At 40.0% G+C, this 288,358-nt stretch overlaps 1 protein-coding gene across 2 annotated transcripts; it reads left to right on the forward strand.

The window, feature by feature from the left end:
• The first annotated feature begins 56,908 nt into the window (after positions 1-56,908).
• On the forward strand, positions 56,909-239,578 carry PPP3CA (protein phosphatase 3 catalytic subunit alpha). Of its 2 annotated transcripts, XM_050338886.1 has the most exons (14): positions 56,909-57,546; positions 132,588-132,788; positions 184,947-185,071; positions 194,044-194,155; positions 195,433-195,578; positions 197,533-197,672; positions 206,375-206,452; positions 208,275-208,369; positions 216,393-216,518; positions 219,167-219,241; positions 227,303-227,387; positions 230,654-230,751; positions 233,425-233,454; positions 237,839-239,578. In XM_050338886.1, exons 1-14 carry the CDS (start codon positions 57,489-57,491, stop codon positions 238,030-238,032), a joined length of 1,563 nt encoding a protein of 520 aa, XP_050194843.1. In that variant the 5' UTR covers positions 56,909-57,488; the 3' UTR covers positions 238,033-239,578. The 2 variants fall into 2 exon arrangements, with proteins under 2 accessions (XP_050194843.1, XP_050194844.1); XM_050338887.1 differs by lacking the exon at positions 233,425-233,454.
• The last annotated feature ends 48,780 nt before the right edge of the window (positions 239,579-288,358 follow it).

Genomic DNA, 288,358 nt, shown 5'->3' on the forward strand with positions numbered 1-288,358 from the left:
TTCATTTATGTGCAGATACTTAAAACAAGGCATCTAGTGCCATTTTATATGTTTGGATGGATGCCCCTTATGTCACAAACTCTACAAGTGTTCTATACCCTTACTGACTGACAGCTAGAGGCCAGGGGGCAATGGATATCCAAAAGCATCTAATGCTCCAAAGGGGGTCTTTATATTGGTCCTTAAACCTTGCTCTAGTGATTGGAAACTTGACTAAGTCTACCAAGTTGATGATCACAAAACATCTTTCCACCCAGTGCATACAAACTTGAAGACCACAAGAAATACTGGACTGCTGTGAGAAATGCACTCTGCTCCACTTCCTTTGAAAAACATTTTTCTCCTCTGCAAAATCAAGAAGACAGCAGGGCAGAAAGAAATAGTGGTATTGAGTTCACCAGTACCCAGTGGTATTAACTGTGTTCCATCAGTCAATGGAGTCTTTAAATATCAGGGTACAGTTAACTCCTTCTCATAATCTCCCTTCTGTCAAAGCAAATCTAAGGCTTTTGCCAGGATAGAGGTCTAATTCCAAAGTGTAAGTTTGTACCAAAGAGTAAAATACCTGTTAAAACTGACATCAGTAAATTTGTGCTTAATTGCTGCTTAATTGCCACTTTCTTTGAATGACAGCTCTGTCTCTGAAAACCTTTACAGCATAGGCTAAACTGTAAAAAGGGGTATTGTGTGTTTTCTTTTTTTCCCCTTTCAATTAAGCACACATTAAGTGTCATCCTTTGCAATTACTGATTTTGTTTGTCACAGACTCAGTGTGATTATTGACATTTTAGGGCTCTGAATCTGAAAGCATGGCTTTTGTTACTTGTGTAGTCCAGTTAACATCTAGATGGGAGATTTTCAGTTCTGTTGTAAGAGAGTTAGTCATGTATGCATGACTGAATCCATCTCCTTTCAGGTTAAATGCAACTAATATCACATCAAGGAACTGATTAACACCCCTAGCAGGAGCAAAAATGTAGAATTAGCTCTTTAATAGAATTACTCTGCAATACACTGACATTCAAGATGATCCCTTTCAATCAAGTTACATTTGAACATATCTTTTTCTCCAAATGATTAGATGGGTTCTTTATAAGAGCTACGTATTTATTTGTCCCATTTAAAAGAAACTGATTTTAACAATGCGTGTATTTATGCTTCACTGGCCTACTAAACATTATTATCTTGCAGTTCAGTGACTTTCAGATGTGCATTACTCTAAGACACTTAATGGTAGAATTTGTTCAGTGAACTCTGGCACAGTCCTTTATAAAACTTGCATACATGTCCTAATAACTGCCCTGCTCTCTGCCTTACCTCGCACATGTCAAGGGAAGGTGAAACGCTGTTACCTGCAGTGGATATTTTGTACACCCATGGTGTTCTGCAAGAACGGCCAAGAGAAGTTAACACATCTGTAGGTAATACACAAATGTCCGTGGCCCAATATATGATGGGATAGCCATTTTTTGTTTGTGATGATGCCCTAATCTTTCTACATACCTTGCTATCTGCTAGTTCCTGTAGTCTGAAGAGAGCCATAAGGTGGATACTGGTGTGTATAGGTCACCTGTATAGGTCATATCTGTATTTGGCATTCTGTCTAAATTGCTTCTGGAAGCGGCTCTGGGACCGTGTTGACACCTTAAACATCGCTGGAAATGCTTAGAAGAGCACAAGTTACTACAGGGCAAATCTGTGCCAGGGATAGTTTTAGTTAATCATCTGTAAAAATGAGAAAGAGTCAAGCTTGAAAACATACTCTGTCCCTGACTATTTTGGACTACATTTTTTTAACTTTCTAATTGGCCCAGCAGGAAGATCATGGAAATGTTCTATCCTGAAAGAAGTCCTGTATTCTCCACCAGCTGATGGGTAGGTCCAGGCAGTAGGGGCAAGACAGTCTTATTTACTGAACTGCTTCAGTATGTGTAACATATGCAGGCTACTGGCTAGCAGTTGACTGGCTAGCTAATGTGAGAAGACAAGGTTCAACTGCAGTTGCAAGAGTTAGCAATATCCTCTAGTGTTGAAGACATAAAATAGGGCTCATTTTTTGTGCCTAGCACAAACCATACAGATGGTAGAACTTAGTATATTTATGATTAAGTAGATACTGAAAAGAAGCAGAAGGCTAAATACCTGAAGTTTTCCAAGTCCCTTGGAATTTCTGCAAAGAGGAGAAGGCTCCTTCTTCCCTGTAGTATTAATGTTTGAGCATAACCTGTTCTTCCTCTTAAATTTTCTAATGGTGTTGTGCAGAGCTGACATATCAAGACCTTAGAGTTTAGCCGGGTTGTTCCAAATCTTTATCAACTCAGTTTTTATCCATATAAGTTTACTTGTGTTATACTGTCTTTTCTGTTTTCTTCCCTGTCTTGAATCAGATGAAGATTAAAGTGAGTTCCTTCCTTTACCTTTTGAATTTATTTTTGCAATCATCTTACAGGATAGACAGCCTAATAGGGAAACCAAAAAGAAAAGAAAGTCAAAGTTTCTTTGAGCTACTTATAAAAGTTATTAGTCCACAGCTATACCAAAGTAAAGCAGGTGTTTAAACTTCAGTGAAAGTCTATGAATTAGCTTGTAAAATGATGAAGTAGGGAATATATTTAAGTATCAAAACCTTAGGCAACCAGCACAATTACTTGTCTACTATTTATTCGCATAGTGCATACCACATAATTTCCCAAAAAATTTTAGGGAAAAAAAAGAAGAAAATGTTGTTACTCTCTTTGAATAAATTTACAACTAGAGAAACTGTTGTAATAATTTAACCATTTGCCTACTGTGGAACTGTTCAAAGTTCAGTTCAGTTTAACTTAACATTAAAATATTTTTCACCTGTTTTAGTTTACTCATAATCTCTATTCCTACCATTCCCTAAATCATACTCTTTCTTTGTTGGTTTGGTTTTTTTTTTTTTTAATTCATAACAAGAACTAGAATTTTATGGATGTACAGATATATTTACCTCTGTATCAATCCTGGGTGCCATTTTTGTTTCTTGTTGGTTGGCTCTTTTGTGTCTTTAATGTGGCACAGTATCTTCCACGCCTTTTCCTAAAACTGCATGTTTGACATGATCATCTGGATATTGGGAGTTCTCTCCTTTCTTCTTTCTGAGAGATTTAGAAGAAGAAGTAATGAAGCAGATCCAGGGCTTGCAGTTCACATGCAAAGCTGTGCAGTATTATAAGCTTGATCCCTTGTAACAACTAGCAGGTCTGAAGAGCTGTGGAGCGTTCAGGTACGTCAGGTACAGACAGATGGATAGTGCCAGGCCCTTTCCAGAGGTATGGGGTTCTGCGGAGTATTAAGTGAAGTATCTGTCTCATTCCTGTCCCTCCTCTGTTCCTTCTGTGGTAGTTATTTGCCCACAGATACTGCTCATAGATCTGGCATTGAAAGTTGAAGCACTGCAGTGCTACCTGTGTTATTTGCATTTCACTAGGTTGTGATAACCTGTTGTTTCCTGTTGTTTCCTGTTGTGTAACCTGTGTTTGGGTTTTTTCTCTGAAAACGAGTAGAGGTCTGAAGGAATGTATTGTTGAATCTTGCATTACTTCTGCACATCAGGAAGTGAAATACAGTGGGAGACCCCACAGCTGTGCTGCATGAAGCGTGTAAGTGACCTGCTGCAGGTTTCAGAACAGTTGTTAAAAATACAGGCTGTGCTCTGCACGTAATCCTCATCCATCACATGTTATTTAAACAGTAACTAAGGAGAAGTAATGTCCTTTAATTAATCCAGCTTCCTGTTTTTGCCAGTTCTGTTTTATAGTCTTTTAGATAAGCATCCATGTAGCGGGCTCCTGGGACAAAGTGGGGAGAATTGCAGTTTCAATTGCCCTGAATTGCAATTGCCCTGAAGAATTCTCAAATCATGTGAATAAAGGAAAAAAAGAAAAAAGAGGAAAAAAGGAAAAAAAAAGAAGAGAATTCTATACTGTTGTGGAAGAAAAACAGGTTTTATCAGAAAAGTATTCCTAAACTTCATTGATTTTTTCTTTTGTCACTTAGGCTTTAACTGGAATTCAGTACTTGTTTAGTCAAATCATAGGTTTTCATGTAACCTTGAGATTTTCTTATCCACAGACCAACTCAGAAAACAGTCTTCTTCCAAGAGCAGCAACTGGTCTAGTCAAATCAAGAGCTCACCTCTTGGGAATTTAAGCTAAGAGATTCTCTCTGTTCAGGTTCTTTGGCAACATGTGAACATAATGAAAAATTCCGTAATATACAAATTAAGAGTTATTGGAATAAATGGCTCATAGTTGAGGTAACTTATTTCTTAAGACATTTAGGAGGAAAATTAAAGCATAAATTAGTCATTTTGCCACTAAAGTTATTCCCTGTCACAGCCTTTCCAGTTCTCTTCTCCTCTAAACCACTAATGAACCCTCTAGCTGTAGAAAAAGCACAAACATTGTGCTCCCTAGTTTGTACTTTTGGCAGTTCATAATATATCAGTGTCTGCACTGTCAAATTCTGCTTCAGATCAGTTAGCCACAGATCTGGCACGAAGACAAATATGTTCAAATTGCACACAGTCCAAAAAAGTGGGAAAGTCTCTGCAGGTTTATGTATGAATACAGCCCTTTCTTCAGTCAGGTATTTTGAAATTAGAAGTTTTCACTAAAATTACTGGCATAATCCCTGCTACAAACAGTCTCTGTTTCCTCTCTCTTCTGGTAAGGTACTACTCCCAGTGTATAAACAAACGGTGATTCATTAGCACAATGACACAGAACAACAGGCGACCTTGCATGTGAATGGGTTATTCTTCTACTTCAGTTAAGGTAATGAATCATTTCCCTCTTGTGCCCCTCTCTTCACTTCTACTTGAGTACATTTCTTATTATTCAGAATTCTCTTCTTGAAAGATCAGTTGTCCCTGGAGGTTGAGAGGGGAAGGATCCTTGTACAAAGCAGAGAGGAACACAACTTCGCTGAATTATCAGGCAGCCTCCTGGTTTATCAGGCAGCCTTCTGGTTATCAATGCTTATATTTTACTGTTTTTCATTAGGCCATACTTTCCTCTTAAGAATTCATGTCCTCCTGACAAGAGTCACGTTTCATGGGTGCAAGCATAAATTGTCCACAAAAATTGCCATTTCTTCTGTAGACGTCTCATTGAAATTTGGAGACTGAGTAAATGTAAATTCTGGGTAAGAACTCCAAAACTGTTCACTGGAAAATCCATTAGCATAAATCCGTTTTGTCAGTGTTAAGAAAGCAGTTAGCATGTTTCAGTTTTCTCATTCTCCACCCCACTTGAATACAGGGAAGCCTTGTTCTGAACTCGCTATCCCCACAAGCCCTTCATGTTTCTTAAAATACTTCAATATGTAGATTTCCTGAAGGGCTTCCACAAACTGGTGCTTAGTAGCGTCTGGATGTTTTTTCTGGAACTATGTTGCTTAGGTAAATCTTATAAACATAATCTCACATTCATGTAGCGCTTTTGGCACTTGGCCATTTGTCCCTGTTGCATATCAGTGGTAAACAGCTGAGTTGGCTGACTTTTAAGTACAAAAACATTCTGCTCTAGCTGAAGCTGCTAATGAAAAGACTACTGAAAAGACTGTTGGTGGAAGCTGGCAATTGCAACAACCCTGTTCCTAGAAGAATAATGTCTGATACTGACAGTGGCTTTGTAGGCCTGAACACTCCCTTTGGCAAAGGGATGTAAGCGGAATGCCACCCGCCTAAGCAGTTTCTGAAGCATGGGGTTTACACGCCTAAACTGTTTAAATAATGGTCAGACTTGAGGTGAGAAGAATGAAGAATCGCTGATATTCTTCAGATGCTTAATAACTTGCTGCAAAAGAAGGACAATGTTTCGGACTCCATGATTGATAAGAAGAAAGTAACAGGCTTAAGTTGTACTAAAGAAAGTTTAAGCCAGACATCAGGAGAAAAAATATCTTCCTAAAAATTTTCCTAAAGATAAGGACTCTTCTCCCTGTTCTCATGAATAATTAACCCCCCCCAAAACCTATAATTCAACAAAAACAATAAAGCACATAATAATATGGCTATAAAAAATTAGTTGTGTAAGATTTGACAATGCTGCAGCTACATTCAGACTTTCCTGAGATCGGATCCAGCCAAGAGGTTTCTCCAAGTTCGTCACTGATCCTCATTTATATGCATTTATGTTTACTTCATATTGATTATTACGATACTGCAACTAGCAGCTTGTAGACCCTGAGAAGAACAAAGTGTCTCTGAAATGAAATATACCGCTGTTGTATTTTAATTGCTGGTAATCAGAATTATAATGATCTTTTGTAACTATGGTATCTGTCATAAAAGATCATATTTCCCAACCATGATGCAAAAATTAGAAGGAAAAAAATTGTTATCTCCATCTCATAAATGAGGTAAAGGTTGTGGATTTACGTTGTACATATTGAAAACATTTTTTCCGAGTACCAGGATATCATTCCAAGCAGTTCAAACATGTGGCTACATAAATTTATTAGATCTTCTGAGGAAAGGTTAGATGTAGCAATTTTTTATTTTCAAATCTCATGTGCAGCCATCCCAAGCAAACAAGTCTATTTAAATCAATAGGCCTTCTTGCAGTACAGGGTTGCTCTGAAGTACACAAAGAATCTGACAAGAACAGACTAAGCAAATACTACTTTGATTGCCAGCACCAGGTTCAAAATCACTTGGTCATGATCTAAAGGTTTCTCTGGTCGTACGGAGAGCCTCTAGGCAGCTGTAGAACCTGATGTGTGATAGAGAGTTAGACCAGTGGGTGGACTCAGACAGAGGAATTTTTCTGGTGATATGTACAGTGTCCTAAAATATTTGCATCACGGCTTAGAGTCAACAGTTCCTTAAGAGAGAAATTCTAATGTGTTCAGATAAACAGACAAAAAAAGCAGACACTATGTCCTAACAACATCTCGTAATGATCAAGAAAAGGCAGCTTTTGACCCTGCCATTCATTTGCCTCTTTTTCTCAGGAAGAGAGATTCATGGAAGACATTACTGACCAAACCGAAGGTATTGACACTTCACTCTGCCCTTTTTCCTGCAAGGTCATGTCCATAGGTATCCAAAGGAAGAAAAAAATTATTTTAAAAATGATTATGAGAACAGTCTTGAAGACGAAGCTAGGAAAAGCACTGAGGAATATAATGCAAAATTATGAAGAGAACACAGAAATATCCCAAATTTTGCTTGGACTTGCACCCAAGAAAAGCACCATCAGTTACTGATACATGAATGGCAGGTTCTTCCCTAGAAGTAAAATTTGTTTCTCTTCAGACAAACATGTTTAAAATATTATGTAAGCATTCAAGAAAGAATAGGAAATTGTTCTGGGATTTTTTTTCCTTTCTCCTTAACCAGTCATTTTGTGCTCTGTAGCAAAGGAGTACCTTCAAAAGAAGAACACACTCTAATAAGAAGAGAATCAGTTTAAAAATCAACTTGAGTCATACCTTCAGTTTTCATAGGGTCCTGATTTAAAGTAATTTGACACTTGCCATGTTTTTAGATCAAATATAAATATGAAATGTTATGAGATGCAAAAGAAGATTGTCTATAGATGTGTTAACCAGATCTGCTACATTTTGGAGGTTTCCCAGTGTTCACCCAACTCCTTCTTGCAGATGAGGAACACTTACTACATGCATTCCTTTAAGTAACTTGTTCAATATTCAAACTCTTCCTTGGGTTTTCGAGTGTTCTGTATTTCCTCCAGCTTCTATGACCCTCTTCATCAGTTACCAAACCCATGTTTTCGTCCCTTTTGTACTTCCACTTTGATCATTCTTTTTTTGTGGGTCAAATATTCACCAAGTCACCGGATTCTCATCAGATGAGGATTTCATTACTTGCAGGATCAGCAGAGGATGCAAACTCCAAATGCTTATCATGTTACAGGTAGGTTGAAAAACTTCAGGAGATTTGCATGGCTTGGTAGATGAGATTTGGAGAGATTGCTGGGTTAGAAAAAGAGCATGGCAGAGCAATGGCCAGCAGATCCATCCTCTTATCTTTCTCCCGTGATGGAATGCAAGACACTAAAGCTCAGAAGAGGTCATAAAGAGTATTTGGTCACATCGAGTATTTGTGGTTCTACCAAAACTCTAGGAAGTTCATGCCTGAAGATTATACCATCAATCTTCTGCACACCAAGTGTTAATGTAAGAACATGAAATTCAAGGGGGAAAAACCCACATTATTTTGACAAAAGAATTGGAAAAATATGAGGTAGATAAGTATAGAATCAGCTCTGCAGTGGAATAATAGGTGCCATTCTAGGATGATGAACAGCTACTTGGGCTGCTGCTCAAGCTCAGAAAAATTAGAATAAACTTGCACTGTATTTGTCACATCCAGGAGGAGATCAAAGTATATGCTTGGACGTGATCCAATCAGCAATAAAATCATTACAGTTCTTTTTCTAGCAAATCCAGTCAGTACGTCGATCACACAGATTAACACTCCTACGATAGCAGATGACAAAGATGCAGTTGATGAGTTCTATCAACAGCTTGAAGAGGCATTCATTAAAAATGAAGCAAAGCTACCACCCTTGCAACTGGGGACCTAATTATGAAAGTTTGGCTGTCGGATGTTTCACTCTCCAAAAGGAGTAATGGGAAATGACTACTCATCTTGGTTTGCTGGATGAAAGGGTCATCTGGTTGAACTTTCTTGCCTTAATGTTCATTCCTTCTTCATTTAACACCTAAATTGAATGTCCAGGATATTTGTACAGATGGCTATGGCAAGTGATGCTGAAGGATGAACATGTAACAAGCAAAGAGCCACCCTGAGTCAAACGACAAGTTGTTGTCTTCTAAAATGTCAGAAGATGGATATTCAGCAGCCAATTGCTTCTTGTCCAGACAAGGAAAAATCTATGTGATGTCTGTCCAGAAGAGGTGAGTGGTATTGACATAGAGGAGTAGTCAGTTAACCCAAATGGGCTATGGAATAAAACTGCCAAAGATGAGCTAAATAAACTCATTCTGGTAAGTCAGTACTATGCTCTGAACATCTATGAACTGCGGCAAGCAACCATTTCATTAGACAGCATGTGAACAGTAGCATATGCTGCACAGAATTTTTCAGTGTATAGAGAATTTTCTTTGAGAAAAGCTCTGAAAGAATTTGCAAACTAAAAAGGAATGGCATGTCCCATTCCCCACCCCCTCATTCTGCCCCAGGGAAGAAGTCAGATGTGCCAATGAGATAACAAGGCAAGCTGCAGTCCTAGATAATAGGCAACAAATGCTGGAGTTAAGGAAAACCAGGAGTGAAAACCACGTTAAAGACCTTGAAGTAGGAGCGAATGAAAAACCTGTATACTGATCACAAATAGGATGCAAGCAAACTTTACTTAGTGATCAAATGCAGGAGGAATATATAAGGTTCTATTTTCTGGAAACTTTCACATTCAAACACAAAGGTGTCCAAAAGGAGGTAGAATTCTAATTCAGCTGTATATTCCCACAGAGAAAAGCATGAGAAACCCTAGAAACATTTAGTAAAGTACAAAGGTTCGACAAGTGAAAACAGGAGCATCTGAGGCAGCTGGGATTGTTTACCTTGGAGAAGAGAAGGCTCAGGGGGACCTCATTGCTCTCCACAACTGCCTGAAAGGAGTGGGGTCAATCTCTTCTGCCATGTCTCAAGTGAAAGGATGAGAGGAAATGGCCTTATTGTGCCAGGGGAGGTTCAGATTAGATAATAGAATTTTTTTTTCCCCACTAAAAGAGTGGTTAGACATTGGAATAAGTTTCCCAGGGTGGTGGTAGAGTCACCATCCTTGGAAGAGTTTGAGAGATGTGTGGATGTGGCACTTGGGAATATGGGTTAAAGGTGATTATGGTGGTACCAGGTTGAATGTACAACTTTGATTCTTAGATTCTTTTAATATATGAAAAGCAACTTATTGAAACTTTGATCATTTGGAACAGTAAAAGATAGTGACTGTTCTATTTAGGACTCTCTTCAACACATTTTAAGTCCAAGGTAATGAAGGAAAGAAAAGCAGATAAAAGGTTATTCTTCACCTAATTTTCTTCCCATTGTACATGGATCAATACTTTGATAGCTTAGCCTATGTTCCAGGTCTGTCTTCTAAAACATCAGCAAATGCACCACCACAAGCAATATCTGCACATAATTTATATAGATCTCATTCTAAATTACTTAAGCTGGTAGTAGAAGGAGGCATTAATGTCATCAGCGTGTAGTACCCACCTTTTGGCAACTGTCCTCCCTAAGAAGATCAGGTTAATTATATGCTACATGACTCTAATGGACTAGTTGTCTTTAACATGGATAAATCTTCTGTACTTTTAGATCTTTGAAATCCAGTTATTCTGTCCTTTTTACCTAACTGCTTTCACAGCCTTTCTATACTGCCCACTTGTATTTTTCTGAGTCATGCCTACAGTAATTTAAAAAAAAAAACAACCCCCAAACAAGTAGTTTAAAGAAAACCCCTAGTTTTGCTTATTTGATGGAAAATGTAGACAGACTGAAATACAACACATTGCATGTCTGCTCTCTGCTGCTCGTGTGTCCAAACTTTGAGCAACAGCCACACAGTTTATCATACTCATTACATTTTTTTGTGTCTACTGCTGTGCAGTTTGTTTCTTTGAGACTTAAATATTATACATAAGTGCAAGAAACCTCAAAGATATCTGAACGCATGGATTCAATAGGATAAACTGGATGTAGTAGTACTTTTATCCCATCACACCCTTCCCCCCCAAGTAAACCAACCAAACTGCCTGGTCTACTTCTGACTCCTGCAGTATCTTCATCCACCCTTTCTATCTTTTATGTACTTAATTGTACTGTTTCTCTTCTTTTCATGCACAGAGAGATCAAATTAAACTGGGCAGTATGTAATCAAGATAGTGTTGGACTTTGTGTTTCAGTCGAAGTTGATCCCATATTCATGGCTTATGGTCTGATTTAGATATTTACTTTTTTTTTTAAATTAAACTATTTTCATGCTGTGAGAAAGAAATTTAGACATGGGCATTCTCCCTTCCAATACTTGTTTTTCTGCATGCTAAATTGCAGGTTTTGTGCTGATATTACAGAAACATTTGAAGAAGGCTTCATGGTCTCCAAAATGTAATGCAGGAGATTAATTTTTGCAGCCTTTGAAATAAAATGCAACCTTGCAGTCATGCTAATGCTGTTAAGCCTCCCCTCTTGTGTATTTTATAGGGGAAAAAAACCTTCACTGCTTTTTCTGGATTTATTCTTAAAAAATTAAAACAGCATAATACCAGAAAAGGGCAAAAAATGATGTTTGATGAGCAGATCAAATGCATAAAATGATAACTTGAGGTTTTTCCAAAGGACATTTTCCTTTACCCAGACATGCTTTTTCTCCTTGTTGCTGTCATGATTGATTAGTGAAGCACCAAACAATCCATGTAATTATTCACCAACTGCAGACCATCTGGAGTTAGGAATTTGCAGTCTCTTTCTAGAAATGTATCTGCACTGGGTTTGCTGTATGCTTTTGAGCCTAGTACTTAATCACCACATGTGGGAGGTGTTAACTAGGGAATTGCCTTTCCAGTCTAACTACATTATCATTTATATTGTGCTGTAAATGTCTATAATATTTAAGATGCTTTTCAAAGGGTTAGAAGTGCAACACACATAACAGCTCATGCCTCAAGGACCTTAGAGTTGAAGTGCACAAGTGGATACCATAAAACAAAAGGCAAATGATGGGGGGAGAGTGGCTGCTAGAGAGGTAAAGAAACAGATGTCAGAAATTTTTTTGGAGGAGGAGGTGAGTGAGGAGGAGGGAAGCTGTTCCCATGTGAAAGATGATCTAAAATGGGGAGTGGGCGAAGGAAACGTTTTGGAGTTTCTTACACGTACGTCTGCTGTCCTATGAAGAAGTGTTTGCGCTTTTGAAAGGATAGCTAAATTTGACAGGAAAAATAAACCTTTTAAACATACTAGTGTAAAAAGAAACTTAAAAAAACCTGCCCATAGCATGTTTTAGACATCCTATGCATTACAAAAGTAGCTGTCATCAAAATAATGCGGGTCTCACAAATAGAAACTTGTAAACTCAACATAAACTACCTCTCTCATCCTTCAGAGACCACGCAAAACAACACAGCCAGAAGAAAGACCTGGAGGTCAACAACTTGGACAGCAAGGTCAACATTCTGGCTTTGTGGACATGAGGCAGGAGGGCAGAAGGCTTGCTCCTCAGCTTGGAATAACACAGTGGGTGATAGACTCTGGCCATTTTACAGTTAAGCAAGGGATTGCACACATTATTCACTGTGGTGCTTCACATATGCCCAGTGATGGCTGCGAAATGGCACACCTTAGCAATATTGTCTTTTTGGTTCAGACTTTAGAAATTTATTGTTTCAAGATCCAACAGAGACAGCTCTATCATTATTGTTGAAGCTACAAATACGTTCAGAAGAAATCATTAAATATGAAATGACATCTATGTCTGGGATTATGTCTCCTGGCTGGGGAAACATCCATCCTGCTTCATGCACTAATTTGCTTCTTCAGAGCTGTTTGCTGCAGGTCTTATGGTACATGTAGTGAAGCTGTTTTCTGTATGGTCTGAAGTATTAAAAGCCATCTTATTTGTCGGTATTTCTGTACAATATCTGTCCCTCCTTCCAAGACACAACAACAACTTTATTTTACAAAGTGGAGATATGGATAGATTTGTTGCAGTAGCGGTTTTCCTCCAAAGGCACGCCACAATACAAACATATGGGCTGCATCTCTTTATGCTAATAAACATTGTAAAGCCATGGCTTGTCCTCTGGCAGATCATGTTGGAGCTTTTGACTGTATGACTAAGGTCTTCTCCTGGTATAATCTGTCCTTGCTACTTACAGAAAATGGACCTTGTCCTACTGCTGAGCCACACTGTGTCCTTGTCTGGGGGAGCACTAATTCGTGTGGCCCGAATGCGCTGTCATGCCAGACACCATCCTAACAATTCAACAATATAAACGGTAATGAGCTAGTGCTGAAACTAGTTCCCTGTTTAGACACTTGGTACATTGGTACAGACATAACAACAGCATCTACCTAATTCAGAACCATTTTTAGGCAGCAGATAATGACCAGGAAGCCTCTCCAACACACATGACTTTTCTCTGGTTTCTTACAAACTGTAGCTGAGGAGGTTGGAATACTCCATCTCCTACTGGGATGTCAGCTACTACCCATATTTTGCCCCACTGATTGTGTCTGGTTCTCTCATTCATTCAATGTGAAGCACTTTAATCTTATCCTAAATAATTTGCCATGCCTTAAAAACTTACAGCATCTTGAATTTATTCTCAGCCAGTTTCCATCCTATACCAAATTAATTAAAAATAGTCATTAATATCAGTGTCGGATCCCTGTGGAATCAGTCTTGATGCTGAGACACAGTTACTTAATGAGCTGATTTTTGTAACTAGTTGCATATGGCAAATAAAGGGGCAGAAAAATGAGGTGCGGAATGATTCTCTCTACTGATCTTTTAATTAAAAGAAGGGGAGAAGCAGTAAATATCATCCAAGCTGCCATATAAGACTTAGAAATGTTTTACATTCTATCACACTTATTCCCATTCTGTCTCTCTGAGCAGGCAGCTGCTAGACTTAACTACAGTAAGATAATGTCATAAAACAGAAGCAAAATATTTTGATCTGGGGACTGCAGAGCTGTGGGTGGTGTTAACTGTGGCCTCCTTGTAGATCAGAGACGAACCAGGAAGAACTTTCAGAAGAGTGAGAAGCTAAACTATGCTGTTACCAAATTAATGTTCTATCCTTGCTTAAGTCAATGGGAGGTTCATCACAGTCTCCAGTGGAGTCAGAATTTCCTTCTCAGTATTTAAAACTCTACCGGGTTAACAGAAAAAGACTCAAAAATGACTTGCTGTTCATTTTTGGAGACTAGAGAGATGTATATAGTTGGTGTATTACATTTAGCCACATCCCAGCTGCATGTTGGGTCAGACTCAACATTCTTTAGGTTTTCCACTCCCTGGTGTCTTGATTTCCAGTAAGTGGGAATCTGGACATACATAATGGATTGAAATCCTGGTCTGTGCTGAGGCTTGCCTCTAGTCTGGATGATCACACGATGCCTGAGGACATCATGGCACATAACCATGCATCACTTCAGATGCAGCCCATGAAAATCTCTGTCTTCAGAATGAAAGAGGTAGATACCAACACATGGAGAAACCTAGGTACTTCCAATCACAATTCAATCCTTTTACCTGGAGATATTGTTGTTTCATAAAATAATGCTCATTGTCTTAGCTGTGTCAGGAATGTATTCATTCAACACATTAGGAAAGTGCTTTAACTAGGCTGAAGAGTGAATAGTAGAATGATCTGCATTAGAAAGATAGTGGGAACTATCTGGTAATACCTTGTCTGATTCAGCCTATTCTTCCTAGGTAATTCATACTACTTTTGTGTTAAATTAACACAGGTCCAGCATGAAAAGGAAAGACAGTGAAGAGAAGGAGAAACAGAAAGAGTCTTTGCACCCATCTGCAGGTAAGAGGAGTCTCACCTCTGCTACCCCTCCAGGGTGTGTTTTCCCTAATACATTTAAAAGTCCCATGTGCCAGGGAAACAGACCACTGTGGGGGCCATCTCTGGATTGTATATCTGCCAAATTGTAAGAAAAGAGATGTTATAACAAGCTCTGCCAAAACCCCTAATTTAGAGGAAAACTTTATCACAAGCAAATTAGTTAATGAGGTGATTAATTAGCTAATGAGGTGATAAAACCTTTATGTTTTCCAGAAGCATCCCACAAAGCAGCTCTCAAAATAACAGCCTTTAAAGCACATCCTGTAACTTAGTCTTGCTCATTCATAATGGAGAATTTTTCTTCCCAGCACGCAGTAGTATCCTTGGCCTTGGGAAGAAAGAAGAGTTTGTGATCTGACCTGCAGTGAGTAGATCTGTACTGCACCCTTTGTGTACCCAGTAAGCTATATGGTCACCTTGGCAAGCTGTGATGAAGCTGTATGGCCACTGACGTTCTGTCTGTCCAGTCTCTTGTAGGAGACTGAATTTTTCTGTGCCACACTGATTCAGATACATCAGAGATAATTTAATGAATAAGGGGCAAGGAGGGTAGGCAAAGTTTTTTTAAATTGGGATATTTTCCTTCTTCCATCTATACTAAGAGTAGTTATGAAATTAATTCATAAACACCAGCAGCCACTGACAGTTATTTGCTGCTTCCAGATTAAACAGAATTCAGACCAGTGATCAAGAGGCGAAGTCTCTCACTCCTTAACAACCCTGTGAGCCATCAGTTTCCCAAGAGCACTAGGTTTTATAGGAATGTCAGGAAATATGTAGAAGCTGTAGTATAGCGTATGCTTGAAATGTTAATGACCTTTCTAGCTTAAATGTATTTGAGTTACTATAATTAGACAGCAGAAGACTTTTCTAAGGTGCGTTCCCTGAGCAAGTTAAACACTGCTTCTGTTACATATCATTCTTCAAAGACAGCATTTGAAATATGTACCTGAAGCGTAACATCTGAACACTGTTTCATTTATCCAGACTTCACTGTAGCAACCTTCCCTGGATTTAATAAGGCTGCATTAGAATTAGCAGTGGCCAGGGTAACCTGAGTCAATGGAAAGCAGTTTAATTTAATTTTACAGATGAAGCACATTGTGTTTCTCTCCCCCCTACCCCCAAAGTAGATTAAGTGAAAATCTTTCTGCATGTTGCATGAATACATTCAGGATTGTGTATCGTACTGTGATCTCTATAAAATCGTGTAAATTTGTATATTTGGGTCATTGTGTGTTTGTTCTAAGATGGAAAGGTGAGCTGGACATAAATGAAACATTCTGAACATACAGAAAGAAAACTCTTTAATTCACTGAAACTGAAAAAAAAAATAAAAGGATCAAAGTAGCTGAAAGACAAGTAGTGTAAGCAGGATGCCTATGATAATCTATGTGTATGGGCTTTTATTCTTTGCTGTTCAATAACACCTTCAATGCCATTTATACAGGCCACACTCTAGGAAATCCTGTCACTAATGCACAGAGTTCAGCTCTTTAGTGACATAGCAATCTGAAATATCCCAGGCTGGTATTCAAAAATACAAGAGTTGTATGCTTTGCCGTGTGTTGATTTGATTTTCACGCTGATGCTAAGGGCCAGTGTGTGTAACACTTTATACGTTGATAATGTGGAAAGTGACGAAAGCCCAGAGCCACCCTCACCTCTCAAGCCAGAGTGACCTCATTAGGCCAGAGGAAAACTCTGAAAAGACTTAAGCATCCAGCATTTGAGTCTAGATAAATACATGAAACATATTATTTAACATAATAGTAAATATTGTCTCTGAATACTGTGGATTAATGAAGACAACAAAGAGTGGGGCTGTACATCAGCATACAGGCATATGGCACAGGCACAAGTTAGTGTTCAGAGTGGAGGTCACTGACAGAAACCATCCTTCACTGCAGGTACAGAAGATGTGGGTTTTCATCTCCTTTGAGCGATAAACACTCAGAAATTGCAGCAGGATGTAAGTCGTGCTTTTATTTCATGTTTGTATTTGATCTCATCTTTTATGTCTATTTCATATAGTTCATTTTTCATGTTAAGGTTTCAGCTAGCAGTTTGAATCTTCTTGAGGTGTTGATGTTAAAATCAAATGCCTGTGTGTGGAGGTCAGCATTTGTTATTCTCTGGTTTGGACTGTATGTGTTAACATTAACAGCAGAACTGAAGTGTGCAGGATGCAGCACTAAGTGTTTTAGTTGTTCTGGCCTAGAGGGCATCTGTTTTTTGCTACCAAGGCAACAGTTTATCTTCAGGCAACAAGTCATGAAGTAACCGTATATACTAACAGGAGATCAAGCTTCTTCAGAAAATAAAACTGTGTCACCCTGTGATTAGTTGTAAGAATGAATTAATAAGAGAATTTCAAAGCTAAACATAATCTCTGTAACACCAAATTTACTTCTGTCTCTAATAAACTGAGTTCATGTTTGAGAGACAAATTAAAAACCAACAAGCTTAACTTCTCTAGCACTAAAAAAAAGGTCAGGACAAAAAGGAGATTTATTCAAACACATGCCCATACTTTCCTGATAAGTAGGTTTAGAGGGACAATTTATCACATCTGTATTCAATGTTTGTTCATCAGAAATTATCTCACAAGTCACAGTACATAATTACAGGTGTTGTTGACATCTGTACATACTATAAACAACTAATACATAGTTTAATATACCTTCTGTTGTTTGAAATTGTTATGGATCAAGCTTGATCAGCCATTTTGGAAGACATACAAGGTTCGTTAATCAGATTTGTCTGGCCTGATTCTCCAATCTGCTGTGAAATTTATGGTTGGAAAAGTGCACCAAAAAAAAAAAAAATCTACAATGTGCTGGAAAAGGTAAATTATTTAAATAAGAAACAATGGGCTGGAATGCTGCACTGTGTATGTGCACGAAAAAGATAGCAGTGCTTATCTGGGGAAACAAATCCCAGCAGCTATTTGCTGATTAAATTGGTTGGTGAGTCAGTCGGAGCTTTTATTGGTAGCATGCCATACAGCTACGTTGCTTGTGAATCTCTAGTATTTTTTTTCCCCTTTTATTTGTGAAGATGAGCTTCCAAACAAGTCCTGTGTGTCCTGTGCAGGACTTGAGCAATGTTTGTGCAACGCGTGGGCAGCCCTCAGGGAAGACTGAGTACTGGGGGAGGCACAACAGTGTTGGTGCGTTCAGTACTGGTGGTGGCTGGAAGTCCAGGGCACTCCTGGGCTGTGGGCCATGCCAGATCACAGTGCAACATGGAGAGCTGCTGGGAATAGGGAAAATGAGACCAAGATGTAGCCTTTTGGTTGGCCTGCAGAAAGGTACTTGGAATTCCCATTTGGTTTCCATTAAGGAAAATATTTAAAACGCTGCTTTAAAAAGTATAGCTTCACGTTTAGATAGAAGCAACAATGAAGAGTTTTCAAATTTCTTAAGCCTATGCATTTGAGCTAGGTTGTTCTTTCTCTGAGTAACCTGATCTAGTGAAAGGTGTCCCTGACCATGTCAGGGAGGTTGGAACTAGATGATCTTTAAGATCCATTCCAACCCAAACCATTCTATGATTCTATGATTCTGTTAATTATATAATTCTAATAGCCATAGAACATTATATTTAGCAGCTATTACGTGTGAAAAAGAGACTCTTCGTAAAAGAAGGCCACACTACAAACAAACTCACATCCACCCCAAATTACACATGAACAGACTAGTGACATCCTCTTAGGAATTGCAACTACCTCAGTGTTGGAAGGCTTCTTGTGAGTGCAGATTTGTTAGGGCTTCCCATGAAAAAGGCCTTCACTCTGAGTTTGATGGTACAATGATTTCCTTATCAATGACTCCCTGGTACTTTACACAGTAATTGCACCGCTGCTGCCTTCTCATCTTTTACCCCAGTTGCTGCTTCCTTTTGCATAATTCTGCCTGCATATTCCATGGAAAAATGTGACATATTTTTCATATGTTATTTCAGGTAGAGCTAAGGCAAAAGATAGCAGTCAGGAAATGAAAGGATATCCTTTCAGCTGGATATGTATGTGCATATATACACACAAATATATATATATAATATTTTCTCTGTAGGCATTGTATCGAGCTATTGTCATCTAGAACTAATATTCAGTTTAGTGTCTCCCATTCTCTCTCCCTTAGTCCCATGTCTTCTGTGATGAACGAGCAAATTCTTTCAGAGACAAGAAGTATTCTCACCAATAAAACAATTGGGACAACTCTTCAGCAGACCCAGTTCTTACCCTGGTTTACTAACCACTAAAAAAAAAAAAAAAAACACAAAACAGGAAGACAACTCTGGGTCATCCACTTTGGACCTTTTTTCTCATCCTGTTTTATCTAAAAAGCCTCAGTAGAACTCTGTAGGAGTAGGTGAACAAATATAAGAACACTTAATACACAGATACAATGAGGACAGATGATGTAGAGTGTGGGCTGAATGTTCCTTCTCCCTTTTGTCTTTGTGAGAAAGTCTTTAACAGTACCCAAATAGCAGAAAAATAATAAAAAAGTTCAACAGTAAAAGAGAAGCAGAGAAATTTTGGAAATACACTTGAAATTTATAATTATGTTCAACCAGCCTCTCAATATACATATGCATCTTGGGAGACCTACCATTCTGAATAATCATCCATCTCAGCCTGGCCTCTACAGAAGGATACAAACCTTGAATAATTCAGCTCTCCTCCACATGAGTTTGTGACAATGTTTTCATCGTGATGTTTATATGAGAACATGATGTTTATATGAGCAGATCCATATAAACAATCCCTGCTCTTGTCACTGGGACTTCCCATGCAGAACCTCCTTTTATCAATTCAGCTTCCAAAAATATTTTATGACTCTGTATTAGAAGCATATCTTTATCTGATTTGTGCTTCCTTCTGGTCAAAGAACAGTTCTAGGGGAGATATTCACTAAAGACTCTTTGCACCAAACACTATCTCTGTTCCATTACACACAACTCTGTGGACCATACTATATAACTTTTTTTTCAGATGCCTTTGACTGTCCTTTCAATCTTTCCTTCTTCTTGGAGTGGAGTTTAAGCCTCGCCTTTTATAAGTCGTCCATGAAGTCCCAGGCACTCTTAGTGTAAACTGAAAGTATCCCACTTGCCCTGAAATGAATTCAAGATTCTTAGGTTTGATTCTTCTAAAAATTCTCATAGTCACTGAGTCCTACACAAAATTTTAACAGGAAGCATGTGACTAGTATAATTTACATTGCCCTTTGGTCCTTGACAAAACATGGCTACAGTAGAGAGATCATCAAACATTTGCCTGTGTTTTCTTCTGTTTTGTCCCACTGTAACTAGATTAGAGAAATTTGTCTTTCTTGTTATATCTATCTCTGTAGCCAAATCTATTGTTCCAGATAAGACTTCTCTGAGGATCATAAGCAATGATTTGATTAACCTTCCTCTGAAAAGTTTGTTGGTAGCATTTGAAATAACTCTATCACATCTAAAATAGTATTTCTCTTCATCCTAGTTGAGTTTTGACTTATAATGGGTCAAAAGTGGCTCTCCTAAAGTAACCTTATGGACTTTATGATTCTAAGAAAATACTAAAGTATTTATTTTTCTTCTTTTGGGTAAACACATATTTTATCTACCTCTTATCACAATTCCTTTGTTAAAGAAAGTAATGCTTTAAATTCAGTAGAAAAAAAAAGATAGCCTCAGAGAGGAGACATGAAGTTGAATGACAGAAGAAAGGTTAATATTGAAATGAAAAAAAGAGGTCCTTGCTCAAAAGGCAAAGTTTTTCATAATATGTTCTGTTAATTAGGCTTGGGGAGTTTTTGGTTTCTTACTCTGTCTTGATTCCCAGACTCTGGATGTTCTATACAATATATTTATACCTCATTTTTTAACTGAAGGGGAATGATCTTCCTCATTTAATTATTTATATACAAATTCTTCTTAATATATGATAATATACCTGTTAGGTTTTTTTTGTTTGTTTTTCTTTTTTTCCCCAGGAATTAAAATTCCTTATGATATTAAGCAAGAGTCTTGTTTATGCATCATTGTCTGGTTCAGAATTGCACCAGGTCTGAGAAGTCCTGTTTAATGATGAGAAGAGCATTGAATTTTGGACATGAAAGTTTTAGTAATTTCAGTTGCTACTGATTTGCATGCAGAGACAAGAACTACTAGAGAAATGAAAATTTGACATTTATCTCCTCATAAAAATGGAGTGATTTATTCTTTAAATCAAAGTAACCTACTTTGGTTACACTAAAAGCCTACTTCGTTTTTTTCAACATCTGATTGAGGTACATTTTTCTTTAGCAATGGAATTTAGTATTCAGTGAGTTCAAGTTTACTCAGTCCTGACCTTAGAAACTGTGATTTCTGACTAGAAAGTTATATTTCTGAAGATAAAGGTTGGCTGCTGGTAGAAGCCATGGGTAAATCTTAACAGATGGCAGCACAAGCTGCAATTTTATGAAATTCCTGCACATGACTGTATATACAACTTATTATGCATAGTTGTTGGGATCCATGCAGTTGAATATGAATATATCTTATGTGGGATTATTCTGCATAAAACGAAGGGCTTGTGTGAACTCACATGGTGACAGAAATGCATATGTTTTTTACATGGGCCTGAACCTTGGACAAAATTCCATTAAGCCTGCTATTCAGTACAAGCAACATAAGTATACAGTGTTTCCTAGCACGGCCCTAGTGATAGGGGGCTGATGTGTCCCTGAGACGATTCATATACACATTTACATAAGCTGAGCCTATTTTGAAGGTCATTTATACAGATGGACAGAAGAATCTGTGGAAAATTTGATCAATAAGAGAGCAAGTAAAGACCATGAGGTAATTGAGTTCTGGGGTATTTGTCCCTTTTAAAGAGTTTGACTTGTTCTGTTCTGCTAGGGTTCTGTTATGTTCTGAGTCCCCAAGACAAGGTTGGGGTAGTGTAAACTTACCTTTTGTTGCCTCTGAAAAGATTCTTTTACAAGAACTCTGCTACCTGATTCACTGTCAAGAACCTACTCTGCCAGGTATTGTGGCAGCTGGGCCAGAACGACCGTGTCTCACTCACTCCTGTTCTTTGGGAATGATTTCTGGCTGGCCAGGGAAAGAGCTGGATCTGATTTGCCAAGATCAAATATAATCAATCTTCAGCTCCAGAGGAAGCTTGGGTAGATTTTCAGAAGCTCAGATTGATTGATTCAGCACATCCAAGTGTATAAAACTTTTTTGGAAATATGAGGGAACACTGAATACAGAAACAGAGATATTAGTTGAAAATAACATGAAAGTTATAATGTGTACTGACTACAAACTACATAGTTGCTGACTAGCATGAAAGATTTAATTATATCTCACTTTCCAGTAAGAACTTTTTAATACCTGCAGGTGTCCAGTAGATTCTTTTATATCAGCTAGCCATAAGGGGTGACATGATCCTCCACCATATCCTTTTGAGTGGAAGTAGACACAGTTTGTAAGATAACAGAGAAAATTAATAACTACATCTTTATTGAAAATAAAATGAACAGCACACTGAAATGCCTTTCAACTTTTTAGAAGTTCAAACTGGGCTCCAGCAGGGCTCTAATCTGCCTTTGAACTTAAACTGAAATGCTCAAATTGAAGCTGATATGCATGTTTGGATAGTTGCTATACAGCTGAGTTTCAGACCCATTGTGTGGAAATCCCCAAGCCCTGTAGCTCTTCAGCCTGCTGTGTCCTCACTGCTGGATATGGCAGCCAACCTTGTCTTGGCAGCTCTCAGTACAAGGTAGCTACCAGCTGTTTGCTGTGACTGAATGAAGCCAGTGCTTGCTGCTGCTGCTTTCTTTGGGACTTCACTGCCTTTTTTATCAAGAGTTTTCTTTTTTAATAAGAAGACTACTATGGCAGTGCACATAAAAAATTCAAATAGTTTTAAATAAGGAAGAGACTTCAAATGTTCAGTGTCTTGGTGTTGTAATGAGGACAGCAATAGCCAGTGCATTCAAAATCTACTCTGAGATAATGCTTTTGCTGTTCTTCTTGTGAGGCCATTAAATCATTTGCAGGTGACTGCATTCCCTCTGCTGTATCCTCACACCTTTGGAGAAAGAAGGGGTTGAGTGACAGAGATCCTCCTCCTGCTCAGTTACACTTCTTATGCTGAGGTATTTCTTTCTCTTGTAGACGTTTCTGACCACAAGAAACTCTTCTTGAATCTTCAGATGTCCAATGTCCTTCAAAAATGGGTTAATAGCACTAACTAAAATACTGCCAGTACACTTTGATTCAAAGATATATTCAGATACAGCATTGCTATATTGGACTAGAAACTCAGTTTGAGAGCCATTTGTCAGCAAATGGCTTGATGTAAAAATCATGGGCCTAAAAGTTATAAAAAGTGATTTTATCGGTCATTAAATACTTCTAGAAAGTGATCCCATAACAAAAACCTTCAGCAGTGGTAGGATAGCCATCCTACATAACAGTGAGGTAATTATTACATTTCTTCTTACGAAAAATGCAAACTGAAAGACAAAAACAGAGGTGCTCTTTTACTCTGTGGCTTTGCTGTCCTTTTGCATTGACTTTTTGGCCACTGTTCAGACAAGATGCTGTTAATTATCATGTCTTATCTGTAAAGTTTACACTGAAATACAGATGCTTGCAGAAGCACTTCTTAAAATTCAGGATTTTTATTTATTAATGAGCTGGCTTACACATGCTAATGCATATAGCCATTGGGAAACACTTCAATAAAAAGGAGATCTATGATCAATACCCCAGGTATGTTCTTGTTATTGACCTAAATAGATACCATGAAAAATCTGCAGACAAGTCTACAGCAATGCTCCCTTTTTTCGAATGTTGCAACACAAGACAGGAAACCTATGAGTAACCAGGACCTGACTCACAGAATGCATCTAAACAAATAGTCATATAAAGGTCTGGTTGATTCTTTAAAGTAAATACAATGATCTGTAGATTACAACATCATAAGCTGTCAGAGAGATGCCAGCTTTTCTTCACTCGAAACACGCTTTTCAGCTCCTTTTTCAAAAACTACCAGCCATGGAGAATTCACCACAGCCCTGGACAATTTTTTTCCAGTGCTTAATTATCCTCGCTTGCAAAAAGACAACTTCATTCTCCACCTAGACCAGTTTATCTGCCCCTTTTCACGAGTTACATTCATGTCTACTAATCCAAATGGCCCTTTACTCCTCATCCCCTTACTCACAGAGAGGGGTTAAATTGCTTCTTAACCTTTTCCACTTAAAGCTAAATAGACCAAGCCTTTAGTTTTTCACTGATGCAGGACATTTTGTAATCCTTTAAGAATTCTCATGGCTCTTCTCTAAATTTTTTGCATCATTTGCATTATCCTCCTTAAATTGTCAATATCAGAGCTGGAGATAGTCAGCCCATAACTGCAGCCAGAATGCCAAATGAGCAGGTTATACAAGCTTTCTGCTCCTACTAGATTTATCCATTATGTTGCACATGTTGGTGCTTTTTGACAAAGAGAAGTTAGAAATAAAGAGCACTGTGTTTCTGTTTGGAAGATGTCTTTTTTCCATCTATACTGAAAGCTCCCAAGAAGCCTGAAACATTGCTACTTTGTGCTGTGTGCTTTGCTCATAAATGAGGCAGGGAGTCAGGGGCTTTTGCAATGCAAGCCACCAACACAGAAGAACCCAGTTTTGGCATGTTTTAAATAAACAGTTGTTTTAGGAACTGATGATTCATCTTTTCCTTTATCTATTAAAAAAGCCAGACAACAAATATGTATTAGGTGCCCAAGGATCTCATGGAACTTCGATATGGTCTCAACACCACTGCAGTCTCTTGCAATATTGTGAAAGGTCAAGCTTGAAAGCAGACAGTGAAGAACAAATGTTGGAGCTGTGTTCACCCCACCATGCAGGGGGACAGCTGGCCAGTTGTCTCAGACACAAACATCCAGCATGAATTCCATGTGGGGATCTTGCCACTAGATGCATCATTTTGTTGTCCGGGCTTACCTTTCAGTCCTAAGCGAGTGTATATCTCTCAAGGTTTTAACTCAAACATCAGTCCCTAAACACGTGTCTCATATACACAAGCTTGCAGGCCAGCAACACTACCAGGAAGTCAATAGCTGTTAACAGATAAACCTTGCCCATTTAGAGACGAGGATAACAAACCCATAGTGTGCACTGCTATGTTGTGGGAATTAGCCTTGGAGATGGGCTGTGCGATTGCCGCGCAGCAGCCTGTATGCAGGGCCCTTTCAAATTGCGCCGGAGCTTTGCAAATTCAGAGCTTTTGGAAACATTCTCAAAGCTGGAGCACAGCCTGTGGCTTGACAGGAGGCAATGGGAAAGTAAACAGAAGAAGGAATAAAGCAGATTTTTGGTTCAGCTGGCTGCTTTATTTTTGTTTGTTGGTTGATTCACCCTTTTCTTTGGACCCCTTTTGCCTTATTTACATTTTTACACCTCCTACAATGTGGCATCTTCACAAACATAAGACAAATTGCTAAGCGTAACACAGCAAAATTATTTGCCATGTGACATCGACAAGGCATATAAATTAAAAACACTGAAATTACTCATTTTTAGCACATATACACATATGTCAAAAAGGGATGTGAGTGTGTGTTTGTGTGTGTGGTTTTAAACAAGTTTGAGTATCTTACTTTTAATTTTCCTTCTATTGTTTTCTGTAGAAGAATGCTTGTTTTAGCAATATTTGGGAAATGTTAACTTATGTTATTTGGGAGGTAGCCTCAAAATTAATCTAATGCATCTAGAGCATAAATAGGACGTCTGGTACTCCTCTGCAGTTAAACTGGGCTGAGGTGATGGTCTAAGAAAAAGAGTTTAAAAATACCGTGGAGATGTAATAGGACATGTTATCCCTGTATTAAATTAATACCAAGAGGACAGGTTTACTCTGCTAAGAGGATAGTACTCAGAAACTGAAATTAATTCAAATAAACTGATCAGATGAGAGTTAGTTAAAAAAAAGGAAGAGATATAGATCATACTTATGAAGAGTTATGGCTGTATAAGCAATTTAGAAGTTTCTACCTCTCTTTCTAATAAGTAGGCAATGGGTGAAACTAGAAAGAGAATTGCTAGAGTGAAGCCCTTTAGAAATGGATATATAAACCATTCTTCAGCCTTTATCACAGAAATTGGCAAGAATTCTGGGAAAGTGCTATTGTAAATAAACTGAAAGCTCCAGAGTAGATTGTTTTTTTTCCACAGACTTATGAATTTTAGAATTTCCTTTCATCCTTTCAGTTCTTGGTTACCCCATAAGCATTTTGGTTTCTAGTTCCCCTGTGATGACATTCTCACCACATCCATGAAGAAGATTTAAGTAATGAGTTCACAACTTGACTTTTGCAAAGACAGTCTTTGAGGAAATATTTTTAAAAGTTGATGTAGCTGTCTGACTGCAGTAAATTAAAGAAATGTTGATGTGAGAGAGGCACGTGCAGACAGAAGCAGCATGTGGACCAACCACCCTCCTTCCATAGATCTGATTTGTCATTCTGATGCTAGATGTATTTTAAGAAAGATGTTCATTAACAATAAATCTCATTATTCCTTTCCACATCCACAGCAAAACCAGCGTGCACAGAACAGAAGGTGGCTCTGCAAAGGTCAGTGTGGGGAACAGCCAAAGCAGGTACTGCTGTTGCTGTGGAAGTCTTGAGGTGACCCATGTGCATTGGATTCAGTCCAGTGTGGAAGTTCACCCTGTTCCCTTTCTGTGGAGAGGGCTCCTTTGACTTTCTTGCCATGTGAAAATCTTGCTGGGCTTACCACTGAGGACTCTGCACTCAATTTTATAGAAGTCCAACAGAAATGCAGACAGTGGGAGTAAGGGTGAGGAAACTGGGAACAAAACTCCAGAAGCAGCTTCCACCTGTTAATTTTGTACTTGTTCCAGTTCAAATCACAAAGAAGCTGTTTTCTTTTTTTTTTTTCCCAAAGGAATTGTTTTTGATGGTTAAAAAATGAATGAACTTCATACAAAACCGTCTGCACACATAAAACCCATTAGAACTGTTAAGGTAAGTGCCTTATTGTCAACCTCAGCAAGAGGGTCTAATAGCAAACTTTCAGTCTTAGTCTGACCATGGTTCTTCCACAGAGGTCTGTGCAGTTGGTGTAGTGCCCACCCCATGAACGTCATTCTCCAATACTTTCAAAACATCTTCTGCTAAAAGCTCTCTATTTAGGTCTAAAAATTACATGGAATTAAATACAACAATATTCCAGCACCGTACAAAATATATGCTCTCACAGTTATAATCCAAACTGCTACATATGTATGTAAAGTTTGGTTTTAATTTGCTATAACTTCGAGAAAGTTGATATGGTCTCGTTTGTTATGTTATTTTAGTAAACAAATGCAAAATGTTTATTTAGCTTTATGTAGCTCTGAAACTTGCCTACTGTAACCCATAATCCTCTGATATTTTTAGATGAATGCTTTTAGCCCAGACACCATGAATGCAACAGATTCTACGTAGCCTTCTGTGGTTTCTTAGCACAAAAATAATCTAGGACTAAACAAACAGTAAGGGAAAAAAAGAAAAAACAAAACCCAAAACCACAGAACAGAACTATTTCTACAACTTGAAGAATTGTGTCATGTTGTTAAAAAAAGTTCATGCTTTCATTTTTGTCATATGGAACTTTTCTTAACAAGGATCATCTAACACTACTCGTACTAATGTGCCATCTTGCCTGTATGATATTAAAATATCCCCGAGTAGCTAAGTACAGCTGCTTCTCACAGGGATTTGCAAAAAACCCCAAGTGGGTCCTTTATCCAGCTTACATTTTATAAAGGCTGGACTTTCTCACTTGAATAACAAGAAGAATATCTTAGCAAAATGGGATAAAAATTTATAAAAACACCCTCATTGCCAATAGTGCCAAAAATCTGGAGGTGCCATCAATAACTCATTCATCACTGATACTAATCAACAACTCAGAATATGTACAGATACATTTTATAAACTTCTAATCATCATTCTCCATGCCTTACTGTATATTTTTCCTTTCTTTTTTCATTTTAGCCCCCTCACCTCCTTTGCCCCCCTCCCCCTACTTCTCAGCTCTCAGAAATGATCCAGTCATCATAACAGGCATCTTTTTTAATTTTCTTTTCCCAAAATCTGCATTTCTCCTACAACTCTTGAATCCGTCTATCTGTATAATTAGCTGCAGGTCCCATTTCTCATTTATGAAAACAAAGTAATGTTTCTGCTCATTATGGTTGTCAAAGAATATAAAACCCAAAGACTTTTGTTTTTTAATTTGAAAACTACCAAAGATGTGGATCATTACATACTAATGCAACAGAAAATACAGTAAATAAATGCTCCAAAGAGGGAATGGAAAGTTTTCTTTTGAAAACACAGAGTATGAACAACTTGATCAAATATGTTGAACTGAGAATTTGTTCTATTACTGTCTCATCACAGCCTATCTGCATGGCATAATATGCATCTATAAATAACCTCACTTACACTGCTATTGTGTATTTCCTATTTATGTTGAAATCTCCCTAGAATAGTCACATAGTTTTTCTGCTTCACTGTCCAAACCATGCATGATTTCATCTTTCAGTACCATTCAGAGGAAACACACATTTTCAGTACAAAATGGGCCTAACTTACCTCTTACATGCACAGAAGAAAAATCTAATCACAGAGTTTGGGTCTATCACATGAAATACAGTAAAACATTTTGACTTCAATGCAAATATATGGGAATGCAATTGTAAATTAGGCATAAATGCAAATTAAAGGTATAAAGAAATCTTACATAGGATGATCCAGTTTTTGTATGGGCACATGTTCATGACAGACTTAGCAGAGGCCAGTAACATGGTTGCTGATTAAGCTGCTGGTACCTGAGTATGGTGTCAAGCATCCCAAAAAACTGTAAGATACTTCACAAGCTACTAAGATTCAGAAACCTAATGAAATATACTTGTCCTTGGCAAAACAATAGGCAGCGAGTGGCCATGCAGAGGCACAACACTTCTTATTCCAATGCTTACAATGTTGCACACAACATCAGAAGGCTTTAATTTTGATTTTTCTGGCACAATTATTTTTCCTCATAATTAACCCACTGTCTATTTGATAGTTTAACGCAATTTACTCTGGCATAGAACCAGATTTAACACAGATTTGATTGAACAGTTTCTCCCTTAGTTACCCATCTGGATTACAACGGTGTAAACCACCAACAGAATGTGGATTAATATTATACTTAAGTCCATTCTGATACTCAGCCTTATGACACAATATATTGATTGAGCAGAGCAGGAAACATTGACAAAAATGAAGCAATTCGTTTAAATCTTGAAATAAAATTTCTAGTGTTTTTCCTCTCATCACTCTCAGCAACTCCCTTGTGCATCTTTTCTGTGGAACAGACTCAGATTCTTCAAAGTATTTAGGTGCTAAACTTATTGTGAAAAAATACGGAGGGGCTCTGTTCCCCAGGGATATTTGCTGAGCTTTTCCTATCCATAACCAAGCTCCTACACATAAAATATTAGAAACCCAAATAAAACACCTCCAGTAGTCATATTTTTGATTATGCCTAGCTGAAAATATACCACTGTAAGTTTGATCTGCAGAACCAAAGTTCCATTCTTGTCAGGCCAACATTTGTCTTGATAATTATTTTTTTCAACAAATTGTTCACATCAAGATCTTAGAATGGTTTTAGGAAGTGTCTTCTGGAATACAGTGAGGCATGAAAATGCCATTAGTAATGCTCTTATGCTTATGCAATGTATTAAATTTAAATTAAAAATATATACAAAGCAATAAGGTTTGTTTATTATGAAATTACTTCTTAACAAAGCATAGAATAATGACATTTTAAAAATATTTTTTTCTCAACTGATTATGGAATTTGAGTTTATAGTGGCACACAAAATTGTCCCAAAGCATTTAACACTGTTTATAAGACAAGGGGAAACAGACAAACAAACAACAAGATACTTTATATGACACTGTTATTCCATGCTTGTTTTTATTATTTGTCCATCTTCCAAGAAACAAGGAAAATAATTATTCGTAATTTGGAGAGGCCGATGGCAAAATCCACCCCCAGTATCTCTTGAGATTTGACCCCATACTTTCAGTTCTGCTGGCATTACCTGTCTTTGGCTGTGCTGGAGCAGGCAAGCTCCATGACAAACCCCTCAGTCCTGTCTCTGTCAACAGGTTCCTTTTGGTTACTGCCTGACAAATGCATGTGGGCTTCCTCTGCAGGTAGTCAGGGTGTAAAAGAGGCCAGGCAGAGGGTGTGAGTCTGAACATCTTGTTGGGTCAGCACATTCTTTGCCCTTGCAGACCTGGTGGCTGGGGAATACTCTGGTTCCTACAAGACAGAGGGAGATTTTAATCCACTTTTAGCAAGGCTGACATTGTTCGGACAAAGAAGCATCAAAATAGGAAGGATAGGGATGCAGAGATGATGAGAATCAGGGACTGAATGAAGTAGTAAGAAGCAATTAAGAAAGGATGGCAATTATTATATGCTATTACTTAGAGATTATAATGGCCTAAAGACAAAGATTTAAAATGTATTCACAGACATCTTTCCTTGCTGGGATGGTGATTTTGCTGCATAGATCCTACTGACTCTAGTAGGAGTTAAGCAACCCTGGGGAGTGGAGCTCTTTTTAGCAGTATTTTATAGTCTCTCTTGAAATACGTATAGAAACATATACTGCAGAAATCTTGCTTTTGTTACATAATTTTAGTGTTAAAAATTAGCAATCACCTTTCTCACAAATGCAGTATGACTGACTGCTCTTTGATGCCTACAGACCATAGGACAGACCAGTGCACTGAGATGCTTTGAGTGAAGAATTCCTTGACCACAAATTCTTCTGTAGAGAAGAGATTGTGCACACCTGTCTGACATGTGAACCACACACAGTCTTTGACTTTTCTAGGCCTTGATGAAAATACAGACACATAATGCTACAGTTCCCATAGCTAAAGGGTTAATGAGGTTACTTAGTGAGTGTTATGCAAGTTAACATCTGGAAGATAGCATAGAATTATCACCTTATTTATTTAAAAGTGCCCCCTTGATTTGGGCTTAAATACCAAACTTTCTGGGAACACCAGGATTATTAGAGTTATGCTAAAAAATGGAGTAATTTTGTCATCACCTCTAATCCAGAAAGGACTTCAGAATTTCTTCCTGTGATGGTGAACCACCAGGGACAGATAAATTTTCTAGTACTACAACGTATTGCTAGAGTGGATGGAATATTTTTCCCCACTTCTAAGGTCAGGTCCACTTCTGCTTAGAAAACTCTTTCAAAGTGAACTGAAATAGGTAGTTAATAACTTGACAGTAGGTAGTAGTAGGTAGTGGTTTTTAGAATGAGCAATGGTGGAAAAACTGAAGGGAAACATTTTTTCACCTGTAGGGCTTCTGCTCCCTGCTCCTTAATTTAGTTACAGAAAATTAAATGTTGACTGACCATGAAAATGTATGGCACAAGCTAAATATCAGGTGCAGGCTGGACAGAAGATATTTAAGTACTTACTTCCAGGAAGGTCGATTTTTAGTAAGTATGTGTGCTGAAATGTGAAAGTTAATTCCTCAGCATTGCACACTTTAATGCATGGCTGGCCTTTCTCAAAGCTCCAAAAGCAGCTCTGTGTAGCTTTATTAGGTATATGTTCCCCCTGCTTTAAGGTTTAACATGAATGCAGCAAATGATAAATATATGTAGCTACATCAATTTTGCATGGCCATTAAGCATTAAATGGATACAAGTGACTATTACTCATTTGCTGCTCAATTTATATACCCTGTATACAAAGTTTTTTACTGCATTTCTGTCACTGTTGTATTTCTTCAAGCTTATGCTTATATTTCACCAATTTCAACAACATGCCAATGAACAGAACAGATTGGAATTCTATTTGATATTTTGCCTGAGAGTCTGAAGATACATTATATTAGAAAAGCCCTGCGAAAAAATCAATGCTGTGATTGGTAACTATACACTATAGATTAATTAAGGCCAGGGGCAAGGGATTAAGCCCAGCACAATCCTTTATGCAGTTTGATTGCAAACACAGTTGTAAGCAAACTTCTCTAAGAGTTCTTAAAGTTGAAGGTCGAGTTGTATGGCATTTGACAAGGCTTTGTTTTTCCCCATAACTTCAGATGATCTCTCAGTCCCTGTATGTAACAAGGTACCGTGATGCTGTGGTCATGCCAATTAAAACTTCAGTGTTCCCTGCGCTGCTCTGATGTGGAATGGCATGTCATTTGTTTGGCCATTTTCTCCAGATTGGTAATTACATTTTAGATTTACAAATACCCAGTTTTATATAATGATAAATCAATGTTATCAATGCACATATTCCTTATGAGGGACCCTTTGCCTGCTGGAGTGAGTTCTACATTATTACTTGTCTGTATAACTTCCTCTGATAATTAGAAGAATAGTGCTAATTAAGTAGACCCAAAAGTGACTAAGAAATTGACTTGGTTCTGTCCTGGACTGTAATCAACATAATTTCTCCTGCATCCTACACAGAATGACCTGCTCTCCTTCCATTTCTCAGATGTGGCAAAACTATTTGCAGCATTTAGCACAGTAATCAGTAATATTTTTAATTATCATAACAAAATTTTAGAAGTTTCTTTTTTTTTTAATTAAAACCAAAAAAGAGATTAAGTCTTTTCCCAACTTCAGTCCCTTTGAAGCAATGCTCAGTTGGCAGAGTGGACAGAGTCATGAGAGTAAGAGAAAACACATATGGTGAGAACAGGAAAATTCAGATAAAGCAAGTAAAATCCCAGCTGCAAACACATGGCAAACCCTTTATTACTGACCTGATCATCTTCATTTCATGGAAAACACCAACTGCTAAAAATCTAGCCAATGATTGTTATGGCAAATTAAAGGGCGTAAAGTCATCTATTGTTAAAATCCCAACACAATTAGGAGTAACTGTATATGTAATGTATTCAATGTCTCACTGAACATGATGCATTTCAAAGCAAATGCTGTTACTTAATGCTTGAAATGCAGCTTCCCAGAACTGTGTTCTCTGCAGAATGTTTTCCATAATGGTGGAACCAAGATCTTTGATTTTAAGAATTTTATGAGCACATCCCTGTGCAACTGTAGTGCATTGCTCATCCTCCATATAAAAAACAAGCATTTCTATCTTTACACATCCCACACCTACTGTAACTCCCAAATATCTCCCAATTTACAGAGCTTCTGTAACAATTACTCTCTGTATAGTGTTTTCCAGGTCAAACAGTTCTTTTAAAATAATTAAGTAGCTCTGTTTTGGTTAAACAATTATTCATGACCTAGTCTCAATTTCCCCTGATTTTTTTTCATTATTTGTAATGCTTACCTAGGTAGTCCCACTAAAAAACTATGGTTTGTTTGGGAATCACTCACCTTTGCTGTGCTTTTATAATTGTTACCAGAGATAGTCACCTTAATTATCATGGGATTATTTAAAAAATATTTTCTGATTAGGTAGTTGACATTTTTTATGCGAGGCTTTCACAAACGAGCTCTGCTCTGAAAGATAGGGATATGATTACGCTGCTGAAACTGTGGGGAGGCTAATAGTGACAATCATTTAATTAGTAACTAGAAGTAGTTTGAATGCTTCAAAATAAGAAAGTATTGCATGGCTTACTCCAAACAAAATACATTCTTTTGGTGAAAATGCATTATCAAATTGAGGATTAGACTTGTGCTTTTAGGGAGAAGTTGAGGTTGTCAGTCAGGCCTGTGACACACACTGGCATCACAACATTGCTGTGTTGTCCAGTGATGTCTGAGGACAACACAGAGTACTGAACAAATTGTACCTGCAGTACTAAAGGTGCCAGAAACCATTCAGTGTAATTGAGTGCACAAACCCAGAAATTCTTAAATATTTGGGGATGGAATAGCATAAATAAAATGTTATTTCCTAAGAGGGAACATGGAATATATCAAACAGACTTTGAGTGAGAAAGAAGCAATCATACTGTGGAATCTCCCAGGAAAAGAAAGGGAATTTAGCTTCCCAAGATTGTTGCAGTATACGGTGTTAAACTTTTATTAAGGTACATTGTTTTGCCCAACTGTCTTCACAAGTAAATCAGCGTTGTAGCTTCTTAGGATCCAGTCTGACTGCTCCAGAAATACCTGCCTCTCATGCTCTGCCTTTTTTAATTAGACAATGTGCTTGGCAGGAGTCATCTTCATTTATAACAGCTCACTGGAGATCAGCACCGACATCCCTCTGTGGTTTGATTCCCAGAGCTCGTGTCTGTCAGTTTGGTTCCATAGACTTTGCTGTCACTTTTGCAGTTTTGTCAGGTGGGAATGCAGGAATCTTTCAACCTCTCTGCCCCTTTGCCTTTCCAGTCTCCAGCCAGTAAGGAGCCACTGGACTTCAGAATTAACTTTGCCATGCCTCATTAAACACAGTTATTTTATCAGTCTTGTAATGACTCTACTGAATCTGCTTGCAACTGGTGCATAAATATCTCTTCAGACTCTTGATGACTACGTCCTGGTAGCTTCTGTTGGTTTGTTTAGGTCTTAATTGTAAAGTGCTAATCTTGGGCCATGCAGATGGTGCAGGGCAGCACAGGACTGCATCAGCACAGTGCCCAGTGCCCAGCTGAGATAGTGTGGCCTTTGTGGCCAGGGATCACAGTGTTCTCCTGGGCCTGTCCCCAGCCATAGGAACCCCTGCATGCTTGCACCTGGCTATCTCTCTCTAAGGATTAAAGGACATGTGCTGCTCCTAATAGGGTGAGGAACCCTTTTATGCTAAGGGAAACACAGACTTTGCAACATTACAGACTTGTCAGAAGTGTGAGGATGAGACATAATTTGCATGTTCATCCACATAAATGTGCAAGCATTTTCTACCTGCATATGCAATAATGGATACAGTGAAATTAAAGCAATATAATGGCTTCCTTTGGAAGGTACCATCTGCTTCAATGCAATATTTAACATTCAGGACTCTATTTATAAACAGGAAGAGGTGTACACTTCAAAGCTGGATTTGCTCCTCCCAGCACTATGGCCACCTCACAAGCTATATATATATATTTAACATGATACAGATCTACAGATCAAGCCTTGTATGTTTAAGTGAAGGAACAGAATGTGAAAGTGAAGGCTTATACACCCTCCTCCTTGAACTTAAACTAGAAGCAATCAGTGGGCGATAATTCTTCTTATCATTCTATTTTCATTAAATAGTCACCAGCATGTGAAAGTATATTAGAGAAATAGAAATTACAAAACTGGTTTGCTATGATACAGATGTAAACAGACATTGCAAAAGAATTCCTATTATATTTATTATATTGATCTAACAGTTTAGCTTTAGTCTTGCCACTAAAAATTGGTTTTTACTGGTCAAAAGATAGCATTTGTTGTCTGTGACATGTTTGCACATATGGTATTTGGATTTGATCCAGTTTCTGCCTGAACGAAGTAGCTGAAAGAGTGAAGGAACAGTCCAGAGAGATTTGTGGCTATTTGTTTGAGCTAACCCATGAAGCGAAGCAAGCCAGAGTTTGTCTCTTTCTACTTGAAGGCAAGAGTGGAGTCCAATGTTTATTAGCTGAGTAGGTTTGAGTTTGGGTTACGACTTTGTATTGTAATGATAAATTTTTCTTTGAAGAAAGGGCCTTTAAAGGACACAGTTGTGGTGTTTGCTTTCCGCCTTTGTGAAACAGTCTGCCAGGTTACAAGGCATGTCAACATTTCCACTGAAATAGCTAGCAAATGTTTTAATTTTTTTTGTTGTTGTTAGCAATTATTTCTCTGAATCTACTTTTGGTTTTATGTTTTCTACACTAGCTTTGAATTAGGAACCATAGGTATGAATTTGTGTTTCAAATATGATCCAGAAAAAAAAAATTAGTAACTTAGATAGATTTACAAATAAAAAGTTGAATTCTTCATAACCATGCTCTCATGGTTACCAGGAGTATCATCTGCTAGCAGTTTTGGTTTTAACCATCTTTAGTCAGACAGAACTCCTGGATCACTGAAAGAGTGGTGAGGCATTGGAACAGGCTCCCCAGAGAAGTTGTGGATTCACCATCTCTGTAAGTGTTCAAAAAATAAGTAGAACTGGCACTTTGCAATATGGTTTATTGGGCATGATGGTATTCAGTTGAAGGTCGTACTTGGAGATCTTTTCCAACCTTAATGATTCTGTGATCCTGCAATCCATTTAAAAAGTTTAAGCTTTCTTTATTACAAATTCAAATGGGTTGCAGATATGAAAAAAACCATCTTTTTGATACACCCACAAATAAATTTGAGATGAAATCTAAGTGTAAACAAATGCAGTACTTTTTGTGATAGAGAATATGAAATTAAAACTCCCGGAATTGTAAATAGATTTATTTCCAGAACTTATGTTGTACATTCTTGTCTGAAAATAAAAAGTAATTTTGACATTTCACATTGAAAGAGTACATTTGCTTCCTGCCGTGTTTGGCTTACACTGCCATCAATGTGTACTGTATTTTCCCTCAGGGTGCAAGGTACAGTGCAGACCTTCTGCTACAAATGTCCCTCTCGTTAGACCAGTGAATCTGGGCCTTTATGTGGATTTGGGACTGGAAATGATGTAGAACTGCTTTGTTAAAATATTATATTTTTATGTGTCTTTCATCAAAAATGTTACATGAACATTTAATCAAAAGTTTCAAGGGGGAAGGAGATGGAGGCGGCTATAAACTTACTCATGCGTGTGTTTGCTTTGAATGTCATTGGATTGCAAAGCAGAGAAGAACAGATCTGTGTTCCTAGGAGTTCAAATGTTAAGTAATGCTAATTTAATTATTAAGATGAGGTAGTCTTTCCATGCTGTGTATATTCCCTGTCCTAACTGAATTGTGATATTTGACCAGAAACACATCCAGCTGTAAAAGTGATTTCCTTGTAAATAAGGTGTGTATCTTCAAGACAATTGTAACATGATTAAAGACTATAAAATCATTGCTATATGCAAAGAAGATTGCCACCAAGCTAAGAAGATAGAAATACCCATAACCTGAAACACTTCAGACTTACTTTCCATATATCTGACAGCGCAGGTTATTTGTTTCTCTCCTATCTGATATGCCAGAATTGTGCATGTGCGTATGTTTATAGGTATGTACTAATCTGTTTATGAAGAATGAAAGTTATTTATTGCCACCAAGATGAACATAAAGATGAGTGCTTGGTGACTCATAGGTCTTATGTTGCAAGGTTTTGAATGCACAGAAGAAGTGGGGAGTGTCTCAAAGTTCCTCCCATTGAATCAGCAGAAGGAGAGGTTTTTTTCTGCCTTGGAACTTGCTCAGGATGCTGCAGATCCTAATAGGATAGATATTAGGATCAATTCAATTCCATGGGTGTATTAAGTTTGTAGACACTTTGGATGGTAAAAAAACTTGTCCACAGGTTTCATTGTTTTCAATTCGTCTGGTGATAGACAATAGTGAGACAAGGTAGGTCGTTGACTGGATTATTACAAATAATTTCTGAAGTAGACCTGAGTCTGCTCAGTGAGAACCAGGTAAAGAAATTTTTTTTGGAGATCATTCTGCATACTGTACATAATTTTGGGGGAGGCTTAGAAATGTTCTTTTATTGAAAAATTAAAAAGCAACAAAGGAAATGTTGATTGCATTCAGATAAGATATTTTGCCAAGGGGTGAGGAGAGTTGATTTTAAATGAACAACTGTAAATGCAGGACTGAGCAAAAGATTGGTCTTTCCATGTAAATATTTAGATGATTTGGTTTAATAGTGGAAGCTACATTTGGGATCAGATTCTTTATCTGGGTCCAAAAGAGAATCTTTGAAAATACTTAGAAAACAAATATATCCAGAGTTATAATATTAAAAATACAGAAAGTACATAATCAACTGTCAAGTTTCAGAGAACCAATAAATTTCAAAGTATTAAATTTTGGGAGGACTTTTTTTTTTTCTGGAGACATATCTCAGAAATGTATACTTTTTTGCCTGTATTAATAGTAAAATATTAGAGTAGATGAACATCAGTAGGTCTTGATTGCTCATGGCCCAAAGTTTTGAACTAGATGGCGTGCCTTTATGTTTTTAAATAGTTGGGAGTCTAAGACTCTAATGAAATTTTCTCAACTGCTGCAACATCCAATTAATATAAAAATCATCAAAAATTAAAGAGATTGTTTTCTGCAGGGCTTAGTGTTAACACCTCTGGGAATACCTAAAACCAGATTAAAAGCTGATGTAAATTACAAAAATACTATAAATTGTCCACAATTCCTGCTAAAGCTTATGAGTTACTATTGTTTGGTCATTGTCCTGTTGTATCTAGATCGAAGCCTAAGGTATCCACATGCATACAAATATCATGCATCGTTTTACTTGATTCAGCTCTTTTCAAATGTTGCATGAAATCCTTTCTCCCTTTTGGAAGCCCAGGGAAAACCTCTGACATCAGTAGACGAGGAATTCACTCACCTCATTAACTCAGGATTACTACTGAATGTGTAAATTCTAATTAAAAAAAAAAAAAAAGTAAGTTAATTTTACCATGGAGAGCACTTAATTTATCTCACCTGCAAACTTTAATCAGCTCAACTTCATGGACAGAAAGTTGAGTTTTCTGAGGGTAGAAGGAAGAAGTTGGTACCCAGATAAAATTCTGGGATTATGGAACTGTATCGATGCTGGTCTTCTCCTGTGCTAGTGCCAGAGTAAGCTGCTGCTCCCTTCCAGTTTTAGGCATATACATGCAGACATAAGCATCACACACAGGTAGAGACACGTGCAAAAGTTTGTGTCCAATTTGTTCGTATACTCACCTTTTTCTCTTTAAATTGGTACTTGATCATGAGGCAGATATAACAAAAGTTGTAAGGTTGTAAACAATGAACAACTTAGTTCCACAATGATTACACTTCTAGGGTCTATATACAGCAAGCATATATAATTTCTCTCCATCATTACTTTTCCTTTCATCCTTTTCTTGCTATCCTTCTTTCAAGTTTTGGCAGCTGGGTCACCGGTAGTAATTTAAAACGAGAACTGAGAAAGAATTCCATGTACAAAGAGACCTTGAGTAGAGATTTAAATCTGAAACACAAGCAGAACAATGATAATTCTGGCCATGTAAAATTTCTTGTTTTAAAATGAAATCACTTCCTAATTCAGTTTGACATAATAGGCCAAATTGTGCCTTCCTCATTTATCCTGTATATGTGGAAAGTGAAATCTGAGGAGCAATGAATGGACAAAGGATAAATTCTAGGTGAGATATTGTGTAGTGTCTCAGTAAGTCCTTACCTGGAAGAGATGGTTATGGGCCTTCTATAGAAAATCAAGGATTTATGAACACTCAGTAGCTGTATTTCTAAACTTAATAATTTGTTTAGAAACCATAATAATCAATAAGAATATTTATGAACCCTATTAATGGATAAAAATGTGTCCTTGGGACAATATTATTTGCTCCATTATGTAATATGTTCAGCTCATGGTTTGTTTCATCACTTGACAGTCACTAACCTGGGAGTGGGTGGCAGCAGATTCATAATTGCTCTCTACAACTACCTGAGAGGAGGTTGTAGCAAGGTGGGGATTGGACTCTTCTCCCAAGCAAATAGTGACAGGATGAGATGAAATGGCCTCAAGCTACACTAAGAGAGGTTCGGTTTGGACATCAGGAAGAATTTTTTCACTGAAAGGGTGGTTAAGTATTGGAACAGGATGCCCAGGGAGGTGGCAGAGTCAGCATCCCTAGAAGTGTTCAAGACACAACTGGATGTGACACTTAGTGCTGCAGTCTAGTTGATAAGATGGTGTTCAGTCAAAGCTTGGACTCGATGACCTTGGAGGTATTTTCCAACCTTAATGATCCTATGATTAGTGTAGTTTTATATCTGCCCACTCTTTGATGTACAATTGATGAATCTCCATTGAAACCTCTTGATTGCTGAATTTATAATACCATCTGATCTTGACAATTATTTTTGCAAACACTGGCCCTGAATCCAGTCAGTTTCCTCTGTCCCATCCTTCCTGGTTGCCAAGTCCCCGTTCTTTACTAAATGTTGACAAAACATTGGTGCTACTGAGTGTCTATTTAATTTTTGACTGATTTTCCTGCTGCATGAGATCACTGGCAACTGCTAGAACACACTCTTGCTTTCCCAAACTTTGTGTTTATTTCCCTGAAGATCTTGCCATCTGCTGTGCTCAGCTGCCCAAATAAGTAAAATTTTCCATGTCTTATAGTTTTTTTCCTGACGATATTGTCTGTTCCCTCAATCTTTCCAGGTTTTATCGGGGTCTTTATGATCAGTTCACCTCTAAATAACATGTATTATAACAGGCCATGTTACCACAAACAGGAGTATTGATTTTGGCAGTAGGACAGAGGTTACTAAAGCAACATTTGGTAAGGGGCATTCCAGATATTATCTAGAGGTCAGCCAACAGAACGCTGGGCAACAGATTCATAAATGGTGCTCTTCGTGCAGTGTATATTTCTTTGGCCTTACTTAGCATTTACACCTCATTTGTTCCAACTTGCTTACTCTTGCCAACTCCGAGTGTTCAGAATCATGAAATTGGCTTGAAAATGATCATGTTTTAAGCAATAATACATTTTGAATTTCTTAACCCAGAGTGCTTACATTTTCAAGCATTTTCCTGTAGCTAGCAGGAAATGTGCTTTCTTGGGGGGAGGACAAAAGTGACAGCAAATATTCACACAAAATATTGGGACCCCCTCTGAGCTGAGAAAACACCAAATATCTCACTTTCGAGAGCTCCCTCATGCTGGCTGAGTGGCTGAGTTACTCCTGATTTATACTAGCATAAGTAAATCAGAATATGGATAAATAAGTTATAAAATGCAATGAAAATAATGTGGTTTTTTTCACCTGATCACTGCCCCCTCCTAAGGGTTCCATATTATTTTGCTTTAAGGATCAAGTAAGTAAAATCTCTTGGAGGTGAAAGGCATGCTGTGTGATTACATAGAGAACTGAAGCAGTGAAGACATCCATGCTGCCAGACGGGTTGGTTCTCATGTTAATCTGTTTATGCCTATAATTTCTACTGCTTTATGATATCACAAGATTAATCTGAGCACACCTTGGGTCAGCCTGAGCCTCATTTGAAGTCACTGCACTATCAAAATGAGAATGGGGCTTGATTGCATGAAAGTGCTCTGTTCCTTTGCTTTGAAACGTGTTCAGAAATAGAAATGTGGCGTGGCAAGGCAAGGCAAGACAGGTGAAACAAACAAACAAACAAACAAAAGACCCCAAATTTTGAATACCTGACAGTCAACTCTTTGAAAACCAGGACTGTGACACAGAGCAGAGATTTCTTGTGAATTTTAACTCCAAATCTATTTTGTCCATAGCTTCACCAAGCAAGCTTTTCACATTCTTATAACCAGGTCCTAATTTATTTTTCTCTCTTTGGTGATTTCTACTGGGATGAGAGTGGGAGGTTAAGGGAAAGAGCAGAATGAAGAGTCAAAGAGTGTTGCTCCATGCGGGTCCTGGGGACTCCCATACAACCTAAAAAAGAAACGGTGGAGGAGGATGTGGCTGGTTGCTGAAATGCTTTGTGGGCTACATCCTGTTGTGGCTCATCCAGAACTTGCACACCCTTGCTGTTTGTTTCTTTGTGTATGCACTGGATCCTCAGCCAGCGCTTGCTACAACAGCATGTGTAGCTAATATAGAGTGCCTTGGCACTGCAGCCTCGCTGTCGGTGTGCACATGCTGTGCACGCTTGGGTTGGTAATTATCTGCTTTATACAGATAGGAAACTCGTGTGAACTAGGGCGACATTACAAGGATGAACTTCCACTGTGGGAACCATGTGAAGGTGTTTTTTTTTTCCAAAACAATCTTGAATTTTTGTCCTACAGCACAGCATTTCTCCCCAGCTCTGTAAAACTTTTCTGAAATGTCTTTGTATCACTTCGTGTAGTTCAGCAGAGTGCAAAATAACCTCTTGGCGTTTGCTTTAGTTCTGTCATATTCTGTTTACAAATTCAAAAGGACCTAACATAAATAGCTGTCAACACTTACATATTACTGTGATTCACTGACTTCACTACAAGAATTTTCGTATAGCAGCAGAAAGAGCATCAGTATAAGAATCTTATCTTGAAAGCCACTGCAGTTGTTCATCTCTCGTTCAGTGAGTGTGCACACAGTGAATCTAATTATGCTACTTGAGATATAATTACACAGTTGCCAGAACAGGACATCAAAACAGTACCTCAGCATTAGTGTGTGGGCCTGAACCACTGAGAGTGAAGGGATCTCTTTTACTTGTACTGCTACAATACATACTGCTTTGATCACCTAGATTTAAAACCTCATGTAAATGGGGGGACAAAGGACAAAAGAGAAGAAATCAGTAAAATCAGAGGATGCATGTATCTTCTTCCGTAACTTTTGTTTATTCATAGGTCAAAATTCCCTAAAATTTTGTTGCATTTTTTTTGAGAAGATCAATTCTGACAGAATCCTACTCTGCTGTTTTCAGGTTGGAGGAGTTCAGCTTTAAGGAAGACTGTTTGGGGGCTCTTGTTTGTTATAGTTATTTAATATCTAGCCACAGACTAGGAAATCTTGCAGCACTGATAGCTAGCTACCTATCTGTGGTCCTGTGGCCTATAACATCTCAAACCTTTCACGTGGAAAGACATCAGCACACAGCAAACATTGCAGACTGGGATTTAGATCATGTCTTCTGTGCCATGGGAAAGGAGAAGCAGAGAGACTTGTTGATCCACTCTTACATAACCATGCGGTGGACAAATACATGTCTGGCATGTATTACGTTTTGAAAAAACACTAAGCTCCAGGCTTTCCTTCTCAATTCTCAAAATCAGAAACGTAGAAGCACTAGAGCAGAGTTTATATTGCAAGATGATGAACAACTAGCTCACTACCACAGAAGGCCTCTGCAAGCAGGACTGGAATGTCCCCAGCTGGTTTGGTTCAGTCTTACTGTCTGGAAATGCAATCCTGAGGACCTCAGTTTGACATCTCATGTAAGAGGTCTGGTTTCTCAGAGACCACCGTGGTACCTTGCTTCAGTCATGGCTCAGGGAGCTCTGAATTGCACAAGGACTATTCTGGGCAACAAAAATATCCTGGGAGACATATTTAGCTCTTGTGGAAGATTGTGGAGCTTTACTGAAATAAATGGACTAATTGAGGAGTAAGGTAAAACCACTGGCTTTAGTGGTTTTCATGCACAGGCTGAATAGATTGAATGTTGATAAAATTGTAAACAAGGTGCACCTTAGGGCAAAGTTCTGACTAAAATATCCCACCTAGCTAGTCCAATTGGTGAAATTCATCTGACAATCAAATAACTAGCTGGACAAAGCTAAGCAAAATCATGATAACTTGTACCCGTATCACTAGAAAGATGTTCCAAGTGTCAGTGCCATGAAGTAGTCAAGAAAGAGACTTTGTCACTGAGCTTCTAAGAAAAACAGTTCTGTTCTTTCATGCATGGCATCTTTTACTTGCCTACAGATACTCAGAGCGGAGTATTTAGAAAATAGACTCGCATAGTCAGCAGGCTGGATTGATAAACTTGCTGGCATAAAATGCCATAAAGAACTTTCCAAATTAATTGGAAATGCCCTGGAGATGGCAGGGCATCTATTATTCAAATATATGATTCCTAGGAATGAGAAGCTGCCACAGATTCTGTGGATGAACACCAAATTTTAATGCAAACCAACAGGGCATGAGCTGTGGAAAATGCTTCACTGCATTCTTGCTACCTGGATGACCAGTGCTCTAAGGGAAAGCTCCATCAGCAGGGGCTAAAGTTTCTTGCTGGACATGGCTGGTGAGAGCAGAGTACAGTTTTTCTCTTCATGCTCTGTGAAGTGCTTGACATTCTCAGCAACAGTGAATTCATAAATAGTGTGCATTACCAGTGTTTGTGCAAATTGTTTTACACTTGGCTGTGTTCCTGAGTATATTTTCTAGCCACCATCTAGTCTAACTCTCTGCACAACAGAGCCAATGGGTTCTACGCTGAGTTGTAACTGAAGCAGACAGCATGTTTTTGTAGATACCCTGACTGGATTTAAAAGCTTCAAGTGTCAAAGTATATTCCAGGGGAAGCAATTCCAGGGGTTAATTATTCACGGTGTTAAAAATGTGTGTCTTGTTTCCAGTTTGAATTTTGCTGAGTTCAGCTTCCAAGCTCTGGATCTCTGAAACTGAAATGTGAAACTTCTTGTTGTTGATTTTTTATACAGCTTGTCTGCACAAGGAAAGGAAAGGATTCTCTGCAATTGGTGAATAGGGTGGACAGAAGGGTGTTAGTATTCCTTCTCTGCTCTGCCTAGCTCATCTGGAAAATCAGCATACACTCAGGAGAAAGTCAGTGTAATCCTTTTAGCATTACTTCATACAAGTTTTACTATCTGGTCTTCACAGAATGCTAGTATTACAAATGAAAGATATGCAGGATATTCAGAACTTCACAGTAAAAGGCTGGTGACTGTCCCTAGTATGTCAGCAGTTTTTTCTTCCTCAGTTTTGTGCTAATATTTATTTCATTGGCCTCCCTGATTAACTTTATCCATTGTCTATTCAGTGTCTCCCCAACAGTCTTTTGATAATTGCCAAGGCTTAGCAGTTTCTGAAGTGATATTGTACAGCTTGTCTGGGAAATCTCAATGCAGATGGAAGCTGGCTGCTGGCCGTGTTACTGTTGGCAGTGACTATATATTTAGAGCAGTATTAGTAATTTTTTTTTTAATAGAAAAAAAGAGATATTTACTAACCTCATTTGTGAGGGACATAGCTTAGAGTTTACCCTAATTTATTTAGGTAGATAGTTCAAAGGCAGTATCCAAAGAGAGCTTGAAGTCATTCAAAGTATACATGCAAATGGGGAGAAACTGGTGACCACTTAAAATAACGGAGTTTAAAATCTCCAGAATTCTTTGGAAAGTGCTTCTTGACACTGTGAGAGTATGTTCTGGGAACACTGTGAAATGGTTCCCTCCTGGGAGAGAATCACTAGCACATGTCAAAGCAGGGTCTTATCCATCCCTCCCTAACACTGCCCACCATGGTCTACAATAAAGTTAAGAAGATGAGGGGATAAAGGAGAAGGGAGGGAGGAGCAAAGTGAAGGTTTTAACAGTAGCTCTAATTGGATATTACAAATGTTCTTCTAGGAGAAAGAGAATGTGTATGGTACTACAAAGTACCATCCTTTTCTGAAATATTGTTAAGGTACTTCTGAAATGAGGGAAGAGGAGGAAAAAAAATCCAAACTAAAAAGAGATGAAAGAGGAAGGGAAAACAAAGGAGGAAAATTTTGAGGACACAGAAATGGAATGAGGTGAACCAATCATTCCCCACTGCGTATTCTCCATCTGAGCCCATGAATATGCAAGTGAGTATCTGAACAAACATTATCACTGACACAGATTCCCTTCTACAGTATATTTGTGTTGCCATGCATATGAATAATTGCATTAGTAAGGCAGAAGGTCTGGTTCCCATATTTTACACACATCTATATTTTATCTGTGGCTCTGCTTTGCACTCTAATTATATGGTATTGGAAGCATCCATTTGTCCTGTTTCTTTCCAGTGAAAAACACTTCTTCTTTTCCAGCTGACCTCATGGCTAAAAGAAATTGGAGTAAGAATAAAAAGGGACAGCTCAAGAAAAGTCTGGACAGGACAGAGGCAAAAGGAAAGCATTTTAGTGGAGTGACGGAGGCCAGGTCATCTCCCATCTGCTAGACCATGCTTAATCATATATCTGCATAGCAGCAATCACTTTCCTCTATCTTATCTCCTGCCCCTTTCTCTTCACATAAGCTTCACTGCTAAAATAGGTAGGTACATAGATGAAATGACGTGACACCCTTATCCCAGCTGGGGGGAACATGACACAAGCACATGCTAGCACTCTCTCTGACTTTTGTGTTTGGCAGCAGTCACAGTGGCAGGGCTGCTCCCAGCCTTCAAGTATTCAGGGACTGATGCATTGTAACGGCATCCAGATCCTCCCCTGGTATAGTTGTCATCAGCCTTCTGCCAGCAGATCTATTTAAGTGGAAAACTCCTGAGAATCTGGCAGAGCATGCGTGTCCTGGGCTACTCAGTTTTGGAAGTCTCACCAATCCCACTCTGAGGTCAGGATAAGCACTTGTTAATTTTTAACTCACAGCAAACGTATTTTTGCAGATATTAGATTAATTCACTACTGAGCAAAAGGTCAACACTGTAGTACTTAAATGTCATTTATGCCTTATCTGAAGATTTTAATGGGACTTATTTGGTATATGATCTTGGCCTGGCCTTGGCACGAGGGTTATTTTCACCCGAAATGAACTACTGAGGGGCTGACAACATCCTTTGGAAGACAACCAGCAAGAAGTCATTACTCTTGGGATAGCTGTGAACTCTAGGAGAGTTAGAGAAATATTTCCTTCTTAGGCAGAAAGCAGTGTCATATAAAGAAACGAACACAAGCCCTGGGCTTATTAGCAAAGTACGAAAGCAAGAGTGTTTACTTATACTCAATAAGCAACGTCTTCACAGTTTTGAATAATGTTAATGTCTGTTCCTTGTTTATAGTTTAAATTATTTTCACAAACCATTAAAGTCAAGATGACAAAATTGTCCATCCTGTAGAGCACATCTATTTATAGAATGGATGTGTCCTGTACCAATAAGAATCATAGAATCATTTTGGCTGTAGAAAGATCAGTGAGTCCAGCTGTTAACCCAGCACCACCAAGCCCACCACTAAACCATGTCCCACATCTACACATCTTCTAAATACCTCCAGGGATGGTGATTCAACCCCTTCCCTGGGCAGACTGTTCCAATGCTTGACAACCCTTGTGAAGGAATTTTTCCTAAGATCCAATCCAATCTAAACCTGCCCTGTTGCAATTTGAGGTCATTTCCTCTTGTCCTGTCACTTGTTACTGGGGAGAAGAGACTGACCCCACCTGGCTACAACCTCCTTTCAGGTAATTGTAGACATTGGCAAGGTCACCCAAGTCTCCTTTCCTTCAGAGTAACCAACCCCAGCACCGTCAGATGTTCCTCATAGCACTTAATCTCCAGACCCTTGACCAGCTCCATTGCCCTTCTCTGGACACGCTCCAGCACCTCAATGTCTTTCTTGTAGCAGGGGCCGAGAAATGGACACAGTACTTGAGGCCTCACCAGTGCCGAGTACAAGGGGATGATCACTGCCTTAGTCCTGCTGGCCATACTGTTCCTGATACGAGCCAGGATACCATTGGTCTTCTCAGGCACCTGGGCACACTGCTGGTTCATGTTCAGCTGCTGTTGACCAGCACCCCCAGGTCCTTTTCTGATGGGCCACTTTCCAGCCACTCTGCCCCCAGCCTGTAGCACTGCACGGGGTGGTTGTGACCCAAGAGCAGGACCCAGCACTTCACCTTGTTAAACCTCATACAATTGGTTTCAGACCATTGATCCAACCTGCGTAGATCCCTCTGTAGAGCCTTCCTACCCTCCTACCGTCACACCCAACTTGGGGTCATCTGCAAACAGACTGAGGGGGCACTTGATCCCTGTGTTCAGATAATTGATAAAGGTATTAAACAGGACTGGCCCCAATATGGAGACCTGGGGAACACCACTTGTGACTGGCTGCCAACTGGATTTAATTCCATCCACCACCACTCTCTGGTCCCAGCAATCCAGCCAATTTTCTACCCAGCACAGAGTGCACCTGTCCAAGCCGTGGGCTGCCAGCTTCTCCAGGAGAATGCAGTGGGAGACAGTGTCAAAGGCTTTGATAAAGTCTAGGCAGACAACATTCACAGCCTTTCTCTCATTCACTAAGTGGGACACCTTGTCAGAGAAGGAGATCAGGTTGGTCAAGCACGACCAACCTTTCACAAAGCCCTGTTGACTGAGCCTGATCTCCTGGTTGTCCCCTGGTTGTGCTGTATATGCTGTGTGATGGCACTCAGGATGATCTGCTTTATGACCTTCCCCAGCACTGAAGTTAGGCTGACAGACCTATAGTTCCCTGTATCCTCCTTCTGACCCTTCTTGTAGATGGGCATCACATATGATAACTTCCAGTCAGCTAGGACCTCCCCACTTAACCAGGACAGCTAGTAAATGATTGAAAGATACTCCATGAGCTCTTCCCCCAGCTGCCTGAGTGCTCTTGGGTGGATTCCATCTAGCCCCGCAGACCTCTGTATGTCTAAGTGGTGTAGCTGGTCACTGATCATTTCCCATTGGATTCTGCTCCCTTTTCCTATCTTCCAGCTCAGGGTTCTGGGTACCCACAGAACAACTAGTCTTCTAGAGTATGGCAGAGAAGGCATTAAGTACGTCAGCTTTTTCCTCATCCTTTGTCACTATGTTTTCTCCCCCCATCCTGTAAAGGATAAAGATTCTCCTTATGGCCCCTTCTGTTGGTAATGTATTTACAGAAACTTTATTGTCTTTTACAGGAGTAGCCAGATTAAGTTCTAGATGGTCTTCGGCCCTTCTAAATTTCTCCCTGCATAAACTCACGTCATCCTTGTAATACTCCCGAGTTTCCTGCCCCTTCTTCCAAAGGTTAAAAGCACTCCTTTTTGTCCTGAGTTCCAGCCAAACTCTCTGTTCACCCAGGCCTGTCTTGTTCCCCACTGGTTCCTCTTTCAGCACATGAGAACAGCCTGCTCCCATGCCTTGAAGAATTCCTCCTTGAAGAATGTCCAGCCTTCCTGGACTCCTTTGTCCCTCATGACTACCTCTCAAGGGACTCTGTCAGACAGGATCCTAAACAGGCCAAAGTCTGCCCTGGGGAAGTTCAAGGAAGCAGTTTTGCTGACTCCCCTCCTTACTTCTCTGAGAATCAAAAACTCAGTCATTTCATGATAGCTCTGCTCAAGGTGGCCTTTAACCATCACATCACCCACCAGTCCTTCTGTGTTCAAAAACAGCAGGTCCAGTGGGACACCTTCCCTGGTGTGCTCCCTCACCAGGGAGAACAATTGTGCTCACTGTGTCAGGAAGTTGCCCTCCATACACTTCAGAAACCTCTTAGACTGATTCCCCTCTGTGGTGGTGTATTTCCAGCAGACATCTGATAAGCTGAAGTCCCCATGAGAACAAGATCTAGTGATTATGAGACTTCTCCCAGCTTCTTATAGAATATTTCATCTGCCTCTTCATCCTGGTTGAGTGCTCTATAACAGACTTCCACCACGATACCTGCCTTGTTGGCTTTCCCCTAATACCTGCCCATAAACACTCAACCCTATCATCACTATCATGAAGTTCTAGACAATGAAACCACTCCCTAACATACAGGGCTACCCCACCACCTGTCTTGCCTGTCCCTTCTGAAGAGTTTACAGGTATCCTTTGCAGCACTCCAGCGGTGCCAATCATCCCACCCTGCTGCCGTGATTGCAACTCTGTCATAGATTCACCGCAGCTTCCAGCCCCTCCTATTGGTTTCCCATGCTGTGTGCATTGGTGTAGATGCACTTCAATTGGGCTATTGATCCTACCACCTTTTTGAGGGGTGATGCCTTAATTCCTACATGGCCATTCTCAGGCATTCCCATAGTTTCTAACACATCAATAACCCTTGCATCTTTGCTGCTAAGGATCCTTTAAAAGGAAAATTTATTATCTGAGTGTTTTCAAACTGTTTTCTCTGGTCCTGTGCACTTGATTGTCATAATCTAGAGCCATACCAACCTCTGGGTAGCACTTTTTTAGCAATTCAGAAGATTTATGTGTCTGTTGCTGTGCTGAATGCCATTCTTTGAGTAAGCACTGAAACTTTCTTTTGAGAAGTGAGGGAGGAGGAGGAAAGATTAAAACAGATCATGTGCTTCTTACATAACATTTGAGGGGCTGATGAAAAGCAATTTGATTAAAATATGATTGAAAGGATGTTATGTGGTGTGCCTGAGGCTGATGTTTTTGCATGAAAAAGGTGAATGGGGGAGGAGGGGAAAGTTTGGTTGTTGATATTTCTGTTGGGTTTTTTTAAGCATATTAATACCTAATCTTGCAAGCTTCCCTGCAGAAAAGCCTTGTGGGACTAGTAAGGCACTGCTACAGTGACGGAGTCCCTTTGCAGCAGTTGGTTAAGAAGGCACTGAATTTGCATCCTTGGTTGAGAATGTTTGTAGTCAATTAGAAACCTGGTTCTCCCTTACATTAGGGCTGCTCTACCTCACCCTGGGAATATAAAATGTATTTTAAATGAATGTAAGTGTAACTTCTAACCATTATAAAGCAGCTTTGCATCTTACAGCAGTTTAAAGCCTTGGGGTAAGTGAGCATCTGGATTTCCAACATATAAATTATGGTCAGCTTGACTGAAAATTAATTGAAGATTTTTATATTTTGTAATGCTGCCACTAAACCAACTTGAATAAGTTATTTGCATCTAATTCGACATTGCAATTGTATTCATTAGAGCTCCCTAAACTGTATGTTAATATCCAGGTTTCAGTGTTTTGCTTTGTGAATATTTGTGAATTTTACAAACATACATTCAGAGATCTTGTTGTTCATGGTTTTTTTCCATTCCCAAGTTCCTAGGAAAAGACATAGCACAGGAGGTCAGTATGGAAAACATTTTCTTTCCATTGATTCTTTTCATATTCACTATGCTTCTTTAAATAATACATCACAAGACACTTTATATTCTGAGAGGTTTTGGCAACTAAATTAAAGTTTTCAGTGTTTGTTCCTTGAGTATCAACTTACTGTGATTAATTATCTCACTCTTAGCACCAGTTATGGTCTGTTACCACCGAGCCCTCAGCTGGCATTGATGGCACTTGAATAAACCATTTACTCCAGGATGTGTTCCATGCATGTTACTTTTAAAGTGGCAGGGATTTAATCTGTACTTTTTTTCTGACCATAAATGCAGCAACTATAAATAATAAATCATGGTATCTTTATGAAAACAAATAAGACTTACTCTTGCAAAAGCAATTACACACATTCCTCTTTGTTCTTGTGTCTCTGTCAACAGCATTGCTCCTGAAAAAGGAGGCAGAAAAGCATCCTGGGTATTAAACATATTGAGTATCATGTCTTCAGGATCTCTTCAGCTGCTTCTGCCACTAGTAGTTTTTCATAAGACACCAGAGTTAAATTAGCTATATATTAGACACTTATAATACAAAATAAACATGTATCCTGTTATTTTGCTGTTCCCATTTCTTTCAAACATTGTTCCTTTCTCTCAACAGGCATTCATCTGTCATGATTGATGTTCGTCATGACGTATTACACAAACATCTCAGAAACAGTGATCTTTCCTTCTATTTCTTTCTTAATTTATATTTTCTGGACAATTTTAATATTCACTGGCATAACATAGCCCTTTGCAAAATCTGTATTCTGTAGTCTCCCATTAAAAGCAATGCCTAATTAACAACCAAAGACTACAGAATGAACTCTCTGGGAGCAAATGACTAATTCTTGATAGCAGGACTGTGGTTTTAAGTTGTTGGCAGCATCTTGAGAACAGTTCTATGCTGGAAGCTGCTCCCAAGGGTCCTATGCAGGGTTAAGGGTTGGACTCGACGATCCTTGTGGGTCCCTTCCAACACAGCATATTCTGTGATCCTTTCAGTTTCACGAAGTACTGGCACAGGCAGAGCAGAGGAGGTAGCTGCTCCTTGTCACTCCGCAGAGGTGCGGGGACGTGCACACCAGCAGGGGGAGATGAGGGGATGTCTTTCCACTTCTGGGAACCTTGGCACTGTTGCCTGCCTTCAGATACATCTATTTCTTCTATAGTAAGGCATTTTCACTGCACAAAATTGCAGTGCTTAATTAAAGCTATAATTTTAAACACACTTAGGCAAATCAGTGCAGTGTTCTACTGGATACTTAAGTTGAGTTAAACCTGCTGCTTACACCAGAAAATTTATAGAGACAAGCTACTCCTGCAGATCAAGTTTTAAGTCGATGCACATTTAAACACACTGTTGGGCTCTGCCTGGGCTACTGGCCCTGCAGCTGGATGCAATAGGGCAACTGGGACTGTGGCCCAGCTGTGCAGAAGCTAAAGCTTGGCCAATTTCCTCTAATAGCAGATGTGTCAGGCAACTCCACCAGTTGCTCTTGGCAGTCTGCAGTGCCATTTGGCTGTAGTTTTGCTTCTGACTCTCTTGCCTTTCATTCTTGTTTGCTTAGTCTTGATTCCTGGTTCCTGCTCCCTTTGTGTTATGCTCCTATAGCTCACCTTGTCCCGGCCCTCACTTGACTTATAACAAGGACTCTTTGGTTTTCAGACTTCTGGCTCTATGATTTTCCGACTACCCTTTTCAGTTTGGGACAACTCTGTCCATCTCTGGTGTCTTGATTTATTCTTATGCTGGCTTCACTCTCCTTGTATCCAAACTTAATTCTAACCTGGTCTTCACCTTTGGACTTACTGGAGCAGTCTGATGAAAGTATGTGCCTCTTAAGAAATCTGAAACTGCAGTGGAAGAGACTCGTCTTAGCTTGCTTCTCAGCAGTATTGAAATGGGGACAGACGTGGAAGTCCCTTGCATGATTCCTCTTGAATCTGCATGCTGTCAGGGATTACAAGCATGACTTCTGGATCACTTTTGCACCAGAGGCTTAATCTGAATGCAAATATTCATTTGCAGCCTTAGATGACCACAGTTATGCTTCTTTTGAATGGAAACCTGTTGTAAGCAGGCCAGTTTTGGCAGGGGGTACAACCATTTCCAGGGCTCAAGGTTATTTTTTTCTCACTTGTGTTCTTTTCTATTTGTTGACTTTTCAAATATCAGTCAAGCTCTCTATAACTGTTCATGGCACCAGTTGTTACTGTTTTCCATGTTGATTCAGCATCTCAGAATTTTAGCTAACCTGCTTTCCATCTCCTGTATTCCAGATGCCATTGCTTATATTTTATTGCAACACAATTCATTTTGGTATCATCACTTCCATGATTCTCTGTAGAATTATCTATTTTGCTTTGCTCTCTAAACCAGGCACAGTATCACTAACAAACAGTGTGTATAAATTTTGCTGAAAGCTTCAGGACCAAATCCAGAACCTGTATAATTAGCCAAACCAAAAGCCCAACAGACGTATGCCAGTGGAAAACATGCAAAGCTCCAGAGAGGCTGATGATGCAACAGGTTAAGTGCCCGCAGGGGACACATGAAGACCTCATGTGAGGAAAGGAGAGGATACATTTAGTGATAGATTATCTGTCTGTGTTTTGCCATCTGAACTTTCTGTCTCTTTGCAAATATAGCCAGAAAGCACATGGATGATACAAAGAATTGTTACTTGCTCCAGGCCCTTTACATATCTTCGTCTTGTGTACTGAGGCAGAATAAGAGTGAGAAACCATTTGTCAAAAAAATCCTCAGACAGTGCCCATTGATAGTGATCTAAATTGCTATAAGGTCCTTTGTATAGGCTCTCTACAATGGGGTGAATTTCCTCTCTTGGATAAGATGGAACCAAATGACATGTAGAGTACTGATAAATTATACTGGCTTCCCAAGGCTAGTATACAGCACTTGGTGTCAAATTTATTTTAGTCAAATGTAGATGAATCTAGCTCTTTTGAAAGTTTCAAGTGCTTGTAGTCTGTGTTGTGACTGTGAGCAGTAAAAGGACATTGATTCCACTATGGAGCATCTCCCGAGAACACACTGTCAACACAGACTAGTACTTAGTGGTTTTAATCTTTTAGACAATGATGTTAGAGAGAATATGGCCTAGGCAATAGACCCAGATACATGGATGTTGAGAATCCCCAGTTATTTTTATACTGAAGGGAAGTAAACGGAAAAAATTACAAATCTCTCTTTAAAGAAAAATCAGGAAAATCATCTGTTAAGGCAGCACCATTATCCAGACTAACCTCAATGCACATATTTTCCATCCAGCCATCATAATACTCAAGAGCCCTCCCTAATTCCACCTTACTTCCAAGATACAGTCAAATTTACATTTATTACATGTGAAGCCAGAACTTCCAGAGGCTAAAGCTAATGCATGAAGGACAGATCCTTGTAGCTAGAACAGTTTTTCTCTAATAATAATGATTAAAACTTTAAACACTATCTCTTACAATCAATACTTTAAAACGCTATCTTAATTGGTTGAGTCAGTGTGCAAAAGTAGGGTTACATTTCTAGAAAATAATCTTCACCTTGCTGCTGAAATAGAATCAAGACAACTTGATTGCTAATTTTTTATAGGACTTATGGCAGTTTGGAATCCATTAGTCTTCATGTCTTTATGAAAGTCTGGCTTAAAATTACTGGCTTCTCATTGTATGGGCATGTATTCGTTCTTCCACTTCAGCTGGATGCTGCTACTTTCCAGAGCTGCTGTGTGCTTAAAAAAAAAAAGTCATGCCTCAGCTAAAATGGAAAAGAATTGCTCATCTGAGTCAAAGAGGTGGGTACTGCCTTATTCTAGACTTGAAAAAAATTCTTTCTCCCCCAGCTCTCACAGAGCTTGTCTTCAAAATTGGTAATCAGAAGTGACTGCTCTTCAGGAGATCAGAGCTTCCAATGTATCATGCTGGGCTTCTATTCTATCAGGGGATGAAATGACAAACGATGCTACTAGGAATTAGTGATGCAAGAGGTCATGTGTGTTAGAATTTTCCCAGAATCCACTGACTGTGTTCTTTTCATTCAAAGATATAATCTCCATGTTCTCCTCCCACTATTAAATGAGAAAAAGAAATCTAATAGGACTCAGATCCCGTGAAAAAGAAATCCCTCTATGATACAGAAGTGTGAGAAAAGATGAAGGACCACCTGTGTAGACGGATTTAAAGGACAGATTGAAGTCATAAGGAATGGTTATACAATTTTTACTACTAACAGAGTTCTGAAACACGGAATATTTCTAGTGTGTTACCATTAACAGAGAACAAAGACAGTGTTTGGTGATTTCTCTCTCTCTTCCTTTCCCTTCCTCACAGCAAAGATAAGGATTTTGCTCCTGAAACAAGTTATGGGGTAAACATTGCACCACACCATGACAGAGTAGTCATGAGGTCTTATACCTGTGATCTGAATCTTGGCTGTATTATACCTTGAGAATTGGCATGATACAAGGTATTTGGCAGTGGTACTGACCTTTGTCTTATGACAGCTTATCTGAAAAAGATAAGGTAAAGAAGATCCTAAAGAAGAAATGACCTGAAATGAGGGTTCTGCCTTGGGAAAGGAAGACTAAACGCATTCAACAGATGAATAACCAAGACCTTCCACCAGATAAAGTGAAAGAACTTTACCTAGCCTAGATGGCATATTATAATTGAAAACTAGAAGCAAAGGAAAACTGTTAAAAAAAAAAAAAGTTCTGTATAGCTTTCAGAATTAATACAAACATGCTGGAGTTATGACACTGGATGTCCTTATATAAGAAGCAACAATGATGATACTTTCTTGTTAAAAAATCAAAGCTGAAGTCTTGTCCTCTGACTAATGGAGGAGCAAGTGTAGCTGGAAAGACCCAGTCTTTCTCACTGCAGCCTATCAAGACGAATCCAGATGACTCATGCAAACAGCCTGCAGTCACAGAAGAAGGGATCCAAACTGGTTGTCCACATCTCATGAAGTTGTGGCCCACAAGGTGTAGGCAGTACTGGACATACTGCATTCCTAACACTGCTTCTCCTTCTGTGTCCAAGCACTGAGTGCCGCTAAGCAGCACTTCCCAGCAGTGGGGATAAAGATGTAGGGTTTTTTTGTATCTGTACACTTGGTACTTCAAGAAGTATGCCTAACATATAGGGAGGTTTCTGCATAGTTATCCTGGGCTTTAGGGTTTTTCTGGGCATATATAAAATACCCTTGCTTGAGCACTAGCTCTGTTTCATATTCTTGTGTTACCACTGAGATAGGAATCTCAGATGGTAACTTTCTATTACCCAGCTAGTTCGTGCTCCTGGGATAAGAGGATGGTCACAGCACATGGAGCTCACCATGGTTGTTGGAACAAGCTGAGGAACTCATGCTGTTGTACTGAATATCAGTCACATACAATGTCTTCTTCCCATGTTCGGTGAAAATACCACAGCCAGCCAACAAAATGTCCCCTAAAAATGTCAGGCAAATCAAAGCAGAGAATATGTGTCATAACTGCCATCTTACTTTCTTTGTGACTTTCCAAAGCAATAGTATCTGCAAAGCAAGCAACTTGTACATCACCCTGGAGGGAAATGGGAAGCCGGTTTAGGTGTCTGTTGATTCTTGGCTCATCTACACAGAAGTTATTCAACAACAATTCTGTAAACATCCCTCTTCCAGAATAGGTGTGCCCTATTTTCGTCTTTAATTAAAACTCACAGTGTTAAACTAAACCAGAAGAGCTCAGCCTTATTCTGGAAATTAGTCATGAAATTAGTCAGGAATAGCTCCTCCTGAACAACTACATGTATAAACAAGCCCTAAACAATATTTATGTTGTCTGCAACCATGGGGGACACTGTCACAGATGTAAATTACTTTCCAATCCTCTAAGACACACGAAGGAAGAGTCGTTGTCTTCCAACCGGGGGCACCGAACGCTTCTCACCCATGTTTGATCACGGTGTTTGCCCTTGCAGGACAATTTAAGGAGGCGGTGGTGCCGGACGGGCCCCAGCAGCACGGCCGAGCTCTGCCCCGTTCGCCGAGCCAGCCTGCGCCAGGTGCGCCGGCCGAGACACCCAGCTGGGGGAGACGGCTGCGCTTTTTCCTCCATCCCAGCCTCTCCCCCGGGGGGGGATACATCAGCATACATCCCGGGCTGAAGGATGTTACCTAAGAAGGACTCCTTTCCGCGGCAGGGCTGCGCGCGTGCCCGTACCTGCATGACAGCGCTCGGGGGACGCCCCTCCCCGGGGCGGGCACCCCCTCGGGGCAGGTGGGACCCGCGCGGGGTGGAGGGGGCGGCCCTGCCCGCGGGCGCGGCCCCGGGCGCGGTTCCCCTGGGGAGCGGCCGCCGCCAGGGCTGAGGAGAGGCGCGCCCTCCCCCCCCACACACACTCCCCACGGGCACGCGGGCTGCGCGGCCCCGCTCCCGCGCGGGCTGCGCGGCCCCGGCGCAGGGTGCGCGCGGTGCGGGGCGGGGCGGGGCCGGCTGTCAGTGAGTGGCAGCGCGGCGGCGGCCAATGGGGGCGCGCGGGAGCGGGAGCCCGGCGGGCGGGGCCGGGCGGCGCGCGGGGGCTGCGCGGCGGAGCGTTGGCAGCGGCGCGGGGCCGCGGCCGGTGTCGGAGCGAGCCGGGGCACAGACCCTGCGGGGGGCGCCGGGCAAGGCACGGAGCCGCATCCCGGTCCGGTGCGGCGGCAGTGGCGGCGGCGGTGGTGGTGGCGGCGGCGGGAGGAGCCGGAGTGGCGCGCCGCGGAGGAAGGAAGCGCAGGGCTGGCCGCTGCGTGTGCAACCTGGCTGTTCCTGCTGCCCGCGTCCACTCGCGGCTTTTCCTGCCGGCGCTGCCTGACAGCCGCCCCGCCGAGGGTGTTGTCGCCGGGGTCTTTGGCGGAGGGGGTGGAAGAGCGAGCCGTCCTACACAGCCCGGAGGCGTGATTGAAAGCGAGCAATAATTAACTGGAGGAGGAAGAGGAGGACGGGGGTGGAGGAAGACGAAGGAGGAAGGCACCGCGCGGCAGAGCCCAGCCGAGCCAGCGAGCGGCGGCGGCGGGACGCGGCAACTTCGGCCGCAGCGGAGGAGCCGGAGCCGTGACCGCAGCGGCGGCAGCCGCCTCAGCCCGCGCCTGCCCTGCCCGAGGGGGGAGAGCCTCGCCGCCTCCCCGGCCGCCGGACATGTCGGAGCATAAGGCCGTTGATCCCAAGTTATCGACGACGGACAGGGTGGTGAAAGGTGGGTGCTGCGCCCTGACCGCCCTTTCGGCCGGGTCGTCCCGCTGGGGTCGCGTCCGTGCTCCCCCTCCCCGCCCCGGGCAGGTACCGCGGGGCTGCCGCCGGCGCGGCCACTGCGAGCGGTGGGCTCGGCCCGGGGGCTTGCGCCGGGCCCCAGTGGAGGGTTTGCGGCTTCCCTCGCCTGCCCGCCCGGCGCTACATTGCAGCATTTCCCCCCCTTCCTCCCCCCGCCGCCTCCCGCTCTCCGCCTTGAAGGCGCTGCACAGGGCTGGCGTGAGAGAGAGGGGGAGCCCCAGCTTCCTCCCCCGCCCCAGTGCCTGGGGGAGAGGGGGGCAGGGCTCGGCTGCCTCCTCCAGCCTGCCTGCTCCTCTGGGCATCCCCCCTTCCTCCACCTCCTCCTTCTCCGGGCTGCGCTCCCCGGAGCCCCCCCGCAGGCTGCGCCGCCGCTTGTCACTGCCGTGCTGCTCCCCGCATGCAGCAAGGATGCCTGGAAACCTCCCCGCGCCAGCAGCCGGGGCTCCGCTCCCGCACCGAGCGCCGCTGCGGGGGGACCGGCTTCTCCACCCGGCTGCCCCGTCCCCGCGCTCTCCGCAGGGCCGCCCCCGCGGCACCCGCGGCAGGGATGCCGGGCGGCAGGGGCGGGCCGTGGGCGCGGGCCGCGGGCGCTGTGGGAGGCGGTGAAAGCTGCTGCTTCCTCCTCCTCCATCGCCGTCTCCTGCTGGCGGCCCGGCCTGCGTGGATGTGAAGTTATCCCGCGGGCGTAGGGTGGCCGTGCTCCCGCGTGTGCCTGCAGATGTGCGTGGGGGTGCTCGGCACAAACGCGCATCGGCTCCATGACATTTGCTCCGTTTCGAAGGTGTGCGTGTGCTGCCAGCCTCGGCCGTGTAAACAAATTAGAGTTTGGGTTAACAACACACTGTGCCCTGCAGTACAGACCAAGGCATGTCTTACTGGGGTGGTGCCTCATTTAAATTACACTTGTGCATTTCTCAGTATGTATGAAGTGTGTGTGTATTTAGTGGTCTGGGGGGTTTTGTGTGTTTGTTTGTTGGGTTCTGTTTGGTTGTTTGTTTTATTGCCTCCTTTCCACATTGATCGTAGAGCTGGATATAGTATATTTCATCCTATTAGGTTATAACCCGTATGCCAGCACCAGGTATTATGGTGGACAGCACAAATCCTAGGTGCAGTATGCATCTGTACACATCCTGGGAGGCAAGAAATGGAAATGGCCTTGAAATATATACACTTCTGTATTTACATGAGTGTATACCAAAATTAAGCACTCAATGTAAATGTTATTTGGAAAGATGTGTTATTTGTGTTTATATTTACTCTTACCTTCTTAAGCCTTTTGCCCTCTTCATTTTATTCTCCTCCGAAGGGAATTGTAGATCTTCAGATGTTGTAAGAAACATAAGTACAAGATTTTTTTAAAAATCACTTGGAAATTTACCTTTACCTTTTAATATCTGGAATATTTACTGTTTAAGTAGTTAGTTTTATATCACACCAAGAGTAGGCTTTAGAAGCGTGAAACAGCAATGTTTAGCTGATACTTCTGTAGAAACAACAAATGACCATCCTATTGGGAAGACTTCTTCATGATTATGGGATGCCTAATTTAATTTTTTTTTTTTTAAATTTCCTTAATCTGCTGTGGTCTTAACACATGACCAAATGTCCTGATCTTTGCTATGGCAAAACTTCCTTTGGCTTATGTTGATCTTCTTCCTGAGTAGGAATTATCTCAATATTTATAAAACCCTCAGTGGTTTCAGCGCATCTTAATGTATTTTGCCAGCAGTTGCTCTTTGCATTTTTCACGCATGTAAACATCTCAAACATCTAAAAAGAGTATTTCTAAGAAAACTTAGCAGAATGTTAGATATTTTCATAATGTAACTAAAACAGAAGCCAACTTTGTTAAACTGAGTTAAAGTCTTGAACAAAAAGAATAGAACATACATGCTGCATAGGTGTCTATCTCCCCTGGTAACTGTTCTCTCATACTGTGAGTGTTTCAGTGGAGATGCGAAAATTTGTTTAACTGATTCAGCCCTCTGTTAAATAGTGAAATCCTTTTAAGGTCTTAAAATAGCATCTGAAGACACTAGTACACAGTAAACTGATTCTTAATAGGATTATTCTTTGCTGCATCATAGGCACTTCACACTGCCTTCATACAGACAGTAAGGAAATCTAGAAAGAAAGCAATTGGTGGTAACAGAACTAGGAAAAGATACTTTGCGGTATCTGTGCTATAGGACAGTACCTTCTTGAGATGAACAACTGAAATAGGCTTGCAAAGTTAAACGAATCGAGTATAATTAAGAAAAAGGCACCTTGTAAACACCTATGCAAGTAGTTGGAGAGTCTTGTTTTTATAATGTGAGAAATTCTGACATTGCTAAGATACAACCTGATAAAAGAACTTTTCTTTTATATTAGAATGTCACATAAAACCTTACTTGAAAAGGAAGAGCTTTTAATGTATGGATGTATACTCTAGATTAAATTTTTTCTTCTGTTTGCATGTGTGGATTTCTTTGCTTGTTTTTATTACATTGATATTTTTAAAACCTTCTAATGTTCGTGCATGACAGGAGATGTCTCTTTCTAACAGTAATTCTGGGCTGGCTGGTGAAAATCCTGGCTTGGCATTGTTACGTAACGGTGGGATGGGCTTGGTGGAGGAGGGGGGGTACAGTTCCAGCAGCTTTGTGCAGATTGCTTGTGGCTAAGAGCTGCTTCTTCGAGGGGTTACTGAGGCTTTTGGTTGGTTTTGGTTTTTTGGTTTTTTTTTTTTTTTTGCTTCTCATGCTTAAAGTGCTCAAAAATACTGAAAAGTGGGGGATTTCCATAGGTGAGGACTTCATCTCACACTCATTTTGCTTTGCTTATTAAATTGTCTGAACTGTGCTTGAACTGATTTGACTCAAAAATAAAACATGCTTTGGGAGGAGAGGAAAAAGGCTTAGGAGCCCCTCATGTTTTACGTCCCAGTTTCCTCCCACCTCTCTTAGGCAGACCTGACACTACTGTGTAATGAGAAATTCAAGTTTGTGTATATTGTTAAGTTTTCAGAAGCAAATTAACTGGTGTTAAAATTGACAAAACCATCTGTTTTGTTGAACTAATCCAGAATTGAGTGAATCCAGAGGATGCGCTTATGGTTTGAGAGGTACTTTTTTGATTTACTCTGGTGCTCTCCTTAAAATGGTACGTATGTTGTGATGCAAATTAGACAATGCACCTTTACTCTCGGGATTTTGTGATTCTGTAGAAGAGCAACCTTTTGGTCTCTTGACTGCAAATATGATAACTTGTATGTTCAGGTATTTTCAGAAGTTTGTTGGATCAAGGCTCAGGGCATCATACTGTTGCACGATATGCTGACTTGATGTATTTATGAAGTTCCTTGCCTTTTTTGTTAGAGGTATGATGCAGCTTTCACCTGAACAGAACTGTCTTTAAGTTCTTGTTCTCCTTCAGGACTGAGCTACTCCTTATCCATGCTGCTTTTAACTCCTGAGGCTTGCCAGTGAGAGCATGGGCTTGGTTGTTCTTGTGAAGGTAGGAGTGAGTACCTGTCCAGGAAAAACTGGACTGAGGATACTAGCTCATTCCTCATGGGTCACATAACAGCTGCCTGATGTCAACAGCTTTTGGTCACTACTGACATTGGCAAGATTTGAACCCCACTGACATGGAAGAAAAAGCCGTGTATCATGTTACTTGACCTCCTCACAGTATTTAGTGTTGCATTACTGCCTCCTAGAAATACTACTCTAAAGCACAGAATCCTAAGTAAAAGATTTAGAAAGTCAGCTGAAGTAGTCATCCAAAGAAGTGAAGTCAGTGTTTCTTGGAAATCTTGCTATTAGCAAGGACAGTGATTTTCTTTTTTGGGACAAGTCAGCTGGTTGTGATTTTTGTGGGGGGTTTTTGTTTGTTTGTTTGTTTTGTTGTGTGTTTTTTTCTTAGAAGGAAAGCGGAGTTTTAATGAAATCATTCCATCTCAGCTGTTTAGATGGGCTACAGCCATGGCTTGTGAACCTTGGTGTTGGCAGTGTCCTTTCCTCTTGTGCTTTGCATGCCAAGGTGTATACAGTTATATCAACAATTGACAGCATAGAGTAAAACTAGACACCGGTCTCTGCTGGCTCTGAATTTCAAACCATGTCATTGTTAATGCTCTTCTAATGTGCAGGCTGACAGTAGTTTGTAATATAATAGGAATACCAGCTCACGATCAATATGTTTGCCATCAGTGTTAATTTCAGATTTGTGAAAGGTAAAATTGCTGTCAATAATGGAAACTCTAAACTTCAATGCTAATTCCCATTAGTCCAGGGAGACTTGTGTGTACTCACCAAAGGCTTGTGCTCCAGGCTGGAATCCAGCATTGGTGAATTGCAGAAGCTTGCAATTGCAGAGAATTGCAGAGAGACAGACTCTGTGAATGAAGTGCAGTTTTTTCAGCATAGATGTGTCCTGCAAGTGCTAGCGCTGCTCTTCAGTGTTTTTTGAGTAATTTTGTGATAACTTGAATGTTGGTAGTGCTTGTGAATTTGGTATATATATTTTGGTGTAAATTTGAGTAAATGGTGATGTGCCTGTCTTATGACAGTGCTGAAGATTTGGTATCTATCTGGTCTTCATGAAGAAAAAAGGAGTTGATTTGCAGCTGTTACTATTGGCATAGAAAACTGACTTAATTTTTCTTTTAATTTATTTATCCTTTTAGTACTTAGGAATGTACATTCTTGCTGTGAAAAAGCCTTTTTTGAAAAAGGTTTTAAGGAGTGTTATTAACTAGAGAAGCCACCTTCAGTTACACCAGAAGGGTGACACTGGTACAGTTGGGGATTATCTGCTCTTCTCCGTCCACCTTTACCTGCATTTGAAGGAATGGATGTACATCCACCTCAGCTTTGGTACCTCTGTAGGTGCAGATTCCCTGGTACCTTCATGAAACAAGCTGTGTGAGAGCAGCAAACAAGTGTATGTACTTGCATAGACTTTATGGTTGTTTAGGAAAGAAAATGAGGTAGGTGTGTTACTTGGTTTTTTTCCTATATTTAACTGCCTTGTTCTTATCTTGTGGTCAAAACTTAAGTTAATACTTGAAAGACTGGTGGATTCTGTCACTTGGATGCATCTTGGGTATCGCAGTGTTGGTAGGTTTTACACTGTGTAAAGCTGTATATTTGTGTGACAGGTGTATAACACTTGTGAAGGATTGTGGTGCTGAGAAACTGAAACAAAGCCAAAGTACAATGCTTGACAACTACATGTAATAAAGCTGGTGATTTATTTTGATTTATGAACTCAGCTGAGCCTCTTAGTCATCAAGATTATTTTGTAAATAAGCCCTTTAGTGAAATAAGTCTTTTGCTGTAAAGCTATAGGAGGAAAATGTGCTCACACTGAAGGGTGCCTTTCTTATGTAGCTCTTGCTGCACTGCATAGGTGGTAGGCTTTTCTCATCCTCTGTCTGATGAGAGTGGCTTGCCGAGTCTCAGGACTGATATGAGATGAGGAACAAAATTGCCTTATTTATGTGTGTTAAAACCTTTTGTGTACTTCTGAATTCCACTTTGGCTAAAGCTGTCTTCTGTTGCCTGCTCTTTTTAACTGAACCTAGCAAGGGAGCTGGTGCTTTTGATACCACTGGTGGTGATGAGAATCTTGAAAGAGGAGTACATACTGGATAATACCAGCATTTAACTTAATTGGAAAATATAAGCCACTTGAGATAATTTTCCGTGGGGGGGGGTGATGTATAGAACAGTTGTTTGCTCTCTGTTGTCCATTCCCAAATTGAATGGTATTTACTTCCATCACATATATCCCTCTTAGAGATAGATGATACTTGCATGGTTATGCTTGTGTTTCTCTGCAGATTATGGCAGGAAGATCAAGTGCAAAATACATTTACCGTTGATTATGTAACTTGATATTTTAAATTATCTTTTTGTAGTTCCATGACTTCTAGAACTCAGCATGTTCTTTCTGTCTGGTATTTCTAAAGGGATTTTCTATATAAGTAATTTTGGGTAATGTCAATGAATAAGTAGCTTGGATCTTCTTTCCTTTTTTTTTCCTCTGATTTTTCTGTTTTACTGAGTGGCTTCTACTTAAATATACAAAATCAGGACTAAAATTTAAATTTGGTGCTCCTTTTAAATATGAATATTAATTTTTCTGAGGCTTCTCAGTGATGTTGGAGCAGCATGTAGCAGGGGATAGTTTGTTCTTTATAGCTTCAAGGAATGTGGAGAAAAATACTTCTTTAAGAGTATTTAAGATAGAGAGATACCGCTTAACACTTACTGTATGTATGCCATAAAAGAAGCCACAAGTTTCTGAAGTAAAAGCCACTTCAAATCATCTTCATAAAAAAGTGTCTTCTTATATTCTTTTGTATGTGGTTTCATGAGTCAAATGCAAGCTATGATTTCACAATGGTTTTTCAGCTGAACACTAAAATAATTTCCTGTTCTGATAATCAGTCATATACCTTGACTCTCCCCCATAAAAGATCATTTTATGGATACTCAATGGTTGTGGAAAGTAGCATCCCAGTTTTGAAAAACACTGTAGTGTATGTGCAGCCTGGTTCACATAAGTTGAGTGGTCTGCCACTCAGGTTGTAGATTCAGGTGTATAACTGCTGGAGGTAGTACTCCAGGTACATACTTACTGTTTTTTTATAATTACTGAATGAAGAAAGAGGCAGGAGATCACATGTGGAGAAACAGGGAGATACTAAGTGCTATGATGGTAAATTTTTCTTTTGAAGTTAAAAAGCTGAACCAGTTATTCCTACCCTACTTACTCCTCCCCCAGAAATAACTGCCACTGTTGAAATAACACCTCCAGAGTAGTACCTCCTTGACACTCATCTTTGTGCATTTTAAACTGACTGATATCTTTATAAGAGGGGTTAGGCACCGTAATATTGATATGGCAGCACTCCTGTATGAGGAGAACATGACTATCTTAGGATGCCAGTGTCATCTCCAGCTAATTTCCAACTAATACTGTGTACGTTTGGAGCTGGAGAGGAGGAGAAGCAAAGTGGGAAGGCAGTGGTGTCTGGGGATTGCGTGTGCTTAAGATGTAGATGGCATCCTTTCCTTTTAGGGTGTACTTAATGACTTTTTGAAAAGATTTAGTTTGACAGTTGTGTACCACTGAAACTTCTTTCTCCTTGAAGATAAAATCTGTGCTGTACTGAACTTCTTTTACACCTTCTTTTTCTTTTCAGCAAGTTTGTTTTTTTTTCTCCTTCTCTTGTTTCAATATACCCTTTCTTTTCCTGTCTATTCCTGTCCTGTACTTCTGCAAACTCTTCTCTCCTTATTGCTCTCATGCTTTTTACTAAATGTGTCAAGCTGCTTAAGTGCTTCCTGGTAGATTTGAGTAATGTGGATGTGTGTACCTAATGCAAGTGGTTCACTGAACACCATGTCTTTCCTTTAATGCATCTGTAGGTGCCTGGGGAAGCCTTGAGAATAGGGGAAGTATATTCTGCCTCTTCTCAGACTTCTGTTTTAACTCTGCAGCCAGCTGCTGACTCTGTAGTTTTCTTTTCAGTGAATAGCTCCTCTGTCAGTGTGCTGCTGAAGCTCTACCCAGCTTGTAACAGAAGGATGTCTCTATTTTACAGTTCAGCTGCTGCCTTCAGGTTTCTTAGCAGTAATGTTGAAAACTCACAGTGTGACTGTTAGTTTTAACTCACATAGTTTGCAGGAAGCTCTGAGACCTAGCATAGACAGCCATGTTTTTTGGTTAACTGGGAAGGGAGGTGATATAAGCACTTAAGCTTTGGTGTCTTTGTAATCATACACAGAAATTAGTTAGCAGTGAAAGGTAAGATTTGGTCAAGTTGATAATACTTGAAAAAGCCCCTGAAGTTCACCACAGATGAGTGAATTTTAACCCCCCCTCCCCACCATGAGCTTTAAGCATAAAAGGTGCAGAACCTGGTCTGCAATGAGACTGTACAAAATCTTTGTGGAAAACAAAATGCTAAAAAGTGGTTGTATTAGATCTTGCAATAGTAATAGCTATTTTTCATCTTTCAGATAGGCATATATGGTGGCTGAATAAAATTAAGCTTTCAAAATTAAAAAGTGATGTAATGGGATAAAAGATGTATCGATGGAGACAAGTATTGATATAGCTATGCCAGTATTATTTTTCTCCATTGCATCTTTAGAGGCATTCAGAATTTTATTGCATCAGATTCCTCTTGGCCAAAATACTTTTTTTGAGTTATCTTGACTGTTACACAATATAGAATTGATGGAGTGAAGCAAAAAGTATAACTAACTTGCTATGGAGCAAATTCTACTATAGTGTTCGCTCTAATACTTGCTAATTGTAAGAAAGTATCAAGCCTACACAATGTTGCTACAAGAAAGGAAGTGCACTTTGAACTTCTGATTGGAATGGTGAAAATAACATGCGTTCATAATGGGTTGTGCAGATGTGATACTGCAGACAGTCTTTTAACACTCACTCTGGGCATTGTTTGATAGGCTTAATTAATAGAATCTAAACTACAGGTTTTTGGCCTAATTTAGCGTGTGATTAGATTTTTATTTTTAATTTAGACTTTTGTGTCTTTGAAGGTAGGTTGTATGACTTTACACGGGGGTTATTTTTTTATTTCCTTATAGTGACAGATCAGAAACTGTATGGCTGCATAAAGCAAAGTTTCAGAGTTGTTCATGTTTTGCAGTAACCATCATTTGGAAGGAAATCCTTTGCAGTCTAGTTACATGGTCCTAAGTGAGGGAAAGAGGTTTAGCTTCTAACATGTTATCCATTGCTATGTTTGGTTATAACCACATGCTTAACAATTATTTCTGTCTTTCTTTGGGTAAGGAAGCTTCGTTTCTATTGTTCCTTTGTTGTGGCTATGTTTGTTACTTGTCATTGAGTCCCAGGTTGGTGCCTATGATAATAGATGTATGTGGTGTATTATTGGGTGGTAGTCTTTCTAAAATATTTGGAATTCTTCTGTAAGTGTTTTTGTGTCCTAAAGTGGAGAAACTGATAAACTGAACGCTAGTTTTTTTTTTTTGTGAATCAGCAATTCTTGGCAACTAAGGGGGAAAAAAGGCAGTGCAGGAGCTTGTGATTTCTTTCTGGTCTATAGCTCTGTATGGGTGATTTCGGAGGGGAAGATGCACGGCTAGAGAGGAACCTATACTCTTCTGTTTTCTTGAGAAATGACATGAAATTACTTGAAATAATATGTTTCAGGTTCTGTGGAGATTTTATGTGGGAATACATGCTTTCCCCTAGCTTTTTCTCCTTCTGTCAAGGAGTAACGCTCCAGTAGAGAGAGTTGTATCTGAAAATTCTTTCTGCATCTAAATATGTGGGATTTCTGTTTTAACCTTTTCTTTGTATTTGAGTCTTCATGAAAAATCTTATTTGGTTCATATATAATACAGTTAACAAAACAATTAAAAGCTTCTAGATGGGGAAGCCAAACCCTGTTGATGGCTCCAGAGAAGGGATATTTCATCATCCTCTTTGGACTTGAGATAACGTTTAGTCAGCACACCTCGTTTCAACAAAAAATTTAGTATTTATTGGCTGAATTGTTTTTTATTATTGAAAAATACAATTTTGATAATTTAATACCTTTTATTTGCCATGATTTTTTTAAGCAGTTGAACATAATTGACCATTTGAATGCACAACCATTCATAAAAAAATCCTTCCCTGTCCCCTCAAAACACACAAAACCAACCTAGGAACAGAAATTAAAAAAAAAAAATCAAACAGAATTTAAGTAGTTTTTTAGTCTCTTTTCCATGATACTTGCCAAGTTTCAGTTTGATATAGATTACAATGGTCATACTGTGTTACAATCTTTGAAAAAGTGCAACTGGTCATTAGCTGCAATGACATGAACAGCTGTAGTATTTTATGACAACAGCTGGGAACAATCTAGTTCTCTTCAATAACTTTCTTTTGTTGTTCCTTTCATACCATTTTTAAAATGAAAAAGCAAGATTATTGTATTTGTTCTCTATTTTACACCAGGGATTTCTTCATAGGCAGTGGTGGCAATTAGGTATCGAAATATGGCATTGCTGTTTGTGACTTGGAACTTTTCCCTCTGCAGGACCTGTTTCATAACCAGCTGAAATCTGCAGGAGTTTGAGTCTTTTCATTAACTTGAGTAAACTGTGAATCAAGTTGTTATCCTAGGATTTCTTATTTTGGCCTTCCTTTTCAATGCATGATTTCTCTTTGGTTTAAACTGCTTTGTTATATCTGATCTTACACAGCTGAGGACGGTACAGCATTAGCTCTTATTGTAAGACTGAGTTGAGTGCCTTTGTGATGCTCTCATGTACCAAGTGAGAAGGGACTTATCTACTTGTTAGTGGCTGGTTTGCTAAGAAATAGTTTGTTTCTGTGTATGTATGTATTTATGTTTTTTATTGTTGGAAAAACAAGTAGAACCCTTTCTGATGTATACGTTTTTCCTACGTCCCTTTACAAAGGAGTTTTCTTCAGTAATGAACACATTTGGGTCACCTTAAATAAAACTTATTTCCATAAGTTTTAGATATATAAATTTATATATTTTAACTTATTTTTCTGGTATAATAGAGTAAGTCTTAATATTAAAATCACACTGGAAGTACTAAAGATGTACATACCAGATCTGTATGGGAGCATTATTTTCTTGCTTGAGAAACCTTCTGTTCCATGTCACACAAGTGGTGGCGTCTGTGACTACTAGAGGGGAGCCTAATGGCATAATGAGGTATATTGGGCCTACAAATGGGGAATTTGGGAAGAAGAAATGAAGAGTAGAGTAGGCAAGGGCATGTGTTTTCAGTACAGTGAAGTGTTACTTAAGGAATCCCGTCTAGGTTAAAAGCAAAGCAAAGAGCAGCTTTGGGAATACTTTGCCTAATGAGTTCTCTTGGTTCAGGTGAGTATCTTGGAGACAGCCATGCAGTAGCTGCGAGGGAGCTTGACTCTCAATAAGCATAGAACTGGCAAAGGCAGTTGATGAAATTTTTGGTTACTCATATATTCTGTGTATATAACCCTCAATTAGGTTTAGTTTATCAGAGAATGAACTTTCAACATCTTTAAGGGAAATTTCCTGAGATAAAGTGCTTATAGTTCCTGTTAACTGTAACAACTTTTAAGCTGTTTGCCCTTGCTTTATCAGTAACAAGGAGGAGAAAATGCCTTTTAAGATACTGTCCTTTGAGCATCCTGAGATGAGGTTGCTTTTGGCAGACAGAGGAAAAGAGTGAACTCAAAAAGCTCCATACTTGTACTGCAAAAGGGGATGAACCTGCATTCATTTCAGTTGAGAGATAAGTTTTAGCTTCTAGGCTGTTGACTGTCTTATCAGGTGTGGTTTTTTTGTTTTTCCCTTATTTAATCTTTTGTTCTCCACTTCACTGGAGAAATAGTGTATCCTTAATTTTTATGAATAGTGTGTCAAAGTACCTTTCTTAATCACTCTCAGTGAAAAAGCATGAGCTCTGACACCTTCACAGAAGCACAAACTAGTTGAGACTGGGAGGGATCTCTAAAGTCATCTGGTCCAGCACCAGCTCTCTCAGCCTTTCATCAGAGGAGGGATGCCTCAATTCCTTAAATCATCTTAGTGGCCCTTTTCTGGACTCTCAGCAGTTGCTCCGTATCTCACAGTTTGTGTGAAATATAAAAGTACATTAAAGTTAATTTATACATACAAAGAACTTGCACATTAGGGAGTAGCATGCTTTTATCCTTTTGAATAAGGTACTGTTCCTTCCCTGGAGCTCTGAATCTCAGGTGACACTCATGTGTAAATACTGTTTGTTTACCACAGAGAAGATGAAGGATATTACTGTTGTTAAAGAAAATCTTAAATGTATATGAATTTTCTGTGCAGTGTTAACCTCACATCTTGTATCCTGTTGTCACAGACAGTAGTAGACCTAGGCTAATCTTAGAAGTACTGCCCATCAGACAGTTACTCTGCAGATATAATTTTGGTTATAATCCAGTTGCTATGGCTTCTGAATATGTGTTAGACTCTTTCTCCCCACCCCTTGATTTATGGAGACAGAGCCTTTTATAGATCATTTTAGTGAATTTGCCGACAGCCCTCTGGGCTGCATTAGGAAGATTGTTGCCAGTGGATTGATGGAGGTGAATCTTCCCTTCTGCTTAGCGTGGGTGAGGCCATAGCTGGAATGCGAGATCCAATTCTAGTTTCCCCAGTATGGGAAAGACATGGGCATACTGAAACAAGTTCAGTGCAGGTCCACAAAGACAGCCTTGGGACTGGAACATCTTTAATATGAGGAGAAGCTGAGAGAGCTGGGGCCATTCAGCCTGTATAAAAGCTGGTTGTAGGAAATAGGGAAGGGGGAGCTAGGCTCTGACAGGGTGAGATAACTTGTACAAACTTACAGCTCTTGCAGTCAGTGAATTTTCCAGTTTTCAAGCACTAGCACAGGTTGCCCAGGGTGGTTGTGGAGTCTCCATCCTTGGAGTCATTCAAAAACTGTCTCAATGTGGCCCTAGGCAGCTGGCTGTAGGTTGTCCTGCTTGAGCATAGATGTTCAACCAGCTGACCTCTAGAGGTCCCTCTTTCAACCTCATCCGTTCTGTGATCATCTTTTGCTGAACTTTCTTAAATTGACAATTAAAACACTTCTTCAACTCACAGACCTTTCGACCAAAAACGAAATACAGAAATCTCCCTATAAAAATAAAGGGTTATGTTTGCTAATAAGGTGTTCTACAGGAAGAATGCTTTGTGTGATTGAGGCTCCACCATACAAATAATTATTTTGAAATAGTAGCAAGATATGTTGCATTAGGAAATCATACTTATTTTTTAATTGATGCTACCATATGTAGCTAGTAGTGTCGCTGGGAAAACATTTGCATAGGTCACTCTTGACTAGTTTCAGAATCTCCTGAGCATGTGTAGCTCTGGAGTTTTGGTCTGGAAAGTAGGGACAGAGAGTATTACCACTGTACTTTGCTTTGGGCAACGGTAAGAAAAAGGGAAAAGAAGCTTTTATATATAAATCTTTCATAGTTATCACAATACTTCTGATATAACTATTAAAATTTTTCTAATTACTGGAAGGAAGTGGGGTTTTGTTTACTAATTCTTCGTTCATTTGATTTTTGCATAGTGGCACAACAGTGAAACTGAGGGTGATGGCAATCATCTTTCAGCTCTGGTACTCTCCAGCATTTTTTTTTTTTCTTTGCTGCTTTCTTGTGCTTTCTTTTTTTTGTTTCCTTTTGAAGATGCATGTTGCCCTTTAAACCTGACTAGGAAATACCTAAATCTTGCATGTGTAAAAGTAAAATCAAACCTGTGGTAAGGGAATCTCTTAATGTGTGTGACAGGGAAAATATCTAGAAAAGTTCGTGTGACAAAATTACGCTGACTGCTTCAAAAAAGTTGTTAGAGCTACCATAGTAGAAGTTTTGAGCAGGTTCTGTAGGTGGCATCACCTTCATGGATTAATAATCTGGATAATGGAGATAATTTTTTTTGTCGTGCTAATGCAGCTTCCAGCTTTGCTCAGTTGACTTGATACATTTGAGAAAAAAGATAGATACTGTAATTTAAAGTGTGAATTGCCTTGCTATACTATAGATCATGCTGTAAAAACCTGGGGCAGCACACATCCCTGTGACAGAAGTTTAAATGCATTTCCTGTCTTTGCAGCCCACTGAACGGCAACTGGGAAGGGGGCTTGCTAGTGCAGCCAATAAATAAATCTTTGACAGAATTATTTATAATTAGGAAAGCATATGTTAAAAGGTCACTTGCTCTGGAGAACCTCTGATTGCAAAAAGGCAAGTAGAGTGTTAAAGGTTTACCTTAAAGATACTCAAAAAAAAAAAAAAAAAAAAAAAGAAGTTAGGTTTAACATAGATATCTTGACCTGGAAGGATGTTCCTGACAATTAAACACACCAAAGGAGCTGAAGAGGTGCTTTGAATAGATGGAAATCAAGAGCAGATGGGAAAGCCCAACAACCTGCAGGCGCTGTTAATAGCATATCTTCACCTACCTGAAGCATGAATGGCTATTCCAGGGATATCTCATTTAGTTGTGCTGCAGGACATTTTTTTTGAAGTGGCTCTGATGGTTATGCCATTATCTCCTGCTCAGGTACAGGCCATGCAAAGAGAAGGCTTTTTAGCACAGTGGGCACCTGTCGTAGTCACAAATAAGTCACTGGGGAAAGTTGTTTCTATGGATTACATTAAATGAAAAATGTCTGTAGAGTGACCATGGGGGAGACATTAGTGTATAGCCATTAAAATGTCTTGATTTATGATGGGAGATATATAATGCTGGGATCTGTTGTTGAGAAGCTCCACTATCCTGATGCTCTCATACATAGAACAAAGTAAGGCACTGACTTCAGTTTGTGCCTTACTTTATCTGAACGGATGATGCAAGCTGCTTCTCATAAATAATTTTATCAGCGAATACTAACACATTACCATGGTTTTGTAAGACTTCAGGCAAAAAAAAGAAGTCTTAATATAACAAAAGTGGCAGAACTAAACCCTGGTTCTATCATGGTTCCCAGAAAATAAAGGGCTGTGGGAGGGCAGTGGATTCTTTCTGTGCCTTGATGCTGTGGGAGGGCAGTGGATTCTTTCTGTGCCTTGATGCGTGGCCAGGATTTTAACTGTCTCCCTAAAGGTTTAGGAGAAACATTTTTTGGCTTAAAAAGTGCAGGTTTTATCTTTATTCAAAGATAACTTATGGCAGTAATAATACTTTTTCTAATGTGTAGAGCAGCTGAGTCAGCTTGAAAAGTCAGTGAGATCAGATGGCCTGTCTAGCCAGAGAATGCAAAAAAATCCTTTTGTGACTGTATTTTAACTACAAAATGAATTACGTTTGCCTGAGTTTGTGTTAATAGAGTATTGTGGATTATTGTGATGAAAACAGTTTCTTCCAAAGTGTTCCTTTTCCTTCCCGAACATCAGTCTTTAAACAGTAATCTATAAATATGGGACTAATACTTGGAACTGTTTAACTCCTGGAGTTCTTGTTGAAAGCAGTGTCATATTTTTGTTTGTTTGTTTTTTGCTCATTGCCCTCCAGCCCCCCTTACTCTTGAAAGAAACAACCAGAAAAAACAGGTCCATGTAGACAATGTGTTCATACATGGCAGGACTGTAATATTCAACAAATCTCTTCTCGTAGTTCAACAGGTGCTTCCAACCTTTACTTCTGAAATAGAAATAAAAGAAGCCTGGTTGCTTGCTATTAAATGGTAAATACCAGGGATGCTTCTAGTTTGCTTCTGATAGACATCCCCTGTGAGTGTCTATGTGCCTGTTTCTGCTTCACTGATATTGCAGCAGAAGAGGCAGTATTTGTATCAGAACCATTGTATAAGGGAAAGGTGAGTGTTAAAAGCTTTCTGTTGAAACCCCATCAATTTTCTTTTTAGCCTTTAACTTCCCATTCAGATGGGGAAATAGCTGTGGGTAGTTGTGTGGCCAGGCAGATCTTGCAGAGGCAATAGCATTAGTATTTTTTGCTGTGTACTGGATAGATTTTGAAGCTTTAGAGAACTTTCTGTCTGTTTTCAACCCTGGAAAAGTCTTAGGTCCCAAGTTACTAACCCTTTACTGAAAATGAATGAATTTGTCCCTGAGTTAACCCAAATGAATGCTTTTTGGTTATTTAAAAAGATAATAAGAAAACCCCAAAACAAACAAACAAAACCCCTCAAAAGCAACATTAGAAAATGTTAGAAAATTAACGTTAGAAAAATGTATATGTTTGTATATTACTTTTTTTTTTTCATTCCGTTTATATGCAAGTTTGGAGTTATAATGAAAAAAAAGGATGTTTTCTCGCTTTGGTGACTTAACTGCTATAAAATCTGTGTTATGGCCTGTCTAATGTCATACCCTTCTCCCATACCAAGAAAATTGTGATGACTGGAATGCATGTTGTCAACTTCTGTAATCAGGGTACTTGAAATATTTACAATACCGTGATTACGGTAAAGCTTCTTATGTACACACACGCACGCTGTAGCTGCCTTATACATTTTTGCCTTTCAAATTTATGTCCTGGTTTGTTTCCTATTCTTGGTTTGTTGTTGTTGGGTTTGTTTGGGGGTTTTTGTTTGTTTTGTTTTTGGCTTTTGAGTTTTTGTTTTTTAATCTAAGGTGTTTGACAAAAAGTAATAAAATACAGACTTCCTTCTCTGCCATTTGAGGTTTGCTATGCAGACACTCACAAAATATCCTAGTGAAATTAAACAACCAAAAGGAGCAATCATGCACAGTTTGAAGCTTTTCTTAAGCTAAAATCAAATGCTATAGTTTCTATTGAAGCTGCCAAGTTTTGTATCAAGGGGTTGTCTGTCAAGAGTTAAACCTTTTCATGGATTCAGTAGATGAAATTGAGCAGCAGGGGGATAAATCCTGGAACAGATCTGATGGAAAGGCCTTTGTGTTTGGAAGGACACCTCAAATGGCCAGGACCAACCTACAGATAACCCTGGGTCTCTGTTACTTTTAGCAGGTAAGAGATGTGGGGGAGTTCCAGGGCAAGTCTTATTGGTCTGATACAGTTTGTGTTGGGTGCAAGATCTGTGAACAGTTGGTACCGTGCTTGGCTGCTAAAACCATTGCATTGTAGATGCAGCTCCTTGTTTCAGATCCTGATATTCAGTCCAATGGAAAATAATAAGGTAGCCCTGAAGAATTATAGCTTTATATTTCCTGTCTGACAGGCAAAGTTCACAAAAAACCTTCTAAACTCTGACTTACAGACTTATTTAATTGAAACTCATATTTTTAAATGGAGCATACCTTGAACTGAGTCTGGGACACGAAACTGGAGAGGATTTGGTGGCATTAGTAGATAGTGTTCTTCTGTAACTGGATTGCCAGGCATCTGTTGCCTGCTCAGGAGATGTGAAAGAATGTGCCCACCCAGTGGCAGTCGAAGAAACTTGGATTACTCCTTGATAGGGATCTTGTAGAATCTTTTATACTAGAGCCTGGAGCTCCAAAATGAGGCTTTTGTAAGTGGTTTTGCTTCTGTGGCACGAGGCAAATATCCACAGCAGGAGGATATGGATTTTGCTTTATTGCTTGACTGAAGTTGTGGAATAAAGTCCTTCTTTTTCCATTAGGATGAAGGGTGATCCTAGATCTTATGCTCTGTGCACCTGTGTAAGACATTTATCTTTGACCTTTTTCTGATGTAATTTATAGTCTGTTTAAAACCTGGGTGGCTTGTACCGAAGTGAACTACACTTTTTGCTTGCTTCTCTTTCTATGGCAAGGGAGATCTTAGGCCTCATGTTGCAGATGCTGATTGTTGTTTAATTCGATTTGGATTCTTGGCAAGAAGAGGGTGATGTAAGAGCAAGTAGTGAGGAGAAAACAGGTATTGTTAGCAAATCGTGCCTCATGTGTGGCCATGTAGCTTCTGTTTTCCTTTAGAACTGAGGGCGTCTCTGTTCATGCCTGGCTGACTGCCCTGCCCTGCCCTGTTGGGCTGTGCAGTCTGTCTTCCCTAACAGGCTTTTACAGTTGTTTTCATCTCTCTGTCTGAGAATCTCCCATTTTGCCAGCTATTTTTTTTATTCTTTTAGTACAATCCCTTCCCTTAAAGGTTGTCTCTTGTGTGCTGATGTACATAAACTACCTCAAGGTTTTAAAGAATAGTGGAAGCAAGCCTACTAGTCCTCCCAGGAGGAATGTGCAGTGAGGTCAGTGGTATTCCTTTGGCTTCCCTTTTGGTTTTGTTCACTCCTATGCCTTGTAAAACAACCAGGAAGATTTGTTACAAATGACTTTTAATTTCCTCTTGTGCAGAATATAATCCAATATGGACTTTATTTTCCATAGAATAAGTCTACCAAAACCCCTGTAGTAAAGTAAGAAATGGCATTTTGGTCTTCTCATTTGGGATCTAGTGACCTAACCTGTTTTATCAGTATTAGTGTCAAATAATGCCACTTGGTGGTACCTGTGTGATAAAAGCATTTGATTTGGCATACACACATCTGCGTTCTCCCTGTGTCGTTTTGCCTTTTTTGTAACTTAGTGCATATATATTCCCTGCCACCTCCCTTCAGGTACATGATCTCCACAACCATGATTCCAGAACAAAAGCAAGGTTAAAGCTCTAAATGAGAATGTGAATCTTTACTGTGAAGCCTGGACTTCTAGATATAGTCAGTTGTCCTTATGTTTTCAGTAGCAAATCTCTGTCTTCTCCAGGTCAGTCACAGTTTCTCTCTTTTGTATCTTTTTTAACTGTAATATTTGTTACCTTTTATTTCCTTTACTTGAACTGTTATGGATGGAAAGTAGTGGAGCTGCTGGCAGCACAATATATAAAAGTTTACAGTGAGAAAAGTTTAGGAGTCTGTTGCTTTTGCAGCATCTTTTGCTTTTGATTCCTCCTCTCTGATATAACTTCATTGAATTCCAGAGTCTCTCTGGCACTGGGATCTATTTGAAAGGCCAATATGTCTCATTCAGACAGTGACTCAGATGTGCAGTCACTTAACTTTCCAAAGGCTTTTTTGTATCTTAAAACATCGTGTGCACTGCTCTGGTATATCCTCAGACCTTGAGGATGTTCTTGGGCACTCAGCCAAATACAGATTATCCTGACCCTTGAAAACTGCTTGGATCCCAGTATAGTTCACAGTAATTTGTTTTTGTATAGCAATGATTAATTAAGACAAACTCTTTGAAAAGCCTCTTAAAATTTTAGAAAGAAAAGGTTTTACTGTCTTTAATACATACTTCCCTAAGGCAAAGTGATTATTCTGTAAAATCTCAATCTCCTGTGGTGATTTTTCTCCCCCAGTAAAATTTGTGTGAAATTCATAGAAGAGCTGTGTATAGAAAAATACAGTGCTCACAATTTCTCAGAAGGAGAAAGTGTTGTTAAAAATCGAAAACATCCTAAATTTACAACATTAGGGAGGGCTACTAAGAAATACTTGTTCATGTTTTTACCTCAATGAGGTGGCAACAATTAAAAAAGTGGTTTCGCAATTCAAGTAAAATTCAACTTTGCTATTCATAAGGGCTTATGACTTGTGCATTTAATGAAAAGAAGGACCAAGAAGATTTGTCCTGTCTGTTTGCAGAACAGCTTGTTCAGTGGGTTAGAGATGATGGAGGGAGTGCTAATGTTGTCTGGGGAAAGAACCTTGCCTCGTTTTATCTTTACTTCTGCTTTTGTGCCTTGCCTCTTTTTTTTTTCCCTTCTTTTTTCTTTTTAACTGACCTGTGTCAATTTTTTACATGATCCCAAAGATAATGAAAACAAAGTGTGTTGAAAAGTTGATGATCTTTGGTGCTAGATGGCTTTTGGAAAAATATCTAATGCTAGTATGTATAGAAAATCAGATCAAATACTATGTGAAAGATTACTTCCATTTTGGTCACTTACAAAAGAGAATAAGTTTATATATTCTTATAACACTTCTATAGCTCAGGTGGGCCATCAGGAATATCATCCTTATGGGGATATTTATATATAGAAGTAAAATAGATGTGTAGTTCTAAGTTGGGACTCCATATATTTGTAACTTTTAAATTACTTTTACTTTTATACATAAACTGACTTTCCATCTAAACTCACAATTAGCTGAAAGTAAGCTGAAGGGAATATAAGTGGATGTTTACAGATGTTTTTCAGTATTTCATATTGGAGCAGTATTCCTAAGCCTCCACATGCTGGAGTGGACATGAGTGGAAATGGACCACTCTCTTCAGTCTTGTCTAATAAATACTTGCTTTAGCTCTATGGAGACTATGTTTTGCTTTTAATTCAACTAATGTAGCAACCAGTGAAGGCTGTCAGGTGGTTGGATATCTGCAGAGAGCAGTGGTCTGGCTGCTGAGCATGCAGAGCCTTCACAAAGGATGGCTCAGCACAGCCCAAGCCCACGGCACTTCATACAAGAAAGCCTCTTCAGTTAAGAGCGACGAGCTTACAGTTGAGTTGTTACCCAGCCAGCCTAATAAAGTGACAAATGCAGCCTTTTTTTTTTTTTTTTTTGGTGATTTGCTAATGCAGGTCCACAGTATGGCTGAAGGGCCAGTTCCTCCATGTGAGGCGGCTGTGGTACTCCCTGCACTGGCAGTCAGTCCTGTCTAAATGTATCAGATAAGCAAAACAGTTTATAAAGAGCTGAGGAAATTCACTTAAAGACTGGTAAATACTGCTTGCTTTATCTCTCTTAACCTAAACAGTTTTTGTTAATGGCTGGTGGGGTAAATGATCTTCACTAAGTTCTATGAAAAGAAAGTATTTAATTTTAGATTAGTTCAAGAGGCCAACTGGAGTTTACTTGTCTGTGATGGTAAGTTCTCAAATAAATCACAAAATCATGTATGGGTGGTCTTGAGGAAGGGTAATTAAATATAGTAGGAATTTTAAATTCAAAGACCAAGTTTTCTCTTTTTTAGTTTTTTTGTTCTTCAAAGGTTTGCTATTTTTTCCCAGAATTACATAATCTGGTGTCTTATGGAAGTTGTTACCGAAAACTTAAAAATTTCAGCATCCCCTCAGAATAATGAGAAAAACAGTTTAGGTGTAGTGCTTTTGCAAACTTCTGCAAGAGAATGGAGTTTGATACTTTGTAGAAGCAGAGATGGATCAAAAGGCTTTTTCTTGCTGACGTGTCATTTGCTGTTCCTTGGTCAGATAAAAGGATAATTAAGAGGCATGATTTCTTGTCTGTGATGGAGGTACAACCCTTGACATTTTCTTGAAAAACCTAGATGATGACCTGTTTTCTCAGGGTCTTACCTAAAGCCAAGTGCAAAATGCTGGTTCAGTAACTTAATGATATATTTTTGATAGTGTTGCCAGATCTTGTTCAGTTCATGGTGTCGTGCAGATTAATATAAAAGTTGCAGTTCTTTTTAAACTTTGTCATCCTCTTGCTTTATCTTTGTGGTATAAAGTACGAGGAACATCTCTGACATTTATCTTCCCTTGCTTTGCTTGACCTGTGAAATGCTTTTGATTTAATAATTTATTAAAAAAGTATTTTTAAAATGAATTCTGCTGCCATCTGTGCTTCTGGAGGGGGTAAAGGGTGGCTGCCCAGGGTTTCTGAATTACTGAATACCAGTAACCTCTGCTTGTCAGGGGTCCTGGTTGCTGTTCCCATCCATGTGAGAGGTGAACTCGTTGCTAATGGCCTGGTTCCTTCTGTAGTCTCCCACCTTCCAGACAGAGCAGCTTCAGCATTTCAAGTGCTGTTGCCACAATCCCTGTAATATGAGGTGAGGAGACTCTCAGCTAAGGCTGGAAAGGGTCTGTGATCCTCTGCATGATGCAGGATTCTTTAAAGCCTCTGTGCCAGTTTAAAATGGTTTTATTTCTCTAGAAGGAGAAGAGAGAAATTGAGGGTCTCTGCTCCTTCTTTTTCCTTCACAACATGAAGGTCATTAGCTGATTGTTAAAAATTAATGGTTTCATCTGTAATGCAAGGCAAAAGTCTCTATTTAACTAACTGAATAACTGAAGTCACTGTTAAATATCTATTCTAAAATGAAGACTCATCATAACATTTTGTAGAACAACTGATAGCACATCCGAAGGTCATAAAGTATAGCTATGGATGTACTTGTCCCTTTTTATTGATTTTTTGTACTTGAAAAACTGCAGTAACTTCTTTAAAAAGGTTTCATTGGGTTGAACATTTCAGCTTTGTTAATGACCAAATTCAGTATACGAGCTTCTCCAAAGATGAAGTGTAAGAAACTCACGTGCATTTTTTTAAATCAATAAAGGAGGGAATAGACTTGATATATTCTAAATCTGCATTTCAGTCTAATATTCTATGCAATTTGTATTCATACAGAAATCTTTCACCTATGCTGGAGACTCAAACTGATGCAGAGCTGCCCTTGTGCTGGAACATTTGTCCCTAGGTTGGGGCATTTCCTTCCAAATCTCCTTACCAGTGTTGTTCAAGCAGAACTTTTCGCTAGCTGTGTGCAGAGCATAGGCTCTTGTGACTTTAAAAAATAATCCTTGCTGTTTATGAGTGCAACAGTGAGAATGAGGCCTCTGTAAATAGATCCAAATCCATATTTGTGGGTGGGAGCATGTGAGATTTTATGGTGTTTTTTTAAATCCGATATCTTGAGACAAGCAGCTGCCGTGCCTCTAACATCGCTCCAAGGGCTGCACAAATTGAATTAAACAGATGTGTTTCTTTGACGGATATTTAGAAACTAATAGCAACCCTGTCACTGTCCATGGTCAGCTGAATTTCATACAGCTGGAAGTCCTGGTGCTGTTCTCTGTTCGTTGTGGAGAAAGCTGAGCCATTGGCCAGACTCGTTGCCTTTTGACCTTCTGCAGTGATTTCCATCTTCTCTGGGTGAGGCTACCCTGCTCATTGAGGGGTGAATTATTTGGTCCCTGTGTTCGTAGGACTCTTCTGTAATCCTGAACGTCCCGACTTAATGGTTAGAGAGTGGAAAATTATAAACCTGGGCTTCCAAGGATGAATTTTTTTGCATCCATCTCTTTTCTTTGACACCCAAATAATGCAGACTGAACGGAAGTTACATTAGGCCTAATGGTTTCTGCCTCATTAGAATTGTCATTTTTTCAAAAAAAATATCGTCTACACATAATTCATATGTTGGAAATAGAGCAAAGGAAGTTATAGAACTTGTAAGCACAATAAGAAATAAAAGTATTTAGCTAAACACAAAACAGCTGACCAACAGTGTTTTCTATTGGAATTGCAATGCTAGGAAAACTTCTCATAGTGTCCGCTTTTTAGTCACTGACTCTTTCCTTTGAAGTTCTGAAAAAATAATGACAGTACTTGCATGTCTACAGGTGTAGTATGAATGTATTGCACATAATACTTTAAAGTCTGCCAGGCTTCCTGTGGGTAGCCTATTAGGTGGGGGTTTTTGACGTTATATACAAAGCTGACGCTTAGAAAACATGAATCTGATGGATAAAATGCCTTTCTCCTTTACTTTTTTCTGTATCAAATTGTTTAAAGATCCATTGGGGTGCGCTAGTGGCAAAACAGAAACTAACATGCTTATTCCAGGCCAATGTACCATCACCTCTATGTACAACGTACTGCAGTCTTCCAAAGTAGCACGAAAAGTGCAAAACTCTGGAGGATACATGAAAGGAATGGGGGTAGTGGCCGCCTTCCTTTGCATCTGTGTGCTCCCTGCCAATTCAGGGATAGGTGGGAAACTCCTCCAAGGCAGTATGATGGCTGTCGAGCACTGCCCAGCTGCTCCCAAGCAACTCCCACCCTTCTCTGGAAACTGGGGTGTGCTCTGGTGCCTGGCCAGCTATTCATGCTCATGAAGTCAGAGGGTAGATGCTTTTCCCACACCTGGATGTGGATGGTACCTCAGCAGATCTCCTCACCCATTTTTCTTTTAAATGTGGAGATACTTGTCTGAGTCACAGCTTGGAAAGTAGACTGTGTTTCCTGGTGCACTTCTTGAGCTGTGACTTATGTGGCTTTAATTATGGTATGGAAGTCAAAGTTAGGGAGGGAGAGTTGATGCTCCCATGCAGCGTAACGCAGCACACTGGTCACCAGAGGTGCAGTAAGTTAGGTGTGTTTTGCCTTGGCTGTTTATGCCAGGAGGTGTCAAGCTGAAGGCTCTGTGGCCCAGGGGGTGAGCAGAACAGTGATGGTGGGTATGGCTCTCCTGGCAGCACAGCGGGAGCTCTTACTGTCTTGAGGATGTTTTCAGTTACCTGACCTGTTGAACATTTTGTCTGTCAGCCTTTCAGGTTAATGCAGATGCTCACCTGCCCCCAGAGTAGTTTTGGATAGTATTAGTTTCACATTTGGGAAAGCCTTCTGCTTGATAAATTTTTACTAGGTGTAAACTAGGGTGCAAAGACAAGGCGCTGGTAGCAACAGCCTGAGGGAGCCATGGCACGAAGTGTGCAATCAATGAAAAACTTGGCTTGATCCAAAAAGTGGGCTTCATTTCTTTTGGGATGCCTCTTTTGCTGCTCAGTCTGCATAAATATCAGATCTCACATTTACTATGCTCAATAAAACCTGAATAATCAATGCATTTCTGACTAATGGTTGACAAGAAGCAGTGCTCTTGGAGTTTTTGTGGTTGCTGAGGTGACTACTTGTTAACAATTAAAATGAATTTTCTAAAACCTGAGAGTAGAAAATTTATTTCAACCGGGAGCATGCTTTTGTTAGATTTTTTTTTGTTTGTTTTTTGCAAGTGGACTTGCAAACCTTGTTAAACAGAAGCATAGTGATAAGAAGTACAAACCATTGAAAAGGAAGACAGTATTCATGTGTTTCCTGTTTTATCGTTATTTTGTGTTTAACTTAATTTGTCAGTGGCAAGATTCACATGACCTAAGACATCCTTTTGAAGCAAATTTGCCAACTTGTGTGACTGTGCTTATTAGCTCTGCATTTTGAAGAAATGCCGTGTGTTCATGAAAAGGCTTACTTTCATTATTATTCAATGCATTGTGAACTATCAAATGCTGCTTTCTTTTACTTCAGTTACAGGAAATGAAGTATGGATGGCCTTAATTTAGTTTATTAGTAGAAGGTCATCCTTGTACTTTTAGGTATTTAATTTGTAGAAAAAACATGTATGAACTAAGTGTGGGAAATGTGCGTTTCTCTTTTTTTGGAATAAACAAAGTTTTAATTGCTACCCTAAGGAACGGGATTAAGTTTATATGTGTATGCCTCCTTCTAGAATGTAACAGATAAATACTGTTCTCCCTTGGTCAGTCTTGTGTGCAACAGGAAAAAAAATGCAAAGCTTTTGCTTTTCTTGAAACTACAAAATCGCTACACTGTATATTAAAGCTGTCAGAAGCACTTATGTGACTCCTAAGTTGATGTTTTCTGTTAAAAAGTTTTTCCTTAGGCAGTCTCCAAAACTATGGAGAAGGCTGAAGTAGAAGCAGGAGGAGATGAATTGTGCTGAGACTCCTCCAAAGCGGTGGGATCAAGGTAGATTCATAGACCCACATACATGCCTCAGTTAGACAGGATGAAAAATTATGACTAGCATGTTTTTCCCTTTCCCAGACTCTCTCCCATTATATTTTCCAATAAAAGGAAGCTTGTGAGTGGTGTTTGGCAGGGAACCTGGGTGCTGTGCAGCCTTGGTCTGGCAGGAGCTGCTGGACCCTGGGTGGGCTGCAGCTGGGCACCTGCAGCTGGGCTTCCTCACAAGCTCTCCTCGCACAAGTAGAGGTGCCCAGGTGTGTCCCATGCGGAAAATGAAGGATGCAGGGGAGTTCACAGATGAGTTGTTGAACTAAGAGAAGGGATATTATTTGTGATCTTCTTGTTTTAAACCCAGAAGCAAATCTAAGTAATCATAGAGTTAAGAAATTATGACAATAATGGACATTGGAAAGAAGAATTGAGCATTTGAGTGCAGAATGGAGCAATAGGAAGATAAGCATAGCTCCTGAAAAGGCTGGCACTTCTCCTACTGAAACAATCTGTATAATGTTACAGTAGACTGCTGACACCACGGAATTTTGATAGATTAAACCGTAGTTTGTTTATATGGATTTTTTCTAAGGTTCTGTGAATCAAATTGAAGATGTAGGTCTTTAATTAAATAAAATCATTTTCATCTTTGTAGACAAAGCTTGCATAGTTTTCAGGCTGAAGAGAGTTGCTCTTCTGAGACTTAAACAGTAAGTTGTTTGTTTTGTATGACTTTGCAAACATGAAATAGTTCCCCAGCCAAGTGAATAGTCTTCAAATCTACACAGATGGGTTTCTGCTTTATTTGGAGTACACGGATCATTTAGTGTAATTTTATTACCCGTGTCTTTTATATGCTTGGGAAAGGTGGGTGGTTTTTTTTTGGTTTTTTTTTCCCCCCTTTGAGGAGCACATGGTTTCAGGAGAGTTGCTTTACATCTGAAAACTTGGCAAGGGGTCTGCAGCTTGTGTAGTTTGTTTCATTCCTTTATTAGTGGCTTCTTTTTCAGATATCTTTTTGGTTCCTGCTTACTTTTTGCAATGATAATGTTATTTAGGACAGGAAATAGGTATATGCTTATAAAAATAGATCCTGTTCTAACTCTGAGCACCAAACTAAATGTTAGCATTTAAAAGTCTATCAGCAGACTCAGAGAAAAAAGAAGCATTCGCAGAGATGAGATGACGTTAGCTTGGTTAAAGCAAATGCTGAAGAAATGATTTCTTTTGAATGCCTGGATGATGACAGGCAACGCTTGAGTCCACTGAGAAATTAGGCTGAAACATTGAGCTAGGCTTGGTTGTTTGCTGTCACACTATTAAGTTAATTCCTTGAGGAGACTGGCTTAAGTTGTTTACTAGTCGATATTCTCAGTATTCATCATCTGTTTATTGCTGTCTAAGAGGATAATTTGAGCATTTTTGGAAGACGAAGCGGGAAGGGATTGTAAAGTAGATAGATTTAGAATTTCATATGATGAATTGGAAAAATGGTTTGAAATCGATGAGGTGAAATTTAATAAAGACAACTGTAAAGTGTTATGCTTAGGAGAAATCAAGTGCATGAATATAAATAGGCTAGGCAGCATGCTGGCCAGGAAGGACCCAGGAATCACAGTGGCTTTGCAAACTGAATTTGTTAGGTGTGGTGTGCAGGACACTGAGATTTCATTTGGGGTTGTATAGGTGATGAAACATGTCAGATAAATAGTGGATGAGATAATTATTCTTCTGTGCTTAGCACTGTGCTTTTAGCCTCTGGTTTAGACTTCTTATTAAAGACGAATGTGGCAGATAAAAGACCAGGATCTAAATGGCACCAACAAAGCTTGGACATGAGATTTGAAAAACTTAGCCTTTGGGGAAAATCTGAAGGCTTTTGAGTTTTTTTTAGCCTAGAAAACAAAAAGATTGGACAATGCCTAAATCTTCAATGCTACAAAAAGATGGTGTAAGTATGATAGAGATCAACTATTCTTAATTTCTACTGAAGCTGAAATAAATTAATTTAATTTACTTTGGTGGAGCTTTAGATTACACAAGATGGAAATTTTCCAGTACTGAACATGTTTCATGAGCTGAAAGAAATTCTCCAGAGAGTTATAAGAGTTAGATGAAACATTGACACCAATAAAATATGCGTAAGTAAAAGCTGGCCTAAGTAGGGAACCCCTTCAGTCCCCTAGCCATGGTGTACAGCATGGGAAAGAGATCATAGCTGGACTCTGAAAGCAACAAAGCAGCAAGGTAACCCTATTAAGTAGCCTGTTAGCCCAACCCTAGAGCTACACTGACGTAGCCAGGGATATCTGCATCTGTTCATGTAGCTGCCTAGGTTACTTCTGCAGAGAACTTAGGCTGTGTGTGGTAGAGATGCCCTAAAGATGCCAGAGTGTGCAGGGACTGGTATTAGTCAGGGCTTCTCAGCTTTTCTAGTCCGTGCCTAATTTTTACTATTGAAAATGCTTGTCTTATTATAGTATGTGGTTCTTGGAGTTGGGAACGGTCTTCATGCCTCGCTTGTTTTCTGAAGTGTTTCAACAGTGAGTTTACACCTCTGAAGCTGGGAAGAACAGGCTTAGATGATTGCCAGGGGCTGTCACGAGCAGGCATAGAAGCAGGTAAAATAACAAGGCAGGCTGTAGTGTGCACGTCTGAGTCAATGCAGAGGTAGCTTCTCAACTGGGTAAACTTGCCTACAGGAGGCTCTGTGCTGTAAGAGCTAAATTGGTTCTTGTACCTGAGCTAATACATGGAGAAGTGGCCTGGGAGTCTCTGCAGCAGTGACCTACCTGAGTCTGGGGCATGTTCCCCAGCCCTGTAGCTGTGGTACAGGGATAAGTAGTCTTTCCCCTGCCCTCTGTTTGGCAGGACTACTCATTTTGAGCCAGCCTGAGTGTGTTAACTACTGTGTTTAGAGTAGCTGGAGTCAAAATGTTTTTTCTTTTCCTGTCAGGATCTATCCAACTGCACAGAGCACTGCACTTGGATAAATTGTTTACTTGCCTTTCTCTGTGACTTGGAGTAGGAGCTTCTTGCATTGATGAATGAGGTCTTACAGATCCTAATGACTTCTTTGCTTGTAAAATATGATTGCTATTTTGAAATGAATGTCTTAACACTTGCACAAAAAAGAAAGGATGAGACAATTTTGGGGAAAAGTAAATCAATAGTTTTTACAAAAGTTGGCACTCTAGTTTGAGGCTTTGCTGGAGACTGGCATTTGAGCTCAGTGAAGTTGCTTTTAACTTAGGCGCTATTGCAAATGAGAAGAATGCTTATTTTGGCAAGTTAAGAGGGGAAGATTAATGTGAGCCTTCTGTGAAATTATTTTATTCTTGAAGGGAAGGAAAGTGCATAAAAGTGAAATGATGATATTTATACTCATTCAGACAACGAAGTCTTTTTAACTCTGATTATGTAATTTTCAGAGGCTAAAATTTTGAAACTCTGATATTTGTATGTCAAATAAAAATGAAAGCATACAGAACCAAAACGTCTTTCAACATTGAGGCCATTGACCATACCATTTTCAGGGAAGTTGAGTTAAAATGCCAGGTAGAGCAGGGACACAAGTTCTGGAAAATTTACAGGAGATGACTATTGTATTTTTGCACAGTGTAATTCCCGGGCTGTTGCTGTTAATTCCTTACTCGGAGTCCTCTTGTGGAAAAGGGAACATGTCATTTGGAAAATCTTGTTCCTCTGGCAGCTATACCTGGTGGTATTCTGACTTCATGACTTCTAGCACAAAATAAAGACTAGTCTTAATCCCTACGTTTTCTCTTTATCAGGGTCTCTATATTTCAGCTCTGGATCTGATAAAACTCTATATGTAGTTGCCTCTTCAGCTGGTTCCAGGATTACATTTGAAGTCAGTCTTACTGGTTGGAGTAAAATTAATAGTGTAAGGATTCTCCCAGATAGTCCCTAAATCTGTTTTGTGGCAGTCATTGAGATGCAGAGTAAATGATAAAATGTGCAGTCTTCTAATGAGCCCTTTCAGTGCGCTTTGTCAGCAGTGAGGCTGGTTTCACTTGAACTGACTCCTTCATTTAGCAGCTTGCGTGAGCCTAGTTTGTTTTAATATCATTTCCTTCCTTGACAAAATATCTACAGAAGTTTCTCATGCAGTTTTTCTCCAGTGAAAATAGGTTTGTTAATTGGCTAACATCACCATGAGGGTTCTCTTTGCTTCTGGTCACTTCTTTTTTCTTCGCTGTGTGAAAGTACTAGCTTTGCTGTTTGCCATAGTATAGTAATGTTTTTTCAGAAAAACTCAAATATTTAGACAGCTGTTTCCTCTATTCAGTACAGCACTGAAGAGGATATTTTACTACCCTGACACTGTGCTCTTAAGCCAACTCATTAATTCATTTGGCTTGTTGTTTTGCCTTTTCTGTGCTAAGACAATTGGTTTGTGATGGTCTGTTCTTTTATTTCTCTGCAGCGCTTTCTACTCTCGCTGTATGAGGTGTGGCAGGTATTTTATCAAGGGACTTGGCATGTGTAATATCAAATGGTGACAGAGATAGACTCGACTTCCCTGAAAACCTGAAGTAATAATTTTCAGTGTTGTAAATTCAGGCTTCATAAATATTTTATATGTATCTGACGTAGGCTCGTTGCACTAAGATGAGAGTAGTGTTCTCTTACCAGCCTAGGCAAAACTCAGAGTGGGTTTCCATGCACCAGCACTTGTGGAAATCCCCCCTAAACCACTCTGAACACTTCACACCTTAGTTGAAAGGCATTTGTTATTTATCATCTGATAGACCTTTTTTATACCAGCCGTTCTTTCTACTTTTGCAGGTGTAAATATACTAGTTAAATGTCACATGCTTTAATATACTGGTTTAAACTCTAGACATTTTTTTGTATTTTCAGATGTATCTTTCTATATTTTAGAGTCAGACAGATCTACGGCACTGCCTGGTACAAGTTTGTTGAAATGCTTTTTGAGTGCCGTTTGCTGTCAGACCCTCTTTGAACATGATGTACTTAATTACAATTTGTAGTCACCAAAGCAGTTGCACAGGAGGTCTTTTAACCTGTAATTCTATGTAATTCTCTGTAGCGTGTATCTAGACTTTCTGAATTACCAAAACTTGTTCTATTTTGAGAGAAATTTCCCGTGTTTACAGTTCTGTAGAACTTTCAAAATAGTCTTTAAGGCATGCAGAACTAGCATTTGAAATGTATGCCATGCTGGGAAAACAGTATAGTGCTCCCCTAAACGAGGCTTTTGCACTTTGCAGCTTTGTGTTTTGACGTCATGAAGCGTGGAATGATATTTCTCAGCATGCAGTATCTCTGTTTGTCAGAGATTGTTCTGAATGGCAGATTCATATGACAGAAGTACGTTTATATGACTATAACCTTGTGTGTGCTCATATTCTTTCCCCTTCTTGGATAATTTTAGGAGCAGTGGCAAATTTGGATAATGGATTTTGTAGAGTTACTGCAAAGGTCTTCTCCTATTCGTTCTCTCCTTTTTGTAAGAATTTTAACTACAGATGTTCAAAAATGAAAACCAGTATATTCTAAAATAGGTTTTTTTCGAAGTCTTCCTAATTTCTTGTTTTCGTCACAATTCCCTAACTACCCTTGTTTTCCCCGGATAACTATTTATAGCCAATATCTCTGTTACTGGGAGGACTGAGCTGGCAGAGCTTGAGGGGGATTCCAGGAGGTGACATCATCTTGTCTGTGCAGCAGTCTCCTGCTGGCATGGCAGGAAGGGAAAAACCCTTTACTACAGATGAGATAAGAGAGCTTGCAGAATGCCTTTTATAGAGAATACGTGCAGAGATGTAGTATCTTACCTGCTTCTTACTGCCTGAAGAAATAATGTCTCAAAACTCTTGTTGCAGGCTTGGTCTTGAATTTTTAAACTGTCCACCCACTCTCTTCTGTTCTGAAGACTCTTTTGTGTTTCTTTTCAAGTGGAACTTAAAAGCTTTTTGAAGCAAACAGAGAAGATATTTTAATTTCCTTGTTTTCCAAGTGGATGGCACTTGAGAAACTTTATTCTGGCAACAAATGTGCCCTCTGTGTCAGGTATGGCTAAAGGGCATATGTGTTTTATTGTCTCTTGTTCCTCTTGAATACTCAGCATCTCTTTTTACATATGCTGTGATTAGAATAGTATCAGCAGAAGTGAGTGTCCATGAAACCCATATGTAGCTATTTGCCACCTATATTTTTTATGAGGAGAGAAAGGCTTTCTATGGGGAAAAAGGGAAACCATCATTTTCTCCTATTCATGGTATGTAATGAAATATTTTTTTGACAAGAGTACCTCATCATCAGGGAAAGTAGAAGTACCTGAGGAGGAAGGATAAACCTTCTTGTCCCATTTTGCAGATAAGGGTTAGGAGTGGTCATGGGCATTTTATTTTTTTAAGGAATAATTCTAACCCCCTAAATGGCATGGGATACAGATTTCTGCGTTTGATGTTTGCCTTTGTTGCAGCCCTGAGTGCAGGTAGCAGAGCTGAGCAGTGAGACAGTGATCATGTAGCAAAAGCAGCACTTGGGCCCTCCAGAATGGTTTTTGATTTTCAGTGTGGCGAGGCTGGAGCAGCAGGTGGTGAGCTGTTGAAACTTGACCAACTGTATCCTCACAAGTGAAGTGTACATTCACTTGCCTGAGTGCCAGAACTTTTGAATTCCAACCCATCTTCCCCATTGTTGTCCCTCAGGGGTCCATCAAACTCAAGTGAAGGGTTGTGCTTACCCTAAAGATTTTGGTCATGGTGAGTCAGGTTAGGGGTAAAGCTGTAGCTAAAACACAGAAGAAACAAGTTCTTTTTAAAATGACATACCTACAACGACCTGTGCGTTTCAGAAATGTTTGAGAACAAAGTAGTTTGGAGAGGTGCTTTTTAAAAACAAACTGTTCATTGTTATGGTTGATGTTATGACATTTATTGTTACGGGCAGGACCAGAAGAGTATAGATATGTATCAAATGGAGGTATTTAGGCAGTTACTTGAAATAGCAAGTATGACTTCCCTTCTCAGTTTGGTTCCATTTTGAGGCACAAAGCGATCTAGAGAAAAATAAAGTTTGTATTCAGGATGTGTTTACAAATTTGAAAACACTGGGTGTGTTAGTTTTTGTTTGCTTTGAAATGATGTATTCTTACATCTTGATTCTTGTGCAAAGCAGATGGTGTTTAGGGGGAGAGGCGGTCAGCGCTGCAGCTGGAGGGGTCCTCCAGCTCCTATCTTTCCCTTACAAAACAAAGAGGGGAAAGCTGATTTCTTGCCTGAAAAATACACAGGAGTTTTCTAAAAGCAAAATGATTTTAGTCTCAGCTGTGGAAAACTGATCCTGAGATACCGCTGGTAATGTGCTATCCTGTGAGAAGTTTGAACCCCATCGCAGGTGACAGCTGACCTACTTACTCAAGTCGTGTCGAAAAGCAGTGGCCAGCCCTGGTACCCGCCGGGGATGGGGACCTACAACCAGCCTGTGGGGACCCTGCCCTGGACGTCTGCCCTACAAGGAATGCTGTCTTCTCCTGTAATTAGTAGCAGTGTTTAAACCAGCACACTGGCAACAGTGTGGAGATTTTAATAAAAGCTTGTACCCAAGGGATGAGAGATAAAAGGGTCACAGTTTGCAAAGTGCTTGTATGGTTTAAGCTTGTGCAAAAGGAAGGTGTTTGCTGGCTGTGAGGTTGTAGAATCTACCGTGTAGATTATACCACTTAACACAGTGATTTACATATCCTTTAAAAAATGTGGTTTTTAAATGTCAGAATGAAAAACCTCACTTTGCTTCATCCCTTTTTAAACTCTGCAAAGTAAGATTTACTTGTTCAAGGTGAAGTCTGTGTTCAGGCTCTTTTACTCCCAGTCATGATTAACTCTTCTCTCATAACTTGCTAATTTCTTCAAAGAATGTACTAATTCCCATCAAATGTAAGCAGAGACCTGCCACTCTGGGATTCTAATTTACTTGTTTTCAGAATTGCAGTGGGAGGGAGGGAGAAGGACCAAGTAAGCACATCAGTTGCATTTATTGCTACTTGTATGCCAGTCTTTTAAGTCAAGTGAAACTGTAAATGTTTTGCATGCCTTGCACTCTCTCTGGCAGCCATCCCGAGGAGGGAAAACAATTAGTTCCTCTTCATCTCACTGGGCCATGAGTGTGTGCTTGGGGGCTGAGTGCTGTCCTCAGCCGGGGCCATTAGTCATACTGTGCAGCCCAGTCATTTTCTCTGTGAAGAACTGATGTTTTTATGAACCTTAAAATAAAGGGAATAACGTGCATGGCCATGTACAGTGCAGCTTCTTAGAAATTTTTTGTGAGGCTTTTATCCTATATCTTCAAGAAGAGCTAAAGAAGGAAAGAGAAAAGTGACAAGTGCAATGGCTCAGAGCGCAGTTTTGATGGTGCAAAGGCCAGCGTTCCCTTGCTGAGTTCTGTGATGGTGTGGAAACTGGGTAATATTGCTTTTCTGACAAAACAAATATGTCTCCTTATGCATCTATTTATTTTTAAAATAGACCTTAATGTAGGTGTCCTGATAGATCTGAAATCTTTGCTTTGTAAAAAACTTCTACTAGTGACCCTTTTGTCCTTCCTGACAATTTTGTGGAGTCAAAATTTTGTGGGTTTGACCAACTTGAAAACACTATTAATGTAAGGCAGAAGTCAAACATGTTTGTCAGTTGCAAAAGGAAAAGCAAGAAGAGGACTAAATATTCTCAGCATGCATTAAAGGCAGCTCTTCACTACAGTTGCTTTGGTTAATGAAGGCATTGTGTCATGTAAACCTCATGTTGGTATTGAGGTGCAAGCTGCTGGTCTGGACTCCTGAACTCGGTCCTGATATGACATATTAATTTCTGACTATTCAAACAGTAGATCCCAAGTTTGAAGATAGTACATAGGAGGACTTAAAATTTCCATTTGTTGAAGTAATGGTATGGGGATTAGAGTTTTTTGGGTTTCATTTTTAGTATGATGATGGAGATTGAATGATGATGAAAAACAGAACAAAACAGGGTGTGAGGGTCAGTCTACCTGAGAATTAAGGTTGCTTTTTCATTGCCCTATCAGTTTTTATGTGAAAGTTCATATTGTTCTTGTAATTTTAAACAAACCTCTGTGTTTTGTATCAGGACATCAGATTCTGATTTAGTAGATGAGAAGTACTTCACAGGCCGCAGCTCAGATGTAATCTTTGTTTTGTAGTACTGCTTCCTTTATTTTGGCTGACTTTGCTATTTAGCTGCCGGGCTGTTATACCATAGGAATAAACTGGGAAATGCTCCTGCTGTGGGTTAATTTAACATTGGCAGTCCACTGTGTGGCTGTGATTCCCACTAGTGCGTTTGGTCTCCTGAATGCCGAGATGCTCAAAGGTCAAGTGTGGTGTAGGCAGAGGTGCAGTAGAATTTGCTTTGAAGCACCAGAAGGTGGCCAGCTACAGAATAATTCTTGAAGCTGAATTGGCCTGCAGTGCGTTTTCAGTGGGTCCACACCTTGTGGCCTTGAGCCCTCGTGGTGCCAGGAGCCAGTGGCATGGTGGTGTGACAGACCGTATATACTCCTGGTTGAAGTTCAGTTTAGATGGTAAGTCAATAGTTGAGTCTAGGTTTTGCTTCCCAGAGGTTCTGACTTGTCTCAACCCCAAAAGCAAAATGCAGGAATGGAAAGCGATGGATCTTGCAAGGTTTAAGAGGTGAAGAACCAAGTCCTAACTAGTCCTGTCTCATTCAGTCACCCAGCAGCTGCCATTTTTGTCAGTGGAAGCTGAATGCCATGTGTAATATCCAGTATATGTATTTGTGGGAACTCTGGCAGAATCCTTGGAGGACTGAGGATGTCACACCCTCATTGTTCACATGTCTAGTATCCCTCTTCACAGTGACATTGTGTCATGAGGTCTCTGAATTCATTGCTTGCCTACTCCAAATTTCTTGTACATAGTACAGCATTGAAAACCCGTGAACTGTCAAATTGTTATATCTTTACGTAATTTTTTAACCCTCCTTCCCATTCTATTTCTTTGAAAAGTAAGGGGTCTTTTTCCTTGTAGAACTGTTGATTATGATTACAAAATTGTGTAATGTGGATGCAAATAGTTAATAGTACTAAGTAAGCCTTTAACTATTATACATAAGTGTCTGTATCATCTGCGATAATGAAATACAGTAGTTAACTTCTGACCCTCAGACATACTTGTAGAGTTGAAATTTTCTGTGTGTGAGTCAAGCCTACTCTTAGTCAAATAGCTGTATTTGAAGTCCTGTAGTCATTGTCAAGCACTGGCTTCTAATCTTCTGTGTCCTGTAGTATTACATCAACCTTGCAATTTGTGCTGGAAGTTGAAAAACCTACATGAAATTTCTGATAATTGTTAACCCACACATTTTGGGCTGTCATTAGCACACACACTTTGGGCTGTCAGGGGTAGCCTTACCACCTTTCATTAAGTATCTTACTGCAGTTTTGAGCATGTTGCTGAAAATATACTAACTTTTTTAAAGAGTATTACTCTAGTAAAGAATTAAAGTACTGTAATTGCAACTAAGTTAACTCTGTTTAAGAATTATCATAGAATCACAGCGAGGCTTGGGTGGTGGGGACCTTAAAAATCATCTAGTTCCAACCCTTGTGCCATGGACAGGGACACCTTTCATTAGACCAGATTGCTCAGACCTATCTAGCCTGGCCTTGAACATTTCCAGGGTATCCACAGCTTCTCTGGACAACCTCTTCCAGTGTCTCACTACCATCTGAGTAGAGAGTTTCTTCCTAATAACTGATATAATTCCCTCCTCTTTCAGTGTAAAACAGTTTCCCCTTCTCCTATCACTATCTGCCCATGTAAAAAAAAAATAAATTATTATTCAATAATGAGTTTTGATTTTTAGTATCTTGTCAGATTCAATAACTGGCAGTTGACAGTGTCTTAAAGAACAGAACTGTAGAAAATGCTTGTTAAGTATTTTCTCTGGTTTGGCAAGAATGAACTTTGGAGTGCAGACAGGGTAAGACTGGGAGCATCTCTAACATCTCTAGTGCATGTAGCCCTTCAGAGATCAGCTTTTGAGATTGTTGGGATACTGACTTCGTTGTCAGTTGAAACAGCTACAGGGAATAACGTTGGAATTTTAGTTCAACTCTTTTGTATTTGGGGATTTGTAAATACAACATTGTCCAACTACATTATTTAAGGGGGAAAAAAACAGAACTGTTTTCTAGAATTTTTACAAAGCACCAGGTTTTGTTTCCTTGACGAGCAAGCGCTGTGTTTTTCCCAAGCGTGTAGTGGGAAAAGTGATGTTGGAGAGCAGCACTGCTGCTGCTTGCAACAGCATTCTTGAAAAACCTGCACAGCTACACTACGGGCAGCTCAAAACTGGCACAGGTGGGGGAGAGAGGATATTCCTTACCTTGACAAGGACACAAACACTGTCTAACAGTGCCACCCAGTGATGTCTGCCATAACAGCACGGGGGAGAGCAAGGCACTCCGTGTGCCCGTGGGAAGGGGATGCCCAGGGAGTCCAAGCCCAACAGACATGAAGCACTGGGCCACACAGAGTTTTGCTTGTACTTAAGTTATTGTCTATGAGATGTGTATTCAAAACGAGGGAAATGAAGCTACCTGTTGACAAGATACATCCACTTCCAGCCTGAGAGGGTCATCTTATTTAAATACAAACATATGGGATGAAGCATTGTAAGGTAGGTCTCAGGAGAGATGATTTTTGGGGTGTACAAAATACATTTAGTTTAGCATGCTTAGTTTCACACACAGTGGTTTAAACTGACACTGCAGTTCTGTTGCTGTAAGTTTAGTATGAGCTCAGTCTAGCTCTTTGGCCCATATATATTAAGCACACAATAATTTTGAGGCTGGGTTCAGTGGGTAAATATGGTAGTAATTGAACATAACCAGGCTGTTGAACCAAATCACCCTTGAGTATTTCTTACTGATCTAAAGTATAAAGCAGTCTATTGAAAACACACCTATCTTTCATGTTTAAATAAATGAGGTGATTTTTGAAGTGTTAGGAGAAAAAGTGACTGTATAATTTCATCTTTAACTGTCATTAGTCCATCTTTGTCTTCTCTGTGTTTTCTCAGATCAGATGTTGGAGAACAGCAAAATCTAGAAAGCTGCTGTTCAGTTTTAAAGTGCAGAGTCCAGGGTTGGAATTAGGCAGAATTGTAAGTTTCAGTCTCTGCAAGGAATGTGGGGAGGTGAAAAGGTGACTGGGCTCTGCATACACAGGCTTATCATTTTAAGACTGTAACAGCAGCTATCATATTTTTTAGGAAGGTAATGCAAACAAATCATGCTGTTTTCACAAACAAACCATTTGTACTCAGAACTGTAGGGGGAGATTACATGAAAAAAAAATTATTGTGTCTTTAAAAGAAAAAGACAATAGTGTGTTAGGAGTCTGAAACTAAAAAGAATGGGTTTTATTATTATTTATCACTTCTTTAATTTCAAGCCAGATTGAGTCAATAAAAGTCACTGCAAGGCTACAAAAGATGAACCTGCTTCTTTTATGGTTTATACTTTTAAATTTTATCTAGTTCTGACACATTTTAGAAAAAAATGAAAGTGTTCTGGGTACTGATAATTTCTGGGTACTGATAATATAATTGGCTAACCTCTACTGCTTTGCATACTTTGAAGTATGAAATTAATATGATTCTGCTTCAAAATGTAGAATATTAAAATGCATTGTTATATCATGACAATGGTCATGCATCATGCTTTCTAGAAATACTTTGAGGAAAGAGGGGTAAAGTAGGTATTTACTTTTATTTTTCTTCTGAAGTCAGTGGTGAAGCTGTCACTTCATTTTTTATTTTTTTTTTTTTAGTATGAAATGTGCATGATGGTGTATTAAAATTTAAAAATATCTCCCCAGCTCACACAAATGATAGTCCTTTGTGCTGGAATGAAAAAGGTACAAGTGATGTCTTGATAATGGTTCTTTTTTAGAATAGTCTTTTACAGGACCAAATACTTTTGAATAGAATTTACTTGGTCTCTCTGAATTCTGTTTCTTAGCTTTCTTTTGGCATTTGTTCTAATATATTCTATAACTAAAGTTAACCAAAATTTTCCCCCTTGGTTTTTAATGTCAGATTTGCAGTAACATGCTGTGCATGTACCAGGACATGAGTATGTGTGGGTGTTTTGATCTGTGTTAGTTCTTTACTCAGATAATTGTTAGCACTATTTAAGTATTTGCTTTCCTAGCTTAGATTTGCTTGTTCCTGTTGAGTTTGAAAAAAGTAGACTGGTGCCATCTGTTAGTTTCAGACTTCTGTATAGCTTGACCTTTGTAATTCTTGTCAGATGTAACAAGAGCTGCCTTTGCTGGAAAGTATTTCACAAGGAAGGCCTCTCTCCTTCCTACCCATTTAAAAACCAAACCTGGATGATTTCATTATTTTGTGGGATTTCATTGTTATGTTTTTCAAAAACTTTTTCCACAGAAGAAAGTGTATAGTCTCCAAAACTACATCTGCTTACTGTTTGCTGCAGCATGTAGGCCATCATTTTGGTCTGCTATTTCTTTTAGCTCATAGGACTGTTCAAAATATGAGATCATATAGGAAACCGATCCAGTTTGTTCTGCAGAAGTATGGTTTGTTCTCCCTTCTTAAATTGGTAAACCATTATCTTTTTAACCCTCAACTCAAAACATGAAAAATCTTGTATTAAAAATCCGTATGCAGTCTTCCTAATGAAGAGGAAAGGACAAGAAGGCACTGAAGGAGTATGTCAATTGTAAACATCAAAATGCTCAATTTTGAGTAATTTCTGTTTCCTGCCTTACCTTCATGTTATTTCTAAAGCCCTGCTGTGGGCAGGGACACCTTCAACTAGACCAGGTTGCTCAGAGCTCCAGCAAGCCTGGCATTGAAACCTCCAGGGCTGGAGCATCCACAGCTTCTCTGGGCAATCTGTTCCAGTACTTCACACCAGCCTTATAGCTGTTAGGGCTCTTCTCTGTGTTTCTGCATATGTAATTCCTTGGTTGATAATGAACAAGCAGTTGTTAGTCCTCTGGGAAGCTGCTTACGTGAACTCTGGGGCTTGTTTGCAAAAGCAGAGCACCATATGCACGGCACCACTGATGAAATTTAGCAGAGCAGTTAATGGCAGCTGATTGGGAATCTGGAGACATTTTTTTAAAGTTGCAAAAGGAGGAATTATAGGACTAGGAAGGTCCTCTCGTGGAGCAGCGAATCCACTCATCTGTCACCTCTAGCGCTCTTGCAGCCTGCTTCAGAAATGGTTCAAGCTCCACTTTAACACTGTTGAGATTTGTTTCTTGTTCTGCCTGGATTCAAAGACTGTGTGAGATCTCTTCAGCACTCATGTCTGCCAACCTTCTTATTGATGACACAATTAACACCCACTTGCCCTCTGGTCACTGCTGTCCACCACCTTCTCTCCAGCCCATCTTTCCTCTTCTATGGCTCTGATGTCCCTACAGCAGGCAACCGTCTCCCTTTCTTAACCCCACTTCCATTTTTACCTAACAGAAGGAGGCAAACTCTTTTAGCTTCTCATCAAACAGACCCAGAGTTGTTGTGGTCATCATCACAGCCCTGATCTGTATCTGTTAGGAGAGTATGAATTTATTTCTTAATCACAGGTGACCAGAGCTGTATATTCCAACTGGTGGCTCACCACAGCCTTCCCAATATCTCAAACTTGCCTCATTAAGGTTGGATTTGATGATTTTGGAGGTCTCTCCAGCCTTAATGATTCCATGATTCTCAGATATGTTCCAGGGTTGTATGTATTAAATAATTTTTGCTGTCTACTGCCTTTCTTGCCTCGCTCTTACATGTATTTAGAAACTGAAAGGCTGAATGGATGGAGCTAACTTAAGCAAGGAATAACCCGAGGGTGAGGGTCTTGAACCAAGGTGCGTTTTGAAAATAGAAAGTCTGAGAATTAGAAATATAAAACTTAGCCTAATGAAATGAAAAACTTTAGTACAGTCTGTGAGGAAGGGATTAGAAGACCCTCAAACATCTCCTGGTGATCAGTATCAGTGACAATAATGATTTAAAAAGTTACTTCCTGATATAATAATTAAGTTAGACTGTGCAAAATAGTTGAAATCCTGACCTGTCAGGAGAATACTCTGGGTTATGCAACCAGCATTTCCTTTTTTAACTTCAATATTTCAGTAATATATCATTGATATTCACTTCAGGAAATCCTTTACAGTGACAACGTGAACTAAATAGACTGCAGTGAAAACAGCTTAAAAATCGTGTTAGATGTAATACACCAAGTCTCTAAGTGCAGTTACCAGCTTGAGGGGAATCATCAGCTAGATGTGCTGGAAACAGAGTTGATGACACAAGGATGTTTTCGTTACTGCTGAGCAGAGCTTGCACAGAGCCGAGGCCTTTTCTACTCCTCATCCCATCCCATCCCACCCCACCAGTGAGGAGGCTGGAGGTGCACAAGGACTTGGGAAAGGGCACAACTGGGACAGCTGACCCCAACTGACCCAAGGGATATCCCCACCAAATGGTGTCATGCTTGGCATACACAGCTGGGGAAAGAAGGATGAAGAGGGAGACATTTCAAAGTGATGGTGATGGTGTTTGTGTTCCCAAGTGTGTGACGGAGCACTTGTTTCCTGGAAAAGTCTAAACACCTACCTGCCCATGGGAAGTGAGGAATGAATCTTTGCTTGCATGCACGGCTTTTGCTTTATCTATTAAACTGCCTTTATCTCAACCCGTGAGTTTTCTCACTTTTACTCTTCTGATTCTGTGCCCCATCCTGACATGGTGGACTGAGTAAGCCTTGACTGTGAAGGGCTTAGCTGCTGGCTGGGGTTAGACCACAACAGTCTTTGCCCAGGAAACAGTAAGCTCAATATCTAATATGAACTGGGTTAAACTTTAATTGGTTCTTGTGGCATAAAGTGCAATTTAAAAAATACTAAAATATTCCTGGATTCGTTTTGATTTTGTGTAGTAGTTTACTTTTTGCAAAGAGATACTTCAAAAGTTGAGGAGAACTTAATGTTGGCATTTAGAAATTAAATATGTTGACATAAAATTTCAATTGGTTCAACATCTCTTAGTCTAAACAAAATAGTATCTAACCCACACCAGGCTCCATAAATTCCTATTTGCTTGGTTTCGTATGTAACACTCTGTTATAAGGAGGTAAGCTTCAGTGAAGTACTGGTGAAACAGAGCTTGTTTGCTGCCATGATGCTTTTGCAATCAGTTCTGAAAATTTTTCCTGCTGCGAAAATGAGGAGGAGAAAGCAAGAAGACTGATGTTTGGCATTTAATTAAAAAAAAAAAAAAAGTTGGCAATCTACAGAAGTAATCTGTTTCTAGTGTAATTACTCTTCAGTAATTATGTCTCAACCCATCATCAGCTTCTGCTTGATGGGGGGAGGACAGAGTTTGCCATTTTTCAGCTCATAACCCTCTACTACTCCCTCCCACAACATCCTCCGAGCTAACTCCCCATCCTTGAATAGCTTCTGTACCCATGCGTCCCGCACCCTTGCAGTTGTGATGTTTTTATCGATCTCTTTCCAGCTGGCTGAGGAACGCTGAGCAGCAGGCAGGGGCAGCTGGCAGCCAGCATCTCGGGGAGCTCGGCTCCACCAGTGTTGCTCTCCTTGGCAGCCGGCCACAGTGAGCTGCTGTGTAGCAGCCTGGTCAGCTTTTGGACTTGGCGTGGCTCAGCCGCGGTCTCAGGGAACAGCAGCACTTTCCAACCCGTTGTGAAAGAGCATACTCAGTTTACTGCTCTTTGGAGTTGAGCAGAAACCTTTGCTTCGTACACCTGAGTCAGCATCTCAGGAGGACCTGTCACACTATTGCAGTTTCTTCCAAACTCTGGCAGAAAAGTTCAGTAAATGGGGGAGGGTAACGTAGGCTGACATAAGGCTACAGAGAAGAGAGTCTGGGAGCCCCCAGGAGAGAGGATGGGATTCTAACGTGAACTGGTTCTTGCAGAAGCAAAATAAGAGATGTAGACTGAACAACGAGGTAACCTGCTATCAGTACAGTGATGCAAGGGAAGTGACAGGGTCATCTTATCGTTCTCCCTTAATTAAATATTGCTTGCTTAAATATGTATGTAATAAAAGGTGAAAGATATTGCAAGGTGACTAAAATTTTTTACTCTGGCTGCTGTTTTCTATAACCCTTTCTACAAGAGTCTTTTGGTTATAATTTCTGTTTCTTAGAGCAGTAGATACATTATGTTTCTTTCAGAATAGCAGTTTGCATGATCTGCTCTGATTATGGCACTCTAATAAAGCTGAGGTGATTTAATACTAAAATCAGTTTTTGTCAATTTAAATAGAAGAGGTATAAGTATATTATGAGTGCAAGTTGTGTTGCCCTTATGATATTGCAGATTTATGATTGTGTTGGAGTGAGTGGGAACAAGCTACCAAAGTTATTTATTTACAGTCATAAAAGGAAAGAAGATGGCTCTTTGCTTCAACAGTATTGGTCCTTGTCTTTAATCTTTAATTAACTCTGAATTTGACTAGATCTTCAAATAGCAGATGGTGAAGTGTTGCCAAATTGCTGCTCGTCATCTGCTTCTCACATACAAAATTTGTAAGAATATAAGTATAAAAAAAATGCATAAAAACTCCTCAGTACAGTATTCCCCAATAGCAGCAAGTTGTGTTTGTTTTTCTTTTGGCATTTCAGTTTAACAGTGAGCAAAAAATTAAATAAAGCATTTGTGAAAGAGAATACTTTCGTAATTGATTTTTGAAAAACCAGCAAATGGGGCAGCTACTCCAAAACTTTGCATTGTACTAAACCAAATGAATAGTTGATCTTTAGCTGTGTGATGTTGAAATGAAATGGATAGTTGCCTACATATGAGGTATTTTGCTTGTTTCAGGTGCTAATAAATGATGCCTTTTGTTACTTGCAGTGGTGCTTCTGAACTCGTGACTGGGTTGTAGTAACTGCACACAAAAAGGGAAAGAAGGGCTCTTTAAATGCAAAAATCCTTTCTGGGGGGCTGGGGTGGCTAATCTTACCTGGTAGAAATATGCAGAATTTCTCCTGACAGCTCTGAGGAAAGTTAGAATCGTAGACTATTGTCTTGAGAGCATTTGTAAAAACTCTCCCTGGTTACTGAATATCTGTTACTACCTTTAAAAGGAAAAATATCAACACAAATTTGAAAGTAAGATTGAAATACTGAGAAAACTTGCTGCTTGGCCAGTTATGCATCTCCTGATTTAAAGGTATTTCATACCCAAGACTAGTTTTGCTTTATGTTTTCAAGGCATTAGTCTGGTTTTGGTACAATCCTCAACCTCAGTATTACATTTGCTGTAATTCAAATGTGGGGTACATCAGCAGGTCTTTTAAAGGCTGTGATTTGAAAGTTAGCGGTGTGGGCCTGACACTATCCTCTTACTGAGAGTTCCTTTAGAATACCTCAGCTGGGAGATGAGTATGTAAAAACCTGCAAGGTGAGAGAGAAGGCTGCTGCTGTCCTCTTAGAATTTATTTAGTTGTAGAAGCTTTTAATACTAGAAGAAATTAGCTCAGATTTTTATCCTAGGAGCAGAGTTTTACATTGCTCAGAGTTTTGTAAATGCATGACTGAGCAAAATATGTCTTTAGAAGTAACAGACTTCAGGGAGAGACTTGGGTGAAGGAGTGGGGATTTTTTATCCATTATCTGTACTCTTTGACAATATTTTATTAATGTTTTTTTATGGCTTCTTAACTTTTCAATTCTATTCTAATTAAGTTTGCATTTAGACTGGACACATTACCTCTAACTGATATTTATCATACTGTCAAGGCTTTATACTTATTTTTGCTGTGGAGGTGAAGATGTGGAAAACTACATCTTGAGTAAATGAGTCGAAAATAAAGGCATTAATTTTGCCTTTTTCACAGATCAGTCTGTCACATCACTTGAAAAAAATCTGTTTTCAAAAAAAGCTAGTCACTCTGAGCAGTGTTCTAAAGTGCTTGGGAGGGAAGAAGGGATTCCTGAAAGGGAAAAAGTAAAATACGTTTTGCTGAGTGTAGTTCAGGAGGTTGGTTAACTTGAATCCAATTAAACCTCAGAGCTCAGATGTTTTCAGTTCTGCTGGTGGGAGGCTGGTGGAAGTTGTCATTTTCTCCTGCTGTGGGCATTATGCATGTGGGAAGTGTGGTTGCCATCTTCTTCAAAAGAAATTTACAGAAAGAGCCATAGGTAGGAGAAAAAACTTCTCATTTCTGATTACTGTAATGTAAGGATTTGAACCAAGTAGGTGGACAGCCCAGCTTTTACATTTAGGGGTTTACATTTTTAGGGTTTTACACTTAGGGGTTTAATGTATTCCTCTCACATTGCATATAGCCATATATATATGCATATAGATGGACTGTGACTGGTACAGTTTATATTCTGGTGTGCTTTGCTCTGCTGACTCAAATCTTATAACTGACTGCTGTGGAAACTGTGTGATGGTAGCTCCTTAGCTGAGAGTAGAGGCCATTTTATGGGGGATGTATAGAGATCTGGGTTTGGATTTATCTTACCCTTTGTCTCTACCTCAGTTAATTGCCTTCCTCTCCTTTTCTAGGCAGTGGGGAATAATATACACATGGGGAACAAATTCAAGCTATTTAAGATTTATACCATAGAAAGATATTACTTGTGCTCTCAAAATTCTGGTAGAGAGAGTCTTAAAATGCATAGTCATGCCTATCTATTGGCAGTTTTATGTTTGGAATGAGATTTGCCTGGATGGTCTTGCAGTTGAAGTCTCTGCTCTGCGAACATGTTTCACTTTACGGCAGCGGTTAGTCAGTGGAAATTCAAAGGGACTTGAAAAGATCTTTTATGCAGTTCTGTCTGTCGTGGTCACCCAGATGGTTTTGTGATCTGGGTTCTGGGTTTTCACACAAAATGCAGAGTAGGCAAGGAAAGAAGTGTACAGCAAAGTGGTGAAATTTGCTTGCAGCCATGGAGTAGCTTCGTCTCAGAGCCAGAAATGTTTAGAGCATATGAGAGCCAGTCCTCTGACTGAACAAACTTTTAGGTTCATCCAACAAAGCATAAGGAAATAAATAGGTTGGTCTAGCTTTGATGTTCAGCATATTAGGTCATCTTTGGAAGTATAAATATGACCTGACTATAATTTCATAAGTGGGTCAGGCAGAGCTAGAGGAGTTCTTTTTTTCATCCTAGTTTTAGTCTACTGAACGTAGAGAGGTCTTCAGTAAAATAAGAGAGGTCCCGTGTTTTGAGAAAAAACCCTGACTGCACCCCCCCATTCCTCTTTTCTAAGTAAAAGAACTCAGACCAAACCCTTACTTCCTCTGTTTCACATTTTACTTGGAAATGAACATATCTGGTATGTTCATCTGAGTTTCAGCTGCTTTCTCCTGAATGCTGTGAAAAGATGGTTGTGCAGCTTATGCTAATCTGTAGATTAGATGTATAATGTCCTATATTTTGTCTCCCAGCAGAGAAAACAGACAGCTTTTGCAACTGTTAGACATAAACCCACACTGAAAACCTGCATTTGAAAGAAATCATGGGGACAGCAACAAGCTAAATGGATTTACAGTGACGAAAGCATGTTGAAACCAGTGTACAACTGTAATTTTTAAAACCAGCATTTAATTTCTGCTTTGTAAATCCTTGTCTTTAATGGGGGATAATAAGGTTTAAGAGATAGGAGGACACATTGGTTGTAGATTCAGACATAGTTGGGGTTTGGGCTAAAACCTCATTTTCTCTTAGCCTGCCAGTCGCAAAAAATCTGTCAAGGAAAAAAAAAGTGTCAAAAAATATGGGTGGAATTAACACTGTGTTAGATGAAATATGTTTGTTTGTGGTTTTGTGAGTTGTTACATGATCTAAAGCTAATTTTAAATGCTGATAGAAGAGAGTTGTCCTAATGCTTCCTATGTGGGAATGTTATAGAAGTGTATGGAGGGGGAAAAGAACTCCTGGCAAATTCAAACCCTGATGTCAGGGTACAAGAGGTAGCAGAGAGCTTTGTCTGAACTGCAGAATCATGTAAGAACTGAAGATTATCCACTTCTTTTTCTCTTTATCCCTTGGTTTCAAACGCACGAGTCTTTGACTCCACTATAGTCATGGAGAGTGATGGGTAGTTGTAGTTTATTGCTTTTCCTGTTACCTTTTAAGTTTGCCATTGTGCGTTTTTAACCCTGCTGGGTTGCAGAGAATGGCTTTATCTTGGCAACTGCTTTGTTTGCTGTAAAGCAGATAAAAAGCTGCTTAATCCTTGCGGTTGGCACTTGCAGGAGATTTTTAAAGTAGACGTGAAGTAGCTGCTGGCAATCTCTCAGGCGGAGTGTTCTCCCCTTCCCTGGCCGAAGTGTTCAGGGGGGGAGATGAGCACACCATTCCTCAGTCTTGCACTGATTTTCTGGTGGTGACCAAATGAAGGGCATGTGCAGGATTAATATAGTGATTGGTAATGAGTGACAGTAACGCTGTCAGTGCTCAAAGGAGTGAAGTTTCTCGTGGCTTCTTGCAGCTGTCTATTCCATATGAAGAGATGTTCATGGTATAGAGATAGCAATATTAAACATGATTAGGGAGGCCAGTGATGGTAACCATTGAAGAACAAGGATATTTGAGCGTGTAAAGGCTAAGTATTGGCATGGTAAAACTCTTATGTTTTGTGTGTGCATTTGTGTCTTCCAGTTTTGTGAATACAGTGTTGAAGAGAGTTTTGGAAGACCACATCTTAGTCTCTTGATAACTCCCTGAAATTTGGGCAGTAGGGAATACAGCTCAGTAAAATGATCTGATACATCTTTTTGTTCTTACTGTAACTCATTGCAAGGATACATTAAAATAGAGAATGAGAAATACTGATTGGTCTTCCCATTCTGTACGCCAGAAAAATCCAGTCCGGGATTTCCCCCATTCCGTACTCCGGGAGAAATCCAGTCCGGGTTTTCCTCCATTCCGTACTTCGGGAGAAATCCAGTCCGGGTTTTCCTCCATTCCGTACTTCGGGAGAAATCCAGTCCGGGTTTTCCTCCATTCCGTACTCCGACCAAAATCCAGTCCGGGTTTTCCTCCATTCTGTACTCCGGGAGAAATCCAGTCCGGGTTTTCCTCCATTCCGTACTCCGGGAGAAATCCAGTCCGGGTTTTCCCCATTCTGTACTCAAGAAAAATCCAGAAAAATTTTGTGAGGTTAAAGCAGTTCTAGGTTTATTGTTAGGTTACTGCACACTCCTAGCCCAGAAAGCTCAACTGCTTCCTGGGCTGCATCAGAAGAGGTGTGGCCAGAGTGTCAAGTGAGGTAATTCTGTCCCTCTGTTCAGCTCTGGTGAGACTCCAGCTGGAGCACTGTGTCCAGATCTGGGATCCTCAGCACAAGAAGGACATGGGCAGCAAGTCCAGAGGAGACCACGAAGATGTTCAGAGGACTGGAGTACCTCTCCAGTGCAGAAAGCTGAGGGAGCTGGGGCTGTGCAGCCTGGAGCAGGGAGACTTCATTGCAGCCTTACAGTACCTTAACAGGGCTTATAAAAAGGAGGGAATTGGACTTTTTATACAAGCAGATAGTGGCAGGACAAGGGGCAATGGTTTTGAACTGAAAGAGGGCAGGTTTGGATTAGATGCTAGGAAGGAATTCTTTATGTAGAGGGTGGTGAAGCACTGGAACATATTGCCCAGAGAGGTTGTGGATGCCTGGAAGTGTGCAAGACCAGACTGGACAGGGCCATAAGCAACCTAATGTATTGAGTGGCAACCATGCCCATGGTAGGAGCATTGGTGCTATATGATCTTTAAAGCCACTTCCAACCCAACCATTCTATGATTCGTGTATGTGTGTATTCTTCGATGTTTTACCTATGTGCTGAGTGAAAATGGCAGTTGGGAGACTGATTCCATATCATTGTTTAACCCTTAATGGTTTTAAGTAATATTTTTTGTGACAAAAAATAATCTTTGGTGCTTAGAGGTGAGATTTTTTTCCTCCTAACTAATATCATAGAACTATTTGCAAAAGTACTGATACTTTTTAGAGCACACTTCATCATGATTGAGTTATACTTTTTTTTCTGACATTGTAATTGCCAGCTTTTCAATCACAGCCTAGAGTATGAAAATGAAAAAATAATATAATATGCATTTTTAGTACGTACATTATTCCTGTTACATAGAGATTCTGCAGTTAAATTTAAGAGTGCTTTTAATGATGCATTAGTCAGAAGAGAATCCATCACCTGTTCCTGTGAGTTTCAGCAGGTGGTTCTGCATTGTTACTAAGGAGAGTGTGACACAGGTTTGTCACAAAGCAGGTGATGTAATGTCAGTATAAAGCACGAGAGCCTATAGACCAAGCCTTCCTGGGGTGACAATACCTGCTGCTTACATACACTTTGTGGTACCACTGTCAGTTGTGTGAGCAGAGCTGAAGTCTCCCAGAGAGCTTCTTTTTAATCTGCACTGACCTCCCCGATTCTGATGTCCTTTGTGATATGTTTTCCCTTTGCCTCTCAATTTTACCTCATGTGTCTGTGCCATAGGGTTCCATGCACTGAGTAAGGAAGGAACTGTTTTGCAGAGTTGACTTTCTTCTTGTGGCTACTCTTCTTATTAAAAAAATATAAATGTTCCTCACTACCCCATTTCCTTTGGTGAGCAGCTCCCAGTGTCAAAATACCAGTATTTCTATGTGTCAGAGTTGAGAAAGTAAATTGAATCAGAGTACAAATGGATGCTCTGGTTAGCCAGAGTATAGCAAACTCAAATCCATGTTTGTAACTCAGGGGTTTTTGTGTGGGATTTGTGACTTTTTGACCAATTCTACTAACTTACAAGTTGAAAGCTTAGTACAATTGTCATCTTAGTTTGTGGTGGCATTATTCCATTAGAGCGATACTAAATTACTACAAGTTAGTAGTGCATCAGATCACTGCTGTAGGACAATCTATAGAAATCCGTAACTGTGCTCATTATTAAATCACTTGAATATCTTTGTAGGAGGTATGAAACACTGTTGGTTCTCCACCAGCATCTCAGCATGTGTTGAGATATCTTGGCAGAAGCAGGAAGTACTCAGTACAGCACTGGTGAGGTCACACCTGGAGTGTTGGGTCCAGTTCTGGGCTCCCCAATATGAGAGAAACATGGACATACTGGAGTGAACCCAGGAAAGGAACCATGAAGGTGACTAAGGGACTGGAAAATCTCTCACATGAGGACAGGCTGAGAAAGCTGGGACTGTTAAACCCGTAGAAGAGAAGGCTCAGCGGGCATCTTGTCAGCATATATAAATGTCTCATAACAGAGAGGGGAATAAAGACAACAGTCAGCTTCTTGTGCCCACTGACAGGACAAGAGGCAGTGGGCAGAAACTGAAATATAGAGGACTTTGTTTAAACATAAGAAGAAATTGTTTTACTGGGAGGGATGTCCCACACTGGCATAGTTTGTTAAGAGAGGTTGTAGAGTGTCCATCCTTGGGAGTACTCAACACCCAACTGAACACAGTTAAGGAAAACGTTAAAGAGATTAAGATTCAAAATTATGGCAATACAGGTTTCTGCTTTAGGTTAAGTTGTTTAGTCATATTTAACAGTTCATGCTGTTGGGCAAGGCTTTTCTGCACTCACTTTATTTGGAGTGACAGGAGATTGGAGCACAGGCCTCTTTTGGTTTTGTCTTTTCTCCTGTTTGACCTCCTTGTATCTTCCACTGCAGTCTCCCTTAGCTGATCTTCCCTTGCTACTGGACTGAAGTGACAGATTGGTGTCGTTGAGGCTGTTACGATCCGTGTGCGAGTAAACTGGCATCACTGGGTGAGTGTCAGAAGCTGTGTACTTTCAGAGTGAACAGGGAGAGATCTGTGCAGCCACTGCACCTCTGACAAGCCAAGGTCTGGATACCCAGTGCTGCTTGTGTCCTCCATACCATGTGCTTGCAGTTCTCAGATAATTTCTTCTCCCTTCCTCCCAATACTCAAGTGCTGAAAATATTGTGCCTATGAAGATGCACTACCAGTGAAAGACTGTAAAAGTGTGATGTGTGAAGAGATTTGTAATGATACCATGATGAGCATGAGTCAATGGGTTGAAAAATCATTAAAATGAGCATTTTGGCAGCCAAATGTTTTATGCAGGCCTCTGAAATGCTCATGAGTAGGAGTCTGAACTGAATTAGGCAAATGAAAAAGGGTACACAGAGGTTAGGACCATTTCTTTCTTTCTGTAATTATGGAGGAGAAAAAAGGCAAAACCAAGATACCTGTCTGAAGAAGGTAGAACAAAACTAGGTCTGCATCCTGTGTTTTGTTAACTCTTATAACTCTTCAGAATAAATCCCTTGGCTTTAGTGGTCATCAGGGCAGGAGGCCCACCAGATTTCTAGTTAATCTTGCAGTGAGGCTGCAGTAGCAGGTAGACTTGAAATTTAATAAAGTGGGATGTTAACAAAAGCCAAAATGTGTATTGTAAGCATAGAAACAGCATTTTTTTGTGTGTGCTGAAATGACATTTAAACAATCTTAGTTTTCTAAGTAGTATTGCTCAGTACTTATCCCGAAGTTGGAGTTCCTTATTTTATATTCTCTTTGAGCCAAGTCCCTGATAATAGATCAAACTGTCATTCTTAATGGAGTCAGGAGCAATAAAATAGGGACAAAGTGTGATGTGTTGTAACTGTGTGAAACTGGAATCATGTCTGTGTTTCTCCAAGAGACATAATGGCACATAGCTCATTCCTGCACACAGGCTGTATCATCTCAGGATAATGATCTCTGCAATGAGATAAAGTGTTTCTGAGGGAGACTGCCAAAAATGAAGAGGATGAGTAAGACAGTGGGGTGTTTTTCCCCTGCAGAAAAGCACTGTGTTCCGTAGCCCCAAATGTCAAATTAAACAGTAACTTCCAAGTATAAATAAATTTTGGAATAGGCAGTATCAACTGTGGAAAGCTGGAAACATTGTAATACATATTGGAAAAAATAAGATGAGATTTCTACTCCCCATTGTGTTGGCTGCAAAAATGATTTGGAAGAGCAGGTGAACAGTGAGGTAATGAAGTACTAAGTCATTCAGGGTAGTTAAGGGCCAGCTCTAAAGAATTGCACAATCCTGCTTAACTAAGCCACAAAATTGTAATTGAAGTCCAATGTAGAGAAATGTGAGTGTGCCCATGGGAATGGAAAACATGAGAAAATTACACTTCTGCCATGCTAGGTTCTGACCTGGCTCTTGTCCCTTACTTGTAGCTTGAATATCATCTTCCCATGGGTAACTCTGTGAGGGCAGGAGCCTGATGCTCACTAGGCCTAAGCAGTGCACAGTAAATCGAATGGCAGGTGTCAGTAGGGGAAAGGCAAAGAACTTGTTGTGAGATGTGGTTGTACAGTGGTGTGCCTACATCTGGAATGTTTGGAGCAGTTCTGGACTACCACACAGCCTAATTAAGCTATAGGACTGTTCTGAATGATATGGTAAAACATAGTGAAAGTTTGCAAGAATTTAAAAAGTGAATCTGGAAGAAGTTCACTGATAGCAAGTACAAAAACCATACTTGCCTTAGAAAGTGCCTCAACTCCACGTGTTTCTATTCTTCCATTTTTTAAAGTGGGAATTAACCCTAATCTAAAAAAAGCTTGGCTGTATTATGATGAGGATTCTTGCTGTATATAAACATAGTGAGGTGTTAGATACTGTTTTGGTATGTTAGCACACAAAAAAAGACCTCCTTCCCCCCCTAAAAAAAAAACAAACCAGAAACACCAACCCAAAAACCCCTCACCTAAACCCCAGCTGATCTCATACTGTGAGAACTATAAAGCCTTGCAGGCTGACATGGAATGTTACAAATACTTGTTCCTGAGAAGAAGTATTCTAATTCAAAGTCCTAATATTAGTGGCAAGAAATAATTAACAGTTTTTTTGGTGGAGGTGAATTCTTAGGGTGAATGTTGCCTGACTTCAGTGGCAAACCTTGGAGTGCTGAGCTAATGCAAGCTACCAGATATTCAGGGGTTATTTTCAATTCTGGAAAACACTAAACCTTTCCTTGGGCTTAAGGCTTCAGAAAAGGAAGTAAGGAAAGGAAAAAAATCAGTAATAAAGAGGCCAAGGCAGGCAATACAGCCTCCTGTTTGAACAATAGGCTTGTCTGTGCATTATGGATAAACTTATCTCTGTAGAGCTGCTCAGTATTTGGACCATAAGAACTGTTCGGAGATAGTATGTTGCTTGTTACTGCTGCAGGAGAAGTTATTTGTTGTTTCTGGATGTGGTTTTATTTTGACTTTCTGTATTTTTCATTAACTGTACCAACCTATTAATCAGAGAAACATACATGCCCCTGTTCTGTGCTTGCCTCATAGATGCATTTATTCTGTGCTTGTGGTTTGCCATTAGGGTTTTTCCAATATGTGCTTCTGAACACTGGTGGATGAGGGAGAGGCTGTCTTTCAAGTACTGCATTTGAAATTTAATTTCTCAGGTAACCAGGTAGAGTTTAGTGGTGTGAAAGGCAGACTTTCACTTCTTAGTGATGGAAAAAGGAAATGAAATGTAGTGTGATTGCATGTCCTGGTTAATTTTGAATTCCGCATTAGAGAGTTTTAAGCTGTTTCCATTAACATATGTGTATCTGAGTACATATTTTGGGTTTTAGTAGTCATTATTTTCCCTGTGGCAACATTTTTGTAATAAATACATCTTCATCATGCTTCTGTGTTATGTGTTGCTGGAAAACGTATGAAGTTAGTTCAGCTGAGTGAACTGTTAGTGTTTTATGCAGTATAGCTCTCCCACATGCTATGAAAAGCATTATGGACCTGATTCCTTGCACTGGGAAGCAGTCCGTTCTGCCCTTGTGCTGAAAAGTCTGTTTGTAACCCAGTCAATTACATCTAACTCATTTTGAAGTTGCTGTATGTGAGCATTGCTGGAGTTGTGATTTCACTATGTTCATCTCGTTATTGAGTCCGAAATTCCAAAGAGAACAGCAAATTTGGATGCAGTCCAGTGTGCATCCCGAAAACGTCAGGGTGAAGATTGAGGAAAGAGGGACTGCTGTGGAAACCAGATCAGTTCTGTTTTGCAAGATCTTTGCCAAGGCCCATCATTTGTAAAGGAAGGCATAATATGTTTCATCTATGTTGTGGCATTGTAAAATAAATCGCAGTCCCTCATATGGAAAAGATGGATATGTAATGTTTTCTTTCCATTCTCTGGGACTCTGCATTTGCTGTGAGGAACAGCATTTTTTTCTTACTTGCTGGAGTAGCCCAAACAGTCTTTACTTTTTTTTTTTCCCTCTTGAAAACACAGCTTCTACATAGCTTCTAGCCAGGAAATGTTCTGGGATTCCATTTGGAAGGTTTTAAGCTTGGGATGGATATGGAGAAGACAAACAACTTAAGTTGCTTGACATCTGCTGCTAAAGTTGACGTGTGTAAATGTGGCAGATTGTTTTGGCTGCCTGCAAAAGAGGGAAATACTAAAACCATAAATTCCGTAGTATTTTGTTTGTCCTGTCAACCAAGGTTGCTGATTCAAGGGAAGATTGCTGGTTAAGAGTTTGTGATTTTGAATTAGTGGATCTCCTGTGTATCTGTCCCTAATTATAAGCAGGGTAGATTCTGACAGTGATATTGCCAACATATGAAGTGTAAGTGTAGGGCTTGAGTAATTCAGAGATAGGGGGTTTTGTAAGACTGAGAATTTAGTAAGTAGGTGGGGTTTTTTTCCCCCAAAAGGAATTAAATCAAAAGCAATTAAGTTTGGTTGTAAAGATTTAAATGTAGAATTTATCCTTTCAAGTTTGCCCTTAAGTATGCATTTTAATATTTAAATACCTTTAAGTTATTAGGGCAGTGGCAGAAGTTTTAAAATCTTCAGGTACTGAAAAAGACTGGATATCCATGAACTGTGTTTCTTTAATATATCCTACAGAACACAACTGTTAAACAGGTTTGAGTTTGAACTCAATGGCCTTAAAAATGCAGTGTCTGCCTTCATGCAGCTGAAAACCTTCTTGGTTTTCAGGTTTGCTGTATAGGCTTTCAAGGAGGTTAAACCTGTAAAAAGTAACATCAGGGCAGGGGTCTAAAAGAGCCTGGTGATGATGCAGGTTGTGCCAAGGAGCATGTCTGACAGCTCATCAGGTAGAGAAAATGGTAGCAATGCAAGAGCCAAAAATTAATATTTCTAAAAACTTATGTGATAATTTAACTTTTAAGTTTTAATTATGTCATGCTATACTGAACTAGTATGAGGAAGATTGTAAACTATAACATTATTTGCATCTAGGAGAGCATAGGATAGTTGTGTACAATCTTGTGTTAATCTTTTAGACTCACATTACTGTTTTATGTATGATGTTACAGTTAGCAGAGCAATCTTTGAGGTTATTGTTAGTCTTATCTTTAATTCAAGAAAAATGTGAAAGTTATTCTGTGACAACATGGTGGACAATGATAAAACTTGAGAAACTGGAGTTTGAGCTTGCTAACTTGCTTGCATCTGGATAAGGGATGGATTCTTTGCTGCTTTGGGAAATTCCCAGTGGCGGTCTTGGACTTTGTTAATACATGTTCAAGAAATTAAGCACAAAGGATTTTGTTTCTTGTGTGCTAAATCCTACTTAGTAAACATTAGTATCTTTATGTTCTTAATGTTAAAATAATATTAATCTTAGAAAAGTCTTTGTGTCATATGAATATAATATATAATACATTTGTACTTGCTTTTCACTTCCATGACAGAAGGGCAGGATTTTCTAGTCTTTATCAAGTTGCAGAGCAATTTGAGACTGCTTGATACTGCAGAAAATGATTCAGTTGAAGTGCACTTAATTTAATCTCCTGTTTCAGTGAGTATTTGATAAAAGGTAATTGAAAATGCCTCAACTTGTGCTTAGAAAGTTGTAGTTAAATCAGACTTTGGTTTGCTCTTTTTTTTTTTTCTGGACCCTTTTAAAGGTCAGTGGATCTTATTTGTAATGTGAATTATGCTGGAAAGTAAGCCATTTATGGACTAGTTCAGAGCTGATGGAGCACTCAGTTAAATGCACATCTAAAATGTAGTTGTTGCATTATTCTCTTAGAGTGGAAATGCTGAATTGGTAATACAAGCAAGGTATTGCTGGCTGCAAGGTGACCAATAATTGATTCAGTATGCAGTGAATTCTAGATTTTCCTAGTAAGTCTGTTTTAGTTCATTTGTGAGAGTAACTCAGAAGGGGTGAGAGGAACACTTGAAAGGTTGGGATTGGTTTTGCAGCTTATTTCGCAGACAGTAGTTTGCTGGAAGGCAAACTGCTGCTGGTTTTGACTTATCAGTTATCGTCCCAGTCACTGCAATCATTTTGATAGTAACAAGAGTGAAAAAGGTAACTGTCTTACTTGAATTGATGAGCTTCTGTGCCAGGAAATTGCCACAACTCTTGGTTGGTCTCTGACAAAGCAAACTGAGTAATGATTGTGTGGCTCAGTAGAGCTGAAATTATTCCAACAGTAGCTGCTCTTCACCTGATCAATCACGTCAGGAGATGATGTAGTACAAGTTCATGAGAGTGGTGAGGCAAGTGCATTGGAAAATGAACATGCATGGTTATGTTGAAGGAAGACTGATTGACAAGCAAGCTTTTGCCACATTCTGCAGTACCAAATTATCTTCTTCTTAACCTACCTCTCCTAGCAGGGAGACAATGTAAACAAAAGCTCTGTATATATGATGTGAGGAGTATGTGGTTAAACTTTGAGCTGAAGTATGCTGTGCTGTGCTTTGTTTGCTTTGATGAAAACCTCCTTGCTGGTTCTTCCTAGCAGTTTGTGAAAGAAGGATATTGGCCATGCTGAAATGAAGGGCAAAACCCAAAGTCCCTGGACCTTGAATACACATTGAACCAAATTGCAGTATATGTGTAGTCAAAGATGGATTAATTTTTTGGTATGCTTCTCCAAATGGAGGAAAAAACTCAACCAACCCAATCCCTCCTCACACCACTAACTTTTTTTTCATAGACTCCAACAGATTAGGTGGTCACCATTGGGTAGTAGGCAGAATGCATAGAACTAGTTACATTTGGAGTGCTAGCTGTATTTTGGAGAGTAATAGCTACACACACTCCCACCCACCCACATGCCTGGGCCACAGTAGTTTATTATATTGCAATAAAAACACGTTAATTAGACTTCACTGTTCAGAAGATACACAGTGACATGTTCTCAAAACCAAATTAGATGAAAATCACATAATCCTTTGCACCTGCCATTGAGATTTTGCATGTTGGAGGATAGGAATCAGTCCTGTTAAGGAAGTCATATGAAATACAGTATAAGCATTGTGGGAAATACAGCTTTCTTTTATGGTAAATGTGATGTTTAATTATATTTTTAGTATTTTTCAATATGTGAGAGAGAGGAGGGAAAGAAGAGTAAGAGAGGTAGATTCTCCAGTCTGTTAAAAAGACACATACTACTAGCAAAGTGTGAAGTGAATGGCAAAAGGTATACTTTCCTCCATGTAAGAACTGGAACCTGATTAATGAACTGGAAGCGTTCTGATTTCAAATAGTCTTTTTCTGTTCTGGTATTTTCTACAGAGTCTACAAGTAACTAGTTTTAACAAGTATAGGAAAATGTTTTTGTGTATCCAGTCATAATAGGCTTTAGGGGGAAAAAACAAAGTTATTTTCAGTGTAAAGGTGATTATTGATCTCTGTTGACCATTTTATATGTAAATTTATCTTTAAGCTACTTTCTTTTTATGCTGGAGTGTTTTATTTTTTTGGTTATGTTCATACAATATATTAATAATGCAACTCTCAGCTGCATTTTCAAGGAAGTACTGTAGGCTATTCTGGAAAGCTATAGTTAAGTTGGGAAAAGCAGACATTTCACTCTGCTTGGTATCTATTGTGTCACAAATACAAAAAAAACCCTATACAAGAAGTGTGGAAGCAAGTTTAAATATTGTTTTAGCTCTCCAGTGGTATTTCTGAGGAACAGTTAGCAGAATGGGAGGGCTGGGAACTGCTATCACCTCGATAATTTGTACTGGAAAAGTTATTAAAAACCTAGATTATTAAGTTGGAAACAAAGATATTCTGTGCCTTTTTGATTGTGTATTGGAGACCTTCATAACAGGGCAAGTGTTTTCTACCTAATCAAAAATTAGTCCTTAGGGTAAAGAGGAGACAAACATCTGTCCCTCAGTGAGCCCTTACCTGCAATGTCTGCCTGGGTTTAATTTGTTTGTACATGAGGTTTTTTTGTCGAACAGGGAGGGCTTTTGAAAGGCTCATCTTCTACCTCGAGTTTTCTGGTGATAAAAGATAGTATTTTGGTACTTCAGATCTGGAGCTGCCCCCTAGCTGCCCATAGAACATAAGAGACTTCTGGGTTCTCCTCTCAGCAATATTGAAAAAAGATAATGGCTTTGCTGAAGATACTCTTTGAACAGATGCAAGGTTGCTGTAGTGATTTGAGTCAAAAGGAATGTAGCCTATACTGAGGAGTTTCTTTTGGTATGCACTTGGGGTATAATACATTATTTTGTAAGGTTCTGAGGATCCAAATTGCCTGGGTTACTCACAGCCTCAAAATGCATTTCTTTTTACCCATTCCCTCAAAAACTTGTTCAAATGGAATAGATATTTCTGGTGGTTATATGCTTTTGGGTGTTTGCGCTTGAATATATATTGATCGAGAGTATAGCTCAGAAGCCTTGCAGCAATTCAGTGTGTTTGCTGGATATGATCCTTGAAGCTTTTGGGAGCATGTGGATTAGCATCCATTATGTTTCAAATTCAGATGTAATCTCTTGTGTGAGGTGGTGAGACTTTTAAGACATATAGTTCCCCAAACTTTAATGAAATTACTTTAATTTCTTCTGGCAGCACTGTCAGAAGCGACTGATTGTTCACATCAGTGTAATGTAATGTTACCTGTCAGCAAACCTGGAGAAGCATTTGTAATTTCTCATCTGTGTGTGATGTGGTTTTTTTTCTGTGTGAAAAGGGAGTAGAAGTCAGTACAGCCTTTGGTACTTTATCTAGTTCTGTATAGCTTTAATAGATAAAATCCGTACTCTGTAGAGTTTTCCCTTGTGTACACGCAAACACAGGCAGGTGGGTATTTAAGTTCATTTCAATTTCTGTAATCATAACTCACTCCTTTATTATTAAACATGTAAGTATAACAAGGGCGTCAGCAGTATGTCTTGATACCACTGTGGTTCGTATTATTTCCTCAATAGAGTCTGTTAAATACAAAACATATCAGAGTTTTGTTTAGAATAATTGAGCTGTAGATAGGTGTTATAAATACTTCATGTCAGTATGCAGTCTGTCCACCTTACAAGTACTTCTGCTTTCTCTGCATATGGTGCAGGGTAATAAGTTAAAAAACATTTCAAGAAGCGTAATCACTGTAATTTTTGCAATTACTTTTAATGGTGCAAAGCTGAATGTATTGAACAAAACAACCACAAACCCACAAAACCTCTTGATCTTGGAGATTTGTAGGGCAAATTGCTCGGTTTGGGATACCTCTGTACATTTTAAAGGTGCTTCCTTTTGTTATGCTGGTCACTAGAGTAACTGTTGCCTTGGTCACAGCATTTGCAGAGAAGTGGTGATGAGGTACTGGCTATGCAAATCTTCACGTACCTTTCACGTCACTAGGGCATATATTTTGACTCTACCTTCCAGATAATTATATTATGTACCCTTCTTTAATGTCATTTTTGCATATGGTCAAAACTAGGTGAGCTTTGCTCTTTCTCAGAACAACAAACCGTTTTCCAAAGGTGTTCCTCCTCTTACCAAGGAGAGAACCATAGCAAGCCTTGACAAAGATGGTTGAAAGAACTCATTTTGTGGGTAAAAATCAGGCAGCTGCAGGGCTCAGCTAAGAGATGTAGCAAATATTTTGCTCTTTCTGTGATGTTCTCACCCAACCTAGTCAGGGTTTCATCAGGGCATTAGTATGCACTATCACCTCAAAGATTTTGCTACATGTGTATTATCAAATCACAGGTGAGGCCGTGCCAGGGGCTTTGAATGTGTGCTGCATCAGAAAGTTTCTTTAAAATGGCATGAAAAAGGAGGCAGTTCCAAACCTCTAAATATTCCTGAATTTTGGATACCTTGGGAATTACCAGGTTTTGTGTTGGTATTGTTACTCCATTTGATTTTAAAGACCAGCTCTACACCAGAAGTCTTGGAGATGGTTTTGTGTAGAAGAAAAGAAGTCAAAGAAGTCTGTGAGGAGTAATTTTATTGATCAGTGTTTCCTTACGTTTTATTCAAACTGCACTGGTGCATACAAATGTAAAAGAATTGAACAAACAGGAGAAAATCTTTTGTGTGTGATTACATATTTGTTTCAGGTAGTGTTGAGCACTCACAATCTTCTTCCTTTTTTTTTTTTTGCCTGCTTTTTTATGCTATAAAGTGTTCTTTTCCCCTGAGCTTCTGTGACCCTGCTACAGTGTCTCATGCAATAGTGAGGTGATCTGCATGAAGCAAGAAGTAGTGAATTCTCTGTCCTCATGCTGCCTTGTGCCCTATGGTTTGAGTTGTGAAATATGCCTTTGATCTGCAGGCCTTTATTAGGCACTTAATGCAAACCCTTTGCTCAGTGTGAGAAGTAAAACTGTGCTCTTGGAAAAATGCTGCTTTGATTTGGAAGTAGCAGGAACTAGCCCCTTGATATTTGAATGAAAGCACTAACAACTCCGTGTTCCACTTAAGTCAAAATTGTTTTCCTTGAGTTAAGATGATGTGCAGAAATTAAGTGATGCATCTAACAAAACAGAACAGCACAGGACTCTCTGAGAGAGAAAGGCCAAGTGGTGTTTCGTGGATTGTATATGCTGGATGGCTCTTTGGTGCTGGACTGTGATTATGGTGTGCTTCTCTAGGTCCTGCTTTGCTTCATTATGGTAATGATGTAGTAGGCCAACTATAATCTTAGATCAGTAATGTCAGTAAAATGGTATTTCAAATAGGTAAGTTCCTGTTTCTTGCTAAGTTCATTTAATGAAAAAATTCTGATGAACCTAACAGGTAAGCTCATCTCTTGGTAGTACAGCGAGTGAATGGTTTTGAGAGATTAAGGACCAGGGAAAATGTGTAGGGTATGTCTAATCATTTGCAATCCGTTGATAATGGATCTGGTTTTGCATTTCCATGATAAATAGCATCTGGGGCTTCTCCTCTGGCTAATGGTTCTTACTTTCACTTATAAGCAGAAACCTAAGAAACCTGAGTTGAGGTGCTTGTTAGAGCACTTGAATCTTGTTTGCCCCTTCTGCTTTTTATGGTTTCTTACGTAAAAACCACAAACCAAACCAAACTTTCATTTTATTTGTCCAGACATTCATTATTTATATCAACTTCTGTAAATGTATGCACATTGCAATCCTGCCATGCTGCAGCAGTAACTTGCAGTTGTCCCTCTGTTCTTCTCCCCCATTAATCTTGTAGCCATTCCTTTATCCTAGGCTAATTAAAACTTTTGAGTTCAAGGAAGAGTAAAATTTCTTACCTTCTGGGAAGCTGCGCTAATACTCTGTTACTTCTTCCTGGAGGAAAAAACAATTTCCTCAGGTTGTCTTGAAAACTTGACTGCTTAACATGAAAAAGAAAAAATTCAGGATCCTTGGGACCAGAGAAAAGTTAGTCATGCAGGAGTAGAACGCTACCATCAAAATTCCTGACCTGGGAGAAGATGAGGCCATTTTTTATGTCCAGAGACCACTGAATGCCATATGTGGAAGAGGCCCGTGGAGCAGAAGGCATAAGTTTAGTTTCCCTGGTGCCTGCATCTGCCTAGGTTGCAGCATCACATTTCCCCTCCTCCTGTCTTATCCAGGGCTTTTGAGTCATCTTGGGAAAAGTGTTTTTGGCTTCACCAGGGTGGTGGTGAGGGGGACCTCTAAACCTCAGTTTGGACAGCTCTGTAGCCAAGATGTGCATCAAGAGAAGATGGTACTGAGCTAAGGTCTCTCAGCCTCCAGCACTTCACTGGGTGAGGTGAATTCTGGCTGATTTGAAATCTCTTTTGATCTTAGTTTGAAACAATAGTGACCTGTTCTGCATTAAGAGATTTGAGAGCTGAGATGTGACCATAAGTGCCTGACTCCACCTCACTATTAGCAAATGAGAGAGTCCTGACTTTTTGGTGTCTCTCTGGAAACTGTGCTTGTTCACAGGCTTTATTTGGAGTGTGCTGGGAGTCCTGTTGGGCTGTGCCGGTCTTACCACAGGCATGACACAGAATCACCGTGACCAACACATGATAGTCCCTGACAGAACTGAGCACCCCAGTGCTGAGGTCTTTCTGTATGTTTAGTCACTGGCAAGTGAAGATTAAATTTCTTGCACACAACAGCTCTGGAATAAAGCACAGGTGTTTTTGCTGCCTCATTAAGCTGTTTTTTTTTAAACTCCAGTGTTCTGCTTAAGAACAGGATGTTTCAGAGAGTATGAGCAAAATGGTAAGGTTAGACAGATTTATTTTTATCTAACACATTTATTAAGCAGCAGTGAGATTTGAGGGAAGATACGGTTTACGAAAAACATAAAAGCATCTCTAATAAGTAAAGGGAGGATTTGGGTTAAATACCCTTTTAAATACAGGAACAGAATGCTCTACTGAGGCCTTTGAAACACTGTTGCTGCCACGTATACCCAGAAAAAAACCTAGAACAACAGTTAAAAAAATAAAATGCCTACAAAAGTACATATTGGTCCAGTCAAGAAAAATGTGGCTTTTAAAAATATTATTTTTTTTCTTACAAATCCTGCATGTGTTACTTTTAAAATAAAAACAGCTTTTTACAGAAGTCCAGGTTAGTTGGTGGAAATAAATACACTTTGGAGATGAGTCCAGGGCAAAATTTCCATGTGGGTGCTCTGTGATATAAGGGCTGGTAGAGGCAACCCATGAAATCCAAACAAAATTACGAGGGCTGATTCACAGCCACATTACTTGACGTTAATACCAGTGTCACTGGGTTGGGTTTGGTAAATTTTATTTAGATATGAAGAGCAGGCTGAACCCAGTTTCAAAGCTCAGTGTGATCCGATAATGCTGGATTAGAAAGAACATTGGTTTAATGGCATTACAGCAGCACAGCACAGTGGTGAATGTGGTCCATAATCTTTCATATTGATCTATGTGAACTGTAATAACACCCCAAGAAAATTAGTTCTTTGAGCATGTTAAAAGGAGAACAAGTCCTGGGTGAAACTGTTCACAACAATGTCCTGGAAGACATTCAATTCTTCTCATCAGGGGAGAAAGGCACCGTGGAGGTGGGGCACCAGGGCCTATGGAGGGCTTACTCTGCCTTCCGCTCATGCCCTTTCTGTAAATAAAGGGCTGAATTTCTCTCTTAAATGTTCTAGTTTGAACTGGGGCATTAGTTTGAACTCGCAAGCAGTATTTCCAATATCAGGCAAGATGAAACAAATTGTACTGAGCTTGTGCTGAATACAGTTCCGTTCCAGGAGAAAGGCAGTCATTTCAACTGTCTTTGGGTGTTTAGTAAAGACTTTATGGGATTTTTGTTTGTTTAAAATATGCCTCTGTGTAACATGAAGTGTATGTCCCTAAATCCTAGTCTAGACAAAGCCAAACCATGCTGTGAAGATTGGTGGTATCTAGGTGTTAAACTGCATAGAAAAAAAAAAAAAAAAGGCTTACCTTTTCATGTTGCTGTTTTTCCAGCTGTGTGACCTGACCCCTGAATAAGAAAGGGCTGTTACTGAATCAGTAATAGGTGTAACCTGGCACAAATTAGTTTATTATATAATGGGGTGCATTTTATTTTTATGCCTATCCTGTGTTTCCTGTCTATTATGTCTGAACAAGCAGAATTCAGTTTTAGTGGAATTCTGAAATTATGTTTTTCACTGTAGTATGTGTAGTGCTTGGCCAGTTCCTCATACAGAATAAACTAGCATGAGTCAGTATAGATTCATTTGTGCAGAATTATGCTGATTTAAAATTTCTGTCAAAGGCAAAAATGTTAAAAAAATGTAGCTTCCAACAGTTGACCACTGTGCAAAGTCCGGCACTAGTCGCTATAAACAAGCAGATCCCTTAGGATTTAGAAAAAAATAAATCAAAAAATCCAAATAAACCCCCCACCCATCAACTGCTGTTTCCAACTTTTTAAGGTTAATTTGGCTCCTGCTACACTTACTCTTTACACATACTTATATTTGTAAGGCTGTACTCTTTATACTTGTCCAACTGATTTATGAAGTGCTGGTGTAGATCTACTTACTGCATGTCTCATGATCAGCAAAATAATAAACCAGGTTAACATTTACAGATCAGCATGATTTTTTAATTTAGATAAGACACTACATTTTAAATGTTCTTCACATCCTGATATTTATTGACTTTGGTAAGGTGTATGAGTGTTTTGTTTGTTTGTTTGTTTTCCCTAAGGTTTGCTTTTAAAAACTTTTTGAATAAAATGAAACTTACATGATTTAAAGATGCTACTTTCAAGTCCTTTGGTCATCATTCAGCAGCGTGGAACCTGGAAGATACAGGCAGTAAAGTACTGGGCTCTCGTAGCATCCCTACCCCCTTGTCTCTGCCCTGTAGGCTGCAGGCTCTTTGTGAAAGGTATCAATTGTTAGATGCCAAATTGTCCTAAATTTGAAATTTAAGATATATATTTTTTAAACTATTACTTTGTAATGCTAGCAGGAATTTCCATTTCCTCTGCCCAGTGATCTTTCTTGTAGCAGCAAGAGGTGTGCTGGTGTTGTTCCAGGAAGCATCTTCTGCAGGCTGACATTTAGGCAGAGCAATTTCTGTAGTGTGGCATTTAAACAGTGTTAGGAAACAGAATATCTGCAAATAGAGGCTGCTTTACTTGCACTTCCTCATCTCTGCTTCTAGGACTAGGTGTTCAAGGCCAGGTTGGATGGGATTTGAGCAACCTGGTGTAGTGGAAGGTGTCCTTGCCCATGGCATGGAGGTTGGAATTAGATGGTTTTAAAGGTCCTTTCCATCCCAGACCGTTCTGTGATTCTATGACTTTTTCTAACAAATTTTTGTGACTAGTGCTGGACTTTGCACAGTGGTCCATTGTTGGAAACTACATCTTGGTTGTATTTAAACCTTGCCCTGATGGAACAGCTTTGGAAAGGATATTTGCTTTTTTTGCCCTTTTTGAATGTTGCTGGAAACTCTGAGGTAGGCCTGAAAGCTGAGCTGATTTCTGACCAAACTTGGTAAGGGTACCCCATTATGCTCAGAAGATCAGAGAGGGAATTCAGTTTCTAGGTGAGGAATTGTTTGCAGTGCCTTTTTTCACTGCCTTTGCCATATAAAAGGCTGAAATTTGGTAGTGTCAATCAACTGACCAGAAGGTGAAAAGAAAATGATGCCATAAATCTGGCTTGACACCTGAAAAGGTTTTTCAGGTCCTACAATCAATTATTTGGTGTTTTTTTTTCTCAGTAGGTTGAAATAATTTCACATGCAATCATTTCCTAATTGCTTCCAATTACGAATAATAATGAAGCTTTACCACAGAAAAGAAACTATCCATCACTCAAGTATTTTGGGGGCTGGAGGAGTGCATGTAATTCCTTATCTAAGTCTTGGAAGACCTTTCGTATTTTCCATTGTTATGGGGTTCTTTTTCCCTGACTTTGTTTTCTCCAAATGAATTGTTCCTATAAAGGAATTTAAACTCTGGATAATTATTGTTCTCTGTTCCAAAAGCTAATAAAAGCAAAGCTCAACAGTATTCAGTTGGAGGCCTATGGAAAAACTTGGGTGTAACACACAAAGCAGAAAAACAAACTTTTCTGATGAGGCCAGGAAGCTACGATCACATTTTCCAGTTTTTACTGTATGTGTTGGTCCTAAATGGGAATGTTTCCTGTTAAACTGAATTTTTCCTTTCTATTTTATTTTGTAGTTGGTTTTTTATCCTAAACTGTGACTGGAGTGGATCATAAATGTCAAAGATACTTGCATATGATTTTGAACATTGGGAAAAAGATGACATTTTTATAATATTTTATGTGTGTTGTTTTGTGCTCTATAATACTGGTAGGATTTGTTTGTTTATTCCAGTAGTTGGCCGAAAGATACTCCGGGAATGGTGCCAGTAAATAACCACATAGCCTACAATATGATATTTCAAACAGACCTATTTCTTTGAAATATGAGGCTTTTCTTTAATGCAGTTCTTTTAAAGTGTACCTCCTTCCCTTCCTCTTTCCAACACGTACCTCTTCCTAGGTTCTCAGGGTTCCTATGCTTTCTGATGTGTTTGTTGCCTGTAAATGATGTTCTGGAAAAGTTTTTGTGTCAGTTTTTTTCAGACTTTTTTTGAGAAACATTTGAAAAACTTTTTTGTTTTTAAAGTTTTTATTGTTAATTGTTTGTTAATTATTCAAAATTTGAGTTAGATGTGGTTTGTTACAGGAATACACATTTGTCTGTGTTACTGATATCAGTGCTTCAGTTTATTATGAAAGCGTTTAGTGCGGTTGAGATGGGGTACTTGTCAATCAATTCATCAGTTGAAAGTCAAACCACCAAGGGAATCTTGTGTGTTTATCCAGGCCTTTGTGGTTTTTATTACTACTCTTCATTTGAGCCAGAGTAAGAATAGTGTGACTGCTCTAACCCCTTTGAAGAACTCCTTTTTGTAAATTCTTCTTTAGGATTTTTAAGGTTTCCTGTGGTGAATATAAAGAAAATCAAATCCTATAGCAGTGGGTGCTGTTTTAATGGAAATTTCTTTTAAGGCGAGTCAAAGTGACATAGCTGCTTACATTTGTTCTTTCCAAGTATAATTTGACCTGAGTTTATGAGGAGATCAGTTATGCAGTTATAAAGAGTTGAAGAAAAGTGTTGCTATATAGGTACTGTATATTCTGGAAAAGGCCAGTATTGCCATAGAAGACTATAATAATTCCTGAAGTGGTGGGAAGTTGTAGTACTTGTAGCCTTTCATTCTCTGAGAACAGACACTTGTCATCCAGCCAGGGTCAACCCATAACACCTCAGCTTGGTAATTAGACAGAAATGACAGGATTTCCTACCTGTTCTGTAGTTCCAAGTTAATGGTGACTTTTATTTCCCTTCCACTCTGTTGTGCCACTCATCTGTTTGCAAAAAAAATCCCTATATGTTCATTAAAATGGCAGAGGTAGTTTAGATGTGATCATCCTGTCAAAAACATATCAGTATGGTTGAGAGGTCACAAAATAGCTCCTGGCACAATGTGCAGTCCCAGCTTCACAGCTGGTCGGAGGCAGCCTTCTTCTGGGAAGTAACAAGGTGCACAGGGGTGACTTCATCCTTGGCTTGCAAGTTTGAGGCTCAAATCCTGCAAAGGTATTTTGTGTGAAGATTTTGCTTCCCTGAGGTGTCACAGAGTTATGCTGTGTGAGGACTGCTTGCAGTGTGCTGGAATGGCTTTGGCTTGGAGTGGGACTTTTCACTGGAGTGAAGGGGTGAAGGCACAGCAAATGCCTTAGTGTATGGGAACAACTTGGCAATATGTTGGAACCACTACATGGTTGTCATAGCCTTTCCTTTTACAAACACCTTCCTAGCATAGTTTCTGTCCATACTTAGGCAAGCTTCTCTGAACAATGCTGTTATGTTCTCCAATTGTGATTGAGGTGTCAGAAGATATTAAAAGTAGTCATCAGAACTGGGGTATTTGATGAAGTGCCTTTTGTTACTTTTTTTTTTTTTTGAGCTTTCGTACATTAAAAAATAATGCGACCAAGGTTCATCGCAGTCTTATGTGAAGCAGTTTCCTTGCCAACCTGTAGTACCTTCTGTTCTTTCTGGGCCACAGGTGTTACTGCCTCTTCTGAAGTGGCCTGTTTTCCACATTGTCAGCTGAGATATCTCTCTAAGGAGCTCCATTCTGTTTTCTCTCTAAATTTGGTATATGTGGGCTTTGTTGAGGAACGACCCTCTTGTCTGCTCCCAGTTCAGTTTACAGGTGCTGTTACTCTTAAGGTGTCTTCATGAAACATTCTTTTTGATGGACTCTTTCTTTATGCAGTATTGACTGGCTTGCCCAGTGAAAACCCCAGTTTTCTGTGAAGCAAAGTCCCTTGCTCATGAGTGATGTTGATTTAATTGTGTCTTTAAACAAATAGGGCTGTGAGCACTTCTGATTACACTGCAAGAACTTGTTGGCAATGGGGAAGAATTCATGCTGAATTTCTATAGGAATCTTTATAGCTTCTTATTTTATATTGTAGATTTATTTTCCAGATTCTAATTTCCAACACTTTCACCATCTGGTGAGCAGATCTAGTGAAAACAGTCCTCAAATATGTCATGTCTTAAAATAGCAGGTGAAAGCTTGATCTTTTAGAAGAGGGTTGCCAATTGCAGTGCCTACTCTAATGACAGTAGCTAATGTAAAATGAAACCTGATAGTTTTTGTTAGAAAACATCAGAACACATGTTCCACTTTTAGCTCCACTGAGAAGATTTAGGTTTGGCTCTTATGCTGTCATATAAATAGTTGGATTTTTTTTTTTTTACCAGATAGAGACATATTTTCTTGTCTAAAATTCAAGTAGACAAAAAACTAGTAAGAACTTGCATATGTAACAAATTCTGTAGAAGAAAATTTCATATTGAAAAGATATTTTGTCTTCTAAATAACTCACCCTTCTGTATGCTACTCTAAAAATACCTGCTGAGGATGTCATGTGTAAGTTAAAAGAGAGATCCCAGTGATTCAGTGTGTTTGAATAGTGTCTGTCTGCAGAGAACTTGTGTGTGGAGATGAAAGCATTGTCCATGTGGTGCCTGAGGAAATCTGTGGAGGGGGGATGTTTGTCACATGAGAACTCCATGTCCTGCTTGGCTGAGCATCTTTGGCAGCGCCCTTTCCCTTTGCCACCACTTTGTTGAGCCCTGCACTGCCTGGGGGTTTCACTCTGTTCCCCTTAGCAGCTGTGGATGGCAGTGACTCATCCTCTTGTTCCTGTCTGTCACCTGAAGTAAGTAGTGTTCTTAAAAAAAAATTTCATCGTTCCTTCCCTTTTGGTTCACAGAAACCCTGTAAGCCAGAAGTTCGTAGGCAACTGTACAGGAATTATGTAGTGTTAAACAATTGTCTTTAGGTCAAAAAGTTGGTCTTTGGCTGCTTCTTTATGTATTGTTATGTAGTCAGACCCAGTGTGGTACAGAAATGCAGAACTCTGATTAAATAGTAAAAACTCCAGTATGGATGTTGTTATTGTTCAACAGAAATGCTCAAGATTATGCTATGTGTTCAACAGCATTATAAAATGGGGGTAAATTTTCAAAGTCAGCCTGCAAAAAGTGTTAGTTAACTATTAAAAATGTTCTGGTCTTTCAAAAATACAGTTTTGTTGGAGTTTCTGAGATGACTTTTATCATAATTTCTGGAAATTTTTATGTATATCAAGTCTAAAGGTTATGGAAAAGTAGATGCAAAGAAAGCAAAGCTGAGGAGTGACTTTTTTTTTTTTTTTTACCTCTAGAATAAGTGTCGACCTGTTTAATAACTTATGCTCTAGCCACTGCTATAGTACAAGTGTTTCTCAAAATGGAGAACCAGAAGTTGCCATCAGACAAATGCAATGCTTTGGGTTATTGAGGCGTTGGCAGTTATTGTTGTACTTTCCTTATAAATGAAGAGGAAAGCATTTATTTTTCATAAAAGTATGGTGTGCTGTAAACATAGTTACATACAGACATACAGCATAAGTTATTTGAAATTATAGGACAAGTATTGAAGAGGGAGATAATTTGCAGGGAACTTGAATATTGATGAGAGTTTTTCATATGGGCAGCCTCCTCTGAGAGTATTAATTTAATGTACAGCTTCATTTAAAAATAAATAATATATAAACAAAATAGTGCTTGCTTTGCCACATGCTTGGGTTTTATTTATGGGTGCACACATGGTCCACTCTAATTAAGCACAGCTCTTTATGATTTATTTATTTGTTCCAGAGAGGCTGCTTAATATTTGAGAGAAACAGTAACGATGTGTCTGACCTTTGCAGTGACTGTGTTAATGGTAAGATGGGTTTTGCAGGAGCCTGCAAGAACAGTAAAATAGCAGGTTGATCTTTTCCTCCAGTTGCTGGAACATGCTCAAGAGACCTGAAAGTACAAGTGAAAAAAATCAAACCAACCCAGCCAAAACAAAAAAAAAAATCACCCCACTAGTAAGTGGTTAAAGAGTATTTTCTTGTGCTTTCAGATCTCAGGAGGATGTTACTGACAGGCTGAGGTAAAGGGTTAAAAACTTTGGAGTTTTGCCTTTGGTTGTGGTCCAGGTTTTATGAGCAAACCACCAGGGTAGTATTTGACATGGTGAATAATCGTTTGTCTGGGTTTTTTTATGCCAATATAGAAGAAATAGATATGAACAAGGTGGAGACCAGTCCAGATTTTAAGTTTTATGGAGTATGATTAAGGGTTCATGACTCTTGTGTGGTGGTCTTGTAGTGAGCTTTGTCACTTAACTTCTAAAAATACTTACGGTCTATAGATGCAAATTTTATTGCCCCTCCCATTTTTATGGCCTTTGCTTGATACAGATTCCCAGTTTTTTTTACGAAAACATCCCCTGAGCCTGTGCCGTGGCGAGGAGCTCCATGCTGGCAGTTCAACCCCCCAGTCTTTCCTTACCTCCTGCCTCTCTTCCTGGTGGCCTCCTCTCCCAGCTCCCTGCTCTTCCTCCTTGTGTATGCTGCGTGCACAGTTGGTGTCTGATGAGACTCTTGGGTTCGTTCCTGATAACGGTAGAGCCACTGGGAGAGTTAGTTATTACAAGCGCTAATAGCATAGGTTTAAAGGAACAGTAAAAGAAAGCAGGTATGGAGAAACAGATGGATACCTGTGTATTCAGATGGTAACATTGCTGTATATAAAGCAATGGAAGTGTTTCTTGTATTTGTAAAAGGATTTTGCTTTGGTCCAGGCATTTTTGGCTATGACCAGTAAAGAATGATGTTTAACTGACTTCTACATGAACATGGCCATTTCTTACGTTGTTCCTTCTGTGGAAGCTCTGTGTATGTGTACATTCAAAATTAATATTCTCATAGTGGAAGATGCAATTTGTGGTCTCTTCAGTCACTCATGTTTTTGCTAATTAATCATGAATCATCTGCTGTTGGAACTGCTGTTTTTACTTCAATTAGCCACTGGTACATCTTTGTTCGAGCTCTGCCTGCAGAACTGTTAGAGTGCTGCAGTGTATGCCATATTTTTTTCCAAATCATCAGGTTCTATATCATAGCTTTTGTTTGCTTGATTGTTTCTCCATTTTGCTCTGTGTTTGTAAATGTCAAAATCTCCTTTCAGCATATATGCATATCTGGTAGTTAACTTGAAGTAATAGTAGTCTGCATAGGTTTTTACATTATGATACCTTTGGGAGTAACAGTGGTGGTTGTCTTGCTAAGGAATGCAAGCTAATGGTATGTGCTTCTCCCAGCCAGAGTGATCGCAGAGAAGTACCAACTTTTGCCTCTCGTCCTTTCTCCAGTACAGGATCATTAGCACTAGCTAGCCTTCTTGGTTTTTGTTTTTATAAAAGGAACATAGATACTTGGAGAACTGCTGAGTTCTCATTCACTTTCCTTTTTTTTTTTTTTTTTTTAAATTATTGTTCTTTTTCTGTGTTGCATAATGAATTGTTTATAGCTCTTATCTCTGCATGGGGATGGATGAGAAGTCAAATGAGAGCTGATGGATCAGGATTAAAGGAAGGGCAAGGACAGGTGCCATTATAATGGGAATCTGCTACAGGCCACCTGACCAGGAAGACTGTGTGGATGAGGCTGTCAGTAGACAGGTAGGAGCAGCCTTATGTTCACAAGCCCTGGGCCTCACAGGGGACTTCAACCACCCTGATACCAGTTGGAGGGATAACACAGCAGAGCATAAACAATCCAGGGGATTCCTGGGATGCATTGATGATAACTTCCTTCTCCAAGTGATAGAGGAACCAATGAAGAGAGGTACTATTCTGGACCTTGCTCTCACCAAAAAGGAGGTACTGGTGGGAACTGTGAAGCTCAAAGACAGCCTGGGCTGCAGTGACCATGAAATGGTGGAGTTTGGTATTCTTAGGGCAGTGAGGGGGTTGCACTGCAAGTTCACTACCCTCGACTTTGGAAGAGCAGGGTTTGACCTCTTTAGGGATCTTGGTAGAGTCTGTGGGATAAAACCCTGGAGGGAAGAGGGGCCCAAGAAAGTTGACTGATATTCAGGGATCAGCTCCTTCAAGCTGAGAAGTGATGCATCTCAACAAAGTCAGGCAAAAATGCCAGGATGCCTACGTGGATGAATAATTTGCTCCTGGACAAACTCAAAAAGGAAGCCTACAGAGGATGGAAGCAGACTGGTAGCCTGGGAGGAGTACATAGAGATTGTCCAAGCAGCCAAGGATCAGGTTAGGAGAAATAAAGCCCTGACAGAATTAAATCTGACCAAGGACGTCAAGGATAGAAGCAATAAGAAATGCTTCTATAGGTACATCAGTGATAAAAGGAACAACAGGGAAAACGTGGTCCCTCTCTTGAAGGAAACAGGAGACCTGCTTACCTGATATGTGCAGAAGACTGAGGTATTCAACAACTTTTGGCTCCAGCCTTACTGCCTGAATTGCAGAAGGCAAAGGCAGGAACTAGGAGAATTAAGAGCTGCTGTCCACTGTAGGGGAAGTCTGTGTTCAAGACTGTTCAAGGAACCTGAAGGTGCACAAGTTCATGGGATCTGATGAGATGCATCTGTGGGTGATGAGGGAACTGGTGGAGGAAATGGCTAAACCACTATCCATCACATTTGAGAAGTCACGGCAGTCTGGTAAAATTCCCACTGACTGGGAAAGCATAACTCTCATTTTTAAAAAGGGAAAAAAGGAAGTCCCAGGGAACTGTGGGTCAGTCAGTCTCACCTCAGTGCCCAGCAAGGTCATAGAGCAGATCCTCCTGGAATCTATGCTAAACCATGTGGAAAATGAGGCGAATGGAGACAGCCAACATGGCTTCACTAAGGGCAAATAGTACCTGACAAATTTGGTGGCCTTCTATGACAGGATTACAGTGTTGGTGGGTAATGGAAGGGTGACTGATGTCATCTACGTGGACTTGTGCAAAGCATTTGACGCCATCCTGCCTGTCATTTTTTTCTAACTTGGAGAAACATAGATTGGATGGGTGGATAAGGATGGTCACACTCAAAGAGTTGTGATCAATGTCCAGGTGGACATTCCTCAGGGATCAGTGTTGGGATGGGCACTGTTTAACACCTTTGGTGACATGGACAGTGGGATTGAGGGCATGCTCAGCAAGTTTGCTGATGACAGCGACCCATGTCAAGGGAGGCACATGGTGGAGGGAAGGGATGGCATCCAGGTGGACCTTGACAGGCTTGAGAGGTGGGCCTGTGCAAACTTGAAGAAGTTCAACGAGGCCAAGTGCAAAGGACCTTAACCCAACCTTGAAAAGGTGGGGCAATCCAAAGCACAAATACAGGCTGGGTGGAGAAATGGATTGAGAGCAGCCATGATGAGAAGGAATTGGGGATTTTGGTGAACAAAAAGCTCATCGTGTCTCAGCACTGTGCACTTGCAGCCCCGAAAGCCAAATGTATCCTGGCCTGCATCAAAAGCAGTGTGGCCAGCAGTTTGAGGGAGGTGATTCTGCCCCTCTACCCTCCTCTGGTGAGACCCCAGTTGGAGAGAGTCTGGAGGAGGGCCATGAAGATGGTCAGAGGGCTGGAACACCTCTCCTCTGTAGACAGGCTGAGAGACTTAGTGCTGTTTAGCCTGGAGAAGAGAAGACTCCATGGCAGGTAAATTGCAGCCTTTCAGTACCTGAAGGGGATTTACATGAAAACTGATGAGAAAGTTTTTACCAGGACATGTAGTGATAGGACAAGAGGAAATGCCTTTAAATTGAAAGAGAGTAGATTTAGATTAGGTATTAGGAAGAAATGCCTTATAGTGAGGATGGTGAGGCCCTGGCACAGGTTGCCCATAGAAGCTGTGGATGCCCCATCCCTGGGAGTGTTCAAGGTCATGTTGGATGGGGCTTTGAGCAACATGATCCAGTGGGATGTGGCCCTGCCCATGGCAGGGGTTTGGAATTAGATTATCTTTAAGGTACTTTCTACCCTGGACCATTCTGTGATGTGGCTGTCTTGCTTCTGAGGGTCTGCTGCAGATATTGCGTCAGAGATCGACAAAGCATATAAACTGGTTTTTGTGAGCATCATGGAATAGGCTCAACTGCAGTAGCTGTGAAAAGGGCGATAAGGTTTTTCTTTTAACAGTCTACCTCCTCTGGTAGAAGTACCATTCAAAACATATGTTAATTTAAAGCAGTCTGGGACAAAGATCATCATAGATCTGCTACTGGGCTTTCCAGAGCTGAGAGCTGTATTATAACTTCATTATTGGTTGTAGTGTCATTTCTTCAGGAGAATCCCAGTCCTGTCAGGGATGTCACAGATTTTCACCTCTTTCCCTTTTTGTCCCGTGTTTCAAGTCTGAGAGCAGTCATGCTTCAGTATATTGCAGAAATCCACATTTATTAGTCCCCAGGAGACTATTTCAGTGAATTGACTGCTGGAGCTGGGGCAGCAAAAAGGACAAAAAAAAAGATTGAGCCAGAAAAAGCAAAATAGGGGGGCATTTTCTGAAGCTGTTTGTGTTAGAAATATCAGTGGGAATTAACTGCATGGAGCGAATTTTTTTAATTTTCTTCTCTGTTACTTCTGGTAGCGTAAGTGAAGAGTGCTTGGCTTGAACTTTAAATAATGAGTGTGATTTATGGGCTGTTTTTGAAGTACACTGATGGTGAAATTAGAAGAAAATTGAAGCTAACAGATACATTGATCTGCTGCATTAGGGTTTCATGTCTCACGATGTGGCAAAGCTGCCAGTAGAACTCGCCAGAGGAGACAAAGCCCTTTGGCAGGGGTGGGGTTGCACTGCAGATGTGACCAGCGCTGTGGCCACCTCTTCCCCCTGCTTGGAGCTCCCGAACAACCTGACCCTTTCTCAGCTGTGGCTGGGATCAGGATAAATACCCTATGGCTGGTTAGGCAGGCGCTGCCTAATGCCACTCCGATTGACTGCAAGGGAAAGGGGGTTAAGCTGGGATAATGCTCCCGCCTCATCCTGGCAACTGACAGCATCACCTCCAAGCCTTCTCGCTCCAGCTGGAGAGCAGGAACATATAAGTTTGCCATATGCCTCAGACCTTACGTGACAGCAGTTCGCAGCTCACTATTCGCTGCCATGTTGCTAGGACAACCTTCCTATTTATCCGTTTATTTCCAACTTCAGTGTGATATGTCCTCTGCCCTGCTTTTGCTGGAGTGGCCTGTTTGGCGCTCGGGCGCGCTTTGATGGCCTTCAAATGTATCTTGTGTAACTTACACAGGGAAAACATCTTCTGTCCTCCTACCCTAAGTCATTGGAGGTCTATCTTGAATTTTACAATTTTAATTAGAGTGTATCTATGCATGTCCATGCACAGATATTAAACGTTGCAGTTGTTTGTGCGTTTTATGCTGTTAAAGGAAGGAAGTCCTCTATCAATGTTCTCTAGTGCTACTAGAGCAGTTTAAACTCTGTTCCCTCCTTTCGCTGATATTCCTGGGCCTTTTGGGGTGCTTGTTTGAATATATCTACCTGTAAATATGACCTAAATACTCCTCCCAAGTTTTTATAAGCATGAATCAGTTCTTCTTGCATGTGTGAATAACATGTGCTGCAGAATACATGCATTTTAGTCGTATCTCTGGTAATCTATGTACAATTTCAACCACACGTTTTAAGAGGCAGTAGAAAATCTGTGTTAATGCTATTTTGCAGCAGATATGTTTTGAAATGTGTCATTGTCAGTAATAGAAGCTTTGCTGTAAAAAGTGACCACGTATTTTTGTCTTTTTTCCACTTAGCTGTCCCGTTTCCTCCAAGTCACCGGCTCACAGCTAAGGAAGTGTTTGATAATGACGGAAAACCTCGTGTGGATATCTTAAAGGCACACCTCATGAAAGAAGGGAGACTGGAAGAGAGTGTTGCTTTGAGAATAATAACAGAGGGAGCTTCAATTCTCCGTCAGGAAAAAAATTTGCTGGACATAGATGCACCTGTCACAGGTTAGTACGGAGTTATGATGATGGAGGGGTATGTTTGCTGGCAGGGACATGTAAAGTAATGCCTTGCTGTATGTGGCTTCCTAAGGTGCTGAAAGGCAGCTTGAAAATCATTTGTTCTCTTCAATACTCAATTCGCTCTTTGTCTGCTACCACTAGGATAATGGAGGCCATCAAGCAGCTTGTAATTTAGAGGAAGGGATTACATCTGCCGAGCCACTTCTGTTTCTAAGGCAGAGAACATTTTTAGTCTTTAGCAAAAGAACTACTTTCTGAAACTTGAAAAGTTATCTAGGCTTTTGCTCCAGGTACTAATTCAGTATTTTTGTAGATGTTATTTACCATAGTAGCACTGTTTAGACATACAGCCAGCATTGGGCTCAGAACCTCATTAAGTTCAGAAAGGCCCAGTGTAAAGTCCTGTATGTGGTTTGGGGGGCAATCCCAAGCACAAATAAAAACTGGGCAGAGTATGGACAGAGAGCAGCTGTGATCATGAGGAATTGGGGGTGTTGGTGGATGAGAAGTTCAACATGTCTTTGCAATGTGCACTTGCAGCCCAGAAAGCCATCCATGTCCTGGGGTGCATCACAAGCAGGTTGAGGGAGGTGATTCTGGCCCTCTGCTCTGCTCTTGTGAGACCCCACTTGGAGCACTGCATCCAGATCTGGGGCCTCCAACATAAGAAGCACATGGGCCAGTTGGACTGAGTCCAGAGGCCACAAAGATACTCAAGAGTACTGAACCACCTCTCCTCTGCAGAGGAGGCTGAGAGATTTGGAGCTATTCAATCTTGAGAAGAAAAGGCTCTGGGGAGACCCTATAGCACTTTTCAATACCTGAAGGGGGCCTACAGGAAAGCTGGAGAGGGAGTTTTTACATGGGCATGTAGTGATATGACAAGGGGAATGGTCTCAAATGGACAGAGGATGGGTTTAGATTAGATATTATGAAAAAAAGTCTTTAGTGTGGGGATAGTAAAGCATGGCACAGGTTGCTCAGAGAAGCTGTGGATGCCCCATCGCTGGGAGTATTCAAGACCAGGTCGGACGGAGCTTTGAGCAACATGATCCAGTGGGACGTGTCCCTGCCCACGTCAGGGAGGTTTGAACTAGGATGGTCTTTAAGGTCCCTTCCAACCCAAACCATTCTGTGATTCTATGATGTGAAAGAATGATGGTGTCAGAGTAAGTGGAAATTTAAATAAATATTAAGGAAAATAACAAGGGCAGAAAAATTTAGCAGAATCCCAGTTTATGTTGCCTGGGGGATTAATGAATTGTGCCAGTTGCAGAACCCATCCTGCCCTTGACTATCAAACACTACCACCCACTCATTAATCCTCAGGAAATGCCTTATATTTGAATTTCCTTCTCTAATTGTCTCCTGCCTCCGCCTGCCATCTCAATGTATGAATGCGTTTGCTTGCTCTAATGTGCCTCCTCCCATGTTCTGTTTTTGCTATCGGATATGAATGCATTTTTGCCAAGTAATTGATCTGTGGCATAGAAAGTTAGCTGGGGGGCAAAAGCTATCTAATTCCAGACATTTTAAACTATGAAACCAAAGTATAAAACTCAGTTTAAGAGGGCAGGTCCTTTTATCACTTTTGTTTCTCAAGAACCCTGTCAAAAGTACAAGAAATAGGGTTGTCTGCTGCAGAAGGAGGGTTACCAGTCTTTATTAGCAATACTCATAGCAGTCACCAAAACCCACCCGGAAATAACAAAACCTTCATTTCCAGGAAACATTCTCTGAAACTTAGTAGTGTAGTGGCTGGACTAGAATGATACTCAAGTTATTAAGGCTTGTAATTTTAAAAAAATTACATCCAACTAGAGGATTGTAGCTTGACCTGAAGAGGTAATGTGTATCATCTTTTATGGAATAATTAGGCTGTCATGCTGCCATACAGTTCTGATGGAAAAGGTGTCAATCGTATTGCAGCTCATGGATGAATAAAGGAAATAGAATGAATAAAAGGATCCGCTTAGTTGACTGAAAATGAAGTTCTGCAGATGCTTTCTTTGACACTTCAGAATAAATGGAATGGGTGCAATACCATTTTCCATAACTGAGTGGCAGAGACACAGAAAATTCTACCTATGAATTTTCTCTTTTTTTTGAGAGTGATTTTTCCTTTTTTTTAATCCATTGAGAGATGAAAACTGTAGGAGGATGGCTCCGGTGTGTTGTGTCCCAGGTGATTTCCACAAGCTGATGTTTAATGTTCTCTCTCTCTTTCTTTTTAATTTTTCTCTTTAAGATATTTTCTTTAAATGCATTTGAAGGTATTGGAATTGTTCTGAATTATATTTTGGGGATTAATCTCCTGAAGTTTACCCCATTGTATAACACTGGTATAATTTAAGTCTTTGATTCTTTTTTCAGTTGAGCCTACATCTTACTTTGTTCCTGCTTTTGAAATTATTCTCACGCAGTGATTGTGATACTGCAGCGTTCTTCAGGGTGGCTGGTAGCTACTCTCTTTTGAGCTAGTGTAGGAAAGCTGGGCTCCTAATGCTTGTTAGCAGGGTAGCTGAGAAGTGCTAATCTTCTGTATGAACAAACATGAAAGCTGTAGTTATGAAAGTGATCATCAAAAGAAGGAAAAAAAATAAATTGTGAGGGGGAGGTTGAGAAAGCTTGTGAGACATGTTGTTGTGGCCCTCGCAATTTTCTTTGTATGAGTAGTATGACAGCAGGTGACTGGATAAAGAGAATATCAATTGACTGATGATGTGGTGGAAGTGCCAGGTACACACGCAGTCAAGAAAATAACTATAGAATAGAGGAAAGCTTTTTTTCAAATATTTGGAAGAAAAAAATCAGTGACAGAGTAGAGAAGAAAATAAATTTTAGATTCTATACAAGGAAAGCAGTCTTGTTGAATAGGGACAGTCATATATCATTAATAAATCCCACTAATATGAAATGTTTTAGAAACATATCCCTGAGATAGTGATCATTAAAAAGAAGAGAGATAGAAGAGTGTAACTGCTGAAGTAAGAGCACAGTGGATTAGTACAGTGATATACTTGATAAATGTTAAATAACATGAAATGTTTTTTTCTTAAAGCCTTGTGCAGCTGTCAATCAATTTGAAATTTCACTTTTGTTTAAAGGATGATATGATTGTCGTCAGAAATAATATCAGAGTTCTGTTTTTTAAGTAAAGTCATATGAAATGAAGTGGCTACATAGAAGGCCTGGATTTGGGCAAGGAAATAAGTGGGGGCAAGTCATGCAAAGAGCTTCAGTGTGGAATGCACAGTCAATTATTTCATTTGCATTTATGTATAAAACTTACTCTGTATCTGTGGTTAGCTGGAAGCATCAGCGTGATTGTAATTTTGAATTAATAGACTTTATTTCCAAATTTGGCAAGGTTTTAAGCCTTTTGAAATATTTCTGATGAACTCATTGGTGACCTTAGCTCAAATTCTCATCATTTGCTACATATGTACATGCATGCCTAGTTCGCTACACTTCTGGCTTACAGCCAAGATGAATTGTGAGCTGTTCCTGCAGTTGTTACACAGGGCTGCTGTTCACTGGGTAGGAATCTGAACAGAGCCTGAACTAAGAAGAGTCTCTCAACTGCTCTGCTGTCAGGACTCTTCGTGCATCTGGGAAGTGTTGAGGCAATTTTGTCTTGACTTGTGAACACGAGTTGGGAAAGATGGAGTCAAAAAAGGTGAGCATGTTGAGGGGAAGGCTGAAAGTAGGGATGAAAAGTGGTGACATGGGCTGCTCATCAGATTATAAGGAGGTGGTTGAGACTTGCTTGAGGTGCAGAGCTTGGGAGAAAAGGAAATGGCCAGGAGGCCTGAGTCAGAGGTTGACAGAGAGTGGCTGGGCAGGCAAAGTAGAAAGATAAGCAAGAAGCTGACAGGGTATTGGGACTAGCTGGGCAAGGCACCCAGTCTAGGAGATGTCATGGTGGGGTGGGCCTGGCTGCAGAGTGACAGCTATGGTAGATGCATTTTCCAGTACAGACTTGTCTCATGACTGGCAGCAGTGAGGGGCAAGTCGGGCATCCTGGGCTACCAGAACAATTTGCTGCAGTTGCCTGCAGCACCATGGGGAATGTCCATTCCAATCTTCATTCCCCCAGGGAAAAGGCAGATGGCAAGGGGACAGGAACCTCTTCACTTGGAGACATGTGGCCTTTGTTTCAAGCTTGTGTGTTTAATGAAGTTGATCTACCACTAGACTACAGAAGTTTAGTGTTCAGAGGAAAGATGCCTGTATGGCAGCCTTAGAATTTCCAGTCCTATATTATGTTTATAACAGTATAATGACATATGGAGAAATTGGCTCATTTTTAATTGGCTTTTTTTTTTTTTCTAGAAGGCTAAGGAAGTATATCTATGAACCTCCCTAATGGCAGTATTTACTGAAGTCATACTCCAAAGTACAGTTGGGAATGTCAGATTTATAATTACCTGGGTAGTTTTATGTGGCTTTATTATAGGCGTTCATTACTAGACAGAATGATTTTGGTCAAGTGATAAACACTACCCTTTCTTTGCATGATGACTAATTACCTGCATGTTTTTATGGACCCTCCCTTTCAGATCTAAAATCTGCTGTTCTTAAGTACTGAACATTCTTAATTGCGAGCCAAGCATGTGTCCCTTTGACTTCAGTGCATGGGTAATTTTCTCTGTACATGAATATACGTACCTAGCTCTCTATGTTGGAGAATTATCTATAAAATTTTTTGTTCTTTGGATTTTTAAATGTGTCAGAAAAACTCATAAGTGTAGGTAAAGGTTTTGATGGCAATGTTGTCTTGCTTGGCTCTCGGTCTGTAAAAGAACCTTTAGCTCACCTGTGTTTTGAAGACAGACAGTAATTCACACATCTTTGTGAGATATTGCTATACTGAGTTGTGTTGAAAGTATGTGAGCAAGGTGATCATGCTGTCTGCAGAGTAAGGTTCGTGTACCTTTTGTAACAAGAGCAAATTTTGCACAAGTGAAGAGAACACAACTTGAATTGCTCACTGCATGAGGATGGTTCATTCTGTTCCCACTTCATGGAAAAGAATTTGTAGCATAGTGCCTGCGTAAGAGAAGTTGTGCTCAAAACCTTAATTCTGTCACATCCTAAATGTGAATTGCTGTTTTTTCCCCCAACATTTGTGGTGTTCACTTTAATTACTAGGTGTATGATTTATTGACATTAATGGGCCTCATTTCACTGTTCCTTTTCATAGCAACCAAACCTGCACTTTTAGAATGGGATAAATTGTTGTTTTCCAACATCTGCAAAAATTACCAGCTGCGACAGGTTAAATTCTATTAGTAATCTGGAAGGACTGGGATTAAAATACAAAACCTAAAAAATCATATTGCAGAATTTTATTTCAACAGCAAAGTAGCTGATGGCAGCAACCAATTTCATCTTTGAAGCTAGCAAGTTGTGCTATATGACCTTCCCACCTTAACACTTCTGTGATTTTAATTTATACCTCCTTAAATGACATACTTAACTACAGGATATGCCTAGAACTCTGAGTGGTATGTTTGTCTAATACCTATCATTGTACATCTTTACTTTTACCTTTTGGATTAGTTTTCTTAAGGGTATTGTTAGGTTTACAGATACTGAATGAAAACAGCATGATATCTTTTGCAGATATGACTGCCCAAGTGAAAAAGCTTGTAAGATATGTGTATTGGTGCTTTTAAGATGAGTCTTTTTCCTCTGTCAATATCTACTTTAAAAGTAATTAACATGTGCTCTGTTTCTTCTTGTCACATTTGACATCTCTCATTTTTTGTGCTCAGTACGCAGTCCTTTTAGTTAATCTCTGCCATCATTATTAAAAAGAGTTTCCTCCAGTAATCTAAGCGTACAAAAACCTAAGTCACCTGCATCTTTATAAACCTGTGCTTTTTGGCATATGGTACTGAGATGTAATGTATGAACATTAACGAGGCAGCTACCTCTGTACAGAAGTTCTCGATTCTGTTCTCGATTCTGTCTCGATTCTGGTGGGTGTCACCACCAGCAGTGGCCATGATGGTGGTTTCTGACTTGGTGACTGTAACCAGGCCATGAGAAATCACAGAAGGCAGCATTCCTTACTCTTTAATTTTGAAAATATGGAAAATAGGTAGTACAGCATATACTGTTTTAAATCTTCACGTGCTTCATTGAGAAAGTCCTGACTCTGTGATAGCCTGTGTTCAGAGCTTTCTGAAATGCCATGTGCGTGCAGCTTGTTGTGTGAAGATGGGAGAGCATTAGGTGACAGAATAAAAGCCCATTCTTGCAGTGTAGAAGGTGTCTCAGTCTCTGCAGATCTGCTCCTTGGACATACTGTTTTCCTCTACTAGTCCTGTTTTTTGCAGCTGCCATGTTTACAGCTTTGGTAGATGCAAGGAAACCACAGCTGCCTGCAGAGCCTTCCTTGCTATTCCCTTTGCATCACATGAGGTAAGGTGTGTATGTATTTCCAATAGGTGTATAAGTACTGACCTTGTGCATATGAAGGGGAAATACACCCCCTTGCAGTTTTATTGTGTCTTTGGGTAAAAAGTTCCATTGGCTTAGTTGAATGTTGCAGTGGTACAGAGATACAACTGAAACACTGGAATTGCTTGTAATGTTTTTAGTTGAGTGAACACAAATGGTTTTTGAAATTTGAACTCTAAATTGATTGGAGGGGAAAGGTTGTAGGCATCTGGGGACAACCTGTGAGCGAACAGCTGTGGCAACTCTGGTGACCTTTGGAAATCTTTCGTGCATTATAGGTCCATAAAACCTACAGAGGGAAAGCTCTTTCCTGCCAGCATGTGCTTTTATCATCTTTGAGCCTTCTAGATATTCTCTGGGGACATTATGCTGTGGGATGGTAGGGTGTCCTGGGCTTGAACTTCTTCTCATGCTCCATGTATATTTTTCCTTTGCCCAGTTTCTCTCATTTGGTAGCATGAAATAATATTAGTACCTTGCTAGTGCTGTGCAAGTTAAAACTTCATAAGCATAAAAATTTCTAGCTAAAGCGATCAGTATTAAGATGAACTAATAAAACTATAAAAAATATGCCCACATTATAGTAAAACAGGATAGTACTTAAAATTACATTGAACTGTAGCACATACATGAATGATCTGATCCAATTTGAGAGTCAAACAAAACTGGTTCTTTCAGATTTTGAATCAGATTTTGAATCTTTGAAGCAGTTTAAGATATAATTTCAGCATGGAAAATAAACAAGGTGCTTATTAGAGGCCTACAGTTATTGTAAGTTCTGTCTGTATGAGCACATCAAAGTTCGTGTGAAATTACAGTTCAATAAGAGCAAATTTAGTTAAAATTTATTTCACACTTTAATTACATTTATGCTCTAAACCCTATGTACTGTGATTACTGTTGAAGAAACTACTGAATTTCCAGAACATGTATAACTAAAATATTTACTTATGTGTCATGAAAAAAGCATTTACATGATGAAACTGTAAAACCTCTTCCTAAGTGGCTGCTGTCCTCAGACTCACAAGTCTAAAAGCTTAATTGCTGATTTGAAGTCTAGATGAACTTCTGAGGGTTAGAATTATTCTTTTCCCTTCTTTGCCAAAATGCATTCAGTAAAGTGATCTTTAAAAAGGATCTTTAGTTTTAGTTTGTTTGTGTGATGTGGTCTGCCCTCCAAACAGAGGGCAGTTACAGTATGACACTTTTTTTCTGTATCTCAGAGATGCACGAGAGTTGGCAAATGTTCCTGGTATAACTACATCAGTTTGAGTTCCTGCTGGTAATAAACTCCCTGTCTGGACCAGTAACACCTGAGAACTGAATACAGTTCAGCAAATTATTCTCACTCTCAGAATAAATGATCTGCAGTTAATTCTCCTTCACCATAGGAAGATTAGCTTTGCCTGCAGTGAGATAAATGTTTGAAGTAAACTTTGACTTGTTGCTTTCTTAATATCAGATCACAATCTTGTTTACATAAATGAGATTTCAGCAGAAGAGGTTGAAACCAGGAAGTGGAAGAAAGGAAAAGTATCAATACCACCATCTACTCTTTCTACTCTTGAAAATAACTGATAGTGCAGTTATTTTTATGTGCCTGTATGAGGCAGAAATGCTTACTGACTTAAATTAATTTGACTTTGTGAAGAAATGTTTACCATAATTTTTTAAAATGTGTTAGATACGTTCTTAATGTAGTATGAACGCAGTTTGCTGTTGGAACAATTATTTCCGATTACCTATCACTGTTGAATATTATTAAACTACAAAAAACCTGCATGTCAAACTTACGTTAAAAATAATTTATCATATAAACATAGTGTTGAACAGCTAAAGTGAGCTTGATTGGATCCTTTATTTGACTTGCTGATTAAAACTGACACTACTCCAACTATTTTGTATGCTTTATTGAAAACTCACAATACATCAAATCACTTGTGGCTTAAAAACTGGGACTTCCAAAGGAAGGTGAAGATGTAAGGCGCTATGTATTCAATTTTTTTTTGATCTGTTCTTTCCCTAAATGCTTCTGTTGGTTCCAGATATAGATTGAAATATGCCTGCCTGCATCCCTGATTGAACAAAGCGATTGTGTTTTGTAGCTTAATTGAGCTGCTTGAGACATTACCATCTGACATTTTGGCAGAGCTGATGTTTTCTAGTAGCAACTGCTTAAATCTATCATTATTGCCAAGGCAGTGGATACTACTGACTGTATTCTTTACAACTACCTCACTTGTTCTTATAAATAAGCTATCTGTAGTTCATTTTCTTTGGTGCAAAAATCATAGTCAAATAAGCAAAACTGAAATCATGGAATCTGAGATGTCCTTCAGATATGGATCTTGATTTGATGTTGTGAAATGGAGGATCAAATGTGTATATTGTGTGTATATCTTTAAGCACAGAAATTGCCCTGATTAAAAAATAACCACCAGCATAAATCCAAACCCAACTGCTTGCAAATACGTAAGCCTTTAGGACTTTGTTCTTGCCATCTTTTATTTAGTGTGTGGGTGGTTCATCATGTAAATACTGACAGCACATTATAGCACGTTAGCATTTCATACACAGTATGTCATAGCTGTGCTGTTTATTATGGCTTTTCAAATATTTTTCTGAAACTTGCAAATCAAGTTTCTTACTTGCTTTGCAATTATGTAGTCAGTGGCACAACTTAAGTTAGAACTGAGTCTTTGACACTTGGATTCTTTTTTGCAAATAACCGTGGTGTTTGTACTGTGTATCCTCATTAGGAGAAGAGAACCTTTGTTATTGCCTTTTGTGTGTTGTTGTCTTCACCTAGTTTATTCCTCCTTTAGAGTCTTACCTCAGGTTAATTTAACTCCGTCTTAAGTTACAGTCTGTATTGGCAAGGGATGTAGGAATGCGCTGCTGAAATTGCAGCCCCTTACATTCCTTTGTCCCCCATTTTGGATTGAGCAGCTCCTGAAATGAATAAGAACTAGAGGGGGCAGAGGGAAATTCCAGCATATGTTTACCTTCCCTTCAGAAACCAAAAACCTACTAGTCACACATGATCCACACATGATCGCGCTTTGTGCGTCATGATTTATATGTGCGTGAGGCTGGGAAGGGGATTGATTTGGTCTTAATCACACTGTACCTGTGACAGCTGTAGAGTGGCTGTAGTGTAGAAATCAAGAGAAAGAACTAGAGGAGTGCAAGGGGACAGACTAAGAGCAAGTCAGAGACAAACAGTGTTTTGTGTCAGCTCATCACTGATGCTTGGAGGTCCCGCTCTGTTCATCTGATTTGGGAATTGCTGTACAGGTGTGTGCCTTTGTTGTTTAGAGTCTGGTTGTGCTTTTGGAGCTAACACCAGCTGTCTCCTGGCCGTCATCTGTTTTTGTGTGTCTAAACTTTCACCAAAACCCGACTGAGAAGCGCTGGCAAGTGCAAAGGAGATAACTAGCAGGTTCGTTCTTAAGGAGATATTATAAACATTGCCTGTCATCACTTGGAAAGAGCATAACTCAGCATTTGAAGTTGGAAGCGATACTTACAGAAGGATGTTATTCTGGCATGGGTGGCTCTTTTACTTCTTCCTGCTTTTTCATTAGCATTTTAATTATTCTAAGAAATACTACCAGAGCTGAGACAGATGCTTTCTCTATTTGGTTTTCTGCATTTATGTAGAGAAAACATTTATAGAATAATTTCCAAGTGTATATAATATCATCTGTGAAGATACTGCCTTTTTAAATGAAAAATAAGTCCGATATATATTTTAATTAGTTTTAAAAAAAATTTGTACTTTTAAATCATCTTTACACTCTAAAAAATCCATGATCTCTAAATAAATGCACCAATTATGAATATTAATTGTGCTGAACAGGAGCACTTTTCAATCTGCAGTTTCAGATTTCAGAAGGTCTTGGCAAGTGTCACAGGGGATTCTGGCAATAATGTACATGATTTGTACTGGAAATATGTCAAGCCATAACATTTTCTTTTGACACAGAGGTCATTATAAGCCTCTTTTTGAGCATCACATCATTAAATGGTGAGTTTGAAATTATTCCTTGGTGCTGTCTCTGCAATGACAGTGTTTGCTCCTGCTTCTCACTTCTTTATGTGTTTGCTCTCTGCTTCTCTCTTTAGCCTTGGGTATCTAAATCTAATTGAAATTTATGTGTTGATACCACTTGGGAGGATATTTACTTCCTGCTAAAATGTTTTTGATAAGTGAGGAGGACCTTGTTCCTCATCCTCTGAAGATTCAGCAAGAATTAAACTTTCGAGAGGAATCTATGTCCTGTGCTATTTTTTTTTGTAGTTGTGTTGAACCTTGTGGATTGTTTGGGTTAAGTCAGTGTTATTCTTTTCTGTGAGGTTTTTATAGATCCAGATACGTCATCTTCTTTGAAGCAGGCAACCCAAGGGCACAGTGGCGATGGATTAAGCTCCAATTTCTGAGCCTGTGTCTGAGTCAAATCCAGTCTTTGGTGCTCAGCACAAGGGAAGGTGCTGCAGAGGATCCTTCTGGCTCATTAGGTGTATCAGCATCATTGCTTTCAGATGTTACTTCTGAAAATTGCCATGTTGAATATTCAACAGTCACTTTTACGCCTCTTCTTGCTCTAAATCTACCTCTGCAAGAAATTCCACCTTTACAAGTGGAAAACACCACAAAAGTATTGCTTCAATCAAAATAGGTTGAATTTAGTTATCAAAATTAATTACTTGTGAGACTTCACTATAGGAGTTCATCCATCCAGACCAAAAAAATTTTTTTCTGAATAATCAAGTAAATAAAATGCAGTGAATTGTGTCAGATTTATTCTTTATTAAGACGTATTAATAGAGATCACTTAAAACTATAATTTTTAATCTATAACTGTAAAAAATCCCACAGCAACACACAACACAGTTCAGCTCATTTTTCATTCATGTTCTCTTTTGTGTCCAGTGCCCTGTGTACATACAGCTTGAGAGTGGCACTGTGGCAGTGTGGGTTGGGGACATTGCTCGTGGTCATAGAAATGAATCCTGTGACTTCAGCTGTTGACAAAGTGGCAGAACACTTCCATTTTCTTTCTGCTTGGCTGGCTTCCTGTCATAGGCAATAGTTGGAGTTGTCTAGAGTGATAAATTATGAAAGCTAATGTTGCTTCTTTGTTCCACTTCATTTCCTTTGGTTCTCATCAGACATTTAAGAGGGGGAAAAAGCTAGCCTCAGTGCAGGTACACAACTAAAAGTATAGAGAAGTAAACCTAAGAGATGTTTGTGACATCAGCCTATATATGTAAAACTAGGTTATAGGTTTTCCCCATACAATCTAAAAAACTCTGGTTGAAATGATAAAACTCCTTTGAGGAAAAAATCATCTTTAGATTCTAAATAAATAAGAAAATATGTGTCTCTAAAAGGCATTTAATTATTGGTGCTTATAGCAGGTGATAGCGATCACCAGAATTTTACTTGAAAGGAGGTTAGCATTAGCAAGGCAGTGTTGACCAGGTTGGTCTACAACAATAAAGCAATCATTGTTATAGATTTGGGGGTGGTTTGTATGCTGTATTTGTTATTGTACTTACTGATAGCAGCAGATTTAAAATAGGCCTGTAGTCTGTTGTTTCTCTTAGAATTACTTGGAGTTTGGGGTGGGTTTTGTTTGCTTGTTTTGTTTTTATTAAGATATCTGGTAAGGGAAATAGATTTGATCTTTACAGTGGAAAAACTTCAATTTCCAAACACGCATAGAGGTTATTTATGGCCAAACCCACCCCTTAATAAAGGATCAGTATTGAATGTAATTAAATCCTATGTAAATCAGTAGTCCCTCTTTGGAAATCCAATGGCATTGCACCTAGATTTTACTGTAAAATTAGAGACAAATCATTAAGGAGGTGTGTGGGGAGAGGACACTCAAGCACGGTGCAGAATACTTTCTTGGCTCCTTGAATCCTTGTTGTGGGAACAGATGTAAAATGATGATTTTAGCTATGCAAAATGACTTTCAAATCATTGACACCAATCTAGGTCTTAAGAAGTGCTTCTACTTTTTCTACTGTAGAAGCTTGAGGCTTCAGAATACAAAGGCTCGTATCAAATGCAGGATCTCCTCCTGAAGGCATGAGCTTAAAGTGTAACTGGTTGAAGATGCCATCTGGTGGCATGTGTTTGGTATGTCTGGCTGCTTCCTGATGCACCTGCCATCAAGGCCATATATTCTTTAATGAGCAGGAGAGAAAGAGTAATTGCAGCGGCAAGGCCAGGTCTCCAGTGGTTGCTGGTAGGCATGGGCTAGAAGACAACCACAAGTGTGGGAGAGAAGATAAGCACAAGCAGTTAACGGAAGTCAGCATTTGACTTGGAAGTCAGACTTCCTTCTCCTAAGTAAGCAGTTGGGAAAAATTTCAGGTTGTCTTACTTGGGGAGGCAGTGAAAATAAACTGGATTTCTGTTGGATTGAGGCAGCAATGAAACAATGAAGATTGACACCTTTTCTCGGTACAGATTTTTATGGTAGAAGGAAATGTGTTTCAATTGCATAGGCAGTTTTACATTAGTTGAGCAAACCTTGGGATGTGTGTTCCAAAACCTCAAGGGATGTTGTTTTTTTCTATCTATAAGAATATCAGGAATATGTATATCACCTTTCCTATTTTCTATATAAAGCTTTTTTCTTTGAGGAGAGCTTTTAAGGTCTACCATTAATAGAATGAGTAAAGGTTAAAACTTTGTAGCAGTTATTTATTCACTGTGCTGTTGAAGCTAAATTATTCACTTTAGCTAGTTTAAACAAAATCAAAGCCTTAGTCTGCCAAAAGACATCTTATCTTCTCATAACATTTTCAGGTTCTTTAGCTCTTATTTCATCACATTCTTTGCCTAGGCAGCAGTGACCTATTCTCCAAACTAAAGCTTTTTTTCAGCATAGGTTTCATTCAGTAGTGAAGATAATGTTATTTTTGTTTTGTTCTTTTCCTACATTAAGCCCTTTCCTTAAAATCACAGAATAATTTGAGTTGGCCAGTACCTTTGGAGTCACAGGGTACTGCCCCTTATTCAAAGCCAGGCCACATTCAAAGGTAGACCAGGGTAAATTCTCCACTTCTTTTCTTAACTAATCCATCTTCTTCTTTCCAGCTTGCACACATTCCTCCTTCCCTCTTAACATGATGTTTCTGAACAGACCTCCTACAGTTCCAACTGTGTAGTGAGGGAGGGAGGTTAACTCCACACAAAAGCCATCATATTCTTCAAGCATCAAGACCATCCCTCTTACTGTCTGCTCCTGTTTTATCAATTATCCATATTGTCTGTTTTGCTCCAAGAACCCCAGTGACTCATCTGAGCTCAGATTGTTTCGTGCTAAGCCTCTGAAACATTTCTTTCACTCTTCATAGGAGGACCATATGCAGTTCCTTTTATCTCTTTGTTCTTTTCCCTTAGTGACTTTATACTTGAGAAGTCTGGCTTCAGAAGAGTTCTCTGGGCACTGACTTGTGTGCCTTTTCTCAGGACCAAGTCCTTTCACATGTGTTTCCTGGGACAGGCAGTGTTGACACACAGCTATTGTTGTATTGTTGACACAAAGCTATTACTCTGCAGTGTGTGACTGATGATTCTTCCCCATTAAGCTTATGAGTGTGTATGACAGGAGTGAGTTGTTCAGGGGCCGTTTTGAGTGCCAGCAGCTGTTTCATCTGCACCCTCCTTGACCACCTACCCTCTCTGCCTCTGGGCTCACAAAGCATTGCTTGTGCAAGACTTAGAAGAGAAAGTAATAACGAAGATGTGTTCATCCGATGTGTCACTTTCCCAACTGAAACCTTGGCCACTGGGACAGATAATGTTTAAAATATTAATTTTGTGTCCTTGGGAATACCCGGCACAGAATCTGACTTGGAAAAAATCTCACTGGTACCTTAATTCCATTCTGAGGTGGCCCACATCTCTTCAGACTTTTGGAAGTGAACTAACAGGTTCAAGCCCTGTTAGAATTTTGAGGCACGGAGGTATAAAAAATGAATTCCCCAAAGTAGCTTGTTTACAGGAAAGCATGGAGAAAAGGTATTTCAGTGAGAAGGGTATGTTTCCAGTTGCAGCAAATTGATTTATATTGACAAGAATTTTGTGGGAAATACAGATGCGAATGGTCAGAATTTTTTATTTGGTGTCTGTTTTGCTGCATGTTACTTTTTTTTTTGTGAACTAGAAACCTTTTCCAGTAAACAAGTATTTATATCTAAAACATGTACCGTATGTGATCTCAAAGCACAGTTGTTACAGCTGATAAATGTGCTGTGTGGGTGCTGTATCAGTTGTGAGGCTCTGGTGTATTTGCATGCATATGGGGAATAGTGTAATTAACCACATTAAACTGAATAACACACAGCCTCCCCATTGTTTTTCTTTATGGATGTAATTAGATGCTGAGAGAACTATAGCAGGAAATAGGAACAGTTTCCTCCTGCCACCCCTCAAACAAGTTTTCAGTTCCAATTAAAATAAATTGCATTTTCAACCAGAGGAGATTACTCACATGATATCGATGTCATTTAGGAACAGGCACGGAAAGCCTGGTGTAGAGGTAAATATTAGAAAGGAGAAAGCAGAAGAGAGTAATTTAGAAAACCTAATCAATAGGAATTCAAAAGCTGATTCTTTGAATTGCTTAGTCTTCAATGAGAGGTTTCTACTAGAGGTTGAAAAGTGTGGAGGTGTGAAAGCCTCCTCACAAGATTTTTGGTATCAGAGATTTCTTTAGTTAAACTATATGATGTGCTTTGACACTGACTGAAGAGTAAAGTTTTATAGTTCTGTATATTTTTCAAAAAAAACCCTTTCTCTTGCGAGCCTTCTTAAAGAAGAAGTAACTTGTTGCCCAACAACTTCCTATTTTGATCCATCAGCTGTTCCCAGTGTGCATTCCTGCACTACTGTGACAATAGGACTTGTAAAATAAACAGGGAAGAGAACCCTTCATTATGATGCACTTAGGTGGAAGGATAGGATTTTTTAATTATTGTTTTTGCTGAAAAACCATGTGTTTTATGTCACAATGGTTTTGAAAGTATCAATAAGAAATGAGAAGAAAAACCACACAGTGGTTTTTTTTTTCACACATGTGAAAAAGGAAAAGCCGAGTCTTTTCTGCTATGATGAAGTCTAAAACTAAGATTATATTTGCATTCTTAATAAAATAGAGAAGGAAAAACAGCGATCTACTTAGTAAATGTTGTCCAATATAAGAGCCTTTTATCCTCCTTCCTGAATATAAAAGGATGGGTAGGGTGGTACAAGAAGGGTTATTTGAGAGATGAGAAATTCCTTATTCTCTATCATCATACAGTTCCACTGACTTTTAAATCTTTTGGCAGACATTATGATAAATGATGGCTGTTCTGTTAGCTTAATCATGCAGAAAAAGCTTCATAGAATCACAGAAAAAAAAAAAGCATGGTTTTGCCCTTTTCTTAATTATTCTGACCGTTTAAAACGGTTTAAACATCATTATGAAGAAATAATTAGTATATTAATAGCACTGTTTTTGACACATGGAAAGTCTTCATTTCAATGGTTCCTTAATGCTGGGTCTCCATGGTACCTTCTGTGTACATTATTTCAGTACACTAATCAAACTGAGGGGGATGTGGCACGGGGAATATTCTTGGATCAAACATGAAGGAAGCAAGTATATATTTAAAATACTGTGCAGCTGTGTATTTTTCAGTAGTTTCTTACTCTGCAGATGCAGTCAAGCTGTTCAGGTGTGTCTAGCAGAGGAGGATTTTGACGATGCTTGATGGTCTTTTATGATTATCTCTTCGTGCTTGCTTATTCCCCATTGCATAAATACATTTTTGAAGCACTTTGTGCAACACGTTTGAGTCAAAATTCAGTAGTCTTTGATACTTTGATACTTCTTGCAGGAGAGAAAACTCCATCCTCTAAAAAAGTAACACATGATTTGCAGCCCGACAAGTACAATATTTTGAAGGTTATGGCTGATAAACTGGGTATCTTGATGTTAGATACATAAAAGCAAAAAATGCTAATATAACCCAATTTTTTGATAGAAAAAGTAGAGAGTTGGAGAAACTAACTGATCAATTCTGGTTGTTAGATTGGGGGTTGGAGCAGTGTCTCCTTTCTGTGAGTTTTCAGAATGGCTTATTTTGTGATGTTTAATATAAAGATTATAATGTAGTTCTGGACTGAAAATCTGAGCTGCATTTGGAAGATTTGATAGCAGTTCATGTCTCTGCAATTGTGTGGTAAACTCTGAAGTGAAAGCATTGCGATGACAATTCAATTGGAAAATTAACTACACAATGTGGAAGACAGCTCATTCTCCTCCTACTTGTTCCCCATCCTTTCATCTACAAAAGTAGTGTAATTCCTGGCAATCTTCTTATTTTCTCTGCAATTTTCCAGTGTCCTTGGTGGTATCAAAAAAAGTACAAGTCTTAGTTGCTTCATTTTTTGAGATACATGAAGAGATTGCTCTTCTTTTTTTTTTTCCTTTTTTTTTTTTTAATATGTGCTGTTGCTGTTCCGGGCTTTAAAGTTAAAATACTGGGATAGTTTTCTAAAGCTGTAATAGTAAATTCAGCTCATTACATAAGGAATTTAGAGCATGTTCTTGTACTGTCACTGCTATTAGTTTGCCAGCCACATAACTGCAAATATCTTTTCTGATCTGATGCAATCACTGAGTTATTATAATTGGGTTGTATATATCTTGTCAGCCGAAGAGAGCAAAAAAAGTCCTGCAGAGGATATTTCCTCAGATGAGCAGATCTGGGCATCTAAATCCTACATTTTCCTTTTACCTCCTGAGATGCTGAACCAGTATAAGTGATCCTTTCCTCCAGCATGGCTGTTGACCTCTTTGAGCAGCATTTGTGGCCAGCCTGGCTGGCTGAGGGCTGTTCTGTGGCAGCCTGAACTGCCTGCTGGCTGTCCTGTCCCCCTGGGCTTGGCAGCTCCCCTCAACCTGTTTGTGTTCAGGTGTTCCGGCTTGCTGAGCCCACTGAAATCTAAATTGGCAAAGATCATGTAATTAAATGGATTTGCTTTTTGCTGGTTTAGTGTGCTTAAGCAGTTCATTTTGCTCGAGGACGTCTGAGGCTGGGAGCTGGAGCAAGGGAGCGAGGGGGACTGCAATGGCCAGGAGCACGAGTAGCTGAGGCTGCCATGAACCCTCAGGCTGAAATTACATTTGCTTATTTAGGGAAGCTGAAGGTGCTTGTCATTTCTTTGAAATAAAATATTTTTCTGAGTACTTAAGAAAGAATAAATACCAGTACCTTGGTAAAGCCAAATGTGTAATCTGGGCATGTTTAATGTGCTTTGGCTGTGCATGTAATGCTTTTTAAATCTTCCTATGTTATGATATTTAAATTATAGGAAAAATGCAACATTTCTTGTAAAGAAATTTGCTATAATCCTTAAATTGCTACTATATGGAAAATCTGCTGATATTTTTCTGAGCATTTGCAGAATAATACTAAACTCAGTATTTGAGTCATCCTATGTCAAATGAGCTGTGATGCTTTTGTCATCAAGAAATTCAGTACAGCATGATGCTTCTTCATGATGATTTCTATCCGGTAAATATGCAAAATTATACTTGTGAAATTTGCTCAAAAGATGAAAAGACTGTGTTTGCTTTCATTGCAGTGATTCTCTGTGGAACGAGTGTAAGGGAGTGAAGTACTCACTTCTGGTCTTAAAGAAAATCTGAAATCTGAGTGCAGGAGTGTGTATGCACACACAAAGATACAAAGCTTATCCTTACTTTGAGTTGGATTTCAAGCACTCTATGTGTATATGTGCACACATCCTGCACTATATCCTGGTGAAGCATCAGATAGTGTATACATTTGATGTTGAGTTTAAAGATATTTAAAATGGACCTAAAATTTAAAATTGACCTGTTATAGCAGGTCCAGAGAGGGCCACAAAGACACTGAGAGGGCTGGAGCACGTCTCCTCTGCAGACAAGCTGAGAGAGCTCAGCTTCATAGAGAAGACTTCAAAGAGACCTCACTGCAGTCTTCCAGAACCTTAAGGGGGCTTATAAAAAGGAAGGAGAGGGACTTTTTATATGGGCATGTAGTGTCAGAGCAAGGCGTAATGGTTTTAAACTAAAAGAGGGCAGGTTTAGATTAGAAGTTAGGAAGAAATCCTTTACTCAAAGGGTGGTGAGACCCAGGAACAGGTTGCCCAGAGAAGCTGGGGATGCCCCATTCCTCTTCAGGGGGAGGCTGGATGGGGCCCTGAGCAACCTTACCTGGTGGAAGTTGTCCCTGCTCATCAAAGGGGGGTTGGAACTAGATGGTCTTTAAGGGCCTTTCCAACCCAAACCATTCTGTGCAGTCTTTGATTCTCTATTTGTGATGTGTACAGTAAATAAGGTAACATTCTTCTTCAAAATAACACAGCACTGCACAAAATTATGAACCAGTGCACAAAATTATGGCTTGGATTGCAGTAGTGTTTGTTACTTGTATACTAAATGCTAGCTGATTATATACTGGATGTATCTGTTGATGAGGCATGTCCATACTCTGTTTTACTGCAGTTTTCCCAGGATTTTGAATTCCATCCTGGCAAGTTTCCTTTTGTGGTATTACCCTGAGTGGGCTGTTGCAGTACTTGACCACCCCAGAGTAAGCTCAGTAGTCTAAAGCCAGGAACAAGACAGTAACTTGTGCCCAGCACCAGAAAGTCAGATCAGCCCTTTGAAGTCTGAGGAATGTCTTTGGAGGCAAGGTGGAAGACAGATGGCTGAGACCCCCTTTCTCTGGATATAGGGAGGTGCCTTGGGAAGCCTCAAGGCATATGACACCTCTCTGACTGCTGGAGTAAAGTTCTGTCACCACCTGTGGCTTGGACCTTTTGCAAGGCAGGTGGTTATATCTGCAGCAATGCAAACTCTGTTTTCACTTTTTTAAAGTATGTTTTGTAAAGGCTCATTATAAGCAGAGTTGAAAGGACTTGCATTTTAAAAAGAAAGAAGAAATCTCTTTTTAGTTTTGCTTTTAATCCAGGTCACTTCAATAGGCTCACAGTGAATCTCACTGAGTTGCCTTATAACTTGTTGAATATTCATCTGTATGAAGGAAACACAAAGTTTCAGTTTAACAAGCTGTTTAAATTGACTCCTGGGGTGTGAGGAAATGTGAAGATGCATTAGTTAATCTCAACGATGTTTGTGAAAAGATTTTAATAAATTCTGGAGAAAGATGCAACATTAAAAAAAAGCGCCTGCAAAATTCTAATGTAGAGAAGAATACCTATCTCTTTCTCCAGCAGAAGGGAGCCTGCTTTAGATGTCTCTGAATTGGGGGTTTTGGGGGGGAGTTGGAGGATTTGAGGTGTTTTGTTTTGTTTTTTAACCATTTAAAACGCCTCTGTTCATGAAGTATTATGTGAACTTAAATTTGCTGCAGTTCTCACCTCAGACTTTTCTTACAAGTTGTGCAATTTTGGAATTTAAACAGGTAAACTTAGCCTCTGGAAGGACTTGAAGCCTTTAGGTTTTTTTTCTTGTATGCCCATGGAATATGGTTTGTCTCCATTTGGTAGTGTGAGTAGTAACACTGCAGCAAGTGCTGGAATGTTGCTATGTAGCAGTTTTAGACACTCACATCCAGGATAGACTTCAGTAACAGAGGGGACACCACTGAAGTACCTAGTGTAATATTTAAAGGGATATTAAATGTCTGGTTTTTTCTCTGGAATTGGATACTAAAAGACCTTTTTTCCCTCTGGAATTTGGTATGTGTGTTCTTTGTTCCCAGTTTAGGAAGAATCAACTTCTAATTCACTTATTGAGGTTGACTTTTAAAATAAGAATGGCAACAAGGGCTGTTTGCTGCAGTTCTCAAAGGAAATGCAAAGCTTGGCCCTCTGCTTAATGGATGTCTGGTGTTAGTCCTCAGTGATGATTCTTGCTCTGGTTAATATTTCATAACTGGACAGAGTGTTTGCTGAAGAGAGTTTTAATGTAGTGAGCTCTGGTCTTGGAAACAGCTTAAGGGCTCTTGTACTCATGTGAACTGTGACAGAGGGAGCACAAGTCTCCTCTATGTTGCTGCTCCTGTTTGCAGAGCTTTCAACTATGCTTTTATTTGCTTATTAACATTTTTTTCCAAATATTTTTCTGTCCAGCATATTTTAGGTGTATCCTAATTTTGTAATAGCATATATGCACATAAGGTTGAAGTAGATATTCTTTAGGTTACTTCTGTCCCAAGGTACAGTACAGCCTTCCTGCTTGGTGTTTCTAGAAATCAGAGGAAGTTATACTGAGTTCCATTTAATCTTTCATTCCGTGAGGTGGCTGCAGTATGTAGCAATAAATAATCACAAGAGACCTTGGTGTTAACACTGTTCTGGTTCCTACACTAGTAGCAACTTTTTCAGGAATCTAATGTGTCTTTTCCATTTCTTATTTTATTTATTAACTCATTATATGCTACTTGGGCAGACCAATTGCTCTTGGCAGCTGTTTACTGTTCTTACATAAGCAAGTCTTAGGCAACCACTAATTTTTTTCGCTTTGTCACAATACCATCTATGGAAGTGACCACTTGTATTGGTCCTTAGCACAATTCCACGTGGTTATACTACTGAACCTCTTGCTTGTATTTTTGTCACTGGATTGTCTCCAGAAGGAGAAGAAAACAACTACTTCGGCTGGGCAGAGTTAAGCCTGTGGTAGCTGTAAGCTGTGAGTTCCAGAGGTTGTAGGGGGAACAGTGGCTGAACACTGTAGTGATCCTGTCAGTGACACATCATCTTCAGGCAGCAGTTTCTGGGGAAGGGCAAAAGGATGGATACATAGTAATCACTGGGAAAACCTATGTTTTGTGTAATGAACTAATTGGAAGTTCTTTAAGGAGGGCTTAAAAGAGCAAAATTTTTGACATGCTGCTGTTCCCCTTCTTTGACATTGGAGTCAAGCACGGTCAGGCATTGCAAATGCTATTTTACCATGTTCGTAAATCACTTCTGAACAAGTGATCCCTCAGTGGTATTTAACTACTGTTTTTTATTGTGTTTCTTATAGTACATATGCATCTCTCTCCCCTCCCATTAGTTCTGTTCATTTGGGCTGCTTTTTCTTACCAATAAGAGCTAAAGGGTGACCCAATTCAGAAACTGTGACAGAATTGAAAAGGAACATGCACTTCTGGGAGCAGAAGAACATGTTTGCTCTATAGCATGGCTAGATGCATTGCTCCAGTCTTTTTGCTGAAGACTTAAAAAAATCCCATATTTTAAAAACCATTGAAAATTGGCTGGTATGGCCTTTTGTATTCTCTTGGAGCATGTGGAGGGTTGAGGCTTTATTCTTTGAAAAGGTACGTTAATTTGATGCTTGTCAGGAAGGTTGTGTCAGTAGCTGGCTCACATGTAGTACCTTATAAAGCTGTAAAGGCAATGGGATATGGATGAAATTTGTAGTTTGCTTATTTACTATTCAGAGGAGCATAATGTAGAACAAGCAATAAAAATAATAATGGTAGCATTCCAGAAAACAGAAGATTCCAAAGGTTAAAAAGGTAAATTGAGAGGGATTATGAACTCCTAGAAAACAACATCCAAGCAAATGGTAGGATTTAAAGACTGAGTTAATTTCCTCGTACCCTATTTTTTCATTCCACCCTGAGGATTTGTGTATAATGATGTGTGCAGTGGACTGTCTGTAGCCAAAGGCTTTTAGAGAGTAGTCTGCGTAGGTCTTTGTTTCATCCTACCGAAATGGATAAGGATTTACAAGGGACAGAATCAGGCAGATGTTAAAAGGTTTTGAAAAGCTCCCTGTTCATACATGCTGACGAGATTAATGAGGCACTTCCAGGTCAGAGCCTAATTTTTACATGCAGTTTATGCTTCTCAACTGAAAAGTTACTTCCCTTTTTAATTCCTTCTCTTTAATTCAAATATTTTGTTTACCTCTTCAAACTTCACTATTGACTATTCCTACTTTAAATTAATTTAAAGCCTTCATAAATAGATATTTTCTACCTGTCTGCTCCAATGAGAAGTCAGTGGTGCTGCTGTGAAAAGATCCATCAAATTTCTACCGAAGTTTAAGTCACTATAGAAAAATAAGACTAAATTGAAACAAAACGAGGAAAAAAAATCAAGAACTCCTTGATTACTAAATACTGTAGTAACTAGAGAATGTATATGTAATGTATTAAAAACACAGAGTATTTTTATTGTACAGGTACATCCTAAGTGGAAGTACTTTTTTTTTTTGTCTTAAATTTTTAATGAAGTTGCTTCCACCCAGGTGGTAGGCATCTAAAACCTGTAGACCAGATGGTTCTCTCCAGGAGAGTGAAATGCAGAATTGCAGAATGCAATCTAATGGTGCCAGACCATGCAGGACAATCTGCTGCCTGAGCTTGCCTTAAAAGCAGAACAGGAACAACCCAGAATTACCAGATGAAAAATATTCAGAGGCCAAACTGGGGCAGAACAGAATTTACTGGATTATTTCTTGGGGAACATAAAGAAATACTTGAATAGCAGCAGGTGAGAATGGTTTTTAAATATATAATTGTGCTTGAGGTTAATGCCCTGCTTTTACCCATTGAGTTGCTAAACAGTACAGTGAAGAAAGACGACCGCTTTTAAAATCTGTGTCCCTTTTTCTGTAATAAGCCCATAAATATGTGGCTTGCTGAGCATTTGATACATAAACAGATGAAGAAGGAATACTTCCCTTACTGGCCTTACAGCAGGCCCTGTAAATCTTGTGTTCTTTGCTTTCTTCCCTTCCCTGGAGGCAGCATCTCGTCATTTTTGCAGTCACACGTTCATTTATTTGAAGGATTTCATTCCTGCCCTTTCTGTTGTACTCTGAAGTGCTGTATTTCCTGCAGATAATATAACTGTACCTTGTATCAAAATGGTGGTGGCTCCTTTCTCAGTGGGGTACCATCATTTTCTTTAGCCTTGGAGGAAATTTCCTATCTCTTTAGCAGACCTTTAAGTACAACTTGAAAGGCCTTTGCATAACAAACTTGAACTTGCTTGCATAAGCTGATTCAGCACATCTGCATCTTGCTTTTCCTCAAGAGGCTTACAGTGTCCTGTCTGAGAGGAGAGGTGGGTTTGCATCTCAGAGAATCAGCTATAAATGCAGGCAAGTGTTAATATCCCTGTAGCAAATAGCTAAGTTTGATGAAAGTCTAGCAGCAGATGGAAACTCAACTAGGAGTGAAAGCAAGAAGGAATGTGTCTTGCAGCATCCCTGGCTGGAGAGAATTTCTTGAAGGGGTGTATTACATAACTTCTTCACAAGATTAATGGCTGTTGCTCTATCCTAAAATGTGAGTGAGGTGGTTTTCCTTTTGAATTAACTCTGTTTGCAGAAATAAAAAAATCTGGTGTGTGCTTTGATGTATGCAGTTGTCCTTTTCAGGCAGCTGATAATTGAAAGGATATAATTAATCTATAAGCACATGTTGCCATCTACTTGGGGCATTTTTTCATATTTTGCTGTTCTGCATCCTTTTGCTAATCTATGTGTGAGACTGCCAAAAAGAGATCCAAATTTTTATTGTTTTGTTTAGAATAAGACTTTTTTCTTGCTCCTATGCCAAAACATCCAGGAGAGAGCAGGTACCAATATATATTTTCCTCCAGGGTTGAACTTGGTGCCCTCTGCTACCCATCAGTGTTACATGGGACTCTTGTCAAAGCTTTGCTGATGATGACATGTTTGTCTGAGAGTAGATGACTTTGGCTAAAGTCAGGTGGTTCTTGGGGTAAATGCAGTGTTGAAACACAAACCTGTTCCTTGGGGCTTTCTGTGCGTGCACGGGGATGATGAGTTTCTCCATTTGAACAGACCTTTAACTTCTGCCCTGCAGTGGGGTTACACATTGTCCAGCTTCTGGCTGCCTGTGAAGAAAAGGAGGGCTTGGGCTGATAAGTGGTCTTCATTTTATCTGTAAATCCATTGCAGAGGAGAGTTCTTGCTAGGTGTTTGGATGTGCCAACCACGTTGTCAGTGAGATATCTGAAATGGAGATGAGGCTCTAGGGGTTCCTGCCCCTGATGTGATGAGTACACACTGCTGACACGAAGCAGTTAATTCAGAGGAGGAGAGTCCTGATGGTCAGTTAACATATCATAGAAACTCTTCTAAGAATCAGATTTGGTCATGTACTTAGTACCACCTGAATTTACTGCAGTATTGAATTATTTTAATCTCTGTCATCTGAGGGTTCATTATTGTAAATTATTATTTAATAAAAGAAGTAGTGAGCCATGCTAATCAAATTGCAGTATCATTATGCCAAGCTCTCTGCAGTCATCTAGTAAAAGACAGTTTCTACTTCACAAATCAGTCTGTCCCACTAAGTCTTGTCCCCTCTGTTGTTTAAGGTTACTGGTGATGGTGGGCTTTTTTGAATAGTGATACTAAGTAATTGGTGCTATGAATTTGAAATAAAGAGCATTTGGGGCAAAATTCTTTGTACTACATTACCTGTCAAATTTCAGTGCAATTATCACGATTCTCACATCTTAAAATTACAGCGCTGTACCAACTACTAAGAAGAAAATGAAGTCTGTCCCAGCTGACACCAGGACAAATAGTTAAGCAATTTTTTTCAGATTCATCTGTGAGACAGAGTAATCTGTGGTGCTGCCCACCTCACAGAAGAGGAAATGCTGCTTTTAATCATTACATGAAAGAGAAGGATAAACATACAGTAGTATGAAGCCAGCAAAAAGACATATTTAGCATATATGTGACAGTTTAATTTCATGTTTTCTAGAAAATCTATTTTAAGCACCTTTGCCATGATTGTTGCAAATTTTTGATATACAGATCTTTCCACTGTCTCAATCAGATTTTAGATGTAGAGTTTCAGTATGGGCAGTGTCACGAAAATGATGTGAACTTATGATCATTTTGGTTTAATGGATGTGTAAGGCGAATTTTGTAAGGTTGACTGGTACGGCTGGTAAAGCCAAGGAAGGTCAAAGAATCGTATATGGAGATTATAGAGATCTTATAAATGGAATTAAAGGTAGACATTAGTTCCAGATTTTTATCCCCAGACACCTACCATAGTAGGAAGCTACTGGAATGATTGAGTCTCCCAGTTTTAATGTGCATCTTCAGACAAACTTTTGTTTTCCCCAGAGGCCATTATTGAAGATGGTGATTTTTATTTGCATCCTGTTATGTTACATTTCTGTAGTGTAATTGAGCATCTGCAAACAAGGTTGAGAGAAACCAAGGACTTTTAAAGAAAGGGACTAATGGGGAACCTAACAATGATTTGTTTCAACAAAATGCATGTATATACAAGTGACCTGAGGGATTTCTCAATGTGATGGGAAAAAATTAACCTGCTCTTCTCAGAATATTGTTTTACGTCACTCTCTCATCCTAATTGCTAGTGCACACTGTGTTACTGCGTTAGGATATGAACACCAAATATTTATGACTAGTCTCTTGAAAGTGAAACAATTAAACAAACTGTTCTTGGAAAAATATCTAAGAACTATACCATTGGTTCATTGGTCATTGCCAGCCCAGGCTTTGAGGAGCACAACATAGATCCTAAGTGTGTAGTTGAGGTTGTGGTGGTGCCCCAGGATATCAGTAGCGTGTTGCTAGTGCAGGATGCCCATTACGTGGTACAGATATAGGTGAGGGGTTTTTGAGAGACAGGCATGATATTTAACTGAAAACAGTAACTGAAATCTCAGTCACAGAATGGTTTTGGTTGGAAGGGACCTTAAAAATCATCTAGTTCCATTACCCCTGCCATGGGCAGGGTCATCTTCCACTAGACCAGGTTGCTTAAATGCCAGTAGAAGAATCCCTTTTGCATGGCTTCACCTGTGTGGAAGGGCCAGCAAGTCTAACTAAACAATGGGATTTAAAATAGCCTTGTGTTAGCTATGGAAAGTGTTTGGGGTTTTGAGAAGAATATTGCAATGTCTTTATACTAAATGGTGTGGAGGTGGTGCCTCTTGTAAGATTTGTATTTCAGTGCAATCTTCTCTCTAGATGGGGTAAACTTCTTTTGAAGTGCGAGCTCAGTAGTGTGGGTGGATGGCCGTGCTGCTTATCCCTGCTGAGAGATCATCTGCACTGTGGGGTGGCTTTTGCTGCAGAGTGGAGGTGAAGAGAGAGTCTATGTAATTCCATGCCTGGGTATTAATGTTAAGAAAAACAAACCAACCTGTAATTCCTCTCTGGAATCACCTATGGAGGTGTCTGAGCCTCAATATGTAGCTGGTAGCTTTTGTCAAATAGGTAACAGGTCATTGCTGGCGAACAGTCCTCTCCCTTGCCTGGCTCACCGTGGGCAGTACTTGGCTGCTGTGCAGGCATTTGCCCTGTTTCTGTGTGGTAGCCGTGCGGCTGATGTGCTGCTGGGGAACTTGACCTGCAACTTTAGCAGTAATGTCAGCACCAATGTCTCTTGTCTGAAGTTGCACCAAAAAGAAAACAAGGTTAAAAGGGACAACCAGTTTTCGAGAGTAGTTCCTGGGCAAAGCCTCTCCCCTGTGATAAGTGCTGACTGACAGGAGCAGAGCACGTGTCAAAACCCAGATGATCTAGAGCATATGAGTTGTGAACATTTGGGATGACAAGGGACTTTTCTGTGCAGATATTAAAAGACCCTGCCCCGAGACATTGCAGCAGTGTGCAAACAGGAGACCACCTTGCAGGGTGTTTGGAAGAAGGATGTGGCTTCTGCTGTTCATACGGATATTTGCCAGCTGAACTCTGGTCATCCTAATGAACCATTAGCTGATGATCCATTAGCAACCAACTGGATGCAGGTCTTTGAGTAGGAGCTTTGCTCTACCTGCTAAGATGGTGCTCTCAGTGCACCTTTGAGACCTTGCTGGTCTTCAAGGTACAATCAGTAATTTTGCATGAGGTTTCTGTCAGTAAAACTGAGGAAAAGCAAGCATATTTTATGGAAGCATGTATACATATAACTCATGGTAGGCAGATTAGAAAAGAGGAATTCTTTTATTGTGCTTCATTGTAGTTGCTGTGGTTCACTGGAATTAATACATGCTTCTGAAGTTTTCCTGAGGCTTGCTTTGGTTTTTATTTTCTGTTTTGTCTCTGCATGTATGATGCTTAGTCTGTAGTACCATAGCTAGTAAACCTTGTTATTGAGCCAAAGCTGTGATGCCAGTAGCGTGCTGTTTCCAGAGACAAAGGGAACTGATGGTCAGTAATTAGAAGGCTTATGGCTGCCAGTTGTTATGCATCAGAGATATTACAGCTGTACAATGATTCTAGGGCAAATGGGAGGAGAGGTGCTTGAGAGACAGAATTGTAGGGATTCCTGAGATGTTTAGAGCATCATGCTCTCATGATATCACAAAATGTCTGAGGCTGGAAAGGACTTCTGAAAATTACCTGGTCCAACCCTCATGCTCGAGCAGGTCCATGTAGAGCTGGTTGCCCAGGACCATGTCAGGACAGCTTTTGAGTATCTCTGAAATTGGAGACTCCACAACCACTCTGGCAACCTGTGCCAGTGCTCAGTCTCTGTTGCAGGGAAAATGTGTTCCCTGATGTTCAGAAAGAACATGCTTTGTTTCAGTTCATGTCTGTTGACTCTTGTCCTGTCGCTGGACACTGCTGAAGAGTTCTCTCTTCTCAAGGTTGAAGAGTCTTTCAGCCTTTTCTCACAGGAGAAATGCCTATCCCTTTAATGACCCCCCTGCATCCCTTAGTTTGACTGTCTCTGGTTCTCCATGTTCTTCTTTTACTGGGAAGCCCAGAACTGGACCCAGCAGTGCAGTCATGTCCTCATCAGTGCTGAGTAGAGGGATCACCTCCCACAGGCAGGGAAGAATCTTTAAGCCTTCGTTGCAGCAAGGGCACTTTGTTGGCTGACGGCAGCCTCTGGGGGAGGGGGTAATTGAATCCTCCAGCATTTTAGAAACTGTTTATTTGCAGTTTTGTGTCATAATGGGTAGTTTTTCTTTCTGATTCTATTCACATTAGTGGATCCAAGGCTATAACTTAAAAGCACGGTGTTTGATTAGGAAATGTGTTGGCAGTTCAGCAGGCAGTGCAATACTGACTCCTGCAGTCCTGACGTGCAGGACCGAACAGCATGTATGGAGAAAGCTAAATGAATCCATGTTATGCACAGCCACATAACCATGGGCACAGTCGTCTGTGTTATGTGACTAGGAGAGCTTTTGTACCTAAAAGGAACGAGGGAGAAAACAAACCTGCCTCACAATGTCCTGTAAGAACAATTTATGCATCTGCAATTCCATCTTCTGTTCCCTACAGTATGATTAAAACTTGCTGCGCATAGATGTTTTTTAATGGTGACATTAGGAGGTTAACCACCTTTGTGTGAATTCTTAGCTGTTTCTTACAGGCTTTATCCTGGTGGTAAGTCCTTGTTAAGACATGTATTGAGGGGAGGACAACCCAGCAATTTTGCACTGACTACTTGATAGTATTGTCTGCTTTCAGTGAACACCTTTGCGTGACTTGCTTTTTCTGTTGTTTGGGCACAGTTGGCATCTCAACCGAGGACAGGATGCTGAGGACCAGTGTTGGTCACAGATTGCAGAGTTTTGGAGGAAAGGTGTTGAAGTCTGAGTTTGGCCATCAGGCTGGTCCATTACAAAGCTGGCTACAGCATTCCTGTTAATTATGAATGATTGCCCTTTCAATATGTAACAGAAGATGCAAGGAGGTTGATCAAGGATAAGAGGGGAGCCAGGCAAGAAAAGTGAGCAGGTATAGTGGCTGATAGATTACATTTTCCAAAATTGTCTGCTTCATTCTCTCCAGATGCAAGTGCAGGTGCCAGTCTGTGTGTGCAGATGTTGGAGATGAGAGACAGCTCTGAGGAAGCACAACAACAACAGAAAAAGCTGCTAGGCCACGTCCTTCCAAGCTGGAACTTAATAGTGGGCATAACAGTTAATTCCAGGAGAATATCACAGGATACCATAATTTAGGTTGAAGATACTCTGTCTTTGTATTATTTCAGTCAGTTTGTTCTAGGGCTGACTGGCTGCATGAGGGCTTGGGTGTAGGCTGGACATCTAGGTAATCTAGTCGTCACTGAAGGCTGGCAATTCTTACCAAAACTCTGTCAATCTTGCAATGCTACAGTGAGGTGCCCTGAGCCCTCCTGAAGGAAGTGCCACTTTCTAGAAGACTTGGTTGATCAGGAGGCAAATTGTATATAATATTTTTATTAATTATCTTGGCATAATAGAGGGGACATGTGCTAAAAAAACCTGCTGAGGAAGCTCTTTGGGAGGCACTGTCAAATAGAAAGGGACTGGAAATGAGAGAAGAACTGGAATGTGTTAAAGGTCTCAGTAGTAGAAATGGGATGAAATCCTTAGTTTTGTACATGAAGCTGAGTGTTTCTGTTGTCAGCATCCTGCTTATCAGCTTGTCTGTGGAGGTGAAAATCCTGGCTTTGACAGTTAATTGCAGAATGGCTGGAAGTGTGAAAAATATAAATTCTGTCCTGTCTGAAAAGACATTTCTACTAAACACAGACAAGTGTTCAGCTGATTTTTATCCATGTATGGTTAAAAGCCCTGGTGAAACTTGTCTGAAATAAGGCATGTATTTTTGATTGTTTGTATTCAAGATGAAATTAAATAGAAGTGAGTACAGACAAAATGCTCTGAGGATTGAGGAGGCAGAAGTGGGAGAACAGCACAGACTGAAAACAAAAGGTTGAAGGGAAAAAGCCAGAGGGAAGATGGTGTATTTTCTTTAAAATCAGTGTAGGTGCAAGAATGGATGGTCTCCTATTAATAAAGATGAAAAGTCAGCTGAGAGTTAGAAGAAAAGTTCCCTGTCTATGACAGGAGACATAGATCATTGGCTGAACTGTTCTCAGTGCACAAATGGTGTCACTAGAAGGTGTTCAGTGTTCAGTTAGCCCTCTGAGGGCTTCAGAAAACAATGTTAGGGTAGAAGTAGCCACATGGTTGGTTTTTTTAATTAACACATGAGCCAAAATTGTAGTTGGTTGTTTCTTTTGAGATTTCATATTGCAGTATAAAAAATACAAGTGTATACAGATTCCAAAAAATAAAAGTAGCTCTGAAATAGCTTTATAGTAGGATGAGGAAAGGACCTGCTGAAGGTCAACAGCAAATCTTGAGAGCAAAGTAAAGTTACTTCAGTACCTTGCAAATTCAGAAGCACAAGTTTCTCCTTGTAAAAGCTTCCAGTTGTAGGTGCTGGTGGGAGTTAGTGCTTCTGCATGATTTACAGGAGTGCACAGGACACGGAGCAGAATTAAGAAGAAAAACACAAGAGTCCAAGAGCTATCAATTTCATTAATAGTATTTCCTTTTCAAAACACTGCTGGCATTCTTAGGAGTTTGAAATTTTATTCTACTGTAAATTGTAGTTAAAGCCATTGTGGAGGTATTATGGTAGAAGACCTAAAGGAATTCAGTCAGATTTTGCAGTGTAGAGGCTGTAAAGATCAGACCAAACATCTTTCAGTACACTTAATCTCTGCAGTACAGCGTTGGTACAAGTGACAGGAACATTAACTTAGGGCATCTGAGATAACTTCAGCCGTAATGTCATATTTAGGCTTCATTATCTCATTCGAATTTCACTTGTGGAGTACAAGCCAGGGAGCATACACTCATGCTGTTAAAGTCAAAGCATAGACAGGGTATGCATCCATGCCTGAGCTTAAAATTTTAAGAACTGCGATTTAAAGTCAGATAGCCCCCAGAAAGGACACAGGCACACAAACTAGGCATGAATTTATAGTTCTGCTGTTCTTGAAATCTTGCTGCCTGTCCAGTCCTCTCCTCCTGGCAGAGCCAGCAGCATAGTCTGCTTGTCCTTGCAGCCCAGACATTTTATAGCTGGCTCTTCATTAGGTTTGTCTCATTATATGAGCTCCTGAGTTGAAACCCTGGGTTGTGATTTTGCTGAATTGCTGATTCTGTAGTTAGGCAAGTGTAGTGCTGCAGACTGTTCTTGAGTTGAGTTCTTCACGTGCAAGATGCTTGGTTTTTTGGTTAGTGTTTTTTTCCCAGGGAGTTTGTGTTAGCCTCTTGTAGCTCAGATTGATCTCCAGAGCTGATAGGTATTTAACAGGAATCCAGCTCCTGTGAAAAGACTGTTAGGATGTCGCACTTGAAGCCCCTCTGTGCCTCATGCTGCGTGCCTTGGAAGAACCTCCAGGGAAAGTAAGTGGCTCTGTGTTTGAATCCTAGTGTGAGAAAAAGTGCAAGGCTTCAGCGTTGAGCCTTATATTGAAGCAGAAGAAAATCACAACATTGGTCTTTGAAAATCTCTACAGTCCATCTTTTGCCCTGCATGTGGCAAGATTCCTGGGGAGAAAGGAGGTGATACTGTGGTCTCTAGTTGAAGATGATGGTAACACATATGGAAAGGAGGCCGATCTCTAGCACTGAATACCAGATTTGCAACCTTAAAGTTTTCTTTAACTCTTTTACCATGTACAATTTGATGCTGTTGTTTGGGTTCATGTAGAGAAGCATAGGTGTTTTATTTTAATGAGGTAAAAAAACCTCCCTGAAGTTCTGTACTTTCACTTGAAATGGAAGGGGGAAAGCTAATATTAAAAGACTAGGTCAGTTGCTTTATTTTTATTTACTCTTTTATCTCTTGGCAATACATATCCACTGAAGGAACGGTAATACTTTGTCAGCAGAAAATGAGAGCAGCCTGAACATCGTAAGTCACTGATATTTGGCACCTGCAGGATGACTGAGTGGACCAGATAACTGAAGTGGGCACTCTGCAAATTGAGCACATGGGTAGTAGTGCTGGCAGCCAAACCTCTATCCCACCACTTAAGAATATCAAGTATGCTGGGAAGAGGAGGCAGGGCGGAGGGGGATAGGAGACCCTGTTGGGAATGTCCATCTGTCCTCCATGCTGATGAGGTTACAGGCCTGTGATTTCTTGGCTAGAGAAACTTCACTAAATAAATAAATTTAAAAAAAGCTGCTGTGACTAATAACAACTTGTGCCAGAAGAGGATGCTATCAATTTGGGTGTTAAAAAAAAAAAAAGCAAACAAGGTGTCTTCTCTGTGGATCATTCAGCATCCAAGTGAAATGATTTTTGCTTTTTCCCTATTAATATTTTTTAACACTTTGGTATCTTATTCAAACCAATAATTGCAAGTTTTGAATTTGCTAGTGCACTTATTCTTACAGCTGCTTTTCCCATGTGGGAAATGCAGTGCTATTAACGTAGCTTCCCACTGAGGCTATAAACCTTGCTATTACGTGTTGGGAGAATGAATTGCAAAGAGCTTATTTGAAGCAGATATAGATTGATTTCTGCAAGTGAGTGGTGCTCTTTTTTTTATTGTAGCACTGTGAGTCTTGTCCTGAGTCAGAAAGATTCAAAGTTGTCACAGCTGGAAAAGTAGTCAGCTTTCTGTAACCCCTGAAGTAGTATTTATGGAGTAAATTACGTTTCCAGGAGCTAATTTGTTGAGTTCAGTAAGGGGAAAATAGAAGACAAATTCCATTTTAAGATGGCTTTCTTTTAATTAACAGTGATGATGAGTAAGTAGGATTAGTAAGGAGATGGACACTGATATTTCTGAGGTATTTTCATTTGTTTTATAAGGTTTCCTAAGTCATTGCTTGTTTCTAGGCTCTATCTTGAAAGTTATTTTCTCCTCTTGTGACTCTCGGTATCATAATGTCACAGACACTCGTTTTACACTGATATTATGGAAGAAGAAATGTTTTTTTTTGTACTTAAGCTTTTTTTGTCACTTGCAGTAGCCTGCCTAGTTCTCTGTTAGGAGTTATCAGGCAACATGCTGTCTTTTGTGAATCTTTTTGAATCTTCTAGCTTTTGTTTAGGAAAAGTCAGCATAGCCTACTTAGCCCTCTTTATGAGTCCTTCCAGAAGTGATTTGTTGCATGAAGATACAAGTTAAGTCATAGAAGTGAACAAGAAATTGCTAAATTTCTAAACGCTTCTGGGGTTATATAGTTAGGGAATATCATAAGGTGAGGAATAGGTTTTTTGATTTATAACTGGTGGGTTTTTTTCTTTAATAGTTTAAGTTAGTGTATTTTTTATTGTTGTGTTATGTTTTGGCTTGATCGTAATGATGGAGAAATGTCAATATCTGTTGCACCTGGTGAATTAATAATTTTCTTTCCTGAGGAGTACTCTTGAAGAATCAACTCTGCTGCAGCCTACCATACAGTTATTGTACTTCTATGTAAGTGCAATGAAATGAATGCCTCCAGTAACATGTGGAGGCATTTAATTATCAGAACCATTTGTTATTATTATTTGATTTGTGCTGTTAAGGAAAATAGCAAGGGAAAAAAAAGCCAAAACCCTCCTGGGAAACCAAAAGCTTTTTAGACGTGTTTTGTGGTTGATGTTTCATGCTTGTTAACTCCAGGATTTGCTTTCAAAACCCTTTTAATAGAAATGCTAATGGAATTCTTCTCCATCTTACAGAGTGTGTGATAAGAGATTTTTTTGTGGGAGAGCAACATGAGCTGCAAAGGGCAACATACCATTCAGTAACACTGTCCAGATCGCCATAAAGCTGGTGTTACTCGGGTACTATTTCATAAGACCAGGTGAAATGATTCTTTTCCAGTCATTGCTTATATTCTTGTTCGGTGCTTGTCAATTTACTGGCACTCTGCTCTGGACTATGCGCTGAAATTTGTGCTTGTTCTTTAAAAGCCAAAGTATGGGTAGGAACAAAACCAAAACATCGCTCCTCACTGCACACTTGGGCTAGATGCCTCCTTCAGTATGGCACTTCTCACCTGCTCAGTGACAGCTTGCACCTGCAAACCGTTTTGCTCCTACCTGCAGTTGCAGTGATATGCTGAAGAGAACCCAAAAGTTATTTGCTAAACAGATTAATATGGAGACCTGCACTGGTTTGATTGCAGAGCCTGGAGCTTCAGGTGGGCTAATTTATGCTGTTTTTTGGGGGAGTTTCCCTATTCCTGCATGTCAGCTGCTGTTGATCCTTAATACAGTTTGGACTAGAGCATCTGAGGCACAATGGCCAGATATTTAAGGAGGGTCAGTATGTTACTTTCTGTGAACTCTTCATTTAGTTGTACAGTCTATAGGTCTGTCTTTGGTTTGTGACAGCTCATCGTGGTTAGTACTTAATCCCATGTGGATTATGCCATTGAAGTCTTTCCTTTTGGATCTTTCATTTCATTTATTTCAAAACTATAGATGTTGTTTCTTCCAGCATCTCAGATCCTTCAGTGGGTTTTAGCCATTGTTACTGTTCCAACTTATGTAACATTGCTGTTCTGGAGTTAGTTTATTATGCTACACGTAAATAAATTTTGAGCTTGGAATTCTGCTTTCTAAACAACAAAAGTTGACTTAAGTGACTCTAGATGTGGATTTTTTTCTGTTTCTTTTGCTGTCACCCTCCCAAAGGTAAACACTTGAGATGAACGTGCGAGGTGAAGGAAAATGATCTAATGACACTGGTTGGTAATTAGTTGTAAAAATAGGGTGTACTCTGTGTATTTTCCTTAATTTTTGTTCATGCCAAGGCATCTTGCAAACAGGTTTTGTTTAGCTGTTGTGATTTCTGGTTTACATTGTTTTCAACTGGGAATGCTATAAATGCTTCTCAAATAACGTGTCTGACTATCAGATGCATTCCCCTGCCTGTAGTATGCACATCAGGCATGCCCTGTCCAAACCTAATACAGCAGGAACTGCTTCCCCCGGAGGTGCAGAGAAGCAGAATTAGGTTTGAATGGAAAAATCAAATAAAGCTGAATTGAGAGGAGAAAGAACTGGCATGAGTTTCTGAAGTGAGGGCTGAGTGTATTGTATTGTAGGCTATAAAACTGCTTAATTTAGTGACTGGTATAAATGGGGCTACTCAGCGTAGCATGGTGCCTACCTCTGCATTTTATAGACACTGTCCTTGACAATCCTTAAAAATGAAATTGAAGTGCAGCCAGCATGTATTACCTTACTTTATTGTAGATTAGCCACCTAACAGTTGACAGCTGTTTTGCATTGTGAGTACTATGCATTGAGGAGCTCATGGCACAGAGTCTTTCTAAAGAAGTATTTTTATTTTTTTAAAACAAAAAAGTAAAGGAGATGTACGTAGTTCCTGGGAAGAAATACCACATTCTGTAGGCCATCAGATGTCCTTCAGCAGTACCTGAACCTGCTGGCCATCCATTCTGGTCCTTGCTCAGGCTGGCAGCACAAGTCAGGATGACCTGGCTCCACACCAGACTTTGCAGTGCCCTCATGAACACGTCACCTGCGGTGCTGTCTGTGCAGAAGCAGGCTGCAGTGTAAGTGCTGTGAAAGTGGGGATGAAGCCTTCATGATGAGGAGGCCTTCATGCTGACTCTTACACAGAACTCTTGATTCATACCAAGTCAGACTCCTAGCTGATGCAGCTCTTCTTGATAGATAAATTATGAAAATTATAGGACCTCAGCAGAGTTTGGAGGCTTGGAAAGCATATTAAATTTTAATGCAGTTTTCCAGCCTCATACTCGTCTTTTTGAGTGAAGCTGCTCTTTTCCACTTTTTTTTCCTTATAGTTTTCAGTATAAACAACGACATGCTTCTCTTTTTGTTTTCTGTTGAAATAAAATTCTGTCTAATAATATAAGGAAAGCAATGAGGGAGAATTTTTGTCTGGGATGCAAAATCTATGTATGACTCATGCATATGGATAGCATTAGACTGAAGATTATAGAGGACCCATTTTCTGTAAAAATTGCCTTGAACTAATCGTGAAACTTGATTCTAACTTCGAATATACACTGGTTTTGTTTACTTATTCTTTTCAGAATGGCAGATTTTTTCTGGCTTACATAATTTAAAAAGTGATGGGTGTAGATTATTAGATGACAGCTGTTGTCTCAAAATTCTATTCAGGAATCTTTTTCACATCTGTACTTCATTTGTTCTTGGCCTGTCACTTAAGTATGAACCTGTTCCTGCACTGAGACTGAAAATCGATTCTGGGTGTCCCAGGTTTTGATGCAGTCCAAGTTTCAGGACAACCAGGGACATTAAAAACCTGCTCCCTTCCTTCTTTTCTGCTGTAGCTGTGCTATCTTTGTCCTGATGTATTGAAAAATAGGTTGGAATGAAGCACAAGGGAAAGAGTAAAATAAAAGTAGGAAATTACAGTTGTAAACCACATATTTAGAACAATTTTTAACACCTTGCCTGTACTTGATTTCAAAAGTGTATAGATATATTTGCATGATCATATTTTTTTCCTTAGCATTGCTCTTTCTGTAATTTCTTGCAAAGTCTGCCACACAGAACCCCTCACTGTTGCCATTCCTAAACAGTCTGGCCAACAACAGGCAGCTAAACTGTTTGATTAAATCAGTATATTTTCCTTCATTTATATTTAGGCAGCCCTTTTCATCCTGAAACGATTACCTAACCAGGTAGCAGAAACAAACATTTTTGCTTTTGTGATTTGATACATATTTTACTTGGGATGCATATGGTTTTGGAAGAAAAATACAGCCTTTTTTGTTTCCTCTTGAGTGCAGAAAATTACCGTTCCTTGTGTAGAGTTATCACTTTTTTGATGGAAGTTTGGGGAGCAGGTTAAGTGACCTCTTCCGGCTCAGAAATTGCTCCTCTTGCACCTTGTGCTTTCCTCTTCTCTTGACAGTTACACCATTTCTTTGCCTTGAGGAATGTATGCCTCAGCAGTTGCAAAATGTGAATTTTTGGTTTGTAGAAGTTTAGTGAATTAAAATGCATTTTAAAAACTAAGATACTTTCTTATATGAAATAGCTTTCTGTTTTTTCAAATGCTAACAAAATTACCTCATGCTGATTAGCAACTCAAAAACTGCATCAGCCAATAATGAATATTAGAATACTGTACATAAGAATTATGAAAAACTAAAGTGAAGCTACAGAGAATAGAAATGGCTTTTTAAGTTACCCATTAAACTCTTTTACTGTTGCTATTTACAATACAGAAATATTTCCTGATTGCCCAGCAAACTAAAGTAGCAAAAGAGGCTGGTGCTGATTCTTCTGCTAAATTTTTTATTTTACAGAAAAACCAAGTTTTGCAGCCTGCTACTTGCTTGCATTGTCTCTAATTTAGTTTTAAATGTTGCAGTCTGTTTCCTGCTGTAATGATGATTTATATCTTTCTGCTTAATGAGCCTAGATCATTAGAGCATCCCTGTTCAAGGGCTGCCTTGAAGAGCACAGCGTTGCAGTCCACTGAAAGGTTATCTTAAATGGTGGTTCTTTATCCTTTTACTTAAAAAGGAACTTCACAGAATAATAGTCTTGTAGGTGGCAAACAAAAACCTCTAATAGAGACAGAACCTCAATCTGGCAAAGTATTTTGGCTAGTCAGGTGTGAAAAAAATCCTACAAATCATTAATATGAAAGATCTACAGAAAGATGACAGGGTTAGTCCAGTTCTTAATGACTAGATCTTGTAATGCCTCCTCGGGGGTGTGAGACTCTCTTGGTGCTTCACAATATCATCATGTATGCCTTAAAGGACACTATAATTAAAGAAAGGCAAGTAAGATAATGACATCTACTAACTCTGAGTAGGAAACCCACAGTGTTTATTTGGGTATTTTGTTCTCCTTTGCAAATATTTCTGGAGGTGTTCTTTTCTGAAGTGAAGCAATAGTCTGTAAATGAGATCTGTGTGAGTTGATAAATTAATAAAGATTTTATTGTAAAGGGACTGCTGAATGCTAATAAGTCTCTTGGCTGTAAACTGCCCACTAATTTATTTGTATTCAGTTATGTACAGTAAGCCAGCCAGGAACAATCTTGAGACAAGGAGTATAGTGAATATTAAGAATTGTCGCTTCAGTGCAAATCACATCTGATCGTTATTGTTTACCTGTGCTACTACTGATGGCTCACTAAGACTGTGGATTTTAAATAGGGTTGTTTTTTATGGTTGGATTTTTTCCCTGTATTGCTGTTGTTGTTTTGTTTGTTTATTTATTGTTCTTTGTTTGTTTTGGTTGTTTGTGTTTGGTTTTTTAGCAAAGATATGAATACCTGTAGTAGAACTTTGTTGTAATAATTTTAAAAGTTAAAAATGAGAAAACTGCATTCTGAACTTTTGCAAGATTTGTGCCTGCTGCAGAAGGCTTGCTAGACTGCAGAAGTCTGAGGCAGCTTTGTTCTTTCAATTACCTTATTGCTACTGTTTGTTTGTAAGAGTAGATCAACAGAAAGGGTGGAAAGAAAGTCCCGAGTCCTTTCTTGCTGAAGCTCAGGACTGGAAGCTGTTCTTTGCTCTACTTGGAAGGTACAGCTCAAATTCTTCCAACATTGGATGAGGATCTTCTAGACCCTGCCCAGATCCTGGGATTCCCTGTAGCTGTGTACTTGGTTTGTCAGTCCTTGATGGAAGAGATGACAGTAACAGTGTCCATGACATGTTTCTAATCCTCAGTTCTCTGCGAGAAATTGTCAAAAGAGTTCCAGTGTTTTAGGTCTTACCTGTGTGGTCCAGTTTCAGTGTGTCTTTAATCCAAGCTGAAAAGGTATTTGAAATTACCTAGATAAATTTTTTTTTCATGTATTTAGTTCTTAAAATAGTCTTGTAGACTTCTGTAATAAAGTACCAACATTTATGAAAGGTTACACACTCTGTTCCTTGGTGGAAAAACTCAAATATTTTCAAGCTCTATGTACATTCTTTTGAGTTAAGAGAGTTAGTTGTTGTTTGGGTTTTTTTAATTTTAGAATTGTGTGTTGTCCAAGACAGCATGAAAAAGGAGAAAAACGGGTTTAATGCCCATTTTTTCCAGCTCTTATTTTTTCATAGCACATTCATCAGCTCTACTTCCTGTGATGCATAGATATCCCTGCTTCTCTTGGACACCAGAAAGACAGATGCGCAATTACTTCTTTTGTGGTTGATGATCTTCTGAAACCTGATTACCTTACTCGTGTGTTTTCTGAAGATAAGGTCCTGCCTGCACTGACTCACATTTTTAGTCACAATTATCTCTCTTCCTTTTTTTATAAGAAGCTTCTGTTGATTTTACTTTTTTTTTTCTTTTGGTCACATGCTTTTCAGCTTTCTAGCGGACTATTTATATTAGGTAGACTTTTGAAGATCTTTATTGAATTTTCTCTACCACCTTCAGTAATAAATAAATTTGAAATATAGATATACAAGAAAATCATATGAAATTTTCAATGAAAACATAGGTTATAAAACTCCCAGAATATATGAAGACTTCTGGGTGTAATAAATACAGGTTTATGATCCAAGAGGTATTTTTTAACTATTTGGCCAGATATAAGAGGCTAAAAAAAGACACCACCAAGCAAATTCTGCTGTTCCAGTTAAGCACAGGCAAGCTCAAACATATGAATACATTAGAATTTTATTTTTTTATGTCCCTGAAAGACGTCTGCCTTGCAGTCACTTCAAATAACCAGGCTATTGCAATCCAGAGGAGTAGAAAGAAGCCTGACAAGTCCATGAAGTGCAAATTGTGTGATTTTTTTTTCTTGGTGCATGTTTTTCAATTGACAGTAACAAATCCACAGGAGAACTGTTTCCCTTGAATTGCTGGACTGCTGAGAGCAACACTTGACCAATCAGTTGTACCAACCATTACAAGGGAGAAGCAGCAGCAGCAATCTGTGCTTCATAAAGGAATCTGTAACGAGAGCAAAATATTTTGTTTCATAAAATCAAGGCAACATGTTCCTGGGAATAAAACCTCTTGCGTGCTTGCAAGCAAGGAACAGAATAGCCAAAAACATGCATTAAAAAATAATATAAATTCCAGCACGAAAATACATCTTCAGTGTAGAAGACAGCACATCCACTATTCTTCTGGTGTAAAGGAGGCAGTTAAGCTACTCATTGTAGAAAAAAACAAAGGGAATTAGATGTTAATTAAGAAATTATTGGAATAGGAAATTTGAGTGGTCCCCCTTTTTGTAGCTTAGGTCTGTTGAATTGAAGTTGGAGTTATGATTTCTTGCCAGGTGCTGGAGTCCAAACTTTGTCTGACCATATGTGGATGGTGGTAATATTGGCTCTCAGACAACAACTACGAATTTTGACTCTCTTAAAAGAGAGGTGGTTTTTTTAGGGTGTGTGTGGGGTTGTTTGTTTGTTTGTGTTTGTTTTGGTTTGGTTTTTGTGGGGTTTTTGGGTTTTGTTTGTTTGTTTGTTTTTGTGGTTTGTTTGGGTTTTTGTTTTGGTTTGGTTTTGTTAGCAACAATGTAAAATTTAAGCATCTGAAAGGAAATATCTCTGGACCCATAAAGACTTATAAACCCGGGATAGAGGCAGGCATGATTGCTCAAAAGCACAATGGGGTATTGTGTGGTGGCTGTTTTCCTTACCAATGTCAGCAATTCTATTGCAAGAAAATTTGTAACATCGAATTTACTGCATTTACCCTGAATGTGTGAGAAAGTTGACTCTCTTCATTTGGCATGTGAGTTTTGGGTTTCACTTTTTTTTTGGTAGTACTAGTTTTTGTTTTGTTTTAATGAATGTTCAGTTTCCCATGATGATTCACTGTTTTGGTTGATGATTTCATTGTTCTAGTGAAGGATTCTGGTCAGAGAGATTCCTGGAGTTGCCTTGATAAGGGTCTGTGGTTTTGAGCACTTCCTTGGGTTTTAAACTTGACGCTGACCAGAGATTGCACAGCTTTGTTGAACTGGAAGCTGTAAGTGGCAGAGGTCAGCTTGGGATGGAACCTCGCAGCCTGTAAGAGGTGGTGAAAAGTGACATTTCTCTCTGAATTTTAGTGTTAATGAGGAATCACAAACACCCCACACATAATAGGACTCTAGATAAAGAATTTCAAGTAGAAGGGATACCCTGTAACTGTGAGCATTTCCAACTATTGCTTTTGTCAAATCATTTTTCATCATAAATGTCTCCAGGGTCCTTGTTTTCTACAGCCGTGAGCTGGATTTAAAGCTGCAGGAAGTGCATGCTCAAGAGAGATGAGGAGAATAAATGCATTTTTTTTAAAACCACGAATAGGATTTTTTTTTTTTTTTCCAGGGCAAAAGTAAACTAATCTAGGCTGGTTTGGGGAGTTAGTATTGTAGTAGTTACAGTTGGAAAGAACATTTTCTGGAATTATTGAAACTGTTAATGTATTTGATCTTAGCCAAAAGTAGACAATGTTCTTTCTGAAAAATGAATCACTCTACAGAGCAAGAGAGTTAGAGGAAAGTTCTTTTTAAAAAAAAAGGGCTTAACTTCAATCCCTGCATGAACATAGCGTTGTGTTAAAAAAATATCACCAGTACCCGAGTTGCAAGCAATAGAAACAGGGAAATGCTCATGTTTTAGTGCCCTGTTAAAGCATTATCCTCTGACAGGATTGTCTTACGTAAAATGTTCAAAGGAGTGTATGCTTTGTGGTCTAATATAATGAGCACATCTTTGGTTATCCAAGTGTGGTGTTGAAGTGCAGCTGATATTAGCCCAGTGAGGTTCTGAAGGATAAGCATCTCCTGCTAAAATACAGATTTATCTTTTTGCACTGTAAGTAATTGTAACTAAGCAGGACTCTTCTCCTTAAATGTTTCTTACAGAGCTAGGGTATTATGCTCGCATGTAGTAGTAGTTCATACACCAGTCTCTGAAGAAGAGCAAACATGTTGTTTCTTTAAGAGGAAATGGATTGTATTTCCAGATACTTCCTTTATTATAAATGCCTCATTTAAGTGCATGTACATTATAATTTAAAGTACTGTATCTTAAGGTCACATAAACACTGTTTCATATTTAGATTATGGTGTTCCATATTCTTTGAAAGCAGGTAATCTGGGAAGTGCTGTGGAAGAAGTAATCACACAGCTCCTATCAGAATTAATGAACTCTGTAGCTAGATCCTCTGACCTTGCTGCAGATCTTGTCCTTGCAATACAAAAAGCCGACTCGGGAGTTTATTTGATATATGTACATACAACTTTTTATTAAAGTCCCAAGTCTGTGAGGTTATTTTTCTCATCTGGAACTGTAGCTGGAGATGTTTTCAGGCCATGTATATTCTGATTGCATGATTGACATTTGGCTGATCTGTTTGGCTGTTTCAAGCAGCAGAGACCTTTATCCTGCAAATGCAAAATGTAAAGTGGTGAAGATCCTTGGATGGAGATACTGAATTCATATACACTTAATTCACATATCAAATTTAACCTAATCAAATGCCAGTGAAATCTTGTTAGACTTACTGGTGACTTATTAAACACTTATTTACCTCCCCTTGGAATATCTGGTCTGTAATCATTAAAAATCTATCTGATAACTCTATATTATAGAGACCTGAAAGGATGTCATATTTGAGATTGCTGATAGACTACAGACCAGAAGAGTGCCATAAATGCCAGTTCAGTGTAATAGAATTTTTTCCCATTTTTTTCACCATTTTTTTCTTTGCAACCTGGTGGCCTTTTCTTCTTATCTCTGTTTCTGAATAGCATTAGTCACCTCCCAAAACAACTTACTGCATATGCTGTGGTTTGTGGATGTCTGACAAAATAATACTTCTTTCCTGTCCTTCCCCTCCTCAGACATTTTGGGTTTTTTTGCCCTCAGACAGACATTAGGAAAACAGTTCTCAATATACTGGGAGAGACTGGTTAGTTTGCTTGAGGAGCACAGTGCAGGAGCTAGCCCAAATCTGCCTGTCTGCCACCCCTAGTGCTACCCAGAATCCTCTCTAACTTTCATGCACTCGTTATGTATCTAACAACAAGGTTATACAAAGAAACACAATTAGGCTATTCAGTTCATCACCATGACTTCTTTTTGTTTATTTAATAATCACCATTAAGGTATAGAAGTTTGTTTCTGACCTAGGTGTTCTTTAAAGCCCCTTTCAGCCCAAACCATTCTATGATCCATGTTGATTTAGGATCAGCATATGGATTTAACCACCTACTCAAGATCTTGTTTAGGTATATGTTTTCAGCAAGAGGAAATTAATGTGGTCAACTCTTCCTTGCACTGGGTCCTATAACTAATTGTTATAAGACCTTTTACTGGGACAGAAATTACTATGGAGAGCTTTTGCTTGAATGCACTTTCCTCAAAGGGTAAGCATTTTTCACCCAGAATTAGATTTGTGTAAGACTTTGGTTATGGAGTTTAGATTCTATAATTTCAAAAAATCATCATCTCTGTCTTGAATTAGAATTGGGCAAATTTGCATGTTACTTGATTTCCTTAACCTCAGGAAATCATAGACTATCACTGAAAGAAGGAGGATGTTCTTTGTCATGGAGTATTGCTTCTGATTCTTAATAAAATCCCTAATGGGTGTGGGATGATGCATAAAACAGGACAGTGATGGCGAAAAATGAGGAAATTATGACAGCAAATGTTATCCCCAGGTGAAAATGGAAAACTTGTATTACAAGCCAACATGAACTGTTTTTGTGGTTGGGTTTTTGAATGGTAGGCATTCATATACTTGATATACTAATACTGCTACCTTTAAAATATTGTAAATTGTTGGGTGCTTGGAAGGTAATTGGATTGCAGTCTGTGAGGGTAATACTAAAATTCTACACGAAGAAGAGCAAACGGGGATAGCATCCATCAAGGGTTTCTTTGGGTTTTATAGAACTATCACTGTGTCCATGTAATCTGGTGCCTTTGTTTGAACTTTACTGGGGTTGGGATTTGCACTGCTGAGAAAAAAAGTAATTGTGAAGAAACCTGATCCTAAGTGTTGAATTAAATCATTAACAAAACAAAAAATTAAAAAAAAATTAAAAAAAAAATTGCATTATTTGAGCTTTTCTTCTTCAGAAACCCTTTTCTCATTTTGCCTTGTTTCACCTTCCCTAAATTTCATTTGGAACACTGTGTTTAAAAACAGGCTGTGCCTGAACACTTCTTGTGCAGGACCTTCCTTCCTCATTGAAAGGGTTGAATTGTATGAAGCAATATGAGGATGTGTTGTTCTCTCTTGGGCTATCCCTGCCTTCCTGCTGACTGAACCTGTGACTTTATAAACTATTAAAATTCCTTGGGCCTTTGTGTTTTACATCTGTAAAACTGAGGATAAGAGAATTTTCCTATTGCTATAAATAACCTTGATCTCAGCATATGAGCTGGAAATCCTGACCCAAACGCCAGTGAAGCACTTTCCTTACAAGTAATCCTTCTGATGGGGTTATTTGAGGAATATGCATTGCTCCCTGATGCTAAGGGTGCATTAACAGGAGATAATGACAGTATGCTTGCTTTTATATTTGCTATGGAGGATGCTCAGGGGCAGTACTGACTTTGGAGGGTGGCAAGGGAAGAGGCAGTTGTTTCTTTGATGTGTATGGGAATGAATGATGTTTTAGTCCTATCACGTTTTTTTCCTCCCTCTGTGACCTAATTCACCATCTTCTGGTACATGCAATGAAAGCACCTATCCCCGCTGATCTTGGAAAAAAGGTCTGTAAAATATTCACTAGATCACCATCTCCTTCCCACTACAGTTCTCTTATGTGGCTTTGACCTGGAATTAAAAATTTTCATTAAGCACCTTGCTGCTGGGATACCCACTTACTCTCCTGAAAAATTCAGTTGGGGTAGGGGCACGGCAGGAAGGGATTTTTCTCTGCCAGTGTAGGTTTTACTGTACTTGATAGAGCCTGTTTCCTGAGGTTGTTGCTTCTGATCTTTCTTATATATATGAAGGCACTCCTCTGATGGCTAGGCTTATGTACCTGGTTTTTATTTTGTTTAGAGACACTGCAAATAATATTGTGACACAAAAAGTAATATTGTGGAGCTATTTTTAAAAACTTTGTGAAGTTATTTTTCTAGGCTTAACATCTTGAAGGGCTTGCTGCTGCCTGGGTTAGGGGTTTTTTTGCTTCACCACAGAATATTAATGACTGTTGTCCTGAAGGTCTTTTCTGATGTGATGTTTTTCTTCTCTTTTTCACTCTGCTCTTCAAATCAAGTGTCATTAATTTGTCCTAGCCTTCAGGGAATGGGGGGAGAAAACTAACTCCTATTAGAAGGAGTGAGCATGGGTGATCTTTACAGACACTAGAGTTGCAAGTGTTGGCACAGCAGAGCACAGTATAGTGTCCTCATGTGTTGTACAGAAAAGAGCTTTTTCTAATATGTTTTGGTGGGGTTTTTTTCTCTGTACAGAGAAGGAAAGTTGACAACCAAACAACATTGGCAAATGTGGCCTTGATGGTTCATTTGCTGTTTCCTTCGCTGTACCTGTATGGTTAGTGGTTTCTGGTTTTATCTTCAGTGAAACAGGCCTCTTTATGAAAATGACAGTTTTTTGTTAATGCCAGTTCACTCTGGTAGTATAAACTCATCAATTTGCATGCAGTGATTGAAGGGAAAAGATAGATGAAAGCCTGTTATAATCATGTTAGATAACCAGATATGAATATGAATGAGATCATGCTTCTTTTGGAAATAGAGCTGTGTTGTTCAATACACCTAGCGTAACAAAAATTCATAGGAAAGCCCATTATGTTTAGTCTTGTAGTTTTGTTAGGACAAGTTACCTAGTGAGCTGTCTAAATGAGTCTGAATTTAATCTGAGTAAGTAATGAAGTCTGCAAGTTCTTTAAACATCTCACTTAGGAACAGAACTGTATGACAATGAAACAATGTATGTAACTTATGGACAGAGTTTGTGTCTTGAGCAGCTACAAACAAAAACTTCTAGAGTTTCTTCTTTTGTTTTGTACTTCTCCTTCCTTCTTGTTCTCCAAAAAATAAGGAAGAAAATTGCTCTTTCTTTAGCAACAAAAAACCAAACCAAAACAAAAAGGCAGTGTGGAATAAAACTGTGATGTTCTGAATATTTCATATTGCTGTGACAATATATAATGTTTCTCAGAAACACACTTGGAAACAAAGCTCATTCAGGCTGAAAGATTGCATAATCAAAGACATGTCACCCTTATATGTGACTTGGTGCTTAAATTTTGAGGAAAACAAGAGCCTCCTGGTTAACACTTTAGTCCTTCAGGAACAATAAAGTGGTTTTTCTTGAAGCACCTGAGAATTTCATGCATATAGCTCTTGAGGGTTTTATCCCTCAGATATATCAGTTGTCTAAGGAAGGCCAGTCTTTGACAACTCAGCTACAAAAGTTGGTCTAGGTGGTTTTGTTTTGCTTTTGTGTGTCCACTGTTGCTTGTAAGCAGTCCTTCCTCACATGACCCTTTATAACTTTTCATTGCTTCAAACTACTTCCGTGGAGAAATGGTTAGGACACACTTCTCATTGGGGTATGCAGCCTCTTTACCATCTTATTTTGTAGATCTGTACAAAGGACTATCCACAAGTCAGCTCATACACGTGCAGGTTTACATGGTGCACTCATTCCTTAGTCAGTAAGGATTTGTAAGTACCAGGTGTCCTTGAAAAGCAGGAAGCTCTTGGAAGCGTGTACTCACTAGTGGAATGGTAAGCAGCTAAACACTTCCAAACATTGTACAAAGCAACCTTTTGTGGGATTTGCAGTCTGCATTCTGCAGTGTAACTCAATAGGGTGTTTTTCTCCCTTAGGTTTCTCAGAATCGTGTGCTGCTTTGCTCAAGCAGTCTCCTGGTTCTCAGTACAAAAACATCCCTAGCTCAGTGTTTGTAAAGAACAAGTTGTCAAGTGATGGATATTCCCTACACAGTGGTTTAAAAGGGGTCTTTTCTTCATTGTTGTTAATTGTTGTACATGTTTGCAGATGTTGCTTCAGAAGCTGATGATAGAGTGTTGCATATCTGATCCTAATACCTGATGGCATCTGAAGATGGGAGTGTAATCTTGTGATACATGGAATGGAAATTCACTTGAAACGTTAATGGTACTTTACTATCAGACTGTAATGTTGCACCAATTAAGTATATGATAAATGAGAAAATAAGTGCAACATATCTGTAAGTGCAGCATATCCAAACTGTTGCAGATAGAAAATTTTTGAATTGACAGTGTTTAATGTACTATGAACATAAGTTTTGTTCTTAATGTCCAGTTGGAGTGGGAAACCACACAGAATAATCTCTGGACTGAGTCTCTGTGTAGTGAAGGGCATTTAGTTAGCTGATGGAAGGTATGTGAAAAGTATTCACAGTCTTTTTATTTATGCCAACAAACACTGCACTCTAAATCACAGTTACACCACTTTGTCATCTATAAATAACGGGCAAAACCACTGCTAAGCTTTGGATTTCCTTCACTACTAGTACCACTTGAAATCAGTGGTTCCTGTTTCAATATTGCTTGTTCCTTTGACATAAAACAAAGAGACATCCTCACAGTGAAGCCATCAGAAACATAATTTCATTTGTACTAGGATGACAAAAATATTTCTCCCATCTGTCCTGCATGTTGAAATTTCTATTTTTAAAATAAAATAGTATTTTATAGACACTTACATTGGGAAAATTCTGGTGCTATAGGTTAAGATGGCGTAGTGGATCAAAGTAGTCATCATAACAAGCAGAAAAAGCTGCTGAGAAACATGATCTCTTAGTAATTACAGGGGCAGTCCTGTGAACTTGAATCTTGTAGTGGGACCCATGTCTTCCCTGAAAACTTCTTCAACAGAGATAAATTTCCAAGGAGTCCACAAATAACCAGTGTTTCTTAAACTTTCTGATTGTGCCAACAATTAATTTGTCAAAGATTAGGACATCAGCTCACCAGCTTCAAATACCTTAAAACATCTGTTTACGACTGTGCCGTGCAGTTCTAGGGCTTGCTGCCCTGAGAGGTTAGGTATGCTCTTGGCAGGCTCAGATGGACAAATTCTTGAGCAACAAGTTTGGTTCCTGAACTGATTCCTGAAAACAGTAAGCAAGTGGAAACACTGTTTTGATGTTGACCAGCAGCAATTTAAGAAAATAAAGGAATTTGAAAAGCACTGGGTAAATTAAGCAAAACAGTCTTTTTAGGGGAGAAAAAATTGCTGTCAGCTGACTTTGTTATCATAAATGGATGAGTGTAAAAAGGTCGTGACTTGATGTCACTTTTGGGGAATCAGTGATACTGAAAAATATGTGAATTTCTCCTCTTGAGTGTTTTTTTATACAAACACAGCTGCTTTTAATGTTAATCCCACGCATGTACAAACCACGTTTTATGTTCACTTTGTCCATAGTTTAAATCTATAATATGTTGGTCCTGGAGATCTTCATTTTGAATTGAATTTGCTGCTTCACTGTGCTGGGCTTTATTTTCTTGTTATTTGATGGAAAAACATTCATATCTCTTTGCATGTGTTGTTTGATAGCAAGTGCTCCAGTACCAAAAAAGGGCCCACGCAAGTAGGACTTGTCTGGCAAAATTGACCGGAGTGACAGATCCAGTGATAATGCTTGTAAAAGAGTAAACCTGACTATATAATAACTGGTGTGCTTTTAAGGTTTTCTTTTCTGTAGCAGGAAGGAGGAAGGTTGTGGACTTAGTTTTGTAGAAGCAGCGTGGAGCGGATAGGGAACCTCTCCTGTGGGCTCTTGGTGGGACAGTGCTGCGTGGTTCTTTAGTAGTGAACACAAGATGGGAAGACTATGACAGAGTTACTTGGCTGATGGATGTTTTTGAATGAATGGAAATATAATGCTGAATCTCTTCTGTCCCCACATAATGAAAGATAAACCATTTGATTCAGCTTCCAGGGAAATCTTCCAGATTTGAGGTTCATAAGAATTTAGAGTTGGAAAAGAAAGGTGACAGAACTATAGCTTTAGAAACAGTTGCTTTCAAACTATAAACGGAGCACAGTACTGTATGCAGGCAGAATTGCCCTTTAATTTATTTGTAAATAAGGCTATTCATCAGAATGTGAGTTTTACACTGCAAGGATGTTTCAAGTCTCTACATGCAGACCTGGAAAGTCTGAGATCCTTAAGATATTCCATGCTATTTCAGGCAAAATACTGATTGGATTAACTGTATGTAACAGCGCAGTTTTTCAGTAGGAGTTCTGGGATCTTAACATAATAAATAAAATCTCAGTGCTAACTCTTAATTTTGAGTGTCTTCCTCCTACTGCTTTTACCTGCTGATTTTAAGCTTCTCTTTTGGAACTACTTTAATTGGCAAGGTTGGCTTTGAGGGTTGGGCTTTTCAGCTTTCCATCTTAGGTTGGGGGTTTTTGTCTTTTTTTTTTTTTTTTCCTGGATACATTTCTGTGTCTATTGCCAAGTTTAAAAGAAGTAGGCTGCTCTGTGCAAAGTGCCTGGAATATCCATCTAGTATCAATTCTCAAGACCAATTCAGAATTTTGGAAGTCATGGGATTGCAGAGCTCTGTGCTTTTTATTTCTGTCTTCTTCACTGATTTACTCACTGCTTTTCTGACTTCTGACAAATTCATGGACATACAGCTACTTGGGGAAAGCTTTCTAACCTTTCTGGTTTCTCTGTAAAGGCCTCAGGCCTCAATGTTCACACGTCTGCATACCAAAAAAAAAAAAAAAAAAAGTCTAGTTTCTCTGTGCTTTAAGTGAAAGTACAAAAGTTAAATCCATTTAAAAATCTTTCAGTCTTGCTCAACTTCAGGTTTTTGCAGTTGGAGCAAATGGGGGCGGGCGATAATTGGTAGAGCTGTACAGTTATATAACTGAAAGCTTTTCTGCTGGAAGTTAGGAGAGCAGATTGCCTGGCCATCAATATGCGACACGTGTTTTTAATCTTCCCACAGTGTCCATGCAGAGGAGTACAGTCAAGAAGTGTGTATTGGTTTGGTAGATTAATGTGTTCAAATAAAAATGTTACTGAAAAATTCCTTTTGGGATACAGTTTTGGGTTGGTTTTTTTTTAGAGAAACAGTGGTGGTGTTATACCACTTGAGGATTTAAATAGTATTTATTTTGCATAATTAATGACAGATATTAATTTTAGGTAGAAATTGTAACTGTTGATGGCTTTTAGCATGAAAGTTGTCATCTGAAACTCACAGTTGGGAATCAACTTGGAAAAAGATCATACAATATAGCACAGTGGTGATAAGATAAAATATGCTATTTTATGGGGAAAATATCATGTTACTATCACAGCAGAATGATCAGCAAGCAAGCAGTCGTGAATACTCTCACCAATTTCACATAAATATTCATGAAAGCAGTGATTGGGACACTGGTTGGGTTTTTCTGTACTCAGAAGGTAGGTGGGTGGTTGGTTGGTTTTGGTTTGGTTGGGGGTTGGATTTGTATTTATTTTTTTGGATGGAATGACACTACATAGGTCCTATAATTAGTGTATACATTTAGAGAAAAGGGTTACGAGTTAGAAAGTACAATGCGACACTGGACTTAGGTGAAAGACAATGAAGTGTGAACACTTTGCACTGTGGATTTGTTGGTTTTGGTGTTACAGCTGTTGTATATAGTCCTTTTATATCTATATGGAGATGTAACTTCATGCTTCTCCATGGCATGTGAAAAATGTGAGGTTTGCTTATCTGTGATGGAAGAAGACCATTACATCAGAGAGAGCATCAGAATTCTACTGAAACTGGGCTGCTGTTGCCAGATAAGGCCTATCTTGGCTCCTTGGTTTTCTTCAGTTACTTCATAATCACCCTCAGAGTTTGAAAATCAGATTAATTTTTTTTGAGTCACTAAAAGGAAAACCAGTCTAAACTGACCTTAGTAAGTCAGGACTGTTTACATCTTCTTTGTTAAGAATCATTGCCGTAAAAGTCCTAGGCTTGGCCCTAAACACCATATGTGTGTGGGAAGTTCTCCTCCTCCCTTGGGTAGAAGAAAGAAAACAAAGCAAAGCAGGTTTAGACACAGCACTTCAAGTTAAGTTAGGCTTCCATGGTGTCCTCCAAAAACCATGCCTACCCTCCTGTAGATGCTTGAAATCACCCACCAGGGAGTTGGCAATTTCACAAGATAACCGAACCAGGCTCTTGCCCTTAAGGCACAGACAGAGACATCCCTGCTTAGCCCAGGCTGTGTGTCACTTGTGCTTGGTCTGTCATGTTTATTGGGGCTACTCTTTCTAGGGAAGCTGCCTGTTAGATTGACTTTATTGCAGTGAAGTTGAACAAACCACAATTATCTGAGCTTAAATAAAGGGGTAGAGGTTAAAACATGAAACACCAGTGTCCTCTTGCATAAGACATGCTTTGGGAAAGCAAGCAGACAGTTTTTCTGTACAGAAAGCAGAAGTCAGAAGTGTGTCGGTTTAACCAGTGGCATGCACAGGACAGGCATCCTTTGCATTTTATGGAAAACCTATAAGGGTTCCTTTGGATTTAAGACTAGGGAAAATAGAAGAGTAATGTTAAAAGAAAGTAACTTGCTTGAACATGTTCTCTCTTTCAGGGCAACTTTGGTTTGTCTTACTACTATTGCCAGTACTGTGTGCTCTGGTAGGCAGTAGGAGGAAAAGGCAGATACCTAGGAAAATAATTAAAGGCTAGATTTACATGATGGCTCTCCTTTAATTATTTGGTAGCCTTTTGCATGCACATATATGGATGTACATCATAGAAAAGCAGCTTCTACTGAGCACTTCTGCCAGTGCTCACCAGTTGTTCAACTAGCGAATGATGCACAAAATTGCCGCAACGCATTTCTTAGAACACAGTGACTTTGGAATGTGTGTGCCTAAGATGATCTTTGCATGGTGGATCTAAATATTGCTCCTCTTCTCTTCTAGTTTGTGGAGACATCCATGGCCAGTTCTTTGACTTGATGAAACTGTTTGAAGTGGGAGGTTCTCCTGCCAACACGCGGTACCTCTTCCTGGGGGACTACGTGGACAGAGGGTACTTCAGCATTGAAGTAAGTTTCTGATTTCTGTTTTAGGCTGTAAAACTGCTTGCAGCCTACTATGTATATTTAGTATTGTAACTAGTTCAGGAATACTGAGGCTCTTTGTAAATATCACGTTAGTTTTGCTGGTGGTGTTCTTATAAAGGTTGCTTGGAATCCAGCCAAATCCCACTATATCTGTGCTGGAAAGCTGATGTAGAATGGACCTTGATGCTAACTAGTGGCCGTCCAAATATAGCAGAGAAGGCAAGTCACTCTGCAGCTTGCACAAGCTAAATAGGATGAATAGACATGAGGTATTAGAAAAGAGACATAACAGAAAAACTAAATGAACAACCCATGGTTTAGTTTGACTTGTAGGTTTATTTGATCTGAGCTTCCTGGACGTGAAATTTTATGAAAATTGAAGGACTAGATGGGAAGTAAATGGGACAAAAGGGCAGCACGTAACATGCTGTACTGGAGAGAATGAATAAGTTCTGTTTAGATATGGCACGCAGGAGTGCATCATCTCTGGTTTTTGATGCAGCACTTGAATCCACAGAGAAGAAGTTATGCATGAGTGCCCTGTTGGTAGTGCTGAGACCTGGTGCAAGACTCCAGTGTCAGGTGGGGCTAGACTCCAGATGTTGTCAAATGACAACATCTTTAGCTTGCTTGTGAAAGAAACAGTGTCCTATCCAACCTGTCCACCTTTGACTAGAAACGAGTGGAATACCAAGCATAAATCCTGTGTTCCAGTGCTCATAAAACAACCTAGATTTTTTTCTTCTGTTCAGTGTTACTGCATGCTTTTTCAGACTGACAGATGAGGTGCACAACTATTGAATAAAACCCGATCTGGATTTGTTTGTCTAGGTCTTATTTGATCTAGTCATTGAGCAGTCAGTCAGAAACCCTTGGGGGCTTTTGAGCTACAGCTTGACTGCTTTCTCTGAAAAGTTCAGACTTGAACTCCCTCTGAGAGGGAGAGTCAAGGAGAGAATGCCCATTATCTGTTGGAAGCAGATAATGTGATACATGTTTGTGTGTCTGTGACTAGATAAGATGGCATCATGTGAGAACACATATACTGCTATTTCATTCTACGTACTGTGTCTTAGTACACTGTTGCCATGCTGATATAAAAATATATAATGCCAAGCAGCTGAGTTGTTTATAGTGTCTAAAATAGATCAGTGCATTATCTTGCCAGTGTTATATTAAGTTTGAAGTTTCTTAAAAATAAAATACAGTAAAACTACTTTTGCTTTATTAGTTCATTTTAAAACGTAATTTTAACTGTTAACAGAATCTTTTGGCACATTTTGCAAAGAGAAATATGCTATTCCAAATCCAAATGCTCTAAAAACTTTAGAACTACAAGGTTTTTTCTCACCTACCAAAAATCAGTGTAGTCAGGATTTAGACTCATGCTGAAGTCAGCACTTTGATCATGATTTTTTTGAACCTGAGTTCATGATTTTCTTAAGAACTGATCCACAGTGAACTGTGAGTTAAATCATTGTTGTGGATTATCATACTGGTTCACTTGGGGAAGGTTGGGAAAGATTGGAGGAGGAGCTTCACAGACTTAAACCACTGTGCAGCTCAGTCTTGAACTACCATTTTTCAGTTGTGACAACCTCATTCATATCTCCTGTAGAATTCAACTGAGTCAAGTTGTATCTGGAAGAAGAAAGTTTTGTCTTCATTTCTATATATATATACCTTTAATATAACAAATAGAACAACTGGATTTGATTGAGCTTTAAAGTGCTTGTCTGACAGTCTACCAACATTTGTTCTAGGGCTATTACCAATTAAAGACAAAAGGAAGCCATGTAAAACAAAGAAAAAAGCTCATGTGTAAGGAATAAGCCCTTAAAAATTCTTCATTTAACAACCTGTGCATACATACTTAGCAAATAGTATTTTGAATTCAGTTTTTCCAGTCTGGAACACAGCTTTTTCACTGGAAGCAGTACTGGCTTCCGCCAGTGCCGAAAAAATATCTCAGCTGTCGCTTATATTATTTCTTTTTTATGTAAGGTTCTCAAATCACTAATTTTTTTTGGTCACATAACTGATTTTCCCCACCTGTCACCTTGATTAAAAAATGCCTTTGAAAGGAAAGGCAGGTTTCTGTTTCATAAGTGTATTTGGATGGAGAGCTGTGCATTCAGGCATGAACTCAGGACAATAAGTAGTGACAAGGAAAGGAAAATTGCGAAGAATGCAACTTGGCATTTAGAGGGGAAGGATGTTTTTTGTGGAGAGGGAGACCTGAGTACATATATCCGGCACCAGCTCTTACCAGTACTTTGTACTGGAGAAGTCACAGTGGTAAAAAGCCCTAGCCTGGTCTCGGTGCTTATTTCTACCACACCAAAGTGATCTTTTTTCCATCAGTCTGTTGACTCCCCTTTCTGCTATGTAGACATGAGACTATCGCAGTTCTGGGGTCTTTCCAAGAGAATTAAATAGCTAGTCCAAGGTACTAATCACGAGTAATGTAAGCTTTTAAAAAATTTCCCCTTGATTGCTGTGTGATATCTAGCGTAAAAGTGACACCATTGAGCTTAGACCTAGCTGAATTCTGATAGTGGGCGAGATAATCCTTCTCTGTGGGCTGCAAAGCATTTGTGATTCTTCTGGATGAAAGGTACTACATAATGCAAGCTATTATCATTAAGAACAGAGGAAGAAATTGCATAAGGTAGGTGGAAGGCACTTGATAATACAGAGGGAAAGAAAAGTATTTGTATAAGGAACTCAGCAGAAATGTCAGTCCTTGCCCTATGGAGCTTTTGATCCAAGGGCTCAATCCTTCATGTGTGTGCTCCATTTTTACTGGAGTTAGCTTCACTGCTTGAAGAGGGGTGTGTGTTTTGTGTTTTTGAAATTTGTTCTAAGCAAGGGGTCACAGGATGAGACTCATAAAGAAATTACAACAGGTAAAATGAAAAAACATCAAATTGTAGGTAGAATGAGGTGAAGTTTCTCAGCACTGATGGAATCTTCATCCCATAGCTACGTTCGCTTTTCTGTTTGATCTTTTGTGAGAGCCTGGGCATTTCTTCACTTAAAATAACAAATTTCTGCAATCTGATACAGTGCGTTTGTTTCCTTGGCTGTATAACTGATAACATTTCCCTGTTCTGCTTGCACTCTGCCAGGGGTTTGACTCCAGAGTAGAAAACCCTCAGTTCTCACTTTCAAACAAGTTTTATGGTCATGCAGAGTAGAGACCTAAATGATCAAAACAGAGGACTATTTTTAAATCCAAATAATAGTTAGAGCATAAGTGGTTGTGCAGGAACGGGTTGTAGGGAGGAATGATTAATCCCTACCTTAGTCTGAAAGCTCTCTTTTGAAAGGCAGACATAAATGCTGTGCAGTGTAAGGAGGATTATACATAGAGGCTGTTTTTCATCAGTCTTAGAAAAATTAGAATAAATACCAACTGTAATGTATTAATAACATTGTGTAAATGAACTGTTGGAATTATTTTCTTTCTCAGTCCCATAGAACAATATACAGGCTTAAATGTCAATTGATTATCATAAGGTACATAGTCATAATTTTTGACAGAGCAAAGTTAAGACATGGAGAACTAAACCAATGTTCAAAATGTACAAAACTGGAGTTATGTTTTAAGGTTCAAAACATGGATACATCTTCACTTCCTGAATGCAAAAATTGAAATTCCAGAAGGTGAAAACAGTTTTGTGGTATTTTCAGCAAGAACAAAGTGAGGTCTTTGGTGTGAGTCTGGAATTTGACCACTGGACCTTTCACCAATTAAAAAGCATCTGGTACTTTAGATGCTTCTGAACTCGGTGAACTGTTAGAAATTATTAACTGGTCTCTCCCAAGAAAAGAATTACATATAAATAGATTCATATTAGTAAACTTCAGGTGAAGTTAATGCTGGTGGAATTGTGTGTTTATTATCTCTCAAGTCTCCATGCACTTTCTAGGACTTCATTGGAAGAATAAGCACCTTTCAGTTTCCTCCATTGCTCTAGTGTGTTAATGTTTTCCAGTAAATAGCTTAATTTAAAATACTTTGGGCTGGTCAGGAATAGTTAACTGGTGAAGTCAATAGGTTTTTCACTTCTCTCAGGGCAAAGAAATTTCTAGGACTTTAATTATCCTAAATTTTGTTGCCCTTTTCTTCTATGTGCCACTAGCAAATATTCTCTTTAGCAAGAATTTCCATCTTGTAAGATTTTATATTTTTGCATGGCAGTGCTCCTCAGAACTGTGAATATTCACTAATTCAGTAAATTCAGGTTATTTTGATACATATTAAATTCCCAGACTGGAACATCTGTGCGTCAGGGCCATCCTCGGAGCTTGCCTGGTCCTGTGCCAGCTGTTCCCAGAGTGAGTTACCAGCATGCCAAGAACCCCTTTTGGCTGCAGGGAGAGAATACAGGATGGCCCATTTCCCCTGCACTGCTTGCATCTCTGCGTGGGACACATCTTCGCAGAGAATGACTGGGGCCAAGACACGAGGTCCAAAGAGGAGGGTCAGGAACCAGCACTTGGATACCTGTTTAGAAAGTATTAGCCATAAGAATTAGAGGAACATTTAAGAAAAAGAATTTCCTAGTCACTTTTTGGTTTAAAGGAGATCCTTCTTTTTGGATATTTTGAGGTCCTTTTAAAGGCTGAAATGGGAGAAATGTGGTCTAAACATTAGAAAAGAGTATAAGCAGAGTAGCAATGTTTTGCAGGTGATCACTTCTAATAAAATCATCCGGGAGACTAGCTAGGAGAGAGTCATGCAATAATTGAAGTCTGAAGGTGCTAAAGTACCATGCATGGGTCAAAACGAGAGCCCCAAGGAGCTTGGGAATATTCAACAGATGTTTATAAAAAAATAAACAGAAGTCGAATTATCAGAATGAAATTTTTGAACATTCTGGAAGCAGCTGAGGCCCTGACCATGAGGAATGAATTCACTGTTACTCCCCACAAAGTCTGTTTCCACAGCATTAGCCTTTGTAATTTTTAAATATGCAACCTGTATGTACAAGAGCGCACTGGTTTTAGAACACAGAGAAACCCAGTTAAGAAAAGAGCATGATGAAATGCTCTGAAAGTTGGGGGGGAAAGAATGAAACCCTGGTTGTATTGAAGATAATACATTTTTTTCATTTTCAGTAATGTTCAGAATTTTCTTTCTCTGTGCTCAAGGGATAATAGTTCAGAAATGGCAATACGTTGCATCTTGTGTGAGTATTCTTGTTACAGATGCAATGTATCTTTATTTGTCTCTGAAATATAGCTGTACTAAATAGTCACACCAGTAGTGGGAATGCAGTTATGTGTGTAAAAAGGTACGTGGTTTCCATTGGGATAGTTACTTCATTTTAGGAAGTTGCATCTGCATTTGGTACAGTGATCGTATCACTATTTCAGTGCAGTTAAAGTAATGCAATTTTCATGTTTAGATGAGGTGTATGTTTAGAGAGTGAAGGAGCTATGCCAGTGTACCGTTAGACAGGTCACAGAGCATCAGTAGAGACCTTAGCAATGTGTGGGTCAAATTATCCTTTCAAATGCGAATTACCTCACCCTTATTCACACTTAATTTCATCTCCTGGGGGAATGCCCAATGCTGTCAGTCATTCAGAGGGAGAGTTCATCTTTTGTTTCCCACACAAAGCCACACAACTACAAGTGAGCTGCATCTCTTTCTTCCTGGCACGACCAGTGCAAGAGCACCCAGAAAGCAAGCACTGTGGTGCAGGTGGTGCTGTGGTTGCTTTTGAGTGGCAACAGTGGCGATTTTTCAAGGCTCCTTGTCTCAAGGAGATAAACGTAACTTGAGATGCATGGAAGAGCTCTGGGGCTTCTGGTTTTCTTTTCCGGGACGGCCTGAGATGCCAAACTGTGCAAAGGCTCAAAGTCATTCAAAGATGCAACAATGGAGTTAAATCCCAAGTCCTTTTTGAAAATATGTACCTTTGGCTTATACAGTGCTTAACTGCACAGACCTTTTCTTTGCTGATGCTGAGGCTGCCAGAACCTCAGCAGGAAAACAGCTTGACTATAGGAGCAGGGAGATGGACAGATTACCTCTTTGCTACAAATTTAACATATCTGCTATTTCAACAGCTGAAAGACACTAAACAAGTAAGCAGGGATTCAGTTTGAGGGCTGGCATTAAGAGATGTAACCTTTTTTTTGTTGTTTTAATACAATTGTTTTGATAGGATGGAAAGAAACAGGCCAGAAATACCTTACAGATGTCCAGATTTCAAGGTCCCTGCTGTACATTTTGCATTGAGTTACAACAGAGCTGATGTGTGGTATGTTCTTACTGAAAAAGTTGAAGGGGGAAAAAAAAAGATATTTTAAAATTTTACGGCTGGGAAGCAGTATTACCAAATAATTGAGGGACTGTAAGCTCAGATTTTTGACAAGGGCAATTTATGATAAATCCTCACTAAGAATTATGATAGGCAAATCCCCAGTAGAAAAAAATTAAAACCAGAATGTTTGCTCATGATATGTTATTTGGGCATAAATTTTTTGTATGTTGTATGACTGCAAGTTGAAAAGCCATGAAAATTGTTACCCTCATATTTGCTGTTTAGTTTGCATGGAAAAAAACCCAACCATCTGCTAATTAGCTCTTGTTTACTATTACAACATTGGTTCACTGGACTACTGAAAAGGGGGAAAATTAAAGGAATTATTTAAACAAAATAAGCCTTTGATATGGCACTACTGAAAACCACACAAAATGTAAATGGTGGGCTTACATTGTTTGAATAGTGGCAGGGAAACAGAACTTTCTGGACTGTATTGATTCTCTGTTATCTTCTCAGTCTGGTTTTCATGAGTACTTCAAAGGAAGCATAGAAATAAAAGAAAAAAATAAGTCTATGGTAAGCAAATGTAGAGATCTGCCCATAGGAAGTAGTCAAAAAGATAAAAATTCCATCTTCCCTATTTTCCCTGCTTTCCAAATCTGGATATTTTAAGTACCTGGTGCTTGTTTTAATCTTGCCAAGGCTTTATGAAAATGAAAAACTTAGTTACGAGGGCAATGTAAACTGCCTTTTCTTTTTGTATGTCACTTCATCTAATCACTAATCATTGTGCTTTTCTAAAGGTGCTTTGGCAGGATTAGAAGCTCTAAGGTAACTTAGATACAACTTTAAAAACTGAAACTCTCTTTGCATGAATGGAGGTGTCACTTTAAACTTCCTGTCTCACAGCATTTACATCAAATTTTTGCATCAGCCAGTAAGGTCAAAGAAGTGGAAGGTTCTGGGAATTTCTGGAGGAATCAACAAGTCACCATCAGAGACAGAGAATTGTTCTGGTGGTGTGGAGAAGTGCAGATTTCCTTCCTCATTGGAGCAAAACCCTCAAAACCAAGTCTACTGGAGATTACATAGGGAGAGAAGACTTCCTCCAGGCACACACTTTGGGATGTTTTTGGACCAGAGCAGATGATTCCTGTGACCTAACACCGTAATTTCGCACTGGATTACATTAGCATGATCTACCTGGCATTCTGACATCTCCCTGCAGTGGCAGTGGCACCTAGGAGGCACAAGAGCTGGGAGGAGGATGCATGTGTTTTTGCTGTTTTCCCCTGGCTGTAGACCCTCTAAGTAAAACAGAAATTACAGAGAAAGAACAGACATAACATTCAGATGTTTACATGTAATAAATTCAAGACAAAGAGTAGTAATATGAAATCCTTACTGCTATATGATTATCTATGGATAGTGTGAGTGCAAACATAAAAACTTTGCATCCTTTTTTCTTTTGTTTTGATTTTATAAGTTGAGGACTGTGTAACAAACAAGAGAGCTGAAATCTACATGTTGAGATGATTAAAGTAATTACTCTGTTTTTCAAGACACTCTGAATTGTAGAAGGGAATTCCCGCTGTATAATGTAGAGGCATTACACTGACAACAATGCTGATTTTGTTCTAAGCTGAAACTGTGGTTAGAGTACCTTCTGAATTTCCAGTATTGATTATTAAGTTAAATAATTTTTTTTTCCCCAAACAGAACAGAGTGTTGTGTTAGGAAGTACTTGTAAGTTAAAGTGAGGGTCTTTTGACACGTTTTATTTCTTCTGCAACATTTCGTGGAAAAACTTGGAGGAAAAATTGTTCAGTCTCTAAGCTCCTGTTTTTGAGAGGCCATTGTGGTCTGTACAGTGTTCTTGCAGGTGATGGGCTCATCTCATGAGATGAGTGGGTCTTATTTCCATCAGCTTTCTTGGAACTGTGGGTTTGTTTTCAAAACAAGTGTTTTAATTGGATGGTTTAGAGAGGTCTGAGCAGAGCTTAGCCTCTCTAAGTCGTCTTTTTTTTAATCTTTAAAAACATGTCTAGAAGAAATGTCATATCAAATAGAAATCTTAAGAAAAAGAGAAATTTAAAGTAGGAACTTTGTAGCACCTGCATGTAATGCAAGAGTTTTGTGGATTTTTTTCCTCAGTTGTAAGTACAGAACAATGGTAAGTGAAAAATGAACAAGCATTCATGTAAAAACTGTGTAATACTGGAAGCTGAGGTATTTCCTGAAGTGTGGGTTAAATTGTTCTGAGGCAACTTTTCCTTAGGCCAGGAAACACAGATCTTCCGGTGAAATTGTTTCCACGGAAGGTTTCTGCCTAACCTTCCAGGTGGAGAGCACACACGTCATTTTAGAGATGCAGAGCAGTTGCTGTTTGAGAGCTGGGCCTGCCAGAGGCAGCACATGGCTGACCAGGGAGGTGACACTCAGCAAAAGTGTAAAACTTATCAGAATATACCGATACGAGTTTCATCCAATCCAGGTTGAAGTGCAGAGAAATGCTTGCATGCAGTGTATGAAGAATAAAGTTAATTGGTTGAAAATAAATGTTTCACATAGAATAGCTTTTTTTCTGCTATTTTTTGTGGTGGAGGGGAACATAAGTTGTTGAGTTATTAATTATTAATTCTATTTTTCTTTCTTGTTTCTGATTCACAGTGTGTGCTGTACTTGTGGGCCTTGAAAATCCTTTACCCAAAAACACTGTTTTTACTTCGTGGGAATCATGAATGTAGACATTTAACAGAGTATTTCACATTTAAGCAAGAATGTAAGTCTACCTTAATCTTTTTCCTCTTAACTCCTTTTTCAACAACTTAATTTCTTATTTTGTGAGTATTTGGTACTGCTTCACCATGAGTAATTTTTCATGTACTTTTCATGCTAACTGTCATTACTTTTAAATTGTAATCAGTGTTCCCTGAGAGGGCAGTCGTCTCTCAGTGATGTGGAAAGGAAGGGGTCAGACCCCCCCACAGAGCAGGTAGTGACCGACCATTGGTACAAACTCAAGGGTTTCCTCTGGTGCTGTAGGTATCGAGACACTTCAGCTTGTCAACCTGGTCTGGGAAGCGTCCTGGGGCTGCTGTGGGGCTATCTGGGCCTGATGCTCTCAGCAAACTGTGCTGTTGCTGAGGGTTTGCTGTCCCACGCAGCAGCCTGGCAGCAAAACCTGCTGGCACCCAGCTCTGGCACCTCTGGGACAGATCTCTGATCACTAGGGAAGGAGGTGGCACCTCACTGTGCCTCATCTGCAGCAGGAGAAAAATGCAAGGAGGTTTATTTTGGTTTTTTTCTTTTTCCTTTAAGTATGGCATTTTCACATTTACCCTCTAAGTTAGCTTAAACTTTTCAGTATGCTCTTTTTATATAAATTCCTTTCTGTGTTGCAAGAAAGGATGCAGTGACACATAAAAGCTCATTAGATGTAGACCTTCACCTGCACAATGAAGCTTTTATTTTTTTCCTGTGGCACTGTAAGCTAAAGCTATTGCCATAAGTCTGTTTCCTTTTTAACATCAGGGATAAAGGAAATGTTAATTGGCTCAAAGGCATCATGGTTTACTGAGTTTAGTATGCATATTGGTAAATTAACATTTCAGCTTCAGTGTACCACCTCACTCATTTCATAATGGCATTTCTGTAGATAATTAATTATAAGGGACTGGGCTAAAGTTCTGACTACTTCATAGAGAGTATATCGAGTGATAATGTAATAGATGCTAACCATTCAGCAGGCGTTTCAAGGCTTGCTATACAGATTTCCTGGCAGACTATAATGGTATATTAAGTTGCTTGTTTACAGTTTTTTAGAAAAATTATAATAAACTTGGCAGAACTTTTATTAATTTCACCTCAAAATATAAAGAATTTTTTCAGAGGTGAATAACAGTTGTTTACTGCCCGCAATTTTTTGTATGAAGTAAACATTGAGTACAGTCCTCAGTGCAAGATAGAGTAGTGAGAGCAAGATTGAGATATTAAGCGTATTCTTTTCTCTTCTTAAATGTTAATGGCACTTTCTGTTACCATCCTAATCTTTAAAAGGTAAAATCAAATATTCAGAACGTGTATATGATGCCTGCATGGATGCCTTTGACTGCCTTCCCTTGGCTGCTCTGATGAACCAACAGTTCCTGTGTGTACACGGTGGCTTGTCTCCGGAGATCAACACCTTAGATGACATCAGAAAAGTAAGTCTTTTCAGTATTATCTATTAGCACAATGTAAGCACACCATCCAATGATTCCTTGTGCCCAACATGTTAGGAACTTTCTTGGAGAAGATTTAAAAATACCTCTAGAAAAACTTCAAATACTTAAAAGATATAACAAGGAAGTATCGTATGATTGCAATGAGTGTAATCAATATTTTGCCTAAAATAGTCAAGAGCTTCATTCTCAATAGGTCCTGCCACATTTTTAATAGTTCTGCACGTGAGTGCCTAGCAAGTTGTCATGAGTGAAGGTTAGTAAATGCATGCTTGTGTGTACTCTTGTGTTCTGAGAAATTATCTCTGAAATTTCATGAAAGTTCAGAGAACAATGTCAAACAGTTTCTTCACGTAATCTAGTGTTGTTACATGTTATCGAGGATTAATTTTTTTTCAGATGCTTCGTAGAAGAGATTTCAGTTGATATTTCTAAAAGGAGATATTTATTCATTTTTAGTAATTCCAGCAGGAAAAAAAATATCTTGTTTCTTGTTTGCAGTTTGAGACTTGCAAACGTGGATATATACTTTTGAGCTTTAAAGTTACTAAAAGGTAATTTGTATTCTGAGATTAGTTTGTAATCTACTAAGAAATTAATATGGCTTAAAAAAACCCAAAAACCAAACTTGGACCAGTAATTACATGTTTTGCTTTAAACGCAATTAGCTTAAAATATTAACTGCACTTTAAAAAATTACTGAATGTAAAGTTTCGTTTCTGAGGTAAAGATTCACTACCTCAGTAAATAGAAATACTCACTGCCTAAAAATTAGCTGGCTTTGCAGCAACATAATGACAGAGTAAATGTGTTTAGCTCTCAGATTCTAGATTAGGTTCATTAACATCTTCACCCAACCCAGCAGGTTTATTTATCTTCGGCAATCAGCAGAAATTGGGTTTGCATATTTATGAATTTTTGTTTAATTTAAATGAATTGTAATTGCATAAGCATTAATTGGAGAGGGCTGAAATAAGTTAGAAGTGTATATATGCTGTGATTATTTCAAGATGAGAACTCAAAAATAAAATTGTGGAGTCTCTTATTAGAACTTAACTGAGTGCTAAACATATAAAACCAATTTTTTCTCTTTGGAATTTTTTGGAGGTAGGGGAAGGTCTGTTAGGTATGCTGCTAAATCATTACTTGATCTTTCCTGGTCAGTGCAGAGAATGTTTTCAACTCCAAGCCTTATTCATACATCCATCTTAACAGGGGTGTTCCTATATGGAAGAGTTCTTGCACATAACAAGTGGTGGGTTTGTGTTTAAAGAGTTCTTGCAGGAGAATACTAATTTTTATTATTTCTGATTTTGCTATACTTAGTCTTATTTGCAGTGTGATTCTATATGATTTGAAGTTTTAAATACATACAGTCAGGCCAGAAAGGAGGTTTTAGCTGCTTATTAGGGTTAAGGCTACGAGACCAGCAAGAATGTCATGGCAAGATGCTGTAATGCAGAGATACTGGCTTGATATTTAAATACAACTTTTTTGTTAAAAGGTACAGAAGTCAAAATGGGAACTTGCTTTGAAGTAGCTATTGAATTTTTTTCCTGAGATGTCTCACATAAATTGAGTGCCATAAGGTTTGAAAAAATCACAAAATACACAAATAGTATATTCTCTCTTGTCCACTGGACTGCCTGCAAAAACCAGTAGAAAAGGGGGGGAAAAAAGCAAACAAACATTTGTGTAGGATGGGAATCTGCTGTATCTCCTAATTTTAAATTATATCTGTTCCTTCTCCTCTTTGTCAGTGTTAGCAAGGAATGTTTTACTGCTATTCAAAACCCATTGCTTTAGAGCTGAAAAACAGATTGCTTTGGGTCTTTGTTTGCCTGCCCATGGAGTGAAAACCAGTAATTTTGCTTCAATGTTTCTGTGATACATAGTTGAAAGAAGTTAGTATTTCTTTGTCTCCTATTTTTCTTAGTTAGATCGATTCAAGGAACCACCTGCATATGGACCTATGTGTGACATCCTGTGGTCAGACCCATTGGAGGACTTTGGAAATGAGAAGACTCAGGAACACTTTACTCACAACACAGTCAGGGGGTGCTCGTACTTCTACAGGTGATTACTACTTTGAATAGATTTCTGTAGGCGAACTTGTTCTGGTTTTGCAGTGTAAATATCTGCTTGAACTTTGTGGCACTACTTAGGCCTTTTTTCTGCAGGCTAGCCTTTCTTTCAGATAAATCCATGCTCATTTTATTTGCACCTCTTTCTTTAAGCTACAACTGGGAAACACGAAATGACTTAATTTTATTCCCCAAAGGCTTATATTTTGCTTATTTCTGTTCTTGTAAGTTAGATAACTAATGTGTCACTTCTACAAAGTGGTACATAACTGCATTTCTAGTTTAAAAATTAGAACTTAATTTCAAATGAAAGATAACCAGCACTGGAGAACTGATTACCTATTGTTCTGCAGGGTAAGTAAAAATTGTGATTTCTCCCTCACAGGAACTTTTTTTTTCCTCAGTTTGATGAAACTTTTGTTTATGCTTGGAAATAATTCTTCCCAACATTCTTGAAGAAACATGTATGGATTTAAATGCAAAGATGCCAAGTTGTAATTCATCTTTGAAATTATTACTTTCTATTGATTTTTGTTAGTAAAATATAACTGTGAGAAAATTCCTGGAAAAAAGTAATACTAATGGGGATAGAAAGACATCTAAAGCAAATCTGTGGATTGGTTTGTGACTATTTCAAGGAAGATTTCTTCTCTGTTTCTTTACCATAATTGTTCTTTAATTGTGGGAGTTTTTTGTCTCACTCTGTAATGAGTCAGAAGACTCTCTCCTGTACAACAGAGGAGAGGATTTCTTTGGGTGCTGAGGAATGTCCCACTGTCTCCTCTTTGGCAATGCACACGGAGACCAAAGCAAGCCACAAATAGTTCCCGTTTCCTGGTTCTGCCTGGGTGCTGACTGCTGCCTTTCTCCATTTCCAGTGGTGGGCAGATTGGTTTGTAGGCCAAGTCCTGTGGGCACCAGGCAGAAGACATCCCCGTGGGTGTGCTTGAGCTGGTGATTAAGAACCTCTCAAGCATTGCTTCCATTCTCTCTTTGTCATAGGATCAGCCCATGTTACCTCATGAGCAGTGGTGGTGATTACATTGTACCTTCCTCTGACGATATAGGGATTTTGAGGGATTTGAGTTCCTTTTTTGTTTGTTTTGTTGGTTTATTTTGTTATGGTAGTTAAGAAAAACATACAAAGACACCAGAGTAGCAGAAGTAGCCGGGGAGGAGATTAAATGGCAAAATGAGCAATGTATTCAGTGAAATATTAATTAAAAACATAATTTTTGTTCAGGAGAATTGTGAAGATGCTATTGAAATGTTAAGAGGTTGTTAAAACTTTTTGAAGGGAAGAAGTTCTGCTTCAGCCCATGCTAGCAACACCCAAGTCTAAGTTTTCTCAACAAACTCAGCAGAAGGGAGGAATCCAGCTCTTTTAGTTTAGGTTTAGAAAAATCTCACCTTGAACATAGCTGACCTGTGACTGTTTAGTAACATGTGAAAAGTAAGTCAATGGCTTCTAGCAGTAACCAGGTGACAGAGCCGCTAGAATCAGCCTCCTTGTTGGTAACGTTAGCAGGAAGGGAACAGATGGTTTGATGTTTAGAAATGAGTTTTCCTCGTCCTTTCGTGGAGCTGTAATTGCTGCAGTGTGGGGACAGGCTGAGAATGAAGCAGTTTGCTCTGCAGCCTGGGCTGCCAGCACCCACCTTTTGTGGGCAGGTCACACCGCTGCCTCTGGATCGATAACGTCTGGAAGGTGCTCGATAGATGTGTTTGGGCTCATTATGAACAGGAGTGTCAAACTGTTGCAAACAATCGATCTGTGCAGAAATGGGCTTATGACTGAGGGATAAAATCATTCCTCTTCCTCTCAGCAGCACCAAATAATTGGAGTGTGCGTGGGACTCCCAGGCACTGTGCAAAGGGAGTAATAGTGATTTCCCCTTGTGAAAATCCTGGCAAACGTGCCTTGTGCTTAAATACAGAGCTGTGTGTTTAGTGGAACCTCTTCTAGATTTTAAGTTGGACTTTTTTCAGAGGTCTGCTTCATACAATTACCATAAAATTTCCTTAAAATATGTATCAGTTTCCCCCAGAAAATATCAGACCTAGGCTGTGCCCCGACTCATATTCAGAAAAGTGCATGTTTTAGGAGAAGAAGAAATATTTAGAAGATGCCTAATTGTCAGGTCATGTGTGAGGGACATATAACTGCTTAATGATTCAAGCAGACAGCTGGCTTCAAGTGACGTTATCTGAAATTATATAAAGGCAAGCATTCTTTTTAGAAAAGTGCCTAGTTGCTCTGGAAGATGACTAATTTCTTACCTAATAATAATACCTGGCAAAAAAGTTATCCATCAGTATAAAGTGTCTTAATTTTCCCTGCCTTTTCTAGTTACTTACAGAGAAAAGGAACAAATTTCCCTAAACAGGCAGCTCAGCTTGTAAAGGAAGGACTGACTTATGCAGTCCTCCCTCAAGAATGTCTGTTAATAGGATGACTTTGTTTATTCTTCAGTGCATAAAATGGTACAGTAACTCTCAGACATTTCTTTAAAAACCAGGTTGAACATCAGGAATAATTTCTTCACTGAAAGGGTGGTCAGGCATTGGAATGGCTGCCCCGGGAGGTGGTGGAGTCACCATCCCTGGACGTATTCAAGAAACAACTGGACATGGCACTTAGTGCTGTGACCTAGTTGACAAAATGGTGATTTGTCAAAGGTTGGACTTGATGATCTTGGAGGTCTTTTCCAACCTTAATGATTGTATGATCCTATGGTATTTGACTTGGCAAGATAAACTGCTATTTATCGTCTTGAGAATGGCTTCTTTCAGTGATCAGAAAGCTTCAGGAGGTCAGCTGGCATTTTTTTCTCTCTGAAAATAACACTGAGCTATGGAGAGACAGCCACTAAGCAGGTTTAGGCCTTTGTTGAGGTGTGGGGAAAATTCTCCCTTTTCTGAGCCATACAAGGATGGGGAATGTCATCATTTCTGTAAGATTTACTGTATGGATGAAGAATTAAAATGTTCTTTGGTCACATTTGGACAAAGTTATTATGAACACGCATGATCCTATCCATGAAAATTTGTTATCATCCAACTTATTTTATTTCCCTTGTGTCTAAGATGGGGTGAAGAACATAGAGAGTTTGGTTGTACCACTGACTTAATTAGCAGTGTCTTACCCTGTGCAAAGTATATGAAGGGCTTCCTATCAGGGCTAAGCACTTGTGCAAGCTTAACACTCGCTTTCTGGGATCATTTATGTGATTGAGACTTGGTTAATTACTGTTAACAAGAGCATGAGATGGCGTGAGAATTACCCAAGTCAGTGGATGACCTCAGAAGTTTTGCGCAAGCATGGTACTCCAGCAGCTAGGATTTTCTTAGTGGGTTGAATACCAGTTCTTAAGCAATATAAGGTTATAAAACTTTGATCTTTATAAAGCTGTTTGGCTGTTCACTATTTTGTTATATTTTTCCAAAGCAACAAAAAAACCAAAGGCAGAAATGGCTAGCATTGGCGAGAGTGACTAGCAATGCAGATCCCTCTAAGGACTTCATTTGCCAGTGAATTAGCCACTGGATAACTGTGAAATGGCTCAGCCTTACAGATATTCTGGGGTAGAGTAATAATTTTAACCCTGCAAGCACATTATTTCAGTGGTGTGCTTGACATTCAGGTAAAGTTTATGAGTATGCAAAGACTAAAGAAATGTCTACTGAAAGATTTTGAAGACTGTAGTGTGTTTTCAACTCAGGGTAGAAGGCACAGTTGTATGAATTTATTTTTTTTCAGTAGCAGCATTTTAAACAGATTCTTTTGCCCACTTTTCCACTCTTCCTTCTCCCAGGCCAGAAGGTTTTTGCTGTCTTCACATTATCTGCCCAGATGTACTGGTAGAATTGCTCCATCAGGACCTGGGAACACATCCAGTTTTAAAAGAATGACTTTGCAAAAAAGATACGTGTTTATATGTTCTGATCCCATGCAGTTCCCTGCTCTACTTTCCAGTGCAGCTCCGCAGACAGCACAGTGCTAGCAAGAAAAAGCAGGTGGAAAGGGATGTTCTGGGAGCTGCTTAAGAAGGCACAGCAGCAAAAGCATTTGCATTTGGAAACTCAAGTGTGAGGCCAATGGGCTTTGCCGAAAACCTATTTTTATATGTGCATGTAATCTGAGAGAAGCTTTTGGACTGAATTTGAATGTCCTCTCTTTAAAGAAATGTTTACACCTCCGTTATAACAATGAAGGATATGAAAAAGAATTAGATTAATTCCATCCAATTTTTCTGGTAATTGGTGGAAGAACAATTTTAAAACATTTGCCATTTTGGTTCACATTAACAAAGTATTGCTTTTCTTCCAAAACTGCACAGAAGTGATCAGTGATTATGCAAAAGAGACCTCAGAACTAGTAAACTATGCATGAGGCATTTTAATGAAAGAGGGATGTCAAAGCAGGGAACATCACAGTTACATACTCCATGGCAAATAACATCTCTCTAGCTTAGCAGAGGGATATTTTGTTTTCTCCGTGAGTCACCGATCTTCCATGATTCAGCATGACACATGAAGGCAGGAGGCTGGGTCGCTCTGGAAAAGCCTGTTGCGTGGGGGATTTCTGTTTGTTTGTTTTCCCTCTTGGCCAACTGCTTTATTTCTGGCTCATCTGAATAGCAGTCTGGGCTCTGCAAAGCAGGGACAAGAAGAATAGTGTTTCTCGAAGAGTAGTGCTCAGAGAAACTAGTAGAGAATTTGATTACAAGACAGTCACTTTCATTAGAAAGGTTAGGAAAAAATTTCCAAGCAGAAGTCATTTCTGTTAAAGTTTATTTCTGCTGACTTTTGCCATAGTCTCCATTTTGTTGGCATTTTGCAGGACTTCCTGCTTTTCATTTGAAGGACATGTATTTTTGTGTTGAGGAACGTAGTTTAATAGGAAGCAAAGAGATATTAAGAAAGTGCTATACGGGTAGCTATGGCTAGCATATGTAATAGCTGCCTATTGTGGAAACTTCACTCTCCCCAGTCTCCACTTCAGCAAGATGAAGAGAAATGCCTGTGTGTTGCTTTACCTTTTTCAAAATAAAATATCCAGGTAGACTTCTCGTGTGTTGTAGTGGTCTGGGTAACAGGACTGCTGGCACGTTGCAGATCCCATCTCATTCAGTTAGAACAAACGATGACAGGCTGGTATTTTTTTTTTTTTTGTCAATCTGCATGGAACACTGTGTGGCATCTCTTATTTTCTAGGTGTGGACCCTGTAGAATCAGCCAGATTCTGCTAGTAGAATTCTGTTTTTCATGGACTTATGAAGAATAAGATAAATGAGGATTAAAAAAACCCACCACTGTTGTACTTGAAAGGGAAAGAAGAACGTATCATGTCTATTTAAGAGCATTTTTTACCACTTCATTATATCTTCTTTAAAAGCAGTACTTAACACTGAGTGAAAAGAATACTTTTGGGGAGAAAAAAATAATAGCCTAGACATTTTGAGCAGCTGCACTGATAATGAACATAATCAACTGTCTATCAGGTTTTTCATTATAAACCCTAGTTTTCAGAAGTTAATGTAAAAATTTCTAAACAAAATGTACCATAAGTCTACATTTAGTCACAATTAATTATGAAAAGAAACGTATGCAAATTAGTTCTCATTTTCCAGTGCTTTGAATGGCAGCCTGTCAGCATTTGAGATCATTGCAGTTGCCAAAACGATACCCCACGTAATTTGGGAATTGAAATTATTTTATAATGGTAATCTTTTCAGACAATTCCAGATATCAGACCTGCATCTGAGAATATATGCCAGGTGGCCCAAGTCCAAACCAGCAATATAGCATTCCACCGAGTTTGTAGCCTCTAGCTGCAAATGACATTTCAGTTTCAAAATACCCAGGAAGGTTGGAAGCAAGTAGTAGCATTTCTCTTGGAAAATCTGAAGGAGGATGATGCATTAGATTGGTGGGGGTTTGTAGGGTTTGCTTTTTTTTTTTTTTGGTGAGTTCTCATCTTTTTCAACATGAGGCTGTTAACTGATTGCAAGTGGGCGCTGAAGGTGGTCCATGAAATCATGCCTGGGACAGCAGTTTTTTTGTATAATGAACAGTTGATTTTTTTTTATTATCTTGCTCAGTATGTTTAGGACACCTTTAATAAAGGTATTTTGCATAACAGTGTTACTCTATGACTGTATTGCTCCTAAGGTACTGCAAAACAGTCTGCTCTTGCAGGGTCTTTGATAATGCACGCTGTTCTTAGCGTAATACCTCGCCGTGAGTTACATTTGGAGATTCAGAGGCTCTGTAAGTCTGCTTGTGTTATTTACACGCACAACGTGAGCCCGTTGTGATGCAGAGCCAGCACAGAAGGCAACAGCTTCGTGTTGCACCAGGGAAGGTTTAGATTGGGTATTAGGAGAAATTTCTTCACAGAAAGGGTTGTCAAGCATTGGAACAGGCTGCTCAGGGAAGTAGATGGGTCACCATCCCTGGAGCCATTTAGAGGACATGTAGATGTACTACTTAGGGACACAGTTTGGGGGTAGACTTGGCAATGCTGGCTTTACAGTTGAGCTTAATGATCATTTCCAGCCCAAATGATTCTGGGATTCTCTGGAGATAGCCCAGCACCTTGTACTTCCTTCTTTTAACCCTTCTGTGTGTTCTGTTATTTGAATTAGAAGAGAGATGAATTGATGGCAGAAATTAATTATGGTGACTGCATGTTACCACAGGGTATATTTTGCTTTTTTTCCAGCCATCAGGTGACATTTCAGATCTTTTATATAAGGTTTACACCTTTTGACACCATTTTTGATTTTTTTTTTTGAGGAGCAGTTTTGATTGTTGTTATCTGACTTGCCCAGCAGTGTGGAGAAAGAATTGTAATGTTTACATGTCACATCCTGGGCCTCAGATCCAGGGAAATCTATGTCCTGGTCCCAGTTTTAGGTCAGACATTGCTCTGGGGCAGGCTGCACTCAGAAGGAAGCCCAGTTCTCCACCCGTGCCAGTCTGTCTCTCCACCACATTGCCTTCGGAGCTAGGGCCCTTGGAACTAGTCAGGCTTACATCAGATACAGGGACACAGGTGAATCACAGCTCAAATTCCTTTCCCTGACCAGCTTCACTTGCTGCTGATGTACAGGCACCTCTAGTACTGGAAGTCAAGTCAGGTAGTGAAAGGAGGTGATAACACTTGGTTTCTCCCCAGGTTTAATGTTTCAAATGCAAGCCCTTTAAGCTAGTAGCAAGAACCATGCCAATACCTTTCTGTGTCCTTGCCAGTGACTGACATTAAATTCAGCAGTGCTTTTCAGATGAAGGGTCACTGGGCCGCAGGGATGTGAATGAGCCCACCTGCAACCTCACAGGGGTGCCAGCTTCCCACCCAGTTGAGAGGTCACGAAATATAAAGCAGTCACTTGAATGATTGCTTGTTTTCAAGGGTGAGAAATAAATCTGGATAAGGCATAACAAATTACATAGGACTGAGCTGAAGAGGGACAAAAGGGAAGTGTTCTAAATGGCATCTGAATTGAGACTCTTTCCCACCCCATAGATTTTTTTAGGGGGCCTGGTAAGGTTTTGCCTGTGAAGTCTTTTTCATTCCAACACCACTTCTCCTTTACTCTCTTCCACACATGTTCTTTGTTCTGTTTTGCTCTTGCCACAGTTGGCTTTTGACAAGGGAAACCGGGAAGTTTTGGGTTTTTTGGATTCTGCATTAAATTACTAACAACAGGACAGGAGAGGTTTTGCTTCTTATCTTGTGGCCATTATAGGTGCCCATTGTGCTTCAGTAGAGGCATGGAGAGCCATCATCAGTTTAAAAGGAAGAAGAAAACAGTCCTTACAGAAAAAGGAAATTTGAAAGCAACAAAATGAAGTAATTTTAAGTTCTGTAACGTTTTTTTATGTATGATTTTCAATAGCTTTTCTCTGAAAACTTAGTATTTCACACTTGTGCTTTCCCTTGTATTTGATTTTCATGTGTTCAGTGTCTTAAACAGCAAGAGTGGTTTTCACAGTACTCAGATTGTAAGAAAGATCTCTTCCATTCTCCTTAAACACAGCAGTGTCCATGTGCAGTGAAAAATATGACAGAGATTCCACTATCACCATTTTCACTTAATGATTTTGTTTACGCTCTTATGATAGAACATGTCTTGGAAAGATGTATTCAGTGGGCACTTTTTTGGGGTTCAGAAGTCACAGGATTTACATTATAGTTTGACAAGGGGAAGAGTAATTCTCATTTATCAATGAAATAAAGTACTGGAAGATGAAATATCCCCAGTTTGGAGACTGATTTGTCATTCTTCTTTCTGTATCTCTCTCTTTCTTTCCACTTACCACCATATTTTCTGGTGCCCACAAGAAACCAGCATTAGTGGGTGAGGATATTTTCTGTTACAAGCAACCACGGTGTTACATTTTGCTTTTTTGGAGTACGTTAAATTTTACAGTATTAAAAGAAAGTACTTTCTTTCTGCCAAGCCATAGGGTGACTGTTATGTAATGAATTGCAACTTCTAGCATTCCACTCCATGCAGTTATAGGGTGGGATTAAAAAAAGACACTGCTGCTAGTGTTTTCTCTATTGAAATCTGCCTGCAGAGCAGGGGCTCATTCCATGTTGCATAATACATTTTTTGAAAGCTAAAGCTCTGTGTAGTGCTTCTGATATTGCCATAACAGGTGCTGCTGTCTTTTTTCCAACAGTTACCCTGCTGTATGTGAATTCCTACAGCACAATAACTTGTTATCCATACTCCGCGCTCATGAAGCCCAGGATGCTGGGTAAGTATGTGTGGGAAGGGGGCAATAGTAATGTATAATGGCTTACCATTTGCAAACAGAGCACAGAAAGGAAGAACAGATGAGTGAGAATGAAATGGAAAACTGAAAATAAGGTTACAACAGCTGCCACCTTTTACTAATGCTATAAAAATATACACTGGCATTACAGTGTCTTTTACATTATTATTACTGAATTACAGGACTTAATGAATCTTTATATATGCCACTTACTTAGCCTTAGTGATTTTAAGTGACATAAAATGACCAAAAGTTATTTTGATGCCAAACTTGGAAAGAAAAACAAATTCATCTCAGAAAAAAATGATTTGCAAATGTGTCAGAGACTTTTGACACACAGATTGCCATGATGCCTGGGAAGTGATTTGGCTCATGTAGGCCAGAGCTGTCACCTTTCAAGTCTTTCACAGCTATCTGAAACTTCTGGGCCTACTGTTTTTACACTTCATAAAAATAAAAATTATGGAGCTCAATAGCCACAATTCTTTTTCTGCAGGAGTATCACTAATGAATTTAAGGAGTTTTGCGTTGTGCACAAAAACAGTTGAGGTCAAGCATGAGGTGGTGTTGATGGTTCCCCAGCAAACTATTGCCATTGTAAAGATAGAATTTTTTGTGCTGCTTAAAAAAAGTTATCATAAAACCCCCTATTATATGAAATGTACTATACTTGTGAGATACTAATGAAGGATCAGAATCTGAATAAATAGCTTTGCATATCATGCATAAATTATTATTGTATTTGTTTGGAGGTAGAAACTTTACCCAACTTGAATGGCAATAAAAGATAAATTAGCAACATTGTATGAACAAGGTCAATATTCATTATGCATATAAAAAGCTATTCTGAATGTTTGAATTGCCATATACTTGAAAACGTCAACGCAATTAAAAGCAAGCTATTATTGTGCCAAAAATATCTGGCATGAAATACCCAGGGGCAATGAAATTTCATTTTTATTGTATTGCTTTCTGATAAAGGGTGAAAAATTAAATTTTGTAGAAGAGATTGCATTGAAACTATATAACAGTTTCAGTGCAAGTATTGTGGATGTTTGCCAGATTCTTCTGTTTCTTGCAGCTGAGGACTAAAGAGCAGTATTTGGTGTATTGTGTCACAGTACTGTTTGGTTAGTTTGTTTCCAATTACTTGCGGGTTTAATGCTTGATTGATTATTTGTTGGTCCAATAACCCTTTTATTTTTCATAAGGCATCAAAGTTAGGTAATGAAAACATGCAGACATTAATAAACTGCCTAACAGACCGGATGAGATTAGGCACAGCACTGAAAGTATCAACCCTCTGTTTCTCCTCCCTTTCTCTTACTTCCCACCTCTCCTGGCCTTGCTGTCATCTCCAATGGGTTCTGGAGAACCTGCACTTCTCTTCTGAAGGCAGTACTCTGCAGCTCCGAGACATTTGCTGGTGTTTGCTTCATCTGCAATCCCACAGAGGGAAGTCTGGGAATGTCCTGGGGTTGATGCCTGTAGAGGCCACATGGCTCCAGGGACAGGCGCAGAGCAAATTCATAACACAGCACACCTCTGGCTCACTAAATTTCAGACAGACACAGCTTTCAAGAGGGGTGTGGATCACTGGTCATGCTGACTGGATGTGATGAGAAAGGCTGTAGGAAGTAGTCTTTCCCATGGCTTTTAAACAGCTCGTACACGTTTTTCTCTGTCTTAGCATTTGTTAACAGCCAGTGCAGTAACGTACTGGAGGTTTTTTGCACTATATTTGGTCAGTGACAAATATACATTCAACACTGGGTAATAATGAGTGTCTTCTCTTTCCTCTTAGGTATCGTATGTACAGGAAAAGCCAAACAACAGGCTTCCCTTCACTAATCACAATTTTTTCAGCACCAAATTATCTAGATGTATACAATAACAAAGGTAAGAATTTAATTCCTGTTAATGTACAGTGTACTTCTCTGTACTCAAATATTTTGTGTTTTTTTCACTCCTTTATATATCAGTTCATGCTTATTTTCTTCCTCTCTTTATTAGTTCATGCTCATTCCATTTATTACATAATACAAACCTAATTAAATCTATTACAGGCAGACATATGCCTCTGAAAATTAACTGTATATTCTTAATATGCCTTAGGATATTTCTGTATTTTGACTGTAAGTTAAGTGAATGTTACAGGGAAAGCAAAACTGAAAACAGCTCTATTAACTAAGAGAAGTATATTAAGAAATGCTCTGGGTGAGATGTTTAGAGCCTAGTGTTCCTTATAATTAATTATTTGTCCCTTACTTCTTTCCAATAAAATTAACAGAGTTTGTGTATGGAAACTGTCTAGACAGTTAACAAATTTTATGGCAGATCATCAGTGGATGAAGCATGGGATATATATTGTCTGTGTTCCTTTATGTTTTGGGGTTTTTAATCCTTAAACACTATAATTTAGAAAGTTAAATATAATTAGGCAAAAAATAAAAAGGTTACTGCACAAATAAGAGTCACTGGTCACTCTATAAAGTCTCCACTCATAATAAGTGTTTACAGCTTGTCTGAATGTATTAGTTTATTGCATTCCTGGAAATCTCTAATGAACTGGGGGCGGGGGAGAATAATTTTTCTAAAAATAAACATTTTAATAAACCTGTTCTCCTATATCTTGAAATGAGAACTAGTGTTCACTTTCTCCTAGTCCTAGTAAAGCTAAAATTGTGTTCCCCTGTGAGCAAAGTAAAATAATTTTTTCTCAATGATGTTCTTGAAAGTAGCTTCCTTGCAAAGAGATTGATTTCTCTTGAGAAGGGATATTTTTAATTTGTATGCTTGTTTGCGAAGGAAGTAAGCAATATTTTTTTCTAAAACTTGCAAAAGAAAGCTTCTTCAGGCATCATTTTATATTATAAAGTGTATAATCCAAAAGCTGTTATGCCATGAACTGTATGGAAGGGAAGGAAACACTGCACTTAGGTAATGGGGCTTGCACACTTCAGATCTCTCAGTATGCCTGTTAACTTGTGGAAAAATTTATAAATTATTCTGCAAACCATGCAAGCAGAACTGTCAGTAGTTACTTTCATAAAAGTAGGGGCTTTGCTAGCAACCTAAACAGCACAGGATGAATCAAGAAATGTGTTAATTGTCTTGGTAGCATCGTTGCTGTTGGTGGGGAAGTGTGTTTACTCCCTGGGTTGGCTGCCTCATGTTGAGCCATGAGACTCTACAAGGAAGGTGGCAGAAAAGTGTTCACCTTTTGTTTCTTAGTGCATGGAGGCAGTTCTTTGCAATGAAGACAGTGGGTGAATAATGTGAGACCTCATCTTGAGGTCTTGATGTTAAATGTAAAGCAATGATTGACCAGATTCAAAATTTTGCATTTGAAACCACTGAGTTTAGGTGGTAAAGAGAAGCACCTCTCCATTTTCTCCAGTTTTGGAAGAGAGAGTCATTTCCCTTTTTCCATGATGCTCCACTGTGGCAGGCAGGTCTTAAATCCAGTGGGAAGCCTTTTTTGTTGGAAGGCTGTACACAGGCTGCTGAGAGGCGCTGATTATCTGTGATCGCAGTTGGAGTTTGGGTGTGCTTTCTGTGATACCTGTTCTGAGTGAGCTCAGGCAAATCAGCACTGGTGTGCCACTCTTTAATATATGACTTGTTGTAAATTTAGAGGTTGACCTTTAGCAGCTTTTTTTGAATTTCCATTGAGTTTAACTGCCTCCTTTTCTCTCATTAGAAGTTTTGGCGCATTATTTCATGTGACTGATTGCACTGGCTCTTGGCATTTAAAGTACATCACGCATAGTTTTTCATGCTGCGTTGCTCATGCATCTTTGTCTGGATAGTGTTTAGGGGCTTGCTTCCCTTTTTGAGAAAAAAAAAAACACCATCACATTCAGTAAGTCCAAAGCATGGCAGGACAGCTGCTCTAGATGCTGACTCATCATGAACTGGTGCAGAACCTAATTGATTTTTACAGATCATTTTGGTTACTGTCAGTCCTTGGAAAAGGAGTTAATCTCCTGCTAACTAGTAAGTGCCTTCCTGTTGTAGTATGCATTCTTAGTGTGCCTCTGGTTTTCAGTTAGCTAATGAGGTCACTCTAAATAATTTCCTGAGAGGCTCCAGCTCCCACTGACATGAAATGGGTCATTTGTAAATGCAGTGTAGTTTAAGGTAAATACATTATTTAAAAAGCTGGGAAAGGCTAAGAGTGCTCATTTTCACCCCAGGTTGATAGTTCTCCTACCCATTCAAGCAGATGTAGTTTCTTGTGCTTCTTCAAAGCACTTTAGAAGGAGTAGACCTGGTTGCCAACTTTATCCAAGGGCTCCTTTAGTCAGGAGAGCAGCCACTGGGATTAGGTGTGTCCTAAAAGAGGAGTAGGGAGGCAGTAATTCCAGAGCAAAAGAAGGTTTGACAGGAGTAGCTTAAGATGAGCTACTCAAACAAGACCATGTTCAGCATATCTGCTGTTGATAGTGCTGCCACGGACCCTCTGCATGGGCTTTCTCATGGTGCTGACCCACCATGGGAATCTCTTTTGGCTCTACTCTGCTGGATTCTGGCACTAAAGGGAGTTTTCTGTATCCTTTTTAGTTACTGGCTATTGCTTCATGAAAGCTGCGTGTCTTATTTGTCCACCATGTGGCTGCTGGTCCTGTCGCAGCACCAGACCACACACATGCACAACTTTGGGTGCCAAAGTGAGGTTTTTCAATTATGAGGCTCCTCTCAGGGGTTCCCTGTGTAGTTAATGGAGACAGAGAGGCTTCCGGGAGTGATTTAGAGACTCAGAAACTGTCTAGATATTGGGATCTTTATGCCCTCCTTTTTTGTGATTATCCTTCTTCGTTATTGTTATTAATTCCTTTCGTATTCATTCTAATGGAGAGCACTGGCAAAGGGAAGGAATTTTTATATGTTTTTTGGCAACTTCTGGTATCTTCATAGCTTTCTCAGACATTTCTGCTTTCATTTGTATTATTAAAAGGCATAAAGAAAAAGATACTTCAGGATTATTATTAAAACTTGTTATGAGAAATAACAATGCATTGATGATTTTTCTAAGGCTACTGCTTCTGCTCATGCAAGAAGATAAGTGTTAATTGGATTGTGGTAGTTACCTATGACTTCAGGGCCTCAGAGGAAGGCTGTGCTGATAAGAAACTCTGAGACAGTTGTGTAAGTACAGATTTACCCCAGATTCAAGGATGCCTATCACTAGGAGAAATTCTCTATAGCAACAGAATAAGAGTGTGCCATAAATTACTGTGTGGTATGATCTGGCCTTGTATCGTGTCTAAACTTTTAATTCCTACATGCAATATTTTTTAATGCCTTCATTAGGACATGCTGTAATGCTGTTCATGATACCACCACCGCACCTCAAAAAAAAAAAAATCAAGTGAAAGATTTTGCAGAAGTTCTAGAGAGGCAGGAAATTTGTTTGTAAAACACTGGTGATACTTTGTATTTTAGTGTCTGGCTGTCCCTTCACTAAGTGCATGATTTTTAGCTGAGGGGATAATTTTAACTAGCTATTTAAAGACAGACTATTATCATTTGAACACTTTAAAAAGATTAGGTGTTGTAGTAGAGAGATAACCACCAAAAAATCCAAAGTCATTAAAAAAAAAAAAATATCGTGAAGTTTCTGCCAACATGCTGCAACATACATGTGTGGTTGCTGAAAGGAAAAGCAGATGATGGAGAGAAACAAAGAAAGGATGCAGCAAAGTGTTTGAGATACTAGAAAAATAAAAAAAAAATCTGTAAATTGGTATGTTTCCTAATGTATCACATAAGTAATATGTCAGTGAAGTGTGTATAAAGTATTGGCAGGCAGTATACCAAAGATACACATAAAGAAATGTACCTGAGCCAAATGGATCTAACGTGAAGGTTATTTTTGTCTGGAAAAAGGCAGAGTAATATACCTGGAAGCAGGGATGATCTTTGAGGAATATTAGCACTTTGGGAGAAAGGAAAGAGATGTAACCTTCTGTTTGCATTATCAGTTTTCTTTAATGCCGCTGTGATGAGTTCTTGTCACGGAAACAAAAGCTTTTGAGGAGGAGCTGTCAGGGTATCTAGGCCATCTCATTGCTGAATCAGAGAAGTTTGCCATAAGTGATTTTTGCAGTCTGTTGATATAATCTCAAATGCCACTCCGCTCTCTGGAAGACAGAGTTGCACATGTAAAATAAATATCTCCAGAATTCTGTAAGGGAGGATTTTCCCACCTGCAATTAGCCTTGCTTTTATACTGGATTATTTAGATTATTATGTTGTATAGTAAATAATTTTTTCCTTTGATAATGTTTAAACTCCTTGAGCATTTTACTAACCCTTATTCCTGATCTGACTTGGGCAGAAACTGCTGTGGTTACTTAGCAACTCTCCTTGAGGAGAAGGCAGTGTTCCCAGTTGCACAGTTAATGCTGAAGTTAATTCAGCATTACATCAGAAATTGAAATTGTTTCTTAGGTATGAAGAATTTGAAAGACCTTTCACTGATCTATTTTCTAAATGCAGGATGAGTTTTCTGAAAAAAAAACTACAAGAAAATTAGTTGAATTGTTCGCTAAAATTATTTTGAAGTTGTTCATCTAAAAATATTCTGAGCTAGTATTTCTACCATGCTCATTATTTGTTTCCTCTGATGGAAATGTTATCGATTTAATTAATTAATACTGAAAAATGATTTGGCATATCTCTAAGCAGGATATAAATTCTGAACTATCTGTCACACAGTTTAATGTTGTTCATGTTGCTAAGGGCTTTAATCCATCTCCAAATATATAGGCTTTAAAGCATCATTTAAGATGCCAGAGGATCTGAGATATCTACTCAGATCTGAGAGGTATGACACAGGAGACAGTTGTTCCAGGCTCATCTTTAACTGAGGGAGACCAAGGAAATATAGCACTAGGTGCTTATATTTAATTCTGAGAAGATTAGAAGAGCTGTCTCCATTTCTAGCTGAAGGAAGGAGGTTTCTTACCTGCACAGTTTTCAACACCCATATTTCCAGCCTTGGGTACATGTGTTAAATGCTTAAAGCTAAACATTACAAATGCTCTTTACCTGCTGTGTTAGTGTTTCATTTCACTCTGATGTGATGTCAGCATCCAATATCTCAGTTTACTAGCACTGGAAAGAAGTATAATGTCATTTGGGATATCTGCACATCTTCACTTTACAAAACATCGGCATTTAAAACTTATTTACAACAGCAAGTATCAAAAATTAGGTTAAAATGTGTGTGTCTGTTAAGAATAATAAGATTCTTGCTCTGGTTGGTGATTATACACATAATGGCTGGTGGCTTGGTCTGCTAGCATCTGTCTGAGTATGTGTTTGGAAAGAAAAGTAGTGAGGTTGCAGCCTGGAATGATAAGCAAATGTTGGAGAGTCAGGTTTTCCTCTGTTATGGGTTTCATAACCAAAGGAACCCATCCCACTGTCTTCTGTCTTCTCCATTAGCAACTGTGTGGCCTCTGGTCTTATACCCTTCAAAAGATTTGTACTCTTTCAGGGCTGCTGGGGTCTCCTCTATTTACTTAGGCATCAAGGTAAGGTGACCTAAGAACTGAAGCAGAGGTGAAACCCCAAACCTTTTCAGAGCCAACAAAGAGGAAAAAGAGAGCTAGGTCCAAAAGAAGGAAAGGCACCAGAAAAGCTCAGGGAAACTCCTGCTGTTGTCTGAGAAGCATTTTCTTCTTGATCCAGATGAAGTTTTCTTCTTCTGCCTAAGTAGTAGTCAGAACTTCGCAATCAAAACAAGAACCAGTTCAATGTTAAATATCATCTTCGTTAGTTATCTATATAATATTTTGTGTGTGTTGTGCTTGTAAATGACAGATTTTTAATTTTTAATTAAAAATGCCAAAAAGTACTTGCGATACTGGTAATTACCCTACTTTATTTTATTCTTTTAGTGGGAGGGTTATTTCAGAAGACTTCTCTCTCTGTTATTACTCTGGTCTATTATATAGTGTTGTTATTCTTCAAGTGGCTTTTGAAGTAATTTGTTGGGGAGAAGTACAGGTCATTAACAGAGAATTTTTTGAAATACTATTATCAGAACTTTCTTTTTTAAGATACTGAGGTATATAAATTAATAGGGTGGTCTAAAGATTTTTTTATTATACTAATTGAGAATAAATTATCTCCCTTTCAAAGAAAACAACCCAACTAAAGACATTTATATTTAATTTGATGTTTTCTAACTGTTCTTTGTATGGTTCAGGCTTTTTCAGAGTCCAGTTTTAAATGTTCCTTGTAAAAGTGATTTATTCAAATTTCAAAGAATTTAGAAGTAGACTTACTGGATGAATTGAAGAATAGTGGGAAGAGGAACTACCTTGTCTCACTAAGATGATGAATTTGAAGTTTTAATCCTTCTAAATGAATCTTCACAACCATTAAGTGGTTGTTTTTGTGTGGTTTTGACTAATTTTTTCTGTAAAGCCACAAACTATTTATTTTTATTACGCAATTGTGTCACTAATAGGAGAAGAATGAATTTCGATCTGTTTTATGTGATTGCAACCAAAAAGTGGTGGAAACCTTAAGAGCATTGACACTAGTTTTCTCATTTTTGCTAATAGTGGTACTAAGCCATTTTTTCCTTTACTAAACAGCACAATGACTGATGACTGTCAGACTGGGATGGGCAAGAGTCCAATGTGGTTTATTTAAATAGAGGGTGCCTGCCTAGCAAAAGTTTGCATAATTGCTAGTGAGCTGTTCTCTGTGTCTATCAGTGAGTAGGTTTTGGAAACTCCCAGGTCACTCTGGATGCTGTCACTGGCCACAAAATGGAAGACATTTAGCACCCTATTAATTTTTTGTGGGAAGCAACAGCCTACTGCGTAAAAAAAGGTTTCTTGTCTGGTTGATACGCAGTCAATGAAAGGAGATAAATAATCAGAAGAAATTGTTCAACCCCTTCAGCCAACTTCGCATTTCCTGCAGTGCTGTCTCATACTGCAGTTGTGCAACTTCATTGCTGGCTGTTAAATGATAACCAGTCCCTGGAACTATGTACCTTCCTGGGGAGCCACAGGTGGGAAGGCTGGAGGAAAGGGGAAATCAAAGTATGATGCACCTCCTTCTTGTGATGACTGTTTGTGTTGCTTGTGTTGATTTAAGATCCTGCATCCAGTCTCCTGTAACTGCATTGTTTAAGGACTTTTGTGTCTTTGTGTTCAAAGTCCCTTTTGGTGGGACTTCAATGCTAATCTCAAAATTACCTTTTCAGGTTACCTTTTCAGGTATGAACCTGATGAAGTCCATTCACACTGGAGTTAACACTGAACTTGGTATAGTGTTTTAAAAAGTGGCTTTGCCATAAATATCTATAATTCCACCAGTTAGCAAACATTGTGTGTGTGTTGACAAGAATGATGCAAATGTTAAATCATGCAAGTCAAATCATATTAGTATTGATTCATATAACAGGGAGCGCAGTCCTAGAGTTTGAATAACGTGAGAAGCAAGTGTCATCTCTTGTACAACACTATGAATGAAATATGTTCAAAACTTCCATTGGAAGAGCAGCATTCAGACTCTGAGTGATAAATTGTTTTCTCTGTTAACTCCAAACTGTGGTTGTGAGGAGCTCAGATAACTGTGTGAAATGAGGACTTGTGGATACTCTGCTTCATTCCTCACTGGTGGCAGATCCCAGAGCTTACATTCTTGACTACTCAGAGATATTAATTGACTTATCAGCCCATCTTAGTGCCAGGGAAAGCTGATGACACTGCTTTCAGACTGAAAATTGCTTTTGACTTTACTGAGTCTGTAACTCAGACTGTTGTAACTGCCATTCAGGTGCTGCTGCTGGAAATAGTGGGTCAAAGCTGGTGAGCAGCTCTGCAGTGTTACTGATCTGGCAGCCAGTCACATGGCTGATGTCTCTTACTTCTTTTTTTCTCCCTTCTAGCTGCAGTATTGAAATACGAGAACAATGTTATGAATATCAGGCAGTTCAACTGCTCCCCTCATCCGTACTGGCTTCCAAACTTCATGGATGTGTTTACCTGGTCCTTGCCATTTGTGGGTGAGAAAGGTATGTAAATTGGTTCTGCTTGTAAAAACTGCAAAATCGTTTCTTAGTCACTGTACATGTGGCCTCGTTTATTTTAAAGGGCGAGAATAATTTGAAGACAGATGTCTTGCTGTTGAGGACAAATTTGTAGAAACAGGCCTCAGAGGGGCAAGCAATTACCAATGGTTATTCACACTTCTCATATATTTTTATAATTTCCACTCTTTCCAGGTTGTGATGCCATTATGTTTCTACCGTAGAAATAGATTTTATGGCATTGCAGGCCAGAGGTGCATTCACTGAACAAAATTCTGATTAGTTTTTCCTTTATAAGCTCTTGAGTATTCCCTTGGATATTGCTTTCTGATCAAGGGACATCTCAACAGACTTCACTACATGTAGTTACATCTTTACTCAGCTGATCTTTATGATAAGATGATGAGTTGCTTTTTCATCAGCAAACATAGAGCTGGTGATACTAAGACCTAGCCTGGCTAACTGTTCCTGGAGAGAGTAGAGAGTTGCCAGCAAGAAGGAAAACCTGCTCTTCAGCCCCTTCTCTACACAGGGCATAGGGTGCCTCATTGCTGGCAAGAAGACTCAAGAATACAAATGATGTTTTATTGAAACATGATGCTCTTGATGTTGCCTGAATACAGCTTCATGCTATGTATGAATGGCAGGCACACAAAAGGCATGAAAACACTTTGGTCTAGCATATTAAATGAATACCGAATGCAAACTGCCTAAGCCCCAAGTCATTTTATTCAGTGCCTGAGATGAAGCTTGCTTTGATCCATCCATTATAGAGTATTGCTGCAACAGCAATTACTGCCAGAAAACTATAATAAACTCTTAAAAGGTGCTTGGAATAACAGTTCTCTCTTAATAGGCAACTGGAAATACAGCCAGCTGTGGCTCTTACCTGCAGTCATGACCAGCTTTGTTTTCAGCTACTCTTTTGTATGAGGAAAGCTGCTGGTGAGACGCCTGAGGTCTCTGTGAACAAAGCAGATAGACAATGAGACAGGGATTAACAAAGAATAGGCAGCTGTTTCCACTAATGGAGACATTACATAATCCGCACTGACGTGTGTTGCAGACTCTCATGAAGCAGATAAAACGCTTTCATTTTCTTTGGCCATAAACTCAGCCAGGCTGTTTTTAGGTTGGTCGTGTTCTCCATACCCACTGCAGTCCTGTAAGATGTTCTGTAAGGTTCTTTTTTCAGAGGCTTCCCATCAGCAACCTCCTTAATGGGGGCTACAGGATGCATGGTCAGATTTGCTGAGGTTCTGAGACCATGGGTGTTCCTCATTTTTCTTCCATCTTGGTTTTTTTTTTTTCCTTCATGTCTTCCCAGTGGTCATGCTTACCAATTTCTTGGAAATTTTAGAGCCCAAAGAAGTGAAATCAGTATTTTCCTTTCTATGCAAAACAATATTCATGAATGTAAGAACTGGTGTTCTACACAGCTTGTTATTTATTTCCTTTTTTTTTTTGATATAGATTTTTTCCCTCAAAGACCAACCAAGGTAGGAAGCTGTTAGTTTCACTGGTTGTTGTTAATGTGGAAAGTGTTTCCACTAATCCTGACAAAAGAAAATCCTTCACTAAGAAAAAAATATAGCTTTGTCCCACACTTCTAATGTTCCAAGCCATTATTGTTGTCACAGAAGAGGATTTTTATAACCACTTGACTAAAAAATTTAAATTTTCGACCTCTGTAGCTAGTACAAGGCTAGACGTACCTGGTAACCCTTTTAATGATGCTTACTACATGTAGACGTAGTAGAGTTTTTCTTAATCTGCTAATGGTTTCACGTTTTACCTCATAACTTTGGCTTTTTTTGTTTTCTAAATTACGTTTCCTTGGTTGTGATTTTTGTGGGGGTTGTTTTTTTCATTGTTCTCACTCTGTGTGCTCTCTGGTTAGTGTCTCACAGTTGTCTTTCCAGAAGGAGATGAGACCAGGGTAGGGATAGCCTGTGGCTGACCCGTTCATGCCTAAGTTCCAAAGTAAGCAAGCTGAACATAGTCTAAATTCTCCAATAGTGATGTAACTATTCAATATAGAATAGTTCCATCTGTCAGGTACCTACAATATCTAGTATTTGTCCTGACTTTCAAGGGACATTGAGGGCATCTGACAAGAGTTAATGTTTTGTTGAACTGGAAGTACAGTGTCCAGACCTGGACAAATAAATAAATATTCTGTGATCCCTCTTGCTGTAACTTTTTCCACTGGAATGTTCCATTCACTGAGCAGGGAAATCAAATCCTACTACCATGTAGGAGCCAGAGGACAGGGATCAGTTCTGTTATACATGTTGAATGAAAAGCAAAAATGTATTGGGGGAGAAAACAAATGTTACATACTTTACTGACAGTTGCAAAAAGAGAAATCATAAGCACATTATTTTTTTGAGGTCTGCTTATTGTGGTGTTCGTTATATTTGGAAAAATTTTTATGGAAACCTGTACTTTTTATCAGCTACACAAGACACTTTCAGCTTCTATTACTACATGTGTAAAACAGGTCCTCTTGTTTAAAAAGTGGGTGCCATTATTGCACTGAATTTTTATTCACACTATTGCAGCTAGGGCTTGCTCTCAGGCAGACCAGGGAATGTTAATATCAACAATTTTGCACTTGTTTTCCATTTTAGTGACAGAGATGCTGGTAAACGTGCTGAACATCTGCTCAGATGATGAACTGGGAACAGAGGAAGATGGGTTTGATGGTAAGAGCCTCCTGCCCTTGGTCAAGACTGTTTGCCTTGAGATTACTTTAAAAATCTATTTACTAACCTTGAAATAATTTTCTGAATTCCATTTGAGTTCTGTGCTGCTAAAAGCAACTGTTTTGCTAGACTCCAGTGGATTTGCTTACCGTATGCTTTGGGAAGAACTAATAGATCTTCTGCCCTGTTCTAACCCTTTTCTTGGTCTCAATCTTTTGGTTAAAAAACCTGTATCTCCTTCCATGAAATCTGAGTTGTGTTGTCACAAAGGGGTCAGATATTGATTTCATGCAAAAGATTGCAGGGATTCTCATAGCAAGTTTATTATATGAATGAAATTTTCTTCCTACAATGAATTAAGCTTCCTGCGGAGCTGCTTCCAAAACATTCGTACTGCAACTCTGGAAGACTTGTACTTGAAGTATTACTGTAGTCACCTCTTTTGATACACATGTGTGTCTAAAAGGCGTAGAAAACCATAGAATCATTAAAAATAAACATGTAAAGAGAGAGAGAAAATGTTCTAACCTGACATATCTGCTGAGAAGAGAGGAGTGGTCACTTCTGTTTTCATTTGGGTTGAAGTTTATATGATGATTAGTTGCCTTGTACCTGTTGGTTTGCCTGTAAACAATACTGTATATCTTATAATTTGGAGATTTTTAGAAGTCAGTTTATTTTATTAGACATAATTGTCTGCTAGGCTGTGCGAGAGTAAATTGGAGCTCTCCGAAATGTCCCTTCTCAATTAAGCAAAGCTGAAAAAAATCCCATGCATCCCTAACATTCTTACTGTGAATGCTTTCAGTGTTTAAAAATTATGTGAAAACTAATAATAAATAATATATGTAATAAAAATAATCTATGAAAAGAACAGAAATACTAAAAATAATAAAGAAGAACCTGGAAAAATCTAGCACTACCGAATATTCTCAAGATTTTTCTAGTAGAATGAATGAACAAGGAGAGTGAAGAACTTTTGAGTAAGACAAATATTTAATGAAGTTGTAATTAATAATTAATCTTCTCTCTCAAAGTATTTATTTTTAATCTTTGGAAGAGGAAGCTAGATCACAGGTTTTGCAAAATGTTTCCTTTGTGATGGAGAAGACTAGTATGGATGATAGCACTTTGATTTTATTCTGAAAAGCCAGATGGAATTCCCTGTTCTGCATCTGCCACAAAGTGTGGACATGAACAATTATCTTGCAGGACTTGGGACAAAGACTGAATTTATTGAAACCAGTAATCAGTGGAGAGAAGAAAACACCTGTTTGAATATTGTGCCCATTTTTTCCCCTCATGAAATTTAAATAAGTCACTACTGTGTAATTAAAGCAGCGTGTGAAACTGTACGGAGGCATACAATGAGTAAAAACTGTGTCAAATTAAATACAGTAGCAACAAAACCATGTGCTTAAAATCCTTGGCTCAAGAAAGCGCTTAAGCTCAGACTGAAATCCCACTGAATGCAATGCCAAAGCAAAGACTTTATAGGGAGGATTTTTAAATTAATTCAGCCTTAGCCTACTACTGTCCTTTAAAGTTGTACTGTAGGCTTCCATTGGGCATAGACAGGCCAATGGTTGTACTCTTTTTCTGAAATTTCAGTGTCATCATTCCCATCCATAAGTTACAGTTCAGGAGCACATTTTCAAAAGCAGAATCAGAAATACTGAGGCATTAGGGGTCTTGGGGAACAGCAGCCCTCTCTGGCTGCAGGAGGTCTTTGCATCTACTGCATTTTTTCTGGGAGGAGGGTGAACCCCCACCCCATTTCCCTGGGAGTTTACCATGACACTCTTCTGGTTGTGGAGTTTGCAACATTGCAGGTGTCTAAGCAGGAGACAGGCTGAAATCCTCTGGGCTCGCATGTGTGTGTGCTGCATAACAATATCTAACAGTGTTAAAGTTTCCAGATGAGGAATAATTAAACGGTTTCTGGTACTGTAACGCTAATGCTGTTGTCTAAATCTGCTTTCAGTTTTTTCTGTATGAATGATTTCTCTGTGTAAAACATTATGGTAAGGAAGGTATGAGAAACGTTGTCTTTAGCACGGGGAGCTAAAAACCAGAGCTGGCATATGTTCATGTCTGCTTTCTTGTATAATCCCCTTAGAACTGTAAAATGGGATCTGTGGCAGGGGCGCTGCAGCTTGCTGTGGGCTCATGCTTGTACCTCCAGCCCACTGGACACAGTGGGCTCGGGGGGACTGCACACATGAAGAGATTGAAGGATTTGGACATCAAAGTAAATTTAAGGGTTGATTTAAATTTAAATAGAAGCTGATATCTGTAATTCCTAGTGAGTTCTGATTTATTATCTGTACAGCAAACAAAAATCCTCTTTCAGAGATAGTTCAGTTCCCTCTCTCTTTCTTTTTTTTTTTTTTTTTCCTGAAAACTTTGCCTTTTGGGGGAGAAATTACAAGTATTTCCTTTGTGTTCATGATGAAACAGATCAAAATAATTACCATCTTAAAACTCTTTCTGTAAAGGCTGTATACTGAGAGTCTTGTAGTAGCTCAACATTTCCACTGTTCTTCAGTAATTTCTGTCCAGCTTCCTTGGAGGACTGCAGCAGTCCTGTCCCCTTTACCTGCTGACATTTTCCTTTAGCAGTATTTCCCATAGAAGGAAAGGCCTGATATCTGCAACAGCAGATGTGTTTTGTTTGATGGAATGATTCTTAAAAATCATTGCTTATTTTTAGATCATCAGTAGTTTTCAGGGCTCGCTGCTGATTTCCTTTTTCTCCTTGCAGTTTGAACATGCCCTGACCTGAGTTCCCACATGTAGTGAGAATGGCCCATCACTATGGTTTGCACTGATCATTCATTTGTTATCTTCTCTTACACTTTCTTGCCCTCTGTCTTCCCCTCTCACTCCTTCCTTCAAAACAAAGCCCTACCACTATTGCCTGACTTCACTGCATGGTGTTCTTGTGAGCCCTTTTTTTTTTATTATTATTATTTTTAGTTCTGAGTCATGCATGGTGCATCTAGCCATGAGCAAGATGCTCAACAGCATGTATTCCTTTTTTTTTCCTCCCTACCCTCCACCTTTTTTTTTTTCCCCTAAGGAAGCACATCATGTGGATCTGATCAATTTGTTATAGGCTGTTTCTGTGTATACTTAGTGTGAAAAAAGCCTAAATATCATAATGCCCTTTATCCCATATGTCCCTGCTGGCCTGTATTGGCCTTTTGGTTTCATTTGCTTTAAAAATGAGAGAACATGATAGGTCAGGTTGTCTTATCTCTGATAGTTTCCTCTTGCTGTACTTTCTCTTTCCTGTTTGCTGTGGTGGTTGCAATATAATCTGATCCAGAAAAAAATGTCTTGGGCAAATGTTAGTTCATGTGCTGTGTGTTTTGTGCATCAAACATATCACTTAGCAACAGGAACTACAAATACCTCTACCGAGCCAGCATATAGTCAGAGTCCTGTTTTATTTTAATTAGCAACATTTCTGGCCTCCTGCATTTGATTGAATAAACTAAGCTGCTAATTAAAAGGGTGCAATAATGTAATAAACAACTTGACACAAATGCAAACTGTTTGCTTTGTAAGCATCCTTATCACGATTTGGCATGAAGACACTCCTAAATTACCTGCATTATTTTTTTATTGCCTTGAACATTGTAGCTCACAGCCTTCTCACAGAAAAGCCACTGTCACAGCATTAGTTGAAGCGTTGATTCCTTGGTTGGAAAACAGCTTCTCCAATACAGTGCTTTAGTTCAAGCCTAAAGAGAATGACCAAGTCAAACGTCTCCTGCCAGTCAAAAGCTGGTTCTGCTGTGGACAGTGGCATATGACATTTGCCACATCTCTTTGGTACAATAAACTGTGCCTGGGGCAGCAACTCACCCAGAGAGTGATGGAGCAAAAGCAAGGGCCTTGTCATTAGGTCTGTTAACTTACCAATGCCTTGACAAGGGTGTTCATGATACTACCTGATGAGAGACTTAGCTTTTCAGTGAGTTAATTTTTGTCTGGGAGAGAAACGTGGAGGGGTTTTCCTGGTGGTTTATGTTTGTTCTTCCTCCAAACCAGCAAGGTTGGACTTCAGTGTATACTTAATTTCTGTGAGTTGGTGACAGAGTGGCATTTTAATGTGATCTTTTTATTTATTTATTCATTCTTTGATTTGGCTAGATATGATTGTTTCCATGCTGAAACTGTTTTTCCTGTGAGCCATACTACAGCCCACTGATGTGCTCTCCCTCTGGACCTAGTAGTATGTGCTAGATTATCTGTGTCCCCAAAACACATGTTGTGGTGCAGTTGTGCCTGGACACCAAGTCTTGCACTTGCCTTGCCCTCAGACAGTTGATTTTAAAATGCAGTATGTTTTAAATGCAGTATGTACTATGGTGGTATTTGAATTTGCTCACTGTAAGCTGCTCGACCAGAGCAGAAGCACACATGCAGTAGGTAGCACAGATTTTGGTAGACACAGCAGACATGGGTATGATAGTAAGCTATTCTTTCAGCTATCAGATGTAAATAAACTGGAGGAATTGGCTTGATTAATTTAAGAGAAGAGGTGTCATCATACAGGCACACCCCACAGGAACAGGTGGAGCTGTTTATGAGAAGTGATTAAGCCTTATCAAAGCAGCAGCAATGTAGGAGAAAGTCCGTGTTCGAGAGGTGGTAACACCAAGGCTAAGCTTCACTGCTGATCTTCTGCCTGCATGTTGTTTTCCTTCAAAACCTACTAACAAGGCTTTAAGCTGAAAAGGTGTTTTTGGTTTGGTTTTTTTTTTTTTCTCCCCATTGTTTTCAGTCTGTTTCTTTCCTGTTGGATGTTCTCTGCTTAATTTGTTTTCTTTTCTATTTTTCAGACTTTACTTAAGCATTACGTTTCCATTGATGTTATCAAATGTTCTGTATTATTTTTTTATTTTCATTCTACAAACATCACTGATCTTTTTCTTTCCCCCTCTCTGGAATTCATAAGAAGATCCCATTTGTTCCCAGAAGAAAGGTATTCAATAAGTTGGAAGGCTTAAGTTTTATTAATTTTCCTAATGCTTTACTAGATAATATATATTAGGATACCAGTTAGAGATTTGGGTATGACTTTTTTACTCAGTATCATTTTATATCTGTTCAATCCTACATTTTTAGTCTTTTTTTTCCTCGTTCTAAAAACTATATTTCCCATTCTCAAATCTTCTGACTTTAGTCTTAGTCTTTGTTCAACTAAGTTAAACAGTGACTGAAAAGGGTTGAATATACTTATAAGATCTACTAGAACAGTGTGGAATTGTAATTAACAAGTAGGGATAGTGACACTTGGGAGAAAATAAAAGATAAATCATCTTTAAATGCTTTCAGGGTAGAAAAGACTGAAAACCGTGTCCTGTGTATCTTCAGAGTACAATTCTGTGAGATCATAGTAATTGAGGCAGGAAGGTATCCCCTTTATTTCCTGAAAAACCCAGCTGAATCACTGCTGGTTTATTTCAATTTTTCATTATGCTGTTTCAAGTATATTATATTTAATTCAGTTACAGCTGAATTACAGCTGTTTCTCCCACTCTTTATTGTCTAGAATTAGACATTTGTGCCTAAGTGTTCATATCCTTTTTTTATCTTCATATTTTTAAACACTTTCATTATATTTTTATCTTTGTATGTGGGAGATTTGAAAGCCATCATTCTGAGTATCTATTAGCGAGAAAATAAAGTCTAATCCAGCCAAAACCAGGACAGTATCCTGATATTACATTTTCCAATACACCATCACCTTTCCTGGTTTTGGTAGATAAACACAGAGATATCATTCCCTTAGTCTGTGGGCTATCCCTGTAAAAGTCCATTGCGTTCATTAATTCCATGACCTTTGAGCTCCATCTTCATAACAGTCTTTCAGGGCAGGGAAGATGGTGTGTAGTGTTGGATTGCTGCATGCTGAAGCCATTTCTGATTCCATCACCACTGCACTTGTCTGGTTTCATCACAGCTTCACTAATGTGGTGATTGAAGGGGAGTCAAGTTCGGATCCCCAAATCTGTAGTGGTGGAGACAGGCGCTGCAAAGTGCCCAGTGCAGTGATGGGCATAAAGCTGACATAGAAGTGGTAATACAGACTGCTAACAATTAGCATAACAATTAGCATAAGACAATTTTATTCATTGGCTATTTTCACCCAAACTCAAATCTCCTTGAGGCACACACCAGACTTTTCCATCCTCACATATTACCTACCACCTGCACCCAGATCCTTTGAAATTCAAGCACAGGAAAAAAGCAACAAAGAAATGCTTGCATTTCCAGTGGTAGTCTTGGACAGTTGAAAGTTTAATTGTAATTGGGAAATCAGCAGTAGGAAAAGTGACAGTGCCTGATAGAAGGGCTGTGGGGCTGCTATAGCAGAGGTGTGTGGCGAATACTGAAACTGTTAGAGTTACTGTACAGTCAGCTCCCAGAAGCCACCCAGCAAATCTCATGGTTGGCAGTGTTGGACCTCTCCAGCGCTGCCCAGAGCAGCTGGCACCTCATGAAGGAGGAGGAGGAGGAGGAGAAGGAGGAGCAGTGTGTGAAACTCTAGTGCCACTGAAACAGATGGGGCTTTTGCCATTGAGTTCAGCAGAGCCTGTATTTCCTTACAAGCCCTTTCAGCTGAGGTCACTTTGCCCTCATAATACAGCACAGGAGAGTCTGCAAAGCAAGGCCCCATGGCTCTGACTCCAGCAGTTTTCCGCTTCTTGCGTCCATCAGCTGTGTTCAGCAGTGCTTTATCCCCATGCCTGGTGCTCACAGGCAGCTGTCTGTGTCCCTGCTGCCAATCCCTGGGGCTGTCCCCTCTCCTGCTATAACTTCCCTCCTCATTTTTGCCCCTTTCTGCTAATTTAGCTTCTGTCACAGGCTCTACTTGATAAAATTGATCAATTTGCTAGGATTTGAAAGTAGCCATTTTCATTTTTGTCCTTGGAGTAGCAAAGAAGGAAGTGTTATTGTGATGCGTAGGGGTTTTTGGGTTGCGCTCTGAAACTTCTGAAGCAGGAGTTGTCAGGCAGCAGCTGTACAAGTCAAGGTTACCTGTCCTTCAGAAACCTTTGGGAGAAATCTTCATCATGTATATGGTTATGATTGTGATAATTAAATGAAGCTGGTCTTCTGAGTATAACAGGCCATTTTCTCGGGGACCTGGGGGATCCTTATTAAAAGAAATTCCTTTTTCTGATAAATTAGTACTATTTGCTTTTCCCAGTCAGATGGTTCTCTCTTGGATGTACAGATTTTGATGATACCCAAACAACAAGTACACCTGCAAACTCAGCTGAACTGTAGTCTGTGTTGCATCATACTTTTTTTTTTAAGGCAGAGCCTTATGTGAATTTACAAATTTCAAAGTAATTGTAATTTAGAGCAGGCCATAGGAGTGATGAGAAGGAAGTTGCTCTATGGAACTCTGTTACCCACTGCCAATCAATACAATCCCTACCATTTCATGCTGGTTTTCAGGACTCTGCCTTTAGGTTTTATTACTTTTAAAATACTTTTTAACTAGGGATAGGAAAACTCAATGGACTTTCCTGGCCTTAAGCTTAACCCAAATTGTTTGGGGTTTAGGATGTTTTTTGGCTGTTTGGTTTTTGTCGGGGTGGGGGGGGCTTGTGTGGGTTTTTTTTTTTCTAAAGTGAGACATGATTTTTTTCTACTTATAATTATTATATTATTAAATAGATTTTAATTTCATTGTTGTTTAACTGTTCTTTTTCACTTTTCATATGGTTTGGGCATAGTTCATGTTGAATATCTTTTTGGCATTTAGACTGTTTTCTAAGAAACTTGTTTACAAAGGGTATGGTCTCTGAAAATGTTTTTAAAATGGAAAATTACACTGATGAAAAAACATGTAGTTTTAAAAGAGGATCAAAAGTGATCAGTCTTGAGCTGTAAATAAAAAAACAAGATGTTCTCAGTTTTGACTACAGATGTGGCCTAGTTTGGCAAACTGTGACATTGATATGATGGTTCTTGTATTTAGAGTGATGAATTGTTTACAAAGCCCTATAACTGTTTTTAATGTGTTTTCCACAGGAGCAACAGCTGCTGCTCGGAAGGAAGTTATAAGGAACAAGATACGAGCAATAGGAAAAATGGCTAGAGTTTTCTCAGTCCTAAGGTAAGGTTTTGTGCAGTTTCAGATTTTTTTTTCATGTTAAGGGACATCTTTAAATGGTTACTTAGAACACTCAACTGTTAATCAAACAGCAGATTTGCTGTTTTAGTATACCACCCATATGAGTTTTGCTGTAACCTTTTAGAGATTGTTTTATTTATACAATACTACTATTTATTATGGCTCTGATAGTCTTCTTCCTCAGGGCTTTTGCTGAGTGGAAAACATACAAACAGAAGACATCAGCAAAAAAATTTGCAATTACCTTTTTTTTTTAAATTGTTCACCAGGTGTACTAATTACCTTCTAGTCACTGTCAGGCAAGAGTTAAACATAGAGAAAGGGTATGTTACACACCACCTCTCATTAAAGAAGAAGCCAACTGTCCCACTTTGTCACCCACAGATGTTGCTGCAGCCACGAGTAAAGATGACTAAATATGAAAGCGTTAGGGTCATTTAACTGGAAATCCAGGAAGTCGCTGTGCAGGCAACAGCAGCTTGTTCCTTGGGCTTCACTCCCCCGAACACATGAACATGAGTAACTAATTGCTACCCAATGTTTAGAACTCTCCATTTGATGTCTCTGAGCAGAAGAGAAAACATGCTGTACTGTGCTGAAGTCTAAATATGGAACATACAGTTCAGCAGAGGGATTTTTTTCCTTGGGAAGCTGTGTATCGCTCTGCTGTAGTCAGTTTATGGCTATTATGGTTAGCAGAAAATCAAGCGAGTTCTAAAAAATTCATTGTGTGACTGATGTAAGAAGAATAAATGAAATAGTTACTTGAAGAATATAGTCCCAATTTTAGAGGAAATTCTCAAACTTTGTTTGAAACTCTCCTGCAGCATGCAAGCAGTGGGCAGGTTCTCATCAGGGCTTTGTGTGGACTTTGCAGTTTGTCCACGCCTTGCAGATTGCAATAGGATAGCTCTAAAGAGCATACTGAGATGGAGGACTTTCCCAAAGTGTTACATGTGAATTCCTAGTGATGCACAAGCTACTTCAAAATGTGCCCATAAAAAAAATTGTTGGCATCATTCCTTTTCCCTAAACAAGACGAGGGAGCCATCAAATGTTTCCACCTGCTCCTCTGTACCAAGTCTGGCAGAGAGCCTGGTGCTGACATTGCCACCACCTTCATAAAACCGCGCAACTATTTTTTTGTGATGATAGTGGAGCAACCAAAGTTTTGGAAACCTTGCTTTCTCCCATAACCTTCAACCACAGCTTCTGGATCTGTTGTATTTTGTTGTGGAGCACCTTTTGAAATATAAGATTAATTCAACAGAAGTGGGAACTTTAATAAGCAGAAGCATCTGAAGTTGAATGCTCAGCTGATATATTTGGGGTTTTATAACCTTGCAGATGATTGACATCACCTTTATGTCAAAGACTTTTTCAAAGAAATCTGTGGGGCAGAAGCTTTTTAATGGTTTCAAGAATGGAAGAAGGGTACAGAATAATTCTTACATGTGTTCTGTCCAAAGCAACATGCATAAGCCTCATATCTTAGGGGTTTATCACAGTTTGAAACTTTGATCACTCTTTATTTATATTATTACATATAATATAATTATATAATTATATTATTATACAAATATAAATGTAATATAGTATATATTATTATACAAATATTATACGTACAAATTAATGGATATCAACATTTTAAGGCACTGATGAAAATCAGTCTTGATATTTCCCTGAGAAGGGAGGTTAAAATATTTAATCTATTATCCTTTTAAAATTAAATAAAGTGGAATCTGAGGTTACCTCAGTTGGTTAGGACATGGTGCTAATAACACCAAAGTCATGGGTTTGATCCCCATATGGACCATTCACTTAAGAGTTGGAGTCAGTGATCCTTGTGGGTCCCTTCCAGCTCAGAAGATTCTGTGATTCTGTGACATCAAATAGAAATTAAGGAACACCGAAAGCTAAAAAATCTCAGAATCTGTGGTACAGAGCATTCTTGTGCATATGCAGTTTAAAGATAATAAAAATACAGTGAATAAATTTATCCTGTGAGGATAAAGCTAATAGTCCCGTTGCAGTTTAATTTAAAAAAAAAGAGAGTGATGAAATAAACTGAATAATCAAGAGAAAGCAAAAAATTTGGTGTGCAATTCTTTATGATGAAAATACTGTGTTAATTCTGAAAATACATCGCTGTTTCATTAGTTCTAATTGCTTGGGAAACTTGCAGGGGAAATCGTCACAGTTTGATTTTGACTATTACACAAAGAGAGGTGAGCAAAAGGAGAATTACTTTCAAACTAAAAATAGAACTTGAAGAGTATATATATAGTTGGTAAATAAGAGTTGTTTGAAATATGTGAGTAATTCAGGGCACATAGGTCTAAAGAAAATTGTAAGTAGTAGAATTGCTGAGAGACAGTTTTTATAGACAAAACCACATTATCCTCAAGTGAATGTGGAACTAAATTCTGTCTTTGTGTTTGCTTCCTCCAGCTTAATGTCATTATATACTTCAAAGTAAAGCACTTCAAAATAGGTTTCTCTTAAGGAATTGGGGTTAGTTTTGCTGCTGAGAAAGTATGTCATCACAGGCAGCATTACAGTCCTTGTAGAAAGCTGTACTTAAAGGCTTCTCTGGATAGAGCTGTTGTATTCCTCTTGCCTTGTATTAAAAACTGAATGTATTTGAAACCAGCAAAACATACTTAGGTTTCCTAAAACAATTTTCTTGAATCCAGTATTATTTTTAGCATACAAAAATATTAAGCAAGGGTGGAAATGCTTATTAATTTTAATGAACTTTCAGCTGCCTTTCTTTAAGTGATGATCATCAATAAATAATGCACCTGCTTCCTAGTGCAGACAAGAGCAAATCAACAATTTAAGTTGATTCTGGACCACACAGTATAAGATGCTTAAATGTACTGTTGGCAAGAACTGATCCTGTTGGTCCTTCTCCTCCCAGGTTTGTGGGTTTGCATATATATTGTTTCACAGATGCAGATTGTAGTGTAAAGTATAATGGGAGTCTGTGTATGGTGTGATGCAAAGGTTAACCACGTACAAAGCACTGAGAGGAACTGCGCTGGTGCTGATGTTACCACCAAATTCAGTCTGTCTTGGTAAGGAGATTAGAGATAACCAAATCATTGTAGGTTAGGGCACGTGAGTTAGGGCATATGTTGCTCAAGGTGTCTAAAGCATGTTCCATATTTTTTAAAAAAAGAAAGTTGTTCACTTTGTGGTTTTTTTTCTTTTTTCCTTTTTTTTTTTTTTTTTAACTTTCACAGAGAAGAGAGTGAGAGTGTGCTGACGCTGAAAGGTCTGACTCCAACAGGAATGCTGCCCAGTGGTGTGCTCTCTGGAGGAAAACAAACACTGCAAAGCGGTAAGCCTGTTTGCCTTTGTGTCTTGTTACACGTGAAAAAACCAATTGGTTTTCAACTGCAGAACCTAAGAAAAGTAACGGCAGCTGTCCGAGCAGAATAAAACAGGCGGTTTGTTGTGCTGGAGCCTTTGTGAGCAGTTCATGTAAGGCCACTTCTCAAGACTTACTATGTACCACTGATTTCCAGGGAAAGAGGTGGGGGAGAGTCCCTGAAAGTCAGCTGCTCAGAAGGGTAGATCGAGACTGTGTGTGAAGTGCGCTCTTTCCACAGTTGGCAGCACCTTTGGTGGTTTTTTTTTTTTTTTTAAGAACAGACTTTGATACATGGAATAATGAAGGTTCAGATTAGATAATGACACTCAGACTCCTGTTTTATCTGATTTGTTCTTCCTCACAGAGAATCACCAATGGAAAATAGCTCTAGAATTAGATTTTCTCTCCTAGCAATTCTAAGTGACAGCATGAGAACAATTTTTCTCTGATTTAAGCCTAAGTGAAGGGACGCTCTTAGAAACACCGTGTTGACCTTGTATACAAACACAATACAGATTGTCAGTTTTATACCAAGAGCTTCTTGTATTATAGGAAATTTGTAAGTCTATAGTAGGGCTGCCTTTGACTCCTTTTGAAATAATGAGCTACAAAATATTTCATTTACTCCTGTAAGCTCTCCTAGTTTTTATTGTGTGTACTGCTGTAGAATATATTGCAGGCACACTAAAAGATCTCTCATATATTGAGGTTCTGTTGGCAGTAGATGTAAGAAATAGAAATGCTTTATAACCCTGACACAGTTTCAGCCTCTTGTTTTCCTGTTTCCTTCCTGGAGCATTTTTTCTCTGTAATTTTTCCCTTTACTGTCTCTTTTACCCAGAAGATTCAGGTATACGGTGGTAAACCTTCTTTTCCCCATTTTTCCCTTCCCTTTTTTCTTGTTGATGACTTGTGTGTTATAGACATAGTAACGTTCTGCCTTGAAAATGCTGCAATATGATTTCACAGGATGCCTTTCTTAATGGGTTTGTGGTCTTTACCTAGGCTTTTCTCCATATAGTTGCTTTACATTTGTCAGAAAATTTGGTCCAAGGAAACTGCTATTGTTGCCCTGGCAAAATACTAGGAACAGAAATGAACTTGAGAAAATTGCCAAAAGTTCTTGCTACAATGGCTAAAAGGAAAATCTCCTCATACTGCAGTATTCTGGCTGAGTAAAACATTACTATACACAAGCTTCTGCATTAGTTAACACGTAGTATACCCATTCACCAAATAATCTGAAGTTCACATAGTTTCTGTTAAGCACACATATTACCATATGTATTAACAGAAAATATGAGTAGTATGTTCTGTTGTGGAAGTATACATTTTAGTCGTCTTTTTTTTCTAATGTGTCAGTGCTGGTTTGGATCCGGTTATTCATTTTAATTTCTCATACTAGTTATCATGTTTCTGTTTCTTTTGAGTTTGCATTGTTTTCGTTTCCTGATTTTTACCATCTCTCTTGGCCATCTGCAGCTTGAGAGGCATAGACTTACATTGGTGCATGCGGGTTATTTCTCCATGCAACAAGAAAATAGTCTAGGTATTTTAGAATTTATCTCTCAATCTATATTTAACATCCTAATTACAAAAAAAAATAAAAAATTGGGATTTTATGTAGGGGAAAATAAGACGGAAAAAAAGAGAGTAATTCCTAAAAACTTGACTTCTTGAGCTGTTCTTGAAATCAGAGAAATTCTTGAAAATCGAAATTTCTTTTAAAATATTTGCTATATTGGATTGCATTTGATGATTTGAATCAGCTTCTAAATCTCTGACTGTAAAAAAAAAAAATCATACCAAAGCTGATGGGTAAGATTCAAGTGAAATTATGTCTTTAAGAACAATGAATGGGTTCAGAACAGTGGTAACATGGTATTCCATAACACTGCAGCAACCTCCCGGTTACAAACTTTGCTCTCTCTGACCTGGCTTTGCAATTCTGGGGGTCCAACAGCTTTCAATCTTACATCCATTGATTTAAATAAAATATTAGAAAATACTGTTTTCAGAGACTGGGTTGACAAAAAGAGAGCTTACAGATGGAGCAGACTGGGCAAGGTTGCAAGCAAAGGCAAAGCTTTCTGAGTAAACTCCGTCCCATGCTGTGGGGAGGTTTCTTTTAGTCAGGAGAGAGAAAAAAAAAATTCTGAGAAGTTGTCTGTGGAACTCTTTTGCCTTGTACTGGTAGCTAATACTTTTCAGGCTGATTTTGTAAGTGGTATGAATTTTGCGTGATGGCTTTATGCCATTTTTTGTTCTCTTTTGACAGGGCAAATCAAACTGCTCTTATTCAGAGCTGGGAGAATTACATAATGACCTTTTCAGGTCAGATGTGCAATATGGAAGACATTTACATTTTGTAGTTCTTTTGAGTCAAAAGAAAACTACTCAAATGTGTCTTTAAGAACTTTTAGCTTGTGAAACTTCTGCTTTAAAACAAACTCTAGCTTAATTCAATCTGCAAATTATTGTTTTTGTGTAAGCATTTCTCTGTGTGTCTGTTTTGCCAAAATCCAGCACTTACAGTAACATTAGTGTTGTAGCTCCTTTGCTATTCACTGACTTGTTCTTAGAGTTAAAATCCTCTGCTCATTTTTCTCATTCGTTTTGCTACCCCTTTCTTCTCTTCAGCTACTGTTGAGGCTATTGAGGCTGATGAAGGTAAATTGGCCAGTCCCCTTTCTGTTGGTGCCACAACAGATAAGGGCTCTGCTGGGTGTATTCATTTTGCTGTAGCTTGTACAGATTGTGTGGGTGTTGGGCTAACAATTGTGGCTCGGTATTAACCAAAATGTAATTGCTTTAAAGGGGAAAATGTTTTTTTGGTTTTTCTTTCTGTTGCTGCTGTTGAGATTTTTTTCTTTCTGAAAGTTACAATCACGTTGGAGCTGCTGTATGTTGAAGCACTGAATAATAATGCCACAGGAGGAGATCAGGGAACTTGGATTTCACGGGACATAACACGGCAGCAGATCATAAATGCTTTGTGACACATAGCTCAAAAGCTGTGCACTGGAGACTGGCTCTTGTCTCTGCCTCAAACTATCCTCAGTGATCTCTAGTCTAGGAAAACACACAGCTTTTTATAAATATTCTTTTTGATGATTTTGTTTGTTTTCCCCTTTTTCTATTTCTTTTGCCTCAGTTTGTTTCTTTTTGATAGCTACTAAAAAAATTTTATTGGTCTTTTGTTACAGTTCAGCATGTTTCTGTTTCTCTTTAAAAGTAAACCAACATGAGACATTTGTCTGCAAGATGTCTGCTTCCTCTCGTAGTGGCAGTTTACACACTGGATATTTACATTAGAGCAACCATTAACACAGGCACCATTTTAACTACAAATATAAAGTGACTGGCTGCCTTGGAAGATTTTTGAACATTTAGTATTGAAAACTATGGTGGTTTGTTGACAGACCTAATTTAACTCTTAAGCAATTTTTAATACTACACTTAAAATCTGAGTAACTATGTGTATTGCAAAGTAGATGCACAATATTCATTCAGCATTATAAAGTTTTGGAAGAAGAATTTTCAGAATTCCCCTTTAAAACAAAATTCTTCAGTTGTATTTTGTTCTTGCCCCCTCAAATTTTCTGTGGGTATCTTTTTTTTTTTTAGTTAATTGAAAAAAAAATCTGATGATTGCTGTCCGTTGGTAAGATGTGCCCTTTTGGCCAGTGGAATTTGTTTTTGAATTTTGTAAAGCAGTGAATAAAATTACAGAACAAACAAGTAAGAGAAAATACAACTGCTTTCTAAATAGCAGTGAGTAAGCTGCTATTTATGTTGGAATTACCTATTCCTATCGGCAATCTCTAATCTGCAGTGTGCATTCTTGTTGACAGTTTGGCTGTTCTCTGTGATTTTCTGTGACTATGTGTTGTGTTTTAGTATACTCTCAATGTAACCTGCTAATACTCATTGTCTGACCAGCAACTACAGCAGAGCACCTTCCTTAGTGTTACAGATAACGTGTCTACTTGAAATACAATTGACTGAACGTGCCCATGTGCTAGCAATATGTACCCCTCAAGTTAATCCTTCAAGATTTGCCATCCTTGCTAGTTAAGACACCTTCACCATAGTTGCAATGACTTGTCTGCATAGATGAAGCTTCTGAGGGGGAAAAAGTTTCACCCTTTACCAGTTGTCCCTCTGCAGTTTGATTCAGGGCCCAGTAACACCAACTGGGCAGTGCTTCTGTCAAGCTCCAGGACACAGCAAGTGCTTCAGCTTCAGTGTAGCCATCCATTAAACTACTGCTTTAAGGGATTGGCCTGGGTGCTTGTTAGACATCTTAATTTTTGTGATAGAAGATAAAGTAAAAACAAGTAACAACCCCAAACCCAAACCTTTAGAAAACTCACTTTAGGGCCTGTTCTGTTTTCACTGCTCCATTCCTATTCGCTTGACTAATTACCATTATGTTTTTGTTGTTTTCCTGAGTTGAAGTATAATACATGTTAAGACCCATGCACTTCACAAAGTTCCAATATAACATTTCTGAAACTGGCTAAAGAACTAAGTCCTGAGGCAAACAGGATCTACCGATTTTCACAGGAATGGTTGGCAAAACTATTAGTGTGAAAATGCTTGTCTCGCTCTCCCCAAAATGCAAGGAGTGGTAGATTGGTACCAGGGAAGTTCTGGAGATTTGGGTGTGTTTGCCTTTTTTTAACAGAATTTACCAGCTTGTCCAAAATCAGGACAGCATACTGGAAGGAGAGACAGGAGTACTATGAGGTAAAGAGAAGATAAAAGGGGAGAAGGAATATTGAATTTAATCTTTGAAACTCCCCTACCATTTTCTCTCCAGGGAGTTCACAGTTTCCTGGTACTAACACACCATTTCTACTCTATGGCATGTTATGATAGAGGCATAGCAGAAATGCCACTTCTGGAAGTGCAGTGCATTGATTTGGTGCATAAATAGCAGTGAGTAAGCTGCTATTTATGTTGGAATTACCTATTCCTATCGGCAATCTCTAATCTGCAGTGTGCATTCTTGTTGACAGTTTGGCTGTTCTCTGTGATTTTCTGTGACTATGTGTTGTGTTTTAGTATACTCTCAATGTAACCTGCTAATACTCATTGTCTGACCAGCAACTACAGCAGAGCACCTTCCTTAGTGTTACAGATAACGTGTCTACTTGAAATACAATTGACTGAACGTGCCCATGTGCTAGCAATATGTACCCCTCAAGTTAATCCTTCAAGATTTGCCATCCTTGCTAGTTAAGACACCTTCACCATAGTTGCAATGACTTGTCTGCATAGATGAAGCTTCTGAGGGGGAAAAAGTTTCACCCTTTACCAGTTGTCCCTCTGCAGTTTGATTCAGGGCCCAGTAACACCAACTGGGCAGTGCTTCTGTCAAGCTCCAGGACACAGCAAGTGCTTCAGCTTCAGTGTAGCCATCCATTAAACTACTGCTTTAAGGGATTGGCCTGGGTGCTTGTTAGACATCTTAATTTTTGTGATAGAAGATAAAGTAAAAACAAGTAACAACCCCAAACCCAAACCTTTAGAAAACTCACTTTAGGGCCTGTTCTGTTTTCACTGCTCCATTCCTATTCGCTTGACTAATTACCATTATGTTTTTGTTGTTTTCCTGAGTTGAAGTATAATACATGTTAAGACCCATGCACTTCACAAAGTTCCAATATAACATTTCTGAAACTGGCTAAAGAACTAAGTCCTGAGGCAAACAGGATCTACCGATTTTCACAGGAATGGTTGGCAAAACTATTAGTGTGAAAATGCTTGTCTCGCTCTCCCTAAAATACAAGGAGTGGTAGATTGGTACCAGGGAAGTTCTGGAGATTTGGGTGTGTTTGCCTTTTTTTAACAGAATTTACCAGCTTGTCCAAAATCAGGACAGCATATTGGAAGGAGAGACAGGAGTACTATGAGGTAAAGAGAAGATAAAAGGGGAGAAGGAATATTGAATTTAATCTTTGAAACTCCCCTACCATTTTCTCTCCAGGGAGTTTACAGTTTCCTGGTACTAACACACCATTTCTACTCTATAGCATGTTATGATAGAGGCATAGCAGAAATGCCACTTCTGGAAGTGCAGTGCATTGATTTGGTGCAGATAAGAGAAAAATACACGGAAAGGTATGACAAAAGTCTCTATAGAGCTGCGACTTGCTGTTTGCCTACAGTGCTTTTTTCTCTTTTACTTTGTATCTAAGGATCTTCAACACTTCAATTAAAGAGACAATAAAATTAAATAAAAATCACACTCTACAAATGCATTCCCCAACCTATGTCTCCCTTGTGAGGTTGGTGTGGCCTCACCAATGTTGCTGCTGAAGGGCAGGTCAAAAGTCCTCAGGATCAGTTGGAACTTTGGTCTTTTGTCAGTACATTTCCAAAGCTAAACTGTAAGAATGTGCCAAAATGACAATATCCCAGGTCCGTGTTGCACAGTGCTACTGCTGTTTGACTCAACCTGCTCTCTAGAAGTCCAGGAATGTGTCAGGGAGGGTAACTGCCCTGAGCATTCAACAAGCAGCTCACCTGCACTGAGAACCTGTTGTAGGGTCACCCCACATCTCCTATAGCTTTAATGTATATCCCACAAACTGGCCTCACCATGTCATCACCATCTGTAACTAGCCAGCACTTTTTCCTTGATTTTTGAAAGTCAAGTGAGAGTTTTGACTCATTAAAGGGTGTAAGGGCAAGGCACAATGTCCTTAAGGCTGCGATGACAACAAATGATAACCCACAGCTCATGGCTGTGCCCTAAGCATGGTTCCTAATTGCAAACTGTAGTTTCATGTCAGCATCTGAGCTGAACGCCAGTGGACAAAAAAGTATCGGAAGTTGATCGTGTTGAAAAAAATAGTTGTGTTTCAAGAGACGATGGTGGTTAACACCCAGCTCTTTCTGAGCACGGTAAGGAGTCGGTCGTGTTGTCAGATCTTCTCATTGCCGCCTTCACAAAGAAGGACTTTCACACTTGTTGCTGAGTTGGGGAAAAAGCTACCGAGAGTTTTACCTTGCTAATTTTACTTTTTAATAATCCTTTATTTAGCTATCAAAGGATTTTCACCCCAGCATAAGATCACTAGCTTCGAAGAGGCCAAAGGCTTAGATCGAATTAATGAGCGAATGCCTCCGCGCAGAGACGTGCCATCCGATGCCAACCTTAACTCCATCAACAAGGCAATCTCCACAGAGACTAATGGCACGGACAGCAACGGCAGTAATAGCAGCAATATTCAGTGACCACTGTCCGGGAGGGGGGGTTGAGCTGCAGGGCGCGATGGGGTTGCTGCACATCAGCAGTGGGATGTTCTTGCCTCTGATAATAGCTTACTTGCTCTGGGGGCCAGGTGTTGGATTCAGTTTACAAAAATCATCTACGAAGAGATCGTCAACTTTAATTTGGTGGGAGGGGGGGTGGGGGAGAGACACCTCCTTTGGATATGCCTTTAAATGCTTGTAGAAAAATGAAAGCTCATGCTGGTATATATTGCAAAGTTAGGGGAATGAACATGTTTTCCTACTGCATTGGGAACGTCTAGATATGTTACTGAAAGGCCTTTTATTATGTTACTGGACATGAAAACTTTGTTTAATTTCTTACTAACTATTGTACGTTTACAGTTGCAGCACTCAACATCAACATCGAAACATTTTTAACAAAATGTACAAACTAAATAAGGACTATTTATTGATAATGTTTTGCTACTCTTGTCAGACAATGGCTATGAAATAAATTAGGCAGTCTTTAAAAATATAGAGAAAAAAGAAAAAAAAAAAAGAATGTTGGAAATTTGTTTAAAATGCCAAAAAAAAGAGAGAGAGTGAGAGAGAGAGCGAGAGCGACAGTTTAATTTTGTACAGATTATGCTTACCTCAGGTTTCTTTAGTGTGCTTCAATGCCCTTCTTTAAATATAACACTTATCTTACTAATTTGGCAGCAATTATCTTTTTCTTTGTTTAAAAAAAACTGGAATAATAACATTTATCTTTTTTTTGCTGTTTATATTTAGGGGGGTTTGGTTTGGGAGGTTTTCGGGGGGTTTTTTTGGTAAATCAAGTCTTGGTTGTGGCTTGCTGAATTTAAATATTTATGAGTGGTGCATTTTTAAGTATAGTGAACAAGACACCATATTAAGTGCAGTGAAAAGCATCTATATTCTGTAAAAATCTGCCTATGCATGTTTTTTAAGAAAAAATGGCTGTATAGGCCTGTATGGGACTGTAATGCGCTTAGTGGTCTGACTTATACTGGAAATGTATGTATACTGGCGTACTTTATATTCTCTAAAAAAAAAATGCTTAATGCCTTTGAAATTTTGTAATCAAAAAAAAGCTTTGAAAAATCTAAGGGGGAGAGTATTCTTAAAGTTTTTAACATAAGCTTGTCAGTGCACATATAGATGGGTAGCATGTTTAGCAAACCTTGTGAAATTTAAATAAGTTTGTAGTTACATGTGAAATTCTAAATGCATGATAACTGTTAATGTCATAATGGTTTAGTCATTTTGTTCTGTTTTGTCATGTGCCACAAAATGTGTAATTTTTTCACTTTTTTCCCTTTGTATATCAGTTACGGGTTTCAACTGGTTCATTCTCAAAAAGAAAAGGAAACAAAACAGTCCATTGATATTTTTTAACAATTGTATAAGTGCCCAAGTAATTCACTACAGCCTACAGCCTTGCCTTTGTAATTTGACTTCGAAATGTTGGCAATCAAAGCATGCACTTGTAACAATGAAAGAAGCATTTTATATTACTACTCAATAAAAATGTGCATGAACTTAAGCACTCTTCCCTTTCTTGCTGTGTCAGTCACAGAAGCGCACAGGCACCACGCGTGTGTGTGCTTCTTGCTCTCTTTTGTTTTGGACAGGAGAAGACCGTCGGTGTGAAAGAAGAGTGACTTGTTTCACATCTCAAGGTCAGTTCTTTAATAAGAAAAACGTTCATTTATTACCCAGCTTTTGAGGCTACTGAATGTCTGCAGACTTCCCCCAAGTTCTGCTTATGAAGTTGGGTTTTCGCTAAAATGAGTATAGGCTGTAACCCACAGACACAGAGAAAACACGTGCCCTCTGTGTGCTTCCCCCCTATCTGGAGTGTTTGGAAAGGTCAATTAGTATCATTTACAACGTACCTCAAAGGGAAAGAAAAAAATCAACAATTTTGTATTTTAAGTGCTCTCTCTTTTAGTAGAGGTGAACTGTCAAACTGTCTGCTTTCTCATTTTCTCCCTAACTGTGCTCAGCATCCTTCCAAAGTCCATCATCCTGTGAAGAACCGATGGACGATGCCAAACGGTGCGATGATGTAGGTATTGCTTTAGTCCTCCCTTCAGGTACCATTATTAAATATAAGCTCAGTGCCTGCTTTCTTACATGTTTTATCCTACTTTAGCTCTTGCTAATTATGGCAAAATGTGACAGGTGGCAAAAATAAAGAGTATTCATAATATCTGGGACTAGGAAACTGGATCAATTTGAGATTTAATTTTTCATTTCAGATTGTGTAGAGATATAGCACAAGGGAGAGACACATAGAGTCTTAACTGTTCATCTGCTCAGTGAAGCTGTTCCTCTGACTAATGGGCATGGTCTCTGCAGAAAGGAATGGTGGCAGTTTGCGTGACTGCATTCCTTGCCCGTTCAGCCCTGTGTACGTGCTCACTCAGGAGCTGTAGGTTACCTCAGGTAAGTTTTCCTGTGGGGACGTCTGAGCCAGCGCTCGGCAGGCACCCTGTGCAGCACAGAGCAGCACCGTGGGGCAGTGCAGCAGCGTGTGTTGTCTGCTTTCATTTGAGTTGGGCCCTGGCAGCTGCACAAACCAATTTGACAGTGAGAAAGGGGCTTTTCCGCTCAGTAGTGACAGTGTGGCATAGGCCTCTCCCTTGGTAGGCTTAACCCAAAAGATCCGGGCCTCAAATCAGAGGTGGGTTTGCAAATGCCTGCTGTGATTGCCAAAGAGCTTACGGATAAGCAAGGTAGCCCAGGATGAGTAATCCATTAGGAAATGTACAGTGTCTGGTCACAAAGGAGATTTTTGAACTTTTTATAGCTCAGAAGAATGAAAAATACTCTGAGCATGCAAATTTGCAGTGTGTCCTGGGTGTCCAGCTAAGATGGTCTAACTTGTCTTCTGGAGCAAGTCCCACTGTCCTACCGTGGGGCAGTTTCTGAACTGGCTCCGAGGGATAGTCTGAGCTATACTCAAATGTTCCTAAAAGGACAAATAAAATTTCCAAAGGTTATCTCTTTTCAGGGCATCCAGTCTCTTTTGCAAGTGTCCTTCCTTTTCCTGCTGCAGAAGGAACTGTAGATGAATTTGAGGAAAAACCCCTGGTACCACTGAAGGCTGAGATTTGGATTTCCTGACCTCACTCAGTGATGTGTCATGCACTGGACTGTGTCTCCCAATACAGGTTTCTTCCTTCTTACCAGATGTGCTGCCTTAATGCAAAAATATCATTGGTGCCCACATCAAGATTTATTGTATTTTTTTAACCACATTAATCCCACTGTGTTAGATACATGTATTATATTTTGGGCATTATCATAATTTTTCTTTTCAACAGCTATTAAGCATGAAGTGTATTAGCTCTTAGTGTACATTTTCTGAAAAAGACAACAAGATTTTGTCCAGGGTTCCCCCCCCAAATTGCAGTAGGTTTAACCCTGCTTAAGCTTTTGCCAGTATTGCCAGTTGTTGGGAATGTATATACATTCTTTCAGCATTTTCTTAGACGGCCTTTTTTATTGCCAAAGGAGGACCTTCTGGAGCCTCTAGAGGAGTATGGGTATAACTTGGATTTCTCCTGAGAACCTAGCCAGAAAAATTGAAAAACCAGAAAACAGCACTCAAAACAGGCACCAAAAGATGCTGCTTGTTAGTACAGTCCTGATCTCTGTTCTCTCTAGCTTTAGTTTTTAGTTGAAGTGGCATTCAGAGTGTAAAAAAACTATGAAAATTTAGGGACACTTTCTAGATTCAAACTAAATTTACAGTTTTAGTCCTTAGAAATCACTTTCCCTTCTTTTTTTCAAGATACTGTTGCTCAGATTAGTCAGATCCATGAATCTTCCCACTTGTTTCACAAAGAGAGGGATGTGAGAATCAGCTATTCCAAATGTTAAAAAACAACCTTTGGAAAATAGTTTACTGATGGCTTTCTTAGTTGTTTTGGAATTATGTTTGACCCCCCTAAAAATGGCTATTTTGGACATGCAAAAGGATGAACTTAATTGTTCTTCTGTGATTTGGGAAAAAATATATTTACGTTCACATGTTTTCATATGTAAATGTTCATACTTGCAGCCACCCTCATGGGTGTCACAAAAAGGATGAGTCACTGGAGCTAGAGGTATGGGTTGGTTTTTGAGTCTTGCTGAGCTGACTTTGCAGTATCAAGCCTGGTAAGCATTATAAAATACATGTTTTGTGAGGCTCTGGGGATTTTTTGCATTTTTTAAATAACTTGAGAGCAGTTTCAGTTCTACATGCGACACCAGGTTTCATCAAGCTGACAGATAGCTGTGTGTGCTCTGGGCAGTATTCTGCCACAGCACATGATTGCAAAAGGAAGGGGTTGCCTTGGCTCTGTCATCCCTGTCAAAAGTTTGGTTTTGGTAAAGTAACTTGGCAAAGAATGTGCTAAAGGACTAATTTTGCTGCTAGTGGGAAGCCTTGCAGGCGTGGTGACAGACATGGTAGTGTCTGCTCCTTCGTGAAGTCCCAATAGTGGCCATCACTTGTTGCTCTGGAGTTTCCCAAGGACCCCTCCCCCTTTCGGGCAGAGCCTGGTGTGGTTGTTTGCTGGAGCTTGGATCTGGGCACCCAGTCAGTCAATCCTTACAGCAGCAAGACTGGAGCGAGAGGTGGTCGTTTCATATTTTAGTCATTATATTCCTGAGGCAATTGATGTAGGCAACTGTGCTGTGATCGAACAAGCTGATTTCTCTCCAACATTTGGGTGTTTTAATAATCTCTTTTGCTTTAAATGAGCGATTGAACACTGTGACCTGGACTAATTTCCCAGAGTTTTATGCCAGAGGAGCATGTTATGTTACAGAACTGAGACTCACTGAGGCCAGCAGGCACCGCTGAGATCGGCTCCTCCAACCCAGCAGCTCATGCAGGGTCAGCTGAAGCAGGTTGCTTGGGGCCATGTACAGTCAGGTTTGGAGTATCTGCAAGGATGAAGACTCAACAAGCTCTCTGGGAAACCTGTACCAGTGTCTGACGGCTCTTCCAGTAAAAAAGATTTTTTTTCTTGCATTTAAAAATATGCTGTATTTCAGTTTGTGCCTAATGCCTCTTGTCCTCTTGCCAGGCCTCACCGAGAAGAGCCTGGTTTCTTCCTTTTTACTCCCCCCATCAAGTATTTATATGCCTTTTCTCTAGGCTGAGCACTTCCAACTCTCCTCATAGGTCAGATATTCCAGCCCCTTAATCACTTTCCTGGTTTTTGGTGAACTCGCTCCATTATGTCCATGTCTGTCTTGTGTGGGGGAGCCCAGACCTGGACACAGCTTTTCAGGTGTGTCTCACCAGTGCTGAGTAGAGAGAGGGAAAAGTTAAATTACTTGCTCTAGTTTCCCTAAATTTCTACAACATAGACTGATGTCAGTAATTTAAGGCAAGTGGAATTTCTGGCATTTTAAGTTGAAGAGATTGGAGGAATACCTCAGGAGGTGGAAACAGCAGAAGTACGTTGCAGGTGCAGAGCTGAGATACAGATCCATGAAGGTAAGTGAAAATTAATGCATCACCAGACTGCGAGGACAGAGAAAGATTGGCATAGCATTTGTTGTGAAATTTGGTAATAAATTTGACTGCCAAATTATCCAAGTGAGTATCAGTTGCAAGAGGGAAGGATCCCTTTCACACTGTCCTGTACTGTGTCCCACCTACTGCTGATCCTTCAGAAGATGAAGTCATCAAAAAAACCCAACCAATTTTGTACAGAGGGAAATAATCCCTCCTTGCATTCAGCTGGCAAGTGGCTGAAGCCCTGAAACATTTGATTTGTATAAAGTCATTATTGTAGTGCAGATCTGCACGTTATCAGGATATCACATAAATGAGAGATCTTGTGTCTCCCTGCGGAGGGAGAAGTAACCTTCTGAGGAGGTTGCCTGCGGAGAAGGTGATTTGTTTATCCGTCACTCGGTGGTTTATTGGTTTCAGTACATATTAAATAAGCTTTGTACTCAGACTGCATTTTTCTAAAAGGAGAAGAAAGCCCACTCTGAAAGGAATATGGGGCTGACACTGTGGCTGAGCTTAAGCAAGGCTGCAGAGCTGATGGACTGAGGAAGCCCTGCAGCCATGGACCAAGGTGCCAGGCAAAGGAAAGGAATGAGGAGTAGAGCTGACAGGAGAGATTGGTGTATTTATTTCATTCCTTTCTCAAGTTAGATAGGAGAGGAGATGGTGGCAAGCAGTGCTACACTGCAAGTCTGAGATGATGAGGTACAGAAGCTGTACCAAGCTGCCAAGGCTTTGGGAGGCCATGACAGAAACTAGGCTGATGAATTTTATCTTAGACTAGATGTGCAGTTAAAAGCTGTGGTTGAGTTCAGGCTGTGAGCTGGCGGCAGTCAAGCATAAAAGGAGAGCAGGCAATGACATGGGAAATGAAGTTTTGGAGGGCAGACCCTGGGACAAGGAACAGACTGGGACTCACAGCCCTAGCAGAGGAAGAAGCATGGATTGCAGGATTGAGTCCTATATTACATGCTGAAGAGCTGAATCAGTTCAGCTTAAACGCAAGGATGCCTGTTACTGAGGGGTTTGGACCTGATACAAGGGAGTTGCCATGAAGTCAGCCGGGATGAGTGGTTAAAGCCTGGGCTCTCTGCAGGATAAGAGGTCAGGAACTATAAGGACCTCAAATCTCAACTAGCCTTGTAAGGTAGGGCTTGCAACTAGCTAGGCAATGGATATCTCTAACACAGAGAAGGGAAAAGCTAACAAGGAATGGTAAAATGGCCTGTTGGCCAAGTTGAGGATGGCCAGTAGAGTCTAGGAATACAGTGAAAACCAACAGTCCAGCTAAGTTATCTTTGCTGATCATAGTCAAAAAGCAGCAGAAAACTTTTCCAGACACTTGAATAGAAAAAGCAAGGTTAAATAAGTGGGAAACGATGCAGTGAGGATAAGGGAGAGGTTTAAAGTATTGGCTAAAGGACTGTGGAAGGAAAGCCAAGAATGAGATTTAGGATATGGAAACAATAACTAAGAAGTCAAGACAGAAGCAAATTACGAGTTTAAAGCACTTATTCCAGGAAAATGGAATAGTTTCTTTCCAAGTCACAATAGAAAATACCACATTTGCTTACTTGTCAAAGAGCAGTGCTCTTTAACAGCTCTCTGAATGGGTGGTATATTTTGAAAATATACTTGGAGAGTATGTAAGTACAGAAGTGTATGTAAATAAGGAGCAGCCACGGGGCCATTGGTCTGAGCATAATCATATGCAAAGATTTACATCTTGAAGGAACTGCTGACCAAAATGGGTGTGAGAGGGGCTGTTTGCTACAGTTGTGACAAAAGAAGTAAGTTATGAATGTCAGGAACCTGTACGTGAAAGGTGAAGTGTAATGGAGCCAGATGAAGGGAAGATCACACCTGTTGATGTTGGGAGAAGAAGTTCTGGATGGCAAAAAGGTTCCTCAGATGCAGCAGATAGAAATTTAGTAAAACTATAAATGTTTGTGGAATTTGAAGTTGTTTCACACTTCCTTTTGCATCTGTCTCTCTGTCCATCTTCCCCAACTTTCCATGGGAAGCTAGGATTGCTGAGGGGGATCATGATTACTGGAGGGGATCGCTGCTGGAGGGAGCTCCTTCCATGTTTCTCTTCCTGCTCTTCTGAATTTTCTTCCTGTCTTGTCCCTTTTCCCTCCCTTCCTCTTTTGCTTTATCACAGCCACCATTGTGCCACTGGTTCCTTTTCCCAGATCCCCTGACACTGCCAGCTGCCTGCTGGGCAGACAAACACCACTGCCAGCCCTGGTTTGCAGCACCCATCTCCAGGCATGGAGAAGGTACAGAGCAGCAGAGTCCCCAGAGCAGCCTGGCTGCTCCAGGATCACACCTGGAGTGTCCTTGCCTCAGTTCCCCATGCAGCTGCAATTACCCCCACACTGACTGGACCTAGATGTCCACATGTCCAGGCAGCTGCTATTCAGAAAAAAAAACCAAAACCACCAAACAAACAAACAAAAAACCACAACCACACACCAGAATAAAACCTAATGAATTCCATGGAGACTGGTGCTGAGTGCAAGAGCATCACCAGCAGACTGCTGACTTGTGCTTTTTGTTCCTATTAACAGACTCGGGAGCGTTCCTTGGGAATAGGTGGTGGTAGGAAAACACTGATATTTGTGGGGAAAGGGTGAGTTGGCAGGAAAATAAGACAATCTGGGTTTTTTTCCCTTAGGAGCTAAGGAAATAATATTGGTAACAGAAGCTTTCACAAATGTAGTGAAAAACACTGATATTGCTGCAGAAGTAGGTTGGCATCAATAGGTGATAGTACTGATGCTTGCAGAGGAGCTGGTGGGGAAAACAAGCAGAGGGATCAGCCCTGGATAGCAGGAGAAGAGGGGCTTCTGGTCATTTCTGCCTTTGTGGGGCTGTTTTAGTTACAGTGGAGAAAGAAATAGTTGTCGGTTTTGCCTTCACGATCATCCAGCAAAGTTTCTCTTAGCCCTTTCACCCCTACAGCTTTTTCTTATAAGGAGTGATTCATGTGTGTGCTTGCATATGGAAACAGAATTGCAAGACGTGCCAAACAACGCACCTCCTAAAAGCACAGCTGGGTGCTGACACGGCAGTGTTTCCCTCAGTCCAGAAAGTAAAATCCAGAAATAATCTCCCATCTCTAACAGCTCGATGACTCATGCAAGCTTTGGAGGGGGTGCAGGGATTCCCATCCCCACAGAGCCCCGCTGCTGCTGCTGCCAGGGGGCTCAGGGAGGGTTCAAATGCCAGGGAAAAGCAGCTCCTGTCAGAGCTTATGCCAGGAGATGCATCCAGCCCACCAAGTCAGAGCAAATTGCTTCTAGGGTGGGGGGAAGGGGGGCTGAGAGTTTTACACCCAAAGGGATATAAAAGCAGGCATGCCCTGGCTCAGGCTCCCTGGGGATGTGTGTCTTCAGCTTCCTGAAAGGGAACGGGGAGAATGATGTCACTACTCGTGGTCCTGATTCACCCAGCTTCCCAGCCACAATTCCCACTGTGGCTGCTCCTAAATTACATGTCTTCTTCTAGACCATGGAAGCCTGTCTGAAACCATGTGGCTTGTCTGAAACTCAAGAGGTTCATCCTTGTGAATGAGTACCACTGGGGGGGTCTTCTACAATGAGTTACAATATCTGCTATGATATCTAGTGGAAGGTGTCCCAGGCCATTCTAGGATTCTGTGATCTACAGTGAATTATTCTATTAAGATATATATAGCCATTAAGATAAAGATATCCGTGCAGTAGCTACAGAGTACACAGTTATCCTGCACTGCCCAGAATTTCTTCCTAGGTTGGTCTTTGCCATCTTTGCTCCTGTGCCAGTCCTAGAGTATGAAGATTTAAATAAAACTATCTATGGAACTACTTTACTTTTTCCTCTTCTTATGGATTGTGCTTTTATTGTTGTTTTTAAACACAGTTAACCCAACTTAACCTTTGCATTTATTGCATGAAAATTACTCCTAGCTCCTCATGGCTTCATCAGGAGTGTGAATGTAGAGTCAACACAGGCTCTGCCTCCAAGGAGATATATAGGTAGAAATATATATATATATATATGCTAACTAGCACGGGTGTTTTGTGGAGTAAATATGATCTTTTTTCAGCATCTAGATTGCCTTGTTATCACACAGTCATCAAGAGACATGATATAAAAGTGGGACATTGCCATGTCTGCCCTTTCCCCCCCCATCCTCCCTGTATCCTCATGTCTAAGCTGGCCCTTCCTCTGTGTGTCTTCACTGCCCTTTCCTAGAAAGACTGAGCAACTTTCTACCCACTGTCTGGGAAAGCTGAAGCACGGAAATGCCCCAGTGATGGCTGAAAGCCTCTCAGTCTGTGTGCAGTAGCACCATCACCAAGAGCATCTGCAGCCTGTCCCCGCTGCTGTCACTGGTGGTGCAAACCCCACAGCTCCAGGTCCAAGGGGACTGGGGCTGGGAGGAATAACTGCAGCTCACTAAGCCAAAATTTCTCAGGAATCAGAGCACAACCCAGGAAATAGCACTTTTGAGCTGAGAAGTGTGTATGCCTGGGTAACATTGTTGTTATTTTTCTTAGTGTTCCTGGCATGGCAGCCTTTCTTGTCCGCACTGCGCTTCCTTCAGCTGAAGCAGGAGGCTGGAATGACCCTGTATACGTGAGGATGTGCTTCGGAGGAGCCAAAACCAGCAGCCAGGCTGGGAGCTGGCCTGCTCGGAGCACACTGCACATATTTGCAGGAAACCTGAAACTGCAGGAGCTCAGCAGGGCTGCTTGGTCAGCATCACATCAGGATGGATGGGAGCACATCGGGATTCACATCAGGATGATGATAGCACATGTGTTATGGTGAAAATATTCTGTGCAGTCCAGCAAACTTTGCCAAAGAATTCTTAGGAGAAGAGAGCGATACAGCACAGAGCAGCAGGACAAAAGGATATCTGGGCTACTTAGAGCTGGAAGGGAGTTTTAGGTAATATCATTAACTGTGTAATGTTTTTTTTTTTTATTGAAGCTTGTGGAGGAAAATCTTCGTATCTAATGGAATAACTGTCATTATTTCCTGGCTTTTAAATATTTCCAGTCTCCTACGGTATCACATGTGCTGGAGAGGTATCAGGGATTGCCTGTTTGCAAGGGCACTGAAAGGCCAAGGCTCAGGGAATGGAAGGAAAGAAGAGAGGAATGGGAAAAAGTATGATTTTAACAGCAGAAAATGCTTTTTTTTTTCCCAAAATGCCTTTTTTTTTTATTATCAAAAAGATTAATTAAGGATAAAAATCCCTGAAATATGGATCATTTGAAAGAGATCAGCTGGGAATGAAGCTTTAGCAAAATTGTCAAAAGACTAAACACATCATTTATCTCTGCGACACAGCTGAGGTGCAACAAAAAATGCATTCTGCTGAGCACTGAAAATTAAATTAAGTTATGCTTGTGTGAGCATTTGCACATCATTGGAATAAAAACCCCAGGGACTTGTAATTGGATTGGGTACTAAACTCTTTGGGATGGCTGTTGCAGGATGGGCTTGCCTGGTGCGGTCAGTGGATCACAGTGAGTACACTGAATACATCCATAATGAGTGCCAGGAACCAAGGGATGCGATGGCTCAAAGATCACGGGCCCTGGAAGGGTTCAAAAGCTTTGTGGATGTGGCAATTAGGCACATGGCTTAGTGGTGAACATAGTGGTGCTGGGTTAGCAGTTGGACTCAATGATCTTAGAGGTCTTTTCCAACCTTAATGATTTCTGCTGGTTCCCCAGACTTCCAGATCTTCAGTGAGGCCCTTGTCCTCCTCAAAACTGCCACCATCCCTAGTGGTTGGTGGCTGTGCAGCTGCTTGAAGCCTCCCACAGCCCTCTCCCCTTTCCTTCCTGGAAAGCTATAGTTTTGCAGAGCGTAGCTCAGAGCAACAAAGGCTTGCAAGGTACATCCTTCAGGGGGTCCCTGCAAACACCTTCCCTGAAAATGAATTGTTGGGAAGAAAGAGGGAACAGTAATTCCTTTCTCCTCTTCCATTTTTTCACACCAGGCAATTAATTTGAACACCCAGCAAAAAGAATAGAAAGGCCATAACTATTTACAGTCGCAGCCCGTAGCCCTGCTCCGTGAGAAGCAACACGATGAGAAGCAACGCGGCCCCCAGCAACGCGCTCGTGGTGTCGTCACCCTGTGCCGTGCCAGGTTTGGAGCATACGGGCCTGTGCATCCCTACCTACGTTTAAGCGAAACCCGTTGCCATGGTGACAGCGGGCTTTCTAAATACGGCCCGTGGTGCCCAAAATCGCGTGGGTGGTAAGTGCTGAGGTGTGTGCAGGGTCCCTGCCGACACTAGAAACCTGCTGATGGGGCTCACCAGGGGAGAAGGCGTTTGCGCTGGTGGGGGAATGAACCCTTGAACTGGTGGCGGTGTTAATTATGGGTAGCTGATTTTTATCTTCTGCAGTGCCCCGTGTGCTCCCCAGGATGTGCAGGCTGGCTCTGGGACCCTGTGCAGCAGCTGATAAGAGGCTGGAGTGGATTTATCTTACAAGTGCAGGGAGGGATTTTCAGCGTTTTCACTCCTCGACGTGGCAGGGTTCCTTGCTTAAAGCGACATCGCTATCCCCGTGCTTATCTGTGTGGGGCTGCACGGAGGCAGGGCGAGATTACACCTGATACAATTATCAATCTTGTAATTACACGCAACAGCCCCAGACACCCTCTTGGGTTTGCCACACAAATCTAGTAAGAGTCAGGCACGTGAGTATTACAACCTAAGGAAACCTGTGTTTGCCAGACCTTTTCCTGCACCTTTCAGTGAGAACTGTCGTGTGAAGTGCAGCAATGTGTGTGAAGCTGGAGGGCTGGCTGTGCATGTGCCCATCAGCCTCCACAAGGTAGTGTTCCAGTAAAGAGAGGCAGGAGATTCACGTGCTTGCATTCCAATGACGCTCATCTCTCCCAAGTACAGAGTAGCATTTGCTCATAGGAGGGGAGAGCTTTTCTGTGCTGCCTGGCCATCTGCAGAGCTTTCATGCTGAGCTAGGCCTTGTTGGAGCAGTAGGATGTTGAGTCCACAGCGGCCCCAGCTCCCTACAGCAGCCTGTGCTTTCCCAGCTCTGGTCCTGGCTGTGCCATGCCAGGGAGAGCCTCATGAGGATCATGCACCCACTTCGCCCCATCGATCTGCTCCAGCATTCCCAAAAAGACTTTGGTTTCAATGAGAATTAGGAAAATAACTAGAACCTTTTGTTCCTAATGCTGCAAATCATAGGAGGGAAAAAAATTATTATTAAAGAAAGATAGAAAAACCTTATTCTGAACTAGTTGGTGAGACCCCCTCCTCCTGAGTGTGGGCAGCTTCTGGGCTCCCCCGCAACTGATTTCAGTGCAAGGCTCCCCACAGCGTGGGGCAGGATATGGGGTCTGGCCCCCACTGAAAAAAAGCTCCCCTCAGATTTTAGAGCCAGCAAAGCTGCTGAGCAGGAGCAAGAGCTCAAGCTGTGGGATGAGATGGAGATGGAGCACACAGGGAAGGGGTGCGAGGTGAGGGTTCCCCCTGGCCTCACAGCAGAGGTCACAGCTCCTGCTTGAGCTGTCTCCCAGAACTTCACAGCCTCTTGGAGCAGCCAAGACCTTTCTAATACAGATTTCCTGAAAAATGACAAATAGCTCATATTTGAGGTATGAGGCATGCAAAGAAAAAAGGGCAAGGAGTGAGAAATATGATGCTGCAAAACTTCCAGACGCCATTGCAGCAAATACATAAAAGCTTAGAAGCGAAGGCAGAGGGAGAGAGGAAGAGTGTGGGGAGTCCTTCAATGGAGAGGTGCTTGCTAGAAAAACAGGAGAGGAAAGGGGGGCAGGGCTCAGCAGTGTTGCAGATGAAAGAAACCATATGCATAGCGAGAGACCAGCAACAGGAATTATTCAGATGGTATAAGGCCATCGGGGACATCTTCCCTTGGCAAACTGCTCCTGTGCAGGACTGATGGTTTCTGTGCTGGATTTGGTCTCCAGGTTGGTCCAAGGCACTTGGCCAAGTGTGTGGCACATGAGGCTGGGGCTGAGCTGCAGCTGGTAGGATCCAAGGGGGCAGAGAAGAATTTGGTAAGAATCAGGGAGGGAGCCTGGAGGTTGGGAATCACACATCATCCTCGTTTCCATTTCACAATGGAGGCGAGGAGGTGTCTTTTTGGAGCTTGGAGGTGGTTGTACTTTTTAAATACTGAGTGAAATGTGAAAAATAAAATTGTTCCCGGTCCTACACCCTCGGAATGATTTATGTTGGTATTTAATCCCTCTTGTGTTTCCCTGCCCACTGTGTTCTGGTTTTTCTTTGCACTTTTGTGAGCAGTGGGAAAGCAGCACACTGCTAATTACAACCCAGGGCTCTTTGGACACAGAATTGGGAGGGAGGGGAAGAGAAATAAATAAATAAATAAATGAAAAGTCACATTGTCACCTGCAAATATGGATCCGCTCTTTGCAAAGCCCACCAATGTGTTTCCAGGGAGATGGCAAGTTATTCGTAGCAATTTGTTGAAGTCTGGTTGACTCTTGGTTTGGCTGGTGGCAATATTTGGGCTCCACCATTTGCACTGCTGAGACAAGCTAAAATGCGCTGGCCTCAGGGGTCCTACTGCTGTGCTTTTTTGGGGACATCTGCATGGCCAAGGTGGTGCATCATCCCCCTGTGGGGACAGTAGGTGGTTTTTGGGGCTGGCACTGGTTGCAGGGACAGGACAGGACAGGTGGCTGCTGCTGTGATGCCCAGGGCAGCACAGTAGAGTGAGTTTGCTTTTTTTGAGTTTGGCATGGATGTTTGCTTTTATGACAACTGTATCTTATGAGCTCATGTTTAAACTTCCAGGCTGTCTTTGTGTTCACATCCTGTTGGGCTGCACAGCTATATCCTTCATTTAAAACTAATGTGAAGGCACCTGGGTTGCCTCTGGGTGAGGACACAAGCCTGGATAGCAGGAGTGTGGGGAGGAAGGGAGCATCCCCAGATGCTCCTTTTGCTTGCTCCGCATGCACCCTTGGCATGGGCTGGTGGGACTGGGAAGACGAAGCTGTCAGTGGATACCGGCAGGGGCTGGTGCTGCCCATTTGGTTTCCACTTGTGGTCCATTAATTAATAAAACTTTCTGGCACCTTATCAGATCCACCATTTCAGTTAGTTTAGGCTCCCTGCAGCCAAGTCATCCGTGACAATTTTTTCTTCACTTTTATTTCTGGCTGAAGGTCCCTCAGCAGGCTGCCTCAGCCCAATGAAAAATTAGGCAAAGTATTCTCAAAATGGGGGTCACCAGGGTTTCCCATGCTCAGTGCTCTGTCTTGCTAGTCTATTTGGCTGAGATTTGCATCATCTTCTTGAGCCCATCACCTTGGCATGGTTCAGAGCAGTTGTGCAGTAGCCAGCTGCTGGCAGGATTTTTCCTCCTGGGGTAGGTTTTTATGCTTTGCTTCAGGTTTTATGGGGGCTTTGGGGGGCTTTGGGTTGATATGGGTTTCTGATAGCCTAAAGAGCAGGAGATGGTTTCAAACGAAAGCAAAGCTTTGCAGTGTGGCTCTTCAGGCAGAGGCAGATGGCCCAGAAAACCATGCAGCTGCAGGGCAGCCTCTTGGGGGACAAATTAGGAAAAGATCCTGGAGGCAGGGAAGGTATCCATCCTTGATGTGCTCCTCCTGCAAGCTCCCCTGTTTTTCCTCAGAAGCCCCTGAGAGGCAGACTAGCTGTCAGTCTGTCAACCCCATTGGTTCTGCTTCCAGCCCCTCTGCTGCAATGGTTCCCTCCCATGCCCTCCCTGTCTGGGACACCCAGGAGAGAGCTGGTTTCGTTTAGCTGTTGTGCAGCGGGATCTCACAGTGGTGAAATCCATGACTTATGAGCAAGAAAGCAGTGCCTTGTCAGGACGCCCACAGCCACTCTGCTGCAGCCTTTCCCAGACAGAGTTAATTGCTGCAAAAATGTAGGGGGATTCTTGGGCTCCTCAGCTGCCATCATGCTGTGCTTGCTTCTCCTGGCTCCACCCTTTGGCTGGCGATGGCTAACATAGTAACTAGAGAAATACTTAGAGATTAATTAATTTAATCCAACCTCTGCTGAGCTGGAGCCCTGGCAACTGCTTTGCAGCACTTCTGCACAAGGTCACATCCACACAAGTGGCTGGTGGATGAAGGGAGAACATGCATTCCTGATGCTCTTTCTGTGGGCCAGCGTCTGCTCCCTTCCCTCTGTCAGGGAGCACAACCAGCCCTTCACAAGGTTTCTGGAGCTAATGGAGCTTTTTCCACACACACCTTCCCCCATGCCTGGTAGCCCTTGTAGAAACAGTCCATTTCTTTAGCAAGGAGCTGTGCAAAAGCTGTGCCACACGGTAGCCTGAGAAGCCAGCACACCTTAGGAATGTGATGGTGGAACGGAATGTGCCATTTCCATTTCTGCCTCCATGCCAGCTCCAGAGGCAGCCTGGGAGCTGGTACCTGGTGGCACCCAGTGGCTCTGATGCCCTCTGAGACCTAATGGCTGTATAAACTGGTCTGCACAGGGATTAATTTAATCCCAAAAGTTTTGACCACAGTTCATGTAAATACCTGCTCTTGTTTTAGGGATCACCAGGGACAACCCAGTGCACTGGAGCATGGAGCTGACCCTTCCAGTTAACTGTCTCTTAAGTTTTCCCTGGGTATATTTCCAAAAGGAACATAAAGGAGATGTGATGACCACGAGCCCATAGCCCTAAGGCATCCTTCCCATCCATCTGCACAGGAAGGGAAGCCTGTTGCCTTCAGTTCACCTGTTTGTTCCACAACAGCAGTATCTCCACCTCTCATCTCACCCTGTGTTGGCCTCTCCACTCTGCAGCCAAGGTGCTTTCCTGGGGGAGCTGCCACAAGAGCCTGCCAGTGGGAGTGGTGCTGCTGTCCTGACAGCTCAAGGTGAAGCCAAAAGTGAAGTTTTTGACTGCCATGCAATCAATAAAATATGGTGGGGAAAAACCTCATCCTTGTTTTGAAAATGGAGATAATTCCTTGTTTTAATCTTCAGAAGACAGAGCATTGGGGAGTATTAGATCATTGCTCCTCCATCAGCCTTTGTCTTTTCAGAGAAGAAAGGTGTTAGAGGAGACAAAGGGAAGTCAGTGCTTGGGTCTTTCAACTGGACATGGAAGAGCAAAGAGCCCAAATCCCTCCAACCTTTGACATGTAAAGTTATTCTTTCCACATCAGAAAATCTCAGAGGGCTGAAGCTACCAACATTTATGTTCATTAATGTTGTTACTAATTACTTGTCTTCCATTAGGTATTAAAAATCAGCTCAAGGCTCACCCTTCTGCAGTGTTTGACTCAAGGAAATGTCACTTCCCGCTCTCCAAGCCCTGCTTTTTCCTGTGGCCCAGGAGTTGTCCTCATCTCAGCTGTGCTACTACAGGACCTGGTCTGAAGAGTTTCCTTGCAGTCACACTCACTGCAAACCCAGCATCTCTTCTCCTGCTCTCTTTCTCGTTCTCCTATCGCTGGTCATCTGGTCCCACAGGTCTCAACATGCAGGACAGACCACACACACACACATCCAGAAGTGTGACCTGGACGTTTCCAAGCACTTAGATAATCCTGGCTTTACCTTCAAAAGCAAATTACCGTGATTTAAAAGAAAAAAAATTTGCTTTGAAACCTGCAGATTTATATTCTAGGGCATACGAAGAAACTCAGGGATTTAGTTAACTTGCATGGGGGAAAAAAAAAAAAAGGACAAGGGGAAAAAACCCTGCTGCAAGCAGTATTAGCTGCCAAAGCCATAATTGTGCAAAGCTGGAAATCCCTTGCTCAGCTGAACCTAGCACACTGGCATAGCATCTTAAGTGAATTAGCTGGCATTGGAAAGCTAGCGTTTCTTATAAATAATAAACCAAACATTTTTTTCAAGTAATCCTGACAGTTTTCTTGGAAATCTGCAAATACAATACTTATGTTAACCAGCTGTGTCATCTGGATCAGCATTTTAGTTTTTCAATGGGGAATTAGAAAAGGTAACATCTGTAAAGTAGCATAATTTATATAGATTATAAAATACTTCCTCTAATGCAGAAATACATCAGCTATGAGGTGATAATTTAAAAGTCATTATCCCTGTAATTTATGGGTATGTTCATATCACATAGCAATTTATTCCATTATTTTGCTGCTTTTCTTGTTGTTGTTTGGCTTTTATTTTTATGTGTTAGTCTTCTATGCATAGAAAGGTGTTTTAGCTGCCTGCCCAAAAGCTGGGACACTTGTGCATGCTGTGGGTAGGATTCCCTGGTCTGTGATTTAGGATGATCCCAATCAATCCTGTAGTCTTGGGTGCATTCATAATTGTTAAGACCAGACAACAAAGGAGGCACAGCAGTGTAATCATTGTGTTTACCGAAGGAAAACTGTTTTGTGTTCTCATTCTTCTGACTCTTTTTAGGCTGCGAGGAGTGAGCCTGTTTTGCTAGCATGGCTTTTGTGAAGGGAGATACTTCTGCTACCCAGACCTTTGGTACGCTTGTGTCCCTTCTGCAATCACTGGGGTTTTCAAGTTCCATGCATTGGGTAGTGACAAACTTCCCTAAACCCCGTCCTCTTGTCTGAGACTTATGAAACCCCAAGAAGAGCCTTTGCGCTGAATGCTGCTGGAGGTTTGCTTCCCGTTCCTTGTCTGGTAGTAGAAGTGTCCTCCAGGACATGCCCCATCCTGAGTAACTCCATAAACCCATCTCTCATGTCTGTGTGTATCAAACCACAGATAACAGGGCTGAAGAAGTAGGTACAGAAGAAAAATGCCAAAAAGGCCCACAGCATGGCTTGGTCAGGCTCACCATCTGGCTCTCTGATCTCTAATCTTCTCATCAGGAGCAGTCCCGTGGTCAGATAAAGAGGTCCAAGTGCAGTATGTGGTTTCCAGAGCCAAGCTAGAACCTGGTAGGGTTCAGGCAGTGAGATCTTTAAATCTTGAGATAGGAAAAGCTGGCCTTGGAAACAGGGGCCTCAGAGCAAAGCATCAGGGTTATCTGTACAGAGTAGTGAAAGGGAAAACCTGGGAAGATGGGCACCCTACAAGGGAAGAGGCAATGTCTGGGTAACAGCAAGGCCCTACTAAGCTTTTGATCCCCAAAGGTACCTAAGAAAAAGTACATGGCTTTTGATCCCCAAAAGTACATAAAATAAAGACTATGTAAAAACAAACACCCGAGAAATGCTGAAAATGTTAATGTCTTTCTTCTCTGTTTTTTTAGGTTTGGTTTTTTTTCAAGGGATGGCAGATTGTGTGTTGTGGACCAGAGGATTCGTAAGGGTGCCCAAGAAGATATGGAAGCTCCTGTAGACTTTTGATGAGCAAATCTAGCAAAGCTATGAGATTACAAGATCTTGAGGCATTAGATGACATTGTAAAAAGTAAGTACATTTGCTGGCCATTTAACACAGATCTGATCAAAAAATTCAAATATGAGAAAATCCTTTGGGGTCTTAAAGTGGTTTCCAGGCACAGGTGCTGAAGATGGGCTTGTTTGCCCAATGTACCAGCCAGGAACCTGAAATGGAAACAGGAATTTCAGTGATCTTCTCCACACGGATAAACCCAAGTGTTGTTTTGTGTTACTGGAGGGATTCAGAGTATTGCTGTCACTTTTTATGGTTTTGCTAGAAAAAAAGGAAGGAAAAGCCAGACTGTACATATTGAGGAAGCCAGCCATCAGAGGATCCTGAGGACAGGCCTGTCCAGCTGTCACTGCTGGCAAACAAAGCATCCCACTGAATTGCAAAGGTTTGTGGAATGAATAAAAAAATAAAATTAGTTCAGTGAAAGGTAGCATTGTGCCTACCTTCGCTGTGTCCAGAGGGAAGTCAGTCCACTGCTGGGATCTGCCTCAGCTCCTCTAGGAGACTGACATCCCTGACAGAAGAGAAAACAGATTATTCAATTTGCTATTCGAAGTCGTAAACCTAGCCAACATCCTCTTATGTGGTGCTGGAGAAGGAAATTAGGGGCAGAAGAAGTGGAGGAGCAGGTCTCCCGCTGGAGATCATACAGGGCCCTTTACTTTGCCAGAAGAGCTTAATGATAGCTGTTAGTAACCATGAAAGACTTAAATTTAATTCCATACCCACGTACATTGTCACCACTCAAATTAGAACAGCTATCCCACAGCGACATGAGAAATCACAGGGTTTTAAAAATACATGGTAATTAAAACTATTAGAAAAATTAAACATTTTTATAGCCTCATTTTCCCAGTTCTCCAGTGGGATTGCGGTATTGGTAATTTAAGCTGGGGGGGCGGGGAGAAGATGTGCATATCTTGGAAAGTTAATTTGGGGCTGAAGTGAAGGAATCCATCCTATGTTATGAAAATTGTCAGCAGCTGCAGCTGAAGGAAGCAGAAACTGCTCTATCCCACTTGTCATACAACTGTCCATATGGAAACACTTATTTGAGAAGAAGTAATTGAGAGCCTTAATATGAAAATAGTTTCATTTTGCCTCTGAATCAAAAGGTCTTTCTCCTTCAAGTTGAAAGTTTTACATTAAATAGTAACAAAAGAATGAAAGCAATTTCTGCTGAGCATTCGTGGTTGCCTGTGAAGCCAACAGGAAAAAGCATTCCTAAGAGTTTGCAGTTATGGGTGGATGTGTGTCCAGAGCAGGGGGCTCCCAGCCTCATGGAAGGCAATTGGACCCCGTCAGGGCTGAGGTCTCAGGCACCAAGTCATCCTGGCTGAAATAATTTGAAAATGAAAAATCAGTCTCCAGAGCAAAGAGGGAAAGAAAACCAGTTCATTTCCTAGGAGGTTTGCATTTCAAACAAAGCACTTTGCACTGCTGAAAACCTCTGTGTGCCTGTCATTTTGCACAGGGTCACTGCAGTGCTATGTCTGTGTCAGGATTCAATCTCCTTTCTTCCTCCCCCTCCTTCCACTTTGGCAAAGAGGCAATTGTAAATAATTTAAGTCTGTAAATTGCCCAAGTCAGTGACTGCCCTTTAAGATAAAGAGTCTTTAAGTGCACTAATGTAATCTGTACAGTAGTTTGAAGTTCAGGATTACAGACACCAGGTATGGCTTTAGTATGGGGTATTTCTGGCCAAAGTTGCCTTGTTAATGGAGAAATTTAAAAAAACATATTTCCATTTCTGCCCTGTATTAGGAATGGCTGGATCTAGATTTGTTCTATCTTCCTCTGTCTGTGCTCTTTGGCTATAAAATTCTTCCTGTGCACTGGCTCGTGGGTACTGGAACGCTGCCCTAGATGGTCCCACCACTTTCCCACCTGCCTCTCTCCCCTTAAACACAAGCATGGAAGGGAGGACGATGAGCTCAAAAAAACAGAGATAAGGGCAAAAAATCCAAGCACGCCGTCTGTCTAATGCTTGGCACAGAGCCAGGCTTTCATGTATTTATAGGAAAGGATACAAGCAAGTATTTATTTATTGATTGAGAAACAGCCGCAGTGTTTCTCTGACTCGCTATCGGTTTCCAAATCTGATTTAAATAAACTCTTCCAGTGCATAAATCCAGGCAAAATGTCATTCACCATATGTTTATTACTAAAACTTGGCACTTGCTTGCATCAAAGTAGTTTTCACACGCAGGCTGTTTGTTACAAAACCTCGGTGAAGCAGGTATAATTAGCATTAGCGCTTGAGGGGGAAAACTGGGGCTGAGAACAGAGAAAATAATTTCCGTGCTGCTGCAGAGGGAGTCGGCGTGGGGATTTGGATTAGAAACAGCCTTTCCTAGATTCCCATTTTCTTCTTGCAGATGACTAGATTTGCATCTTTTATTAATTTATAACAATTGGACAAATTGTATCTTGCTCATTTCTTAAAGAAAGAGCTTAAAGTGCTTGCAAGACTAGCTTAGAAATATCCCAATAAATGGCCTTCCTATCTGAATGGCCATACCTACCTTGCAAGAAGGAGGTATGATTAGTTGCTGTATGCCATTTTGCATACAATTAATGCTTATCAGCTAGAACACAAAACACTTTCTGAATACATCACTTATATGAGCTCTTGTATTGCTGGCATAACTCATTTTGATTAAGCCATACAAAGAGCCTCAAAGAGATAAGTAGCTGCAGCAAGATCATTCTGTATGAAACTTCTCCAGCCCCTTACATATCACCACTAGGATTATTATCAAGTGCTTGGAGGTGCTGGATTTCCAGATGAAGTGTGTGAGCTCTAAGGAGGCAAAGATAACAGATCCTTTTTTTCACTTTAGTCTTTATATGTGAGCAAATAAAACTAATTTTGATATTTTCTGCAAAACTGACCTATGAGAAGATTAAATTCATGTGCAGATACCTCTTTTAGTTAAATTCCTAATAAATATGAACCCTAACCCTAGCTGTTTGGAGGCACTTGAACAAGTTATAAAATAAGCAAGCGTCATCTGCTGCACATACTGTAGCTGTCCTTCAGCATGTGTTCAGGAAATTAGGGCTCCTGCTTTGTGGTTTCAAGACAAGTACCTGTTTGGTGCATTGCCTGCCTTGCAATACACTTTATGTCTTTCTGTGTTCCCATGATGTGTTGGCTGCTTCTGTTGAATCTCTGGATCATATTCAGATAGAGGCAAGGTCTTACAGTCTGGGGTTAATTGGTAGCAACTGCAAGAGCAGAAGGATGGTGTAGTTAGTGTGAAACATATGATGTACACAGTGTCACTCAGTCAGGCATTTCCCTGGGTCATAGTACTAGTATCAAAAATAAATTAAACCAATTTTTCTAGTTCCCATTCCCAAGAAGAACTGGAAGCTGGAAGGTTATGGGTAAATTTTAGGAATATTGCACAGTCATGCTACTGCGATTTGGTTATAGAGCATACTATTTTAAAAGCCCTTATGTGACTTAACTCTTTCACAAAAGCGTTTTTAGTGCATCCAAAGAGCTACCTGTACCTTGACAGTAAGGACATTACCTGTCTTGTTTTCATCGTTGTGCAAAAAAGAAGAAATAAAAGCTGGGTATATTATATTTTCATAAGGTTTGTTTCCCTCATTTTGCATTTGCCCGCTGGGGAATTTTCTGCAGCCTAGAAATAAACATACCAGAAGGGCTAAAACCAAGCAGTGTGTAAGGCTTACATGGCAAATGGCTCTGGTGTTTTTAGGCTTAGACCATTGCTGGTTTTTCACACAGCACCTGCCGGGCTCCTTTATCTTTCGCTGGGGTTGATACTGCAATCACATGGGGAGGAGCCTGGAGCTGGCCCATGAAGTGCACAGTGTTTGCCCCGATATTCCATCAGATGCGAAAAGTGGGCACTGCCAGAGGCGTCCTGCAGAGAGCGGTGGCTGGGCACGTAGTGCCTCTCTGTTCCTGCTCCACATACGCTTCTGCAGAGGCAGCTGAGGTCGCTCATCAACCCCATTTCCTTCTTTGCACCCTATTTTGGTTTGTTATGTTGGGGTTTTTTCCCCTTTGAGGCACTGAAAGTGGCGAAGCTTTCTCTGGTGCATTAGTGCTGCTTCAGGGGACTGGTTAGCAGGTTAAAAAAGGTAAGTGCAGGGGGTGCACCTGGAATGCAGGTTGTGCTGTCAACACAAAGGCAGGTAGGGGAAGAATGGAGGGAAAAGATCATTAACCACCTTCCTCTGCATCAGTCTCGGGGTGGAGGGAAAAGGCTGCTCCTCCTTTGTTTGCGCAGCTGCCTCTGGCTGAGCTCCTTTGGCATCTTCAGCAGGAGCAGCGTGGAGAGCACAGCTCAGGTGGGTTTGCAAGTTTGTACTTTCCTACCTGCAGCTGTGGCACAGTGCTACACCCAGCCCCCATCAATCATCACTGTCCCCAGCACAGCAAGGACGGGGAAGAGGGAAAGAGGGAATTTAGAAAACACAAAAAAACCTCTACATCATAACAGAGGTATCAGTTTAAATATTGTATCTTTTTTAATCGCTTCTAAAATCACAGCTCAGGAACGAACCATAGAATAAAACCCTGATCCAGAAAACAATTAGTTCCCCACATAAGCCCAGTGGGACTATTACAGGAGATGGGCTGATTTCAGGATGGCACTCTATGGAAATTAGAGTTTTATGCAGTCTCAAAGGGAAGGAATCAAAAGATGTGGAAAATGTTTTTTAAAAGCGCATCTTGTGATTAGAACTGAAAGTTTTGGAGCAAGGCACTTGATTTTTCTTGAGGGATTGGTCACTCTTTTGGTGAGGGTAAGCTGAAATCAAGGAGAGGGTGCCAGACTCGGCCAGCATGAATGAGGCAGCAGTGTGTCCTCTCTGGGGTGTCTTTATTTTCCTGGCTGCTTCAGCATAGCTGAGCTGATGGGTCATCTTCACTCAGGCTTTGGCCAGGTATTTTCATATCTTGGAAGCTCTGTTTTAGGTATTCATCAAGATACACGGAGGGGGAGGAGTTAAGTAAATCCTACCATCTTAGGACCAGCATTTTCCTGAGCATCCAAGTTGTTCAGAAAGGAAAATGAAATAAAACCATGTTACAGATGATGCATTGAAATGCAAATAGCTGTTGAGTCAAATGTTTACGGATGAAATAACAAATTTACATCAGTGGGGTCAAAAAAAGAAGGGTGAAAGCAGAAGGTTGGGCAGAGGCAGGGTAAATGCCATGAAAATGGTCAAAGCTCTTGTACACTCCCAATAAACTATGCTGGAAAACTGGTAACAATTCATGAGGAGAAGGCTGAGGTAATTGGCAACTTTTTTGCTTCAGTCTTCAATGGCACCGTCTCTTCCCATACCTTTTGAGTGGATGGACAGCAGGGTGGGGGCTGGGGGAGCAAAATCCCTCCCTCTGTAAGTAAGGATTGGATTCATGACCATCTGAGGAACATGAATGTACATAAGCCTATGAGACCTGGTGAGGTGCGTTCCAGAGCCCAGAGGGAATTGGCTGATGTATTTGCCAAGCCACTCTCCAGGATATTTGAAAAGTCATGGCACTCAGGTGAAGCCCCAGGTGACTGGAAAAGGGGAAGCATTGTACCCATCTTTAAAGAGGGTAGAAAGAAGGGCCTGGGAACGGCTGACCTGTCAGCCTCTCCTCTGTGCCCGGGAAGATCATGTAACAGATTCTTCTAGGTGCTCTGCTAAGGCACACGGAGGAGAGGGAGGTGATTCGAGCCAGCATGGCTGCCCCAAGGCCACATCCTGCCTGATCAACCTGGCGGCCTTCTATGATGGAGTGACTACATCAGTGGACAAGGGAAGGGCTACAGGTGTCATATATATGTGTATATGTAGACTTCCATAAAGCCTTTGACAGGGTCATCCACAACATCCTTCTCTCTAAATTGGAGAGAGATGGATTTTATGACTGGACTGTTAGATGGATAAGAAAATGGTTGGACAGTCACATCCAGAGGGTAGTGGTTAATGGCTCAGTGTCCCAATGGACGTCAGTGACAAATACTGCCCCTCAGGGGTCCGTATTGGGACCAGTGTTATTTAATATCTTTATTAATGACACAGATGAAGGGATCAAGTGCACCCTCAGCAGAGTTGCAGATGACACCAAACTGAGTGGTTCTGTTGACACTCCCACAGGACAGAATGCCATCCAGAGGGACCTGGACAAGCTTGAGAAGTGGGCCCATGGGAGTCTCATGAGGTTTAATAAGACCAAGTATATCGGGCTGCACCAGGGTCAGGGCAACCCCCACTATCCACACAGGCTGGAGAATGAACAAATCGAGAGCAGCTCTGCTGAGAAAGGCTTGGAGGTGCTGCTGAACATGACCACAAGAAAAATGGAGAGAGACTTTTATAGGAGCATGTACTGATGGATCAAGGGGGAATGGATTCAAACTGAAAGAGAGTAGGTTTAGATTCGATATTAGGAAGAAATTCCTTACTGTGAGGGTGGCGATGCACTGGAACAGGTTGCCCATAGAAGCTGTGGATGCCCCATCCCTGGAAGTGTTCAAGGGCAGGTTGGATGGGGTACTAAGCAACCTGGTCTAGTGACAGGTGTACCTGCCCGTGGCAGGGGATTGGAACTAGATGATCCTTAATGGCCCTCCAACCCAAACTATTCTATGATTATATGATTCTATTAATATAAGGCTTAACAACAGCCCTGTAGTAGGCATGTATGAATGGAGATGATGGTAAACTGAACTAGATTAATTAGAAATGTAGCTTTGCAGACAATTACATTATTTGTTTGAAATGATGGATACACGCATTTAAGCTTATTTCAGTTGCCATAACAACCTGATACAAGCATCATATAATCTTTTATCACATTATCTTGGATACGATTACATTATTTTACAACTTTGGTTGCTAGGAGAACACAGTACCTTTCTGCATGCTCCAAACAATTCTCACTTTGCAGAGACATCAGCTTCTGGCAGCTGGCCTCTGAGATAGCTTATAGAATCATTAGCAAGGCAAGAAACCAAATTATACATGTAGGCGTAAGTTGCACTGGGAAAACTCTGCAAGAGGATGGCTGAGATTTTCTCCTGCCACGAGGCTGGCAGGGGAGGCTCGTGTTGGGGAAGAGCTGGGAACTGAGGAGGCAGCATTGTGGGGGGCAGCCTTGGAAGGAGCTTTATTTGAGAGCTAGGTTGAGTTGATGAGCTTCTTGTGCTCTTGTTTTGATGAGTTTGTATTATAGAGTACAAGTTGTATTTTATGCTATCAGATTCCTTTGATGAGAAGGCTAATAAAGGTGCAGGTATACCTCTAAAGTTGTTTCTAACATGAGAGCACAAGCTAATTCCCCGTGACTGAACTGCACATTTGCCCACAGAATAATCTGACACGCCCAGAGCAAAGACAGCAGCAAAGCTGTGGGGCAGCTGGCTGCCCTGTGCTGTGCAGCACCGGGGCATTGCAGAAAAGGAGTGGTTGCTGTCTGAGATACAATGTCAGGCACTTCTTGGGGCACACCACCCAGCAGAACGCAGTGTCAAGCAAGGCTAAGCAGGATGATCCATGTGTTGGGGCTGTGTGTGCATCACACCAAGGAGCCATTGCTCTGGCACGTGGCCTTACGGATGGACTATGGGCCAGTGTGTCGATGGTCTGCAATGACAACTCTGGACAGAGACAATATAGGAGAGAATGTGATTTCCTGCAGATTTCCAACTGTTGACAAAGGCAACACCAGGAGCAAGGCTAGTGAGAGGAGTTCCTCTGCCTGGAAAAAGGACCAGCAATACTTGTCAGCCTCTGATATCTCTGGAGGCTTTAATGCTTTGCAGATTCTGGAGGAAAAGGCATTATGGGTCTGTGTGTGGATGGTGGTTACAACAGGTAATATGGGGGTCTGAAAATATTTCAGTGTTCTTCTCATCTTCCTATTCCTTTCAAAGTGTGTTTAAAAGCCAGGAGTGTTAGAAGGAGCAGGACTTTTATTTTCTTTTTCTTTTTAGATTTATTTACGATTACAGAAGTTCTCTGGGAAGATTTTGTTCTTAAACCACACATGATAGTAAGAAAGTGAAGAAAATTAGTGGGTTGTTTTGGGTTTTTCCCCCCCTCAATCTCCTTCCCTCCTGAGCCTTAAATTGAGGTTGCAATTAAAACAATAAAGTGGTTGCCCAAGAAGCAAAACAGAAATTCACAGGGCAGCCTAAATACTAGCCTCATCCTTTTCCTTTAGTCTTCAGGTTTGAGAATTACAGCAACTGGGCTATGCTGGCAGGAGTGCCAATACAGGGATTTGAATAACAGCACACGCACCTTACAAGGAAAACATGTAAGGAACATGTTCACTGGTCCTTGTGATGGCTGCACCTCTCTTTGGAGGTGTGGAGGGACAGAGATTATGAGCACACAGACCTGCAGGAAGAGGGATTTGATCTCCCAGACCATGGTCTGCTCAGCAAAGCTGCCAAACTAACATGTCTCAGCAGTACAGGACCCTCCTCCCTCTGCTACGAAATGTCAGGCTTTGGCACCTGCAGGGTACCTCACGGCTTTGAAATGACAGCGTGGCTCTCCAAAGTGTCCCCAATGATCTAGTCCCCAATTAACAGTGTGGCTTTGTGAGTTTCTGACACTATTCTTAAAGCTCCTGTGGGCTGCTGCAGCCCACAAGCCAGGGATCATTTCTGCTTTGCAAGACTCAAAGGAGAGGAAGAGAAAAAAGCTGGGAGGGAAAAGCTACGGTTTCATTATTCCATGCTAGCAGGATAACAGAATACATTTCCTTTATTACTAAAATGTGTCATTTGAGAAAAGATCCTGCTGTCTGATCAAACTCTCCATTAGTTATTTTTGCATGTGCATGCACAAATCCAGCAGCTAAGCCTACAGCACTGCTGTATATTGGAAAACAGAAAATGCTGCAGGGTGTTTCTAAAGAATAGCAATTTGGAGGTTGTGGGTGGTTTGTGGGTGTAATCAAAAAGGCTGCATACCGAGGCATCTGAATTAGGCTTCTCTTTAGGCTGCTTAGAGTCTCTATCAGGGTCGTTAAGAACCTCATTCTGCCACTCTTACTCTCACCTAGTAGCATTTCCCCTGTGAGCAATTTTATTTGAGTGCCACCCGTTGTATCCAGGGCCCTTAACACAGAAGCTGAGCTCCCGTGTGGCTGAACACAAGTGGAAAAACACTGAGCTGTACCGTACGTATTGATGCTGCCCGTATTTTAGCAACTGCAGAAAGCTGAGATCAGATGGTGACCAAACCACGGTGCATTGGTGACATGCTGTTTGTGTCACCCCTCCGTGTTGCTCACCATCCTGGAGGCTGCCAGACCACCACAGTCAGCATCAACAGAGGGTGAAAACCATGCAGTTGCTTTCTGTGCTGCTGACTCGTGCCGCCTCCCTACCCACCATGCCAGAGCATTGGCTCAATGCCCTGCTGCCCCTAGGGGCTTCCCCCCAGTCCCATCCATGGTGATGATCTCCCACAGCCACCACCATCTCAGTACCCTCAGTAGCTCTTATCTTTCTGGTTCATTTTTTTTGTTGCTGTTGTTTATTTTGGCCAGGCATCCTGCCCTGCATCAAGAACAGTGTGGCTAGCAGGACGAGGGAAGTGATCCTTCCCCTGTACTCAGGGCTGGTGAGTACTGTGTTCAGTTCTGGGCCCCTCAGTTCAGGAAAGACATTGAGGTGCTGGAGCAGGTCCAGAGAAGAGCAACCAGGGTGGTGAAGGGACTTGAGCACAAGTCTTATGAGGAGAGGCTGAGGGAGCTGGGGTTGTTTAGTCTGGAGAAGAGGAGGCTCAGGGGTGACCTCATCACTCTCTACAACTCCCTGAAAGGAGGTTGTAGCCAGGTGGGGGTCGATTTCTTCTCCTAGGCAACCAGCACCAGGACAAGAGGGCACAGGCTTAAGCTCTGTCAGGGGAGGTTTAGGTTGGATATTAGAAAGAAGTTCTTTACAGAGAGAGTGATCAGGCACTGGAATGGCCTGCCCAGAGAGGTGGTGGATTCACCATCCCTGGAGGTTTTTAAGATGAGGCTGGATGTGGCACTGAGTGCCATGATCTAGTAATCACAGTGGGGTTGGATCAAGGGTTGGACTTGATGATCTCGGAGGTCTCTTCCAACCTGTTTGATTCTATGATTCCTTGTGGGGTTGGAGAGACTCTTTTGCAAAACTCACTCCTCTTCCACTCGAGGATCTTTGTTCTTGCAGGTCTTGAAGGGACCCTGTGGAATGTCATCTGAGCACCCTGCACCTCAGCGAGGCAGGCCGATGCCAGGCTGTGCCCCGTGGGCAGCCAGCCCACTGCTCAGGCAGCTGACTCCAGCCTTGCCTAATCTGGCTGATCAGTTACTGTGGAGGTAAACCCCCCCAGTCTTTAGGCTCTCTTGAGCTAAAGTTTCTCCTGGCTTTTACCTGCAGTAATAGAACACTTTATAGCCTCTGCACTCTCACTGTGCACCAGCACCAGAGCGGCACAGAATCCACCTCAGCCCAAAACGTTAGTTCAAGAGCACGTCTAGCAAGTTCTCCCGGTCATTTATAGCCCTTATTTTGCTAATGGAAAGTTAATCATTGGTTTGAAACTGTGAAAAATGTTAAGGGAAAGAATCACAAGATCACAGGAAGAACTCTAATGTGTTTCCTACCCCTTTCATTTGCCTCCACAGATTGCAGTTCTAAATACCTTGGGGAGAAATGTGTCTGAGCATTTCAACACCTAGCAAATATTAACTACCACAGAGCAGGCTTTTGGGGGGGTTGCTGAGATCTGTGGAAATAGTCACTTTTAAATTCTGCCCTTCATTTCAGTAATTTTGTGAATGACCAGCACTGGACAAAGTAAAGCCACAAAAGCACTCACAATACTCAAAGATCCTCCAGTCCCTGACAGATATCACTTCATTAAGCTTTTTGATACCCTTCCAAGGTAATTATAGCATTGTTATCCCTTCTTGCTTTTAGAAATGGGGGAAATCAGGTGTTCTCAGAGAGTAATGCAAAGTCCACTGACTTGTGATGTCCTGACGTGTTCTGTACAGATGCTCTCACCACTACCCAGCACTTCTGGCCTGTGGAGGTCACCCGTGTCGTCTAGCTAAGAAAGCTTAAGACCCTGATAGCTGAGCTGTAAAGTTGGGGAGGGCGTTGGGGGGGAAGGGGAAGGAAAGGTTGTGTTCAGTAATGCTGAACACCTTTCCAAAATCTACTTTTCCTGCTTAGTAGTGACATTGCATTGACTACCACTGGAAGCAAACACAGTATCATAAACAGCAACCCCCATGTGAAGAAGCTGAACAGGAAGAATTTCTTATAGGTATGTTCTTTCCTATTTCCTTTATGTCCTTCCCTAACTTTCATTACCGTCCTTCCCAGGAGAATAGTGGATAGTGGGCTGCCTGAATTTCATCACTGTGTATCAATTTTGGTGACCTGTTTGGTGAAAGGAAATGTGAAAACGAATCTACAAAGATTTGAAATGTCCTTGGTGGACCAAGAGAACTAGGCTTGATCATACCTGGATCATACCTGATAATGTACTTCTCTATCTATACAAAGCAAAGTCTCCTTGCAACCTCTTTTTTTTCCAAGTGACGTTAAAACAGGAATGATACACAGCTGGTTAAAATGCATATGGCAAAGAGAGAAATAAAATTATGGTGTTTGTGCAGAACAAGCAAGTGGAGAATGTGGAAGTGCTTACATGCCTGTTGGAAATTTATTTATGATGCTAGGGGTTTTTGGGGTGTTTTTTTGAGAATATAATCTGGCCACCCATACAGAACAAACTTGAACCCTGTTGGATGGGCTTGTTTGCCTCACAGCAATGCAGCTGTGCTCTTTAAGGAGCAGCATCCCATAGGAATACAGCAAAGCAAAACAAGATGGCCTTTTTCTTTCCTCAGATTTGAACCACTTGAACAAGCTGGGGGGGAGAAAAACCTACTGAAAGAAGAAAGTGTACCAGAGACAGGATATTGCACACCTGGATCCACGTGTCAGCGTGCATCTCCGACTTCGGGTGGTGGTGCTCCTGCCCACAGCATCCCTGTTTCATCGCTACAGCCCCTGTTTAGCCTTCATATCCCTGCCCACAGCTCCCCCTGGTACGTATGCAGTGAGATGCTTGTCAGTGAAACAGCACTGCCTCAGTGGCCTTGCCAGTTGTCCCTCCCTCAAGCAACCAGTTTGCTGTTTGCGGCAACGTGCATTGTGGAAGAGTGGCTTTGGCATGTTTGCATTTCAGCTTGCATGCTTTACTGAGTTGGTATAAATTACACTGATTTCTAGCAAATACGAATGCTTATAAAATGAAGGAAGGAAGAGAAGAGCACTATAGGTAAATTCCAGAGAGCAACCTGTGCTTCTGCCATTTATGATTGTGTTTCACTGTATTATGAAAGCTCCCACTGAGGTACAAACTTCTCCGTGCTGTACAAGTTTTAAGACCCTAATAAAAAAAAGATTGAATACAATGGCCAAGAACTAGACACTTAAACAACACTTAAACCTACTGAAACCAGGCACATATTCACAAAAGAGTAATTATCTTCTCCGTACTGCTGTGTTCCTTTCTGTCTGGTGAGTCACGAAGGTGGCATGAGAGCAATCATCTTACTCTCTTGCTAGATATTGCGGCAGCCCCGCTCAGATGGGACTTCAAGGAAAACAATTAATGGGAAGTTTATCCCTGAGAAGGCTTAATCTGCTGCTGAGCACTGGCCACTGTCACTGCTCTAGTCACTGGTGACTGTCCCAGGGCACGATGATGTGATTAGGTGTGGGTACACGGGCCATTGCCTCTGTCCTGAGCCAGACAGAGTGGAGCCAACTGCAATTCAGAAACTGTAATAACTTGGGTCCCGACCCTATGAAATACCTGGTTTGTTGGCCATCTGTTTTTCAGGACCACAACTAATCCTTATGTGTTCTGAGGGTTTGTGCTTTAGGACTCTGTATACCTCTGTAACAGTTGCTCCTGGAGAACCTCAGTGTCTTTTCTGCAGCTCATCTTCTGTTTTTCAGGCACTGATGAAGGCAGATGTCTACAATCCCACTTGCCTGTATAAAAAACTGATAAACACATTAAGTACCCGCTGGTTCATTCCTTTTGGTGGCAGCCTCTTCCTGCTAGGGACCAGTCTAACCAATACTGACTGCACAACATACTCGTTCCATAGGTCACAAGTAATTTTGTCAAGGGAGCTTTTGTCTTAGACCTAAACAGTAAATCAGTAGACACCTTCCTTCAGTATTAATATGAACACAAAGTCACAATAATGACTCCAGAAGCCATTTCTCTGACTGAGACATGTTCAAAGTCTATAAGCTGTACAAATGCATGGCACCATCTCATACAAAGTCCCTAAGAAATAGTCAGCCCAGATGAGCTCGCCCTGGGTGTGGGTAGCCAAGAAGGTACATCAGCGTGGGGAAATATCTCCTGGTTCATAACTTTATCTCATGGGTTTTTTTCCAGCTCTTGCAGTGCTGGCTGAAGCTGCTCTTCCTCACGTGTTCGGACTGCTGCCCTCAACTGCCAGGTAGGTCCTCTCAAACCTCTTTCCATCCAAAGGAATTGAGAGGAGGGATGCAGGTGGTTGTAACTGAGATATGGTGAGAGACTGCTGCTCCAGGAGGGCTCTAGCATCTGGCAGAGATCAGTGGGGAGAACAGCTGCTGTGGGAGATCCCAAACTATGTGGATGCATTAGATAAAACTCTGGTGTTTGTGAGACTGTGGTTTTCAGCCAAGAAATGCGCCTCACCCAAGGTAGCCCTTCATAGTTTTCTTTAGTGTTGGCAAAACAACCTCTTGGATCAAGAAGGGCTTGGGTCTAGAGCAACTTGTTTTTGATGAACCATAGCTACTACTTCATTATGTTCTCCTCATCGTGTAGAGATTTGTGCCTTTTAATTTATGGTAGGGTGTCAACATTACTTCGCAGTTGGTGTACCTACCTCTGAATTTAATTTGTTCTCCTCTCATAATTACATCCCAGAGGAAATGCTAAGTGTACTATGGACAAACAAGAGCACAGTCGCTCTTCCAGGACTTCCGTGTGCTCTGGCAGGAAGAGGCCTCTGTGGGTGCTCAGTTACCTCCAAAGCCCAAACTGTCCCACTGATCTGATCATAGTTTCCAGCCCTTCTACCTGAACAGTCCCAACTATATTTCTGGCCCAGGCAACAAGCCTGAGAGGAGACAGGTGCTTTAAATTAAGACTAGGTAGTTAAACTACACAGATATAGGCACTGCTCAAATACTGTCAGAGGTTTCCTGCGGGCTTTTTGCTAACACATGACCTTCTGCCTGGATTCAGCCAGAAGAAGATGTTTGCTGTCGTGGCGGTGGTTATTGATTCAGGCCTCCTTGGATTTAGGTGATGAGTGGAAATGTTGAGCTCTTCTAGCAGATTTATGCCCAGGTGTCCATCTGAAGGAGAGAACCATTAATTGCTCAACTAGGAAGGCATTAATTGCTATGTTGTTACAGCTACAGCTGACTATTTGAGGCTATAAGCAAACTGTCCTTCTACCCTCGAGATGGGTCCTAGGGTCCATGTGGATTGCTACAGCACCTATAGCCATGGCAAAAGATCCACCGAAAGTACAGGCAGGGTAGAAGGGAAGTGAATGCCCCTTCAGGTTTGCTGGACTTGCTGTGGCAAGAGATGGTTAGCCTGCCGGAAGGGAGGTGAGCTGCTGAGTCTGTACCACAGCCTAAAGGCCACATCTCTCATCCTTCTCAGGTATTTTTCGGTCTTGTGCTTCAAAGATGTGATGCTTCAAGTACTGAGCTTTGGGGTACTCCGTGCTCTTAGGAGGTTGGGCTCTCTTGTGGAGGCAACAGTTTTACTTTCTGGGGACAGGACTACAGCAGCGTACAGGGCTTGCTGCTCACTCAGCCCCACAGCCACAGCCATCCTCTGGCTGCAAAATAACCTGCAAGTGCTGCCTTCAGCGTGTTTCCCTCTCCCCTCTGCTGTGTCACAGTGCAGAGCCATAACAAGCAATGAGTATCTGAAGTGTTCACTTTGGCCTGATGGTTTCTTAATCTTTAGCAGGGCGGGGAGTAGGGCTGGTGCGCTGACACCACATGAGCAGCAGACAACTCTGTCCTCAATACCTCAAGGTACTCTAAATTAATGCTGATGAATCTGGCAGCCTATGCTAATCCTCAAGTAAATGCATGAAAACTGATTAATAAAACAAAGCTTCAAGCTCCAGCAGTTCCCGCATTCAGGTCACTGACCCTATTTTAAGAAACAAGCCTTTGTGCTTGTACATGGTTCCCATTCCCAGGATGGGGAGGCAGAAGTGAGAACCAGGGCCACACGCTGGTCTCTGGCATGGCATGGCATGGCTTCTCCCAAGTGCTTCTTCCCTGAGCAGAAAAAAATTGCCATTACATTTGGTTTTTACTAAATACTATGCTTTGTCCTGTGAAACGTTTCCTGATGTTTTGTACTAATGTTCTCATTATTTAGTAGTGACAAAAGAATACATTTTGTTTCCAGGAGAGCAAAAACCTTATTTTTTAACTGTGTTTCTCTCACTTGGGAGTTTTTTCTAAATGCAGTGCTATTAAGACTGCATAAATTTAAGCCAGGAGTGGTTTATGGCATGCTTAAAGTGTATCTCTGATTTGTTTATACTGTTGAGTTGGGCAGGAGGCAAAATGCATATTACTTCTTCTGGACACAATCCGAGGGCTTAGCTATATCTAATTCAGACAAAGCTGATGAAGTATTTCAGTCCAAGAAGCAGAGGACTGTCTTAAAGAGCTGCCCTCCATGTGAGGGCAATGGGGGTCTTTCCACTAATGTTTTCAGAGTGTCAGATTTGAGAAGCATGGGAGACAGCATCTTGCTGCTGCCACCGTGGTCTCTTGCCCACAGAATAGCCAGGAAATAATAAATAGCTGTAGGTTTGCTGCACTTCAAGGCCAGCACATTCATCACATACCCCTTAGGAGCTACCCTCGTGGTTGACCTCTTTGCTGTGGTTAAGCTGCAAGGAATTCAGAGATCCCATGAACCTCAGTGCTGGGATTTGCCTTTATCCTTTGATGAAGGCTGTTGTTATTATCATGTTCTTTTGCCAGGAGAAATTTGGTCAGAAGATTACAGGTTGCCATACCATCCCAAACAATTCAAATTTGGAACCCCTCAGCATGGGCGCCCTCCACCTACCCTTTGGGTCTCACTCAGAGCCGACTGGAGCCTGCGAGCAGATGTGGCAGGGGGGACTCTCCAAGGGTTAAACACAGAAATTTGCTGGCCAGAGCTTGTATCACCTGAAGGCTGAGCCTGCCTTTGTTGTGAGCTGTTGTCTCTGCAGAGATGCCCTATCTCTCTGAAATGTTTGAAGGCATGCATCACTGCTGAGCATAGGAATTCACAGCCATTTTCTTCAGCTTTTGCAGGGAATTGTAAGCTGCAGTTTGGATTCTCTGCAAAGCCCTCTGAGCACAAAGCCTTGCACCAGTGGCTAATGTTTGGTCCTGCTGCAGACCGAAGGGTAGTACATTTGCAAACAACAGAGGCACAAAAAGCATTCATCTCCTGTACAGTTTATGGATGCTGCTTAGCATCCCAGGCTCTGTCTTCCAAGCATATTCTTTCTTCAGTGCGAACTTGTGACAGAAAATTGGATTTCACTGAAGTATGAGGTGTTCGAAACACTCATTGCTTCTGTCTCACTTGAAAAACAGCTCTCTCTCAACTCCAAGATATATTAATATCCTTCCCTTGTCACTTCCCCCAAGTTCAGCTACAATAGGAATGAAATTCAGTGGAAGTTGCAAGTACCAGATCATCTTTGTCAAGAAATGCTCTGTGATGATTTGTTTCCAAGTAACATTTAACCAGCGTTTTTCAGACACTCACAGACTGGTCGTCGTCCCCCCCTCTTCTCTCACTGAAGTAAAATTAAGTTAATTTCAGAACTGGATGAACCTTCTGTGTTTGCTTAGTCTAGTTTTGACTGGGAAGCCTGAGTTAAAATAAGGCTATGCTGGTCCTGAGCTTGAACAAAGGAAATTGAGAGGCCTGGGGGATCTGTGCAAGGGAGAGAACACATCTCCATCTGATGCTGCATAGAGCTCATACTGCACTCTCCCTGGACGCTGGATATTTCACTCTGTGCCACTTTTCAAGGGGACCACCATGCAGTCCCCTGAGGAAGCTGTGGTGTATCTCATGTCACTCTGTTAGAAGTAAAATCTAAATTAAGATGGTGGAGGTGGTGGGTTTCTAGCTGAGGAGAGGAACAGCAAGACTTGCCTCCTAGAGGAACATAACCAGTCAGGCTCTGTAGAAGGATTTTAGGACTCGCTAGACATTTCTTTTTTAAACCTACAAAATCTGAAAAGCAAATTAATAGGATCTTTGAGTCATTCTGTGAAACCCATAGCAAGCTGTGAAATTTTACTCAACAGCTAAACTTCAGTGTAAATTGTTTGGGCTATTTTTCCCCCACAGAGAGGGGAAAAAGCGAAAGCAGGAAGCTACAAACTGGGAAGAACTAATGCCGAAAGAGAACCTATGCCAGAGCTGAATTTCATTCCTCTCCATCATTTCAGGGAAAACCTATGAGCAGCTTCAGTCCCAGAAGCTGTAAGTGGAGGGCCATATGTGATGCAGCAGTTTTGCAATGGGCAGCTACGTGGTGTGGTGAAGGTCAGCTTACAAAGTTGACACCTGGCATGAAGGGTACAATGAGAAGGACATACATATATGTGTGCTGCATCCTCTGGGAAAACCAGGGCAATGAAAAAAGGCACTATGTGTAAAGAAAAATGAGCAGAGTCATGAGCTGTTTTATGTTAATTTAGATCAAATCACCACTGTAATATTTTGGCTATTTTATCAGACCAAATTTCTGAGCGTTGTATATCACAAATCATTTTACTTACATGACGAAACTTTTGCTAGAATGAGATAATAGTGAGTCATGGTACTGAGTCCTGGTGAAAGATGTCCTTGTGTTTTCTTAGCATGTTGAAACATGGGCAGGGACAAGCCCCTGTTCCTCTGATGATTCCTTACAACCTGTCTGTCTCCATGCCCTTCTTTGCTTTCAGGAAATCAGGCTTACCTGAGGGTCACTCAAGCATCCTCTCACAACTGATATTCCCCCATTTTGTCATTTTTTAACTTTCCCCAGAGCCTTGCTTCACTTTAAATTCACTGCAGGACCAAAGAAACCTCATGTTCTTCAGAAATACATCGTGTGGTTGTTTATGGGATAGCACTGACAGAAAGCCTGCGCTCTTCAAAACCTCCCAAGGGGCGGAGGATCTGTATTACTCAGACTCTGAAATATCCCAACCCCAGATCTCCACATTTTTTGAGGAAACACAACCATCTTCAGAAAGAAAATTCTCTCTTACTGAAGAGACAAAGTAATATCCTCTGGGCTCAGGGCAAATTTCTCCTCTCAGATCAGTATGACAGATTGCATCTCGGGTTGGGAGCAGCTCAGACATATGGGGAATGGGATGGGGACCTGTTTTCCATGCAGTGCACCTGTAACTGTACAGTGTTGGTGTTAGCATGGCAAGCCAGTATTCATTCCCTTGAAGTTTAAGCTGAATAAGAATTCAGTAACTCTGGTGATTATTTGAAATGCTTAAACTGGAAAGATTAATCTGGTGTTTCAGCCTCCAGACCCCCAGGTTCACGTGTGGGATTTCTAGTACTCGTTATGTTCTATGCTGACCAAACACAGAAAAATAAATGAAGCCAGGCATTCTGCTGTGACAAGGTCACAGCAATCCAAGATAAAATAGTATCTGTTCCATGCTTTTATGTAAGTAAAATTCAAATTTAATTTTAAAAATATAGCAAGGATTGGAGAATGCCTCTGTTCTTTTTCTCTCTCTTGCTTGTCCCATTATACTCATTATTCTGCTTTTCTGCATGACATCTGTAGAGTCCAGCTACTGTCCCAGGGGAACAGCAAATCTTTCCTGTCATGATACAGAAACATAGTATTGGAGGATTCTTTAAGCCAGAGGGAACTGGTTCTGTTTTACATAATAATAATGCTGTTCAGTTAACATAAAAAACTTTTGTCCTTTGCCATCAATAACTTCGTCCCTTTCCCATATATCACTACAGCATTTCTGAACTGCCTGCAAGGTTCACCCTTACACATGGAAAAAAATATTCTTCTACTGAAAAATTTATTTTATTCCACTTACATCCTTAAACTTACTTTAATAGGAAGTATGAAAGTCATGAACATTATATTCTGTGGCGTTTTAAACTTTCAGTACGAAATGCCACCTAAGCGTAGGTGATTGGCAGCTGTGGTTGGCAGCACACTGACAACCACATTGGTGGCTGCTGAGAACCCCTGTGGAGGTCCCCTCGTGTCACACAGGGACTAGAAAGGAGAAGGGTTTCCCTCTTTAGCTAAATGAGACCCTGCAGTTTGGGGCTCGTGCTTTCCCCCTAAGGTTTTACCAGATCCTGTGGCAGATTTCCCTTTAGGACCTGCTCTTTCTCTGCCCCTACTCTGCTCCTCTCCTGAGGGCAGGGGAAGAAAACGTACCTACATTTCAGACACTGACAACATAGTATAAAACAGCTGATCACTGCTTTGTATCATATTAAGACTGTGAACCAGGGAGGTTAAAGGATGGTCATGCAATGTGGTCTGCTGCCTTTCCTGCAAGAAAAATAAAGTTTGTGGGGATGGCAGCTGGGGGAGGGAATACCTTTAAGCCTTACATCTAAATCATTCAGACTTTGGCTTTAATCACTCCTCCAAGAGGTTGAGTAAGAAGTTAAAACAGCTGGAGCCACAATTTCATTGTATTTTTCCTGAAGGTGATTAGTCTTTTGCAGGATTTTTTAAAGTGCCTAAGTATATCCTGTGATAATTGAAAAATATTGCCATGGTGTGTCCATTACAGAAAAGGGAAAACAATTTTTTTTTCCCCAAAAGCACAGCTGAGCCTTAAATCAGAGCAACTGATGTGACATGTTTACATTTGAGTAGGGAAAAACCCATAATTAATGCAAGAAAAGATTGTCTTGGCACCAGTCTCTTCTGCTGGGAAACTCAGCACCTGAAAGGCCCTGGAGAACACTCTTCTGCAGGGCAGATGGTGCCATGCTGGTGAGCTATGACTTGTGGGGGAACAAGTCCAAGAGAGAAGTCTTCAAATCACCCTGAGTTTGAGTGTGGTGTTAAGAAAAACAAAAGCAGCCTCAGGTATTTCTGCAAAAAAAAAGGATGAAAATGTAATTATGGGGAAGGTGGGTGTTGGGGGGAGATGAGAGCTATGAAATGCATTTATTTCAATCTTGTGAAGTACCATAGCATATCGAAGCACTTCAGTGAAAATCAGAAGAGATAGATTTTGACACAAATGTGTCTTCTGAATCAGCTAGATGCACGTCTCCCTGCCAACATTATGCATAGGTGAACTTTGAAAAGTGCTAGCCTCATCAAAATATAAAAACAGATCTCTTCTTCCCATCTCCAGACAAGCTAAGGTCTGAAGGAAAATATATTGTTAGCTGCAGGAATATGAACTTGGATGAGCACATAGGGCTGGATAGACCTCTGGAGAACAGCTACTGATTTTTTTTTTTTTTTCCCTGAGAGTCTGAGTAGCTCTACAAGGAAAACATAAGTTTGTGCTACTGAAGTAAAATCAATTTCTCATTTCTTCCTATTTCACACAGGCCCTAACTTTACCAACTACTGTTGCAAAAATAACTAGAGTGTTCATAACTGAGAATTTAGATGGAATATGAGGTGCTATAATCCATCAGCACACTCAGCTTTTCTTGCATGCAGTGCAGGAGGCTTAACTGGAGTAGAGGCAGAACATCTCTTCTAACACCACCAGGATCCATTATGCTGTTGTAAGCTAAATGATCTCAAACAAGCTATGGGGGTCCTACTGGTGTCAGGCAAAACTTTCAGCTCGTTATTTTTTCTTCTCCAGTTTTCCAAAAGGGTATTTTCTGGATAGTTACTGCCAAATGTAACCTACAACCACACTAGTGCCATTGCGCTTCTCGAGAGGCCCAGAGAGCAGTGTGGTGGTGTGGAAGAAAATGAGGGGGGATCTGGGGAGCTGGAGATCAAATCATTAGTAGCTTGAACACCATTTACGGCTTCTCTGACCTGATGGAATTGCCACCTAGATGAAAAGACAATGTCTTCTGTCTGTGCCTTTCTGAACTGTGTTGTGATATTGGTGAGATTTTTGTCTGTTTGTCTACACTTCCAACACTTCCTTTTATTTTTCGTACATTTCTGTGGAAGAATTATAATAAAAAGAGAAAAATGAGGATATGTAGGATTTTCTTTTAAAATTATCCCTCAGATCAATGAAAGAATATATTTGAGAATCATGTTGGTAGATTTTCAGTCTGCAAAATACCTTGTTTTGCCATGAAAAAGATGAGTAACATTCCCTGAATACTTAAATTTGATTCAAAACTCACAAAATCGTGCTCTGATGCGGTGCAGAGGAAGGTTTTTAAGATTATCTTCTCTTATTTTCACAAGTAACTAATGTTTACAGGAACATTAGCTAGCTGTTGCCCACTGGGCATGCTCTGATCTCTAGTGCACACCCTCCCAGTCAAGCCTGGACCCTAAGTCTAAAATTTAGGAAACTTCAAGCTCTTTTGCCAAACCTAAAGAAAAGCCATGCTAGTTGTCAGTAACAGTGATCCTCTCTTCCCTCAAAACTGTGCCTAGGAGCAACGCCCCATCGCCTCTGCCTGCTGACGCTCATGGTAAAAAAGAAAAACATTTTTCTGTTGACTTCACCGAGGCAAGGAGTGGGCCCAGCTTCATTCACACCCACGCTCTATGTTTAATTAGAAACTATTTTCCTCCAAGAGCAGGCATTTGAATTTCTCGAGATGTTGCAAAGAGCTTCAAGAAGGAGCTGCCGGGAGGTGGGGGTGTTTCAGGTAGGAGGAGGCAAATAACGATTGGGGAAAAAAAAAATAATTAGGGTCTTGGATCAGGGTAGTTTTGTAATGATCCATAATTAAAGGCTGTTTTCACGTTCTTCATGCGACAGGAGAAGGGTTTTCCATCCCCTTCAGAATAAATTTGGCCATAATCTGGCTAAATCTATTTTCTGACCAGAGTTAATGTGGGCAGGGTTGCCCTGCATCAGGGAAGATACTACAGCCGGGAGGAACAACCACCTTGCACCAAAACTCGCTTTCCTTTAGATGTCTTTTTCTAGCCTGCCACGGACCTTTTCCGTTGTGTGCCTTCAGTCCCATTCCCAGGGGTAATAGTTATTTGTGTTGTAAAGAGAAGGTTTGTGCTTGACAGACGTCGTGTCCGTAGCCTGCTTGTTGCTCGACCATCAGGATTTAGGAAGGAGCCATTAACTGTTTGCCTTGTATGTGCAGTTAGGTGGAATTACTGCAGATTATAGCCTGTGTGTCACAGTTTATTAGCAGCAGTAAAACACAGCTGAAGTATGAGATTTCACCATAGTCATCCAAAAGACATGCCTGGAAGTTTTTGTTTGTAAATGCACTCACAGCTGCCGCAATGTGCAAAACACAGAACGGGGGACTGAAAGTCAACCTCTGATCTCTGACCACAGGGAGATAATAAAAATCCCCTTCTTATTACGGCCAACAATATCCAATCCCTACATATGGGAAGGCAACTGAGATGACCTTTGAGGCCAAAGCCTTTGAAAGCAGATAGTAATGTTTTGAGAAGTGCAAACATGGAGTGAAGTGTCTCTGAGGATGCTCCTTTCCTTGGGATGGAAAAAGGAGAAATTGCTTTGGCCTTCCAAAGAAACCTTTCAGCCCACCATGTCTGTCTCAGCTGGTGGAACAGGGGAGGGATTGTGAGTGCTGACCAAGTGGAAGCACTGCTCTCAGCTAAAGGCGCAAGAGGGACTTTATGGGGGTTAATAACAACTTCAAACCTTATTAGACTCTCTAAAGCAGATAAAGACAAGCAGGAATGTGTGCATTATCATACTGCAGAGACAGCTGGACTGACAGCTGTTTCTGAAACCTGGTCATAGGTGTGGCAGGAGGTGCTGTTTTACTGGAGCTGTTCAGGGATGCCGTGTGATGGCAGTGGTGGGGAACCCGGGAGGATAATAATAAGGTGGAGATATGCAGTGACTCCCTGAAGCACCCCAGGGCCCACTGCTTTATTGGATCCCGGCACAGTCCTTCCTTCTGCTGCTTAATTCTTCTGATTACTCTATAGCTGACTACAATTGAGTAAAACTGTCACTGCCAGCAGTGAAAATTAAGATATGCTGTGCTACTAGTGTGTATTTTCCTTTCAATTTGGAGGATAATGTGGTGCTATGCCCGTACTGCACCCCCCCTGTTGTGCTGTGGTGGTCTCCTGGCTCTGCTCAACCAGGAGAGGAGGAGGAGGAGGAGGAGCTGGTGGGATGGCACAAGGAGCTACCCCTCCGAGCATCTCCGTTCCGAGGGACGGGATGTTCAAACAAGCTGCTGTAGGCAATGCACTGCATGCAGCTCATAAAGTGGAAAATTACTGCTTCAGACTGCGGGGTGGAGGCTACCTTAGGAAAGATGATGGTGTTATTAAGCCTCAGCATGCTGGCTGTGAGGTCTTTTGTAAGAGCAGCTGGGGACTGAGATGTCACTGGGTATGTCAGGGGGGTCTTAAGGAGTGTGAATATTTCGAGGGAACGGGGTTCATCTGAAGGGAAAGAAAAAAAAAAAAGCCAGTGCCACCTTGCTCTGCTGTTAGCCATCTATTTAGCCCTCTCACACTTGATATTACTGCTCCAGTTATGAAAAATTGTTAGTCTGCTACTGGATATTTTAAGAGCTGAGTAGCAGCTGTTAGGCTCATTGCAGTCCTGTCATTTGCTTGTAAATATCGTTTATTAGGAATTTCATGTTGTAGTTCTTCCACAATCACACTTTTACAAAGAAAGAGTTCTGATTTTCCAGAAAGGAAAATGCAAATGAAATCTTTAATTTGTCGTAGGGTTAGCACTGACTGAAATTTTTGTGTTTGTGGCACAGAAAAAAAAAAAAAAAACAAACTGTGTTTTGAGTGAGTTCAGCATTGATCTGTACCACCCTGAATACACTTTCTGAGTGATGCATGTTGTGTTCCCAGTCCCCTCCCACTGCAGGTCCCCAAACTGTGCTGTACCTGCCCATCCTGAAAGAAACTGGTGCACGTAGCAGGCTGGTTTAGCTGCATCCTGCAGTCTCACAAGTGCCCTCATTTTTTGGGAGACTGGACAGCTTCCTGGTGATAACTAGCCTACCACAGATTTCTCTATCCGAGGCTTAAACTGGACCATAGGAAATACATTTTGCATGGGTAAGACACACTGTGAGAGAGTACATGGATGCACCATCCCTGGAAGTGTCAGAGCCAAAGCAGCTATTTTGATACGCCTCAACATACACAACTGCAATATTTTTGTTTTAGCCAAAAAATAACATGTTAAAAATGTTAACTTTCCATTAGAATTTGTATTTTAAAGTATTTCTAATCAATTACTTACAATTTAATCCATTGCAAAATTCTCTTTTGCATAGGAATTCAGATTTTTGCTCTGGTGCACTGTAATCATTGATAATTAATTTTGAGACACTACATTCTGACAATAGCTGCTTTTCTGTATCAGTAGCTAAGTAAGGTATGTTTTACAAACAGTAGCAAAGTCACTTTCAGGGAGATAACTTTTAAATTAGGAGAGATGGTTTAGTGCTATTTTCTGGCTGAAAACAGTGACTGGGGTACAAGTTAAGTGGGGCTCTCTGACCTGCTCTAATTTTTTCTTCCGGCTTGACTCAGAATTGCTTCTTTCCTCCTAATCACTTATTACACTGTATTTTTTAAATTATGCTTTTTGTGTAATTACTGCTTGAGAAAGGGCACTATCCCTCTATTACGGGGCTTCTGGCACAAGGGGAAGCTAAGCATGATTGCAGCTTTAAAATGTGATCATATTAAAATAAGGTTTTTGTAATCAGGAGCCCATTATATGTAGGTGGGTTTTTATCAAGATGCAGTTAAAAACGTCCTGGTTTCAAAGAAGCTTAAAAAGCAGTGTTAAGGTGATCTGCTAGAATTTTATTTTGGATAATATTAACAGCCAAGATCTACAGGCTCTTCTCATTTTAGGGAACTGTGTACTGAAGGCTGTAGTAGCTCATGTGCTGTAGTAGTGAGTTATGTGTCCTCTGCAGTGGCAGGCTGTGATTAAGGGGAGTTGGATTTCCTCCCTGCACAACTGAGAGACCAGAAAAAAGCCGTGGAGCAATCCGATTGCTTGCTGTGCAGCACATTCATGACTAAGTAACCACTCCTGCCTATGCTGCAGTCCCAGGGGCAACCCAAAATGAAACCCCAGCCAGCAATCAATGTAGCTAATTTTCTTTTTACTCTTTAAATTTTTTTTCCCTTTTGTGCAGTGAAAACAAATTGGATGCCATGGATAGCTGCTTGATCCAAGGGCTATACTTTCCTCCTCCCAATAAAGATAACAGTGAATCCCCCTTTTTTAAAAAAATCTGTTATTGAGCTGCTCAGTGGGAAGCTCTGAATCCTTCAGGCAGTCGTGGGGAATTTATTCTAGCGGAAAATTTACCATTCCTAAGGACAGCAAGTGTAACATTAAAAATCACTAAAGCAGTGGTGTTTACTCAAGACAATGAATATAGTCAAGTGTTACCTTCTCTTGCTGATTGCCAAATTCATGCAGAGAAGATAAGGGGCCTGCCTAGAGAGTCTTCAGTGGGGAGCAAAGCTCTGTGGACAATTATTTTCCCAGAAAGAATGTTGCTCTCTAAAGATATCAATAAACAGAAAGAAGTTTCACATTCTAGTGATATTTACTTTATTTTATTACCGATACTCACTGTGAAAAGCTTGATTCAGAAGTTTAGTGGCATTCTAGATAAGGGGAAAAAATCATGAATGCTTCTAAACTGACTCATGATTTGGTTAAGGCCAACCTGTCAGTTTGATAGGTCATTATCAAGTGCTTCTTAAACTGATTTATAATCTTGGCTTCTCCAGTGCTTTGAGAACTGGAAAATTCAGAGCTTGAAGCTTACTGCTGAATCTGGCCTGCTGAGTTACTGAACTTTAAGGAAGATGACAATAGAGACTGTACTGTTTATCATCTTCTCACTCCAGGAGTTAAGAAGGGGGTTTTATAACAGAAGTCAAAATTACAAGTAGGAGTTTAAAATTAGGCATGAAAATGCAAATAGATTATAAAAATGCAAAATCCAGAGATAATAACCTGAGTGTAGGTTGGACAGATTTTTCAATCTATAAAAATGAACATTTTTAGATTGCTAAGGGTCCTTCAAAATAAAATTTCTGAAAAATTAGTAGAAAGAACGAGGATGGGTTAAGAAAGGAGGATGGCAGTAAAGCTCAGAGAAAAGAGGCACTTAAGCAGCATTTACGTTTTTGTATCAGATAAGGTACAGAAGATTCATGTGAAGAAAATTACTCCTTTTGATATGATTTTCCAAATTCAGAAAGTAGAGATGAACATAGTACTTGTTCTACGCAGGCAGCAGAGAACGGACGTCAGCCAGCTGTCCCAGCTGAGGAACCCAACGGTGCTGTTTCCAGACCAAGATGGAAATGAGAAGGGAAGTCTGAGGCACTCTGGCAGAGTTGTATCTGGGAGTTAATTCTTTCAAATATGGCTCAAAAGTTGTTTTACACGGGACAATATTTCTGACAGGAGAATTTCAAATCTAGTACACTGTGGAGGTTTTGAAAATCTTCTGTCTGTCAGAAGGCAGGTCTGGTGACAGAACATGGGAACAGTATTCATATAGGATGTGAATAATTATAAGTTCAGATGGGAATATCTTGTGTTTTGGGTGAATGCCCTTCCAATGGCAATTGCCAACTCTGTGGTTTTCCTCTCCCCTTCTTGAATATCATGGAATTTCTGTTTTAGACTTCAGCAGTGCTGCCAGTGAGAGTTTCATCAAAACCAGTATGTTACTGCAAAAAGGGTCATTTTTTACTTGTCATACTTTTTGACGAAAAAGTAGTCAGAAAATTTCCAAACCAGCTCTTATCTCAAATGTCAGTGTTATTCCTTCTGTAGAGGAAAAGCTTTTTGTAAGCAGTATTAAGTTCTTGTTTTACCTATTTCCTCCAAATAAGCATTTCCAGAGACAGATCCCTTCAAATGAAAATGCTTATTCTGAGCCATCACAAGTTTTATCCTAGATTTTTGAGGCTGTCTTGTTTCAGAAACATGCAGCAATTGCTGGTAGTGATATACTGAAGTTCAGACTTTGGCATAGCTGGACCTTGAGTTTAAAGCCTTAACCACACACACGTAACTAAGAAGTAGCAGTGCTTGAGGACACTATATCCCTCTAGACACAGGGAAGGCAAAGAAGTGAGCAACCTCGTACCCTATCCCAACTGGTACCCTGGCATACTCCTCATATCTGCTATCAGGTAAATAGGATGTGTGCAGGTAAGGCACATATATCGGGATCACTGTGGATAAATTCTCATATGAGAGTTGTGAGCAGGGTTTCGAGCCACAGAAAGAATGCTGCCTCATCATCCAGGCTTTGCAGGGTCAAATAGAATGTGTGCTTTGCCTGACTTGGCCATGTGGAGAGGACAGGTGAGTGTCTTCTACTGGTTCTCCAGCTTCCTTCTCCTCCTCCTCGCTAGCTTTTTGTCAAACTTTCTTGAGCCAAGTGCTTTTCATTTAAAAGCTGATTTTTTTTGCAACCAGTTTGGCTTGGTAGGAATGGGATGGGACTTAAACCTACAGACCTCTAAAAAGTTAATTTTTGTTATGAAATATCTTTTATTCTGGCAGAAAGCCCTTGAACTAATAGTGAAAGCAAACCTGAGAGTGTTGACTGTACAAATGCCCTGCTTTAGAGAGGGCCCAAGCACTGTCACTCAGGTCTGTAATGACAGTGAACTACTGAAGGGAAAGGCGGGCAAAAAAAGATTTTTTGAAGACAGCAATAAAGATTTTTCTGTATGGCTATCATTCGTGGAAACCTGAGTTCTCTTCCCACTGGATACTGCAGCATCAGGTGTCTGACAGAGCAAAGGAAGTAGATCTCACGTGGAAAACTCACATGGAAAACCCACCATGACTTTTGGCAGATTTTAGTATTTTATTTAAAAAAACCCGAACAACATGTGGATTTATTATTTGTAATTTAGAACAACTCTAGACAACAACCCTAGCAGTTTCCCAAATTCAAAGTATTATAGTTGTTCATTACAGAGAGCTCTTGCCTTATGGACACTGCTGCAGGTTCAATCTCAGATATGAAGGTGCTAGTTATATTTTAGGAACAGCACGGGGAGAAATGGAAATCTGTTGTTTCAATCAGCATAGGCCTGTCAGTGGATGTTGAAGTTCTGCATGACAAAACACAATGTTTTAGTCACATATCCTTTTTTTTGCTCCATCCTCAGCAATGAATCTGTCCTTAAGAGAGGTGTTCCGGTTTGGCTGCCAGTGAGCAGAGGTTGATGAGTTCAGTTTTTCAGAGTTTGTAATGTGGAGAATGGAAATATAAAGCTTGGTAAATTTAAGGGATATACTGAAGAATGTTTGAGTTATGAAGTGTATCAGTCACCAGGCTATACAACCAGTTGTTTAAGCTTACTTTTTGCAAGGAGGTAGAAGTACAGACTGGAAGAGGAGGGGAATAGATTAAAGAATATTTAGATAAGATTAATGTACTCCAGTCAGCAGGGCCTGATGAAATTCACCCCAGAGTACTTAAGGCACTGTCTGAAGCAATCTTTAAGAACTCACAGAGGAGAGAGGAGGTCCCTGAAGACAAGAGAAGGGCAAACAGAGTGTATTATATTTTAAAGAGGGGAAAAGGAGGACCCAGGGAATTACAGACCCATCAATCTAACTTAAGTCCTTAAAAGATTCAGGAACAAATCATTACACAATCAATTTGCAAGTAGCCAGCTGATACGGTGATGGAACCAAAAAAAAGAAAAAAAAAAAAGGAAAAAAAAAAGGAAAACAGGCTTGTCAAAACCATTTGATGTCAAATCAATCTAATTTCTTTCTTTGTCACAGTAGCATGTCTAGTGAATAAAGAGGAAGCAGCAAATGCACTAGTACTTGATTTTTTAGTAACGCTTTTTGACATATATGACAGACTAAAGAATATGGTATAGATATAATTACAATGGGGTAGGTGCATAGCCTGTTGAAAAATAGCTCCACAGCAACAGCTAGTGCTGTATCACTGTCAGGGAGGATATTTGAAGAAGGTCATTCAGCAGATTCCCTATACCCAGATCTATCAAATAGTTTTTTATTGACAACTGAGCAATAAGCAAACAAAGTCAGTCTGTGGATGCCAAAATCAGGAGATGCTAGAAATCCTAGGAGGTCAGGATCTGAATTCAAAATAATCTTCACAGCTTGGAGAAACTACTCCTAAATATTTAAATGAAATTCAATCAGGAAGAGTCCAAAGTGCTGTGCTGTGCCTGGGGAAGAGAGATGTAGGTACTTTGGTGAGGGGTGGGGGAGGGTGTGTGTGGAAGTAACTAGCAGGCATGTTTGTAGAAGACTTGAGGATTTCAGGGAATCATAAATTAAATGTTCTGGGTTACAGGATCAGGAGCATCATCCTTGAGATACAGCCCATATTTATTTTCCTTTCTTGGCTTCACCCATGATGCTGCAACCAGTTGCAGGTGCTGCCTTTTCCTGCAGATGAGGAGAAGGTGGCAAAAATCCAGGGAAAGCAGACAGAACACAGTGCGCTGTGAAGCACAAACTGTGAGGAATTGCTGAGGGAATTGGGTTTGTTCACTTCAGAAAAGCAAAGGCTGACAGAGTAACATGGCAGCAGACGTCCAGTGTAGAGGTGGGGGCTGTGAAGGAGACAGTGAGCAATTGTTCCCTTTGGTTGTGGAGAGGATAACAAGCAGAAATTATCTTGATTTACCACTTAGTGTCAGGGTGAGAAGAGCTGGAGCAGTCACGCAAGGATGCTCCTTGCTGATATTTTCTTTTCCTTAGGACAAGTCAGACAGTGCCTGTTGGGAACTCCTGGCTTTGTCTCAGTGTGGGGAACTCATGCTATGAGGTTTCTCCTACAGCTGCACATTTCTACTCAGAGAAAAAAAAATGTAAAAATGTTCTTATCTCTCAAGTTTCCATTTAAATGTTTCTTTGACTATATGCCAGAAATTGTTTGATTTGATGGTCTTGCATCGCACACCATGAAAATGTCAACATTTATTCCCCATTACCATCCTCTGTATTGAAGATACTGCAGTATTTTAGTTCATAATAAGCCAGCTGGTCCATTACACATACTCTCTTTGTGAACATCAATTACTGCCTGCTTTAGACTCTCCTTCCTTCTCCATGGCAGCATCACTCCAAACCTTATTTCGTGGAAGATAAGAGACAAAACAGGCTTATATAAATATTAATTGAGAATGTTGTGAAAAGAGATTATCTGAGAATCTGTCCCTCGGAGAGAGGAGCAGAGCAGATTGTTGCATTAAAAACATCTTAATGCAGCTCTCCAGCAGAACAGACATCCCTAAATACTCTGAATAATCAGATTCAGACACAGGCAAAAACCCGTGGCTTTTCTGTTGCGTTGATAGCAAGGGTGCAGCTCCTGATTTGCATAGTTGGGGTTCTGCTGACCCCCGTGTGAATCCGAGGGGTCTGTGGGCCTGTGGCTCAACCCACAAGTCAGTGACTATTTTTCCCAGTGCCACCACCTATTGCAACCCAGGCAGTCCCTTCTTTAAATGATATGTGGGCTACCCCATCGCTGTGAGAAGTCCTTGATTATAGAGCATGTTAGCAATAACCCCACAGTTAATGTCTGCTGGATTGTTAGAGTGGCGAACACCCTCAGCTTTGCTTTCAGCTATTAATTAACCAACCAGTCATTAACTGCTGCTAACAATTGATTTACAGGGAATTATTGCTTAAATAGCGGGAGATATTTAAGAGGAAAATAAATTAAAACAAAGAACTGCTGGATCCTTGGGCACAGAAAGGACTCCTTGTAATATAGAGCATGGCTGCTACAGCACTGTAATTACAGAGTGATAAACAGTGATTGGGAAGTACGTTCCTTTCCAGAGACAATGACATTATGTCTCCTGGAAAGAGTCCTTTTGTCTACACTAATTGAATGATCTGAAATGAATGATGTTATCAGAAACCTAACTGAGGCTACTAATGTTATATTTATGGGTTATCAAAAATGTTTAATCACAGCTGCGGTCTCTCTGAGATGTGTCATGGACACTGCAGCATCCAAAGATATGATTGAGGGCCGGTGTGGCACATTATCTTAATTACAAAGGAGAATTACAAGTTCTTCCATTGGTTCTGCCTCCCTCCACACTGGCAGAACAAATGAGACCTATTAACCTAAGCGCAA

The sequence above is a fragment of the Myiozetetes cayanensis genome, unplaced genomic scaffold (assembly GCF_022539395.1).
Source record: "Myiozetetes cayanensis isolate MyiCay16 unplaced genomic scaffold, myiCay2020 scf7, whole genome shotgun sequence".
In the NCBI taxonomy this organism is placed as follows: Eukaryota; Metazoa; Chordata; class Aves; order Passeriformes; family Tyrannidae; genus Myiozetetes; species Myiozetetes cayanensis.

Coding starts and splice junctions, on each gene's coding strand:
- PPP3CA (XM_050338886.1), top strand. CDS start 57,489: ATGTCGGAGCATAAGGCCGTTGATCCCAAGTTATCGACGACGGACAGG. Junction 195,579..197,532: donor CCTTAGATGACATCAGAAAA/GTAAGTCTTTTC, acceptor TATTTTTCTTAG/TTAGATCGATTCAAGGAACC. Junction 233,455..237,838: donor GGCTATTGAGGCTGATGAAG/GTAAATTGGCCA, acceptor TCCTTTATTTAG/CTATCAAAGGATTTTCACCC.